Genomic DNA, 279,126 nt, shown 5'->3' on the forward strand with positions numbered 1-279,126 from the left:
TGATTGTTACTTTTGTGTAAAGCGCTGTGTTAGGATACTTTCCTTGATTACTTATAGAGTGCTATATAAATGCTTTGCATTATTATTTTTTACATGCATCTACATGTATAGTAGTGTTGGTGATTCAAGTAACACCTTGGAATGGAGAACACGTTTTTTCCATATTTTCCGAACTCATAATTTGCATCCCAATTAGTATAAAATGTGAACACTTTGACAACATACCTGAACATTAAGAAATTCAGCAGGAATTTCTCTGATGCTGATTTCAGATGCACTAGACACCGTCTGAGGGGACCTCTGTGTAACTGTAAATAAAATTATCTCAAGTCATAATAAACTCAATCAAAAACAATACTGACATACATTAAAGTAGATACTCTAATGAAAACAATTTGAAGACTGACTGAACATGTTAATAAAAGAAGGGTTATTGTATATAGAGACTAAGACTATTGTGTTTTCACATGGTCCTTCACATTTGATTCGTGGCTGCAAACGAGAAACCAATCTCATAACAAAATCTGTGTAGGAAACATATGGCAAAGGCTGTTAGGAAAAGTAATAACAACTAGACGTTATATAAAACAAACTGATGGTCGAGAAAAAAAACCGATAATAACATCGCATATATCCAAAATGCTTGGATTGATCAAAAACTTTAACAAAACATTTTGAACTTGCTTACAAAACCTTGGACCATAAGGGCAGATCCAACTTGGGTCAATCTTGACTTTGGTTTAAATGTGTAGTACATGTAAGCTACAAGATGGTATACCAAGATTATTACCAGACTTATTATTTCCCGAAATCACGTGGTTGAACATTTTTGCCTGCCTCCCTAAAACAAAGGGTTTTTTCAGAATTTAATTACTTTTCATCATTTTTTTTATTGACATTTGTTTAATGTTTTTTTTTTTAATACTTATGGTAACAAGAGATTTAAATTCAAAGTTGAAAACCAACGGTTCTTTTCAGAACCACCCCAACTCATTAGAGATAGTCATCACATGGTGTTACCGCAAACCTTTCTTTATCGTTTTTCCACCATGCAAAAGTTTCAAATCCTACTTAAATTCAAATTATTTTGATGTTATAAAAGTTTTGTATTGGTTTCGACTACCTTGACTAGATTATATGAGTCCAATCTTACTAAACATGAATTTAATTTGAACAGCATCTGGAAAATGACATTCTACTTCAAGGAGTTTTTTATCCGACATAATTGATCTCATGATGTTGTCATCTTACGTATACGTTTTGCAGCATCAGAGCAAGAAGATAAAATGTATCAAGGAGGCGATATCCTTCTCTCAGGCTGTCGACTTGGTAATCATAAATTATTTCTGTAAGACGACATCCTACTTTTGAAGAACTATGTTAAAGCAAGTTTATGTTTCCTTTTTATAGCACATAATTTAAAAAACTCACAGGGCCAACCCCCCCCCCTATAAATTTATCCCGACCAAAAAAATTCACACCCTTCAATAAGATGAGTGACAGCTCAATTGTTCAACGTTCCTTTGAGATGCCGCTGGTAAAACATTTAAGAAGCTTTGCTTAAAAAGTGTGGTTTTTTGGGGATCCGACTTTCCCATTGATGGGAATTTAATTCACTGGGGACAGTGGCAAAAGAGGACACCTACACTTCCTATGTGATGCTGCTAGCTTTTTATACTTGTTTCTGAAACCAGCTCGTCCAATAAAACCGGCTGTCTACTTCCAAATAAAGACGTAGTCGGTTGCCTATTGGATTAGTTTTAGACCAGCACCGGAAGGAGGGGCGGAGGGGGCGGTATGTTTATACAAAAGTGACTGTATAGAACTTTCCTGTATTGGTTCATTTGGAATGGGCTGTCTATAAGCAACAATTCCTTTGTGATGCCGCTAGAGTTTCATACTTCTTTTCAGTAAATAGTTCTTCAAATCAAACCGGCTTTTTCCTTCCAAATAAAGTTGTAATAGGCTGTAAACTGTGGTTGCTTTCAGCTGGGAACAACAATGAATCACATCTCAAGCATTCACCAACCATGCAAGGAGAATGGTCCAGCATTTTTCGCTTGGAGATTGTTGCGTGGAGATTGTCGTGAAAGAGTACCGCCTACGCGCGACTAATTGCTGACGGGAGTTTGTTGTCTGGCGCGATAAAACCCACGCGCTAGACGGCGCAACAGTCTATCGCGACAAGGCATTTCTATCGCGCTAAATTTATCACACGACATCTACTTATTTTCAATCGGTACTGTAGTAGGCTGGTGTGATGTGGCAGAAAAACAACAGTGAGTACTGAGCAGAAAATGTCATTTTTTGACGATGTTTTTTAATTTCACTCAACAAAAAGGAAATGCAAGCATTATGAATGTATATTGAGTGTGTGTGTAAAGTTTTGGTAGTGTAGTACAAAAGAAACTTTAGTTATTGCTGGCTAACAATCGTAAAACTTTCACCTATCAACGCTGATTTGAAAAACGTATAGCGTTAAGGAGGCCCTAAATATTAGACCCCTATAAGGCTCACGGGGGAGCCTTATAGGTTCTAGAAGTATGCATAAGGTACGTCTTCTAACCCAAAACGAGGTGGGCGCAGCCACTGCAAGTAGTGGCGGACGTGCGCAATAGCTTCATTTTTGATTAGAATGATGACGCCATGCATAAATATTAAGAGAGGCATATAACACCCTCACTCACATTACATTTTGAAATATTTGTGTAAAGAATTTTCATCATCTTATCGTGGTGAGTGTATTTACTTGCCAGGTTAGAGTTTGTTCTTAGAGAACTGTCTTTCTTTATTCTACTACCACGGAGTAGATTTAACGGATGTTTGGGATACTTCTAAGTTCTGAAGTTTTGTTTCCTGCTTTTAAACTACTACCCGGGCGGAAGGTATAGAAAAATGGCAGGGACTACTACTTCAGCCTATATGATCGTAATTAACTGTACTATACAGCGGAGTCAGTTTTGGAATTGGTCTCAACGTTTCGGCTAGATTGCTCTAGTCATCATCAGGAGTCTGAAGAGATTAATAAGAGCGAAGTGGGCTTATTTATAGGGGTTCAGAGGATACAGTGTGAGTCAATCAACGCTCTGATTGGTTCTTGTGGTTGCCAGGCTTAGGGCTACTGTTAGGGTTGCCCATTGTATAGTAGAATAAACAAAGACAGTTCTCTAAAAAAAAACTCTACCTGGCAAGCAGTGTCTTAGCCAGGAATTTGGAAAGTGGGAGTGCAAACTGAAAATGTGGGAGTGCAACCTACATGTACACACTACAAAAAAATAGAAACATTGTGTGCGAAGCACACAACATGAGCGCGCAGCGCAAATTCTGTCTCTGCCGGGGTCCAGGGCCCTCTTAAGGGCCCTGGAAGCCCTGGCTACTATAGTTGCTCTCTGGTGGTTACTGAAGCATTTCTGGCACCTATATCTCTGGTACAAGTGAACTATTTTGATTTGATTTTTGGGGCTTTTTTTTAACTTGAAAATGAGAGGCTTTAAAGCACAGATAATGTAAAGATGAAAGAAGTCCACTATTTTTGCTAGGTGCTTGCAATATCGATCAAACCTTGTAACAAAGAAGATGTAAAAAATAAACACACAAGTGAGTCAAGTCAAATTCCTTTAGCACTCTGTTCAATTTAGCGTATCGTCATTCTTTTTCGTGACACACATGCCTCAAGAAGCGTCTGCAAATTTGAATGCTGCTTTGATGAATTGTTAAATTGAATGAGTATTTTGTTAAATCGAATGATGCAACATTACATTTGACTAATCAAAACGAAATTGAATGACCCTTTTCAGTAGCATTCCATTTCCCGTGAAATAGAATAGCTTGGTGGTTAAATTGGCTGCTCATTTGCCGAAATTGACCGAGAAAACCTTTTGTTAAGGTTCCAGAACGTTTAAATATTATAGGTTGTTTTTAATTTTTTAAAAAGGTCAAAGGCAACTTGTAAACGGTCTTTGGAGAATAAAGAACAAACAGTTACATACGAGCGACAGTGCCATTTTAATACTTAAAAAAGTATTTCCACCATGTCCACTGGGCAAAAAACGTACGTGCATGGAAAACACCCAAAGAGATGCAAACATTGAAATCGGAAAAATTCCCCCCCCCCCCACAGTAGTGTGAATGGGGTCTACGAACAAAAACTTACCAGTGCTAAGACTTTACACACAAAAGCGCCCACCACCGTCCTACCCACAATGCCCCATGACATGCTTGCCATGAAGTCGACTTCTTTTCAATGAGCCCTACCAAATGTAAGCACCCAAGAACCGAGTATGTGGGGAAGGAGCGAGGGATAGTCCACCGGGAAGTATTCGTTCGTAGACCTCATCCACACTACTGTGGGGGGGGGGGAGAGTTGTCTTCACTCTACTTACCGATAGAGTCAAATTACTAATTTGCATAGACTCACACCGAGAAAAGGCGGTGGGTACACGCGGTGCTACTGCATGTCTTCAGGAGGCGTAGGACCCAGGCCCGCTCCAATTGTTAGTTCAGAGAAACCTTGCAGACTCAAACAACTGTAAACAATCCTTCATTACATCGCAAGCGCCCCACAGCCCATGGCATGGGCGGGTGCTAATTGGGTAAGGCGGCCCTGCAAAAGCCCGTCGTGGGGGAACCCACGTGGCCAGTGTGCCGGGTAAGCCGAGCCGTGTGGGATGCCCTCCGGCTGCAGCGACCCCGAGGCCGGGTGGAGAGAGGGCAGGGTGCGCTCCAGATTGGAGCCACCCCTAGCCCTACTTCTCCTAGTTATCGCCCAAGCACAAGCTTTCTTTGCCTTGCTGGGGCGTTTAACCTTCGATTGGGTAGACCCACGCACACTGACCAAAGAAGAGGAACGGAAGTCTCCCTTCCTTGGGGGGTCCGCCAGCCGTCGCAGCCGACTGAGGCTACGAGGGCCGCTTGAAGGGTTTACGAGCCCGGAGACGGAGTGTCACCGTCGCAGCCCTCCCAGGGCTCGGAATGTCCTGGGGGAACGACTCAATACCGCGGCGACGCTTGCCCCTCTTAGAGCCAGACATAGACACGCAGAGCTTGACGGTGAATGTCGGGCGCGACAGTCTTTCTTGGTCTTCTGTCTCTCGTGCCAGGATCGGTCCCGGGCATAGAGCTATATAAAAGAACTAGAGGGCGCACTGACCATTGGCATTAACGCTATACCGATGTGCGCACACGGAGCACCGTCGGGCATGGTGAGAACCGTCGGGCATGGTGAGAACGGGCAAACAGCGCGGAAAGTACCCGGATGTTATAACGCTAGACACACACAAAACGTAAACAAAACAAATTGACGGGCAAAGTTCCCGATCTGTGCGATTGATTCTGAACGGAAAATTAATAGTCAGGCTTTTACTGAAAGGAAATTTTACAATACATTTGTGAAGAGGAATAGATAATCCACAGAACACATTGAAGAGGTTGATCAGGGAAAGTCCAGTTACTGGCCTAAAAACATGATGGTTTATGTTAGTTGATGTCTCTACCGCTCGGTATAAACAGTATTCCATGGTGATGCAGGACAGTTCTTATGAACAGCGGCAAGCCATTGATTTTCTTGACACGTTGTGTGCCGTGATCGTCTTCCTCTGTCAGGTCTTGGAAATGCTCATCTAGAACGTCGAAAACCGAGCCGCAAACTCTTGTATAGGTCATGCAGGACGGACTTTATGAGGGTTGGGGACGTTCTTCTCGGATAAGTAGTAGTAGTCAGTGTGCAAATTAAAAAAAAATACATTGTTTCGGCGTTTAGCCTTTGTAGTGTCGTATCCAAAATTGTAATTTTTAGGATCCCTCTTGCAAGTTACAAATAGAAAACGTGTGGCAACAGGGTCACAAGAGAGGGCTTAAGGTTACGAAATCTAGGACTGAATGCATCCATCTACCACAATCCAAATGAGCTTTGGCGACGAAAAAAATTTGGTTGTAGGGATAAAAGGAAAAACTACATGTACGGGAATGTGATAACCACAACTACATCATGTATACTTTTTGTTCAGGCCTACATGTAAAAGTCAAATTTTGTGAACTTTCTTGAAGAGACTTTAAATCTTACCCACCCGGTGGTAAACATGTACATCCTTTGGGCTTATCAATTAGCACCCTGAGTGACATCGGTATTCCAAGAAAACGAAAGCATAACACAACAAACGCTATGGAATTTATATTTCCAATTATTTTATTAGGTTAAATAAAAAACCTTATTCAAACATAACAAACAAAATGTTATATGAAAGTTAATTAAAATAAAACTTGGTAAATAATTGAATGTGTTCGCAGATAATATATTGTACAGATGTATATCAACCATTGAAAGTCTGACCCAAAGAAAAAAAGAAAAAAAAAGAGTATTCCTGCCCCTCCCCCCCAACAAAATAAATAAATAATAATTATGATAATAATGACAAACTACACACAATGTCATTTGTGCACAAATAGAGAATTTACAAGAACTTGCCATGTATCTAACATTCCACCAAGTTTATACAGATTTCAAAAAATGCACCTTTAATGCCACGTCTCGTGACCTCTGGTAACGACATCACGTGACCTCTGGTGACGTCATCGATCTGAAACTTCACACATAATGACGGCTGCCAGACGATCAACGTGTTTACATTTTGAGGTGATTACACAAAACTTCGCCACCGAGTTTTCAACCTGTCGCTAGAGTTGCACTTTGTGACGTCATTGATATTTCTTTTTAACTGCTCACCCTTGCCAGGCACTAACATCGTTGAAAGTAACTTCATAACTTTTGCCATTTTTAGATGAGAGGTCACGCACACGAAATAAAATGAAGACCTAATTTATCCCTACCCAATCCTGCAAACAAAAACCTACGGTCTCTTGTGGCTGATTTGTTACTGATTTTAAGATGTCACGTGACAGGTGATTATGTCATAATGACATCCTTGTGGGATATGTAAATACTGTCTAACAAAATCATACCCAGGGCACTATAGACATGTAGTGTGACGCGATTTGCTTGGTTTCCTCGGTTTCCTCAGAGAACATGTGACCATGTTTGTCTTTCTTCATTGCCTTCAGCTTATTTTCAATCAGCGTGAAAGTATTCGGTCCGAAGTTCAGCTTCAACAGCTCCAACTGTCCCTGGTTTATCATGTTTTGATCTTTGCATACATGTGCTCTTCTGCAACATTAACAGTTTTTAATGGAGGAGGTTGTGAGCCAGGATCCGCTGTCATAATTTTTCTTTCAGGTGGATGCCTCTTACTCGCTTGCTTCTGTTGTTTATGTGGTGGGTAAGCTGGAAAGATGGAGGGTACAGCAGACTCCTGATTCTATGTTGAATATTTTCTCGGTCATCTCTGGGATGATTACCTGTAAATGTAAACTTGGTTGTTTATAACATATTTTATAGGTTTTGAAATAATATTGCAAATTCTTGCTTTCAATTGATTTATTTTTGTAAATCACAGTAGGAATGGCCAACAACACTTCTGTAGGGTCATTCCGTGTCAATTCAACCTTTGTAACATGACCATCAAATCACGCTTTGTAACCTGATCAACATTCTGATGTGGTTCTTGGACTCCCTAAAGAAACTCCAAGAACTTTTGACTAACCAGCATGACCTGCCGCATTCGAACATCCATATCTCCGAAAGCGAATCAGAAATACACTTAAAGACACTGGACACTATAAAGACTAGTCTTCACACTTGGTGTATCTCAACGTATGCATAAAATAACAAACCTGTGAAAAATTGAGCTCAATAGGTCGTCGAAGTTGCGAGATATTAATGAAAAGAAAAAAACACCCTTGTCGCACCCTGGTCACACGAAGTTGTGTGCTTTCCTATGCTTGATTTCGAGACCTCAAAATCTAAATCTGAGGTCTCAAAATCAAATTTATGGGAAATTACTTTTTTCTCGAAAACTACGTCACTTCAGGGGGAGCTGTTTCTCACAATGTTTTATACTATCAACCTCTCCCCATTACTCGTAATCATGAAAGGTTTTATGCTAATATATATTTTGAGTAATATTACCTATAGTGTACACTGCCTTTAAACATCATTTTAAAGCTCTTGAAATAGCCTTCATTTGTTTAAAGACAGTGGACACTATTGGTAATTGTCAAAGACTAGTCTTCACACTGGGTGTATCTCAACATATGCACAAAATAACAAAACTGTGAAAATTTGAGCTCAATCGGTCGTCGAAGTTGCGAGATAATAATGAAATTAAAAAAACCACCCTTGTCACACGAAGTTGTGTGCGTCAGATGCTTGATTTCGAGACCTCAAGTTCTAAACTTGAGGTCTCGAAATCAAATTCGTAGAAAATACTTCTTTCTCGAAAACTATGTCACTTCAGAGGGAGCCATTTTTCACAGTGTTATATATCAACCTCTCTCCATTACTTGTCACCAATTAAGGTTTTATGATGATAATTATTTTGATTAATTACCAATAGTGTCCACTGCCTTTAAACAAAACCACAATTGTAACATGTGTTGTAATATTTTAATCTGCAATAGTCAGATTCCAAAGCATGTTAAGTTGACACAGAATGACCCTGTAAATTAAATAAGTATAAGTAAATACAAACCTCTCATGTAGTCCTCCTTCTTGAAGTGCTCGCTGCACAACCTGATTGCCGTCACCCACTTTAGTGAGTATAGCCTGCTTTCCAAGAGGAAATCTAAATTAAAAAGAAAATCCCACAACAAAATTAACCATGTTTTCATGAACATGATGAAGGCATCTTATAATCCTGGGATAGATTGCATCTTACTGCAGGCATGAATTCCATAAACCCCTTTTGTGATTGGACATACAAACTTTGTGCTAAAAAACTAGTTGTCATAAAATTGATGAAACATGGAATAATTTTACCCATTGTTGACGTCACGTGTAATGTTAACGTCACGTGTATATCCACCTGGCAAGGCCCAATATTACTAGACTTGGAAGTTGGAGACAACATTCACGAAAAGTAGCACCCAGTCAGATCCCGAGACTGCAGATAGGTTTTTGAACTAGAAAATGCTATTCAATTAAATTTGACAAAATCCTTTTTCAACAGTTACAGTACACTCAGCTCTGGAGAGCTTTCTTGTTTTATTTTATTTGTATGATGAGTGTATGAACTCGGATAAATAAAAACAACCAACCAAGGCAGGATTTGTCAACATAATTTGTCGATAGTCCTCCCCATATGCATGCATGGCCATGATTTCCGTGCTAAGGATCTACCGGTATATCTGTTTCTGTACAACATTGTTCAGCACTTCATAACTGAATAGAACTTGCCACTGCTTGCCATCAACAATTAAACTTGGCCAAAAAGTAAAAAATGTACCACATAGTTTATAAATCTAGTGAAAATATGTCATCTTTAACCCATCATCCGCGAACTTACTCAACAACAAAGTTACATAGTCATGATATTGATAGTACATTTTCATTACGGCTATTAAACATTATAATTCTGTCTAGTTTTCGGACACGGGGAAAAAAACGTTCGTATTTTATTCTTATTAATTAGTGTGAAAAGTACCTTGAAATACTCACTTATTAAATGAGACAACACCTCCCTTGACTCGACGGTTGGTGCAGCCATAAGCTGCACAACTTTCAGGCATTTTACTAACGATTTGTTAGACTGTGCGGGGAAAATTAGTGGGTTTCCTACGTTCAATCAATGGTTTACGTGCACAACAGATACGAGCAAAACACATGCGATTGAGTTTTATGCCCGGTTTCCAAATGTCGACGCGACGTCCTTGTCGGCACAGAATACAGCCGAGTGCGCCCTCTAGGTCTTATTATATAGCTCTATGGTCCGGGGTTGAATTTCAAGGCCCTCTCGGAGGAAACCTGGGTGACCGGGATGCCCGAGCGACAGGTAACACCTGAAGAGGAGGGCGGGCCAGGGGACTCCCGGCTCCACATCACCAATCCTTCTACCCATTGCAAGCGCACCACATGGCATGGGCGGGTGTCGATTGGGTAGGGTGGCCTCACAAAAGACCGTCAACAACCGTTGTGGGGGAACCCACATGGTCGGCGAGGGCCGGGTACGCTGAGCCGTGTGGAGGGCGGGAATCCCTCTGGATGCAGTGACCCTGATAGAGAGGGCGCGGTGTGCTCCTGAATGGAGTTACCTTTAGCTCTACCTCTTTAGGTCGCCCCCCCCCCCCAACCGGTCAACGATCTTTATCTTAAACTCTTCAACTAAACAACAACTCTACTATCTTCAATCTCAGTCTTTATTTCAGATCAGGGCAATTTCAAGGCGTTTTCACGACACAAAAAGGCTATTTTTATTCATAACGGTCAACCATTGTGCATTAGCTATAATCTTTTTGTTCAAGCACAAAAGCACGGCGTGGTTCAGGTTTAGGTTAGACCCATTGCCCCTATTTTTATGGTTATCTGTAAAAACCAAGAGTACCTTGAGGTTTTTCAGCTGGTATGAATGTTTGTTTTTAACATGGACAGACATATTGGGACGAATATCTGTCCATGTTACAAACCTAATATCTTCAAGATAATTCTCTGTAGTTTCTTGAGTACCCACGCAGATGTCTTGGTTTTGCCTGGAAACATTCTTTGCAGGGACAGCATTGTAGGGGACAACATTTTTGGCAATCTGTTTATATTATTATGCCTTTCTCACCATTTATGTACGAAATGTCTGTCCAACATTCCCCTGTTACAAACATAATCATCTTGAAGATGATCCCCAGTTATTGCTAAAATACAGATAAATGTGTCTTGCTCTTTGCAAACAAAAACCTTGAAGTGATTTGGAATGTGCATGGGAAACAAGCTTGACAAAACTCTTCTTGTTTATTTTTGTCACCCATTTATTAAAAAAAGTCACATCAAATGGTCCCATTAGTGTGGACAGACCCAAGTACGTTCACACGGGTAGCTAACTCCACTGCGCTAGCACTAAGTAACTAGCGGCGAAAAATATGTGAGCGTGTGAATGTAAGAAATAGTAAACTTCACTGCTAACGTCGCTGCTAAATCCAAAAGTTAGCAGCAAAAAATGTCCGCTGCACATGCTGCTAACTGAACTTAGCAGCGAAACTTGATACTTGGACCGCAGATAAGGAATTTAGTAGTGTGTTTTTCCCCATGTGAATGCAACTGACCTTAGCTATGATTTCAAATTTTCAGCCCGATGTTTTGCCGTCTTTTATTTTATCTCCGGGTTTTGCACATGTAGGCCTTGATATTATTTTCCCTCGCTTGCCGCCCAAAATATTGAAGTTTTTTTCATTTTTGACATCTTCTTAGTTCATTATGAAAGTTAAATCATACTCAAAAGACGACAAAAACATTTCCTTTCTTAGCCATCCATATATGGCCATGCCAGCCATGTGAGTTGATCATCCTCATTCCCATGCAAAGGCAACGCATGTGTAGCGTTCAGGGTACATGACATCGCGCACCAAACCAATGCATGGGGACGAAATTGTAACACGGCGTAGTGATGTGAAAAGCACAGACCAAAACAAAATAGTGTCAGTTCTCATATAAAATAGAATCGCAGTGAGTTTAGTTAAAAAACTACGGAACTCTTAAATAGAATTGCTGCAAACTTTTAAAAAGTACGGAACGTTTATTATAAGCTTTTCTTCGAGCCAACACGTAGATTTCTTCAACAAAGCTACGACAGTTTTGCAGAGAAAACTACCGGAGGCCGTGCTGGCTAACTGCAACGTACTTTTTGGCTAAGTCGTTTTGCCAAGAGAACCCCCGCTGTGAACATTTAGCAGCGAATGAAGTTAGCAGTGAAGTTAGCTTACTCGTGTGAACATGGCTTTAACAACTACATGGTAAATAATTACAGCCATCAAAACGGGGTAATTGCGAATAAATAAAACACATGGCAGCTGGAAACGGATCCACACAATATTGTTAAGACCGGTACCTCCGCTTTTACTTGGGTTTTTTCATGACTAAAACTCTTTGGCAGCAACTCTTGGACCCCTAAAAAGAGTTTCGTCTCTGGTCAGGGCGCCAAAAAAACAAACATCTGGAGGAAATTATAAGAATGACAAAACGGTCTTTTAGTTTTAAACCGCTGCACTGGCCCTCTCGAACGTCAGCAAGGCGCATTTTAGTAAAGCCCTCAAAGTTATCGAATTGGTGGGCCTATGCCCCATTGCTGCAATGTCCTCTAAATGACAGCCCTTACTTCTATACTTTCCAACTGCCATCGAATTACACTTTAGTAAAAACCCTTGCTCTATGGTAAAACTGTAAGATGCATACCAACATGTGTTACGGTTCGGTTAAGCGTCGAAAGAAAGTTTAGTGGGACCATGAGTTTGACTCTTTTCTTTGATAGGGAAGTTCAAGAACAAAACGCAAATTTAAAAATGAGTAGGAATCTCCAACCCATAGAGCAAGGACTGCTCCGACCTCCATTGCTCCGAAAAGGTAAATTTTCATGTTTCTTTTTACACCGAAACAAAAATATCAGCACAGGTGGTTCTTAAAAGAATAGATTCAATGACGCTCGAAAAGTCCAAGGGTCAGTGATTGTAAACCCCTTATTTTGGGCTCATTACGTATGCAAATCCGCAGTTCTCTTGACAACTCTGACTTCTGTGTTATGTAAGGTTCTTGAACGCATTATAACTGTTGTATTCAATAATCACTTAAACACCTTTGCTCTCTTAAATCCCTATCAGCACAGCTTTGTAAAACACAGGAGTTGTGTTACCCAACTGGTGAACATTATTAAATCTTGGTCATCCACCCTTAATAGACGCCGCCCCCCTAGAGTAGATGCCGTTTTCTTGGACATGTCAAAAGCCTTCGACACAATGCCACACCACATCCTACTTGAAAAACTTGCTACTTCTTTCAATGTTCGGGGCAAGTTGTGGTGTTGGGTTCGGTCTTTCCTGACAGACCGCAAGCAACGGGTTCTCTTTAGGGGCGGAGTCTCCTCATGGGTTAACATTACTTCTGGTGTACCTCAAGGCAGTGTATTAGGGCCATTACTATTCAATCTTTTTGTTAATGACATATCTCATTCAACGTCATCCAGTTGTGTGTTATTTGCCGATGACGTTCTTCTGTACCGCACAATAGAAAACACCAATGACGAACTTGTGCTCCAATCTGACTTAGATAAGCTTGCTAACTGGTCCAATGTCAATGAAATGACATTCAACATTAGTAAAACCAAGGTCATGCATGTCACAAGATGCAGGAACCTTGACCCAATATTGTACAACCTAGGTACTCTTCCAATAGAATCTACCAAGTCGTTTCAGTACCTAGGGCTTACACTTGATTCCAAACTTTCATGGGCTACTCATACCTCCTCAGTAATTGCCAGAGCTAACCGCATATTAGGTTTCATCAGTTGCTAGAGGGTCCTCCACTAACGCAATTTTCTCGCTGTACAAATCTCTTGTTCTCCCAATTTTAGAGTATGGTCTCCCAGCATGGCATCCGTTTACATTATCACAACAAAATCAGCTTGAGAGGGTTCAAAGAACTGCTACCCGGCTTGCTCTTAAACAAAGGCGCGGAGTAATGTCTTATGAGGACAGATTGCAGCATCTTCACTGACATTCTCTAACTAATAGGCGTAATTACTTGCTCAGTGCCATTCTTACCGGGGTTTTCATTAATCCTTGTCATCTTGACTCACTCACATTCCGCCATCTTTCAGCTCGTACCGACTCATTGTTCCATTCACCCTCCCATCGATTTCCCAGATTGTGGGACACGATACCACCCGTCATTCGCGAAGCTGCTGTAATTTGTCCTCTTATGACATTTCTCCACCTCTTAAGGATCATTGTCTAAACCACAAAGTGTAATAGATGTTCAATTTGTTTGCATGCAGGTCGTGAACGATCCCCCGTTTGGTTTCCGTTCCCTATTGTTGTTTCTGAGTCCATTGTGTTTGTTGGTCATGCGTGGGGCAGCATGCTTCCGAGCAATAGTAATTTGGTTTACTTTTGTTACCCCCAACCCGCATGATTTGTCCTTGTGTTTTATCCCTTCTGGTTGTCGTTCCCATTTGGTTCTCTTTTCCTCCTACATACTCCGCCCTCAGTCGCCCTCTTATTGGATTTATTTTTTGCTTTTGTTTTCTTTTTGCTAATAATTTATTTCAGTTAATTTAATTTAACCTTATTTATTCTTTTATTTAATTCTGTATTTGTTTTCCTTATATCTTGCTTTTTTATAATTGTTTTTTTTTTTTCCGTTAATGTTCTGTCTTGTGCTATTGTAACTTTTTTGTTGTAACTTGTATTGGCCGAATAAATAATAATAATAACAAAGAAAAGTCTCTTTATGGAAAGGTTTGCGGTATCATGTAATGCCTTGTCTCTTTGACTTTAAGGTGCATGGGACATGTCAATGGCTGGGTTGTTGAACATGCGTGGGACTCAGTTGTTAACATTTTGTGGACTTGCGTCTGATATAGACAGCTATACAGCTAGTGCTAAAAAAATCATGCGGTGAATAATGCCAACCTCTTGTTTACAAGTGTTTTGTATATATATTTTTTTGAATTATCTTTGCCCACTACCTCCATGGTTTGCCGTTGTGTGAATTTTGACATTTTAAAAATTAAATCGTAACAATGTCCGTACTTCGTATTATTTTTATTTAATATTGCCGGCAATGAGTGCTAGTGTTGGTGACGGTTTTGTTACAAGTGAAGAACGTCCGACCTCCCCTCTCTTTGTAATAAATTATGTTTGTGGGTCATTGTGCATCTTCTTTTACAAGCAGACCCAGCTAAAATGCATCACAGACAATGCACACCAGAAGGTGTTTAGTGAGGCGTTGGTCCGCCATTGTTTGACAACTTTGAAAATGGAGCCATGGTTAAACCACAAGGTGCGAATGCGGCCTTATTGTGAAGATGTTTTGTTGGGTATGAGGTTCAATTATGGAAGAAAACGAGCACCAACTGTAATAACATGCAGTATGGTGGTGCTTCCGAAACAGCGAATTTTGTAAATAAATATACGAGAAGTACAAACAAAAATCAATGATCTGAGGAACTTTATTATAGGCAACTCAAGTTTTTGGGTCACAGCGTTCCAATACACTTTTGTTAATCCTGGCCAGCTTGAAATGGGTTGTTTTTGTTTCTAATTCCCTGCTGTTCCCTCTACCACCCCATTCTGTCCTTACCCTATCTATCCTCATCTCTCATCTACATCTATTCTTCACATGTTCCTTGTTGTATTCAAACCTAGTGTCAGCTAGTCCTCTTCATTCAGGACCAACATGTTTATTTTTAATTTATTGTATTCCTTTAACTATTTTGTTTGCTAATGTTGTTATTTTGCTTTGTGAAATGGCCAAATAAATAATAATAATATAGCCATATTTTAAATAAGCCACATTTGAAAATGACCAGTTTTATTTAATCGTTTGTACATAAAACACGCAGCCATGGCCACTCCATCCTGTTATAATTTTCTGTACTTCCCCCAGTCACGCCCCATCACATGGCAACACTAGGGTTCTCCTTATGTAATGAGACAACTTTGTCCGGGCGCTAAACCAATCCTTCTCGATTATCAAATTGCGCAAATTATTCCTGCACTATTGGCGTAATAACACTATTCCTGCACAAGTGCGCAAACTATTCCTGCACGATAAATAAGTCGATTGCACAAGCCATTCCTGCATGACCATAGTGCTGGTACCTAAAATAATCTGAACGAAAATGTGTGTGAATTCGCCGCTTTCATACCACGCATGCATGGAGTTCATGCTGCCTGCTGATGCCGGTCTATGGAGGCGACTGAACGTAAAAACGAAATATGTGTGTCTTGCACTTGCGTTGTGTATTAGTGTATATGGTTTGTGCATGGTGTTTTGTCTGGTCGCAATGTGGTCAGCGTTATCGCGGCATCTCGTCATTTTATTTTACGGTTGCATCGTCGATGTGCGGGACATTTTGATTCAAAAAGAAGAAGGAAATCTGTTAAAACCGTATCCAAGGTTTACTCACTGCTGTTTTTAAACTTTTAATAAAGTTCAGTAATTTTCACTGAAATTATTAGACAGCATGGCTTCAACCAAAGCCGTGTATCAAAATTTTGCCCGTGATTTCAGCCCAACTGGTCGTGCTAACACGGCTTGCACAGCTCGCTAGCTAACATGGTGCTGGCAAGTAGATACACACATGGTGTTACCGCAAACCAAATATATATTGATACCTCACCATGCATTGCCTCAAATCATATTTATTATTATCATGTTAAAAAAAAACAAAAAAAAAACAACCTAACATGGGCTAAAAATGGAAGCTTTAAAAACATGAGAATGAGAAAAGGATATCCCAATACTACATCAGTAAAGTTTTAAAAGTAAATGGTAAATGTACATGCATTCATATGAGCTTTTGAGGTAACACCTACTCACTTTTATCCAGTCTGAGGTGTGGGCTGCTGTCAGTAGATGTATAGGATGATGAATATCGCTGGCTTGCATCTTGTAGGAAGTCCTAGATAAATTGTTATTCATAATATCAACTTTGAGTTAATGCAATTCATCTTCATTTAAAGCATTCATAAATACCTCAGACAGTTTCGCTATTCCTATTGGTGGAGAGCGCGTCACGTGGGGGTGTTTAAACCTTTGATAATGACCAGTGTTTATAACCGGTTGTGAGCGGATACTCCGCGCTAGTCTTGGTGCAAGACATTTCTTGTTACGGGCGATGCAGGCACTGTTGGTGAGTTGCCCTCGCTGTGTGTGAAAGGAAAACCAATATGTGCTGCACCAAGACTGTACGCGCATGCGCACGAACGGAACCAGAAACTGTCGGATATAGGCATGCAACACTGTACATGTACCATGGAGGTAGAAACATACAAAGCTCAAGCACGTCGAAAACGGATTTTACAGAGTTTCTTACTTAATTATTCCTTTTAACCAAAAAGCTACTAGTTCTAAAACCTTGGGTCGACCTGCCGTGTAATAAAGGCCCGAGCCGAAGGTGAGGGCCTTTATCACATGGCAATTCGACCCTGCCTGTTTTAAACGGCCGTGAAAGAACTAGTTGCTACCCTTTTATTCCCTTAGTTAAATTATATAGGCTAACCTCCAAGTAGTACAGTGAATTACAGTACATGAAGAATCAATATTTACATTGGCAGAGGTTTTCCTATATAACTAAAAAATCTATCACATTTTCATGAGGAGAATTTTGCCTGTACTTGACTTTTTATAGTTGATTATGAGGTACACTGAAATTCCACATGTCCCAACTGAATTGTTTTGAACAAAGCTTGGGGAGCACCCACTTAACAATGCTTTTAACTGATTTTTATATTTTTTATTCACCAAATTGTATGTAAAATGTAAATAATATTTTAAAAACAAAAAAATTAAATTTGAAGCATAAAACTAGAAATCAAGTGTTTCAAAAAATGTGGTCGTACAAAAAGATATTCACAATGTCTAAATCATATCAATTTACATTAGTATAAATTTGGTACAAGAACGTAAAACTTTCAAAAGATGTCACTGTTTCATGTGATTATAGGTACAAGCAGGATGCCGCGCTTCACGCATCACCCCAGCTAGAAATGATTGTGTACAAAATGCTGCAAATGTAAAAATATTTTTAAAACATAAAAAGAAAATTGTGAAAAAAATTGGACGATCTTACCCTCTTATTATGCTTTTTTTTAAACAACTATTTTCATGGCTTCCTAATTTAAGGATCGGTTGTGTAAAAAACTCCTTTTGATAAAACATGTTCGTGGTTTAACCATGGAGGTAGAACCATGGTTTAACGATCGGTCAGCAACACACATTGGGAAATAGGGATCAATTACTTACCGCCAACTCGATGCCGTCGACTCGCCGTCAACTCCTCCAAAATACATTTTAAAATCCACAAAAGATGCATAAAACTATAAAGTATTGGCACAAAGAGAGTTTTTCACAAGTTTTAAATTTCATCTCAGTTTTAAAAATGTAGGGTTTTTTTCTCCTGAAAAGATCATCTCCAAGCTACAAAGCCGTCGCCTGCCATCTTGCATTTTCAGAGATCTTGCACGACATCCACAACAGAGGACGCTTTCCTGCATTTGGAATAATCTTGGCTCAAGGCGTCAATGATCGGCACTGCATGTGTGGTATGTACTACACTTTATGTTAATTTAAGCTGACGTCTTGGGTCAAGACTAGTCTAGTCCAAGACTGGTCCATCTGTGTAGTGGTTGAGTTTGAGGCGAGTTGACGGCACAAGGGAGTAGACAGCGAGTTGACGGCAAATAGCAGAGTGCATGCGTTATTATATACGCGGGCGATCGCGCCACATTAAATATAGCGCAAAAAGACATGTCAAACCATTTTACAAACTTTAAAACATGGATTTTATCACCATGCCCCTCATTGCGACAAGGAACCATTGTTTGACTCTAAGATACAACTAGACTTGTTTTCAGTTGTTCACCAGTAATTTTTTTTACTTTTTTAAAATAAAATCGGGAAAGTTGAGAAATCAGGACAGTCCCAATTTTTAGTGGTCTTCAAAACTCAGAATTGACTAGAGCCGGATTTGAACCAACGACCTCCGGTTTAACGTGCCGTCGCTCTACCAACTGAGCGATCTAGCCCTATGTTGGTGGTTTCCCAATTTTGTGAATATCATCAATTTCCTCAATATATACATATATATGTATATTTATTTATAGCAAACTTGTAAAGGAATGCCTGTGTTGTATTTAGCTTTTAAACTGTACACTATGATGTATTTTAAATTATGAGGTTTGGATGTAACAGGAAATGCTTTCCTGTTACATCAACAACTTCTTTATTAAGTGCTGCTGTTGTCAGTCAGTCAGTCCAGTATTAGTCTGCTGGTGCCCCGGTGAGATGATCATAAATTGTTCATGAATATCCATGAACAGTTCATGTTTGTTCATTGACATCAGTTCATGAACTGGCCATCAAACTTTTCATGATGTTCTTGAACAGTTCATGAATGTTCTTGAACAACAAATGGAACAATTGGTTGATGAACTTTTCATGAACAGTTTTCATGAATTTGTCAAGAACATTTTTCATGAACATTTTTCATGAACTTTTCATGAACATTTTATTCATGAAATGTTCATTAAAAATTAAAATGTCAATTCTTGATTCTGCCCAGTGGCAGGCAGTTAATATATTATATGTAACTCACTTATTGGTAAGGTCTATTACAGTATAATCAACATTAATACTCTCTACATTACATTTCAATATTGTATACAGATCCTATTTGAGTATACACCTTAACAATTGTCACACTATGCACACACACTTATATGGCTTTGCTATAACAACAACAGAAACACCCGGTTCCCTGTTTAAGTGCCATATATTTTACTTCTTACAGTTAAATAATATATAGTAGGGGGGGGGGCCAATGTACTCCGGTGGAAATTTCATGTTAATTTATGGCAACCATTATAAATGCATTCTCATGAGTCCCTAGAACAATTTAAATGATGTTGCCATTTTTTCTATTGACCTTTAGTGACCTTGACCTGAGGTTCAAAAGTCATGCATCATTTTCACCTAAAAGTCTCCTTTTTGGACAGGTTTTCAAAGAGTTTCAAGGCAATTGAGCATATTTATAGTTAATTGTGAGCATATTCATGATAATAAATATAAAATATAACTGTATTTACAGGTTTTGCAGAAGAAAAAATGGCAAAGTGCCGTTTTGGGGTGTTTTTAAGGACCTTTATTAATAAGTAATTGAAGTACATATAAACATTTTGAACTCTCCTTTAAGAATATGTACATGTATTTCAACTATTTTTTCACATACCGTGTTTTGCTGGAACATCACAGTGTTGTTTTTCACATAAAAGTTCAGTATATTGAGGTTGGTTACTTAAAACAACAAAAGCTAATGTTTCTGATAGTTTCAAAGACCTATCAAAACAGCATAAAAACCAAATTGCTCCAGGTAGAACTAAATCAAAGGATCCACCTCGTCCTCGATAAGCCACAAAACATATCCATGACTCATTTTGTTGCAAACCTCCCTGTCTGCCCCGCACTTGCTCAGTTCTGGGTTGTTGAGGTCAGTGACCTGCATGGGCAGTGGGACTGACATTTGTTCCTTTAATATCCACATTTGATCATATGTGTCACACTGTATTGGAGTAGAGGGTTTGCGATTAGCACCTCTCATCTCCCTCCACCTTCCATATGGACTCATTTGCTGGTGGTAGATGTGGCTCACGGACATCGTCCTGGTACCACACCATGGACTGGTAATGGGCTCATGCGATTACTTCCTTCAAAGCTCCTCATGTGGGTGGTAACTTTTGTGGTACAAACTGATTCTTTGAGAAAAGCCCAATCTAAGATCTGCAACATTTGTTATGGAAGTATACCGGGCTCCTTAAGTTGCCAAACAAATACCTCAATGCCTCCTTCTTTAGGCTCCCAGTGCAGCAAATGCAGATACCACCTCAGCAGTACATTTATTGAGTGACTGCAAACACTTTGACCTTCCTCGCAAAACTGCCCATCTGATCAGCTCCACTGAAAGCATGGAAGCCTGGTAAGGCTGCAGCTTTGGCGGCACCAGGTGCATTGGCTATTATTTAGGTTTCAATGGAATTTCCTGTTTCTTAGTCACACTGCCAGTGACAAACAAGGTTTTCTTGCAGAGTTGTTGCTATCGTCGAAGGACAAGCACATCAGTGTCTGGTGAGTGGATGTAGCCTACAGTTCTGTAGCTCCTCTTTGAACAGCATCTATGCTGTGCAGGATCTTTTTAGTATCGTCCTCTTCTTGTGAACTACGAAGGTGCTGCACATCTAAATGGTTCAAAAAGACATCCTTTCTTGAGTTAAAAATGAAGGTCTCAGACCTCTTCTCAAAATGGTGAAGGGCTTTCTGAGCAAGGTAAACATTCAGCTCGTCCTTGGTGCTGGTACTAGGCAGAACTTTTTTGACAGGTACCATGCAGTTGATCTGATGTGTCTGCTTTAAAACTGTCAACAGTGTTTGCCACTCATGGGCAGGTGCTGCTACCAAAGGAGAAGTTAAAGGTTTTTCTGAGGCTAGGAGTGAGTTGTAGGCAGTCCAAGTAGAAATGCTGTGCCTTGTGATCTTGAATGGCCGACTTGCTGATTGTGCATTGTGGGTTTCAGACACCAGTTGGTGTTCTAACTCTTTCGGGGGTGTCCATAGATTGTATGTCATCTTCTGTTTGACTGGAGCCCTGGACAGCTGAAACATCACTGTCAGTGTGCTGGGCGGTCCATCAAAGTGCTGTTGGGCACATGACTCTGTGTGGCTGCTTTCACGCACCATAGTGCGCCCAAATCATCTTGATGACATACAGTCCTTGGACATCGAACCCCTTCAGCTGAAACATCACTGTCAGTGTGCTGGGCAGTTCATCAGAGTGCAGTTGGCCACATGACTCTGTGTGGCTGCTTTCACGCACCATAGTGCGCCCAAATCATCTTGATGACATCCAGTCCGAAGTCCCTTCTAGGGGTTCAATGTCCATGGACTGACAGCCCTTCTAGGAGTTTGATGTCCATGTACTGGATGTCATCAAGATGATTTGGGCGCACTAAGGTGCGTGAAAGCAGCCACACAGAGTCATGTGCATGAGGCAGCCTCAGCACATCCTTCGCCGATCCGGTCTTGAACCCAGCAAGGGTGGAACCTTTGGCAAACTTGGTGTTTGATGCTGAACAGGCAACAAGACATGTGAAGTAGTTAGGCCTTTCAGCCTGTTGTCGTTGTTGATAAACTGCAGTGGCAGTGGCATGGAGTGTCTGTTTCCAATCTGGTGTATCTTCATTCTAGTCACTATTGTCCACCGCAAAGAAGATGAATTTACCAATATGCATGGTTGAAGGTAAGTTTGCTCTCTGTATTCTGTTGGCCTCTATAACCCAGCTTGCCAACTGTGTTTCTAGCCTCAGGATCCATCAGTATATTCCATGCGGGAGTTCTAGAAGCTTCTTTCTCTGTCAGCAAATCAAGAATGATCACTAGACGGCATCTATATAAGAATGCCACGGATGGCCCTTGATGTGCACTGGGAAGACCATATGCCAAACTCCCAGCTCTACGCTGCCCTACCAAGAGTATCTGTTAAGATCAGGGAACAATCGAAGGACGAGGCTTGCTAGCCACTGTGTCCGCCATCCAGAGCTAGCTGTGAGCCCTTAGTGCTTTTGGAACCCATTGATGGAAACAGGAGCCAAGCAGAAGGAGGACGCAACACAACAAGAAACGCTGAATGCTGGACCGGGATGCGTGGAAGACGACCATCAGAGTTTCCCGAGAAGGCTTCGGCTAAAAACATCCCCCCGCTGAATGACTGACTGTCAACTGACTTCTGGTTGCCTAGCTGTAGTAACTAAAATAATGATACATTCCTTATAAACATGCAGTAAAAAGCAGACTAATGGCACTCACCAACTCTACACCCATGAAGCTTGATTTACATGGAAGCTGCCATTTTTAAGTTAATTGCGCCCCAAGAGTTACGAAGAGTTCTTAGCTAGATATCCTTATGAAATTCAAATAAATTCAGAGGTATAACCAAACCTTGACACAATTAATGATTCTAAAACATTAAACATCGTCATGTTACATACCAGTCACTAAATGGTTGGTCATATCTGCATTTATTTCAATAAAGGTCCTCAAAATCAACGTAATGTAACATTTTGCCACTTTTCATTGGGCAAAGCCCATTAGGACATTAATATTATTTGTTAATTATCATTATTTGTTAATTATCATCTCCGTTTTAGTGTAATAGTTTTTACGCCATTTTAATTTTGATTGTAATGTTTCACTCATATGTTTAATTAATTAATTTTAAGTAACTGTTCTCCTCCCTATAGGAGTGTACAGTAATTCTCCCTCTCAGTTTTTCTGTGTAAGATTTAGGCAATTTTAAATAGTAATGTAATGTTTTACTCCAAATGTTTAACTATGTAACTGTTCATGTAATTCTGCTGCTGGCAGCGAATTGAATAGAATTTTAATAAACCATTGAATAATAATAATAATGAAGAGGCTCACAATTAACTATAAATATGCTCAATTGCCTTACTCTTTGAAATCCTGTCCAATAAGGAGATTTTTTAGGTGAAAATGATGCATGACCTTTGACCTCAGGTCAAGGTCACTAAAGGTCAATAGAAAAAATTGCAACATCATTTTTATTGTTTTATGGACTCATAAGAATGTATTTATAATGGTTGCCATAAATTAACATGAAATTTCCACGGGACCCGAAATCTGTACATTGGCCCCCCTACTAGAACAATGAAAACCTTATATTTTTGGGCCATCAAATTTTAACCCAAGATTTGGTTATCATATGAATTACCCATTTTTTATACATAAAAACCTTGGAATTAGTTGATTTCTTTTACATTATGAATATATAGTGAGGTCATGAAGGTCATGAATGTTCATCTTTATTTAAAAAAAAAAAAAAGTTATGATGAATCTGTTCACGATCAACCATGAATATTCATCACACATTATGTGAATTACCTCGGAATTGTTCATCTGAAAGTGAGTTTATTGTTATTCATTAAAGTTCCTTAACTGCAAACAAACCCTTACAGAAATTACAAAGATTGAGCGCAAGCTCGCTGCAAGCTTGCAGGGAGCTTGCATGATTCCAAATATTTAAATTAGGGCAGGGAAAAAGAACATCTCCTTCAACCTTCTTTGAGCAATTTTAGTGTGTTTGGGCTTGACTTGAGCTGAAATTGAAGCTGTTTCAGACTCTATATTTGCTCCATTGAAGAAACCATTAATAAAATTGTTGCATCTGAAAAATATTATTTTTTGGATCACTCAGAAAATTGAGCAATTAACTATGCTCCAGGGTAGCTACAAAGTCCAAATTAAAAGAGACTAAATATGAACATAAAGGAGTTCAGGCACACAGCCACTGAGACAGGTGTGTAAAACCATAAACCATAGAGGCACCTCCCTCATTCCTTCATGATTTAACATACAACATGAAGCAACAAATCCCTGGCTTATCATAAAAGAAAAAAACATGTTCATGTTCCACCCTTACGGAAAAATTAGCTTGCAGCAAGCTTGCAGCAAGCTAGTAACTAGCTTGTTGCAAGCTTAATAAGCTTGCTGTAAGCTTAAGTAAGCTTGCACAATTGCACGCAACCTTGTTACTATCTTATTGCAAGCTTGCAAGCTTGTGGCAAGCTTGCAGCAAGCTTGCGGCAAGCTTGCAGCAGGCTTGCGGCAAGCTTGGCAAGGTATCGGCAAGCTTGCCAAGGTATCGGCAAGCTTGCCAAGGTTTTCGCAAGCTTGCCAATGTCTTGGCAAGCTAGCCGCAAGCTTGCCAAGGTTTTCGCAAGCTTGCCAATGTCTTGGCAAGCTAGCCGCAAGCTTGCCAAGGTTTTCACAAGCTTGCCAAAGTTATTGGCAAGCTTGCCAAGGTTTTTGTAAGCTTGCCTTTGAAGATTGGCAATCTTGCGGCAACCTTGCCAAGGTTTTTGCAAGCTTGCAATGGTCTTATGGCACAAAAGGTTTTGGCAAGCAAGCTTGCCAAGGTTTTTGCAAGCTTGCCAAGATATTGGCAAGCTTGCAAGTAGCAGCTTGCCACAAGATATATTGTTTTGGATTAATTATTGTCTCTAAATTGTACAATGTGCACATGATAAAAACCACAATGAACCCTACCATAGGATGTGCTATAACAAGATGTACGCATGCTCAGCCATGGTTGTGTGTCCACCATAACATGCCCATTAATGCGTCTAATTACATACATGTACTCATGTTCGACTCGTTGCGACAAAACAATTTTACCCTGGTGAAAATCAAGTTTTTTTCTCTAAATCATTTAATGATTGTTTTTTATTTACATGAAGAACACAGTCCACAACATTAAGTGACTACTGTAGCAATGGCACTCATGTGGGTAATGCGTACACAGTATGCAAATCCACATGGTGGCGTCTTGTAACAGAACTTTACCATGTCGTACTTTTGGGCGATCATTTGCAGTTGTAATTGGTCAATTCATTCAGGGGTAGAGCTTAATGCTCGAGTCTGTTGTTTGGGCTGCCAGTCAAACATGCCCATAAAAATGCATGGTGATCATAGTGAAAATTCCACAAATACCTCTATGTACACTTGTCAACAAAATAATGCACTTGTACATCTTAAAGGGTCACATTGCCTTCAAATTTCAAAAAACTTTTGCTTTTTGTATTTGCTCCTTATCCTTTTGAAGAGTTGTTCATGCAACACCTATAATGTGTTGTAGTTAGTGAGTAGTGAGTAAAAAACCAAACACTTGCCTCTGGAAATACAGCCAGCGGAACATACAGTCTGCCATTTTGTAGAGTAAAAAAATTGGTTGCACAAAATGGCGGACCATGTTCTGTCACAAAATTAAACAAACAACACACAATTTCAGGGGATATTTGTGTGAATCATCATACTGTACCCTACTTTTCAAACATCTTTCCAACCATATTAATTTCGTAACAAACGCTTTTTATAGCCCAAAGGGCCAAATCGGAAGGCAATGTGTCCATTTTATAAGTACTGAAACAACAAATATAAATAATTAAAAAAATAAATTAATCACCTTCGACAGTATTAGGACATTTGGCTACATATAATGTATCATTATCTTCAAAGTCCATAAAAACACATAAGCTGCAAATGGCGTCTACTGGTATTGCTACAAGTATTGTGTCATTCCTTTTACATGGGATGATGTGTTCTACAGCAGCAGAAGTAATATCATCTGTAGATATTTTGTAAGATATTACTTTGATCATTTCAATAAAAGCAATATACATAGTACATGAGCAGTTATTGTCACATGTGCAATCTGAAGGAAATTTTACATATTTTGTCACTTGGCCATAATGCTCTTCATTATTGTGCATAAAACATACTGTAAAGGAATTCCTACGGAGTGGTAGAGTGAACTGTTTTGAACATATGACTGTGTTATGTTTTAAAATACGAGAAAATGCAAAACCTTTATGCAGAATTCCAAAATTGAAACAACCCAACAATAGTCTTAAAGCATCCTTCTCTTTCCGGTTCAAACAATAGCTTTTAAATATTCCGAGTGTATGAAAACCGTCACATATTCTTTCACCAGTAATCCCATGTGAAGACTTATTTTTCATGGATTTATAAAACTTTTCAATAGTTGTCCCAACCTTGAGCTTTCTTGACAGAAAGGGCAATTTCAATAATGTACAGATGTTATTTGCTATTTGTATATCAACTTTTTGAGTACCATGAAAAAGTGACAGCAAATCACCATTCAGCGATTCAAAGGTAAAACATGAGTAAACCCACAAAGGTCCTAGGTCCCGAACAACATCACATAAATGTAATAATTGATGTATATTTGATGTCATCTGTTTAGGCGAGTAAAGAGTGCCATGCATCATACAAAAATGTCTAAGCACTTGCTCACAGTGATTTACAGTGTCAAATGAGATTGAATCTCCATTCAACAAGTAAATAGCTTCAACTAACAGCAAATAATGTTGGTAGTAGACATCTGCCAATAGACCATGTAACACTGGCAATGAATAATACAATAACCACGATCTACATTCTGACGCTTTCCAATATTTACAGTGCTGTTTTATACTTCTTGGCACTCTTGAAATAAAATTTGGTGGTTTAATTTTTCTTAGTCGGGAATCAACGATATCAACCAGATTGGAAATAGAATATGGTTCAGTTGAATGGCTTCCATCAAACCACAGAAATAAAAACCTTCTAACTATTCCTAATAAAACTTGATGCATCCAATCTATTGCAGTCCCATGTATTATGTCAGGCATTTGATTCAAAAACCATGAGGGCCCTTTAATGCCTACAACTTTTGTTTTACTTTGAAAAGCTTCTTTTGCTGCTTCCACTGTTTGTTTGTGTGTTCTTTTGGGGCCATCAAAATCATTGACATTAACAGGAAATACTCTAGCATGCCCACGACCCACACTTATAACTTCTCCTGGTTGGGTACATCTAGGACAACCATGTAAACCGTTAAACTGGGTCATATTAAGCACTATACACTTTGCAGGCATATCGCATGTACCACATAAGAGAATTCCATGAACGTTAATTTGTTCATTGTCGTAATTATCTACAACAATTCCATTGTAAAGTTTTTTTAGAGATGAGTGAAATGGTTTTAGGAATGTGCCCATGCATGGTTTTGACTCACCATACCATATACCAGCTATTAACATATTTTCTTTCAGCATTCGTTTTTGGGGTGGTAATTCATTAATTGCAAAATACAGAGGCCAAATACCGAAACGAGAAGATTTAAAAAGTGGAATACCATCAGTATACCACATGAAAGAAATATTATGTTTATCATCCAGAAAATTACCTGGAGATGACAGTCCTTTATAAACATAACCATCATAAATATCCTCTATATTTTCATGAACTTTCTTTTTTCTGTTAAATCTGTGCTTGATCCTTTCACAAAAATCTTGTTGTTTAAAAAGAGCTTCAAGCTGTGTTAACAGTGGAATTTCAATGAAATGAGATATTGCATTTGTACCAGTTGAAAATACAGTGCTGCAGTTAGGACATTTATCCGAGACGTTTTCAATTATATAATAACAATTACCACAAAACTTGTGAAATTTAAGTGGCATGGACAAGTTTGAAAAATACTTGCGGAAAAGATGGAGTGATGTTGTACATAAATTTGGCTGTTGACAGTGGAGAGATATAAGTGTTAATATATCAACTAAGCAACTTCCAGTCAAACTGTGTCTCAAAACAAGGGAAAGTATTAGCAGCATGCTTTCTGCCACTGTGATCGGTGCACCTGGATACAAACAATCATCATCTGAAACTGTACTTTCTTCAGTACCAGTAGAGGTGTCATGTTCTGATAAATTGTCAGTGTCATTGTTCAATTCATCATGTGCTGTAGCATCATACAACTCATCATGTGCTGCATACCATTCATCATGTCCTGTAGCATCATACCATTCATCATGTTCATCTTGTTCATCAGCCATGTCATCAGATTCATACCGTGTGTCCGCTTCTCCACCTTGTTTTGGTGCATACCGCCAGTCTATCCAGTCTGTCAGTGATTCTTCAACTTCCATGGAGTTAACTTTGTTTGTAGCAGTTGGTTGTGAAACTTGCATAATCTGCACTTGTGCTGCATCATTGATTCAGCACGAAAAAAAGAGGCGAAATTTGTTTTTACTTCGAGCCTTTAAAATCATAATGGTTTCGGAGAATCTCTTATAAAAAATACAATTACAAATATGTCTGGCACGGCGGAGACGTTATGTCATGATGTAGCCTATGACAAACGTGTGATTGATGTTCGTCAGTTTGCTAGGTCTATCAAACGTTGCTAACATGAACAGTTAGGATAATTTAGGCAACATTCATGACATGCAGTTAACCTGGAAACATTAAACTTTTCACATCCACGTTTGCCCTCATGTTACGTGGTGCAGCTGGATACGGAATTAATGTATTGTTAGGGCGAGTTAGGCCCTTACAAATGTAACTTAGGCCTAGTCCGTAGTCGTATTTCGTAATGTTAAACTCCTGTCAAATATTAATTTCTTACCCGTGTCACTGTCACTGTCATGACTATCACTGTCAGTCGCACTCCGACTCTGAGACTCGACATGCTCAGTCAACATGGTCAAGTCATTCGAGCTCGATGCACACTCATCATGCTCATTTCCCGATTGAGATTGGTGATCATCTTGGCCATGTTGTTGGCCGGAAGTTAACGTTAGCCCTACTGCTCCAACATTTTGACAAGCATGACAAGTTTGAGGCTGGAACATTACAGGTCCAACACCAGCAGTCAAGTCATCTGTGGGCACCTCATCTATGTTATATGACCATCCTGACTGAAGGCCTAGGCCTAAGTCATCACTACTAGTAGTAGTACTACTGTTCCTTTGCTCCCCGCCGTATCTTGAGTTCATACGCCATTTTGTTACTCGTGGCGTCGACCTTCTGCAATCTCCAGACATGTTCCCTTTTGAAAGAGAAAACGCATAAGGTCCTCTCCTTTTCTTTGACGTGTTTTCTTGAGAATTGTCGCTCATTTCGATAGCTGTGCTCAATTATAATTGACAAAATTAAAATCGACGACAAACAGTATAAAAAGACTAATTAACTAATCAACGAAGGCCCAAATTTTTCGCAGTTTAACCGCTCGGTCCGGCGGTACGATCGACGGCAGCAAAAACAAACACAGCTTGCAAGACGTCTCGACCGCCGTGGGTAATCCAAGTCGACCGTCATGATGGTGAAAGGACGGCTATGCACACAAAGACCAACTCGTACACAGACAAGCCGTGGTACATGTACACACATGTACATGTACATGTACACGTACACCATAGAAAGAGAACACGGGCCCAGCTCGTACGCGCGCACGTTTTCGTAGATGGCTAAGACGAGTCGACAACGAGCCGAGTTGGCATGTGTGCAAGAGTGACTGGCATGGCCACCACAAAGTCTGTCAATTTCGCGGGCCGGATGTCACGTGTACACAATTAACAATGAGCCAAGCATGGGTGGAAATTATCTTGGGATCGACCACTTTTTAGGGGGTGTCTATCGCAGGAGTTTCTTTAAATATTTAATCGTTTGACGCTTTTCTCCACCATTTAACAGTTTATAGATTACATAACCAAGATATTAAAAATCTAAAAAGTAAATTTCGATATTCAAAACACGATATTAACGCATTTTTGTTTTATTTGCCCATAGTGATAACCCCTATCCATGTTGTATACGTCATCCCTGCCGCGTGACCGCATCATATCCCAGCATGCATCACGTCGATGCCACGCTTTTTTCCGCCCAGCACATTTTCCGAAAGGCGTTCGTGCAACAGTTCATTGATAATAATATTGTTCATTCATATCTTTGTATTTTTAACCTTTCGTGACCTTTGAATCTTTCTTTTGTGGTCATGGCGAACAGTCCCCCTATGCCTAGCTTTGTAAAGGAGTTGTTTGCTTTGAAGAAACCACAGCTGTCTAACGTCGATGGTGGGGAATCTAAAAGTAAAGCCAAAACGTGGTGTTTGGTTTATTGGATTGACGACAAAAAAATCAGTATAGAAAACGTAGCAAGCGTAAGTGAAGATTCGAGAAAGGAGGGAACCATTTCTGCCATTCGATTCAAGGATGGCAGGAAATATCCTGGGAAAGTCCTCCGGATCAGTGGTAAGTTAGGCCTATAACTCAGTCGTTTAAAAACCTTTATGTAAATTGTTAACGTTTTTCTAACAACAGTAACACGCACGTTAGGCCCCCTTACTCATTTTTTTTTTACTTAGTCTTTACTACTAGTCTTTATTAAATAAATAATATTTAGATAGATAGAGCATGGCCCTATACTTCCATTCATATAAAAAATCTGTTGGCAGATAAGGCTTTTTCTCCGCCCATGCCTTGTCCATGCTTGTTCTAAAAACTTTCTGATGTGATGCTTCTTCTGTACTTGAAGATGAGCGGACAGTTGGTTTGGTCTGAAAAAATTCGAAAATTTTGTCAAAATCCAATATTTCTGGGACTGGGAGTAGTTTTTGCAAAAATAATTCCAATTCATCCACTGAAAATACTAAGCCTAGAATCCCGCTTTTTATTTTTAACCAGTAGGAATGTGGGAAAAAGAATCTTTGCAAAAAGAATAAAGGGACCTCCTCCCTCCTTTTCCAAAAACAATCAGTAAAACGTGAATCGATTTAGTTGATGTCCTCCCCTGAATTCTACATTTTGTTTATACTTCACAGACGATAAGAAAGAGCTGCAGAATGAGCAGGAAAAATTTCTGCGCTCAATGGAAGAGTGCTCCCAAGAGGCTGCTGGTGGATGTGCAACGATGGAGGACACATCAACCAAGGCCAAACGCATCAAGAAGAAACCAGTTTTGATGGCAGAGTTCACCACCATTCAAGATGATGAAGAAGCCATGGACCTCGATGAGGAAGATGATGAGGAAGATGGTGAAGATACTGGGCAGCCTCAACCGACAAAGGCCAAGAACATAACAAAGACTACTCTCAAAGGGAAGTCTACATTGGGGGTGAAGACAAAGAAGACAGACACAACAAAGAGTACAACAAAAGCAGCAAAGCTTCAGACGACGCTGGACAAGTTGGCTGTTCAGAAAGCTTTGTGCAAGGAAATGCTCACCGTTAAGGTTAGCCTAAATGTTAAATGTTAAAGTACAAAAAGAAATTTTCTCAAAAAAGCTTTTAAAAACTTCTCATCATGACTTTTTTGGGGAAAAACAACGGAGCAGGCACCCTTTTTATTTTATTATTTTTTTTAAGATTGTGGCTTTTTCCCAAGATGGCGAAAATTTGTATAACCACCTGATTTATGTATTAAATGACTAGCTTTTCACCTACCATTGGCGCTCTTATGTCATGTATGTTGTTGGAAACATGAAAAAATAACTGGTTTCACTTGATTTAAATGCAAAAGCTGACATCGGGAATGGATGGCAAACAAAATTAATTGAACTGTATTCTAATCTTCCAACAGCCGATGAACTTACACTGTATTTTTGAATCAGGAACTAACAGTAATTGTCCTTTAATTGAAGTACAACATATCATAATAAAGAAATCCTTTATTTATTTATTTTTGATGTTTTCTCTCTTTATACAGCCACCAGTTGCTGAGATGAACCCTGGTTCGAGCATGGGGGAAGAAGGGGTAATTTTAAATCTGAAACGGCAGCTGGCAGAAAGGGATAGTAAAATCAGCCAGTTAAAGGACCAGCTTAAGCAACAAGATGAGGAAATTCTCCTGTTGCGCCAAAGATCTGTGTCAGACCTTCCCTTCAGTGTTGGTAAGAATTTTGTTTCCTTGTAATGAAACCAAATGCCCATTGCACAGGTCTAAGATTTCTTATTAACATTTTGGGATTTTAAAGAAATTGGAAGTTGGTGTCGTATTTCTGATGATGGACAGCATCTGTAAACCCACTGAATTAAAACATCTAGGAGATTAATTTTTTAGCGCATTGATGAAGGCGCATTACGCCGCGCCAAAGTTGAATACAACACGCCCATGTTTCAAAACCGCCAAGCGGCCGGATGTATGCTTTTGTGCAATATCTCATTTGAAAGTTCAGAACTTTAGTAATCTTACCAAAATAGCAATTTAACATTTTGATTCATTTTGAAGGTAAAATCAGCTTGAGCACGGACAATGCATCTTTGAATTAATATATTAAATACCTGATATGTTTTGTTTTAGCTATCACCCCCAAAAAAATCAAGCTAATGCAAGAGGTAACCTCAGTTCTCCAATCGTGTCAATCCACAAGGCCAGCGCCATCCAAAAGCCTGCCAGCAGCCCAACCCACAAGCCAGCCACCAAAGGCCACTTTGACATCCACCTTGCCGTCCCCCTTGCCATCCACCAGCAGTCAGCCACCAAAACAAGTGTTTCAAACGAAACTCCAGCTTCCAACAGCAACGACCACCGGCCAAGACATTCATACAGCTCCACCAACTGAAGACACCTCTATGACCCCAACATCTGATGAGGTAAGTGACTCTTACTATGAACAGCCCCATGCCTTTTACCCTCTATTATTTTGTTTTTGATTATAATTTAAGATGTCTACTATTAAAGGGAGGCTTTATCATTGGTTTTCTTTTTGGAAGATTAAATTCATTACACACACATCACAAAACTATACTTTTGTAGTAACTTGGAAGTAATTATTGTTTTCATTTCTTCAATTGATGTAACCTCCCTTTAGTTCATTTTATGATGTGAAGCCACTGCATTTACACTTTTACAAACCATACCTTATGTAATCTGTATCACAAAAAGCCTAACAAGATCACAATTCTACACAATCTGTCATTATTCAAAAAGAACCTTGGCAAAAAGATTTCCTGTGGGTTTCTTGGCCAAGCAGGCACCATTTGCACATGAAATGACTGGTTGCCGTCTGTCCAAAATTGTGCTTTACCCATCCACTGTGAACATTAGACAAATCGCTGTCAATCATATCTTTACTTATTGAGCGTGTCTATTGCAACTTCTTCTTTTTTCCACAGACATTAACCCCATTGTATCCAGGAGGGATACCCCTTTTGACTGAGCAGGACAGGAGAGCGGCTCTCGCCAAGGGTAAATGTAAGGAGACACTGCTGTACGCTCTGCTTTTAGCAGTCTTTGGTGAGAGCCGGCTCGCACAAGGAAATGCCTGTGGGTCGAGACAGGCTGTCAATAGGAAGACTGCCACACCGAATGTCCCACTAGATGCAAGGAAGTTGCATGAAATTAAAGGTATTTTTTTCTTTCACTTTGTTGAGTTCAAAGAGAATGATACTATTTAAATATATTCCACTTAATCTTGTAATTGGTACGTACAGATATGGCAGTTTTTGTAATTGGTTAATGCATCAAAAATAATGGTGAAGCCAAATTGTTGAAACTTTCAGCTTCTTCAGAATGTCTGTCATTTCCCCCCAAAAAAGGCATTCAACTTTTTATAAACATGGTAATGATAAACATTTACATCAGTGTGATGATATGGTAGTAAACATGCAGAATGTCATGGGTTTGAGATCCACCCAAGTCGCCTGTGGAATGTTTTTCCTCGGGGCCGGAAAGCGACTAGTATACATGCAGTGCTTATAAAGTCAGTGTATAGGAAGCTTGCACAGGAGATCAAAAGGTCAAATTTGACTATGCGCTAAGCAATAGTTGTCGTTTGAGTTGATAAAATTGTGAATTATTGTACAGGTTTAAACAGTGGTAATCTTTCAATCCTCACAATTCCAAAAGTTCTTGTGCAAGTTTCTGCAGATGCCATTGTGCCATTTTGTTTAACTTTTGATATGGTGTGACAGGGCATATTTTAAAACTTTAAATCCTATGTAGTTGAATGGATGTTTTGCCCGCAGGAAGTGCTGTGGAATATCCATCTTGTTTGTAAACACCTGACATGGTCTATAAAGTCAGGTTTCTGTACCATCTGAGTTTTACAAAATGGGTAAACTTCTAGTTTTGGCTCATGGTGATCTTTAATTTTTACATATTAACTATTGCACAAACTTCTCTTGCCATTTGTTTTCTAGAGTGCGTACTTCGACGATATAGGCTTCCAAGTGGCCAACCTTGTATGAGTGCCAAGGAATTCAACGATAAAATAAATCAAAAATGTGCAACATCTAGACGAGCACTACAGAGGAAAGCATCGTCTGCACAGTAAAGGGACCATGAAAGGTACCAGGGTACCGCATACCCAACCAAGTATTTCATCAGGGAAACCCAACTAAAAATTTTAAACATTAATCTTATTGTCCAAAGGGAATTGATTGTTAGTCTCTGGTCTCATGAAAATTGAAAAAGTAACCCAATATGCAATTTTATATTTTTTAGTTTTTACATTTTTGAGGCCCAAGCCTGCCTGAGGCAAAGCCGGGAATTCGTACCCATAAAAAGTAGCGATCACTTTTTAATAAGTTTTGGCGAAGCACGCTGAAATGAAACAAGGTCCTCGGAATGTTTTTTACATGATGTTTATGTTTGTTTGTTTGAAATCTGGTAAATTTTTTTTTTTTTTTTTTTTTAGGGAGGGGGCATATCGGCCGTAATTTGCTTTGCACACAAATTTGGGACTCTAACAAGTTGCACTCAAACTCAAATTTGTTTCCTGTTTTTTGATCATCACCCATTCTCATGCCTGCATTTATCTGTAACCTCAACAAATGATAATGTTCTGTTTTTTGCACATTTGACCAAAACTGTGCAGGTAATTTAAGATTTGAATATTTTACAATAATCTCATCATAAGCCTGTTGGGATATGGATTTTTTATTTTTACCATTTCAAGTTGTCTTCTTGTTCTAGCTCACTGACCCTTAGCGGTAAAAATATTTAGGTTTTTCTATGGGGTGAATTTCCCTTTGAAACAATTTTTGTGTCAAGTGTGTGTGTAATATTTCCTAAGTAACAGACATTTCTATTATACTCTAGAGATTCCAATTCCTGATTATTATGTTAACTTGCTAAAAAGAATAGCAAAATAGTTCAGTGCAAGAATTAGTTTCTAAATATCTGTTAAGTAATAAATTATTGTTAGCCATTCGTTATTCAGATGCTTGCTAATATACCACACACTTCATTTTGATGTCCGAGAAAGGGAGATACTGTAAATACAAAACCAAAGCTAGTGCAGTTCTTCATAGAGAAATGTTTTTCAGAGTCGGCATGAGTTCAAAAACTGGCTCATAGTTTGCTAAATTTGAAGGTTTGCCACTGACATGCCCAATTTATGCCACGTCTCATTAAGTTATGTGTTACCACCTGTATTTAGACAGTTTATCTCAAGTTTTTGTTTGCAGTTGTGTTTGTGTTAGGTGAATAGCTTTTCCTTTATTTGTTTGGTTTTCATTCAGTGTATTTTTATAAATGAATTTTTTTTTTTTAAGGAAAATATCTCAGGATTGACGTATGTCAAGAGTTTACATTGTGTTATTCAGATACTTGCCAATATACCACACACTTCATTTTGATGTCCGAGAAAGGGAGATAGAGTGAGATACTGTAAGTACACAACCAAAGCTAGCGCAGTTTTTCATAGAGAAATGTTTTTCGGAGTCGGTATCAATTCAAAAACTGGTTCGTGGTTTGCCAAATTTGAAGGTTTGCCAACGACATGCCCATATTATGCCACGTCGCAGTAATTTATGTGTTAGCAGCAAACAGTTTATCTCAAGTTTTTGCTGTTTTGTTTGTGTTAAGTTTTACTTCAGTGTATTTTTATAAATAAATAAATATTTTTTTAAAAGGCAAATACCTCAGGATTGACATATGTCAAGAATTTAAATTCAATCTATGCAAAGTCGTTTATTTACCTTAAACGCTGTAGGGAAAGAACCCAACTATAGGAATAATAAAACAACACGATTGTTCCTGTTAATATTTTAGTGCAGTGTGCATTAATTGACTGATGATTTGTCTGCAAGATTGCTGCAACCTGCGCAAGCTTAATGTGTCACATATCTAAAGTAAGGCAAGCTTAATTGTGGCAAGCTTGTTACATCAAGCTCACTGGCAAGCTTGCCCTAATTTAAATATTTGGAACAAAACAGGCTAGTTACCAGCTTGACAAGCTTGTCCGCAAGCTTGCTGCAAGCTAGTAACCAAAAATCTGATTTAGGGCAAGCTCCCCGGCAAGCTCCCTGGCAAGCTTGCTGGCAAGCTCACAACAAGCTTGCCGGTGAGCTTGCAGCAAGCTTGCCGGTGAGCTTGCAGCAAGCTCACCGGCAAGCTCCCCGGCAAGCTTGCAGCAAGCTCACCGGCAAGCTTGCTGCAAGCTCACAACAAGCTTGCCGCAAGCTTGCCCTCATTTACATATTTGGAACGATACAAGCTAGTTACAAGCTAGTTACTAGCTTGCCGGCAAGCTTGTGTAAATTTGTGTACAAGCTAGTTACTAGCTTGCCGGCAAGCTTGTGTAAATTTGTGTAAGGGCATACCGCAGTGTTTAATCATAGTGAAAGGACAGAGCCTTTTTCTATGACTGACACATCTGTTGTCTTTACCATGACAAAATACAAAATAGAAAAAGCTTACCATTAAATATCCATCGTTCTAAACAATCATCAATATTCTGGTCATGTTTTTCTCTCCTTATTTGATTTCCAATGAGTATAAAGTATAACTTGCATTTCTTGCTAGTGGTTTTAAACATTTTATTTCTATGGTAAAACGAAACAAAACAAAACAAAACAAGCAGAGCTCTTGCAGTTCATCTGAAGGCATTGCTGCGGGTTGTTCTAAAACCCCCTCGACCCACGACCCACGACCCCCTCAACCATCGACTTTTGCGCGATCTTTTTTTTTGTACCCTGAAATTGCCACAGTTCACAACCTCAGCCAATCACACACAAAATTGTGTATGCTGACATCGACTACCATGCCTCGCACATTACAACAACACAGCGTACGAGACACGTAGTATGCACGAAGCAAACTTCGCACGATTGGCTGCCGAGATCGGGCCTGTGCAATTGTGATGTACAAATAACAAACCGCGGTATTTCCACGTGTATCTCTTGGCCGATCCAAGATTATTATCCCAACTGGGAACCTGCGTGTACCGCCCGAGTACGATTACGGCCAATTCATTACGTGATGATCAGGCGGACCCATTTCCGGCCGATCGCTCTCGTCCTGTGTACTATGGTACTGCTAGTTGCTCTATGCGGAGCTCAAGGTTGTAGATCCGACCATCCGCCCGACCGACCGAATGGCCACACGGACGTGTTTGGGGTCCCCAATCGGTGTGCACTTGTCGTGCGGAAGCGGAGAGTAAATACTCCCAATTCTGTGTGGCTGATGCAGATAAATATAACCGCAGTCTCAGACTTGAAGTCCAGCCTAGTCGTGGAAGGAAGTTGCGTCGCGGGATCACACACTGTGAATTCTAAATCGGGGACTTAATTCTTACTCGGCCGTAAAGCAACATTTTATGAATTCAGAATTGGGACATTCTTCGAACACGGGGCGGACGTCGGAGAGTCGTGGGTCGTGGGTCGTGGGGGTCGAGGGGGTTTTAGAACAACCCCATTGCTGCTCTAGATCAGTCAAGTGGCAGTTTGGAATTCAAACTTGGTACTGCACAGGAAGTGTTATGCAATGGGCAGTGTCAAGTTGAGCCTGAGGCTACAAACTGGTCCACGCACCAATGGTCTCCACATGAGCAGTGAATAGCAGTAGTTTACTGTATGTCCTTGCCCTATGCTTACACCAGGCTCTTATGCAACAGACAATCCATGTTAAACAATGATTCATCTTACAGTAGAGCCTTGATAAACTTTTTAAGAATTGTATTTCTAGAAAATTTGTTTTCAAACCTACAGTAAAGCCTAAAGGACTATTGAGGTATAGGTTTATCTATACAGTATATGTGTTAGTTATGTATTAAATTCAGAAAAGTGGGATTTATCTAGGTTCCATGCAAGTCTGTCAACATGAATGTATTAGTCACTGGCACGTATATTGTACTTAAGTATGACAATACACACAAAGCCATAGATTCAACCAACCCAAATGCAAGCTTGCAAGTCATTAAAAAACATGCGAGCTTGCAGCAAGCTTGCTATGAAACAATGCAAGCTTGTAAGCGTGCACAAGATTGCAATCTTGCCAAAAATCATGCAAGCTTGCAGCAAGCTTGCTAAAAAGATAGTGATGAGCTTGCCAAGAAAGCATGCAAGCTTGCAGCAAGCTTGCATGCTTGCATGAAGACAAAAGTGTGTCACATAAGCTTGCTGCAAGCTTGCACAGGCTTGCAAGCTTGCAAAGAGCTTGCAGCTGGATTGCAGAAATCATCGCAAGCTCACTTGAGCTTGCAGCAAGCTCAATAAGGTTGCCACAAGCTTAATACTAGCTTGCCGCGAGCTTGATTTACCGTAAGGGAAGTTTTAATGGACTTTCATGAAATACATGAAGTTCATGAAAGTCCACTAAATGTTCATTAAACGAATGGATGGACAGTTCATAAACTTGGTTCATGAACTGCTGTGATGAACAGTTATGAACTGTTGATGAATGTTCATGAACTGATCATGAACGTTCTTGATAGTTCATAAAGTGATGAACTTCATCTCAAAGGGGCAACTTCAATGTCAATATGGATCGAGTGTGATGTGAAAATTAATAAATTGTGTTTACAAATACGGAAATGGAATGTTTATGACACTGTGTTTTTAAGCAAGACACTCAACCAATGCCTCGTCCTTCGGATGGGAAGTAAAGTAGTTGGTCCCATGTGTTGTGTAACGCATGTAAAAGAACATAACACAGTGCAATTCATCTTTCTGAAAGTTTGTATATACTCAGCGCCTTGAGTACCTTGTTTGATAGATCGTGCGCTATATAAGACTTCAATATTATTATTATTATTATTATTATTATTATTATTATTATTATTATTATTATTATTATTATTATTATTATTATTGTTATTGTTATTGTTATTGTTATTGTTATTGTTATTGTTATTGTTATTGTTATTGTTATTGTTATTGTTATTGTTATTGTTATTGTTATTGTTATTGTTATTGTTATTGTTATTGTTATTGTTATTGTTATTGTTATTGTTATTGTTATTGTTATTGTTATTGTTATTGTTATTGTTATTGTTATTGTTATTGTTATTGTTATTGTTATTGTTATTGTTATTGTTATTGTTATTGTTATTGTTATTGTTATTGTTATTGTTATTGTTATTGTTATTGTTATTGTTATTGTTATTGTTATTGTTATTGTTATTATTATTATTATTATTATTATTATTATTATTATTATTATTATTATTATTATTATTATTATTATTATTATTATTATTATTATTATTATTATTATTATTATACAAACTTTATTTTTAATTTTGTTGGAGCAAGACTTAAAAAGACCACATGTGAAAGCAACAGCGATATGAATGAATTTGGAAGTTGGGGTCTCAATATTTTATTCACGCAAAAAATAGTTAATGGCTTGACAATTCTACCCTACCAGAGTCTTTCTCGAAGGCTAATGACAACACAACAAACATGAACAGGTAACTAAGTGAAACATAAGCAGTGAAGTGGAAATACATGAATGGGGTTAGAAAGCATACAGAAACAAGAATGGTGAGTTGACAAAACAAATGCCCCGCTGAGATAGGAGTTGCTACACCAAGTCCTTTTTGAGTTATTGTTTAAGCCAAAATGAGCTTAATATTTATCTGAGGGGGTCCAAAAACCATAAATGTCTAGAGGATCCCAATACCAATCCACAAACCAAGTTTGGAGTTGATACGCCAAGTCCTTCTTGAGATATCGCTCGGACAACATTTCTTTTGTTTTAGCCATAATGAGCTTAATATTTATCTGAGGGGGTCCAAAAACAATAGGCTTCTGGGGGATCCCATGACCAACCCACAAACCAAGTTCGGAGTTGATACGCCAAGTTTTTCTAGAGATATCGCTCGGACAACGTTTCTTTTGTTTTAGCTATAATGAGCTTAATATTTATCTGAGGGGGTCCAAAAACAATAGGCTTTTGGGGATCCCATGACCAATCCACAAACCAAGTTTGGAGTTAATATGCCAAGTCCTTCTTGAGATATCACTTGGACAACATTTTGTTTTGTTTTAGCCATCACAAGCCTAATATTTATCTGATGAGATCCAAAAACAATAGGCTTCTGGGGGATCCCATGACCAATCCACATACCAAGTTTGGAGTTGATACGCCAAGTCCTTCTTGAGATATCGCTCGGACAACATTTCTTTTGTTTTAGCCATAACGAGCTTAATATTTGTCTGAGGGGGTCCAAAAACACTAGGCTTTTGGGGGATCCCATGACCAATCCACAAAACAAGTTTGGAGTTGATACGCCAAGTCCTTCTTGAGATATTGCTCGGACAACATTTCTTTTGTTTTAGCCATAATGAGCTTAATATTTATCTGAGGGGTCAAAAAACAATGGGCGTCTAGGGAATCCAATGACCAATCTTGGAGTTGATACGCTAAGTCCTTCTTGAGATATTGCTCGGACAAGGATGATGTGCACACACACTCACACACACACACACAGCCATGTTTATGGTGCAGACCGAGGACTTCTCTTTGTTCTCCCATTGTTGGACATAGCTTATTTTTCAGATGTCCCCTTTGGTTTTGTACACAAAATCTACCGAGGACTGTCCCCGGGGTGACTTTTTCCCGGATCCCTTTTTTTAAAGTCCTCGGTTATCAATAGTAGACATGCCAACACACACACGGAAAGACAAGGCAAACACTAATTCCCCCCGGCTGGCTTCGCCTGCGGGGTATAAAAAGCAAGGGGTAAACAATGAATAGGGGGACAAAAGGGGGGTGGGTTGAAGGTAAGGGACTGGCTTGACCACAAGAAGATGGAAACACAACGGACAATAAGTATTGTTTGAAGCTTTGCATGGTGTTGAGACATAGTAGTAAATAAATAGTAAACTTGCGGAGGTGTAAACCTCTTAGGGTGAGTGCTGGCTCTGAAAAGAGCCGGTTGGGTCTCGACGTTTCAAACAGTATACTCTGCTCGTCTTCTGAAGACGAGCAGTGTATACTGTTCGAAACGTCGAGACTCAACCGTTTCTTTTCAGAGCCAACACTCACCATAAGAGGTTTACACATGGTTGTACTTGCAAGTTAACTATTTATTTATAGTTTCTTCTTACAAAGGACAATATCAAGAGTGGGAAGAGGTGGGGGAAAAAAAGTAATTTATTAGTTCTTGTATGTTCAGACCATGGGGTTGTGAAGGCGTCTAATCCAGAGTTTCTCGCTACTCAAACGAATAGTCCCTACTCAAACGAACTGTGGTAGAGGGGGATTAACGTTATCATCAATGGGAGGGACTTCTGTTCAGACAATGCGATCCCTCAGACTTGGTGGGCTTCTGTAGGCAACTATTTATGTGTTATTCCTGTACAACACGTTGAAGTCGATCTGATGTGTGAAGAATATGACGGTTAGAACTGGTTATTTTACGAATGGGAGGAAGTGAGGGGTGGAAAGTGACAACAAAAGGAACTTTCCCCTTTGAACGCTGTTGTTGCTTGGGTCCTTTGGAAATATTTTATATTTTTGCAATATTTTATTTAATTAACTGCATTCTCTCCCCACATGTTTAAAATAAGCCTAGCAGGGTCGTAGCCAACTAATGTGTGGAGAAAAGTCGTAGTGGGGATGCCCAAGCAGTGTGGTAGCATCGTGGTGAGATCGCAGCACTGTCTGCAACCATTTCAAAGTAGAAAATAACTAGATAGGCATCATCCCTACCCAATCCCGCGAACAGAAACCTACGGTCTCTTGTGGCTGATTTGACATGCATTTTCAAATATTATAAAATTATTCTTTAAGATGACGACTTGTGACAGGTGATGACGTCAACATGCTAACCCTCTTTTAGGACATATAGCACCAATCCCTTTCATCACTTAAAAGTTTAATTTTAATAGCTTGTTTGGAACTGCTAAACGGTGCTTAGAAAACACCGTCCAGAGTCTGAAAGAGAAAAAAATAACGAAAACCAGAGCTGTCCCAATCTGCGAAGTGAAACCACTAGAAATCCTAAAAAGTACTTTGGACTACTCTGATTGTCATGTATAACGAATATATTATCATTTGTAGCAATTAAGAAGTGGTTTTGTCATCTTCGTTTGACATTTTTCCCAAAGTGTTATTATTGAAATTGTTATCCATCGTTTTATTAGAGTATAGGATGAAACAAAAACCAATTAAACAGTAGAAGTTTTACATGTTTACACTTATTTACTTACAATGTTAGCCAATGGTAAAAGATCTCTGTTTTCAGTGAGAAACCTTAAGGCTCCGAATTCAGGATCTCGAACATCAATCAGCGGGTCTGACAGAGTACAAAATTCATTTGTCCTGTAATAAAAAACATAATGAATAAACAAACGTTAAAAAAAATGGTTTGTAAAAGATAACATAAGAAAGGTTTTTATAAGCTTTGGCGATATGTAGAATGTTCGTGCGCGTGATGATTAAAGAAACATGTTTAAGAAATATAGTTTCATTTGGAGGGATGACTTGAAGGCGCGTCTAATCCAATCGTCAGGGTCACGTGGTTTATTGAGTGCGGGAAAGTTAAAAATCAATGAAGCGTATACGCGTATATAAGGGGACAATAGGTTCGGTCAATCAGTTCAGGCCGTAACACCGCACACGGGAGTGTTAACTTGGGGTTAACAAAATTCTTTTGCCAATGGTTATCTTTCACAATCATGGCGTCCAGTGATACTGCCCAACCTACAGCTTTTAATCCAGAGGCACTCTTCGATAAATTCAAGACCTATTTCAACCATAAATTCGAATCTTTGAATAACTGTAATCAAAGCACAGACGACACCAGTATAAAGGAGCTTCGGAACAAGCTAGAGGCGAAAGATCTCAAACCGGGAAATGCAGCACAATTTGAATTTTGTGGTAATTTAGAGACCGCCCTTGACAAAATCAAGATATCTCTTCTAAAGAAGGGCAACATCCAGGAAGCCATCGAAGGAATCCAAGAAGCAGAGGAGCTGGTGTCCGAGCGAAAGAAGAAGATTAAAATTGCCGACAACAGCAAGGCAGGGTGGATAACAGTACAACACCTGGACAAGACAGGGGACAAACAGACAGCTGAAGAGAGAAAGCGTGTCCAGATCGCAGAAGAATCTGCGTTGAAAGAGTTAGAAGGAAGAAAGCGACCCCGAAAATCTCCCAGCTCGAGCGATGTGGGCGCCAAGAGATATGGCGATCCTAGTGATCGTTATCTTTTTCGAGGTATATGTATATATTTCATCCCCTTCAAGAAATACTTTGTTATAGTTCATCACCGTTGGCTACGGCCCAATCCCATGCTATAATAAAATTATCTGAAACAAATTGTTTGTATTTTGTAGTGTGTTTTGTTTCTTGTCGTCCATAGAAAATGAAACTGCTTTTCATGCGTATGAGCGTAGCGAAGTAGTATGAAAATATAGTTTCATTTGGAGGGATGACTTGAAAGCGCGTCTAATCCAATCGTCAGGGTCACGTGGTTTATTGAGTGTGGGAAAGTTAAAAATCAATGAAGCGTATACGCGTATATAAGGGGACAATAGGTTCGGTCAATCAGTTCAGGCCGTAACACCGCACACGGGAGTGTTAACTTGGGGTTAACAAAATTCTTTTGCCAATGGTTATCTTTCACAATCATGGCGTTTCTATATCGTTTGATAACGTTTAAACTCTTATAACTCTTCTGATTGATATATTTCTCTTATAGGCTTGCCACATGCTGACATGTGCTTCAGTTGTAGAAGGCCAGGGCATTGGGCAAGAGAGTGCCCATTCTACCCCGTCGCCATCACTTCCAAGGCCAAACCAAGAGATAGAGCAATGTCGACGGCTGGATACAACCAGTTCAGTAGAACCTCACCCTGGCAGGTCCCAGTTTATCAGCGACCAAGCCCGGCTCTTATTGCCAGCACCTTCACAAATTCCAACATCCCAGTCCCCTATACGGCAACCATCAACAACGGAGCCAGCAGCACAGGATCAAGCGGGACAGCTTAAAGTCACCCACCTAGAGCAGAAATTCGGGGATGTGTTAGAGGTACAATGTGATTTCGATAAATACATTAACAAAGAGCTAAAAACTGATAAAACGAATGTAAAGGGAAGACTAAAGCAGTGTGCCCAATTTTGGCAAAGTATAGGTGCATCTAAAATGATCATGTCGGTAGTTACTGAAGGTTACAAAATTCCTTTTATAGAATTCCCACCACCAATGTTTTATCGGAACAACAATTCAGCATTAAACGAGATTTCCTTTGTCACTGATTCCATCCTTGAATTGTTAACTTCAAACAGAATATCAGAGAAGCCAGACCCATCTTACACAGTTAGTCCGTTATCTGTAGCTTTTCAACCTTCAGGGAAGAAACGATTAATACTTGACTTGAGCAGAATAAATAAGTTTGTACAAAAGAATCATTTCAAAATCGATGACTGGAAAGTTGCCTTGCAGTTTTTCTCTGAAAACGCACAGCTTATATCTTTTGACCTTAAATCAGGTTATCATCACATAGACATAGCTAACGCTTATCAGAAGTATCTCGGGTTTTCACGGACAATTAATGGAGTTCAAAGATATTTCGAATTCACTGTTCTTCCTTTTGGCTTATCGTCTGCTCCACTAATTTTCACAAAAGTGCTTAAACCTTTGGTCACACATTGGAGAGCTTCTGGTATTCTAATTGCTCTATACTTGGATGATGGTTTTATTGTCATTCCAAAGTTAACGAATAATACTGAAATTGATGCAACTGAAGCTAAGAAAATATCTAAACATGTGAGAGTTGATTTGCTAAGAGCGGGATTCATTTATAACATTGCCAAGAGCGTATGGGAGCCTTCAGAGTCAATCGAATGGTTAGGTATGCGTTGGGACACTAGAGAAGGAACACTTAGAGTACTTGACAGGCGCATAGATAAAATACAAAAAAACATTCGTGAAATTCAAGAAACGCACAACTTAACTGTTCGAAAACTACATTCCTTTGTTGGACAAATTATTTCACTTGGTCCAGTATGTGGCAATATTTCTAGGCTTATGACTAGGCATTGCCATGTTCAGATCGCTCAAGCCAACGACGAAGCTGATTCCATAACTTTAACTCACCAAACCAATTCTGAAGTTCAGTTCTGGTCCCGAAATGTTTCTATATTAAATGTTCGGCACGTATTTGCAAGTAGGAAAGTGAATAAGATTGTATGTTGTGATGCAAGTGCAACAGGGTCGGGTGCAATCGTTTGTAATGATGTACATACAGCCCACAAGCAATGGTCAAAAGTACAAGCAACCAAAAGTTCCACATGGAGAGAACTTAACACCATTCTCTTCGCTATTTCTTCCTTCTTACCTATTGTTTCGGGGTCCCAGTTAAAAGTTTATACAGATAGTCAACCTGCGGCAAGGATTGTTGAAGTGGGCAGTATGAATACAGAATTACAAGGAATCGCAAATGACATATTTCAGATTTGCATGCATCACAACATTAGAATTGAAGTTGAATGGATCCCTAGAAATAAAAACGAACAAGCAGATTTCGTAAGTAGATTGGTTGACACTGATGATTGGATGATATCAACACCATTTTTTCATATTCTAACAAAGCTGTGGGGTCCATTTTCCGTAGATTGTTTCGCCTGTCATTATAATACCAAACTTCCACGTTTCTTTTCGAGATTTTGGAACCCGGGCACTTCTGGAGTAGATGCCTTTGCCCAAAATTGGTCAGGAGAGAATTGTCTATTAGTACCCCCAGTAGTTTTGATTCCGAGTGTTTTACAGACACTCCTCAACTGTAAAGCTAAAGGTACTTTAGTTTTCCCAGTGGCCTTCTTCAGTGTTTTGGCCAATTATGTGGTTACACTACAAAATATGGATAAAGGGATTTGTTTCAGTCGAAGGGGAAAATGCTTTGGAACTTGGAAGGAACAAAAATTCATTACTCGGTTCCCAAAGATTTAAAGGTGTTATTTGTGCTGTTTTCATCGATTGCACTGCAACCTAACTGATTCCAAATCTTTAATCAATTATTAGGCCTACTTGTTCAATATATTTTATTTGTTTTTGCTTGCATAGTATACTCACAACCGTTTTGGACAGAATTTACAATCCAGCTGGACAGTATGAGAAGACAAATCTTCAATGAAGCTGTGTTGTCTAAGGCAGATGGCACAACTATTGCATATTTATACAAATGCAGGAAATGTTTTGCTTGGATTAAGGAAATGTGTACAGACAAAAAACTTCCAATTCAAGAGGAAGTAATAGCCGCATACTTTGTTCAATTAAAAAAAAAGCAAACTCGGATAGCGTTCTCACATCAGCTGCAGCAGCCATCAAATGGGTACATACTTTAGTTAATGCAAAAATCAACCCGGTAGACTCACCAATAGTTCCACAAATTTTAGTAATGCCAGACGTCAACTTCACAAACCATCAATTCAAAAAGAACCAATAACTCTAGAGCAAGTTAAACGTATAGTTGACCAATTAGGAGGAGCTGATAACACATTAATGGAACTAAGAACAGCCTGCTACGTTTCCTTAAAATTTGCCCTACTTTTCAGGCACGATGAAATGGTTCAGATAAAGGCTTCTCATATTGAAGAACTTCCGAATAATAAAGGATTTAGTATTTTCATACCCAGATCCAAGACGGACATTTTTAGAGAAGGGAATAAAGCTTATCTATCCGATACTCACACCTCATACTCCCCCGTTGCGATATTAAGGAATTTTATGTCCAGATCTAGTGTTACAATCGGCCAAGATGTACATCTATTCACAGCACTATCATACCATCCCAGTATTAAAATGTATAAACCTCATGTGAATAAGCCCCTAAGTTATACTAGATGTCGTGAATTATTTATCGATGCTCTTAAATTAATAGGAATTCAAAACCCGAAGATATACGGTTTGCATAGTCTGAGATCGGGGGGAGCCTCCCATTTAGCAAATAAAGGAGTAGGCGAAGAATTAATCATGCAACATGGTAGATGGAAGACAACAGTAGCAAAAAACAGATATGTGAAGAGACACTTTGATCAGAGACTGCTTGTGTCCTCAATACTTTCCAAAGAGTAATAGCAAAATTATATAATAATGGAGAATTTTGTTTATACGTGAGAAGTATTCTCCGAAAATTATCAAGTTGTAAATCAATTAATAATCACCATGTAAAGTTGTATCAATTTGTACACGTATAATGTTTTAAATTCTGGGAATATACACTTCCTTCGAATTGGATTTAAGTTAACACAATGTGTTTAGTATATAAAGCTTGAGTCGAGGCTCGATGGCTTGACACTGATACCTAAATATGATGAATGGTGTTTTAAATCTAAGTGTATGCATTAACGAAAATTTTTGTAGTTGACTGTAATCCATTGTAATAAGAAAATGTGGGAGGATACTGGGCGATGCTCGAAAAGGCTTTAGATGACTGAGAATCGGTGAGTCTTGATAGTGAGGAATGGCGATCATCCAAAATTGTATTTAAAACATAAATATAAATAATAGTAAATGTTACAGTTGACTGCACTCGCTATGTAGTAAGAAGATAAAAGAGGATACCGGGCGATGCCCGAAGGGCCGTAAGGGCAGAGACTCGATGAGTCTGGATTGAGTTATGATGGATATTTATAATTATTTTAACTAACATTAAAACCTTGTAACTAACTAATATTAATAATATGCTACTCCTTATTGATCAATTTAACACTCACCGTTGCGCTACGGCCCAATCCCATGCTATAATAAAATTATCTGAAACAAATTGTTTGTATTTTGTAGTGTGTTTTGTTTCTTGTCGTCCATAGAAAATGAAACTGCTTTTCATGCGTATGAGCGTAGCGAAGTAGTATGAAAATACTTTTTCTGAGCAACCAACCGAGCGAGGGCAAATTAAACAAGACTTCCCTGGTAGGTGAAGTTTGATTCAGATTTATGAAGTCATTGGGGGCACGAAAGGGATAACATGAGAATGCACCATGGACCATGTAGCTCCAGTCTGTAGGATCTCAATCAAACTACAACATTTAATTTGAGGATTCTATACAGTCACTCTTCAGTGATCGCATGAACTTTCCAGCAAAGGGTTAATTGAGAGAGTCAAACTTATTTTCAACTTTCTTCTTTTTCATTCATTGTCTTCTGAGGCTCAGCGCAGACCTCCCATTTAACTTGAGCTTCTTCTAGTTGTTTTCAATTCCAAGACAAGTTCTATGAGCAGGCAGCTGGGACCTCTATGAGATCTTCTATATCCCCAGTCCTAGCTGACATATAATCATGGAAGAGTTTGAGATGTCATCCCTACTCACTACCTAGCCTGTGACTTCTTTAAGTGGATGTCACCTTCATTGTGTGGCCTAACAGACCGGATTCTCTCCTCCACTATCTGCATTACCTCAACCAGCAACACCGCATAGCTCACCATGGAGCAGAGCAGTACAGCAAGATTGCTTTTTCTTGATGTCCTCATCACCAGGACACCAGCGGGCAAACTCCACCATAGCACCTACAGAAAACCTACCCACACCGACCAATACCTCAACCAACAATCCTTCCACCACTCGTTCAACATTACAACAAAGATGATCCTAAGACCACAATCAAGTGCAACAGGTACAACTCCAGACAAGTCAAGACCAGCAAGCCAGTCCCCAAAAGATCTTTATCAAGGTGCCACCATTCAAGTTTTAAAGCTAAGAAAATCCCTGCGAGTTTCGGGAGATTCTGTTACAGAAAATACATCACCTCCTATTCCTACAAAAGCAGAGTAGCACCATTAAACCGCCAGATAGGGAGGAACAGGACATGCAGTGTAGTGCCCAGAGAGAACATGTCTTTACTAATTGTCACTGAAACAAATAAAAAACAGGAGATGTTAAGATATACCAGTATGCTGTGCTTGAGGTGCTCTTAAGAGTTCAAGTCGGCAACACGTCTCCAGGTTTTTGAGTGCTGCTGAATGTAGGACTTGACTGCCCATGCAGCCGTGAGACTGTAGCACATATCGCTGGTAGCAGAATGTGATTTTTGAGGGATTTCCAGAATGCTGCCTGCATAATTTCTGGAATAGTCACTCCCTGAAAAAGAGCTAAAAACGTAGTCAGGCTCCTTGTTTGGTGAGCTCGGATTGGACCCTAGTTAGCCTTTGGCTTGAGGCTTGCAGAGAGGGTCTACCCATAGCCAGTGTAGAGGTAATGCTATCCTCATCTGTGGTGGTCAAGAGCAATTACAGTTTAGTGTCTTGCTCAAGGACACAAGTGTTACAACCGGGATTTGAACCCACACTCTGCTGAACAGAAACACCAGAGCTTGAGTTCGGTGCTCTTATCCGCTCGGCCACGACACCCGATATGTATGGGGTGTTATGAAACAATGGCTGCTATGGTTGAAACCATGGATGAGCGTTCTACAGCCTTGGTAAAATAGAAGGCTCAGGGGATCACCTTGGGTTTCATAGGGTTTGTTCAGACAGCGTACTATGTTTTACCTTAACCGGTTTAACTTTTAGGAGCAGCGGGGGGTGGTCGTAAAAATAAAAAAAACTGCGTTCAGACAGCACAAAGTTAAACCCGATCCGGTTTATCTTCGGTTTTAAGAGGTCAAAGCAGGCGTACTTCAATGCCCAGTTTTATTCATCAGAATTCGCACGCCAGTAACTGCTGCTGAGTGCCCTGGACGTTCATATCAGAATTCGCGCTCCGAGAACTGCTGCAGAGTGCCCAGAACGGGATCATCGGAAACACGTGATATATTTGGGGAAAATGGCTCAATTGAACGCGGAAAACAGTTTTACTGCAGGGAAGATATGAGCACTTAAAACAAACGAGAACACCACAGTAAAATATGAATTAGGCTGGTAACGACTGGCTGGCTGGTAGCGTATATCAATCACAGAAGTGTGGATGGGGTCTACGAACGAATACTTACCGGTAGAGTCAAATTACTAATTTGCATATTCCCTATGCCGCTGGGCAATAGTGCTAAGACTTTCACACACAATAGCGCCCTCCACTGTCCTACCCACAATGCCCCGCGACATGCCTGCCACGGAGTCGTCCTCTTTTCGATGAGCCCTACTAAATGTAAGCACCCAAGGACTGAGTATGTGGGGAAGGAGGGAGGGATACTCTACCGGTAAGTATTCGTTCGTAGACCCCATCGACACTTCTGTGATTGATATATGCTACCACTGTAGCATTGTCGGACCGCACCAGGACGGCCTGCCCCACTAACTGTGCCCGGAAGTGCTGGAGGGCATTTCGGACCGCCAGCATTTCCAGGACATTGAGGTGGGTCGAGTGGTGTTCCGGGCCCCACACACCCGCTATCTGGCGGGGGTCGAGGGTCGCCCCCCAACCGTACAGAGACGCGTCGGTGACGACGGTAGCTGACGGTCGGGGCGGGCGGAACACTCGACCACGTGTGAGGTTGGCGTCCTCCACCCACCGTTGAAGGTGGGGGGTCAGCCAAGGCGTGGTAGGCACCGGGAGGTTGACTGAATGACAGCTGGGCCGGAAATAGGAGAGGAGATGGAGCTGGATAGGCCTCATCCTCAGCCTGCAGAAATCTACTAGGTCTACCATGCTGGCCATGAGACCTAGTAGTTTGAGCCAGGCTACCGCCGGCGCCACAGTAGCCAAACGGAAAAGGGCTACGCACCTACTTAGGTTCTGTACCCGTTCCGCCGAAGGTCGAGAGCCGCACCCAGAAAGGTGGGCACCTGAGAGGGGATTGGGTGCGATGTTTACCAGGAACCCCAGGTGGGACGTCAGGCGCCAAGTAACCGTCAGTGCCGCGTCCGTTGCCTCCCGCAATCAGCCCATGGTTAGCCAATCGTCGAGGTATTGGAAAATTGGTTGGGGGGGGGGGGTTGGGGGGGGTCCTCGTGAACTCGAGTGCGTAGCCGCACTCGGTCGTCTCGAGGACCCACCTGTCAGACGTGATCTGAGCCCAAGACCCCAAAAGTACTGAAGGCGGGCTCCCACGGGTCCGTCGGCGGGAGGTCGCCTGGAGACAGGGAAGTCACTTCCGCCACGCCCCAGGATACCGGGGGATGGACGCACGAAAACCATGGCCCGATTGGGCCCGCTGCTGGCCTTGGGCCGGCGTGCGTGCGTTCGTGGGTCCTTGGTTCCCACGAAAACCACCACGGGTGGGTCTCTGTGGGCGCCTACGTGGAATCACAAAGGTACGGATGTACGGAGGTCTGTGGCTTCTTTAAGTTGATTTTATCTGTGGCCTTGAGGCGCCTGGCCTCGGCCTCCATAGACTCCTGGAATTGCACTGCAAACAGGTCTCGTCCCGTTAGGGGGAGCGCATCAAGTCGCTTGCGAGCCCTGACGGACGGGAGGAACAAAGCGTCTAGGACGTTTGCCCTACGGGCAGATGTCGCTAGGGTGGATACTCTCGTAAATTGATCTAGGACAGTGCGCAGCCCATTATCCAGGCAATGGAGGGCCGCCACCACCATGTCCGCTGGGATCGCGTGAGGTACTCGGACAAGAGAAGCTAAAAGGACGATGTGCGCATGCCGAAACGAGACGCTGAGTCCATCTTCCTGACTACTTCCTCCATCTTCCCCCACGCTTTGTCGGCGAAGGGAAGTTAGGAGGAGGTTGACCCCCTGTCTGCGGTCAGCTTGTCTGCCGCGGAGTTCGGCAGGACCGGGGTCGAAAAATATTTATCGAAATCCCGGGGGGGAAATCGGCAGTATATAATTCCGCCTGCTTGGGGTAGGTCGTCCAAGAGGGTGCCGACATAATGCCCTCGAAGCGGTCAGCGCATACATGGTCGAGTGGCATAGCCGGGAAAATATTCCCACTCCTCGGAGCGGGGCCAGTCCTCCTCTTAAAAGACCGCCGTTCAGAGGGGGCGTCCCCCGCCTCCTCGGCGGGAAGATCCAACACTCGGGCCATGTCCCTTTGGACAAGGCGCAATTCAGTTTCGACAATTGAGAGCCGTTGAACCGCCGTGGCCAACTTGTCCTCTTCCGGGGACGAGTCACCGGACACGGGGGGGGGTCAGACACACTTAGTGATTGTTCACCCAAAGGTAGGGCTGTGCCTAACAAATCATGGTGCTCTGCATCCCGATCGGATACAAAGGACCCCGAAGGGTGTATGCTAATCCCCGTCTGGGATTGTGAACGGCACCCGTGCTTGACCGCACATCACCCTGATCCACCGCACCCCATGCAACCTCCTGTGCGGTGACCGTGGGACGGTGGCTGGGAGGGTAGGCCGGTGCCCGGCTGACCCTGCACGGTACGCCGCCCCGATCCTGGCGCACCCAGCCATGACCGGACTGGTCGGCCTGGATGTACGGCCCTGAAAACTGGGAAAACTCCTGGACCTCGCGCCGACCGGATATTGAGGCCGCTAAGGTCTGGAAAGCCGTAAGGAATTCGTCTTGGGATAGCGGTTCGCTACCCGAAGGCGTTTCCTATGGGCGTCAGGCAAGGAGTCGTCAGACGACCGCAGACGACGGTCCTTTTTGGTCTTCTGCCTCTTGTTCGGTACCCGCTCACGGGACAAATTCGAGGCCCTCTCCGAGGAAACCTGAGTGACAGGGATGCCCGAACAACGGGTGAAACCCGAAGACGAGGGCGGGCCCTGTGAGTGGGGTATCCCGGGGGAGTCCCAGGTACCCGACTCAGCACCCATAATCCTTCTCCCCATGGCCAGCGCCCCACAGCCTATGGCGCGGGCTGGTGCCTTGTGGGTTGGAAAACCTTGCAAAAGGCCGTCACCAACCGTCGTGGGGGAATCCATGTGGTCGGTGCGGGCCAGGTATTCTGAGCCATGCGGAGGGGGGATGCCCTCCGGCTTCAGAGACCCCGAGGCGATGCTGGGAGAGGGTGGGTGCGCTCCGGAACGGAGCCACCTTTTGCCCAGCCTCTCTTGGTCGCTGCCCCGGCACTGGTTTTCTTGGCCTTGCCGGGGCGTTTGACCTTCGACTGGGTCAACCCACGCACACTGACCGAGGAGGGGGAGCGGGAAGCAACCCCTCTTTGATCGTTGGGTACCCCGGCCGACGCAGCCGTGTGAGTGAGTCCCCGTAGGCTCGGCGCAAACCCGTGGCCGTGCTGAATATCGGGTACCGGTTCGGTGGCCAAGTCAGACGGGCCTTGTCCAGCACCCTCGCGTCAGCCCGTAAATGAGGCCGAGAGGGTGTGAAACACCTCTAAAAGTTCCTCCCTTGAAATCGGGTCCCCACCCTTGTGGCGTTTGCCATGGTGGGACCGACTGGAGGTTGAGCAGCTCAAGCTTGGGCTGCGAGGGCGGGTCTTCTTGCCCTTCTTTGGAGGGGGCCCTGAGTGGGCTCCGATGTAAGATCGGGGCGGGAATGCCTGAACAGCGGGTGAACCCGGAAGTCGAGGCCAATCCCTCGGAACGTAACGTTCCGACAGGGCCCCAAAGGGGCTGTTCCCCATTGCCAATCTCCCCGGCGGCCGACAGCGCCCCGAGCCCAATAGCATAGGCGGGGGCTGGCTGGTCGGTCCGGCCTTACAAAAGGCCATCCCTGGGCACCGCGGTACTTGCGTGTGCACTATGGGGGGCCGGATGCACTGAGCTGTGCATACCCTGTACTCAGCCCTGGGCGCACCGAGCCGTGTGCCCCGCTGGCTTGCCTGGGATTGATGGGGCGGGCTCCGCAGTGGAGTCCCGTTTTCCCAATCGTGCCTTCTTGGGTGTTGCACCGGTACTTGGCGATTTTTTTGCCTTACCGGGGCTTCCCCTTCTGTCGGGTGGATCCAGGCAGGGACAGTAATAGCCTTTAGTCAAGGCGCATGCGGCACACCGGATGGCCACAAAGTCCCAAAAATGTAAAGCATGAAAAAAGATTATCACTGCGAGCGGCAAAGCCGCGAAGCACCTTTACCAACTCGTTTTGGGGCCTTAAGTTTTTCTTTACATTTGCCAACGATTTTGGTGGGAGAAAATGTAATGCATAATGCATTAGCGTGGTGAGTTGCTGGCCAATAAGAAGCCACAATTACTTGCATGACGTCACAAGAACGTTCGATGCAAATTCGTTACATTTTCTCCCACCAAAATCGTTGACAAATGTAAAGAAAAACAAAAGGCCCCCAAAACGAGTTGGTAAAGGCGCTTCGCGGCTTCGCCGCTCGTGGTGATAGTCTTTTTTCGTGCATTACATTTTTGGGGCTAAGCGTGCTATCCGGTGTGCCGCGTGCGCCTTGACTAAAGGCTAGGACGGTGAGACCGTAAGGTTCGTAAGGACCGTAAGCACCAAGGCACTACTAAATCTTACCGATTTATACGAACAAAAAATTTTCAAGTCCGTTGCTCTGCCTGCTAAGAGGAAAAGAGGACGCCGAGGTGGTGCGCATGCCACAGGTGGTCGGGGATAGGACACTTGAGGGCGCTATTGTATGTAAAACTCTTAGCTATTTGCCTGCCGGCATAGGGAACAATGCAATTGTAGTAGTCACTCTACAGGTAAGTAGAGTGAAGTAAACCAATGTAGATCACTGACCACACACATTTGCAACAAAATAGAAGCCGGATCATCTTGAAAAAGGTGCTTGTCTTTTTAGGCGAGTTAGGGGTCAAAGACGCGGAAACTGCATAATATGTAGTCGCTAAAATGCATTACATCGGCAAGGTATTTTGTCAGAATTTCAGTATTTTACTTTCTGCTTAATTGTAAAAATTTATCAAGAATGTAGTATGTTGTTATATCAAGCAGCCACATCAAGGAAATTTCATAGATTGTCGAGGAAGACATTCAATTCCCATCAAAAGTGAAAAGGAAAACGATTTTCTCATACCTTTGCGCACAAAACAAGGCACAAAGACAATCCAGCAGTGGCGCGCAGCGCTCGGCGGCGCCAAGCACTTGCGCGCCTGGATCGGTCTATACCTTCCGCCAAGGTGGTAGTTCAAAACCAGGACAGTTCTTTTGAGACCTGAGAAGTCTCCCAAACAATCAGATAAATCTACTCCGCGATAGTAGAATAGCAAGACAGTTCTCTAAAGAACAAACTCTACCTGGCAAGCAGATACACACATGGTGTTACTGAAAAACAAATTTTCCCCAAATCTGTAGGGATTTCCTAGAAAATACTTACCTCCAATACCTACATATGCATTTATAATGTGCATGTGCAAGCAATCCGCTGACACAAAACAAAGGCTATGACGCCACCCACACACACTGCACCCCTCAGTAGCCCATACAATTCCTCCTTCTAGATTCACTTTCTGGTTTATTTTTAGGATACTGATCTGATACTTGATAGAATAGGAATCCCTAGTAGTGTGGTTGGTTCTACGAGCGAATACTTACCTGTAGAGCAGTGTTGTAGCTAGGACATTTTTAGTGGTGGGCGCAGCTGAAATTAAACTTGGTCGGAGATTGCGAGCAGTTCGCACGTACTTTGTTATAAGGATTGTTTTCAGGGCTAAATATTAACATTCCAATCGTGCCAAATGCACATTATGTAAGATTCAAGAATCACAATTTTAAAGTATAATGACAATTATTATTACAAAAATGTGTTAATACAAAATAATTGTGATGCATTTGTTGTGAATAGACTGTTTGTGAAATAGTTTCTGCTGTTAGCTTGTTGTAGTAGTATCCCACCGCGATGAAGCATGAACTTGAACTTTGAAGGTGGAGTAACTGTCTCGATAGTCTCAGGTACAGTTTCATTCTCAGCACTAACTGAAGCTGTGTGAGATACTGTTATATCGTCTTCCAATCTTTTCTGTTTTCCAAAAAAGTCGTCCAGCTTACGTTGCGAGGCCATCTTAAAATTTACACAGATCTCATTCAAGTTAAAAACCCAGCGCGCTGTCACACGTGTGGACGAAGCGAACGTGTTTACATGCCTATATGTGCATCCGGGATACGCGAACTCGTACACTAGACTTTACACACCCCTTGTACTGTTGTGTGGCGATACTGTTTGTGTGTACATGGAATGCATGAAATCCCCTAGAAAACCTCACGACTAGACTTGTAGTGCACTCTAGGGTCTACCACATCCGCTGGTGTACACCACATGTACATACATACATCGTGTACATGTGCACGGTACCAGCACTACTCAGACTGTATAGACGGTACGCCTTCTGCACTGTACTATAGTTCGTTCAATAAAAACATCAGGGCACATTTCAAAACTTGGCAAGAGACAAGTTACGTGGGAAACACGCTTGAGGTTTTTATTGCTCGAAATTCTGGCTAAAAAAATTACAAACTGCATTTAAAATGACAAAAACACGAAAAAACATGACATTTTAGTCTTGCAATGTGATCAATATCAGCAGAACTTTAAATTTTTTATTAATTTTGGGGGAAATTTTGTGGTGGGCGGCAGTCTATTTTTCAGCTGAAGTGCCAGGCGGAAATTGTCAGTGCTGGGCGGGCTCGCCCACCGCCGCCCACCGTGGCTACAAGGCTGCTGTAGAGCAAATACTACAATTGCACTGTTCCCTATATGCCGTTTTACACACAATATGAGTTTTACACACAATAGCTTCCTCAAGAGTCCTATCCCAGATAACCTTAGACATGCGCACCACGTCGGGGTCCTATTTTTCGTCAAGCGTTACACGCCTAAGTACTCAAGAATCCACTTGTATGGTGGGGAAGTAGAAGGGTGCTATACAGGTAAGTATTCGCTCATAGACCTACCCACACTACTGTGGGATGGGGGTCTACTTACCTGTAGAGCGAATACTAAAATTGCACAGACTCGCACCGAGTAGGCGGTGGGTATACGGGATTGTATGTCAAGATGGGCGTAGGACACGGGGCGCGCCTAAGAAACCCCAAAAGGCCCATGGTCCACCCGCAATCAAGCGAGAACCAGAGGGCCTGGAGGCAGACTACACAACAGAAGACCGCACTATAATTAACAGGTCAGCCCAGACGCTTGGTGCAGCACGTGGCCCTGGGGCCCAAGAAGAGGGCGCAAACACAGGGGGGTATCGCCAATATGGGATAAAAACAAACACCTCATTAAGTTTCAAATGCACATAAAAATATATATCAGAGGAAAGTGGACTCACCAGTTAGCATTTCTGCGAAACTTGGCTGGCCGTCTTCAGCACTTTTCTTCCAGCTCTGCCATCTGCCTGGCGGATGTCCTTCAGGTAGAATGCATTCGGAGAATGTATTAGGGCACTTCCAGCAGGCCACCTTGGTAATGTTCGCTAAAGGTACACCTTTAAAAAATGCCAAAGAGGTGGCTACCTCCCTGACGTCATGTGCCCGAATGGGGCCCTCAGTTGCCGACCTGCCAAGGATTAGTTTACAGGACCAGTTTGGGTACTGGGGGATGGGTAACGAACATCCCACGGGGAACCACGGTTGGCGGGGCCAAAACAAGGCTATGAGGAGGACCCGGCAGTCCTCCTGCTCAATCTTGGTCAGCGACCGAGAGACGAGTGAGATGGGTGGGAACGCATAGGCATCCCACTGCACCGATAAAGCGCTGATCTTCCACGCGTTGGGGTCTGGGCCCCTTGCGCAGTAGGTTGGCAGTTGGTTGTTTGCATGGGAGGCTAACAAGTCCACGTGTGGTCGGTTGATCAGGTGAGTTGATCTTGTGGGAGCAGTGACCACTCTGTCGGGGCAATCTAGCCTCTTGACAGAGCGTCAGCTGTGATGTTCTCTATGCCCGGGATGTGGACTGCTGACAATGCTGTCCCCCGCTGTATGCACTGGATGAGATCCCAAGCCAGTGCACACAGGCGTCCTGACCGAGTGTCCCCCTGGTGGTTGATGTAAGCCGCCACTGTGGCTTTGTCGCACCTCACCAGGACTGCACGGCTCCTGGCATCCGACTGGAAATGTTGCAGTACTTTGGAGACTGCTAACATTTCCAGGACGTTGATGTGGGACTATAGGTGTTCGGAAAAAAGGACACAGGGTAGCCCAAAAGACGGAGGAGAGCAGCTCTAGTTGTCTCTCTGTGGTAGGAAGAGGAGGAGGCTTCTACAGGAGCAGGGAAAACTGTAAAATTTTACCCAGTAGTCACTGGATGTCGGTGAAAAACAACGTAGACAGCCAGTATTCTCAGGCGGTATCCTGTCCAAGTACTGAATGGGCCCGATGTTGTTTAACTTTGTTGAACGGACGAGAACCAGTGTGTTAAATGTAGTATGGTAGTGTGTTAAATGTAGTAAGGCCGGTGTGTAACTGTTCTGCGGGAGTTAGGTGGAGAGCCGGACTGGCTGTGTGATCAATATTTTCCCTCAGGAGGCCGACGTAGCATCATGTAACGAACAAGGCGAGCGCTTGAATGAATAAAGAAAAAGGGGGCCACCAAGGCCCCGATCGCCATGAATTTACATCTCCAAAGTGAAGAAACAGTTAAGGATGAAGGAAGGCGGACGAGAAGTAACGGTGGCCCGTAGGCGCCTGGCGATGTACGTGATCTTCCAGCCAAGCTAGCCCAGAGAGAAGGTTGTTCCGTTTCTCTCCGAGGGGAAAAGGGGGGGGGGGGGCCTGAAGTGTAGTTGGAGGAAAAACCATGATTTTTTCTAAATGCCAAATGTGTTTACATGATGAGCCTGTGCAACGTATAATGAATAATTTCACAAGGAGGAGGGTTGTACTTTCCCGCTCAAGTGTAGGAGTTGACATGGTTTGATCCATGAAGAAACATTTTTTCCTTTGAACCAACGTCCAGTAAAAACAGATTCCACAAGGGTTATCCAAGTCCAAGGGTGACGGTGAACTGTCACAAAAATGGCAAGAGTATCTGTGGTTCATTGTCGTAAAAAGGATTTGGGTTTAGCCATATCGTGTCGGAAATATGATCTTAACGCTTGCAATGTGTATTGCTAGGGAGCTAACCTAAAAATACCTCTATACCTAGCGCGCGCTAAATTAGAAGGAGTAATTGTATGGGCCACTGGCCACTGAGGGGTGTAGTGTGTGTGGGTGACGTCATAGCCTTTGTTTTGAGTGCAAATTTAGAAGCATGCATGTAGGTATCGGAGGTGATGTATTTTCTGTAATAGAAATATATATATTGATATCTCAACATGCAATGCTTCAAATCAATAATTCATTACCTACCTGTATGATTTAGGGAGTTGCGTTTGTATCACATCTGCTCCTTCAAAGTTTCCCACTGTCAACTTGGCTGTGCTAAATCGGGTGTACAATTCTCTTACATCAGCTGCGAAAAAAAAAAACAACCATCAAATAAGATACATATTCTTTGTTTCATTTGGCAGATTGCTGGGGGTCATCTTCACATGCCCTCCTTCGGTGCCTTTATATATCGCTAGTTCTGCCTATCTTACAGTATGGATTACCAGCCTGGTACCCATACACTGCCACATTATCAGCAAAGTTAGAAGGGGTACAATGTAGGGCAAGCAGAATGTGTTTGAAGCAACGCCGAGGTGACATAAAGTTTAAAGTCACTCAACTGGATGAGCATTCCTTACAGCAGACAGCAGCCCATCCCCCCCCCCCCCACAGAAGTGTGGATGGGGTCTACGAACGAATACTTCCGGTAGAGTTGAACTACTAATTTGCATATTCCCTATGCCGCGAGGCAAAAATGCTAAGACTTTCACACACAATAGCGCCCTCCACTGTCCTCCCCACAACGCCCCGCGACATGCCTGCCACGGAGTCGTCCTCTTTTCGATGAGCCCTACTAAATGTAAGCACCCAAGGACTGAGTATGTGGGGAAGGAGGGAGGGATACTCTACCGGTAAGTATTCGTCCGTAGACCCCATCCACACTTCTGTGGGGGTGGGGGGGGGGAGTCTACTTCACTCTACTTACCGGTAGAGTCGAATTACTAATTTGCATAGACTCGCACCGAGGACAGGCGGTGGGTATACGCGGTGCTACTGCATGTCTTAAGTGGGGGCGTAGGACCCCGGCGCGCTCAGAAAATTCATAGAACGCTTCGCGGCCGCTAGGCCCGATAGTGGTCCATTCCAAAACCGACAGGGGGTGTCGTCCCACGGATGAACAAAACATTATAAGTATTGTTAGCACTGTAAACTCACCTAAACAGGTGGAGCTTGTTCTGGCTTCGCAGCTTGGCTGTCCGCCTGTAACACCGCTCTACCCGCTCTCCCATCCACCTGTAGAACGTCCTTCAGGTAGCAGTCAGAGAATGTGGACGGGCTCTTCCAGGAGGCCGCCCTTGTTATGTCACTCATGGAGACCCCTTTAAAGAAAGCCCATGAGGCCGACACTCCCCGTACCTCGTGGGCATGAACCGGACCATCGATCGCTGGCCATCCGCCTGGCACCGATGGCTGTAACTATCCAACGCGCGATTGTATCGCGGGATGCTGGTCGGAATGGTGGAACTGTGGACACGAACAATTCGGATTGACTTTGTGCGATCGATGTACCACTTTAACGCCTGTACCGGGCACCAAAGTTTGTCGGCCGCAACCGCCGAAAGGCTTTAAGGTCGGGACAAAAATGTCTGGGGGTTCGAAAGAACCGGATTGGTTCTTGGCCAGAAACCCCGCCGTAGGAATCAGGCGGACTCCTCCGGGTTCCCACCGGATGTGCCCTGCCGCCACTGTAAGGGAGTGGAGTTCACTACGTCGGCGAGACGTAGCAACCGCCACCAAAAAGGCCACTTTGACCGTTAAAGTGCAGCAATGTGGCTCCACTCAGCGGTTCAAAAGGGTGTTTGGTTAGTGCCGACAGTACACTAAAGAGGTCCCACAATGGCACCAGTTTGCGCACAGGGGGACGGGTGACAAAAATCCCCTTAGTCAGCTGCCTGATCGCCCGGTTATCCGAAACCGTCGACAAATCCCCCGTGGACCGCTGCAGTGGCAGATCGGTAATTTTTTACCGTGGCCGTCGCCAGTCCGCTTTCAAAAAGATATAGGAGGAAATCCCCGACTTCCTCTGCAGAAGTATCGGCGGGATGAATAGCTCGCCGCCTACACCATTTAAAGAAATTGCGTAGTCGGCAGTCATAAACTCTTCGGGTTGAGGCCCTCCGGGACTGGGCGGCAACTTCCGCAGCCCGTCTCGAAAGGCCTGCTGCTCTGAGGGATCTCGTGATAGCACCCAGCACGTCAGGTGCAGGTCCGCCATGCCCCGGGATCGGGACCCCTGGCGCAGTAGATCAGCAGTTGATTGTTCGTCAGAGAGGCGAACAGATCCACATGAGGTCGGTCGATTAGCAGGAAGAGCGACTGGGCCACACAGGGGCGGAGGGACCACTCTGTCGGGACGATCCAGCCCCGGGAAAGAGCGTCGGCCGTGACATTCTCCTTCCCCGGGATGTACACCGCCGACAGGGCGATCCCCTGCTGTATGCACCAGTGGATTAGGTCCCAGGTTAGTGCACACAGCCGAGCCGACTGATATACACTACCACAGTAGCGTTGTCGGAGCGCACCAGGACGGCCTGCCCACGAACTGTGCCCGGATGTGCTGGAGGGCATTTCGGACCGCCAGCATTTCCAGGACGTTGATGTGGGTCGAGTGGTGTTCCGGGCCCCACACCCCTATCTGGCGGGGGTCGAGGGTCGCCCCCCAACCGTACAGAGACGCGTCGTTGACGACGGTCGCTGTCGGTCGGGGCGGGCGGAACACTTGACCACGTGTGAGGTTGGCGTCCTCCACCCACCATTGAAGGTGGGGGGTCAGCCAAGGCGTGGTAGGCACCGGGAGGTTGACCGAATGACGGCTGGGCCGGAAGTAGGAGAGGAGATGGAGCTGGATAGGCCTCATCCTCAGCCTGCAGAAATCAACTAGGTCTACCATGCTGGCCATGAGACCTAGTAATTTGAGCCAGGCTACCGCCGGCGCCTCCGTTGCCTCCCGTGATCGGCCCACAATTAGCCAATCATCGAGGTATTGGAAAATCAGCAGTCCTCGACTCCGAAGTGCTGCCCCAATCGCCCGTACCACGCGGGTGAAAACCGAGGAGAGGTTGACAGCCCAAAGGGGAGCACCACAAATTCGTATAGCGTTCCGTTGTAGAGGAAGCTCAGAAATTTGCGGTGTTCGGCCCTGATGGGAACGTGGAGGTAAGCGTCCGGAAGGTCTAAGTTCGCCCCCCACGCAGGTGTTTCGATTGATTCGAGGATTGCCCGCAGCGTTTCCATACGGAAGCGCTTTTGGCGAATAAATCGGTTTAGGGGCTTTAAATTCAAGATCGGCCGCCAAGTGTCCGCCTCCTTCTTGGGAACTAAGAAGAAAGTGGACATGAACCCCGTCCATGTCCCCTGGTCGGGGACAACGCGTATTGCCCGTTTGAGGAGAAGGGAACTGATCTCCCCTTCGAGGGCACGGCGCTTGAGAGGGTCGGACGGGGTGGGAGACAGGGAAGTCAGTTCCGCCACGCCCCGGGATACCGAGGGGCGGACGCACGAAAACCACGGCCCGACTGGGCCCGCTGTTGGCCTTGGGCCGGCGTGCGTGCGTTCGTCGGTCCTTGATTCCCACGAAAACCACCACGGGCGGGTCTCTGTGGGCGCCTACGTGGAATCAAAAAGGAGGCTTGCTTGCCTTTTCTTGGCGCCGATACGGAGGTCTGTGGCTTCTTTAAGTTGATTTTATCTGTGGCCTTGAGGCGCCTGGCCTCGGCCTCCATAAACTCCTGGAATTGCCCTGCAAACAGGTCTCGTCCTGTTAGGGGGAGCGCATCAAGTCATTTGCGAGCCCCGACGGACGGGAGGAACAGAGCGTCTAGGATGTTTGCCCTACGGGCAGATGTTGCTAGGGTGGATACTCTCGTAAATTGATCTACGACAGTGCGCAGCCCATTATCCAGGCAATGGAGGGCCGCCACCATCATGTCCGCTGGGATCGCCGAGTCCTCATCGCCGGCAAGCGTGTGGTACTCGGACAAGAGAAGCAAAAAGGACGATGTGCGCATGCCAAAGCGAGACGCTGAGTCCATCTTCCTGACTACTTCCTCCATCTTCCCCCGCGCTTTGTCGGCGAAGGGAAGTTTGGAGGAGGTTGACCCCCTATCTGCGGTCAGCTTGTCTGCCGCGGAGTCCCGCAGGACCGGGGTCGAAAAATATTTATCAAAATCCCTGGGGGGGAAATCGGTAATATAAATCCGCCCGCTTGGGGTAGGCCGTCCAAGAGGATGCCGACATAATGCCCTCGATGCAGTCAGCGCATACACAGTCGAGTGGCATAACCGGGAAAATATTCCCACTCCTCGGAGCGGGGCCAGTCCTCCTCTTAATGTGCGGGCCGGGTATTCTGAGCCGTGCGGAGGGGGGATGCCCTCCGGCTTCAGAGACCCGAGGCGGTGCTGGGAGAGTGGGCGGTGCCCTCCGGAACGGAGCCACCTTTTGCCCTGCCTCTCTTGGTCGCTGCCCCGTCACCGGTTTTCTTGGCCTTGCCGGGGCGATTGACCTTCGACTGGGTCGACCCACGCACACTGACCGAGGAGGGGGAGCGGGAAGCAACCCCTCTTTGATCGGTGGGTACCCCGGCCGACGCAGCCGACAGAGGCTGCGTAGGCCGGCTGGAGGACTGCAAGCCGGGCGACGGAGTGTCGCCGGCGCAATCTTTTCTAGTCTTATAAGCACTCTCAGCGAGGATAAGGCGTTTTAACATAGACAACGCGTAATGGTGAACTGTGGAACAGATTTATACACAACCTCACCCACTCGCGGCTAAGAGAAAAGAGGACGACTCCGTGGCAGGCATGTCGCGGGGCGTTATGGGTAGGAGGGTGGAGGGCGCTATTGTGTGTGAAAGTCTTAGCATTTTTGCCTTGCGGCATAGGGAATATGCAAATTAGTAATTCGACTCTACCGGTAAGTAGAGTGAAGTAGACTCATTGTTTTCACCATTAAGTCTTTGTTTGGACTAATTGACTGCAATGCCATAAAGTGTAACACTAAAATCAACTACCGCCATTTAGACTTGACCACACCTCACCATCACTATGCCAGAACTCAAGCTCTTAAACACATGCCAATTCATTCATTCCCTCAGTTAGGCATAATTAAAAAAAACTTTTTATTGCCCTTTTGGCAAAAAAAAAAAAAAAAAGGGCCTACAACAGAGGAGAAAACAAAATCCAAACATTTTTGGATGATCCTATCCCCAAATGTTTGCCCTAAATAATACTTTTTCCAATAAAACCATTTTCATGAATTAGTGATTAGCAGTTCCGGCGTTAAAGATCTTCGTTTGCAATAAAATCATCGAGATTCAACGATCGGTAACAACCATCAGAACAATAATTGTCAATGAACTTTGCCCCGCATCACGCACGCCCTCAATCGGCGAAAGTTATACATGTTTGAATATGCTTCAAGGCCGAACATTGCACCATTCTACAGGTGTGCGGCACACTGCGTGGCAATTCTTTCTCAGTTCGTGAATGTGCGTTTTGTGTTGGAGTATATCAACGGCCAATCACAGCGTGCGGGCTGTTTATGCACTTTGCATGCAGTGGGTATTTCCATGGTGTGGGCGACAGATCGAACCATGTGGACGAGTGCATATCGTCGCGTTTTAACATGATGGGCCAGAGTGTGACAAGGATCGGGCTCCCCACCATGAATGGCATGTGCGTGGATTGTGTGGAATTTTGGTGTCAGATGATCTGAGCTGCCTGGGTGGTGCATGAAGATGTAGCAAGTTCTGGATGTATGTTGGTGCCGTTATGTGGTGTGGTCTCTCTTGAATATAATTTGGAAGTGAGTGAAAATGTGGAAGTGAAGCTTATTAGGGCACAAGTGTAAACAGGTTAATTAGCATAAATAAATGATTCTAAGACGAACTGAATTGGCCGAAGGATAAAAAGTAAGGTAAGTACATGTAGTACGGTATGTTTACAAATGACAGAAAATAGTACATTTAAATCTGGTTTTGGGTTGAGAGAAAAGTGATATTTGGTATTAACAGGCTTTAAAAAATTAAAATAATTTACTTTAAAATGTACCAAGTGGTATCCTGTGGTTTATTATATTTTAAAACTCTGTACTACATACCCAAATATTTGGAAGATAAATGCTTTTGGACTGTACAACTGTTAAGAACAATGAACTAAAAGAAAATTATTTTAACTAACTGAACTTTTATGAGAAATTGCTTTATGATCAGATTCACAACCCTCCCAACCTGCAAACAGGGCATGACAAAGAACTGCTCCAAAATCTATCAAAGACCTCTAAAAAACGAACCTGGGGTACACATAAGATTTTGCTGCTTAAAATGGTGTTACGTTGTGCCAGAAACATTTCTTTAAAAGAGAATTAAAAGCGGCTTAAACTTTGCAGGTTTTTTTTGTGACTTTTCCTTTTGGAGCACATTCAATATTCCCCCCCCCCCCCACAATAGTGTGGGACGAGTCTATGATTGATACTCAACCTAAATAGCCACTACTTATGCATATTTCATAGCCGACAGGCTAATTCGCTAGGAAAATTGACAACCAGAGGGCGCCCTCTCGCGCCCACCCAGCATGCTACGCAGTAGCTCTGCCACATACGTCCTTCTTTTTCTCATCTTACAGGTAACCCTGAACACGAGCCGTTAGTGGGGAAGGAGGGCGGGAAGGCTATTTGGGTATTAATCATTGACTCGTCCCACACTATTGTGGGGGGGGGGGGGAGTCTATTTCATTCACTTACCCAAATAGCCACTACTTATGCATAGAATAGCACCGTAACATGGAGGTTGGGTAGGCGAGGCGCCTTTATGAAAAATCAGACATTAGTCGGCAAGTACCCAAGACTTAAAACTACAAACTGATAGGAAGTGCTTATAAGAATCGGAGGACATTTTTGGGGCTCACCTCAAGCTCTGTCCAGGCGGTGCCTGGACAGGTCACTTGCTTGGGGCTCTCTTCTGGGTTGAGATGCTGACAGCACTGCTCTCCCAAAAGCACCTTCGCTCTGGAGCACATCACGCAGATAGCAGTGGTGAATGAAGGTTGATGGACCCTTCCAGTAAGCTGCTTGTAAGATCTTTGCAAAGGAAATCCCCCTGAAAAACGCCCAGGATGTGGACACGGCACGGACGTCGTGTGCACGTATGGGTCCCTGACTGCCTGTATCCTTATCCGACAGCCAGTCGGGGTTTGCTGACTTTATTGCTGATACAATCCACCGTTTGATTGTATCTTTGGAGGCTGGACCATGCTGGGGAGTAGTCGAGATAAAAAGTTGGTCGCAGGTCCCTCTAAGTGGCTTGGTACGTTCCAGATACCATTTGAGGGAGCGTATGGGGCACCAGAGCCTGTCTGATCAGACAGATGATATAGAGGCAATTTCAGGAATGAAGATATCAGGCCGGGTAAAAACTGCCGTCTGGTTCTTAGTAAGGAATGAAGCCTTGGGTACAAGGCGAACCCCTCCCGGTTCTCACCGGATGTGGCCCGGTTGGATCGTAAGTGCCTGGATTTCACATCCCCTCCAAGCTGAAGCTGCAGCTATGAGGAAGGCCAGCTCGACCGAAAGTTGCAACAGTGATGACCGGTGTGCCGGCTCATAGGGGACCGCTGCTAAGTTCTCTAGCACCCGCCCCAAGTCCCAGGATGGGACCAGCCTCTGTCTCGGGGGCCTTTCGTTAAACATGGCCCTAAGTATCTGTGTTAGCACGGGGCTCGATGAGATTGTGGAGCCATCGGAGAACCCTACATGGACTGCCACAATGGCCGATCTGTAATTCTTAATTGTTGTCACCTTCAGTTGGGAATTAAAGAGGTGAACCAGAAAATCCGACACCATCGCTAAAGATGCAGTGGTCGGATCCACAGCGTGGTCGTCACACCACCGACTAAAATGTTGAAGTCGTTTGTCGTAAACCTTTTGTGTGGAGAGGCGACGCCCCTTCGCTGCAAGGGTCGCAGCCTCTTCAGAAAGACCAGCTGTAATGAGGGATCGTTTGACAGTGGCCAACACGCTAGGTGGAGGTCTCCCGGCGCCGGATGTAGTAGTCGGGAGTGTGGTTGGTATAGGAGATCGTGTCGATCCGGGAGAAACAGGCCACAACGACTGCTCCTAGGAAGGTCGGAGACTGGGTTGGTATGAAACGGGATTTCTCTTCATTTATAATAAGCCTACAGCCCTCGTCACCTCGCAGGTGGTCTGCAGATATTGGGCTGTTTCCTCTTCCGATCTGCCGACATCAGCCAGTCGCCAAGTACATATAGATGTCGGAAGGACGACGTGCGCATGCCAAAGCGTGGCGCTGAGTCCCTCTTCCCGACTGCCTCTTTCATTTTCCCTTGGGCTTTGTCTGCAAGGGAAATTTGGAAGGAGCTGTACCCCTATCGGCGGCAAGTCTATCTGACGCCGAGTCTGGTTGAACTGGGTTCGGAAAATATATATCGAAGTCCACCGTGGGGAATTGATAATAAGTCTCCGCCCACTTGGAGTAAGTATTTCCAAATGGTCGCCAACATAATGCCCTCGATAGGGTCACTGCAGACACGATCGAGTGGCATAGCTGGAAAATTATTTCCGCTCCGCAGAGTCGGGCCTGTCCTCCACTTGAATGATTGTCGTTCAGCAGGAGGATCCTCAGATTTCTCGATGGGAAGGCCCGGCATCCGAGTCCTGTCCCGCTTGACAAGGCGCAATTTAGTTTCGGTAATTGACGGTAATTAACGCGTCCTTTTCCAGGGACGAGTAGCTAGCCGGACTCAAAAAAGGGTCGGAGGCACCCAGCAAAGGCGTGCCACCAAATGGCAGAGCTATGCCCAAACCATGATGGTCCGACACGAAGGACCCCGAAGGGTGCAGGCTGATCCCCGGCGGGGATGGTGCTCTTGTACCCAAGTGCGTGACTGTCCATCCTGCCCCGCGCCACCCCACGTAAGATCGTGTGTGGTAGGTGCAGAGCAGTGGCTGTGAGGGGAGGCCGGTGCACAGCTAACCAAGCCCTTGGGGCCTCCCTGACCTGAGTGCACACAGTCGTGACCGGAATGGTCGGGCTGGATGTACAGGCCCGGGGGGCAAAATTCTTAACCTCATGTCGGCCGGAAATGTGGCCATGAGGGTCTGAAAAGCTGTCATGAAATCGTCTCGGGATACTGACTCGTTATCCCGGAGATGCCTGACCCTGTGGGAGCCAAGCAAAAAAAATTGTCGGAGCTTGACGGAAAATGTCGAGCGTCTTTTTTTTTATTTAATTTTTTTATTTAATTTTATTTGTTTATAATTATTTCACCTGGGTGAACAGGGCGCCCGAACAACGGGTAAACCCGAAGACGAGGGCGGGCCCAGTGAGCGGGGTTTGCCGGGGGACTCCCAGCTACCCTGCTCCATGTAAACAATCCTTCAACCCATTACATTGCAAGTGCCCCACAGCCCATGGCGTGGGCGGGTGTTAATCCGGTAAGGCGGCCCAGCAAAAGCCCGTCAACAACCGTTGTGGGGGAACCCACATGGTCAGAAAGGGCCGGGTAAGCCGAGCCGTGTGGAGAGGGGGATGCCCTCCGGCTGCAGCAATCCCCGAGGCCGGGTCGAGAGAGGGCACGGTGCGCTCCGGATTGGAGCCACCCCTAGCCCTACTTCTTCTAGTTACCGCCCCAGCACCAGCTTTCTTTGTCTTGCTTGGGCGTTTAACCTTCGATTGGGTAGACCATGGAGGAATAATTAGGAATTAATCTTTCTCCATGGGTAGACCCACGCACACTGCTGACCAGAGAAGTGGAACGGAAGTCTCCCCTCCTTGGGAGGTCCGCCAGCCGGCGCCGCCAACTGAGGCTACGGGGGCCGGTTGAATGGCTTGCCTTTCTGGGAGCCAGACATAGACGCGTCAGATCGCTTGACGGTGAATGTCGGGCGTGACGGTCTTTCTTGGTATTCTGTCTCTTGTGCAAATATCTGTCCCGGGTCGAATCTGAGGCCCTCTCGGAGGAAATCTGGGCGACCGGGACGCCCGAGTAACGGGTAAAACCCGAAAAGGAGGGCGGGCCCTATGAGCGGGGTGTGCCAGGGGACTCCCAGCTACCCGACTCCACGTCACCAATCCTTCTACGTATCGCAAGCGCACCACCGCCTATGGCGTGTGTCGATCGGGTAGGGTGGCCTCGCAAAGGCCCATCAACGACCGTCGTGGGGGAACCCACGTGGTCGGCGAGGGCCGGGTTCACTGAGCCGTGTGGAGGGGGGGAATCCCTCCGGCTGCAGTGACCCCGAGGCTCGAGAGAGGGCGCGGTGCGCTCCGGAACGGAGTTACCTTTAGCCCTACCTCTCTTGGTCACCGCACCGGTACTAGTTTTCTTGGACTTGCCGGGGCGCTTGACCTTAGATTGGGTGGACCCACGTACGCTGATCGAAGAGGGGGAGCGGGAAGGCTCCCTCCTTGGTCAGTGGATCCCCCAGCCGACGCAGCCGACTGAGGCTGCGGGGGCCGGTTGAAGGGCGAGCCCAGCATTGGAGTGTCACCGGCGCAGCCCTCCGAGGGCTCCGACTGTCCCGGGGGAATGGACGTACCCCCAGTTCCAACAGTCGGAGCCCTCCCCAATTTCCATTGAACTACTCATTTATAACGATCTTTATCTAAAACACTTCAACTAAACAACAACTCTACTATCTTCAATCTCAGTCTTTATTTTAAATCTCAGCCATAAAGGTAAGGTGTTTTTATTTCATTCTAAAAACGGTAAACTGTTGGACACAGAATTATTTACGTCCTCACCCAACTGTGGCTAAGAGAAAAGAGGACGACTTCGTGGCAAGCATGTCATGGGACATTGTGGGTAGGACGGTGGAGGGCGCTATTGTGTGTAAAGTCTTAGCAATATTGCCTGGCGGCATAGGGAATATGCAAATTAGTAATTCGACTCTACCGGTAAGTAGAGTGAAGTAGACCATAACGTTTTTATAACGTTGTATTTACTTCATTGTGTAACAAGACCAAACTGCAACCTTTTGGCAACGTTGTAAATTAGTTGACAATACGTGTTTGCTGGGATCGCGTTACAAAGGTGATATTTTAAAAACTTTTTAATACTTTTTCTTCACTAAAATATTTATTATTATTAATGGAACCTGTTATATTTTATTTAGAAATATTTACTTTAGAAATGTTTTCTTTTTTATCCAAAAAATATAAGTTTACTTTTGAGTTATGGACATTTTTGTGAGTTCATCATGGCGCCTTTTGTTTTGCATCATGTTTTGCACGCACACAGCACTGAGTCATGAGCTAAATATAGTTAAATATCAGCTGACCGCGCTGTCGTTCAACTGAAAGCAGGCCTCGACCTCTACAGCGGCCACCAGCGGCCATTGCCGCGATGCCCCAGCCAATTGCCGTGAAGCCCTTTTAAAAATCACGTACCTTACGGCCACTTGGCCGTCGTGCCCTTTTCCATTGATTCCATAACATTATTTATTCGAAAAAGTTATTTAATGTTAACATTGTGACCCATTTAATTTATATGGAGGTAAAATTCGGAGCGTACGATCCCGCACACTAGTTTTTCACAATGCTGCTTCTGTGCAATAAAAAATGTGTCGAGAATGTGGCATGGTAACCATATCAAACGTAGTTGAGCTGTTTACTACTAAAAACGCAGCACCAGACTACTCCAATGTATAAACTCGCTACATGTCCCTACATTAAATTACGCATTTTCGCACTGATTTTGTCCATTGAGATCTGTATTTGTAGCGGATGGGGCGGGGGAGGCACGCGGCCGGGGGCTGGATACTATGTTTTTCCCCTGGCTATTTCGCTGGTGTCCAAGGCTTGTACTGGATTAATGTTTGTGACCCACCACTACCAGTGATCTGCCTGCCTTGCGACTTTGTTTTTCATTGCCAAACACATGTTTGTGTACACACAAAAAGCGTGGAATTGTAAAACGTCAAACGGCAGAGCCCTAATTTGGCAATCATCATACTCCATCAAGTTCATTATTGATTAATCAGCATGCCATCCCCACAAAAGATGCAAAAAATAAGCAGGAAGGCGAAAGGGCTAGAGTGGTAGCAAAGTGCCAACTTAGAAGCATTTTTTAGGGACAGCGTCAAAAATATTTTTATTGGCGAGCCGCGGCCCGCCTTGAAGCGCCGAGGGTCGGCGGGCCGCGGCCCGTCAAACCTCGGCTCAGTGCGGCGCATAGAGTATCATGCATAACAATGGACCATGATCATTGTCCTATTTTCTAAAGATTGCGGCAAGCCGCAGCGCGCCGCTTGCTAGCTGTGCAGATTAAAAAGCTTCTTTTCACCAATTCCCCCACAGAGACGAGGGTCGTAGCAACCACAAACCAGTCCGTGTATGTATCTATGTGGATTGCGGCCGGCTGCGGCCCACCGCAAACAGTCGGCGCTTGCAATGTACAGTACTTCTATTCTCATTGAGAGATTGTTATTACATGGTGTTACCGCAAACTTTTCTATATCTTACTTCCACCATGCAAAGTTTCAAATCCTACTTATTCTATATCTGCTACCCACATGCCTTTTTTCTAACCCCGAAGAACTGCCGTGGGCCAATTGGACAATTAGACCTAGGAACTCCACAGCCAATGGAAACATTCGGTTTTACTCTTTGAAAGTTAGACGTTAAAGTCTGTGTCTGTTCGTTCTTCATTCTAGATAAATTTTTTTCATGTCAACATCAATCAATACAAAGTCAACGAACAGACAGATCTGTGTACCTTTACTGTGTGGTACGGCAGGTACTACAACACGTCGTCGGGAAAACCCGCCGATCACTCATGATTCCCCGACACAACATACGGATTGTTCTCTCCCTCCGACCACCATAAATTGTACGATGATGTGAAATAATTACCTGTTTTGCCGAAGCATTATTTATTTAACTGTATTTGAATTTATGAATTGTTTGAAATCTACCTGTAAATTATGTATCAAGCTCGAAGTTCCGTTATATTTTTGTGTTGATTCCTCCGACATCCACATTTTGTGCATGATGTTTTTTTCCTTTGTGTTTCGCTGGTATTACACGTTGTCATTATTTTCAGTATCTTATTCACGCAAGTTGTTTCATCTGTGGGCAGGTGGGAACTCATAACTTCCACCCAGCCGCCCGCCCAGCACAGATTTCTCCCCATAATAGATCAAAATAATGTCCACTGTGTCTTACCATGGAATTTATTCCTCCATGGTCTTACATGTCCCAAATAATAAATGCATTGACCTCGGACACAAAGTCTGAAGATATGGAGTCTGAGAGGCCAATGTGTGAGCAGCGGCGTACAAAGCCGAAATGTAATACAAGTTCTCGGTTTCAAGTTACAACTTGTATCTTTTTTATCTCGACGGCAGCTAGGGGCGGCACATAAAGGGAATTTTGTCACTGACTGTCTAGGGCTTGATTAGGCATTCTGTTTTTTTCCCCTTTTAGTAGATGGTCTCGTTTAATGGAGCAATCCTTTTGTGGGCCTTTGATTACTTTTATTACATAAATGTTTTTTCCCTATAAACTGGGTGTTTTGCACCAGTACATACTGTTTTCTACTGCCTGTACCGCCCCTGTAGCCCCCACCCCCAACGAATATATATATATATATAAATAAATAAAAATATCTGACTTGGTAGGAAAAACGCATTGACTACATTGCAATACTTTCGAAAATTAAGTGTAGTTTATTTCATCGAAATGCACCAACAAATAAAATCAATTGCGAATCTTATAAATGAGTAACCACAAGTCATAGGCAATGAATACTATTGCAAATTACTCAAAATAATAGAGGTTGGTAGTATACAAAATTGTGAGAAACTGCTCCCACGGAAATAACGTAGTTTTCGCAGGTTAGTTATTTTATGCATATGTTGAGATGCACCAAGTGAGAAGACTGGTCATTGACAAATACCAATAGTGTCAAGTGTATTTAAAAAAAAACTAACAGCAAACCAATCATAAGTATGATTTTCGTTAAAAACTTCAACCTGTTCATAAATCCAATATCAACAAATTATAAATATGAGAAAACATGCGCTCTCATAATGAAAATAATTGAAAATGATGACACTACGAATTATAATATCAGATTTAAAAAGTACCGACAGCGCCTTTATATATCATGAATGAAATCTGACAAAGAAATGTTGTACAGTTGTAATAAATTAAAAGACACAACCAGCACTTCAACCTCTCCCTCCCTACCAACATTTTTTCGAATGCAAAATCAAGTTAAAAAACATATAGGAATCGATTGCAAAAATTGCTATGAAAACTGCTGTAAACAAACAGAACTTTGGTAGTATAAAGCAGATTTGCTTTATTTTGCGTTTAAATAAAATCCACAACAATCCGATGGAGCATTTAAAATGAACCACAAACAACAAATAGTTCAACCCTACTCGTTCATTTATGACAGGGATATGTTAAGATAAATATCTGGTATACCAAAAATGGAATAGATTATCTACGAGGATGAACCTTCTTCCGGTGGTCATCCTTGTCTTTCTTACTTGTAAATACATATTTACAACCAGCTTCACACCTTCCCAGGTTCTTGTCCTGGAACAAAGGCATGTGTTCACAGGGCAAGTCCCTGGGTTGGTGCAAAGCTTCAAGAAATGTCAAGAAATGACCAGGATGACTGGAAGAAGGTTTCGGGGTTGGGAAATTCCGTACAAACTGCAGCATTTCATCATTTACAGGTGGATTGGACACGCAGTGTTGACATGCTGGATCGGTGCATTTAGCAAACAAGACCATGCCAATGCGCCAATCCATATGTCGCATGACGAATTTAAATTCGTCATACACTGCGCGGTTCTCTCGCAACCTTGTAGCTGATGACGACACTGCAGCATGTACCTGTCCAAAATCTGAGAATGGTCCTTCATCTGACCCGCTTGGTATGGCAGACAAAGTAATACGCTTATCCGCATATTTGGTATTCTCCCAGTAGTGGTTGATAAGGGCCATAGCGTTGTTGAAAACAGTTTTCTCCTTGGCAACGCGATCATCAGTACTCAGTTGTCTTTGCTGGCAAGGTGGGAGTTCGCAAGGCAGATTGGCGGGGATTGACACTGACGTCAAAGCCCGTGTGCAAGGAGCCCACAAACGCTCGACCGGGTTGAGGGCTGAGTGTCCAGGACAATAGCTGGTTACAAGTAGGGCATCCAGCTTGCACTGCTTGAAGAGGCGGCCATAGTACATCTCGTTAACCACATGATTAACGTTGAAGTCTGGGCCACCATCAGCAAGCAGCACAAGCAATGAATGCCCATCTTGCACCTGTTGTTCAACATCCAACGCGTTGATGATGTTGTTCATGTGTGATGAAATGTGGCAGGGATTATGTGGGCTCCTGTTGACAATGGTGGCCTGACCTCTCACAGGGAGTCTGCAGAAAAGGGAAACAAAGTTTGTATAGGGTTTAATATTACAAGCAAAGACTAGACTCTCAAAATCCGGCAATACTTTGGTTTTACAATTATCAGTGCATTTTTTAAATGTACACTGTAAAAAAAGGCCGTAAGTTACACGGACTGTCGAGTCCAAATATAGTGGTGCATGTTTACAGAGATGCCAAGTCCAGAGGCCAGCTATGCGTGAGATTTTTCAAAGCTCACCCCCCCCCCCCCCCCCCCCCCCGGAAAAAACAAATTGCCAGTTTTAGAAGACCTTTAGAAATCGCCGCCCAACTTTTTTGTTTTTTTTGGTTAATAACATTGCATAAATTTAATTGTGGACCAAAAAGTGATGTTGATGGTTAATGTGGAGGTACCATTGTGTCAGATTATTTCCTTCCAAAATAAAAATAAATGTCCAAAATCCTCCGCTCACTTCTTCTGCCTGTTTTGTGTCTTCACTAGTGGAGCGCATTTAACAAATTTGCTTAACGAATCGGGAAAAACTTGTGCGCAATAAGAGTTTTGCGCTTTGCCGAATTTTAACTTAACCTGCTGGGAGAGCAAAAGCGTGCGCAATCTGCAAATTTGCGCTCTGTTTGTACAGCAGCTCAAGTTGATGACTCTGATAAACTGCGTGCAATCTGAAGATTGTGCAAACATTGTAGATTGCGTTTTTATACACACGAGCGCAATTTGGCAATGCATTGTCGTTAATTTTTAACGACCTCTTCTTTTTATCCTGAAATTTGTTTTGTTGCCTACAACAATTCTTTATTTTTCACCACATTGAACATGAAGAAAAAACTTACGTTGAACCAAAGTTGGCTCTGCAAGCAATAAATAAACTTACTCAAACTGTTGTCGCCCAAGATGATCCACTGTCAGCGAGGATGGGGATATGGGGTCTAGCTTCAGATACCCACAAGGCACTATGTAGTATCCAGGGGTGGGGAAATCGTGGTCAGAGAGGTTGGGCTTGTCCATTGCGGTTGATTTGAATTCTTCTGTCTACTGCTGCTACTTGACTCCCTAACTTTATTTTGTTCTTATTGTCTACAGAGTAGATCATGGCCGTTGCAGGAAACTTCGCCGCCAACTCGAGCGCATACCGCACTCGTGCAGAAAAGAAATGGCTATTGGCGTCATCTTTCCTCACCGAGTTTTCCTTGTTCGGGATCCTGGCGTCAATTAGGCCTTGGTACATGGATGCAGAGCGGAAGGTCTTGTTGGGCGGCTATGAATATTGGAGTCTAACATTTTAAGAAGGAATGGACGTTTGACTTTCGTTCATAAACAATGTTTTTAATTATGGTTATTTTTTATTTTTTTTTTACAGGACAAAAGCGAAGTCTTAATGAGAGCAGCGATGAAAGCGACGAGGACATTCCACTTAACGAGCTGAGGAAAAAGCGAGTATCACTTGGTTCTCCTCATCCAACTGTGGTGGACTTTGTTCCCCCATCATCTCCGCCTGCTGCCCCAAGCCATCCAACTACGCCTGCCTCAAGCCGCCCGACTCTGCCTGCCTTCAGCCATCCTATTCAGCCTGCCCCAAGCCATCCCACGCCTGCATCCAGACTCGACTCTGCCTGCCCCCACCAGCCATCCTATTCAGCCTACTCCAAGACGTCCAACCCCGCCTGCCAGAGGGCGTTCAGCTCCGCCTGCCCCCACCCGTACAGCTCCGCCATCATCTCCGCCTGCTGCCCTAGCTGCCCCAAGCCGTCCTATTCCGCCTGCTTCCAATTCCAGCCAATCAACTCCGCCTGCCTCCAGCCGCCCGACTCTGCCTGCCCCCACCAGCCATCCTACATCCGCCACCCGCCAAGCTCCGCCTGCCTCCATCAACCAGTCATGTCAAACAGAACAAGTTGGCGAATGCTGTGGCAGTATAGCCCGTCAGAACAGAGATATGCTATCAGTTTTGCTCGTGGAGGTTCAGATGCTACGGGAGCAGTTGGGATTAAAGACGGCTGGGAAAGGAGTCCCAAACTACGTCGAGGTCGATGGTGGAGCAGATGGGGACATCTTAATCGGACATCCGGACATAGCCGTCTATGTGATGTCTAAAACTGTATATTTAGACATTTTTGAGAAGGTCGACAATCCAAAGGACTTCGTCTTGAAGTTGGTGTCCCGCCTGTTGACGGAAGACGAACTCGCCATCCACAACTACCATGGTGGTGATGTTCTGAGCAAGGGACGGGGAGTTCAAAAAATGGCGCTAAAAAGAAATCCTACTTTTCAGGCCATAGCGGCCCAGGCTGACTTACAGTGGCCGGTTGCAACGGCACGGGACAGTTACACCAAAACACTGAAGGATGGATTGAACGGCAAGTGTCGAAAATTAGCTACGAAACTAGGCCTTTAAGTATTAACTTTAACTACTTAAATGGCCTTCATCAAGTTATATTTATTTATTTAAACTGTTGCCTCTGAAGAAGGTCCGGATTGGATCGAAAGCTAAGGCCATCTACCCTATTCATTATTTATTTAAACTGTCTGATATTTCGGTATAAGTTTTTGATAACTTTATTTGCATCTACCTTAGTTTTGGAATGTTTGACCTACGTGACGTTTGGTAGCAAATGAACTCTCAAATTAAGTTATAAATCTACTCTATTGCTCATGTTAACACTCATTTTATGTTAAAAGGTCAATCGTAATAATTATCAAGTTCGAAACACAAGTTTTTTTTTATTTTGTCGTATTTTTTCCCAATGCATTTGTTATTTTGTATTCACATCTACTTGCCTATTTATCACCCGTTTCATTTTAAAAGGTCACTCGTGTCAAGTTATAAATACTAGTTTTATATTTAGGTAGGTTCTGTCACATAAATAACTGTTAATGAAAAAAACTTGTTTGGCCTTCTTATTTATCAAATAATTTAATATTAATAACTTATTGTAATTCTCTTATATTTATTTGTTTTTGTTTGATATTTTGATACGAATTTTCGATAGTTTTCTATTATTTGCATGTACTTAATTTGGGAATGTTTAAACTTACGTGACGTTTGGCAGCAAATAAACTCTCAAAATAATACCTGTTGAATCACCGGTGTCAGAATCCTTCTATAATGCTTTAATTAATGTTGGTAAAAGAATCTAGTAGCGATTCACTTGATTTCAAGGGAGAAACAAAAAATAACAATGAAACAACTTGTAGATTTATATACACACAAATGGTACAAAGCGCTAGGGAAATGCAACCAAAAACCCAAAAGAGAATGAGTGAATAGTAAGCAAACATACAACAAGTGTAGAAAATATCAGAAGAAAATTGTAGAAAATATCAGTTTAGTTTAAAAGATATACCCAAAATTGCCGTCCTCATCAAACAATGCACACATGTGACTAGACTGTGAGTGTTTTCAAACCATCATGGGTGCGTTCGATCAGCTTCCCTGGGTCGGCACCGATTTGGCGTGTTTTATTTTTTCCAGGACGAACGTGGGGTAATTATGTGCCCACCTTCGTCTTGAAAAAAAAAATACGCCACATCGGGGTCGACCAATGGAAGCTAAATCGAACGCACCCATGTCTGGTTTTTCTGTAGTACGTCGTCCGGAATAATTCAGTACTACACATGCGTTAGAAGAATGCCAAAACATTAAAGAGGGTCCTAAATTGGTCCTAGAATGTATTCCAAAATAATTTGAGAGAACAAGAATGGTGTGTTTCATGCTTTCATCCACTGTTCTGTTGTCAGTTTACAATCACGGCCGGCCGCAGTGCGCCGCACTTCACTTCTTCTCCGGGGGGATTAAACATACGTTCAACAACAAAATGTCTTTTTATTAAGAACAAATATTTGTTTATTGATTGTTCTTGTTTTTACAAAGTTATAAAACAAACAATTTCACATTCATAACACCGGAGTATTGTCGCGTACTTAAACAAAATTTTAAGGAAAAATAATGGTAAGTTTTATCCTTGCTCTATGGTTTGTCATAGTGAAGGGTTTCATCCATCCGTCTTCCATAGTTACAGGATTCAGTCTACTGTGACCAGTTTTACAACCTCGGCCGGCCGCAGCACGCCGCGTTCTTCTCCGTCCATTGTTAAGACACACAATAGGCCAAATTTAATGAGTTGCAAACCCCTCGGCGGCGCCGCAGTCAAAATCTCCTCAGAGGGATGGGTCGGCGCCGCCGCACAGAGCCGCAGCGGGCCGCGGCCCGCCGATAAAAATGTTTTTGACGCTGTCCCTTAATTAGGTGCGTTTGTTTACTTTTTTTATAGTAATTATTTAGCGCAGTCTAGCATGGCATAAACGCCGGCATGCAAAATACAACTTACAAGTTTAGCTAAATGCTAGGTCAATTATTTTGTGCTAAGGGGTTGAGGGTTCGTTTTTAATTTTCTTAATCATATTTATATAAAAAAAGAAGGGAAAAAAAGAAATAAATATTTTTCCAAATCATCGGATTTAGCTGAGCCTCCGGGTTGTTGGTGTATGATGGGGGTTGTTGGCGTGGGGTGGGTTGGGCTCGTTTGTCTCGCAGAGTTGGGGTAGTGGTGAGCCAGAGACTAATTGATCTTTTTTCTTCAGATTAACACGCAGGGAATTATTTTTCTTAATATTTTTTCTGTATGATTTTTTCAACAATTCTTTGTTCTGGAGCAACGATTTGTTTTCAGATGACCAGAAGGGAGTTTAATTAAGTCGATGAACAAGGGTTTTGGGGTAAGTTAATTACTGGGGTAATCGTTTGCAATTCGAGCGCTGCAAAAAAACTGTAAATAATTCAGAAACAAATATTTTTAAACTTTTATTCAATTTCAGCGACAATGAAATAAATATGGGTTGGAAAGTTGACCACCATCTTGAAATCAGTGGAAAGTATTTTAACATAATCATCAACAAATAAAGGTTTGAAAATGGCCTTGGTGCCCTTTCAGTTGGCCCCTTTCTTTTTGAGAGCTTTTGAGGCCAAGTGGCCTTGCCCCTCTGAAGCTAAAGGTTGAGGCCTGTGAAAGGACATAATATTTCATTCCATTTAACAGGGATATTCTTTTTCCCCTGATGAGGATATGACTGGAAAAGAATATTCATATCAACTATGACCCCTGACCCATCTCCAGCCCAGCCCCCCCCCCCCCCCCATAAAAAAAAAGATATACAAATAGGCCTACCGTCGTTATAATTTACATCATTTTCTCTCAACACAATTTCCTGAATAATGAGATTTTCTTGGAAAGAAAATACACTTGTTGACGGATAACAAGCCATACAACTCGATGAGCATGGTTTCAATAGAACCAATTAATTTGTAATGTATATCCTTTTAAGGTTACATGGTACAACAGGCATTATATTTTTGTGAAATTAATCAAACACAACAATTTATAAATATAATTACCGATGCAGACCTGCCAACCTTGTAAAAAAAAATTGAGTACCACATTATCGCAGCGGCATAAATCAGATCGCCCAGTGCACGTCGGCATATGGCACAATGCTTAGGGTCAGTCAGCAAAAACCATGGACCACTTCATCTAGATGAACCATTCATTTAATGTAATTATATATCATATTCACACAAAATACAGGCTACTTCATAAAATAAAATAAAGGTGTATCATGATATCAGTGTTTATCTTAGGGGTGGTTTGTGTGGCCTTTTCTGACTTTTTGTGCTCGTGACCTTAACAGTCTGGAAAAAAAATGAAAAAGAAATAACCAGTTGACTGCTGAAACTATGTTCCAAATGCCTAGATCAAGGATTTAAAACTGAAGGGGCAATTTTTTTTTTTTTTTTTTTTTTTTTTTTTAATATCACAAAAAAATTGGCCAGGGGTTTCCCTATGGGCGGTGAGCCCATTTTCACACATTTCTGATCCATAACATATATTAATTTCATTGACAAGCTCTGTTGAACAATGTTCCTAAATTATTAGTAACTTAAACTCGGCATGCAAATATTATAACTTGATATCCAGCTTTGGTTGCCCAGTAAACGGACAAACGAAAGCCCACCGTAGAGTTTTCCAGTTCCACTTCAATTCAGGCATGCTTCAATTCATCATTTGTTTCCCTTATCAGGCTTAAATACAAAGATTACAGGCCATTAAATTCCCATTATTCTCCCCAAATTGGGAAAATTCAAGACGTAAATAATAACATGACTACCTCCTGACCTAAACTGCTGCCGCTCATTGAGTGAGATGTCTAAATCAAATGAAGTGTGTGGACTGCCGACTGCACGCGTGCATTCTCTTTTTTCCAGGTGGAGGAGTACTTTTTCCCCCATCACTGACACTTGGCCTTCGATCGGCGTCCATGTTGCATAGTATAAACACACGGCGACGCCGAACGAAATCGAGCCGAACACGTGCGTTGTGTGCACGTACATGTACATGTACATCCATGCATAAGGCTGTACATGTACTATACCAGGTTGACCGAACTGGTATGCGCCATTCCCACCCCCTCTGTTACGCATTGGTTTATTAGTTTTCCAGCGGGAGTAAGAATTTAAACAATAATTCTAAGCACAACCTCTTTTTTATCGAAGCGCATAATGATCACTCAGATGTGGGGTGTTTTTGATCTGTTGTTTTTGCACTTGGGGTTGAACGAATAACAGTTGATTGAATTGAGAACAAAATTGTCTGTTCGTGCTGCAGTTTTAAAACACCGCGATATAGATTTAGCTTTTTGCGTACGTGCTGCAGCATATCTCGTACCACTGTACTCAGGGGTGAAAATGCGTGCATGGTATGCAAAATGCGTACAGGTTGGCAGGTCTGCCGATGTCATTACCGGGAATACCCAGGTGTCAAAGGAGAAGCATAGACTTGGTCATATTAAAATTTAAATTATTTGTGTATCAAAGAGTTACAGATTTCAAGTGGGGCTTGATATTAGAGACAAAATCAATCAATGGGTTGGCCTCGTTGGATGGAATTTGAGTCGGTGGTCTGACTTGTCCTTTTGGCTGGTGTAAACATATTTACAACAGAAGACTTGGCATCTACCGATGCCTTTCTCATGGAACCTAGGTAGACGCTCGCACGGAAGTTCACGTGCAATGCCAGTGCCTCAATTAGTGACATGAAGTGCCCTGGGAAGTGTGTCGATGGCTTGGGTGATGGGAAGTTCTTCACAGCGTCAAGCATCTCTGCAGCTTTCGCGGGATTCGCAGTGCAGTGGAGGCAGTCGGTAGGGCTAACGCACTTTGAGAAAATGGACATTCCAATGCGGCGATCCAGATGTTTACAAGCAAACTTGTATTCATCGTAGGTTGGCTTGTTTGCTTTGAGATGTGTTGCTGAGCTGCTGATGGTCTTGTGGATAGCTCGGTACTCTGTCGACGGATATGGCTGCTCTGGTTCCCCACTCTTCTTTACTACTGTGCATATGGGCCTCCCAGAAAATGTTGTGTAGGCCCAGTATCTCTGTTGGATGGAGTCCATTGCAGCATTGAAAACGTTATGTTCTTTAGCTATCTTCTCGTCTAACGACAAACCCGCTTGCGCGCAAGGCGGACGGGTCTCGTCTTCCAGTACGGCCGGTAGATAGACAGACTTTAGAGCTTGGGTGCATGGTGACCATAGTCGTTCAACAGGATTCAGCGTAGAATCTCCCGGACAATAGGATGTCACAACCAATGCATCCAGGTTGCAACAGTCTGCCATAATAAAACTCGTTGACTGCGTGGTTGACGCTGAAGTCTGCTCCACCATCGACAAGTAAGACTAGTTAAAGCTAGCCCCTTTGCCACCTGCTCCTTCAGACCAAGCTCACCAATCATGTCATTCATGTGTGTAGCTATGCTGCACGGTGAGTGCGGACTTCGCAAGATGATTGTCGCCTGATGCTTTTGAGGAAGCCTGTATAAAAGAGAATACGAAAAATATGAAGCAACGTACCATGTTCAAGCAATGAGCGGTCTATTCTAGCAAAATTTAGCGATGCATGTGGGACTGACGAATATCATTGTTTTGAAATTAGCCTGCCCCCCCTCCACCCCGATATTTTAGCTTATTATTCACTACAGTTGCCAAACAAACTATGGCGCCACCGGGGGTTTTTTTTTTTTGGCTTTGACTTGTCAAACTCTTCTACTTAAAAGTGGAGGCTCTTTGATGGAAATTATTTGTCGAGTGTACTCATTTCTAATGGAGTTCTTATAACGTGTTTAAAAACAATCATCTAGCCTCCCGGTAAATTGATGTAAAATAGAGTTTTATTTCAAAATCTTTTAGATCAATATTAGAAAGAAGACGCATATTTTTCTAACGAAAAATAATAGATGTTAAATTTGCATCGGGATGAAGAATATTTATTTTGGTTTTTACCCATAGACGTACACCGATTTGTGTTAGCGCTGTCTTGATGAAACTATCAAAGAAACAGCGCAGGCGCTTGTCTTTTGAGTGAAGCCAATTATAACAAACTGAAACGAAATGAATAACAAACTGTGGACTGCAACCAGAGGCTTAGCACCAGCGGCTTGGTCTTTGAGTGAAGCAAAAGTGTAACAAACTGAACAAATGTGTAAACAAACTGAAGAGGGTTAAGATTAGAGTAATTTAATCTCAACAGGAGCGTCAATCATTCTCTCAACCCAGCTGGAAAGTGTCTGGGGCTTACATTAAATCTACGATTAAATAAAAGGAATGACTAGATTTTTTCTTACTGTCAGCAAAACCTGCCCGCTTCTTTTTTTCCATTTACTCTTGACTTGGATCACAATACTTACACGAATCGGTCTCTTCCAAGATCCTCCTTCGTCATATCGGGGGATGGCTGCCACTTGAGATAACCGGATGGCACAATGTTATAGCTTGGAGTTACCAAGTCATGTCATGGTCATGCTAGTTGGGGGCATCTGTAGTTGGGACAAACTTTCTCACTGTGATGCGACGATCAACTGCAAAAGTCTGTTGACCCACTTTCACTTTGTTCTTGTTGTCGCTGGAGTATACCACCGCAACCTTGTTGAATTTGGAGGCTAGTTCAAGGGCATAACGAACCCTGGCAGAGTAGAAATGGCTGTTGTCGTTGACCTTTCTAGTTGAGTTTTCCTTGGCCGGAACTCGAGCGTCAATCAGCCCCTTGTATTCGGACGCTTTCTTGAGAACTTATTTGGAGGTTTCATCCACCGTGCAATGGTTCCGAGGCCTGCAGGGAAACAACATGTGTATTTATTATTATTATTGATTTTGGGGTTGAACAAAGAATTGACTAGAGTGGGATTCGAACCAACGACCTCCGGATTAACGTGCCGGTTGTTAATATTAACAGAGACATACTGTATTTATACCACCTCAAAAGGTTGCGAACTTTTTATAAATTTTATTTTCCTAAAAAACAAAAGACATTTCATGGCCAGAGTATTTAAGCATATACTTAAATTTCACCAGTTTACAACGCAACACAGTCTAGCTATTTCCCCCTATAATAAGGCCTGCATTTTAATTTTGCAAAACCCCACACAAAAATTAGTGAGACAACTCGACCATTCGGACAACTCGTCTGACGTTTTTTTTTTTAACCGTCGGACAACTCGACTAAGAAGCAAGACAAGTCGACGGATGACCGTGACGGCGGGGCCTGGAATTTGGGGGGGGGGGGGGGGGGGGGGCGTGACGTACCGTACTGTACAGACTTATTGTTTTCATTGTTTTTGCTAATAAATTGTGTATCATATAAAATATCAACTGTACATGTGACTCTGATGATTGCAATCGTTAGGCCTTAGTGTGTTCAATTAAATAAAATAATGTAAATATTCTTTTAATAGTCGAGTTATCCGAATGGTCGAGTTGTCCGACAACCCATATGTGTAGTTTTTTTTTTCTCAATCTATGTATGAGTTTGGGTGGTTCTAAAGAGAACCGTTGGTTTCAGTTCAAAGTATCGATCAGTATGATCTGATCATCTTTTGGAGAAAGAACTCCACATTTTTAGGTGTAGAAAAGAATATCTGCCAAAAATTCTACTATGCAACACACGACACAATCATCATAATTATAAAATTTACTTATCTGTACCTATGTTTGGACGGTTCTCCTGCAGACCTGGGAGAGTATGTAACAGGTGGTGACCTGTTTCAGTAAACGACTTGGCCGATTCCACGATGTTTGGGTATAAACTGCGCAAAGCAGGTCGTCCCCGTGGTCGCTTGATGCTTGTAGCATTTGTAGGTTCTTGCTCTTTTGCCTTTGGCTTTGGACTCTAAGATTAACCTTGGGCCGATTTTGCAAAGCTTCCATCACATCCTTACTCAACACGGTCGCCATGATTGTGTGGATAAATTGAGTTTGGGGTTGTTAATGTTAGTAATCCTTATCACCATGGAGTCCATGCTATCCCTAAACTATAGCACTATAGAGAAAAAGCACAGCATACACTGTAGGTTACAACACCTTTTACGTGACTTTTCTTTGTTAAAGTTCCAGTGTTTTAACATTAACAATAATGTGGTAAAGCTTCCATCTGGGCACTACAGATGTACCTTCAGCCAAACAAAAGAGTACCGGCCCCTTACCACGGTGAAGATCAAACATGCACCGTCACCCATTCAACTAGATGTTTTCTAATAATAGACTGTATTCAAAGAAAATGATGCAGATCGCTTCACACGTAGGACCCTTGAAAGTTTTACCTCATCCTTCTGCAAGGTTTCAAGAGTACAAGACGTCTTTTTACAAATCTTTGCATGATCATGGCCGTCAGTAAAGTAACAATTAGATGGCTGAATAGATGGCAAGATGTTGAAGAAGTTGTTTCTAGGAGCAGGGTGAAAACCCGTGATCCACTTGAGATTGGCATGGAAGTTCAGGTGAAATACAAGTCCAATCAATTCAAGGCAGCAATTGTCAAAATACATGAAAAAAGTAATACAATATCGGTTATGCTGATTTATTATTTATTGATTATAGCCGAATTACAGCGTCAACGTTTCTTAACAAATGCAATAAAAATTCATCTGAAAGCAGGACGTAGAGTGTGTCAACATCGATAGTATATTATACTTTAGACACCCCGTTACATAGCTTGTTGCCCCATAATCACACTTGGTTGTTATAGAAAGAAGCCGTAATACTAGTTCAAGTACAACATCCTGCAATGGTATAATTGAATTCCATGTAAACAAATATAGAACTAATATTTAATCATTAAAACTTAAGTAAATGATATAGACCTGGTTTTTGTAACAGCTAAACTTAAAAAAACAAAAACATTTTTGTTTAAACATATTTTGAGAATATGTTTACTTTTGAAAGTTTTTTCTTCTTCAAAATATTAACAGCACACACCTAAATTCCTAGGGTGAGTCTTGACTTAAAATGTTAAGAACTATAAAACCGTCTCACTCTGTCCTTTTGTGGAGTCGGACTATACATACTTAAAGCTGATAGTTAAGTTTTAATCGGTAATTCCCTTTGAAATTCCTGATGTTCATTACTGTTGATTTCTTTTTCTGTTTCAGAGAGGCCACTTAGCGAGGATAGTGATTCTGAAGACGACATGCCACTTGCTCTTATTAAAAGGCCTGCAGTTATGTCTGTCCTTGATGAAGCAGCCCTTCCTGCAACCCCTCATCAGCAGCCGACCGAAGTTGTTGCAGATCCCGCAACCGCTCATCACCGGCCACCGACCGAAGAAGCCGAACCCGCAACCGATCATCACCAGCCACCGACTGAACCCGAAGTCGTTGCTGAACCCGCAACCCCTCATCACCAGCCACCGACCGAACCCGAAGTCATTGCAGACCCCACAACCCATAATAACCAGCCACCGACAGAACCCAAAGTCGTTGCTGAACCCGCAACCCCTCATCACCAGCCACCGACCAAACGTACGTATTTCTCACAACCTGCTTTTAATAATTATTTTTGTTTGTTAGTTTTACAGTTTGTGTAAAAATGGCAGTTAAAAATTTGAAAAAGACTTGACTGTTTTACATACTTTGTTGTGTCTCTCAGGAATAACAAATAAAATGTTCTTATTCCCATCTAACTTTGCTGTTATAATTATAGTACAACTTCCACGGTTTGAAGATATAATGATGAGTAAAACAAGTCATGAAAACGTCTCAGTGAGACGATAATTGTTTTAGCGTGTAAAAATAATTATCGTGCCCCGTTTCTGAAAACTACATCACCTCGTCAATTAATATTACATGAGAAGCCTCCTATCATTGTCTTCATACTGTGTTAGTTGAAAATAATCAGCCGACTTTGTGTTACAAAAGTATCCCAATCTTTTTAAACAAGAACTCGACCTTCCGAGTTAAACCCGTAACCTGAAGAAAAAAGCCGCCTTAATTTTTTTTTAAGTTGGGGTTTTTGAGTACCTAACATGCGATGGTCTATTTGGGTAATTATTTTATTCACCATCAAATAATTAGTACACCCAATTGCTAGTTTTGCCACATCGTTTAACACTGGACAATTGATAGAATATTTCAGAAACGTCCGAGTAAGTCGGCCGACTTTGTGTTATAAAATGTAGGCTACCCCAGTCCTTTTAAACAAGTTGAACCCGTAACCTGAAGGGGAAAAAAACGCCTTTAAAGTTGGGGTTTTTGAGTACCTCACATGCGATGGTCGTGTGTGGTCATTATTTTATTCACCATCAGAGAATTATACACCTTAATGCTAGTTTTGCCACATCGTAAAACACTGAAGAATTTACAAAACATTCCAGAAAGATCCGAGAAGTGAGTAGGAAAATCGTGACACTTTTAATAAAAAACGAACTGGGCCCCAGGCTTATGGACTCTGGAGATCGCTGGAGATCGGAAATCTAACAACTATATTTTTTACAAGCCGCGGTCGCTTGCGAGCACTCGCATTTATAGTTCGATGATTCCATTGATTACGTTCACAATAGCGGTACACAATAGGTGTAGTTAATGAGCTGGCCCATAAACTTAACTCTGGCAGACGACCGCGAGCTGAAGGTCGGCTTTCTGCCCTATTGTTGTCAGCACTAATCCCGTCCAGGAGCAGTGGGGAATGCGGGCGCTTGCAGGAAAACGCTATTTATTGGTGCCTCGCCTAAGTAGATGCAGTCGCTTTCAAAGCATTGATACACCTTCTCCATGGTTAATGCAATACAATGTTCATCTTCATGGGTTGGGGACTTCTTGAGGGGAGTCTATAACATTGTCATGAAGCTGGCGGGAAGTTCCTGGCTGGGTCGACGCTCTGCTAGCAGCCGCTAGAACCGTCCTCCCCGCTCTGCCCTCTGTCCGGAGTACATCCTCAAATAACAGTCTGTGAATGTATTTGGGGTCTTCCAGCAGGCTGCCTGTGTAATATCACTCAAAGAAACATCTTTAAAAAATGCCCATGATGTGGAGGCTGCCCGAATTTTGTGGACGTTAACCCTCTCCGACGTTGGCAGGTTCGCGTCTGAGCGTATCGCTGCGACGAGCCATCGAGTAATCGTGTCCCGGGACGCCGGGCCATGCGGCGGCGTCAACGTAATGAACAACTGTGGGTGGTTACGCAGCGGTTCCGTTCGGCTGACATACCACTTAAGTGCCCTGACTGGGAACCATAGCTTGTCTTTCCGGACCGACGAGTGGGACTTAATGTCTGGCGGCAAAAACGTATCAGACTGGTACTTGGTCAGAAAACCCGTCGCGGGTATCAGACGAACCCAACTTGGTTCCCACCGGATGTGGCCTGGCTCGGTCGACAGGGAGTGAAGCTCACTGCGACGCCTCGACGTAGCCACGGCTAACAAGAAAGTCAATTTAATGGATAGTTGCAACAGCGTTGCGCTAGCCATTGGTTCATAAGGCGGTCCCATGCAGGTCCCATGCAGGTACCAGCCTCCGTACCGGAGGCCGGGACACAAACATCCCCTTAAGCAGCTGGCCAAGAGCCCGACTGTTGGAGACGGAGGACCCATCCGGAAACCCATTGTGAACGGCCGAAATTGCTGACCGGTAGTTCTTAATCTTGAGATTGGCCTCAAAAAGGTAGACCAAGAAATCTGCTACCTCCCCTACATTAGTATTGGGGGGGATGTAGAGACCTCTGCCTGCACCGTCGGTAAAAATGTCGTAGCCTGCTGTCATACACCTTTCTGGTGGATGCCCGCCGGCTACATGCTGCAATTTCCGCAGCTCGTCGTGAAAGGCCTGCTGCGCAGAGTGACTGCGTGACAGCACCCAGCACGTCAGGTGGAGATGTTGGGGGGCTGGGTGCAGTAGGCCCGAGCTGGGTTGGAACAAGATGTCTGCCCTCTGGGGAAGAACCACCAGGCGGTGCACCAGTAGCCTGGTAAGGCGGGTGAACCACGGTTGGCGGGGCCAAAAAGGGGCTATAAGGAGGATTTTGCACTCCTGCTGCTCCAGTTTGGTGAGAGGAGTTTTAGAGAAGCGAGATCGGGGGGAAAGCATACGCTAGAAGCCCGTCCAACTGGACAGCCAGAGCGTCCCTCCGAGCAGTACGTCGGGAGTTGGTGGTTGTTGCTTGAAGCGAACAGATCGACGTGTGGGCGGTCGATCAGTTGGAACATTAGTTGAGCAACCTGAGGACGCAGCGTCCACTCTGTGGGGTGGATCCACCCCCTGGACAGAGCATCCGCTGTGACGTTCTCCTCGCCCGGGAGATGAATCGCCGTAAGGGAGACCTCGTTGTGCATGCACCAGTGGAGCAACTCCCAGGTGTGTGCGCACAACTGGGGGGACCGAGTCCCCCCCTGGCGGTTGATGTATGACACGACGGTGGTGTTGTCGGATTGAACCAACACCACCTGGCCAACCACCACCCTCCGGAAACATTCGAGATCGTAGGTCACTGCTAGCAGCTCGAGTACATTGTGTGGGCCGAGCTGTGCTCGAGGCCCCAACACCCGGCCACCTGGCGTTGGCCCAGGGTAGCCCCCCAGCCCGACAGAGCTGCGTCCGTTGTGACAGTCAATGACGGTCGGGGCTTGCAGAAAGCTCGACCCCCCCAAGAGGTTTGCGTCATCGAGCCACCACCGGAGGTGTGGGTCCAGCCACGCCGAAGTCGGCACCAAATGACTGATGGTGTTGCGACTGGGTCGGTAAAAGGAAAGCAGGTGGAATTGTATCGGTCTCATACGAAGCCTGCAAAACTTTATGACGTCCACCATGCTGGCCATGAGCCCCAACAGTCGGAGCCAGGCCCGAGCCGGGGCCCCCGACGTTGCCAAAAAGAGGGAAGCGCATTGTTTGAGGTTCCTCGAAGGGAGGGCCATGCAGCCCGGCCCATAGGTCGAGTGACGCCCCAAGAAAAGTTGGGCACTGGGACGGGGTCAGCTGGGATTTCTCGGTGTTTATGAGAAACCCCAGATCGGCTACCAGCCGCCACGTTAGCGCGAGAGCTGCTTGTGTGGAGGCCCAGGATTGACCCACGATCAACCAGTTGTCGAGGTAGGTGAACACCGACACCCCCAGCCTCCGCAAGGCGGCCCCTACCACCTTCACTTATCAGGTGAAGACCCGAGGGGAGGTGGAGAGGCCGAACGGGAGCACTGAGAATTCGTATCGGACATTTATGGTATTGAAACCAAAGGAATTTCCAGTGCTCTCGGCAGACGGGAACGTGAAGGTAAGCGTCCTTCAAATCCAGGCTTGCCGCCCACGCCGACGTCCGGATGGACTCTAATGTAATTTTGAGAGTGTCCATCCGAAAACGCCTGGGGCGAATAAACCTGTTCACAGGCTTGAGGTTTAGGATGGGACGCCAAGTGCCGGCCTCCTTCTTGGGGACCAAGAAGAAGGTCGACATAAACCCCGACCTTATTTCGCCCGATGGAAGAACATGAACCGCCCTTTTCTTGATGAGGGATGTAATCTCCTCTTCGAGAGAAAGGCGTTGTTTTGGGTCGGTCGGGATCAGCGTCGGCCGAACCAACATTTCCGACGGAGGGGTGCCAGTGAACTCGATCGCATAGCCGCGATCGACTGTACTGAGCACCCATCGGTCGGAGGTTACCTGAGCCCAGGACCCCGCAAAGTCGCGGAGGCGGCCCTCCAATGGTCCGACGATGGGAGGTCGCCGCGAGTCTGACACGTCACTTCCGCCAGCCCCCGGGGTAGCGGGGGGCCGGTGCTCGGAAGCCATGACGGGCAGCTGGGCGTTGTTGACCAGCAAACGGCTGGGGTTGCGTGGTACGCGTCCCCGCCGAGCTGGCTGCCCGGTTCCGAAAAACACCGCGTGCGGGCTTGAACGGTTTACGCTGAGGGATAACAAATGAAGGCTTACCTCGACCCTGAGGTGGCTTGGCGGAGGGGCCCGCCGGCTTCTTGAGGTTAATTTTCTCAGTAGCTTTAAGCCGCTTGGCCTCCGCCTGCATTAGATCCTCGAATTTCCCTGCAAATAAATCTCCGCCCGCCAAGGGGAGGGCCTCAAACCTCTTGCGAGCGCCCGGAGACGGGAGAAAAAGGGCGTCGAGTGCGTTGCACCGACGAGCCCGCGTCGCCAATGTCGTCACTTGTGCGAACTGGTCTAGCGCTGTCTTCAGCCCATGGTCAAGGCACTGAAAAGCCGCCCGCAACATGTCCGCGGGAACATCACTGTCCTCTTCGCACACCATAGCCAAGTATTCGGTTAAGAGCAGCAAAAATGATGTTGACCGCATACCAAATCTAGAAGCGACATCAACTTTCTTCAGGGTCTCCTCAAACCTATCTCTCACTTTGTCTGGGAAAGCCCTTTTGGATGCTGTAGCCCCGGCATCGGGGCCTAATTTATCTTTCACAGAGTCATGTAGCACTGGCATGGCAAAGAACTCCTCGAAGTCCACCTGAGGAAACTGGTAGTATTCACTCTCATGAGATGAATACAACTCTGTCTCCGTTATGGATAACCGTTGCAGCTGTGCCACCTCATCCTCCCCAGCCGAATCGCCGGAGCGAGATGCATGGGTGGACACCGGGGATCGGGAGCCGTGTGAACTCGTTGGAGTGGCGTCCCGGCCCTGCACATGAGGCCCCCCCTTGGTCGAAAAAGACGACGATGGGTGGATGCTCAACGCCGGCTAACCGTGTGTGGCAAATCCTGCTGTACTGCCCCCAACCAACCATGGCCAATGACCTTTGGTTGGGGGGGGGGGGGGTTAAGTAATTTCAATCGGTGGCCCAAACCCGACGGGCATCTGCCGGGAGGCAGGGAGGCCAGTCAGGGATGCCGTAAAGGACTGAAATGCTTGGAAGAGATCAGCCCTTGTCATCAAATCTTCCCCCTTACGGCGTATGCCGTGGGCAGATTGATCCGAACTCGAGCTTCTCGAGGAAGAGCAGCGCGCACGCCGCGACTTCTTATTCTTTCCACCCCTGTGTGACGTATTGCCTTGAGTAACCGAAGACACGTCAGATGGCTGAGGAACGGGCACCCCAGAACACCGGAAACCCGATGCCGTGGAGCGCCCGTCCAAGCGTGACACGCTCAGGGGCAACAGTCCGTCTAGCCCTCCCCCGGCCCGCTGTGCCCCAACACCCATCGGGTTAGCGGGCGCTGCGTGGTCCGGAAACCCGGTTAACTACCCGCCCCGGTCACCCGTGCTGTATTGCACTGTGCCAGGGGGGCCCCGAGAGGCCAGAACCCATTGAGCCACGACGGGTAGCCACAATGGGCTGTCCGGTGCTCTTGGTTTGGTCGGTGGCAAGCATCAGATCCGGTACAACGTCTTGCTTACCAACTCGACCCTTCTTAGGCTTAAGTTCCGTCTTTGGGGCTCGGGTAACCCGCCCCTTGGACACAGCCTTGCGTTTGCCAGCCCCACTATCTTTGGCCGATGCTGGGGACCGAGTACTCCACGGTGTTACAATGGGGAAATCTAATTTGGCGCCCTCTCGTGGTTATATATTGCCAGTCGGACGAAAACGCACGATAGCGCATGCGTGGTAGTTAGGAACGCTACAACAATCATGGCGTCTCGTTCATGCTTTGTTTGTATGACGAAAAAGAGCTCAAGATTTCACAAAATAGCGACGAATTTAGAGGATATTTTAAATGAAATATGATCGCGAAGATACTGAAGATAGACGGTTGTGTGCAACGTGCGTGGGCAACGTGGTCACATACAGAAAATGTGGGAAAACCTTCCACCACCGTGTAGCGTCGAAGGGTAAAGTTGGCTTTGTAGGGCACCGGAAAATCGGGGGGAAACGGCAGAGTAGCGCTAGCGTTAGCGGCGGGGAAGCTGATGATCGTGGGGACCCGATGGACGCTGGGGACGTGGGGGGTGGTGGTGACGGCGATCACGATGTCAGACCAGCACCACCAGCAGAAGAAGAACCAGCAGCAGAAGTAAGCCGACCTCCGTCCATATCGGAAGTAAAACTTCAGCGTCTTTTGACCGTTTCTGACGATATGCCTCTCAACAAAGACCAGGAGCACCTCTTTACCAAAATTCTCAACAAGAAGCAGCAAGCATCCCAAAGTGGCCTCGTTACTGCCGTCAATCCCCGAGGTCGTCCGAAGAGATTGCTGCCAATCCCAAGTGCAGAGACGGGGAGTACAACATGTACGCTAAGAACGAAGAGACAAAGAAGTCAGCTTCTTGAATTTGTTGAGAAGCTGACTAGCTCTCCAAGTGATTCGTTACCATCTACCCCATCTTCGTCGAGAACTCCTTCCCCACTCACCACGACAAGCGATGTCAGCAGTCAGCGTTTGTTTCATCTGAAACGCAACAAAGCCCAGTACATGGACATGATGAAATCTGCCGGCTTCAAGGTATTTGGGAAGTTTTCGAGAGGTGCTGTACAACACATAAAATCTGTTGTACCATTCAACATGTTTCGCCTGTTGAAGAGGGTGTTTCGTTCTGAGGGTTTCGATGTTCTGGGCTCCGAGGCACAACTTCGTCACGAGCTTCGGGACATCGAATTTGAGTATGAATGTGGGTCGTTCTTCAATAAACATTATAAAGCCACCTGCAACTTCATCAGGGTGACGGATGTTGCAGATGTTGTCCCACGAATGGGGACCGAAACCAGAGAGGCAGGGGAACTTCACCAACCGTCAAATATCGCCCAAGGTAGGCTAACGTTATAAGTATTATTACTAGGCCTAGTACTTTAGTAGTCATTATTTACAAAAAATTCATTGATTGAGCAAGTGCATGGATTAAATTTGAAATTTTGGGTCGCACTAAATACCGACAACTCACGACAACAATTTTGAAATGCACTTTAACTTTGGCTTTTTATTAAAAAAATTATGTTTTACAAGGCAGCTAATTTTGTTTTGCAACTGTTACAACTTACATGAATCGTGTTTTTAAAAAATTCATAATTCAAATGTATTCAGTGGTTCGTAACAACTAGGCCTGTAGTGGATTTATTTGCAGAGATGAAGATGGCTAGTCAGCTATTAAATAAGGAAAAACTCAAATAAAACCTATGCCACATATGGCGTTAATTGAATTTTCTTTAAATTGTTCATTACCGGACCTCAACCCATGAAATATTATTTACTTTTCCCAGGTACATTGGCCTTGCATGTAACCGGTGATAAGGGAGGGTCTTCCACCAAGTTGTTGTTGCAGATCCTAAACAGCACCAAGCAGCACTCGGTAACATCTTCAAAGCTCCTTGCCTTTTTTGAGGGATGCCCAGATGACAGGTATGTTCGTTTAAAGGAGCACACCAGTTTACCGTTTACCTAAATAGTAATTTAGATGGCCTTTGTGCCTTGTGTATGTGATGGGCGTCTGCCATAAAAAAAAGACAATTAGCTCCATTCTATAAACTAATTGTTGTCAAAATGTTCTTGAAAATTCATAGAAAAGTTTATTGTTGCACAATTCGCTGTATTCCAACAATGCGCTAAGTTTATTGAAAGCATGAGGGAGCGTACGGTTCGACCCAAATTTTTTTTTAAAATCTTGTCATGACTGTTCAAGTGTATGTAACATACTCTAATTTTGTTTTTCCCCTGTAGGTTCAGTATAGAGACTTCATTCCAGCCAGTGTTTGACGCTCTGAAAGAAGTTGCAGACCACATCGAGGACTTCTCGCTGATAGCGCCAGACCCATTGTCTCCACCGAAGTGTCATGATGATAATCCGCCGAAGAAGCCAGGTATGCTTCATTCTATACTTTGCTGTCAAAGATTTATCAGCATTATTTTGTTAAAGGCAGTGGACACTATTGGTAATTACTCAAAATAATAATTAGCATAAAACCTTACTTTGTGATGAGTAATTAGGAGAGGTTGATGGTACATTGTGAGAAACGGCTCCGTCTGAAGTGACATAGCTTTGGAGAAAGAAGTAATTTTCCATGAATTTGATTTTGAGGCCTCAGATTTAGAATTTGAGGTCTCAAAATCAACCATCTCACTAAACGCACACAACTTCGTGTGACAAGGGTGTTTTTTCTTTCATCATTTAATATCTCGCAACCTCAACGACCAATTGGGTGAGCTCAAATTTTCACAGGTTTGTTATTCTATGCCTAAGCTAGATACACCAAGTGAGAAGTCTGGTCTTTTGACAATTACATGTACCAATAGTGTCCAGTGTCTTTAAAACAAGTTCAAGTTTTCAACCCTTTCAGTTTCTTATTCAGTTTTCAATTAAATAAATCATCTTTTGTGATTTTTCACATTTGTCTGTGCAGAAATTTCATGGAACCCTCTGCAACCCTTCGATGACAGCAACACTACCGTCAGCAAAGAGTGCAGCGACTGCTTGGCTCACCACCATGGCTCATCACTGATGCAGACTAGTGGTGATGGGTCACCACATGCACTAGATGCAAAACCAGATGGGGACATGTCTGCTTGCAATGAAGGTAAAAGTGTTTTTCGTTTGTGCCAGTTGACCTATGGTGGGGATTGGGAGTGGCTGGCAAAGCTGTTAGGATTAACAGGCCCAAATGGAAAACATTATTGCCTCCATTGCAAAACGACTCTCCAGGACCTTGAAAAGGGAACTCCTCACGCCCTTCATATACTTCCTAAGTACAGACAGCCTGAAGGGAATGACGGTATTCAAGCCCCCTTCAGAACACTAAACGAGTGTTGCCAACAAAGCAAGGCTTTCATTGACGCTGGAAGAATAACCAAGGACGCATCACAATATTTAAATTGTATATTAACCCAATAATTTGCGGGGAGGGTAATATTTTGGATTGTGTGAGCACAACACCACTACACATTAGCTTAGGTTTGGGAAAACAAATAATAGATATATTGGAAAAACAGGTAGGTGAACTGGATGCAGAGGTCAGGGATTCTGGGGTTGTCTTTTGTGACGAAGTGAGAGATCTTTATTCAAGGAAAGAGGCTCTGTTAGAGGACAAAACTAGGTTGGAAGAGTAAAAACGAGTTCTAGGGGAAGAGAAGCAGGAGAGAGTGCAGACAATAGAAGCAGTCATACAGGGCAACCTAGATCACTTTGAGCGAGTTAATGGTAGGTTAGTTTGCAACACTGCTGTGGCAAGGGACTCACGAAAACAAGTTGCTGAACTTAAGAGGGATGTAAAGGAAGTAGAAGTAAGAATCAAAAGTACCGAGAAGGAAGTTGCCGCTGTTGATAAACTGCAACTTGAAATACAAGAAGCAACATGTAAGGTCAAGGGACCATTTAAAGAGCGGTTTGATGCAGTCATCGATGAATTGAGGTTAAAAAGAGCTGCATACCACAGCGGGGCATTTGTGGGATCAGACATCAACAAGGTCTTTAAGCTTAAGAACATCCCAAAATTTGGTCACATTTTCAAACCACTAACTATTCTTGGGGTATCTTTCAGCTCATGTACGTTGAGGGTTAAAATTACATGTCTGCTTAATAAATTTAGATTATGTTATAACTTGTATACAGCAAATCGCCCCCTATGTAAAGCACGAGGTAGAGTTACTGGTACTTCGCTGTTGTAGCTTCGGAAGTTGGTTTCCCGTGAACTTTCCAAACGAAAGTCTCAAACGAAAGTTCCATCTTCTAACTGTTGAAGTACCACGTCAAGCTAGACGACTGTGTTCAGTAGGCTTGTACACAGAGCAAGCATCAGAGAGCATTCACCCACATGTGAATAGGCTCGAGAGAATGTACTCATCGGTTCAGAATATTCCTCAGAGGCAGGCATTAATTGCCAAGCAGCATAACCTTTATTCTGTGGCACGTTCATATGAAAGTGGCCAGCCTCACCAGTAAATCGAAATTCCTTTAATCTAATGTAATACGTGAAGTATTTCTTTCAAATTTTCAGTAACCAGCCATGATAATTCAAAATGTGGAGAGACGGTAATGTTCTAATAATGTTTGACGTCAATGAATAAAATGCTGTTTAATCGATTGAATAAAATGTTTAATCGATAAGGAGCTTGTTTTCGTAATTTAAATGAAATCCTGAATTAATGTCATTACCTGTAACTTGTAAACAAAACTGGAATACATATACATGTATTCGTCTAGCTTGACGTGGTAACTCTTCTCGATTTCGTACAAATCATCATGTGATTTATTTTTGTTTGGAACTGAATGTATGTACATAGTTTTTATTTCATTTTCCAATATATTTGTTGATGTTGAATGTTTTTACCACAACCGTTTGCCTAATTATTTGCTATTACAGTGGATAATGATGAAGCTAAAAACATGTTATGTTGAAGGAAAATAATTGTGTGGCAAAATCATTGCAGGTTGGCCTAATAAAACATTGGTCATACATTTCAGAATTTGTCATGTTTGTTATAATTTATAAAAACTGCTAACATTCTCAGTAGTTATTTAAATTTGTAATATTGTTGTGAGAAACCGAACAAAATTAAATAATAATCGGTATGAATGTAAATAAAGCAGCTATTCAACATAATGCCATCAAAGACTCCTTTTCCATGTCATGTTTTCTTAGTCAAAGCAAATTGCAGTTGGGAAATTGGTGAGCCTAGCAGAGCTAGCATGCATGCAGCGCGCGAGCGACGTCCCATGCGAAATGTTGTCATGAGGATGCAACCAAAATGGCGACTTTGTTCACATGAAAACGTCTTCCATTGACGCTCAAAAACGTACCATAAGCATGTTTTCCCTTTTACTATTAAATAAAAGCACTTCGAATATAGGAACTACGGATACTCATCTCTATTATTCTAAAACAACTTTAATGTTAGTTGACCGAGTTATTGATCAAATTCGGGAATTTGGGTGGGTAATGTTGAGCAAATTCTCCGGCAGCGTAATCTACTTACATTTTCTGAAAAAATACGTCGAGAGACGAAGTACAAAATACCACATTTTGACCAATCGCCGATGAAAGGGAATGCCTGTCTCTTTCAAGTTAACCTTAATAGTATAATAATGCCACCCATGAGTTCAGTTTTCAAATATACGTTTGTTAAAACGTGATTTATGGTGCTTTTTTTACATGAGAAAATCCACCAGGCGAACTATTTCTCTAGGTTTGACCAACTCGACCTGCATACGATTAGATAGGAAAACTACGTAGCAACCGATTACTTAAGCCATGTAGACCGATCTATTATTTTTAAAGGGGTGTTTGGGGAGCAATAACTGAAGAGAAAGTACTGTTAGTTGATTTGGTTTTCTAGACAAAGCAACAATTGTACGACATTTGATTGATGACGTCACTGCAATATAGTAAAATATAATCAGAGGTATTCTGGCTCTTTTTTGTTTTGTTTTAAAGCATTACGGTGAGATGGTACAGCTAGTACCCCCTTTAATATAATAGAACAGTCCAACAGGCCTGGCTCTATAGGGTGTACGTGGTGAGGGTGGTTTTGTTAGCGAACAATGATCTCATGAATATTCATATGACGCTCAAAGCCAAAACGACCTTCGATCTCAAAGCGCCCTCTATTGTTTTTAAATAGACAAAAGATTTCCGGTATTAAGCGACCTGAACAGCCGTGACTCGGGCCCCCCCGACATCACCAGTGGACTGGGACTGGGACGGCAACGTAGTGTCGCCGACACAGCCTACCGAGGACTCTGACTGTCCCGAGGGGATGTAACTTCCCTCAGTTACGACAGACTTTGTCCTCCCAAAACGCTTCATTTTCTTCTCACACAATTATATCAATCAAAAAAACACAAACTACGACAGTTCCACGAACCATACAGTGAAAAATCACACGTAAATGTCATTGCTATTTAAAAATACTTTACTTCCGGGTATTGACTGCCAAAGTAAATGCTTGTACAGACATCATTCTGAATACAAACGCACGCACCTACATCGAGACACTTATTTTAAGTTGTAGGTGTACTTACCACTGAAATAATCAATCTGTTTCTCATAGACTTTAGCTACACCAAACATAAGCTGTGAAGATAAGTAGAGAGAAAGACGTGGGTGTGCTCCATGATGTTTCACTGGCTCAGCCTTCAGGCATACATACTTCATGATATCATCACTAAAAGAAAAAGAGGGTACGTTAATATTCACAAATTGCTAGGCAGTATGGCACTTATAATTGGCTAGAAGTACAGGGCAGTGATACTGTTTATGTGCTCGAAGGCTAGCGTCTGGCACTCGGATAGAAGCAGTCAGAAGGCTGATGTGCACACGCCAAAGCGTGATGCTGAGTCCACCTTCCACTACCTTTTCCACCTTCCCTCAGGCTTTGTCTGCAAAGGGAAGTTTGGAAGAAACTAGGCCCCTATCGTCGGTAAGTTAATCTGACGCCGATTCAGGCAGAACTGGGGTTGAAAAAAAAAAAAAAGACATTTCTGACCATCCCCCCCCCCCCCCCTTGCCAAAAAGGCAGGCATAGTCTGATTTTAGTCTTGAATTTTCCGTTTGTATAGTGTCACAAATTTCAAAACGTAAAAAAAAAAAATAAAAAAATAACATAATTCATTTTTGGACGATCTTACCCTCTTATTTCTGCCTTTATAGTATTTTTTGTTCTACCATGTTGATGGGTTCGCATTAATGTGAGGATCGGTTGAATAAAAAACTTCTTTTGCATTTAAATTTTTCGATCGGTGTCAGCATGGCAGTGTCAGCAACGCACATTATTGGGAGGGTCCAATTCAACTCACCGTCAACTAGCTTGGTGCCGCCAACTCGCCCGTTAACTCCTCCAAAATAAATTTAAAATCCACAAAAGATGCATAAAACTATACAGTATTGGCTAAAAGAGAATATTAAAAGTTTTAGGCTTCATTTCGATTGTAAGAATTTTGTTTTTAAATCGTGAAAAAAAAATCTCTACGCTACAAAGCCGTTGGTCGCCATCTATCGCCATCTTTCTTTTCACATGTTTTTACAAAATGGACAACAGAGGGCGCTTTCCTGCATTTGGAATAGTCTTGCCACAAGCCGTGAATGATTGGTACTGCATGTGTAGTATGTACTGCAATTTATGCTAGTTGATCGCTGAGGCGTTAGGTCAAGACTAGTTCATACCTGCCATCTTGGAAGTGGTTGAGTTGGCTAGTTGACAGCGAGTTGACGGCAGCAACATCATATTTTCTCTGGCCAGATGAATAACGGAGCGCCAGAAATTTATTTTCAATAAAATATATTCTCTGGCCAAATGAAATACGGAAATCTTTTTCAAAACTTCGATTTTCTCCGGCCAGATGAAAAACGGAATGCTGGAAAACTGTTTTCAACAAAAAATATTTTCTCCGGCCAGATGAAATACGGAGCGCCGGAAATTTTTTATTTTTTCCTTTTTTTTTCCTCCGGGCAGATGAAACACAGAGCGCCGGAAAAAATCGGGGAAAATTTGAAAAAGCTGGAATGCCGGCAATAGCCGGAAAACTGGCATCCCGGAAAACTGGATGTACAAGCCCGGTGGGGCAAAATTCTGAACCACGACAGCCGAAATGCTGTCATGAAATCATCCAGGGGTAACGACTTGTTACCCCGACGTGGGCGCCCCTTGTGCGAAGATCAGTCCCAGGTTTAATCCGAGGCCTTCTTGTAGGATTCCTGGGTGACCGGGACGCCCGAGCAGCGGGTAAAAACCCGGGGTATGCGGGGTATGCCAGGGGACTCCCAGCTATCCGGCCCCACGTCACCAATCCTTCTACCCATCGCAAGCACCCCACAGCCTATGGCGTGGGCGGGTCCTGATCGGGTATGGCAGCCCTGCGAAAGCCCATCAACGGCCGTCATGGGGGAACCCCTGTGGCCGGCGAGGGCCGGGTAAGCCGAGCCGTGTGGAGGGGGGATGCCCTCCGGCTGCAGAGGCCCGGAGTCCGGGTCGAGAGAAGGCACGGTGCGCTCCGGAGCCACCCCTAGTCATACTTATCCTGGTTATTGCTCCAGCACCAGCTTTTCTTCGTCTTGACAAATACGCTTTCAATCCTGAGTGAAGTTATGCTTACGTTCCAAGATACGCAGCTACATTTACGTTCCAAGATATGCTTAAGTTCCAAAAGATATGGTTATGTTCTAAGCTACGCAGCTACGCTCATACATTCCAAGATACGTTTAGGTTCCAAGTTAGGCGCGCGGTCCATTCAGGGCCAGTTCCGCAACCATCACACGATTGCCGCAACGATTAATTTCCGGAGGGTCAATCGATTCAGTTTCGGCACGCAATTGGTTCTCGGAGATTTTAAGAAAGACTTAATACTCAGGTGAAAAACAAAAGAGCTGGCACTTGACTGGGGTTTACAACTGACACTTCCACCGCTAATCCCTCTCTAATCCCAACCAATCCTCCACAGCCAGGAGTACTGGTAACAATGGTTTAGTTTTGGCTAGGTGCGTAACACCCATGTAGTAGCTTTTGTTTAGCATCATGAACGGACAGATTTTGGGGGGCAAAACACGGCTTTCAACATCTTGTTGTGTAATTCAAGTTGACAAAGTTCGGGATTCTTGATTTTGCGAGGTATGCCTCGCAGGTATTTGATTGAAAATCATTATTTATTAAATAAACAAGGCTGTTCCAATTTATAAGTTGGGTGAAATTGAAATTCCCCATTTCGTTTGTTTTTGTCCGGCGACAAACCTTTGGTCATATTATTTAAAATATATAATCTTATTTAATTTGATGTTTGTTATTGAAAAGCAGGTTGTGAAAACCCCTAAAATGATCATACCCCGTACTAAGTAGCAAAATCTGATGTGAACCTCTGGTTCATTACACTATTTTTGAGCAGTTCTTTATTGTCACGCACGCCCTGATTGCTGGTCGGGAGGGTTATGAATCGGATCGTAAGGGACAGCGCCAAAAATATTTTTATCGGCAGGCCGCCGAGGGGTTAGCAACCCATTAAATTTGGCCTATTGAGTGTCTTATCAGCTGGTGACAATAGACGGAGAAGAAGCACGGCGCACTGCGGCCGGCCGAGATTGTAAACTGCAGTGGACTGAATCATGAAACTGTATAGAAGGGATGGATGAATAGAGCAAGGCTTGGTCCTTGCACTATGATTAAATTGACCATTCTTGTTCCCTAAGAGTGTGTTAATTACTGCAAGATTTCGAACTATAAAAACGGTGCTATGAATGTGAAACTGTTCCGTTTAGAATTTTGTAAAGGATCCATTTTCTTACCACGAGACAAAGCACAATTGTGACCATCCACCACAAATAGGCTGTAAAGTCGCACTTGCACATTGCAGAGCCTATTAAATTGTTTGGGTTTTCAAGAAAACTTTGAGAAATCTGAATAAAAAAATATGTGGCTTTGAGAAATCATAACTTTGTCAAGAAATATCTGATTTAAATGTGGATGGTATCATTTTGAAGCTGATTACACACTCTCTCAAAAAATGCATTAATCCCATAACAGTGAAAGTGTCAACTTTACAGCCCATTGGTGGTGGATGATCACAATTTATAATTTTGTCTAGTCCCTTAATATTTCCCAGTCTATGTTTATTTCCCAGTCCCAGGTTTGTTTCCTCTTCCTGTTTTGAATTCCCTTAATATTTCCCCGTCCAGGTTTATTTCCCGTCCCAGGTTTATTTCCTCTTTCAATTTTTTTCTCATTCCCTTAATATTTCCCCGTCCATGTTTATTTCCCAGTCCCAGGTTTGTTTCCTCTTCCTGTTTTGAATTCCCTTAATATTTCCCCGTCCAGGTTTATTTCCCGTCCAAGGTTTATTTCCTCTTTCCGTTTTTTTCTCATTCCCCTAATACTTTCCCCGTCCCAGGTTTATTTCTTCTTCTCATTTTTTCATTCCCTTAATAATTCCCCGTCCCTTAATATTTCCCTGTCCCAGGTTTATTTCTTCTTCCCACTTTTTCATTCCCTTAATATTTCCTCATCTATGTTTATTTCCCCGTCCCATGTTTATTTCTTCTTCTCGTTTTTTTTCATTCCCCTAATATTTCCCCGTCCATGTTTATTTCCCATCAGTTCTTCTTCTCATTTTTTCATTCCCTTAATAATTCCCCGTCCCTTAATATTTCCCTGTCCCAGGTTTATTTCTTCTTCCCGCTTTTCATTCCCTTAATATTTCCCCATCTATGTTTATTTCCCCGTCCCATGTTTATTTCTTCTTCTCGTTTTTGTCATTCCCTGAATACTTCCCCGTCAATGTTTATTTCCCCGTCCCAGGTTTATTTCTTTTTTCTTTTTTGTCTCAGTGGATTAATATTTTTCCGTCCCTTAATATTTCCCTGTCCATGTTCATTTCCCCGTCCCATTTCTTCTTCCCATTTTTGTCTCAGTCGATTAATATTTTCCTGTCCCTTAATATTTCCCCTTCCCAGTTTTTGTTTTCCCATTCAGGGTTGTTTCTATTTATCTACCCAAAATACACCAGAATGCCCTCATGCCAACAACTCCTGGCATCAAAGGTAAAAATCACAAAATTCCCTTAGATGTGCTGCAATTGTAACTATACTGGGGTTCTTACGCAAAATGTTACATTTGTTGTAACTTGATACAAAGTATAACACTTCCACATTTTTGCTTTGTATGCCCACTGCCCACCTTGACCACACTTAATATTGCCTAGACTCTGCTCATTGGGACAGGGAAATACACATGGGACGGGAAAATATAAAGGGATGGTGAAATATTAGGGGAGAAAAAAACAGGTAGTAGGAAATTACGGGACTGAGAAAAACTGGGAAGGGAAAATAAACCTGGGATTGGGAAATAAACCTGGGGCGGAGAATAAACCTGAGACGGGAAATAAACCTGGGAAGGAATAAACCTGGTACGGGAAATGCTAAGGGAGAAAAGAAACAGGAAGTGGAAATAAACCTAGGACGGGGAATAAACCTGGGACGGGAACAAACCTGGGACGGGGAAATATTAAGGGACAGAGAAAAAAAGGGGGAAACAACCCAGGACGGCGAAATAATTATTATGGGACAGAGGAAAAAAAAAACGGGAAGTGGAAATAAAGTGCGGACGGGGAATAAACCTGGAACGGGAAACAGAGAAAAAAAAACGGGAAACAACCCATGACAGCAAAATATTGATGCCATGATGGCAATCAATGCTGAAATCAAATCAGATTTGAAGTGGTGGATTGATAATCTGCACTTGCAAAAAAGACGCATTGGGCGTACTACAACCCCGACATGATTTTTTCTTCTGATGCTTCTTCTAGAGGTTGGGGAGGTTCCTTAGAAGGGAAAAGATGTGGGGGAAACAGACAGACAAGGAAGTAGGACACCATAAAACTATCTAGAAATCTTAGCTGCTTTTTTTTGCACTGAGGTTATTTGCTGCCCACATAAAATGTAAACATACCAAAGTGATTATACTGCTCACAAAAAGTAAGGAAACTTTTTTCAATCCAGTATATTTGTTTTTATTTAATACTCTCTTTGTATATGGTATATATCAATGCAAAGCTGAACTGTTCCTCTTTAAAATGATACCACAATTGCAATGATTACATGTTGCTGGACTTGAACATGTTAGAAAGAACCAACGAGAAAACCAAGTTTCTGATCACAAGCAGTGATGCAAATAATGTGATGCAATCAAGCTAGATGAGTCATATGTCAGCAACTTTATTACGGAGATCGAGTAAAAACTGGACAACAGGGATAACATTTTCAACATATTTTTTTTTTGTAGATTCAAGTCCTAAAATGTCTCTATTTTACATTGGTGACTTCCTTTCTGATTAATAACATCATCAAGGGGTTAAAATTAACATGGTAATAAAGTTTGCTGCTGTACATTGTGAGAGAAAGAAATCAACAAAAGTTTGATTAAATTCACTCATATCACTGTATTCCTCGTTTAAAAACACTGATAAGTTTATCACCAAAAAGCGGAGATCGCCATTACTGTGTGTACATTGCGCGTGCGAAGCATGGTACATTACCATTACGGTCTGTACTACACAGAGAAACACAGCAACTCGTGCTTCACACGAGTTGAGATGTCAGGCCTTCCGACCTTTGAACCCTTCAGGGGATTTTTGCTATGGGCACCAAGTGCTATTTTTAGACTGTTTTCATGTCGAGATTGTGTTCTATCAAAGGCTGTTTGCTGCATGTCAATCGCATGTTTAGAACTAAAATTAGGAATCGTCAAACTTTGAAAGCATTCGGAGCAGTATTAATAGTAATACGGGCGCCTGTGGGATGCATGTGCTCGCTAAAAAAAGGGTTTAAAGCCATTTCTCTTTGTTTTATTTTCTCAGATCTCTTGGTGTTTCCCCTTTCACAACTTTTGAACAAAAGGTTATATAAACAGGGAGTTTTCAAAGAAGTAGCTTTTGCTCTTTTCAGATGTACATGTATAACAAAATAAACAAGAATGGTGTGTTGACAACACAAATGCCCAGCTGAGATTGGAGCTGCTACACCAAGTCTTATTCAAGTTATTGTTTAAAGGAACACGTTGCCTTTTTATAGACCAACTCGTCCGATCCAAGGAAACGTGTTCCTTTAAGCCGTAGTGAGCTTAATATTTACCTGAGGGGGTCACAAAACATAAGGCTTTTGGGGGATCCCTAAAGTAATCAACAAACCAAATTTGGAAGAAATACGCCAAATCATTTTTGAGTTATTGCTTGGACAACATTTCTTTTGTTTTAACCATAATGAGCTTGATATTTATCTTAAGGGGGTCCAAAAACAATAGGCTTCTGGGGGATCTCATGACCAATCCACAAACCAAGTTTGAAGTTGATACGCCCAAACCAAGTTTGGAGTTGATACGCCAAGTCCTAATATGTAGACATTAGTTTGTTTTATTTTTAGTACTTGAAGTCTTGTTGTTATTCTATTTTTGACTTTTGGATTTTATAACTAATTACCAATATGCTAAACAATGGTTGATCTGGTTCAAAACTGCCCATATTTTAGATTGGAGAAGAATTTTTCTTTTGTTGGTTTTGTTTTATTTAAGTAAACTGTGCCTAAGTAACTATAATTAATGAAAGTTCACACTTCTTAGATCTTATACATTTTAGTTTGGTTTGTTGACTTTTCCAACTTGTAACAATTGTCCTATATTAGATAAGTATAGTTTTCTTAGTCGGTGTATTTCACTGTATAAGCTATCAAAGTACACAGGGACCATGTTCTATACCCAGGGTGGACATTCCATTAGCCTGATACTGAATCAAGGCCTGAAGATTTATTGTTTCTTTTAGTTCTGTGAGCTAGGCTGATGGGGTCCACTGCTAGAAAGTTAGGTTTTTCTAGTTTGTTTTAGTTAAGTGAATATAAAGTGTGCTTTACATGGAGGAAGGAAATGGATACAGTGTCCGGACTATTTAACTGGGTAATAGGCCTATTTGATTTAAAGCAATGGCTCAAGCAAATGCCCTGATAATTAAGCGTTTCTTTTGAATGTAAAGATTCATTTCTCTTTTTTATTGTTTGAGAATAAGTTGTTTGTGTTTCCACTTTTTACTGAGTTGTTTTTATTTTTGTTTTATTTGTTTTTATTCATTTAATCGGATCAATCGGGAACAAGTTGAATAACTAAATATTAATTTCTTATTATGAGGCTTAAGTTTAATTTGATGTTTTTCTTTATAGGATTATAATGTTAGTAAGTGTAAGCTCTTTTGATTTTAGTATAGTTTAATAAACTCAGTGCTACTATTCCCATCAATCAAATCGCTGTCTGCTCTCTTTCCTATGGGGCGCCGTTTATGACTTTATTACGAAACCAATATAAATAGAATGAACGAGATCAGTATATAGGACAAAATAAAAAATATATAGAACGAAAATAAATATATATAGAACGAAATAAAAATATAGAACAAAATAAAAATATAGAGAACGAAATAATATATATATAGTATGAAATAAAAAATATAGAGAATGACAAAATATATAGAATGAAATATATATAGATATAGGACGAAATAAAAAATATAAAGAACGAAATAATATAGAACGAAATAAAAATATAGAGAACGGAAAAAAATATCATAGTATGACAAAATAAATCAATATATATATATAACGAAATCAATTTTGTTTTGTCCTCGCCACTTTACTCCTATTGGTTCATAGCCACCAATTGTTTCTGAAATAGAAACTTTGATTGGCTGTTATTTTCCCGTTTCTTTCTGGATCCTTCCCTTAATCCCTTTCCCCTCTCTTTTTCTATAAACGGATTGTATTTGTTTGTACTTGTTTTATGCCTCTGAAGAAGGTTCGGTTTGGATCGAAAGCTAAGGCCATCTACCCTATATTTCCTGTCTGGAAAGTGTGTAAATAATTGATCATGATACCTCATAAGTTTTAAAGACGGCAGATCTTCCAAGATAGAAGTATCAAAATTACATTTAAATGATAAACAAAAACATTAGGCCTATACATAAACTTGTTTAAATAGCATTCCCGTTAACAACTTTTGTTCGGTCAAGTAGCTGCGAGTGTTTACAACTATTGAAAGTTAATACATATGTACTTGAAAATCCTGACAACAAACTTTTCTAATAACTATTACGACGTAAAACCCGACTGTGCCGGTGTCCACACTAACACCGTCTGCTCTGTTTTCAGGATTCAGTTCAAGTTTTAAGTTACAAATATTGTATGGTAAATGTTTCTTCTCCCGTTGTGCCATGCTGTTATGTCTGGAAAGTGTGTAAATAATTGATCATGATACCTCATAAGTTCTAAACACGGCAGATCTTCCAAGAAAAGTTTTTCTTCCAGCTGTAAAAAAGCTAATTCGCTGATTATGGATACAAATCGTAAATAATGGTAAAAAAATCGAACGTAAGATTATCATCCAGAGAGTCCGTGTAACGGAAGCTTGTTCTATGGCCCCACGGCATGGAGCAATCGGAACGTAAGCCTTGGGGGCATGGACGTACCGCCTTTGCCGTGTCTCGTGGGGGCTGGAGGTGTAATCCCGGGCGCTACTCCCAGCTTGCGGATCTCCCAGCGTGAGCTTGGGAGGGGTTGGGACATCAAAGTACATGTTTGTCATGGTGGGTTTTTCAGTCAGTACACCTCGCTTGTTGAATCCGTTATTTCTAATGATCGCAACGTTCCACGCTCTGTTTTGTTTCCTATTCCTCTCATATTATTTTTGTTAGGAGTTTTATATAATTAAAAAAAAGATTGACGTTGTCAAAACGAATATACCGCATTTATAGTTATATAAATGGTCACGTACTGTGTTAATGTGTGTAAAAAAACCTGTTATAAAGCCGAGCCCGTCCATTGTAAAAATAAGATCAAACAAAATTCTCTCAAAGTATTATTATTTTGTCAAACAAAATAATATTTTTGAATTCTGTAATGTTAATTTGAAATTTTTGAGGTAATGATTTTGGCAACTATAATATTATACTCATAATGACTGACAATGAGGTAACTATAGTGTACGTCTTATCCCTCAAGGGACTTGGAGTGACTAGATGAGGGATCTATTTCCAGAGGCCACTAGTTACGAATTATGCCAGTCATTATGTGTTTTATAACACCTCGGTCCTTTGTGAAATAAGAACAGAAATCTGGAAAAGAAAGGAAGTTTTGTAGTTGCTGTTCACGGTTCAAGTCAAGAGAGGGTGCTGTAACCAACCACTATTTTCAAAAAAACACCCAAAAAAAAGCGCGCGCGATCACTAGATCTAGTACGTGACCATGTTTCAGCCAGCAAGAATACAGAACAAGCACGGTGCATCGCAACATATTGTATGTCGAAGCGCAATAAAGTAAAACTCGTGCTGAAAGGAATGAAGGATTGTGTTTTGAAATTCGTGAATACTTGTGAGCGACAAAAGTGTTTAACCAAGCAGGAAATTGATCGCGACTACAGTACGTAGTCGTAGCGGCACGATTAATAACCGAGTGAGTTAAATAGCGGTAGTTGCGACTCGACTAAGCAATCAAATGTCGCAGTTTCCCATGAGTTGTTCCAAAAGATATGGTTACGTTTAAAGCTACGCTTACATTCCAAGATACGCTTACTTTCCTTCCAGTTACGCTATAATTCCATTAAAAGTAACGCTTCAATCGCGAGTCAAGTTATACTTACGTTCCAAGATACGCAGCAACGCTTACGATGCTTACGATTCGTCCAGTTACCCTTTCATCCCCACTCCATGCCACACTTACCTGTAGCATAATCGATTCTCCTTCCTTTTTTTTAATTACCATAATATCCTTTAACAATCATCTTTTGTACTATTGTTGCTATTATTTGTTTTTATGCTGATGTTTTGGTGTGGTAGTTGAAGAAAATACTTGTTTGTTTTATAGTCATAGAGTTCTTCTTGCACCACTTTTGTTATAAATACTATTAATGAACCTATTGCATAATTATTTGTCAACCCGGGCGTAATTTACTTCATAGTAGCAGCAATGCCTGCTTCTCAAGGTATTATGGCTTTTGATTTGTAATCTGTTTTAAAAAAACATTGGCACCGTGTTCTTGGTTTATTTGATAGTCATGGTTTAGTATTCATAGTTATTGATCTTGAATTTTGCTGGCTGAAGCGAGTTCCCCTAGTGTTTAATAGTTGTATTTAAATCATTATTGAAAAGGTTACATAATACTCTGAAAGTTGGATTCCCATACTACACGGTTGTGTTCTTATAACGTATGCTGCATGGCGTGGTGACCGAAAACAGAAGGAAAAGAAAGGCTTCCATAGTTGTACGTGAAACTCAGCAAGTCTTGAAGCTGCATGCATGCCCTTATTATTTCGTAATTAATTTCACCTCAAACCAGCCTGAATGTAGTCCCTTTAGTTGCAGTTTGTTCTCCAAAATTGGGAAAAATTCTCTGTGGTTGTGTGATGATCCAAATATCATTGAAAAATTGTAGTTAACGTGTATGTAGCCATGCGATCGGTAATTCAACGTTTATGCAGTATAAGTAAGTGTGCACGACGACTCTGTTATCTAACGACTTGATTTCAAGTCTAGCATACTGGTCCGTCGCGCGGGCGGCGCTTCCTGCTACTATGCTAATGTTCATGCTATTATGCTAATGTTCATGCTATTATGCTAATGTTGTACAGCTCCGTGGTTGTATAGTGCGGACTGGCCCTTATTTGTCGAAGGGGGCGCTTCGTTCTATATATTTCTGTTTCCTTCTATATATTTCTGATGCGATCTAAATGCTAATGTTTCGTTCCATATATTTCTGTTTTGTTCTATTTATTATATTATTTCGTTATATGTATATTTTTTTGGTCGCTATCCACTTCAACAGCCCCCATCATAGTGTCAATGATGTTGAACTTCTGGTGATTGAAGCCTGCAATGGTGATGACACACACCGCAAGCATAGAGAATCACACTGGATTCACCAACTCAAGACAGTCAAACCCTTTGGACTAAACATAAACATTGGTGTTAAATAACTACCCATTACCTCCCCCACTTCACTCCTGCCTGAGAACTTATATGTTGTAATATTCTGTAAATAAAGTATAAATTAAACAATTTTAAGTTGTTCTTATAAATTTGTTACTATAATCTCATGTAAGTAACCCCCCCCCCTTTTTCCCACAGGTCCCTCATACCTATTTTTAATACCATCCAACCTTTGATCTTGCTATTCTTATTAATTGACCATTGTTAGTTGCATCATGATGCAACTTGCTCTCTAATCCTACCCTTTCATGTCTCCCTGCATTGTTGTCGAACAATACTTTTACCACTTTTATGGTCCAGTAACCCTTCCTTTCATTCTAAACATCCTTTGTCCTCGCCACTCCACTCCTATTGGTTCATAGCCACCAATATTGTTTCTGAAATAGGAACTTTGATTGGCTGTTATTTTCCCGCTTCTTTCTGGATCCTTTCCTTAATCCCTTTCCCCCTCTCTTTTTCTATAAATGGATATGTATTTGTTTGTACTTGTTTTATGCCTCTGAAGAAGGTCCGGATTGGATCGAAAGCTAAGGCCATCTACCCTATTCATTATATTTATTTCGTTCTATATATATTGGTTTCATTCTATATATTGGTTTCGTAACAAAGTCATAAACGGCGCCCCATATATAGCATTGTTTTTTCTCAGAAGTGATTTTGTTAAGGCAGACATCAAAGGAACTATTGAAATTATCAGTTGAAGTACCAGGAGCTCTCTGTTAATATTACCAACAATAAGATTACAACCACTGTCACGTTTGATCTCGACAAAAACACATTCAAAGTCTACACACGAAATCATTAGATCATCTCTGGAGCTGAAATTTAGATGATCACTGATAAACATGGCAACTCCTCCTCCTGTTTTGTTACTACGTGAAGAATGGACAAGATGGTAATTGTCCATGTGAACATAAGTGTTTCAAGGTAAAATTGTTTTAAAGCAATTTTGGCACTATGGAGCTAACTAGACTATTCCTTGCACGGCCGTTTGATGATCGATGAGGATGGTAAAAAAAAAAAAAGCGGACCGTACCAGCAATTACTGGAACGACAGAGATAGAAAAAAGCGGAACCCCAAAGAAAACGGCCAAATCGCAGAAAAAAAAGGAAAAACATGGAATTCCACGGAAACGCGGAAGTCTCACATGCCTGAGTATGGTGAAATCGATGGCTAGATCTTGCTGACAACAAACAATTCTCTCAGTTTTACTAATTACCTAAAAAATCCCAATAAAAACTCATTATTTTTTACACCAAGGAAGAGGAGAAAAAAAAATTTAAAGTTTAAAGTCTCAATAATTGCCATGTGAACTACTTGCAAATAATGTAAATGTTTCTTTTATGATAGATAGGTTTTGTACCATCTCATTTAAAAGTTGCAAAGTTAGTTTTCTTGTAAACAATTATTTAAACAAATGAACGGTTAAAAAAATAAAGGTATACTTTGCCTGAGTCTTACCATGTCTTGGATATGCTGACAGTGAAGTAATCTCTTTTTGACAGGGAAACTGACCTACATTTTGTGGCAGCAATCCTATTAATAGAAAAAATGATAGCAAAAGTAAGATTTTCACAGAGGTAAAAGTTGGCAATTAGTCTCAAACATACACAAACTTTTGGGATCAAGTTGATCCTAACCAAATTGAGTTTAAAGTACGTTAACTTTGTTTCTTCATATACTCTAGTTTACTTTTAATTATAGGGCTTTATGGTGTGAAAGCAAACTTTAGCCATGAATATACGTCGTCGACTCGGTGTTGTCCAGAAATGTCAGCTCTAGCTGCAGGCTTTTTCACCGGCTACCGAGTCCTTTAAAACAAAATCGTCCAAAGTTCATAGGTTGCACAAATTAGGGCCTGATCGGCAAATGGTGTTTCTTTAAATTAAGTTCTTGCACTATATCCGAGGACGTAGGGCCTATTGATTGTAAGAATTCCTTTTGTAAGTCATTTAGGTTTTTTTTTTTTTTTATAAACTTTGCATTTTCAAAATTCAAGAATGGATGATGTCATCACGACGTTTACAACTTAAATGGTTTCCTCTCCTAAAGAATATCTAACTCATTATGAAGTTTGTAGTTATACCAAAATGTGTTCCGGACTGAGTGCCCGAACACTTAAAAAAATATAGCAATTCAGTAACAAAAACCAGTGTTCGGCTATCGGTGGGTCAGTGTTTGAATCGATGAAAAGAATAGCTCTCTAAAATGCACAAAAGAAAATCAACATTAAAATGTAATTTTGGTGTGATGGTTAAGCATCAAAAGGTGTATACTTTAACATAAAAGCCATTAAAAACACCTTTTCAAGCATTTCTAAAGGCATTTCCGGTTTAGACAGAAGGTCAAGCAAAGGTCACCGACATATTCATTTTTGTGAAGTACGTGAAGCCCTTTTATTTCATACTAGCGGGATGCCGCGCGAAGCGCGGCAACCCCGCTAAAAAGCTTGACGTAAAAATGCTGCAAGTGTAGCGTTGTGTACAGGGGAGGGCTAAAGTGGCTGGGCAGGGTCACAATACAAATCACTGTGGCAAACAGCCCATCCTAAGTGAAGACGAATCTTAGTGCTTTGTGAAATCGTACACTTGTCCATCTTTTTTCCGTTTCGGCATTGTCGATCCCATCCATATTTTCCAGTTTCCAGCGGATCCCGATAGTGGTTCTTTCCCAGCATTTATATCCCGTTTTGTTTATTTTGTTCCAGTTCAGTTGATTATTTTCTGTCCTGTGTAGCTTTCAAACCCCTTTGCTTTTTCCCCCCTCACCAGCCTCGTTAATTTTTTCCCCAGGCTCCCTGTCCCACCGTGTGCCCCTTCCCTATCCTGTCCCATATCTAAACCCACGCCCCCGTGCCTCTCCCGTCCATCCCCACGATCCCATGCATTGCAGTGTTCTTTGCTTGCCAATGTTTGCCCATAACTCATATTTTCCAGTTTCGCGCGGGTCCCGTTTGTGGGGTTTTCCCGTTTTATGGGCTTGATCCCCCCATTCAGTTTAATATTTTCCTGTCCCATGTCCCATACCACGATAGTCCCTTTTAATTTTGTTCAATACCTACCTATACCCCAGCCCTGTTCATTTTCCCCGTCATTTCTATTTTTGCCGTTCCCCCGTCCCCCGTTCCACAGACGCACAACTTTGTGCCCCCACCTCCTATCCACGTCCAAAATCTAACCCGTGCCACCTTCCCGCCATCCCATCCGTGAATTGTTCTTTGCACTTTTTGCCGTCCCATAATTTTTCCTGTTCCCCGCGGGTCCCACCAGTCAGGTGGTTCTCCGTTTCGTGTATTTTTCTCTGTCCAGTTAATTTTTTCCCTGTCCAATGTCACCATTAGTCCCTTTTTTTCTTCCCCTTTCCGTATTATTTGTCTAGCCCTTTTACTAATACTCCCTACATTTTTTGGCGTTCCCCCGCCCTCTTCCAACAGACGTAACACTGTATGCCCCTTCCATCTCCCTGTCCACACAACGTGCTCCCCACCAGTCTTCATCCTGTCGTCGTGCTCCCCCCCACCCCATGCATTGTTCTATACTGTATGTACGCGCGAAGTTACTGGACGCTCATGCCGTGACTGTGACATCACAAAGGACGCCTGCACTCACGCTCGCGCTTTGACTGTGACGTCACAAACAACACATGTCCCAACACGGGTACCCCGAAATTTACCCCAGGACGCATCATTTTAGCAGGGTGCGGGCACCACTTGCCAAACAACAATGGCGGCGCCCATGCGATTTAAGCGCTTTTATAATATAGATGATGTAGAGAATATCAATGTGGTTGAGAAAATATGAAATTTTGAAATATTGATGACTTAAGGGAAGACTAACTAACCGATTGAGAAATGTATCTTGTTAATGCCTTGAACACATACTGAACAAAAGTTATGATTTATTTAAATATTAACAAAAGCCTTTACGACACCCAGTATTCCCAGGCGGTCTCCCATCCAAGTACTGAGCGGGCCCGACTATGCTTAACTTCGTACCAATCAACGTAACATGGTCGTAGATAAGCCCAAAAATGTATTTTTGAAGAAAACATACAATCTGCAAACTTTGACCTTCCCGTACGAACAGAAGGAGGGGTCATATGATTTTGGCATTAACTTTTCAAATGTAGTCCCAGTCTTGATCTATCAGAAGCTCAAATCTGAATATAAAACCTGTAAAATTCAAAGACTTAATACATGTACAGCAAATAGCAAATGGTCATTTTTTAGCTGTTCCGACGTAGTGATCGGAGCAGCTATTAAAATCTTCAAGATTTTTATGAGCTGTTCCAATGTAGTTGTCAGAACAGCTATTGTTTTTGTTCAGATTTTTATTAGCTGTTCCGACGTAGTGGTGGGAACAGCAATTGAAATCACAAGATATTTATTAGCTGTTCCAACCTACCGTCGGAACAGGTATTGTTGTCGTCGAGATTTTTATTATTTTTAGCTGTTTCGACGTAGTGGTCGGAACATAAATTGTCAAGATTTTTATTTGTTATAACAATTATTTGTATCCGTCAAAAGCCCATAGGTTTAACCAGGGCATTTTGTAATGGCCAAAAGTCATACTTGGTCTAATATAAAGAGTCAGATCCTGTATCATATTAAAGCCTACATGTAGGTCTTAAAGTAACAGTTAAATGTAACTAGCATAAATTAATTAATTAATTAACTAAGTTATAACAACATGAATATAATTAGGTAATCTTTAGACCGCAATATCTCAAAAACTATACGTCCGATCGTTTTTTTCGCTTCAATTTTATACCTTGATTTCGGGTACTGTTTAACTATTCCATGGCCTTAAATTCTGGACGGCGTCACCATGACGTCATGTATTGCACGTTTATTGTCTGTACACAAACACAATGGCTCTTTTCATTTCATTTCATTTTATTTGCCAGCAAACATGAAAAAAAAAAAACATGTATTACAAAATTGCACATCAAAGATTTACAAAAAAAAGCAATACAATGGTTATAAAAAGAGAACAACAAAAATCTGTAAAAACAAATTACTGAGAAACCTGGCCTGGCCGCTGGCAGATATAAGGATTGTGTAGGAAACACCTCCAGTGAGGGTGGAACACAAAACACTACAGACGAAACAAAAGACAAGAACCCTGGCAGGGAAAGCCAATAGCGACAAAAAGTCACTTTCAAAGTGGCTGACCTTTTGGTTCGAGACAATAACGAGTATTAACAAGACACACCCTCCATAGGAGGAATACGTATAACCCACCAGCCAAGCCAGGCAACTCAGATATAAAATATAAGCAAGAAAAAACAATAATACATTAAAAAAAAATTAATTAAATGTGGACCTGATTTCTTTAAAATGTTTTATGATTCCGCCAACAAAACCAGGAAGGCTAGTTAAAAGTTGGTTCCTAACATGGGAGGGTAAACTGCCAAAGTAGACAGGAAATCTGTTAAAAACAGTAAATTTACACTATGAACAACTTTACCCTTAAATTGCCGTGAAAATCCGTTTTGCCACGAAATTGGAGATCAAGGTGAATTCAAGGCAATTTCACAGTGTCCCTTGTTGCTCAGTTTTTGGTGATGCCATTCAGGGCAATTTCAAGGCAATTTCAGGCAAGCTCAATCTTGTCAGACTGTAAACAACTAATTTCTGAACTAAGTGGATTTAATTACCCAACACCCCAGGCAATTGAGTGACCTTCAGACCATGACCTAACTTTAGGGACACTCACTCAGTGGCTGATACACCCATGTACCCACTCTATGACATACTATGGAGCTTCCCAATGCACACACAGTGCAACTTATGTCCCTGGTTTGAATGTACAATGTATGCATTATTGTCCATATAGCGTCTGGTGCTAGTGCAAGCTTTATCATTCCAAGTATGTAGGGAAGCCGTTCCAAGTTGTTTGAAGACACTGGACACTATCGGTAATTGTCAAAGACTAATCTTCACAGTTCGTGTATCTCAATACATGCACAAAACAACAAACCTGTGAAAATTTTAGCTCAATAGATCGTTGAAGTTGCGAAATAATAATGAAAGAAAAACCACCCTTGTCACCCAAGTTGTGAGCTTTCAGATGTTTGATTTCGAGACCTCAAAAATTAATTCTAAATCTTAGGTCTCAAAATCATATTCGTGGAAATAACTTCATTCTCAAAAACTACATTACTTCAGAGCGAGCCGTTTCTCACAATGTTTTATACCATCAACTTCTCCCCATTAATGCATTACTTTCAGTGGCCAGTTTCTGTGAATAAACTGTGTCATGAGCAAGCCAATTGGACGCGCTGAAAACGATCCAAAAGAAATGATGAAATCCATTGCCTCAAGGGGCCACAGATGCCATAAAGATGGAGTTTTTTAAAAAGGATTTGATGACTTACTTTATCAAAAGCCTTGCTCCAATCAAGGAAAACAACATCAACATCTGGTGGTGATCTAGCATCAAGAATCTGCGCCCAATGGTGGCAAACTGAAGTGAGAAGGGTGGTACATGAACGCCCATTGACAAAGCCATGTTGCTGATGAGAGATCAGACCAACCGTACGCATGTACTGGGTTATACGGCCAGTAACCACCCTTTCCAGCAGCTTCCCAACCACAGAGCACAGTGAAATGGGTCAATAGTTTTTAATCACTGGTAAGTCACCTGCTTTATGGATTGGCACAACATTTGCTCGCTTCAAGTCATCAGGTATTCTTCCTTCGCTAAGAGATGAATTGAAAAGCAAGGGAAGAGCATGGCAACCTGACCGGCAGTAATCTTTAACATTGTAGATGTTATACTGTCGGGCCAGGGGGCTTTACCTGACTTAAGATAATTAATGAGCTCAAATATCTTGTTAGCGTTGGTACCAATCGACTCTAGAGGGGAGCCAACGTGTCCATTACAGATGGTAAAAGAAGTGTCAACAAAGTCTTTATCTGTACAATTAGACGCAAAGAACTTGTTAAAAGACGTAGCAATAGTGGGAAGGTCAGTAACAACAGTATCCTCTTCTTTAAAAGAGATGGAACACTGTTTAGCCTTAGATGCACGCACAAAAGACCAGAATTTAGCACCACAGTTAGAATTATCATTGGAAACATCTTTAAGGTACTCATAGTAATCCTTCCGAAACTGAGTATCAAGTTTATTTCTGAGTTGTTTGTATTTGTTCCATTTAGAGGAATTGTCAGGATCCTTACGACTAGCCCTATACAGGCGACGCTTCCTCTTGGCAAGATTTATAGTTTCAACGGTAATCCAAGGCTTTTGTGGCTTCTTTTTAGCTTTCCGTGAAGGCACATAACTTGTGAATACAAGATAAAAATGTATCACGGAAGGGGCACCAGGTATCGTCTATTGATTTGCCACCAATGACTTTGTGCCAATCAATATTACCCAGATTATTTCTAAGCCCATCAACATCAGTCTTTGAGTACTGAAGAAACGTTCCATGAGGAGGGGTCGGTCTAGGAGGAGCAACATGAAGTGTAAAATGAATGCCTGCATGGTCAGAAGTGTAAACAAACCCAGCTTTCAAAAACAGGATTTATTTGATTTAAATTAAAATACATATTTGTACACTTCAAAAAATTGTTTTAGATCAAGATATATTTTATTGACGGTCATTTTAAAAGCATCAAAACTTATTGATACAGTGTAATTAAAAAAAAAAACGTGTATTCTATGGGACATTTTTTCATTGATCATGGGTACGGCGTAAAACTAGATTTGAATTGTCAAAATTGTAAAACTCTTAACTCGATCAAGTCTTATCCCATTTACGACCGGTGTTATTGCGTTTTTTGTTCAATAGGCCTATACATATGGTCACCAACTAGCACAAGTCTAAAGTCATTCCCAAAATTTGACAACCTCTGAGCGTGGTGCGTCGTGGACCGGGTTCGTTTCAGGCAACAAGCATGGACGACGAAAATAGACCGCCTGGGATTTGGAATGATTTACGGGTAAAGTCACCTTGTTTGCGCCGGGGACCATTTGCCTAAACTAATTCCAGTATTTCGCTTTATTTTCGGAAATTAGACCATGACAAACAAAAACTCTTTGACAGGAAAACAACAGCAGAGATTTTATTAAGCTGACGTTCTTCTGGTGGTTACGTGGCTCAATTTTATAGAGCTGATTATAATAAATAGGCAAAACAATTTGCTTTAAAAAATGCAGTAATTGAGCAGAATACCTGGATTCACAACTTGTACATGAGGCATTGTATTTGCTGTGTTATAAGCTGCTTTTTGTGTTTAAAAAGCTATGTAGTTTGGTCCTGGGCCAATGGCTATTAAAGGAAAGAATCGCAGCGCTTACGTAATCAGGGAATTGTGCTTACGCTACGCATAATTAACAGCTGAGCAGGGAATGTGTTTTTGAGCGTCACAATTCGCAACCAAACATTTTCTACGGTTGACTAATTGTGCTCTACTCCTGCGAAACTTTCACTGCGAAAACAGTGACTTCAAAATTTGATTTGCATACGCAGGTAACCGTGCTAATTACTTGTGCAAAAGTAGGCTGGGGCGACTAGTGTGCTTTAGGGTTAAAGTTGCGACTACAAATTATTATTCGATCGCGACTACTGTTTTTCTCTACTCCGTTATAATCGTGCCCACACGTTGACTACAAATATTGTACCAACTACCTGTTGCTTACTACTATTTGCAACATAATTAATATTTCGCTAGCGGCACATTGCGGCACAAATCTTGAGAATCCGTAATTTATCTCGACAAGTGTCATAGTTGGGTTTGAGGTGCGACTAGTGGAGTAGTAAATTTCACTAGTCACCCAGGCCTATCATGACGGGAAACTTGCTTAAAGCCATTGGACACTTTTGGTACAGAAAAAACATTAAAAGTTCACAGATTCACAAATAACTTAATTACAGGGTTTACAGAAGGTAATGGTGAAAGACTTCTCTTGAAATATTATTCCATGAAATGCTTTACTTTTTGAGAAATCACCAAAACAATATCAATTCTCGTTATCGAGAATAACGGATTTATTTTAAACACATGTCATGACAAGGCAAAACGTGCGGAAATAAGGGTGGTTATTTTCTCCCGACTCCGATGACCAATTGAGCCTAAATTTTCACAGATTTTATATTTAAAGGCAGTGGACACTATTGGTAATTACTCAAAATAATTATTGGCATAAAACCTTTCTTGGTGACGAGTAATGGGGAGAGGTTGATGGTATAAAACATTGTGAGAAACGGCTCCCTCTGAAGTGCCTTAGTTTTCGAGAAAGAAGTAGTTTTCCACGAATTTGATTTTGAGACCTCAGATTTAGAACTTGAGGTCTTGAAATCAACCATCTTAAAGCACACAACTTCGTGTGACAAGGGCTATTTTTCTTTTCATCATTATCTCGCAACTTCGATGACGATTGAGCTCAAATTTTCACAGGTTTGTTATTTTATGCATATGTTGAGATACACCAACTGTGCAGGCTAGTCTTTGACAATTACCAATAGTGTCCCCTGCCTTTAAGTTGTGATACACGAAGTGTGGGCTCTGGACAACACTGTTTACCGAAAGTGTCAAATGTCTTCAACACGTGAAACACATGGCCAAAAAACGGCCCTCCCCGCGAACTTCCCCCTGCTGGCGAAAAGTGTTGCTATGTACCAAACCAGATTGCTCAGTATTTGTATAAAACATCCCTTTTCGGTACGATATTTTTTCTTAATTTATGCAACTCTAGAACATCTATAGGGCCTTTTTGGATTGAAGAACTGCTAAAAACGCTCAAAAGTGTAAATACCTAAGGAGGTCAACTCAGTTTTCCAGGGGTTTGCTCACTAAATTTAACAGCTCCGCCGTCCATTCATCTTACACAACTGGAGCGCATGTCTAAATAAACTAGAGATAATTCTCTTTCCAGTGATATAAGAATAATTTTGATTGGTCATGAGGAATATACAGGGCCTTTTTCAATCCAATTGTTGAGCTCCTTTCATATCTGAAGATGTGACCCATAATGATGTATTAGTAAGCATAGTCTGACTCCATTGTTTTCCCGTATGCAGGCAATGAACACACTTGTTGTGCTGGGCAGTATATAGCCCAATAATGCTTCTGGGTTTTTTTTGTCGGCGAAATCGCGAAATATTCGGCTTGAATCTCAGATTTGTTTACAAGTAAAGGGATTTTATGTTCCGGTTCCTAATATGATCACTGCCATAAGTTAAATATGTCTAAATATCCAGCAATTAAGTGTAAGAATTGACGTCTTGGCGTTGGATCACCTCATTATTTTTAAGAGGGGTAGACTGTGTGTGATGGTGTATGTGTGCATTATCGACTGTATGAGCCCGATTCCAATGAACAGATCTTAGATCTGGAGATGGATGGTTTACATGGGATGATCGAGGGAAGAACAGTTGTTTTCTTTGTTTCTTTACACTATGAAAATCTTTGCCGTGAAAACGATGTGAAACTCGATCTGGCCGTGAAATTGCCGTGAAATAGTTTTTCATGGCGTTTTCACAGCGATAAAACGCCGTGAAAATGCCATGAAAAAAGTCGCCATGAAAATGCCATGAAAAAAGTCGCCATGAAAACGCTGTGAAAACACAGTGAACTCTGCGAGGCCAGCTCATTAACTTTTCCATTCAAGTTAATCCTTTGCTCCATTGTTGACCCTTTTGTATCCACTGTAATCCTACACTAGCGGGATGCGCGGCAATCCCGCTAGAAAACTCTACGTATAAAATGCTGCACGTGTAGCGTTGTGTACAGGGGAGGGTTAAAGTGGCTGGGCATGGTCACAATACAAATCACTCTGGCAAACCACCCATCCAAAGTTAAGCAAATCTTAGTGCTTTGTGAAATCGTACACTAACCCCCGCCGTCTTTTTTCCGATTCGGCATTATTTGTCAATCCCATCCAGTGTTTTCCAGTTTCCAGCGGGTCCCAATAGTGGTTCTTTCCCAGTCCGGTTTATATCCCATATAATTTATTTTGTTCCCGTTCAGTTTATTATTTTCCTGTCCTGTATCGTTTTCAAGTCCCCTTTCTTTTTTCCCCCTCACCAGCCCCGTTCATTTTTCCCCACTTCCCTGTCCAACCGTGTGCCCCTTCCCTATCCTGTCCCATATCTAACCCACGCATCCGTGCCTCCCGTACCCGCAATCCCGTGCATTGGCATTGTTCTTTGCTTGCCACTGTTTGCCCATAACTCATATTTTCCAGTTTCGCGCAGGTCCCGTTTGTGGTTCTTTCCCGTTTCATGGGCGCCCATATCATGATAGTCCCTTTTCATTTTTTCAATCCCTACCCCAGCCCTGTTAATTTTCCCCGTTATTTTATCTTTGCCGTTCCCCCACCCGTCCCCCATTACACAGACGTACCACTTTGTGCCCCTTCCTCTTATCCCCCATCCTAAATCTAACCCGTTCTTCCTTCCCCATCCCGCACATGAATTGTTCTGTGCAATTTTTTCTCTGGTTCTCCGTTTCGTGTATTTTTCTCTGTCCAGTTTATTTTTCCTTGTCTAATGTCATCATTAGTCCCTTTTTCTTTTTCCCCTTGCCGTATTATTTTTCCCAGCCCTTTTACTATGTTCCCTTAATTTTTTGCCGTTCCCCCGCCCCTTCCAACAGACATACCACACTGCGTGCCCCTTCCTTCTCCCTGTCCCACAACTTGCTCTAATAACCCACACCAGCCTTCGTCCTGTCGTCGAGCCTAGCTCGATCCCATGCATTGTTCTTTACTGTATGTACGCGCGAAGTTACTGGACGGCCGCGCTGTGACTGTGACATCACAAAGGACGCCTGCACTCAATCACAAAGTTAGGCCGTGTCCGAAACGACGACTTCGGCTACAGCTACGTCTAGATCAGCGCGTCTACCAGTGTTGAAGAATAGGCAGACGCGCGCGATCTAGCCGTAGCTGTAGCCGAAGTCGCCGTTTCGGACATGACCTTATACACGCTCGCGCTTTGACTGTGACGTCACAAACAGCGCATATCCCCAACCCCCGGGTACCCCAAAATTGACCCCAGGACGCATCATTATAGGGTACGGGCACCACTTAACGTGAAAACAACATGGCGGTGCCCATGCGATTTAAGCGCTTTTATAATATAGATGAATGTATTATATTATAACGGTCTACTCTTGCCAGTTTGGCAACCATTGGTGTGTAAAACTGTGATGATCATATCAACAAATGGCGCAGTGCTGTAACCCATCAAACATCGACGTCGATCATTTTTGAACTCGGTCGTGAAGTTCTTGAGATATGATGCTGCAAAGATTTCCTAATTAAATATGCAAATGACTTTTAATATTTTTACGATAATTAAGCTTACATCCTAAACTTCCATTTGATAATAATTATAATACGTGTTTAAAAACACATAATTTTGTAGGATACTCCTTTCCTATTCCTGCCGATAGGGGGCACTCTCACGAGACATTTCAGTTGCACGATTTCTGGACAGTAATGTCTGTATCTGACTCTGTATTTGCATGTGTACGTGGCAAAGGCTAAAACTGGCATAAAATGTCAAGCTATAACTTCCCCTCATATAGGCCTCGCTGTATAGAACTCTGCCCCTATACAACCACCATTCTCTGCTACTGACAGTAGTACTGTGCAAGCGCTGAAATAACTGTGCAAGTTCGAAGCAAAGATTACATACGATGAGTTTCCCTGCGCACAAGCAAAAATGCCCTGCTAAGCTGTGAAATATGCTTTTATGTAAGCGCACAATATCCGCGCGTGTCAATTCTTTGCTTATGCAGAGTCAAATTGGGCCAGTCTCACAAGATGTCCCCTCATGTACTATGTACTAACAATTTTACATGTTTGAAGTGTAGGCCTACTGTATGCCTTACCAAACCTACTTACAGGGCAAAATTCCATGGTACTGATTACCACCAAACTCTGCGCTTATGATCACCTTTTTCCGCACACAAACAAAATAAATCCCTGCTAAGCAGTATATTTCGCTTGACGTAAGCGCAGAATTCACTGCTTCTCCTAAGCTCTGAATCTTTGCTTCCAGAGCAGAGCATGACATTGGGCCCATTTGCACAAGATTATTCATTATTATGCAAGTTCCCACCATGATAGGCCTGGGTGACTAGTGAAATTTACTACTCGACTAGTCGCACCTCAAACCCAACTACAACACTTGTCGAGATAATTTTGTGATTCTCAAAATTTGTGCTGCAATGTGCCGCAAGCGCATGATACTAACTATGTTGCGAATAGTAGTAAGCGACACAACTGGTTCACAAAACAGGTAGTCGGGACTATTTTTGTCAACGTGTGAGCACGGTTATAACAAAGTAGAGAAAAACAGAAGAAGCGACTCGAATAATAATTTGTTATCGCGACTTTAACACGAAGCACACTAGTCGCCCCAGCGTACTTTTGCACAAGTAGGTCTAAGGCACGGTTATCCTGCAAATGCAAATCAAATTTTTAAGTCACTGTTTTCGCACTGAAAGTTTCACAAGAGTTGAGCACAATTAGTCAACTGAAGCAAATTATTTGTTGCGAATTGTGATGCTCAAGAACACATACCCTTCTAAGCTGTTAAATACGCTTAGCTTAAGCACAATTCCCTGATTATGTGAGCGCTGCGATTCTTTCCTTTAAAAGCCATTGGCCCAGGACCAAACTACATATAGCTTCACACAAAAAGCAGTAACACAGCAAATTATGCAAGGTAACCAGACACAACACCATGCCTCATGTACATGTACAAGTTGTTACTCCAGGTATTCTGCTCAATTTCTGCAATTTTTTAAAGCAAAATGTTTTGCCTACTTATTATAAGCAGCTCAACCACAAGAGAAACGTCAGCATACTAAAGTCTCTGCTTTTTAAAATTTGTACTCCTGTCAAAGAGTTTTTGTTTGACGTGGTCTAATTTCCAGAAGTAAAGCGAAATACTGGCATTAATTTAGGCAAGTGGTCCCCGGCGCAAAGAAGGTGACTTTACCCGTAAATCAATTCAAATCCCAGGCGGTCTGTTTTCGTCGTCCACGCTCGTCGCCTGAAACGAACCCGGTCATTTTTACTCCTCAAAAACTCCAGCACCACAGCAAGTAATATTTTAAGGTAAGCTTTCAACTATCATTATCTTCAAACTGTTTAAGTTTAGTGTACATCTTTGGACACGATGGTGTGTCGTCGTCGTCGAAAACCCCTATTTAATTACACACGTTCATCTGAACGAAAACCCTAAACCTTCGTACTCACAAAGTAATGGGCCCGGAAGCCGATTAGAAAGTAATGGGTCCTGAACGCTGGTAGGAAAACAGAATGAGTAGACTCCTCTCAAGAAGTCACAACTCATGATAGGTATATAATAATAATAATAATAATAATACAAGGTATTTATAAAGCGCTCTAACTAACAGGGGAAAGTACCACAGCGCTGAACACACAAAATAAACAAAGAGCAAAGAATAAATAAAGCAAGCAAATCAGTTGAACAGGTGGGTTTTGAGAGATTTCTTGAAGGCTGCTAGTGAGCTAGAGTGGCGGATGCTGTGAGGTAAATCATTCCAGAGTTTGGGGGCAGCAGCGTGGAAGCTTTTTTCCCCAGTAGTGGTGCGTGTTTTGGGGATGGCAAGTAGTCTGGTGTCAGTAGATGACCGGAGGTATCTGTTAGGTTTGTACAACTGAATGAGATCCGTTAGGTATGAAGGCGCAGAGGCAGTATTGAGACATTTGAAGACCAGGGTAAGTATTTTGAAGTTGATACGGTTGGAGACTGTATTGCATTTACCGTAGAGAATGTTTAACAATAAAATGGAAGTGACTGCATCCAGTTATATTCAAATAAGTAGACTCCTCTCAAGAAGTCACAACTCATGATATGTACATCAGTCATGATCGCAACTTTGGTTTAATTGCTAGTTTAACGTAATAATGGATAGTTCACGTTGGCATTCATGGTTTTCGCTTGGTAGGCAGTGTTGTCAGCATGTTGTGCCCTATGTTTTGGCACAGGCCACTAGGTATGTTGCATTGGCAGGCCTTATGTGCTGTGTGTGGTTTCTTGGTGTGCGCTGTCGTTTTTCTTGGGGCACGCTGTGCGCGTGTGGCGTTTTTGGTCGAAAAATGACAGGTTTAGTTGGTGATCTAAGGTTATGTCGTAAAATACAACAGGTTTTATTGCTTCATTATATCAGCAGTTTAACTTTTAGCAGGTACATGTAATATTAATCTTAAATGATTTTGGCAATTTCATGAACAATGGTAATTCCAAGTGCTACTTTTACCTGTACCATTGTTCGTGCCAAATTGAAAAAATGCAAATGTTTATTACCGTACAGTCATATTAAATTACACCATTTAATTTATGTAATGTTAGATTAGTGCCTCTCCGTATCGTTGGGGTTATATGTGTTTCCTCTTGTGCGTTCCAACTTAGGGCCCGGACGAATTATCTTAAAACAATAAGTACTTTAGTTACTTTTTATAGTGCCCTACGGTTTTTTGTTGGGGCTACAGTCGGTGTCCCCTCAGACCAGTGTCTTAGCCAGGAATTTGGAAAGTGGGAGTGCAAACTGAAAAAGTGGAAGTGCAACCTAAAATCACTACAAAAAATAGAAACGTGTGCGTAGCACACAACAAGAGCGCACAGCGCCAAGTCTGTCTCACCCCCCCCCCCCCCCCCTCTTAAGGGCCCTGAAGCTCTGGATACTGTAGGTGCTCTCTGGTGGTTTCTGATGCATTTCTGGTACCTATTTCTGTTACAAGTAAACTATTTTGATTTAATTTTTGTTTTGTTTTCAACTCGAAAATGAGAGGCTTTAAAGCACAGATATTGTAAAGGTGATCGACGTCCACTATACATTATTAAACTCTATAAAATGTTTCTGGGTCAATATTAGGCCAGTTCAAAGCAGTTACTTGGACCATGGAGCTGCGCTTGGACCCATTTAGCCTGAAATGTTTTAAAAGCGATCAAATAATGCAGTACAAGTTTGCTGTCAACAAAATATTTGTTGGCATGTGTTAATACTCTTGATACAAATTTTTGCTTAAAGACTAAAAAAAAATGGAGAGGTATTGAAGAAATTAAGAGTTATCATTTACTAATGTAAATTTTCTATCCATTCTTGTCCATTTGATTTCAGAACTATAGGCCTAAGGTCAAGAAGCTGATAATAGTTGTTGTATTTATTTTAAACACATCTGTAAAATAATGATTCACACAAATATTTGCAACCAACCAAAATGCCAAGAGTGTTTAACATGTACCATAATTGTTTGCTTAATTTAAACTGACTGATCATGGTAATTAATATTTTCCTTAGGGTTTCATAACGTTTAAGTCTTATAGGTTGTTTAATTGTTGAAACTGGGTCAAAGACAATTTGTAAACTGTCTGCAGAGAATAAAGAACCAACAGTTACGTAAGACAGTGCCATTTAAGTAGTTCCACTGGGCAAAAAAAACGTACCATGCATTGTCATGGTCCAGAGTAAATGGTCCAGAGTAAATATCCAGTTTTTTTAAATAAGCGTTGGGATTAAAGTAACAATGGAGTAATGTTTCTTTATTTAAGTATTTAATACTATACGTGTAGAATGTTATAGATTTCCTTAGTGGGGCGAGCACACATACTTTAAGTTTGGGGTGAGCAGTCACGCGTGTGTTAAACTCGTTAATCGATTGGAACTTTTCTTCGTATGCCACAAAAACACCTGTTTTGCAGACATGAACAGAATAATATTGGAATTCGCAGAGTTTGGAGAATGCTGAGAATTCAGGATTCACTACATAAGGAAGGATTGCGACCATCCTCGTCCCTCACATTTTTATTTCTTCAGTTTCGGGGCGGAGGTCTGCAGAGTAGCAGAGTTGAGTGGGCGGAGAATTCCCTCTGAGAATGCCCACGTTGGAGCGGCATTTTTAGTTCGACATGTGTTAGTTTCGCCGTTCCTGCACGGATCAATCCGTGAAGCCTCCAGTAAAGTTCGTCGCTGCCGAAACCATGCAGTAGGCTGCGGTGGCTCTTCAAGGACGGGGAGTTTGCACGTCGACGAGGCGGAGCTGTGACTTCCCGAGAGCGTCGAACTTTACGACACACAGACTCATGACTTGGGTACTGTGTGAGTTTTCTTTTCCTCCGAGCTGCGGTCGTCGGACTTTGTTGTACCGGTTGCGTGAAGCAACGACGGTACGAAAGCAGAGAGCACCGAGGGGCCGACCATTTTTCCACACCGGGTTTCATCACATCGCGTACCTTGGAAGGACAACAATCTACGGGGACATTTTCATCAGAATAGGCGAACACTGGTCTTCAGCTCTCTCCGAGAGAGTCGAGGTATATCAGAGGCTGTTGGGTCTTCAACCCTATTTTGCCTAGGCTGCTCGCCCCCCGTTTATATTCAATTCATGTCACAACTGGTTAACTGCCTTTTTTGTATTGCCTTATTTTTGTTTACGTAATGGTTTATATTAAATTTAATTGAACATACTTGCTGTTTCATGATGTGCTGGTCTGTTTGACTACTTTTGTTACCCTTATTTCTTTGGGGCGGGGGTATTTTTCGAAGTCTCTGGCCTTTAGGAATTTGGATCGTAACAGCATTGAAAAATAAATTTGGGAGGTCTATACAGCAAAACCGACTTAAGATTTGAAAAGAAACATGAACCAGTTTTTGATCCTTTCGAGCCGAAAATAAACATCGTTTTGTCAACTGCATTAACACCCAAGAGATGCAAACATTGAAATCCAAAAAAGTCTCGATGTTTCAAACAAACTCTACAACGAACAAACGATGTGCCCTTGAATTTCCAGAAGGAAAAAAGATCGTCATGTTTGCTGCGGTCGAGTTGGGAAAAACTGCGGAACCAATCCACAAAGCAACTGTAGAATGTATGCGGTAAAAGGTGTACTGCGCCGCGTATCACTCAGTTACCGATACTGACGTCATAGTAGAAAAAATCCGGAGCGCGATGGTTTGTAGGATCGTGGAGATGAGATTAGTACCTAAAATAATCTGAACGAAAACGCGTGTGAATTCGCCTCTATCATACCACACGTGCATGGAGTTCATGCTGCCTGCCGATGACGGTCGATGATGACGACTGACTGTTAAAACGAAGTCTGCGTGTCTCGCTTGCGTTGTGAATTTGCACGTGCGTTGTGGATGTAATGTGTGGTTTGTGCGTTGTGTTTTGTGTGGTCGCAATGTGGTCAACGTTTTCAAGGCAACTTCGAGTGATTGTTTTATGGTTGCGTCGTTGAAGTTTTGATTCAAAAAGAAGAAGGAAATCTGGTAAAACCAAATCTATATTTACTCACTGCTGTTTTTAAACTGTTCAACAACAACAAAATAATAAAAGAAGTTCAGTAATTTTCACTGAAATTATTAGACAGCACGGCTTGGCAGCACGGCTTCACCATGCTTCACTCAAGCCGTGCATCAAATTTTTGCCCGTGTTTTCAGCCCAACTGGCTTGCACGGCTCGCTAGCTAACACGTTGCCTCAGACTTTCCGCTTTGGGGAATAATTAAAAGTATTTAGTTAGGTTCATATTTAAGTTGATACTTTTTGTTTGTTCATGTACAACGGTTTATTATTTTGTAATATTAACAAGGCAATGTGCGTTTGTGTGTTCAACCGTGGAGTTCCGGTAGTGACCTGTAACTCTTCCCGGTGTGCTCGTTGGTCCCGGGGTGTCATGTTTTGTTGTAGTGGTACAGTGTTTTATGTGGGTATGGACAAATGAGTCCATATTATTTAAATGTTGGTTGGGCATATGGTGCCCTTTGGTTGGCCACTAGGATGGACTTGGTATAGTCCATTTGTGTTTGGTTGGACGTGGTCCATATTTGTTTTGGGGACGAAGGTAGTCCTCAAAATTTATGTTGTAATGTATTGGTTGATGTGTGTCTGTTTTATAGCCGGTTTGCCCTGTGTTTGGTATCCGGCTCATAACCTACTACTAATACACTTAACGAACATTTCACAATTTGGTGTGTGAATAAATTCGGCTTTTAAGCTGTGGCCTAAATCAAGCTACTTTTGTTATTGTTTAGTCTGTAATGTGTCTTAGTATAAGTACATACTGCATAGCATTTACCATAGAGTAACAATAACATAGAAGTGACTGATTCCAGTTATATTCAAATGAAAATTATGTGGTTAATTAATTAAGATTTTTAAACATTTTTACATTTTGAGTAAAGCATGTTCAAAGCTTCAATTTGGTATAATAAACTCACTCTTTCGTATTATGGTTTGGGAGATTGGGCTTTTTAAAACAAACTGCCCTGGTTAAACCTATGGGCTTTTGACGGATACAAATAATAATAATAATAATAATAATAACAACTAGAAATAGTGATTGTCAACAATCACAAAGCTGTTCCGGAATGTTTTGTAACTAAAAGTTTTCTATGCTACAATAAAACATTCGCATTATGTACTTGAGATATAGTCCCACTTCCGGATGACCCGAAAATAGAGGTCAACTTGAGGTCACGGTTTTTTCAAAACTAATCTAATCTCCAATCCCCAAGGAGTCTTTATAACTACAAACAGTCTGTTAAACGGCCGTGTACTTCTTGAGATATGGTGCTACAAAGATTTCCCAATTAAATATGCAAATATGGGTCACGTGGTTATTTAATTACATATTTTAACATTTTTTTGGTCGGTGGTTTGATGTTTGATCTAGTACAAGTTGATTTCACAGAACTCTTAACCACCAAACTCTCCGCTTATGATCACCGTTTTTCAGTTACTGTGTTTTTAAACATCATCGTGTCATGCATGCACACAGGTTATGTTGGGCTAACAATTGAGAAAAAGAAAAGGCATCACTATCGATATAAAGATAAGAATCAAACTTAAATATTACAAAAAGAAACATATTTTTAGTTTTGGGGGATACAAAATATTGATTTCGGACGGAGATTTGAACTCGCAATTCTCAGATGTGTAGTCGCGACTGATGACCACTAGGCTAGAAGGGCACGATATAAAAATGGTGGGTTTTTACATGTGTGCTTCAACAGAGGGGATTATGATCCGGCGAAATAATTCTCGTTTTATGATTTTGCGACCATTGTCACTAAATATGAACTGCTAACGCCTATAACTATTAAGTAGGGTTGAAATGTAGTATTAGATGCCTTTAGGGGTTTTTGATGACGACGTTCGATGTTGTCAAAAACCCCTATCTAATTACGCACGTTCGTTTTAACAAAAACCCATGCACAGAGTAATTGGTCCAGAATGCGGTTAGAAAAACAAGGACAAATTTAACGCACGTTCTAACGAAAATCCCAAACCTCCGTACTTTGTGCGTGTACAGAGTAATGTGTCCAGAACGCGGGTAGGAAACAAAATAGTATAGACTCCTCTCAAGAAGTCAACAACTCATAGGGGTACATACTGTGTTGTATAACCAAAGAGAATATTTCACAATAACATGAAAGTGACTGCATCAAGTTTACAAATTAAAAATTCAAATGAAGACCACGTCACAGTGGTTTAAAACCCTATGTGACCCCGACATCGACAAGTTTCTGTACAATAATCGGTCAAAATACCTTTATAATCGGTCAAAATACCTTTAAAATATCTCAAGCATATCAATATCTCAATATCATCTTTAGGTAGATAAAACGTGAAAATAATCCACAATTTATCGATCCGTGTCGTGATTCACAAATTATTTTAGAGAAATTGCGCCCTTTTGTGACAATTTTTATGATGTGGTTTTGAAGTCAACAGAGGACGCTAATATCTTCTGTGTGTAATGTTAATGTACACGATGTTTTTGGTTAAAAACAGCGTTCTAAAAACTTAGTTTTTGGGAGTGAAGGCGATCTTGCGGGATTTCAGCGCTATTTTATTTTCAAAGCTAAGTAGTCACTCTATCATTTTATGGAAACAAATACAAAAAATATGTTGGCCGTTGGTGGCCGATTGAGAAAATATCCAACGTTTTGTTTTTTGTTTATTTTCCTTAGTTTTGCGATGTAAACAATTGCTTTTTTGAAAATTCTCATTTTCAGGAGTAAAAATTCATTTTCGCTAATTTACCGTGAATTTCTAGCCACAACGAATGGTTACTTTATTAATCTATTACATATTTTTAGCATTTCGTCCAGGCCCTTAATGGCTTATTTTAAAGATGTGTGGCGGTATTTTTTTTTTATAAGTAGCATTTTTTGACATTTTAGTCGGAAGATTTCAAAGCATTTTTGCCGTATCATCAAAACTTCGGTTCGTATTTAATTTTCTACAGTGCGAAAGGTCACTTATACAGGTAATTTAAAAACAATATTTGTTTTCTCAAACAATTTTTATATGCCTACCCAGGTATTTTTTTAACATAAGGGTTTGTGATTTTTGCTGAATATAAACGTATGTCACTATATTTACGAACTACAATTCCTTAAAAAACAAGGGTTATAAATTTCAAAAAAATAAAAATTCTTCAACAAATTAGTTCTTGTGCAAGTCACCAAAGATATGTAGTTATCTCAGAAAAAAAAATCGGACCTGATGTCTGGGTCTTAAACCACTGTGACGTGGTTAATTAATTAAGAATTTTTTCACTTTTTTTGTTAGAGTAAAGCTTATGTTCTAAGCTTCAATTTGATATATGATTAACTCTTTTATCCTTATACTTTAGGAGACGGGGCCTGAACAAAAACGCTGTACAAACGCTATGGGGTTTTAGGCGGAAACAAAGAATGATAATAATATTAATAATAATAATAAAAATAATAAAAATCTCGACGAAAACAATACCTGTTCCGACGGACGGTCGAAACAGCTAATAACAAATAAAAATCTTGACAATTTCAATAGCTGTTCCGACCACTACGTTGGAACAGCTAATAATAAAAACAAATAAAAATCTTTAAAAAAAAAAAGCTGTTCCGACCACTACGTCGGAACAGCTGATAATTATAAAAACAAATAAAAATCTTAACAAAAACAATAGTTCCGACCACTACGTCCGAACAGCTAATATAAGAATAATAATAAATTTTTAAAAAATTACTACGATTACAATAGGCGTTTCGGCTGTTAGGCCGAAACCCGAACTAATAAATAGGCCTTATTTTATAAAACATATTGTTGGATCATATGTTTTTGACAGTCTCTCATATATTTTAAAACATTTATAAAATGTTAATGTTTTGGTAATATAGGCCTAGTAAGTATCCTCCTCTCAGTTTTCACGGTATTATGCCTTTTTCTTTGAATTGGGAAAAAAATAATGATGCCATATATCAACCAATGCCCTAATTATCTTCATTTGTTAATATGAAGTATGCAAACATATATTAAAGGGTGGCTGCAGTTTTTTTTTTTTTCATTTAAACGATTAAACATGGCTTTTTAAACCTGAAATATTTTTTTATAAATGCGCAAGTATTTTAAAAATGGTTTTCAAGAGATTAGGGAAACCCACCCCGCCCCTAAAAGGGAGCCTTCATTTGCATTTAAACATGACGTCGCGTTGGTAACCCGAGCCGTCGGGCCCCCTGGCTGTGTGCATATAGAGACGTGTGCACTGTGTGGCCTGGTACCTAGGCGCGTGTAGTTAGGGACCAGACTCTTTTTGCCGACGATATGTTTGAATTCCCGATGTGACGTTGATGGTGGGGGGGGGGCGGTAACAATCCACAAAAGGGGGGGCATGACTTATTCGCTAATTACGCAAGTCAGATATGTCGGGAATAAACAAAACACATTGTATTGATGTTCAATACATATATCAGAAATAAATGACAGCAAAATTAACTGTTTTATTTTAATTCACTGCAGCATCACTTTAAAACTTGATGGACATTGAAATGTTCACACAACACACCGATCTTCGATGACTTCAATGGGTTTTTCCTGTTTTCACAGCAAACGAGAAAGTATGGTTTCTCGGTGAAGCCATACATGGAAGAAACATCTGCAGTGACTACAAGTGTTCTTTGAGACTCTGTGTATGACTCTATAGCCAGCAGTTTTCTTCATTTTATTCAAAATATTTTTTTATTAAATTTTAAAAATTACCATGGTAACTTGCAAAAAATTAAAAAACAAACAAATAATAAAAAGTGTGAATAACTACTGGCTTTCAAATCTGATTTTTATTCTTAATATTTATAATAAAGCGTATAAATAAACAGTGATAATTGAATCAACAAGCTGATGTTTAACATTTAATATTAATAACAATATTGATATGAGGGTTACAAAATAAAAATTTCCAAAAATATTTAAAAATGATATAAGGCACATGGCTTCTTTAAGCCTCTGCATTTTTTTTCCCAGAATGTTCAGCAAAATATTCAGTCACATGATTTGATCATCATGAATTGTGAATTGAAATAGTGTTTGATGAAACTTTTTCGGTGGGCAAATATTTTTATATGGCCTCAACATTATGACATATTTTTGTACCTTGTAGAAATGCCTAAAATACCAAACTTTTTGCATTTACAAGTGCAAATAACCAGTGGAGCCTTACGTGTTTCTAAGTTTTGGTCAAGGGAGAGCAGACTCTTTGCTTGGCAAATGAAACCACACAATTTTTATCTAGGGACTGTTTACATCACGCACAGAGAGGTAAAAGATTGACATGATTTTAGGGACACCTTGAAAACAGGACCTCCCAAGATATATATCACTGGTCATTCTGGTACATTAATAATAATACGGTCGCGACAGTACCGAAAATCCAATGAGTCAAAGAAACAAACATCTAACCTCTGAAGTTCGAAACAAATTATCGTCTGCTAGATTAAGTTTCATCTCCTTCAGTCACTAGAAATAGGCAGTTACATCAAGTTGGTTTCACGAAAAAAAGAACTCACATTTTGTACAACTCACAACTATGAGACTTGACATCAGGCAGGAGCATTCTCTCCTCGTGCTTACATTTTTAAAAAAAATTGAAATCGAATGAATAGTTTCGGAGATATTATCATCAAAATTAAATGCGACTTTGTCAGTGCTAAATCCCATACTTTAAAGTTTAACTTGTGAAAATTTGGTGTAATTTGATTATGTATTCTTCTACCTCCAAGAGGTTTTGTTCAACCATTTCTTGCAAAGTTGTCCTAAATACGCACGAATGTACATGTACTTCGTACATCTTCGTGTTCCCGTGATGTGCCACCACAAGAGGGCGTGTGTTACAATAAGTTTGATAGGCCGGGGCTCTAATTATGTTTCGTCTTGGTTGGGGAAATACTGCCCGATCTTGTTTTTGGTAATTTCCACATTCTGAATTGATAATAACAGACTGCTCATCTTGAGTCAAAAGAAACTAGTATTTATTATCTTTTTTTTAAGGCCTATACTAATTGAAACGAAAGTAGAACAAAAAATTGTTTGTATTTTATTGTAGCCACTAGTTTTTAGAATTTGTCTTTGTAAAAATAACAACAATAATTGATGTGTACCAATGCCTTTATCCTCAAGTTTTTTAAAGATTGTTTTAAATTTTTACTGCATTAATGCTACAATTTTTAATCAAAGGAACAACTGATCTTAAATTAAAGAAAACATTCCAGTCATAAACTCGTCAGTTTTATTCCATTCTGGTTAATTTAATAATGCTATTTGTTGACATAATTAATAAAGAATATTCACACAAACACCTGCAAAACTGAACACTATATTTAATTTTTATAATTGACAATTTCCCCCAAGATGCCGCTCTTCAGTTTTGATTCACAAAATATCACTTTTTGCCGTTCATAAAAATCATACTAGTGCCACGCAGCGCAGTTTGTAAACATCCCCATCGGTAGAGGGTGCTCGTCATATAGTGCGCCCTCTATTGCCATAGGCTGTGCATTAAACTTGGCCGTAGCCGATATGAAAAAAAACATAACAATTGAACTTGAACACAGGTATGTTTTCTGCACGATCCACGCTCATAAAATGTATGAAGTTTTTTATTATTAATCTTTTTGTTCTTTACTAATACTTATATTAGTGTCTTTATTTTTTTTTATTTGTAAAAGATTACCATAAAATAAAATTATATTTATTGAAAACGTTTTGTAGAGGATTTCTGCACGACCGCTGCTATCCGCCACGTGGTACAACGTTGCTACAACGTTATGTGTACGTTGCCCACGTGCATACAGTGTACGTCGTGCGGCACATGCCAGTGACCTGTCAAAACACCGTTCGGCAACTTTGTGAAACAACTTTCCACAACGTCCCATTATCAGACGATGAAAACTACGTCGTTGCAAAGTTGCCAAATAACCTGACGAAGGTACAACATTCAAGCAACGTTGCCAAACAAAGCTAAAGTGACTTTATTAAGACGTTGTGAAAAAACGTAGCCATAACATTGTATTTACGTTGTTAAATAACATGACAAAACCACAACTCTCAGGTAACGTTTTGCAAAGAAAATTCACATAACGTTTGTATATGACGTAAAAAAAACGTTAGACAAAAGTTGTATCTAAGTTGTAGAGTAACGTGACTAAACCACAACCTTCTGACAACGTTGCATAAAAATATCCCCAGGACGGTTTTAGACGATGTTAAAACATGACGTTTTTATAACGTTGTATTTATGTCATAGTGTAAACAAAACCAAACTGCAAACTTTTGGCAACGTTGTAGGTTCGTTGTGTTTTAGTTGGGAAGCAACATTACCAAAATACAACTTCACAGTAACGTTACGATGACGTTACGTGTTTGCTGGGCAAACATCCGATTTCAAAATTTTACATTGATTTTTACTCCTTAGAATACACCTTAACAGACCACATCTTGTCAGAGAAAAAATCACCTGCATTAAATTTCACTGAAAAATTCTGATAAAATAAAATAATATCTACATTAAAGAGAAAGAGAAATAAACAAATAGGTTTCTTATCTCCTGAAACCAAACATGGCTGGTCTGAAATGGAGAAAAACATATTTGTTATGGAAGAGTGTTTCGTTTGAGCTGAGAATGCTTCAATTCAAGCAAGGCCAAGAAGGGATGGTCAATGATGGTGGGGCCTTGTGATCTCAGCTGACATTATGATAAATCAAGTAAAGAAGTACAGTAGCCATTTCTTTAGGACACAACATTTCCCGTTATCCTGTTAATAGAAACCCATGACACCAGGATATATTAAGAATGAAGTTTTATGGTTTATAGACACTAGTTTAGCATGTTTATAGTGGAATGTGGATATAGACAGTCATGACAGTACAGTACTCAGTAGGACAGGTCAGCCGAGTGAGAATGAGGTAGGGTAGGGCAGGGGCCTATTTGTAAACTTACCAAACGATTCCAAACTTTCCCCCACGTTTTTTTAGAATGTCTTGCGAGAAAAACATTGTTCTATACAAATCATGAAAATGTTTTCGATACCTAAGTCACTGTTGTCACTAAGATGGAAGTCCTTTTTTTTCGTAGAGGCACGACGTGCAGGCAGGCAGATGGGATGGGTAGACTAAGCGCAAGAAGAAGCATGGATACACACACACAGAGAAGCCTCAGAAAAACACATGCAACGAACTAGCTGGTTACACACCGCGCGTAGTTTACCTCCAGAGGTGCACTGGTTGCCGGTTGCCGTGTTTAATTATTGAGAAAACAGTACTATTTCATGATTGGACTCGTTCTTTTTATTTAAAGACAGGGGACCAGTCTAATAGGGCGCAATTTTGGTTTTATTATGACTAGCGGGAAACCCGCGCCAAGCGCGGGTACCGTTATAGAGTTTCGCGCCGTTTCGATTTCACAAAGCACTATAGATTGATCTTAACTTTGTATCAATCTTAATTGCTAAGCAAAGAGTGACGTCGCATTTACCCTGTCCTTGTTTGTACTCCGTTTTTTTTTTTTTTTTGTCCCGTTCAGTTTATTTTGTTCCTGTCCCAACTCATTATTAGTCCCTTTTCTGTATTCTTCCCCGTACTATTATTTCCACAGCCCCGTTAATTTTTCCGTCCTGATCATTATTTTCTCGTCCAGTTTTCCCGTTTTGTATTTGTCGGTCGAATTAATTTGGCTACCGTCCCGTTCACTAAATCCCCCGTTTGCGCACTTGTACGCGTTTTTGCAATGTTTTTTTGTTTTGTGCAAATTCATGTACTGCGGGACTGGGCAGTTAGCTGCAGGATACCTGGGGCCGTATTCATGAAGCCTTCTTAGGCCTTAGTAATGAGTTCGTTCTTAGTTGCGTCATAACTTCAATCGAGTGCGTAAGTCCTTACTAGTGCTACGTGGGGTGTTTTCGGCTTCGTAGCGTTTTCTTAAGCCCTTTTTCAACATTCCTGGCCAAAATTATTGGGCGAATTGAGCTTTATGTCAATAACAACAACTTTTAATATCTTCTACAATCCTTGCGACATTTTCTCAAACATTGCGAAATTTTGGAGAAGTTACCAACCTATTTTTTATCACTTTTTAATAAATTCTTCTTGATTTTGTTATTTTAGTTCATCATTATATATTTGTATATTTATTTATTTAATAGTAATAATAATAATAATGGGCATTTATAATTCGCCGGTATCCATCTAAAGATGGAGCAGTGACACAATAAACGGGGAAAAGTTATAAAGTCCTCATTAGATGAGTCTTGAGGGAAGTTTTGAACAAAGCTATTGGTGGAGAAAGTTTAACATGATCCGGCATGATCCGTTCCATAATGAAGGAGCAGCAGAAGTAAATGATCTTTCACCCCATGATGTTTTGGCCAGGGGTTTCCTTGAAAGATGTTTGTTATTAGATCGCATAGACTGGTGGCGGTTGGACATATGGGGTTGGAGTCCTTCTAAGTGCCTTTTGATGAGCGATAGATATACATGTACACAAGGATCTTGAAGATGATTCTGTCCTTAATAGGTAGCCAAATGTAGATCTTGTAGGATAGGTGTGATGTGTACTCTATAGTGTTGGACCGGGTTACAATTCTGGCGGCAATATTTTGAAGGCGTGACAAGCGGTAAATGAGAATTTAAGTGATACAAAATAGGTTGGTAACTTCTCCAAAATTTCGCAATGTTTGAGAAAATGTCGCAAGGATTGTAGAACATATTAAAAGTTGTTGTTATTGACATAAAGCTCAATTCGCCCAATAATTTTGGCCAGGAATGTTGAAAAAGGGCTTAAGAAAACGCTACGAAGCCGAAAACACCCCACTTAGTAGCACTAGTAAGGACTTACGCACTCGGTTGAAGTTACGAGTGCTTCGTAAATATGACGCAACTCGCTAAGAACGAACTAGTAACACGTGCTTACTAAGGCCTAAGAAGGCTTCATGAATAAGGCCCCTGATCATAGTGTAAGGAGTGATGCGTTACAAAATGACCACGACGTGACGACAGTAAAGTTGCGATGACATCATCAGATCACATAAAGAAATCAGTGTTAATAGTTTTTGTTTTATTGTCAACTGTCACTTTAAAAAGAATAACAATATTCAGGAAACACCCATCAAATTGCGTTTTAAAGATATTGTGAAGCACATGTGTGACACATGCAAGCTGCCATTTATTACACCAAACCAATCCAATGACTTAATAATTAAAGAATAATTGATAATTAAGTGTGAAACTTCGGCTGGTTGTTAAAGTAACGGTAACCAAAGATTTAAAAAACATTTGTCATGTGCAATGAATGTCCAAAATGCGTAAACTCTTAAATGCGCTCCACAAGCGAAGACATAACAGGCAGAAGAAGTGAGCGGAAGATTTTGGACATCATTTTTAGTAGATTTTTTTATTTTGGAAGGAAATAATATGACACAATCGTACCTCCAAAATAACCATCAACATATCTTGTGTACCTCATGTGATCTTCAATTATTCTGGAGAGGTTTTTGATGCATTTTGGAACACTTTTTCGTCCACAATTAAATTTCTGCAATTAAACAAAAAAGTTGGGCGGCGAATTTGAAAGGCCTTCTAAAACTGGCTTTTAACATTTTCGGGAAGAATATGAAATAATCTATCCATATACACTAATTGGGGACTGTTGCTGACATTCATAACGGGAAAATTTGCCTTGTTTGTGTGACTTGTTTTCTTTCTTTTTGAAGCCATTTTTTACACACAATTTTCTCTTTTTGAAATTTGAGTTTTTCATACATAACAACAGGTATGGTCTTCGTTTCAATTTACTGGTACATTATTTGGTTGAGACTTTTCAGAAAAGGCCGAAAATGACCGAATTCCAGAAGCCCTTTTGACTAATTATATCACCCACGAAAAACGATATGCATATTCGCAGACAAAAGAAAAAGAAATTTGGTGACCTGCGAGTAGACTGTGGAAATTTGATATTGTGTGCCCCACGCTCGAGCAGTTTTTTGTTTGGGGGTGGGGGGGGGGGGCATGGGGGCAGGTCCCTTTGCCCCCCCCCCCCTCCCCCATGATTGACAACCATTAGTGTATAAAGCTCTACAACTGTGTTTGAAGGGTCACGTTGCCTTGGATCGGGCGAGTTGGTCTATAAAAGACACTTGAAACTAGTTGTTATAAAATGCCTATGGTTAGAAAGATGTTTTTCTTTAAAAAGTAAAATGTAACAATCTGCACAAAATATGCCTCGAATTGCACGTCATTTTGTGAGGCCAAGTTTTTAATAATTATATTCTACTATTAAAACATCTTTCTAATCATATAGATTTTATAGCAAATGGTTTTAAACCCTTTTCATGGACCAACTCCACCGATCCACGCAACGTGTCCTTTTATAATTCATTTTTTTGGAATCAACAAAAGATGAATTCATTAAATTGAATTTAGTTAGAATGATGGCGGTCTACCAATACCATGCATATAAGGCATACTTACTTATACATTATTTCAACAGGAATTAAAAACATGTAGGCTTCATACTACCTTAACTAAGGGAATCAATGTGTGTTGAAGAGGTTTTCAACTAGTAGTTTAATCCCAACAAGGCCTGGTTCTTGATAATTTTACAGAGACGAAGTCGAGGTAAATTATAAAGAACCAGGCCTCGGCAGGTTTAAACCACTAGTTGAAAACCGATTCAACACACTTTGATTCCCATTCATAAATACCATTTCGGTCAAAAACATCATCACTTTTTGGTCAAAAAAGAAAAAATAAATGCAAAAATTATAATTGTTCAATGATTTCTTTCAACACAACACCCCTCCAGCTATGAAATGGTAAAGCCCTCCGCCGTCCTTGGGTAAACAACTCCTTATAAGGGAATGCTGTGCGCGTCGCACGTATCGCATGATGTGGCACAACTGTTTCAGGCGTTGCTCTCGACCAATAGGAATGAAGAAACTGTCTTACAGGTGCAAGGTCGCTGTTACGCCCATGAATTAACACTTTTTACCGGTCATAAACAAAGGTTTATACACACCCACGAGACGCACTCTCCACCAATAGGAATAACGAACAGGTATTTATGAATATTTTTTTGCATTATTTTAATTGTACATGGGAACCTTTTAACATGTATAAATTTACACAGAGCATAGGTTTTAGAGAGTACACTGTACTTGACAATTTCCTAAGGGTTGAAAGTACTTTACAGGTATAGGAAACGTTTGGTAATTGTCAAAGACCAGTATTCTCACCTCCTGTATCTAATATGCATAAAATAACAAACTTGTAAAAATTCAGGCTCAATTAGTTATCAAAGTTGCAAGAGAATGATGAAAGAAAAAACACCATTGTTGCACAATATTGTCTGCTTTCAGATGCATAATAAAGGCTTCAGCTGAAGTCTTTAATTGTATGAGTGGGAAAAAAACAACTAATGTAACTTGTCCAGTGCCTTTAAAATAACTTTGCATTGCTCTTTTTTATCAGTTTGGGATGTATTTCCAAAGCTTGACAACATTATCATCTCCAGCAGATGCTAATGTGTTACTTCCATCTGGATTCCATCTGACTGCATTGACATCACCAGCATGAGCACAGTTTGTACAACAAGTTGAAATGAACTCCTCGTTATTGCCTTCTTGAAAGATATGAATACTTTCATCTCCTGAACATGTAGCTAGCATCCCACTTTGCTTGCACCTGGGATGGTCAACAAAAATAGATCATTCTCAAAGAACATCAAGCTTCACATCAGGTAAAATCCAAACCAAGCTTGATGCTAAGTTGAGAAGCCAAGTATATTGGAGAACATAGAAATAATAAGTCATCAACGATACAAATTTTACCATAACTGTTCTGAAAATGAGTGAATAGAAAGTTAAGAAAACATATATATTACTTTTAAAATTAATGTGTTGGTGAGTTTTTAAGATTGAATTAAAGCCACTGGACACTATTGGTAATTGTCAAAGCCCAGTCTTCTCACTTGGTGTATCTCAACATATGCATAAACTAACAAACCTATGAAAGAAAAAACACCCCTGTGACACGAAGTTGTGTGCTTTCAGATGCTTGATTTGCGACCTCAAATTCTAAATCTGAGGTCTCGAAATCAAATTCGTGGAAAATTACTTATTTCTCGAAAACTACGTGACTTCAGAGAAGCAGTTTCTCACAATGTTTTATACTATCAACCTCTCCCTATTACTCGTAACCAAGTGAGGTTTTATGCTGATAATTATTTTGAGTATTTACGAATAGTGTCCACTGCCTTTAAAACATGCCATTTTTAGCAGCCATTGCCTGATTTGGCTAAACTGTAAAGCAAAGTTCTTTGTTCTCAAAATGTTAAAAATGTCCAACTGTCATTGGTTCACTCAGTATAAAATGTAAAAGCAGTATCAATTCCCCTCTATCATATTGCACAACAAAATACCCAAACAGCTAGTGTAACAAAAATGAGTTTTGGTGAGTTTTGCCCTCTTTACTGCGCATCCTATTTAACCTTTGTTGTGGGGGACTTGTATTTTGTTTTGGTGGTTTTTCATAGCTAGAATTAGCTGCCCATAGCTGACCAACCAGTTGACCTAAAGTCTGCTTTTTTCTAGGAAGGAATACTTACCAGTCAACATCATAAATAGTTCTTGTGTGATAACCAGACAAAGTACAAACACATTTCCATTGAAAATCGCTCACAAAAGAATCACCTGAATTAGAAAAAAAGGAAAAAGAAATGCCATTAAACAAAATTCATTTTGAGGGGAAGTGAAGTTTCAGCAGACCATATATGAAATGCATACATACATGTCATCAAGGGCGCTGTTCAGCTGCTGCCACACCTTGTTAATATTGGCTCTTGTCTTTTTAATCAAGATTTTACACTTTGTGTGTCGTCATGCCTTTGCTGTATATGTTTTTTATAAGTATGGTAACATCCCCACTCTCTCTGGACTGGAGAAATGGACTTTGGTAAGCTGAAAAAGTAGAAAAAAATCTGAAATAAATCCTTCTTTTTTTAACTTCTACTTGCCGATACATGTGAGCATGCACCGAGGCGTGTATTTTTGACACGTGTGATTTAGCCATTCTGTGTTGACAATGGAAGTTAATGGCAGAGTTTGTTATACATGTAACAAGGCAGAATTACTTCGTCAAACCTTCAAACTTATCTATGGACAAATCAATGTATACGTCGATCTCCAAATAGGGACTTTTAAAGCAACGTCATGGAGGGAGCCACATCAATCGCAAAATTCCCGTTATTTTCACTGGAACTGAAAGAGAAAACGATGTCCAATATAGATCCTCACGCCGTGATTTGAGTCACATTTTTGAAATAAAGCCCACGAACAGTGAACCTGATCGAAAGCCTCCTTTACTACCATGAGTTCTCCTCTCCAAAGCAGAGGAACTTGAATGAGGTGGACTTGGTTCACTGAAGCAAGTGAGTCTGCATTTAACATCTCAGATTTTAAGACTTTTAGCATATCTCGCCATGAAAAAAATGGCGGTGGTGTAGCAATCTTCGTCAAGAAGCATATTGTAACCAACCATGCCAACCAAAGGTGTTGCTATGAATGTTTGTGGCTAAAATTCAAGATTACGAGAAATACGCCAAAACGCTCTTCAATGAACTTGTACGTTGGAGCTATCTATTACCCTCCGAGCTCACCATACCAGAACAAGATCATCGAAAATAATTGTCACACTGTTGAAAACATTCGTGCCTCGGACTATCATTATGATCATGGGAGACTTTAACAACCTCAACTGCACCCCTTTGTTGATGATTTGGGCATGACAAAGCTGATCTCATTCCCAACTCGCAGTGCCTCAACATTAGACAAAACATTCACCAATTGTTCTGTTTTGCTCTCAGTGAAGTCGTTCAGCATGGTGAACAGTCTAACATGCAAAATCACCTTGATGAACTATCAGATTGGTGTAAGAACAATGACGTTAAGCCAAATTCCTCACAATGCCATACCATGTCAATTTGCTTCTTAGAGTGGGACATGGACATTCCATTGTCTTTAAATACCCTAGATGCAGTAGAGCTTGATTGTGTTACATCCATGAAATTACTTGGTGCTACTGTTCAGAACAACTTGAGAGGGACATTCACATTAAGGATATTGTCTCTAAGGCTTCCCGTAGACTGTATATGTGATGGTTATAAAGACACCCCACAGAGTTTTCTTACTTTTACTTTAAAATGTACTATTTTCTTTCATTTCTAAACGTATTACTTACCTTACTTTTTATCCTTCCGCCAATTAAGTTCGTCTTAGAAACGTTTATTTATGCAAATTAACCTGTTAACATTTGCGCCCTCATAAGCTTCACGTTCACTTTTCACTCACTTTCAAATCATGTTCACGAGAGACAGCACCACATTATAACGGACTCTCTCCTCTCCTATTTTCCAGGTAAATATAACACTTCTTATTCACACCGTTTTATATTATATTTGTTTCATTTAGTTATATTTTTATTAAGTTAACAGAAGTTGCAGTTATTATTAAAGGTTTGCTGTTATTACTGTGTATTTTTGGAAGGATTTATGGTTTAAGGTGTGGCAGCATTGTTGCTGCCATTGTCATTATTTTGGCGGGAAAGCAATTGTTCAAGCCGACATTCAATAGTGCGTTCCCGTAGTTCTTTTATTGTACAGTCAACTATTCATTTTCATTGTAGGATTTCCTTTAATTATTAATGTCAGAATTGTATGTTTTATAATTACGAGTCCGAGAATGTATAAATTAAGACTCACTTTCAAATCATGTTCACGAGAGACAACACCACATTATAACAAACTCTTTCCTCTCCTAATTTCCTATTTTAAAGACAAAGCTATTCTCCTCAGTATCCCTTCTTATCGACTCTAATAACATCCTGGTCACATTTGGTGGAGAATCCGGGTACTGAGGAAACCAAAGAATAGCCCCTGTATAAGACGAACTCGATGGTCAGCCCCGGCCCGGGCCCTGCCTTGCCTGCCGGACCAATTCAACCCGCCGAAGGACGCTCTGGACGTGCCCCCCGATGTTCAACGGAGACGTCACCACCCCGCTGATTGGCTCCGTAGAGACACCGTACTATCCCAAAGAGAAGTCGGGTTCCGTGATGAACCACTTAGACGGATTGAACATTGTGAGGCGCCATATCGTTCAACTTGAGTCGGGGATCGAACCTTGTTTACAGTTTCAAGACTCACGCTGTTTTCGTTCGGTTTTGTTGCTGCATTTCGTCGGTGTTTTCTACTTAACTTTCATCTTGTGTGCCCTGAAATCTCCAGAAAAGACTAGGAGTCGCCTTGGAAGAACTGAGCATACATCGTTTTCAACGCACTGCTGTGCACACACGCGGCACAGAACTACCATGTCGATCGACGGGAAGAACAATCCTTAAAACTTTTATGGCATTTTCAAAAGGTAACATTGTGTTTATAACAGTGCTATTACTTAATTGTACCATGTCAACTGTGCATAAAAGTCACAGATGTGTTTGAATTTTCTTTGCAAACCTGCTCAACAAGTGCTTAAGTTTTGGTTGAATTTTGAGAATTCTGCTACATGTGCTAAAGTCAATTTGATAGTGGAGTCAAACTCTTCATGTCACATCAATTAACGAGGGTGTTTTGATACAATTTCTGGTGGGCTAAACGATTTTTTGAGAGTTGCATTTTTGAGAATTGCAGTTTCTATAATGCATTTTTCATATTGCATTTTCGAGGAGGTTTGCATTTGTGATACTTGCAATTTTGAGAATTGCACTTTAGAAAACTGCATTTTCGATGATTGCATTTTTGAGAATTGCATTTTTGAAAACTGCATTTTCGATAATTGCATTTTCGATATTGCATTTATGATGATGCATTTTTGATAATTGTATTTCTGAGGATTGCAATTTGCTTTATATATGCATTCATCTTCTGCTCTTGAATTATCTTGCTCTCAACAGTAGGCAATTTTTGTGTTAGACTTTGTGGTACATTTTTATTACCTGTTCGGAAAATATTTTTGGGGGTTGATTGCATCATTTTTTGGGGATCACTTGCTCAGTGTAAGGCCTGACATCATTCAACAGTTGAGTATTTTATTAATGCTTGGTATTCTGTATTTTCTAGTAATTTTTTGCTATTATTAGACATTATGGCTAGACCAAGAAGACCAGACTACAATGATTTCATGTTTCCTACTCCTACAACTGCTCAACTACCAACATCACCACTCAATCCCACAGCCGCCTCGTCCACCACTCCTCATCCAACCCATCAATCCAGTATTTCTTCAAATGCTCCAACATCACGTCAAACTGAATATTTTGAAACCCAGCTGCATGATATGGAACGCAGAATATCACAGAATATGCAGGAACTTCAACGTTTACTCCTCAATCCAGACCTTCATCCAGCGACCACCGTAAACGTACAACTCCCAAGGACAGCCCCTCTACATCAGCCTCCCGAAGCTCGCGCACAGCCGGCATTCTCCTTCACAACTCCATCTTATGGCGACACACCACGTGAAGAACGTACCACTATACACCGGCCGAGAAGGAGCCACAGTGTGTATAGAAGACTGGATAAGGGACATTACCTACCTTATCGAGAGTACCTCCATGTCCGTCGATATGCAGTTCTCTACAGTTGTTCGCAAACTTGTTTTGAACTTACCTGTAGAAGACCAAACACCAGCTTGTGCCTTCGAAGAACTGCGAGCACAGTTCGGAGAGATGTCAATGTTTGGACTTTTGCGAGCGAACGTGACATAATAAAGAGACCCGAGCATCTACGCCATTGAACTCGAAGCTACTTTATGCACCATAGACGAGCGCATGAATGACAGCCATCCCCTTCCCAAGCGAGATAGCATGCTAACTCAGCAGTTTATGCGTGGTGTGGCCAAAGAGAAAGTTACAAGCCGTCTGGCCCCCATGAAACCTCGGGAGAGGACGCTTTGAGAACTCCAAATGGAACTTCGACAAATTGAACGAGAAAACCGAACCGTAGCAGCTCTCCATCAAACAAAAACAACAGCCACATCCCAAGCAACCACAGCTCAGTCACAACCGCAGTACACTTCTCCTTCACCTTGTTTCCAGAAGAAACCATCAGAAGTAAGTTCTCCTTCACCCACCAAACCCAAACAGCCACCGCGAGATGAGGCTCTCGAAAACCTGATATTACAAGTTCAATCGTTGGCGGCAGCCGTAGAACAGATGAGATGTGCACAGCATCATCACTACCAGAGATCTCCTTCGGATTCCAGCCGCAGAATATTTGCCTGCTACAACTGTGGTCAGGAGGGTCACGTCGTTAGGGGATGTCAGAATACCCCGTCGAACTACCTGGGCCCCCTGTACCAGGGCAAGTCATTGGAGGCCCCGAATCGCGATGCCCACCAGTAGACCATTCTCCTTCTCACGTGCTCAGCCAACAATCATAATAATAATAATAATAATAATAACAAATTCTTATATAGCGCATTTCACAATAAACCGTATCAATGGGCTTTACATTAGTCCTCTGGTCATTGGGCCAATAATCATCCCTTTAATCTTTCTCAGCTCCCATTAGGGAGTATACAGCCCCGAGCTGCCGTGGCGCTCCGAAAGCTTTTCATTCACAATATCAACCTCTACCCTCGCAGGTACCCATTTATACCCCTGGGTGAAGAGAAGCAATTATAGTAAAGTATCTTGATCAAGGACACAAGTGTCACGACCAGGATTCGAACCCACACTCTGGTGAATTAGCACCAAAACTTGAATTCGATGCTCTTAACCACCCGGCCGTGACACTCTACTAATCATGGTCATCACAGAAACAGGATTATCAACAGTTGATTGGCCCTAACAGCAAGGACATGGTTACCATTTAATGGACAAGACTACCAAGCACTGATTGACTCTGGACTTGAAGTTTCATCAATCACTGAAGATTTGTGGAGAGAGCATCCCGACCTGTGAACATTTGTTCCCTTTCCAAATTTGGACAAAGCAATAATAGTTGATGGTAGCACCAGATAGGTTGCACTCGTCAGCTGCTCCCGAAACTACTTGTTGCACTCGTCAGCTGCTCCCCAAACTACTTGTCGATTTCACCTTCTCACAAAAATACTAACTGCCTATTGCTTGAATGATAGAGATTAGTCAGGACAGTTTTTTCCTACATTCTACATTTGTGATCAAATAATTTGGTGATTTTCGTGGATTTTCAATTCTACTTCTGGTTATGTTCCCCATGGGACCACCGTCCTACCTGCTGACACTGTTGTTGCTTCAGTGCGTCCATTCTTTGTCATGGGGAGTTCCAGACCACGCAGAGTGTCTCTATTGTTACTGGCATTCTTCGTATTGTTTATGACTCCGCTGCTATCCTACACTGCTGCAGAACTACTCAGCCTTCGCCCAGTAAAAAGCAGAGTTCCACTTCTGTCTATCATAAACTCAGACAACTTGGAATATGTGTGGCTAAACCAACCCATAGGGGACATAGATCTCCAGCTAAGCAATGGCCAAGACTAATTCCAGTGCTTTTAACACCTTCAATCGAACAATAAAGAAGAATAGTCAAAGTGGTTCCAGTATCAATGTCTGTTTAAATGACACTGCCTCGTTTTCATCATTTGAGTACATCGATTTGTCATTGTCTACAAGTTTGAACACCCCCTTACGACTGTTGGTAGTGTACAGACCCCAACGGTCATTCGACAAGAAATCCACATATCCGCTCTTCATGCAAGAATTCTCCACATTGCTAGAAAATGTTACATGTGACCCTAATCATATTTTGTTTGGACTCTGCCAGACTGAAACAATTAGTATCTGGTTCAACACATTGTGCCGGGCACACTCTCGACCTTCTTATCACAAGACTAACTGCCAATTTTGTATCCACGGTTTGTACTACTCAATACTTGCCCTCTGATCATGCCGCTGTTACCTGCCAGTTAAATATTGGGCGACCTGGCACGGTTAAAGTGAATGTCCAGAAGCGTAATTTCTGTGACATTGACATTAAAGCTTTCCGTAATGACATGTTTGCTGAACTGTTTGCATCCCCCTCGTCCAGCCTGGAGGGTTTAGTTGGGCAATATGAGCAGACCCTGAAGGACATTCTCGATCGCCATGCACCGTTACTTCAGTGCACTGTAACAGCTCGCCCTCATGCACCCTGGTTCAACGACGATGTTCGTAGTTTTAAACGGGAGCTAGGGCGTCATGAGCGACGCTGGAAGTCTTCAAAACTGGAGATTCACAACAGCTGTTTCAAATGGTGAATAGGATGAACTCATCTTCATCGAAAATCTTGCCTTCCGGTTTGAACTCGGCAGAGTTAAATGTATGTTGTCAATTTGCTGACTCTTTTGCCTCAAAGATCCAGGCTCTAAGAGACGAACTTGACAGCTCACCTGTAAACATTGTTACTGATCCAGAGCCATACACAAGATGACCAGTTTCATCCCTTGTCTGAGTTCTCCGTCAAGAAACTCGTCATGGAGTCGCAACCCAAATCCTGTAAACCCGATCCAATACCAACTTGGCTGCTCAAAATCAGTATAAATGAACTCACTCCAACTATAACCAAGATCATCAACATGAGTTTCCAAATAGGTGTTTTCCCTGATGCAGTTAAATCTGCTCATATTACGCCGCTGATCTAAAAAGAAAGTCTGCTGACCCCGACGTCCTCAGCAATTACAGGCCTATCGCTAACTTGAAGTTCTTAGCGAAAACCATCGAACGGGCAGTGGCTGCACAGGTTCGGAGTCACATGGCCACACATTCTCTGACTACCAAACTTCGATCGGCCTATCGCAAAGGTAGGAGTGTAGAGACTGCACTTCTTCGATTCTACAGTGACTTGCTTCTCGCCGCCGATAACGGCGAGGAGTCAATTCTGATACTCCTCGACTATTCCGCAGCATTTGACACTATTGATCACAATGTCATGCTCAATCGTCTCGAACAGAATTATGGCATCACGGATCTTGCATTGAACTGGTTCTCATCATATTTCTCTATGCGTCATCAATCTGTCAACATCAATCATGCCTTCTCGCTCTTTTGTCTTGTCAATATCGGAGTGCCACAGGGTTCTGTCCTGGGTCCCATGTGTTTCACCTTGTACACATCACCTCTTGAGGACATCATCACATCCTACGGCATTAAATGTATGGTTTACGCGGATGACATTCAACTGTACACAACCACAACTGAAGCTCAGCGACCTGCTGCAATAGAGAGGATGGAGTCCTGTCTCTTGCATATCAAGTCACGGTCCACAGCAAACCGACTTAAACTAAATGACTCCAAGACCGAAGTAATCCATGTAACCTCCCAGTTTAGACAACATTCACCCCATTACAAGTATCCGTACTGGTGAATCTCTCATAAAACCTGTCATCAGTGGTGCTCGCAATCTTGGAATCACTATTACTCCGAATCTCAAAATGCACACTCACACCAACAACTTCAGCGAATTCAGAACTCTGCTGCCAGACTCATCACGCGTACACCATCCCGGCATCACATCACACCAATACTCAGATCACTTCATTGGTTACCAGTCAGCAAACGAATCCAATTCAAGCTTCTCCTTATTACATACAAGTGCATCAATGGATCTTCACCTGAGTATCTTCAAGAACTCATTCACACTCACAAACCATCTTGAGCTCTTCGATCTGCCTCTTCATCCCAACTTCAAACACCAGTCACACGTACAAAGCCATACGGTCATCGCTCTTTCACACACTCATCACCTGTGCTCTGGAACTCTCTGCCAAACCACATAAAAACTGCCCAAACTGCTAATGCATTCAAAATCACTGCTCAAAACCTATTTATTCAATTAGTTTTCTGTTGTTTTCTGCCGCTTTCTGTGTATATATGCTTATCTTTAATTATGTTAATTTGTAATATTGTTTTTTCTTGTAAAGCGCTTCGAGGCTTTTTGTGTGAAGCGCTATATAAAAACTGTGTATTATTATTTTTATTATTATTATTATTATTATTATTATTATTATTATTATTATTATTATTATTATTATTATTATTATTATTATTATTATTATTATTATTATTATTATTATTATTATTATTATTATTATTATTATTATTATTATTATTATTATTATTATTATTATCTCCTTCAGACATCTACATAGAGGGTGCCAGTGGTCAGAAAGTGCCTTACTTGGGTATTGTTCAAGTCACTCTAACAATCCTAGGTTTCACCTATGACAAATGACCCGTCTTTGTAGTGCCTGCTGACTCCTATCGAAAGCGAGTGCCTGTTTTCATCGGCACGAATGTCAACCGAACTTCCAAACGTGACCAACGAATTGCAAAAGGCAGCCACTTCATGCAGCAGATCGAATCGCAGAACATGGCATGGCACATGGCTTACATCCAAACAGTAATTTCTGAACCTGGTGATCAACAAGGACAAATGGGCTTCGCTAAGAACGTTGGCCAACACCCACGGAAAGTCCATCCCGGCTCTGAAGCATACATCATGTGCCAAGCGCCACCTAATCCAACAGGTCAACCATACACTGCGGTAGTCGAAGGGTTCAGAAACAGTGCCTCATGCCTGCGAATCTGTCATCTTGTTGCTGACGTTGGTAACAACCTGAATGTGCCAGTGCGGGTGTGCAATACGTCTACTAAACCAGTCGTCATCCCTCGAAACTGCCAACTCGCTCAAGTCTCGTCTGTGCTGAACAATCGATGAGTTACCTCCCCGAAACTGTCAAACTACCGAAGATGAAAGACACCAATCAACACAACCAACACATGATCTCCTTCAATCTACTTCAAATTGAGGACTCCGAAACATCGTAGTATCGGATGATCTGCTCATCAAGGCCCTTAACCTTGCAGACTTGCCAATTGAGACCGAGTCACACAGAAGACAACCACAAGATCTTCTTCATGAGTATGTGATGTTTTCTATGCGGATTCCCTCGACTTTGGTCGCACTACCACAGTGAAACACAACATAACGCTCATTGATGACCGACTACCGCATCAAAGAATTCCACCAGCCCAGTACCACAAGGTGAAAGAACAGTTAGAGAACATGGAGAAAGCTGAGGTCATCCGTCGAGCAGTAGTCCAAATGCATCTCCGATGGTCATTGTACATTAGAAGGATGGGTCACTACGGATCTGTATAGACTATCGTCAACTCAACAACCGCACTGTTCGAGACGCCTATCCGCTCCCACGTATAGAAGATGCATTACCACGTTAGGTGGCGCAAAGTTCTTTATCACCTTGGACCTTACGAGTGGTTACTGGCAGGTCGAAGTTGAAGAGAAAGATAAGAGCAAGACAGCCTTCACTACCCCATGGGACTTTTTGAGTGCAACCGCATGCCATTCGGGTTACAAAACCCACCAGCCACGTTCCAGCGGTTAATGAAAACCTGCTTGGGAGACAAAAACTACTCTACAGTCCTGCTCTACCTCGATGACATCATTGTCTTTTCTTTTTCTTCATCATTTGACGAACACATCCAGCGTCTAAGAAGAGTTTTTGAGTGCTTGCAGCAACACGGCTTGAAGCTTTAACCATCAAAGTGCCATCTCCTTCAGAAAAAGGTAAAATACCTTTGGCACATAGTCTCTGCATCAGGAATTGCGACCGACCCCGAGAAAGTATCGCAAGTAGCTGAGTGGCAAACACCTACCAATCACAAAGATCTCCTTCGATTCTTTGGGTTTACTGGGTACTCCAATATTGTCTCGCCGTTGTACAAGCTGACAACAGGAGATCCTAGACCAAAAAAAGAAACAAGGACAACATAGATCTTACCAACCCTTCATCTGGACTGATGCCTGTCAAACTGCATTCGAAGTACTGAAGCATCACTTCACATGACCTCTGCTCCAATACTCGCCTTCGCCAATTACGCTCTCCCCTTCATCGTCCAAACTGATGCCTCTGGCACTGGTCTTGGTGCTGTTCTGAGCCAAATACAAAATGGCTGTGAGAGGGTAATAGTGTATGGGAGTAGAGGTTTGACTCCTTCAGAAAGCCGATATCCAGCACAAAAACTAGAATTCTTGGCTTTGAAGTGGTCAGTCACTGACAAATTTCGAGACTACTTGTTTGGAGGTCAGTTCACCGTTCTGACAGATAATAACCCACTCGTCTACATCACGTCTGCCAAACTTGATGCAACTGGTCAAAGATGGGTAGCAGCTCTTTCATCGTTCAATTTCTCCATCAAATACAAGCCGGGTAAGAACAATGCAGCTGCTGATGCTCTCTCAAGAAAGATGCACCCTGCAATAACCAGAACAGCCCACGAGTTTCAGTGAGATGCCATTACTCTTTCTTCAGATGTGGTCCAAGCCATTTGTGATGGTTATCCCTCTGCTCTGAAACATGTCAATTTGTCAACCGAGTGTGGCCCAATGCCAGATAACCACGTGACCAAGCTAAACATGGTACGGAGACATCAGAACCACTGGTAACCAGTTACGAGCTACCCACGGTGTCCAGAACAGAGTCAGCCACTGCTAAGCGAGATGACAAGTCTTATTATTATTATTATTATTATTATTATTATGACCTAAATTTCGGTAAGGTCATACAATATGTTGAGAAAGGCCGAAAACCAAGCTATGCAGAGAGACTGCAAGATCCACCTGGATGTACGCAATTACTCTGTCAATGGAATAAGTTCTGCATCAAGGACGACATCCTCTACCGCTCTAGAAAAACATCAGTCTGCGACACGTCCTACCAAACCGTTCTACCGCCACAATATCATGAGATAGTGATGATGTCCCTTTATGGTCTCGCCATCTTGGTTATGACCAAACACCCAACATTGTGCGAACGAGGTTCTACTGGCCAAAGATGGCTGACACAGTGAAGATCTGGTGTGAGCAATGTAGAAGTTGCTGTCTCCGTAAAACCCCACAGACCAAGACTCGAGTACCACTAGTGAGCATCAAGACAAGTGAGCCATTGGAACTGGTGTGTATCGACTTCCTGAAGTTAGAGAAATCCAAAGGCGGCTATGAGAATATACTCGTGATCACCGACCACTTCGCAAAGTACGCCCAAGCTTACCCATTGAAAGACCAAAAAGCAGAGACTGTGGCAAAGATACTCTTGGAACACATCATTCAACACTATGGTTTCCTGGTCCGTGTCACTGAGACTCTGGAAGAAGTTCCTCAGTTCAGCCCCAGACCCAAGCGAGCTCATAAACCAGTTGATCGGCTATCATAAGATTTCCTTGGCCAACAGGCTCATCACACTTCATACGAAGAGAACCTTGAAGTTGGGAGGTGGCTGTGGGAAAGATTGAAGGTACGTGTGTAAACACAGAATACTGTCAAGTGTACAGAAGGTTGACGGAAACAGAGTTACTCACTTGGGACAGTATTAATAATGTTTTTTCTAAAAATCAAACAGAGTGTTGGACTTCAAGTCTTGGCCAGTCAGTAAGTGTATTTGGTAGAGTGTGTCAACAATTTTTGGCAACATAGGAAACCATTTTGAGCTTTGTACATGTATATATTAGTACTTAAGTTGAATGTTGAAGACGACATATACATTATGCATTCTCAAAAAATCTATTGTGCCTATTTCAGATATGATTATTATATACACATGTTACATTAGGCCTATCTTGGAGTATGCTTGCCAGGTCCGGCACAGTTCAATTAAAGGAGGCTGACGGTTTCTTGAAAGACAACGTCCAGACCGGCCGAGCAACCACGAGTGCCCAAGAGAAGATAGGAGGTGCAGGAGTTTGCAGATGCCTGAAGGGCAAAATAAGATAAGTTATTTTGCAAAACCTCATTGTACAACACGCAAAGGAAATAGTGTATTACCTAGCAGTAAGACTAGTAGCTATACAGAAGGCATTACGCCGGTAGGTAGGCTTAAAAAGGCAGCGGGAAAATGGGAAAGTATTGGTACAAATCAAGTATTGTTAAATATCATTAAAGAAGGATATATGCTGCCACTGTACAGTCTTCCAGCTTCAGCAGAATTAGAGAACAATAGGTCGGCAAGAGGGCACAAAGCCTTTGTTGAAAATGAGTTACTTAAGCTTGAAACCAAAGGATGCATTTCACAAGTAAAAATTAAACCAGGGTGGTTAATCCTTTAACAGTGTCGGATAAGAATTCCAAGCTCAGGTTAGTGTTAGATTGTAGACATGTTAATCCACACCTGTACAAGTACAAATTTAAGTACGAGGAGGCCCGTACGGCCAAGGTCACGTTCAAACAGGGTGATTATGTATTTGGCTTCGATTGAAAATCGGCCTACCATCATGTGGAGATACAGCAGGGCCACAGGAAATATTTAGGTTTTGCATGGGATTTTGAAGAGGGACGGAGGTATTTCATCTTCAATGTTTTACCATTCGGTATTTCAACAGCTGCCTACTTGTTTACAAAACTGACGAGGGCATTCGTGAAGCATTGGAGGTCCAAAGGGTACCGTATAATTATGTTTCTTTATGACGGTTTTGGTGGTGCCAGTGATTTACATACAGCAGAAATAATTAGTACAACAGTAAAGCAAGATTTAAAAGATTTGGGGTTCTTACTGGCGGACGCAAAGTGCGAATGGGAACCCCAAACTAGGCTTACATGGCTAGGACTAGATTGTGATATGGCAGAAGGCAAGGTGCATGTTACAGACAAATGAGTACAAAAGGTGTTGAACTCAGTTATGTCATTGTTGGACAAGCTAAAGAAAAGCAGGATAGTTGCAGTTAGAGAGTTAGCAGGATTAGCGGGACAAATAATATCCACGCAGGCTGCCATGGGTAAAGTTGTACAACTTAAAAGTAGAGAGATGTTCAATAGCATAAACAGTAAAGCCAGTTGGAATGCTCCAGTCCTTGTAAGTAATGGGGCAATGGAGGAATTAAGATTCTGGCGAAGCCAAATCAGGGCCCTTAATGGCAGACCTTTGCAGGAAACTTTCCAGTTTGCTCATAATATTTATTCAGACGCATCAAGCGTAGGTTGTGGAGGTTTCATAGAAGAGCAGGAAGGATCACAGGTTACAGGAACCTGGTCACAAGTATAGAAAGTGGAAAGAGTTCCACATGGAGGGAACTTGAGGCAGTGATTAGAACACTGGCATTCCCTTAAGAACAGCCTGGAAGGGCATTGTGTGCAATGGCACACAGACAACAAGAATGTTGTTGGTATTATTCAAAAGGGGAGCAAGAAACCCGAATTACAAACCAAAGCAATAGAAATACATACAGTTTGTGTAGGATGCAATATAAATGTAGTTCCAATTTGGATACCACGGGAAAGCAACCAAATAGCCGATGCGCTGAGCAGGTATTCAGACAGTGACGACTGGATGGTAGATAGGACAATATTTAGCCGATTACATAATGCATGGGGACCTTATACCATTGGTAGGTTTGCAGCTGATTACAACAATCAGTGTGAGAGGTTTAATTCTAAATGGTGGTGCCCAGGTTCATCTGGTATTGACGCTTTCATGCAACCATGGGGTACAGATTGCAACTGGTGGGTGCCCCCTCCTAGTCTAATCAGTCGAACAGTAGACAAACTAGTCAAAGAAAAAGCAAGAGGCACGCTAGTTATTCCTCAGTGGAAATCAGCAACATTTTGGCCCAAGATCCACAACGGTAATATTTTCAGGCCATTCGTGTCGGATTACAAATCACTTCACGCAAATGTGTTACATAAAGGTAGAGGCAACAATGGTATATTTGGCAGCAAATCTAGTAATTTTATGAGGATAGCTGTGAATATAACTATCTGAGTTGCTCTTGTTACAGATTTACTGGATTTACATGACTCAGACAAATGGTTGTCCGAGATGTTATCTCCACGGGAATTACATCAGGGAGCATGATTTCACTAGCCAAGAGTATGGCCATCCATCTACTTCAGTCAAGTAGTGAGGGCACCGTCTCCAAATACTTCGGGGCATTCAGAAGATGGGAACATTTCATCACGGCAGAAGGGGGACAAGCCATGCACGCAAAACCAGTACACGTCGCTTTGTACCTGACAAAACTTATGGACTCCGGATGCTCTACAGGGGTAATACAGGCTGCAGTTTACGGAATTAAATGGGCACACAAGATACAAGGTGCTACGGATCCAACAAACAATAATTATGTAATTAATTTAATAGAAGCATCTAAAAGGCAAAATAGTGCACCAGTAGTAAAAAAGGACATAGTTTCAACCGAACAAATAATCACGCTTTGTGAAAATTACTCGGCATCACAAGGTTTGCTAGTTCTGAGAGATTTGTGTATCATTGTATTATGTTTTGCGGGATTCTTGAGGTTTAATGAAGTAAGTTCACTAAAGTGTAAGGAAATAGCATTCCATCAAACTTATATTTCCATTCAAGTGTCAAAAAGCAAAACAGATCAGTACCGCCAAGGCAATGAATTGGTAATTAGTCAAGGCAGTACACCAGCATGCCCAATCGCAATACTTAGGAGATACATCGACGTTGGCAAAATTGATCTGTCCTCGGATCATTTCTTATTCAAGCCAGCTTCCAATGTCAAAGGCAAATGTGCATCAATAAACAAGAACAAAAAGCTAAGCTACACTAGGGCAAGGGAGACTGTTGTTGCTAGATTAAAGGAAATCTGTGGTAATATAAACATTGGTATGCACTCCTCGAGGGCAGGTGGGGCATCAATGGCAGCCCGAGCATCGGTAAATGAAAGATGCTGGAAAAGGCATGGTAGATTGAAAAGTGATACAAAATAAGGACGGTTATGTCAAGGACACAATCCAAAATAAATTAGAGGTAACTAGACAGTTAAACTTATAAATAATTTAATCATTTACTATGGGCCAGGGTCCCGTTCTTTGAAAGTCTACAGCAAGTTCGGCAGGCTCAACTCAATTTTGGTGTAAAATTGTGAACATTATTATAATAAGGATAATTTTTGTTTATGTTTGTCACGGCACGCTATGCGTGGAAAACAGACATGTATTTTCGTGCGTTACAGCATATAGCAGGAAAATATTGTCTGTTGGGCACTAGCAAGCGTACGCCCAAGTTGGGCTAAGAAAGTAGCCCAAGGTGTGGCGCATTCCTAAAGGCGCCACAACAAAGAGGATGGGTTTGGGATCATTCTAGCCCGCGAACACCATTCTGCTGGGACGGGTTAATTTTAAATTGAGGGAATACATGTTTATACTATAAGAAATTTAATAAGGTGATACAAACCAGACACAGATTGGAACGGTTTCAAACCGTTATTACAAACCGTAAATCTAAGTTGTTTTATAGCTTAATTTTAGGGGACGAAATTATTCATGGCCTTTAAAGTTGAAAGATGTAAACGCTTATATTCGGTGACAAGAGAAAAAAGACAAAGGAACTGAATGTCATTACCATAATGCAATAAGAGTTACTTTAAGGGGGATTAATTTAATTACTTCTAGAATTATTTGCATTAAAATTATTTGAGAAGTGTATTAAGTTTCCATTTAGCTAAATTTGAAACAAAATTAAGCCTAAGCTTTAAGCTTTCGCAAAATAACGTGAAGTTAAGATTTATTCATTTTGCTAAATTTGTGACAGATAGTAGGCCACAAGGTTTTCCAGAGTCTTTTAGCTCAAAGAGTTTATCTCTGGTTTTTAACCATGGGCACAGTAAGTGGGAAAAGTTCCACATGGAGCAGCCTGAAGGGCCATGTGTGCAATGGCACGCAGACAATAAGAATGCAGCTGCCGAAGTGTACTCCTGTTTCAATCCAAGTGCAGGGCAACCATCTAACGAACGCCTCCTACGTGCAGAGTCGTGGCTAGGGACTTCCAGTGATCACCTCACCTGTCCCTGTTATCACTAGTCCATCGCCGCAGGACGGATGAAGGTTTATCCCATGTGGAGAAAGCTTACGCATGAATTCTGTTTATGTGGGGAGGCCGTTGCGCACCGACAACCACACAATACTTGGCAGAGGCTGAGTGAGTACCTGGTGGCAAGGAAGACCCAGATGACCAGAGATGCAGCCTCCGTTGCAGCCTTCATCCGCCATCACAAACACTGGGAGTTTTCCTCTTCCACTTGTTCAACCGTTGAGGCAGGTCCAGTTGGTTTGAAATCAGAGTTTTCCTTCGCATTGGTGGGCTGCCACCTTCCATGGCTTATTAGCCCCACCTGCCCAGGTTTGAAATCAGAGTTAACCTTCTTCTAGATAGGCTGCCGCCCAAGGCTAACGAGCCGTATCTACTCGGAGCAATCTGGTTTTAAGGCGCCAGAAACACGCCTTCACACCTCTGCCCACAGATTGAAATTACGGATCGGCATATGAAGCCGGGCAGTAGGAGTTTGATTAGGAGAGGCTAATTGAGGTGCTGTGTGAGAAGTGGCTCAGTACTTAACACAAACCAGGTCATTCCTAATCCTTTGACCTTGTTCCTCTAGTACTTTGCAGGTAGAACAAGTTCCAGCAACAAACTTTTTGTAAAAGTATGCTAAAACTATAGTTTCACCGAAGTAAACATACAGTAAGACTGCAGTTATAATTTAAAGTAAACAAGAATGGTGTGCTGACAAAACAAATGCCACGCTGAGATAGGAGTTGCTACACCAAGTCCTTTTTGAGTTATTGTTTTAGCCAAAATGAGCTTAATATTTTTTTGAGGGGGTCCAAAAACAATAGGCGTCTAGGGGATCCCATGACCAATCCACAAACCAAGTTTGGAGTTGATACCCAAGTCCTTCTTGAGATATTGCTCGGACAACATTTCTTTTGTTTTAGCCATAACAAGCTTAAAGGAACACGCTGCCTTGGATCGGTCGAGTTGGTATCTGAAAAGCGTTTGTAACCGTTTTTATAAAATGCATATGGGTAGAAAGATGTTGTAAAAGTAGAATACAATGATCCACACAAACATGCCTATAAATTGCACGGTTTTCCTTTTACCTAGTCGACTAACATGGTCGGCCATTTTTTTATGGGAGTCAAATTTTTGACATAGACATTGAATGTGGATACCTACCCACACGCACACACAGCTGTGTTTATGGTGTAAACTGAGGACTTCTCTTTGTTCTCTCATTGTTTGGACATTTTATTTTATTTTTAGTTTATTTTTCAGACGTCCCCATTCGTTTTGTACACAAAATCGAATCGAGGACGTCCTCGGTGTGACTTTTTCCCGGATCCCTTTTGTTATATGTAACCTTCTCCAAGTCCTCAGTTTGAATGCATAGACATGACCACGCACACACACACAAGGAAGGACAAGGCAAACACTATATGCCAGCGTTCGACCTTAACGCTGGTCCGCTGGCCAAATGCCAGTAGAAATCGTGGCGGACCAGCTGGTCCGGCTGACCAGTCAAAAATATTGTCAGCGGTACTACAGAACTATGACTAATTTTGTTACTACTTTCAGGCTCGAATAAAACGTAAAACATTCACTCAAGGCAAACTTCCGACGATCACGCATACACAGCATCCCATCATGCAACGCAAAGGCTTATAGTCTTCGTATTGGTTCATGTGTGGCAATAAGTGTAAGAAACATTGAACGCTAGAGGGCATTTCAGAATATTCGATAGCGTGAGAATAAACACCCTCTACTGGTGAAAGTACGCGATAGCTTACAAAACTAGCTTCAATCGGCTTGACAAAAGACCACAAAGCAAAACACCTTCTGTCAGCAGCACGGTCGTCAACGGAACAGATTTCCATGTGGGAATAAGAGTCTAGCGTGTTAACGAAAAACGAGACGGCGAGGCTTCATTCAACAAAAATTAACAAGTTAGGATACTCTGGATGAGCAAATAGGAGTATTTATTTGTGTTTAGTAAGGTTCTTCCGTCCTGATTTGGTTAATTTTGTTGATATTTGGGGCTTGTTTATTTTGCGGGTCGATTGGTGGGCGATCTAGTTTATTGCTCCATGGTAATATTGGTTACATAATGTGCGGTTGTGTTGGGTTTTTTGCGGGTTGATTTCAAGAAAGACTTGGGTTCTGGAATGTAATCATGTGTTAAACAAAGGCGCTGTTGTTTTTGCTGCTTTTAAAAACGTTTTTTTGAATGAAAATTTTGTTCACAAAACAGACGCCGGCACCGACCATTCCATACACATAATTGAAAAAAATAAAGTAAAACTCATAGGCTTCTTCATGGATGTTGCAACTATTTTGATGTCTACTTTTTGTTGGGGGTTTTTCTGGACAAAGTGGGAAGATTTTGGGAACTTCGGTGTGATGTATTATGTTTATGAATACTTATTAAAACTACAATAATAGGCAATGTTTATACGTGATAAAATAACTTGAGCGAGCGCACGTATCCCTCCCCACCGTAGATTTGAAGGCAATACATAAAAAGTTAATGATATTTAACAGGCTGTTTTAAAGTGTTTTTTTGTTTAGTAAACCACTAATTTTTTTTCTCATAAAAAAGTTCTTCTTACTTAGGAATACTTCGATGTCGAGCGCTTACAGTAAACCGTGGACTAAAAAAACTACCTAAATAAAGATCATATTAAATTTTCAAATTTGCTCTGACAAATAATTTGACCTTTTTTTAAATTAATTTTAATAATATTATTGTTATTACATTTTTTAAGAAAAAATACTCTCAAATTAATGAGCCCCCTTACGAACACAATAACTTGGTACACATAAATAAAGTATGGCTTCCAGTGCAGTTAAGTTGATGTTGCAATTCATGTTGAATTCTGAAATAGCGACGATCGGAAATCGAGCAGTTGGTTGACTATCAGTATACTATCAGTTTAAAAAAAAATACAATAAAATTCTTCTAGATAGGCTGCCGCCCAAGGCTAACGAGCCGTATCTACTCGGAGCAATCTGGTTTTAAGGCGCCAGAAACACGCCTTCACACCTCTGCCCACAGATTGAAATTACGGATCGGCATATGAAGCCGGGCAGTAGGAGTTTGATTAGGAGAGGCTAATTGAGGTGCTGTGTGAGAAGTGGCTCAGTACTTAACACAAACCAGGTCATTCCTAATCCTTTGACCTTGTTCCTCTAGTACTTTGCAGGTAGAACAAGTTCCAGCAACAAACTTTTTGTAAAAGTATGCTAAAACTATAGTTTCACCGAAGTAAACATACAGTAAGACTGCAGTTATAATTTAAAGTAAACAAGAATGGTGTGCTGACAAAACAAATGCCACGCTGAGATAGGAGTTGCTACACCAAGTCCTTTTTGAGTTATTGTTTTAGCCAAAATGAGCTTAATATTTTTTTGAGGGGGTCCAAAAACAATAGGCGTCTAGGGGATCCCATGACCAATCCACAAACCAAGTTTGGAGTTGATACCCAAGTCCTTCTTGAGATATTGCTCGGACAACATTTCTTTTGTTTTAGCCATAACAAGCTTAAAGGAACACGCTGCCTTGGATCGGTCGAGTTGGTATCTGAAAAGCGTTTGTAACCGTTTTTATAAAATGCATATGGGTAGAAAGATGTTGTAAAAGTAGAATACAATGATCCACACAAACATGCCTATAAATTGCACGGTTTTCCTTTTACCTAGTCGACTAACATGGTCGGCCATTTTTTTATGGGAGTCAAATTTTTGACATAGACATTGAATGTGGATACCTACCCACACGCACACACAGCTGTGTTTATGGTGTAAACTGAGGACTTCTCTTTGTTCTCCCATTGTTTGGACATTTTATTTTATTTTTAGTTTATTTTTCAGACGTCCCCATTCGTTTTGTACACAAAATCGAATCGAGGACGTCCTCGGTGTGACTTTTTCCCGGATCCCTTTTGTTATATGTAACCTTCTCCAAGTCCTCAGTTTGAATGCATAGACATGACCACGCACACACACACAAGGAAGGACAAGGCAAACACTATATGCCAGCGTTCGACCTTAACGCTGGTCCGCTGGCCAAATGCCAGTAGAAATCGTGGCGGACCAGCTGGTCCGGCTGACCAGTCAAAAATATTGTCAGCGGTACTACAGAACTATGACTAATTTTGTTACTACTTTCAGGCTCGAATAAAACGTAAAACATTCACTCAAGGCAAACTTCCGACGATCACGCATACACAGCATCCCATCATGCAACGCAAAGGCTTATAGTCTTCGTATTGGTTCATGTGTGGCAATAAGTGTAAGAAACATTGAACGCTAGAGGGCATTTCAGAATATTCGATAGCGTGAGAATAAACACCCTCTACTGGTGAAAGTACGCGATAGCTTACAAAACTAGCTTCAATCGGCTTGACAAAAGACCACAAAGCAAAACACCTTCTGTCAGCAGCACGGTCGTCAACGGAACAGATTTCCATGTGGGAATAAGAGTCTAGCGTGTTAACGAAAAACGAGACGGCGAGGCTTCATTCAACAAAAATTAACAAGTTAGGATACTCTGGATGAGCAAATAGGAGTATTTATTTGTGTTTAGTAAGGTTCTTCCGTCCTGATTTGGTTAATTTTGTTGATATTTGGGGCTTGTTTATTTTGCGGGTCGATTGGTGGGCGATCTAGTTTATTGCTCCATGGTAATATTGGTTACATAATGTGCGGTTGTGTTGTGTTTTTTGCGGGTTGATTTCAAGAAAGACTTGGGTTCTAGAATGTAATCATGTCTTAAACAAAGGCGCCGTTGTTTTTGCTGCTTTTAAAAACGTTTTTTTGAATGAAAATTTTGTTCACAAAACAGACGCCGGCACCGACCATTCCATACGCATAATTGAAAAAAATACCGTAAAACTCATAGGCTTCTTCATGGATGTTGCAACTATTTTGATGTCTACTTTTTGTTGGGGGTTTTTCTGGACAAAGTGGGAAGATTTTGGGAACTTCAGTGTGATGTATTATGTTTATGAATACTTATTAAAACTACAATAATAGGCAATGTTTATACGTGATAAAATAACTTGAGCGAGCGCACGTATCCCTCCCCACCGTAGATTTGAAGGCAATACATAAAAAGTTAATGATATTTAACAGGCTGTTTTAAAGTGTGTTTTTTTGTTTAGTAAACCACTAATTTTTTTTCTCATAAAAAAGTTCTTCTTACTTAGGAATACTTCGATGTCGAGCGCTTACAGTAAACCGTGGACTAAAAAAACTACCTAAATAAAGATCATATTAAATTTTCAAATTTGCTCTGACAAATAATTTGACCTTTTTTTAAATTAATTTTAATAATATTATTGTTATTACATTTTTTAAGAAAAAATACTCTCAAATTAATGAGCCCCCTTACGAACACAATAACTTGGTACACATAAATAAAGTATGGCTTCCAGTGCAGTTAAGTTGATGTTGCAATTCATGTTGAATTCTGAAATAGCGACGATCGGAAATCGAGCAGTTGGTTGACTATCAGTATACTATCAGTTTAAAAAAAAATACAATAAAATTGACGGATCAGTCAAAAACCTGGCGGACCAGTGAAAAATCAAGTCAACTGGTCCTGCTGGCCAGTTGAAAAAAAAGTTAAGGGCAACCCCTGTATGCCCCTTCGGCTGGCTTCGCCGGCGGGGCATAAAAATGGCTAGAGTAATCCCGCAGTTAAACTGCAGTAAACTGAAGTAGTAACATAAAAGTACAGCTTTACTCTAGTTTAAGATAGTTTAATTGAGGTTGCACTGTAGTAATACTACAATAAAACTGCAGTTTTTTGTAAATTAAAACTATGGTGGACTTTTATAAGGGAACCTCCCCTTAAAAGATTTTAATCGCTGAATCGAAAGCATGATTTGAAACAACAGGTTTCAGATCACTGGGACCCTACATTCATTAGATGATAAATAGCTGGAAAAGAATTATAAGCAAGGCTGAAAGAACAGAACCTACTTTTATAGATTCAGTTATCTAAACTGTGCCAATAAAGTATCTAAACACTTACAAATGGTCAGATTTATCGGAACCTGAAATAGTATACAAACATTTAATTGTTCGTTTCTATTCACCGTTAATTTCTGCACGTTTTGACACATCTTGTGTTGCGCTACGATGTTGTTTGGTGGATTTATGGACACTTGAGTGGCTTAAGGTCGAATTTCAAAAGTTGCAAAAGCCCCTATTCACCCCAATTCCAAAAGGGAACTCACATAAGCATCACACTCAGACAAAATCAAGACAAAAGACACAAACTCGTTTCGTTTACATGACCATGAAATTAATTGCCGTATCTTTAACTCTAAAACTGCTGTTATCCTGTCCTCCATTCTTGGTGTGTCCTCCATCATTGTCCTGAACGGCAAGGAGTCGTCTTCTCATACTCTCAATGAGACCTCTGATCTGTCCCTGGTCAATCCCCTGCGATTTCCTGATCAGGATGCGTCGCAAACCCCTCGAGAGTGGTGTCAGGCTTTATGGACTTGTTCACTTTCTTCTGCTGCAGAAGTCACCCTCGGACGGCCACTCCTTGGCAGGTCGTCCACATTTCCCTGAGCTTGGTAGCGATTCCACCATTTACTGACCGTCGCTGGTGACGTTTTTACCTCGCATCGACGTACCGGCTTCTATCAAACCAACGATCCGTCCTCTTTCCTGTTTGGTCGTTTGAGCCATCTTTCCTGTTATCTTGAAACACCTTTCCCTGTCTTACCATTGTTGTATGCCTCCCATCTTTGACCCCTTTGCTTGGTTACTGACAATTATTGGTGAGTATGTTCATCGCAACCGATTTATCCAAAACGCGACCAAAAAAACATCATTTATAAAAGGCGAGCAAAAGAAACGCTGATCTTACTCGTCACAATACAACGATTTAGCTTGAATAGGGGCTTTTGCAACTTTTGAAATTCGACCTTATGCCACTCAAGTGCCCGTAAATCCACCAAACAACATCGTAGCGCAACACAAGATGTGTCAAAATGTGCAGAAATGAATAATTATTTTTTGCCATACTGTTTCAGGTTCCGATATATCTGACCATTTGTAAGTGTTTAGATACTTTATTGGCGCAGTTTATTAAAATAACAAATTCATTTTATACTACCTTGTTTATTGTTGAATTCCTGCCAGATCTTGACAGTGTTATCATCACTACATGACGCTAGTCTGGTTCCTGTTTTGTCAAAGGTTATTCCCCAGACTGTAGACTCATGTCCACTTAAGGTACACATACAGCTCCAATCATCATCATCCTCTTGGAATAACTTTATGGTGTTGTCATAACTGCAAGACGCCAAAATCTGGAAAATTAAATAGTCTCAAAAGTAATTTGCCACTTAGAAAAAACAGCTACACAAGTAACTGTGTCACAACATTGTCTAGTTCCATGGAGTGCAGTTTCTCACGGAGTAGCTTGTGTACATTTAAAAACCATTATTTGTAGCAGTTCAGAACAACACTTCAGCACCCCATTCTCAAGTATGAGTCCTGTCATCCACCTCAATGTCCTGTCCAAAGTTCTTAGCCAGGATTTGAGAAATTGGGAGTGCCCTAAATAAAAGTGTTTAAATGGTAAGATTGACCAAACTCCGTTTGTTTGATAAATTGCCACTTTGTAACTTCGAGTATAGGAAAAGAATGCCCGGACGTTCGAGTATTGAACAAGTTTTTTTTTTTAAATGGTAAGATTGTCCAAACTCTGTCTCTGTTTAATAAATTGATGTTTTGTAACAATCGAGTATTGGAAAACAAATTGTTTAAATGTAAGAATGTCCGACCGGTCTGTTTAATAAAGTGCCATTTTGAGACGTTTTATTTCTGGAAAAAACTTGTTTTAAACGGCAAGATTGCCAAAACTCCGTCTGTTTAGTAAATTGCCGGTTTGTAATGGTTAGAATGTCAGGAACTCCGTCTGTTATTGCCGTTTGGACATTAAACATTCAAGTATTTGAGATAAAAAAAATATTTTCCCGCAACGGCTGAAAACATTGAGCTGGGACTGACATTTTCTTCTCCACTACTCCGAAGACACAAAACAGAAATTTTATTGAGATGGACCTTTTTACCATTACACAATTTGTCCAATATGCAAATGTGCCACAATGGCAATTATTATTAAAAGGTGATGTTGACAGTTTTTTCATTGATTCAGTTTAGGACGTAAAACAAATTCAAATATGTTCGGTTGAACAACCATGTGTGAATTAGAACATATTGGTTTTCTTCACGGTGCATGGGCACGCTTAAGGCTGAGGGCGCACTATGGAATGCGAGGCATTGTGTTAAGGGTGTGGCGTTAAAAAGGTCAATTCACGTTTCTTCGGCAAAGTGTTCACAGCTACTATTTATAAAAAATTTAAAAAAATTAAAAATCTTACAATTGTACATCTTCAACTGTTTTTTCTAGGGAAGTAAGAGACCTGATAAAAGCTGCATTGGAGAAGGCAGAAGACTGCACCGAAGCGGCCCAACAAGAGTTAAAGGACAGCTTAAAGAAGGCATTGGAAACTATTGACAAGCGGCAGAAGCTGATATGCCTCGCCGACTCCAGTTCCTACGGTTGGGCAACCGTCAGCGAATATGAGGCACATCAGTTTGCGGATGACGAGAATGATGACAACAAGATTACCAGAGCAGAGAACCGGGCTAGAAGAAAAATCAAACAGAAGAAAGCGGCAGCAGCTACCCAACAACAGCCGAAGAAATTCAAGTGGGATAACCGTGGAGCCGGTGAGCCTAACAACCCCCACGTATCGAACAGTATTGCCCCTGCAACCTTGGACATTAAAAACCAAAAGTCCATGTATCCCGTGCAGATGAAAGTTTTCTGCGACATAGCATCCTAACGAAAAGCTAGCGTTTGTGTATCACCACGGAACGGAGTAGCAGTAGCACAGCCAGTCAGTCCGAGACAAAACTTCAAGAACCACACACCAAAGAAATCACCGTGTGGACTGCCCATAAAGTGCCTCAGAATCCTGAGTGAGAGCGACCAATTTTAATCCATCCTCCCACAGCCCGACAGCCCCCAACATTGCCGACAAGGACTAAGATTTCCCCCCTTGTGAGCAACAGTGATTCTTTGAGCTGACCCAAACTACGACGACTGCGAAAGCCTACCCCCTTCCCCCGACCATCCGACCGAAAGCTGCCCAGAGACAACCCAGGGACCACGTCCAGAGTTCGTCAATTTGCCATCCAACCTCGGAAAGTGGAACTGACAAAATAGTATACACAGTGCGGATATTAACTGTACAGATAAATTTGAAAATTATGCTATGCATTTTGTCATAAAAATAATTATCATTTCACGATTATTATTATTATTTTGTGTAGGAGCCGAACGGTTTATATTTAATCCTGTCCGCACTACTTTTCATCTAATGACTGTGTACTATTAATATACAATCCACGACTGTTTTTCTCCGAGTTGACCTTTGACCGTATCACTCCGCCATGGGAAAGAGCGCCGAAACTTAAAAGAACGTCACGTATGCGGATGAAAGTTGACGCTGGGGCTGGTGAAAACACACTTCCACTGCGGATCATCAAGCAAATCTACGGCAGCCGATGGAAATCTTTTGTTACGCCAGTCAAAGTAAAGCTGACAGCATACAACAACACAGAAATACCATGTCTTGGTTGTATTGATCTAATGTGCCGATACTAGACTCCAAGATGAAGCAAGAATAGGTTCTACGTCGTAAATGTATCTGGAGCCGTCTTAGCTGGACTTCCCAGATGGTGACCTCAAAGTGGTTACCATCCACTCAGATGAAACATCCCGTCAAGGATTGGACCAACCCAAAACAGTAAAACCAACAAATTGAACGAGCACAGATGACCACCATATCTCGTCACGAGTCAAATTACATCCGTCGATGACCTCAAGAAACTCTACCCTGACCAGTTTGACACCATCGGAAATTTCAAAGCCAAAGCCAAAATTCTTCTGAAAGAGGGTGCTGAACCAAGCATTGATGCGCCGAGAAAATGCAGTGTACATCTGAAGCCGAAGCTAAAGGCTGAGCTGGACCAGATGGAACAGCAAGGGGTAATCAGAAAGGTCACACATCATACTGATTGGTGCAGTTCACTGACGACTAGCGTGAAACAAAATGGATCACTCAGAGTGTGCCCAGACCCAAAGCGCCTCAACCAAAGCCTGAAGAGATGCCCCCACAAAATACCGACAGTGGAAGAATTAAACCCAGCATTCTCATGTGCACAATATTTTTCCAAGCTGATTGCTGCAACGCAATCGATCACATCTTAGACAGATGACGCTCCCGACACCTCAAATAGTTACACCAAAACATGTCAGATTTGACGATGATCTACCTTCTGTTACACCTACCAAAACACAGTTAAATGAACAAACAAAGACACAGAAGAAACATAATCAGAACGCTCAAACCAGTCAGAATGTGGAAAACAACAAACAAACAGATACACAGCAGAACATGACAAACAAAACACGATCAGGTCGCATAATAAGAAGACCAGACAGATATAACCACTGAATCATAATTATCTCCTCTCCTGTTTAGAATATAAAATTCTGATTTTATTGATTATTACCAACGTCAAGTTGTTAAAGTTGTTATGATTACGTAAATTGCTAATCAGTTGAGTATTTCAAGTTAAAGTGTAGAGAAAGTTTGCTTTAATAATTTTGTTATTAATGTTTTGAGAATTGTCTAGTGTTACAACTGTTTTGCTGAGTTACAAACGTTTTGCAAGTTGAAAAGTTAGCAAGTTGAAAAGTTTTGTCAGTTGAAGAATATACTCTCTACTACAATAAACAGTTTTCCCACAAAGTTCATATCTTTACAGTAAATTCCACATTGCCTACACGTTGCTCATCAGTCAAGTTTGTAATTTTACTTTTTAAAAGGGGAGGGATGTTGTAATATGGGTCTACTTTATGGGCGGAGGTACATGTATATGTTGTTTAACCTCCACTCTTGCTTGTGGCTGATGTGATAACAATAAAAGCAGCCTTCGTGTTGTCAGAAGAATCAAGAATATTCGTAGTCTGCACTTTCACTTGAAGTATGAGTATGTATGGACTCAAATAGAGATCTCTATTTGAGTCCATACATACTCACACTTCAAGTGAAAGTTGTGACATGTGTTGCTTAAGTCACTATATGTAGTCACTGGGGTCAACGGTGTTGGCATTGTCAATGGGCTCCACAAACTGACCTGGTAGTCGTACAGTAGTGCCATACATGTTTACCATATCAGCAGGGGAACAACCAATGTCTGGTTTCGTAGTGGCACGAATACCAAGACATGTTATTGGATGTCACAAAGTGAATTGGTTTATAGAAATTACTATTTGTACAAATTTAAGTTTGTGTTCAAGAGTAACAAGTTTTTTGTTTTTATGGCCAAAGGGCCTATAAAGTTCGTAGACTTCATCCTAAAGTCACCTGGAAGGAGAATTTTTTTCTTGAAACATTAGAGTATATGTTTATGAACAATAAAATAATTTATTGAGTAATTGTTTGTAACAATTTATATCTTTAAAAAAAAAAATAGATAAAGTTGTTTGGGGGTGACTCCGCCTACCCCTTGTGACTAATCGAGGCAGACTTTGCCTCGATCAAACATCAAACACACGTACGTGCAAGTACATAAGGGTCCTAGTAGTGAGTTTGTACGTTTCAAAAAAAGAAGGTTTTTGTTCTTGCATTTTTCCGGCAATGTCGACCAGGTGTATTGCTGCTGGATGCAACAACTTAAGATGGGGTCAGTTTGCAAAGTGGTCTGGTCCGACGTCTTTTCCAGCGCTGTGACGCAAACACTTTTGAGAATCCGGAATACACTATACTTTTTGACATAAAGAGAAAAGCTCTTTTCTTAAACATGACACCATCCCAACAACTTTTCCAGCTAGTGGGAAGTCGAAAAAGATACCTGAAAGAAAGGACGAACCTAAAGGAACATTTGCCTAACGTGAAAATAATCGTGTATTGTTTCAACTTTGAGGGCATGTTTTTAGCTTGCACCAAGCATCACTATCTTGTGTTGCACTGCATGTGGTGATTAACTGCGCTGTGTAATCTGAGTGGACCCTCCGCACAGCAGCCATACAGTGCATGTAGACTAATCCGTGACCACAGTTCTGTTCGTAGGCATCGTACCAATCAGGTATCGAGATGTAGTGTACAGGGCCATAGACTTGTGGCTTGTGGTCTGTTTAGATGCAAAACAGTCGTCCTTCAAGCATGTCCGTAATGTCGAATAGTGAGGTATATCGGCAACAGTTCTAGCCAAACTTACTGTGTTGTGTCTCGGCTGGCACAAGTTTCTTTGAGAAGAAGGCGATCGGTTGCCACTCTAGTGCAGTTCAATGTTGCAAAACACCCCTGACAGCATGGTCGGATGCATCCACCATGATACTGAGCGGGGCATTGACATCTGGATGGACTAACAGCGTGGCATTGGATAGGGCTGTCATGATGATGGAGAAGGCCTTTGTCACACTCTGGAGTCCAAACAATGGGCTGACGTGACGATTTTTCCCTCTGAAGCAAGGAGGTCATTGAGCTGGTAGAGAATTTCTGCACAGCCCAGGGGTGAAACTCCTGCAGAATTTAACAAGCCCAAGGAAACCTCTTAACTTCTTGAGTGATGTAGGCTGTGGGTAGTCCTGAATCACAGTGACGTTCTTTCAGAGTGGCCTGATACCAGTATGGTTGAAGTGGTGTCCCAAGAACGGTAACTCAGGTACACCGAACACACATTTTACTTGGGTTGTGTTCTTCATGTTGCTCCGGTGATTCACTGCCAATGAGAATGTCGTTGATGTAGGCATAGACAAATGGTAAACCAAGGATTATTTGGTCCACAAACCGCTCGAATATCTGTGCAGAATTTTGCAGTCCAAAAGGCATTCGGACAAATACATATAGCCCAAAAGGTGTTGTTATATGCCAGTCTTGTCAACATCCATAGGTTTCATTGGGATCTAATGATATGCGCATACGAGGTCCATCTTACTGAAAACCCGGTGAGGTTGGAAGCAAAATCATGAAGATGTGCTATTGGGTAGCGGTCAGGTACATTATGTACAGTGATGCCATTAAGAGCTCTATATGTATAATCCCCCAGGGGCGCCAATCCCCAGGTGTCTTTTTTGGCACTAGATGAAGTGGCAGGGCTCGAATTTGGGGAAAAAATCCACAAGACCGCAGGGCTTGTTGCTCAGAACTTTTACTGGACCGGAAGATTTTTTACAAGACCAAAATTTTATTAGGAAAAAAAAAAGTTAACATGATACAACAGCAGGCCTTTTTCATCCCTTAGGAGGCTTTTTTTTTGCTGTGAAACCCAATCAATAAAGTTCCATATACCTACTTCACGTCATTCTCACCGCCTCAAAAAACAAAATTCTGATTTGACAGACAAATCACCAACAAAACACTGCTACGTGCAGCATTCACAAAAAGATCGTCATAAAAAAAGATTGACCAAAAATTTGACAGCAGTAGTCAGAAGCTCATCACTGTTGGTAGCCATACTAAGCAAGACGTTTGGCAACAAGACCTTACTTTTAATCCATGCAACACAGGGATGTGTGGTATTGCAACCAGACCTTCTTAATGCAAATTCAACACTCCTTTGTAAGGTAACAGACTTTAGACATGGTCAGTGGTAAACAAACATCGCTGTACTAAGGTGTGCCGCCGTGCCGGGTACCAACACATCACTCCCTCGTCCCCGCTCGCTCACTCCCCGGGTGCATAAACATAAATGGGTTGAGACTAGATGTACAAGGTGTGGGCATGAGTAAACTGAATGGAAAACTTGTATGCAGCCTGATGCACGTGAAAAAAGGACGGATTGACGTTCCGCAAGCGTGCTCAGAACACTGATTTGACGACAAGTAAAACAAAAACTTTTATTCTAAATGATATTGAAATACATTTTTTAATGAAAGATAATATATTTCATATAATTATTTGTAATAGTAACTATATTAGTATGCATAAAAAAAACACAAGACCGCCGGACTTGTTCGGCATAAAGTTTGCTGGACTGAAGCTAAAATCACTGGCCTCGGGCCTGCGGTCCAGCGTGAAATTCGAGCCCTGAGTGGTGAGGACCAATTACTGTCCGAGGGTTGAATGATTCCCAAATCCATCATTTGGTTGAACTCTTCCTTTACGATGAACAGGCGGTCGGAGGCGACCGTGGGAGCGACTCTGCAAAAACAGGTTGCACCTTCGGGACAATGCAGTGAGTAACATCATGGGTGACTAGAGCTTTCTTATACAGTGGCTGCGTTATTTGAGAAAACTCACCAAGGAGTGTGTCATACTTGGTGGATTGTGTAGGGATGAGTAAGACTGGACTAACCGGTAAGCCTGGTGCCTCAACCCCTGAGATGGAGAGATGAGTTGTGGTATCGATGAACCGATGCCTAGCCACATCAACAAGGTATTTGTAGTGATGTAAAAAATCTGCACCGAGAATTAGAGTAGGCGTGTCAGCCATAAAGAAAATCCATCGACTGCATCTGCAGGAAGGGATCCCTGTGCCGTTGGCAGCCTGCAATGAAAAAGTGCTTACATGTTTCCTTTCCGCTAGCGAGGGGGAAACACACTAACGACAGCACCAGTGTCTACCAAAAATTTGGTCTTGTTGAGGGAGTCACAATTGAAGAACAGTCCGCCAGAGTTGTCCGCCACTAGGCTGAAGTGCCGCTCCTATTCACTGGTGGGGTCGTTTCCTAGACTGTGATGCGCATGAGCATGGCGGGGTGCATGTGTGCGCTTTGTCACCAAAGCAATTGTGATACCAGTAGATAGATGGCGAGTCTTTCCGATTCTGTTGTACCCGACTGTGGCTGCGAGACCTACCCACACTGTTAATGATGGATTGGAGAGCGTTCACCTGAAGTGTGAGGCTTGCTATTTGCTCACTTAGTGTTTGTTGCTGAAATAGAGACCTTGAGTATGTGATTAGTGAGAATAGCTAGTTGATCCAACAGTCATGTTATTTGAAGACACTGTAAAAACAACTGTTTGACGACAGAGGATGCCCTCTTCTGGTGCATACGACATAGTAGTTAGGATGGTTTTTTATCTCCTAACTCCTTCTCTGTAAGGAGCATCTGTACTTGTTTTTGCTCGGAGGCGGAAGTGCGCTGGATCAACTGCTCCTTCAGTATGGTGTGTGGAGTTTCCTTCAGTGGCGAAATGGCGAGCTCTTACTCTTCTTGAATGATCTAGTTGCAATGAGGCTATGATGTGGCCAAACTTGGTGTCCTTGTGCTTAATACCTGAGGAATTGCGCCTGGGCCTGGGCGAACCAGATAATGGGATCTGTGATTGTGATGTGATTTATCCTCCACCAGTACTGGCGTATCCTCGCTACGGCCATAGTTGTGAGTCAAGAAGTGAAGTAAAAGACAATGGAACACAATGAACTAACGATACAAAAATGATTGCCCCAATATCGTCAATAGTGTCTGACGTAGAAGAATGGTACTCTCACTGAGCATCGATGTTTTACATACACAAAAATCCCTGTTTCGATCAGGTCTGGGTCACCAATGTAGGCTGAATACACATGTATAATTGATTGTTACACTCACCGTTATCAGTACAGCTGAATGCTCATTCTGGATGGCCAATCTGGAAAGATGGTGTTCTTTGATCCAAAAGATCTTTATAGTAATAGTTCACTCACACTCCATAGATTGTGACAAAAAGATGGCGTAGCATAAAAAGTTGTAAACAAACAGCACCCTCATGTGTTGATAAAAGTTAAGGGTGAAATAAAAGACGCTACAGCTACAAATTTCTCATCCCTACTGTATGCACAAGACACTACACTCTGACTCCCATACTGTAGCGCCAAAGTCAGTACTCACCATGAGAATTAACCAAACTGCATGTAACAATCTTTTTTCTTTTTATCATGAAAGAGTTCGTCAGGCTGGTAAATTATAAACTTTGTAAATGAATTTTCTATAAAACACAGTCAAATTATATAGTTTTGTTTATGTTTTGACTAGTTTCACTAGTAAAAGTTTTTTTCTTTCTTCACCAACAAATAATATTTTGTTGTTAGTACAGATGTGCACCCAATGACCGTTGCTATGTGTGGCCTCAATAAATACTGTATTAACACCATCACACATGTTATGTGATAGACAACATTATGACACAATGCTTACCTCTTTATGTGGATGCCAACTTACATTCTTTACATCCTGAGTGTGAACACTCACAACACCAACGCACTGGTAATCATCATCTTCATGATCAACTGTTGAGGATAAAGTTATAACAAACACTTTATTACAAATGTAGGCTTGATCATACAATGTATCAGCAGAACGTCTTGGCTGGTCAAGCCAGTCAGATTTCTATGTCTAATTTCATTAGACCAGCTTAAAAAGAGAAAAAAATATTTTATTCTGACAGAAAAAATGTAACTCGTCTTATCATTTTTGGCGAGCTGCAGAGCAGTGTGAGCCGATGTAATATCAATTTCCGTCCGGCATCTGTCCGTCCGGGTTAATGTTTTTGGAAATGTTTAAGTTTTTGGTTTAAGTTTAAGTCTTTGAGTTGAGTTGTTTTTTGTATATACAAGCCAAAGGGAGATTGTTATACACATTTGCCAGTCATTTTCATTAATGTTCAGCTATGTTTTCAAACATTGTTGAAGTTTTTTTAATAAAAATAATGGTGAAGTTTTTTGGAATAAAAACAAATGTATTTTTTTTTTTTCAGGTTCAAACATTGACATCTGGATTTAAAAGAAACAAGCTCAAATTAAAATCTTCAAGTTTTAAAATAATTTGTTGAAATAGAAATCAAACTCTCTGTCACTGGTTCCAGTTGAATGAGTTGAAACAATGAGAAACATAAATGGTCATAACTCCTGATTGCAACAATGTTCTGACTTGAAACTTGAAGGCAGTGGACACTATTGGTAATTGTCAAAGACTAGCCTTCAAAGTTGGTGTATCTTAACATACGCATAAAATAACAAACCTGTGAAAGTTTAAGCTCAATCGGTCATCGAACTTGCGAGATATTAATGAAAGAAAAAAACACACTTGTCACACAAAGTTGTGTCTGTATAGATGGTTGACTTCGAGACCTCAAGTTCTAAATCTGAGGTCTCGCAATCAAATTCGTAGGAAAATTACTACTTACTCGAAAACTATGGCACTTCAGAGGGAGCCGTTTCTTACAATGTTTTATACCATCAACCTCTCCAAATTACTCGTTATCAAGAAAGGTTTTATGCTAATAATCAGGCCTGGAATTACAATTTTTTTAGGGCAAGGCCACTTTGGCCTTGGATATAGGCAAATTTTGAAGGGCACCAAGGCCAAAGTTAAATTTCTTGCATTTGGGGGCATAGTTCTCAAATTCATCTTTTACATCTTCCTCAAAATGCTCTTTTTGCGTCTTAATTTTGGCAAATTCCTTCGTAAACATTTCCAAGAGTCATTTCATTCACCAACAATTATTTCGTCCGTTCACAAACGGAGGATACCATATATGGGCATTTTAACAACAGCGCCCTCTGTTGATCAATGGATGGTGTTAGACTGGTTCCTTGTGAAATCGGGACGTCAGATAAACGAGCGAGTGGATTATATGCGATGCAGGTTAGCGCTAGCGTGTGCGATGACTCGGGAGTGGAATCTCAGTTGCGCTTGTAACGTTGAATACCATGACTGCTATAGAGTTCCCTGGATTAATATTGTCGGCCGTAAGTAGTCGGCTGAAAAAAAATGCTTGTGTCAATAATAAAATCTTGGGCTTGGGTAAAAAAAAAAGGGCACGACGGCCAACGGAAAAAAAGAGCACGGCAGTTTTGGTTCGAATCCCACTCTAGTCAATTCTTTGTTCAACCCCAAAAATCATTTACAAATTTACCCAGTCAGTTTCCCTCGAGGTTTATATTGATATCTGAAACAAAAAGTCCCATCCCCTTAAGGTGATCCCCTAGCTGCCGCTTCCCAGGTTGTATCGTAATTTGGGTGTGATCCCTGGCTACACGGCAGTTTACGGTTGTATGGCTTCTGACTGGCACCCCGAACAAAGATATTGACAACATAGGGACACTGCCAATATAGGGCTAGATAGCTCAGTTGGTAGAGCGCCGGCACGTTAATCCGGAGGTCATTGGTTCAAATCCTACTCTAGTCAATTCTTTGTTCAACCCCAAAAATCACTTCAAAAATGTCGCGTCCAAAACGTCCAGCAGGCTGGGTTCATCAGCCGTAGTTGTATTAACAATACTGCAGGTAGTGGTACTAGTAGGCCTACAACTAGTAGTACTAGCAGTAGTACTTGTAGTTGTTGCAGTAATGGTATTGGCAGTTATAATAATGGTGTTACTGTTACGGACATAACCCCCTCTCCTCAACCAATGTATAATAATGGTGTACAACAACCAGTTTTGGTTAGCCTCCCAGCAAATATAAGTCAAGTTGGTGTGCCACAAGCGGTTAATAGTAATGTGTTGGACACCACTCTGGGTTTTGCTGTCCCCATGGCATTAAAACAACAGATTTGGGATGGGGAGTTTGTGGATTTCGCCCAATTATTGTCTGATAATTCGATTCAGTTGTTGGCCAACTCTAGGCAGCAACAGTCCGAGATCCACAGTGCGGTGGATGAATCCGGGAATATGGTTATTCGCCCTGCAACCCAGCATAATCGGCGGATAGACAGCATTGATAAGTGGCAGTCTGCCTTTCATGTTTTTATGGCAATTTACCTGGCCAAACACAATGGTAGGGCAGCAGAACTGCTCAAGTATGCCGAAACCATCCGGTTGGCATCTGTGCAATTCTCAGGGTTTGGTTGGCGGGCTTATGACGAGCAGGTGGATGTTGAGCTGTGGGTCACGGTTGCCGCCACTGCCCTTATGGGTCCTGCCCCCGATTTCACGAAACTCATCGCAAGTAGCGAAGCATCGTAGGGTTTGCGATGCGTCGCAGACTTAGACACGTCGCGGCTGCGACGAGTTCCACAATCCATTTCACCAAACACGTCGTAAGCGCGACGAGTTGCAACTCAAACCATTTTCACTCTTAATAAAAACAACCCTTTGGACGAGGATGAACTATTAAAGTTGTACGGCTGTTTCGTGTTGTTGCAACTTGGGTCATGGAACAGTCGTATATAATTCATTCAAGATGGCAGACACTCAGTACCGTTCCACGCACACATGGACGCACTGGCGAGAAATCGTGGAAAATGATTGGAGTAGAGTGAAAAGCGAGTGAAATGTCGTCTGCTGAAGTTGTGAAAGGCGCTGAAAGTACTCACTCAAAGTAAGTATTGTTGTTGAGTAGAATTGTGTCGATCTTTTGGGTGTCATTCTTAGAGACTACATTCAAGTATTCCGAGTGCAAATTATTACATTACAGTTACACAGTCAGTCAGTCGCTACGATAAAAAGGTCAACTGTTCGTTGTTGTTACTGAACCAAGTATCAGCCCGCTGCAGCAAAAACATGAAAAAAGCGTACGTACATGTAACTTTGTTTAACGTTATGTATCGTTTAGCGTGTTGTTCTCGTTTTTGTTTTGTGGAGCGAGGAAACGATTTACAACATTCGACAGCAACTTCAATCAAGTGAAACAATTTGGTTCTTGCAGAATATAACAATCTGCTACACTGAGTGTCAGACTCACTGTCCTGACAGTTATTTTATTTATTTAAAATAATATGTCAATAATTACAATTTACATGACATGAAATGAATCTTTGTAGAGCACCGACTGACCAGAGCCTGAGGGTAGCACACAAAAAATGTGTTGGGCATCAATCAATTCATTCATGACAATCAAAAACTGTCACAAAACGAGTCACTATCATCATCAGAATATGCTATAATAAAAATACCATAAATTATTGCTCTAGAATTGCCAGCGTCAGGAGGGTTGTGGGTTCCAATCCCACCCGAGTAACATGCCTGTGATATTTTTTCACAGGACTCAGGGGAAAGTACTGAGTATACAGTGCTAACTAACACACATCGGTGTGTGGGTAAAAACCAAAATTAATATAAATTATTTATAAATATATAATTATAGCCTTATAAAATACCATATAAAATTTATTACTTAGTCATGTTAGTAGAGAAAACTCAGCAATGCTTGCGACTTACTTGGTTTTTATTTACATTTGATGACTGTCATGACTGTAGTAGGCTAATGTAACTTTGTGCACTTTTTTGCCGATATAAACAAAATGTGTGCAGAAACACTAAAACGTCTGACCGCTCACCAAACTGGGAGCATGAAGAAGTGGCGGTTTTGTGTGCCTTTGTGAAAGCAAATACAGCCGCGTTATTTGGAACGAACACGAAAGGAAAGAAGGCCGATGCAGGTGTGGAGAGTGTGAAGACTGAACACTGGAAACAGTTATCAGAAGTTCTTGTTGCGAGTGGGGGACGCAAGCGTGATCATGATAAGATCCGTCATAAGTGGTCAGATGTGGCCAGCAAGGCCAAGGCTTACCACCGAGAGTTTTCCAAGACAGAGTAAGTTTTCCTTTTTTCGGGGTACTTATTTATCCCTATTTACCATGCAATGTATTTCATTCCATTTTATCCATCTCAGCTCTGCTCTGTGGGGATTTGCGGGGGGGGGGGGAAGTAACACACACCAAGCTCATCATTCACAAAAACCATCTCTGCCCTCAGCCAATTACATAAACCACACTGGGTTTACAGAAGCACCTTAAAAGTATAACTCGGTCTTCGCCTCATTTAATATGAGACGCGCAAGCACAATATTTTTTTGAATTCCACTCGTGCTCGTGTAATAACCAACGTTATCCACCAATCAGATGCTCGTACTGGAGGGTGGTATAAAAACCTTTACTTACTTCCAGTGTTTTTATTAGACAGTGCGTATTGCAAGTGTCATGAAAGTGGGTGATGAACTGCTCTGAAATAATTTACTTGTTTTTGCTTTCAGGAGGGGGTCCGAAGCCCAAACCAAACAAGACGTATGATATTGTACTGGATGTGTTGGACCCCATTGCCAAGGATGGCATTGTTAACCATGAAGATGGTGAGACGGACCTTAATGAGGACGTGGCCATGATCAACAATGTGGCATATGGTAACTACATTTTCTTTTTAACTAACTATTCATGAGGATAATATTTTTTTCAACTATAAAATTTGCTGCCATGGTATTGAACTTGCACGTAATTTGTCTAATTCTTCACTTTACAACTTCCACAGTAATAGCTGCCGAAGATGCAAGACAGGCGGTTGTTGAAGATGGTGGAGAAGATGAGTGTGAGCCGGAGGGGGAGGAAGAGGAAGAGGGGGAGGAAGAGGATATGCCTGTGGTGGCAAAGAAACCAAAGCTGACCACCAAACTCAGTACATGTACAAGGATACCTAATAATGCCATATATAATGTTGAAAAGGAAAGGTTGGTAGTAGCAAAGGAACAGTTAGGCGTCTCTAAACAGATTGCAGAAGCTTTGGCTAATATCAGCCAAACCTTAAGTGTCTTGTTAAATGTGAAGCTGCAGGAAAATGGGATGACACTAGTGAATGAGGGTTAATTGTTTTATTTGAAGATGTTTGTGTTGGTCTACCTTGTTTTGGACAGAGCCTTGCCATATTTTAATGGATAATTGTTGACTTAGCTAGAAATAAACAAAATTGTTAAATAATATAAATAAATTATTTAATTGATAAATTATTAAAGTAATATATTATTAAATAATATAAATAAGTTGTTTCTTCATTTATATTTTTATTTTTTTCTTGGGGGGTGGGGGGGAGGTTTCGTTTAACATCCTCTTAATTTGCCCATAATTATTGCGGGAATTACTTTATAGTTTCAGTCAAAGCTTTTAAGGCAGTGGACACTATTGGTAATTACTCAAAATATTTATTAGCATAAAACCTTACTTGGTAACGTATAATGGGGAGAGGTTGGTTGTTACCAGACATTTTTGTTTTGGGTTTGGGGGGGGGGGGGGGGGCAGCGGGTGCAAAAGGCCATTTCTAGACATCCTAGTTCATGTATTTGATAAAAATAACTGAGTGTGCCAATTGGATGATGTCAATACAACATTTTATTCAAACTTCAACACTTTATATTCTCCTAACGTTGCATTTCAAATCTTAAAGTACACAACTTATTCTAATGCTCATGTTGAGATACACCAAGTGAGAAGACTGGTCTTTAACAATTACCAATAGTGTCCAGTGTCTTTAACAGAGGTTCTGAAGCTTTCCTTTTTGATTAGTAATTTCAGTTGTACATGTAATTTATAACAAAAAAATATCATGGTCTGTTTACTGTATACCTATTTACATAATTGTATAAAAAGAATTGTGTTTGTTCTTAAAAGAAAATCATTAAAAGACACATTCAGTCTCAAGGAAAAGAGAACACAATAATGAATCATGTATGTGCATTTTTTTGTGTTGTTATTAATTTTAGTGCCAAAGAATTCGAAAAAAAACCGAACAGTGTGTCAAATTCAGCTCCTTGACCCTTCTCCCCTAGGCCAAGTCTAGGGATTATACATGTTATCACACAAGCTCGAGTGGAACAGCGAAAAATATAGCGCGTCTGCGTCCCATATTCAAATTTACTTCTGCCCGGGTGCACATAGTGTACTGCAATTAAATTTGGTAGTTGCAAGCTTGCTTTTGACAAATTTCAAGGAGAAATATAGTAATTTTCTGCCAATATCAGAATAATGCTCAAGGGTTGAGAAAATGTGAACTGCAAATAAAAAATGTGGGGGTGTTTAAACCTTTAATAATGACCAGTGTTTTTTTTTGGTTGTGAGTGGATACTCTGGGCTAGTCTTGGTGCAAGACGTTTCTTGTTACGGGCGATGCGGGCGCTGTTGGTTAGTTGGCCGTGCTGTGTGTGAAAGGAAAATGAGACACCTTGCACCAAGACTATATGCGCACGAACAGATTCGCAAACTGTTGTCTCAGTCATAACAATGCAACACACGGAGCTCAAGCACGTCGGAAATGGATAAGCTTAACAGAGTTTCTTACTTTATGATTTATTATGCTTTTTTAAACAAAAAAGGTATTTATGAATGGGAATAAAAGACTAGTGACTTGTTCTTAAACGGCCGTTTAAAACCTTGCATGTTTTTTTGCCGTGCAAAAAAGGCCCTCGTCGAACACATGCCATGACCCTGCCGGTTTTAACTGCCGTTTAAGAACTCGTCGCTACCCTTTTAATCGCTTATTTACAACCCCCTGACAAATCTTGTTCTCTCTCTTAGAAATAGCGATTGATTAGTTCGTTCCTCTTGACTGTGCCATCATGCAAAGGGCCGTTGTACTGAATGCCTTCATCTTCATAGTTGTCGTCTGCATCTTCATCAAGATCACCATCAAATTCAGGCTCCCTGAGACTCTTGGAGATGTTAAAGAGTACACAACAAGCTTTTATGATGAAGCATGCCCTTTCTGGGGATACCCTCATTCCAAGGGAAAGGCAAGGAAATCTTCTCTTGAGCTGTCCAAAGGTTTGCTCAACGACAACCCGTGTTCGTCTATGACTCCTGAGGCAAAAAAATGCACGAAAATTTGAAACAAGTATGTTATGTATTGTTTATCTTTCTTTAATATTGCAATTTATTTATTTATGTCATAACATTGCGATAATAATTTAAACCTGCCACATGAACTCACTATCAATTATATTGTAACTGATAGTTTGTTAATAGTAATGGAGGCTTAAATCAATATTAAACTACTATACCTATTGTATCTTCTTTCAGCATTTGTTGCTGGATCTTGTACAGGGGTCATCAGCCATGGAAAGGGCATACCCTGTGTCGCCAATGAGAACTCCATGGAATCTGGTTGCAGGTAGATAAATATGTATTACTTTTTTGTGATTAGGTAAAGCTAAGGATTTATAAAGATGATTGAAACTTTGTTACTTTGTTTGGTTCAGTGTTGACAAAAAACAAAAAAACAAAGTTTGGCTTAATCTGTTGTCTGAGTCACGAGAAAATAGTTGAAAACCTTGCACATTTGTACTATATAGACACATTATTTAAATTTGAGTTGTGTCAACAAACTATATATCTTCATCTACTGTTTTTTTCGCCTTTGACAGGATTTCAGAAGGAAACATCCCATGAAGACTGGTACTGGCATGATCTTCAGAAACAGTGAGCTTACAAACTGATAAAATTGTGAATACTGTACCAATACAATCGGACATTTGATTTTTAAGTTTTATTTTATGTTTATTCCTATTAAAATTTTTGTAATGTTCAATATAAAAAGGCATGGTGATGTTAGCTAATTTCTGCAAACAATTTCCCTCACTTTGTGCAAATTTCAGATGTTTAATTTGGATGAAATTGTTTTTCTTTTTCTTTTGTACACCAGGTAGAAAGAAAATTTCTGACAAACCTCCCATTTTCAAATCTGTCACTGATACGGCTTCCATGAAAAATAGCACTGTCATGCATACTCCCCGGCCATCTGGCAACCACATTTATGATGTTAAACTTCGCAATACAGATCACTTGGGCGTTTATGCTGTGGAACCCTTTTCTGTTGACAAACAGATGTTCATTATCACCTAATGGTGCTCCATAGAGGCGAATGTGGCTGCAGTCAACTGCTCCAATCACATCAGGGAAGTTGGCCAGTGCAAAAAATTCTCTTTTTTTTTGCATTTCCTCTTGCAAGTTTGCAGGAAACCTGATGACTACGTTTGCCAGTCTGCAAAATGCCCGTGTTACTCCATGTACTATCCTGCACACTGATGGTACACTGACGGTATGAAGGTCTCCATGCACAGTGTAAAATGAACTTGTGGCATAAAACCTTAATGCTGTCAGTACCTGCATGTGAGCTGGAATTGCATTGCTACGCTGTGAAAAGAAAAACACTTTCAGCATTTCATTTCATAGTTTTGTAGGACAAAAAACACAATGTCCGCAGATTTACACTAAACTTACACAGTTTGAAGATAATGATAGTAGAAAGCTTCCCTGAAAATATTACGTGCCGAGGTGCTGTAGTTTAGGGAAATGAGTAAAACAGTGGCATGAAAATAATGGGAGACTTTCTGGGACGATAGAGGGCAGCAGACTTACCGGGTAAATCCATTGTTCTCAGAATTATGCGCATGTTCAGAACTACGTAAACAATGGAAATTTACCCGGTATGTCTGCTGCCACCTAGCGTTGGAAAGTCTCCTATTGTCGTCTCATGAGACGAAAATTATTTTAATCATTTACCAACGTATTTTCATGACATTGTTTTACTCATTTCTCAAAAACTGCAGCACCTCAGCAAGTAATATTTGTAGGGGAGCTTTCCACTATCATTATCTTCAAACCCTGTAAGTTTAATGTAAATCTATGGACATTTTGAAAAGGTACCCAAATCCTTTATGGCAAGTTTATATTACTCTCCATGTTGCAAGGGTTTACCAATATTTCATGTGATATTTCATGTGATAGAAATAATAGAGAACTTATCATGCCCTTTTACTATAAAATAAACAAATTTTTAAGCAGTAAAATATTTTGTGTGTTATAATAAAGTGTATTTTTTGTTTCATGTTTGAAAAAGCTGGTCAAATTTAATATAAACAGTCTGTGAAGAGTGGTCAAAACTAGTTGTTTGTATTAGAATAAGCTTATTTCTGGTGTAAATAAAGAAACTTATTTTCATATGTCTATCTGACTTAATTTCTTTGTGTCAGTAATATACATTGGTATAGGACATTATATGCTGGCCCAATGTTCCCTATTGGGGGTTTCCTCTAATCATAAACTGGTATTTCTTAGTTTTCTCTCGTGTATCTCTGTGCCCTATGCTTTTTAGGATCCTTTGTGTTTCATAACCAGATATAACTTTATATAATTCATTTTGATTGGCCAACTTTGTTTGGATTGGACATAGTGTGGAAGAGTTTTGTGGGTTGGTTTATTAGTAGTTTTACTTTACAAAAAAAAGAAGAAAAAAAAAGGAAATTGATAAATAAATAAAAACTTGAAGGGAATAATTATAAACAAATCAGGATATTTTTTTAAAGAGAGCTACAAGGTATTGGTATTTAACAATAATATTTCAGAAACTTGAGTTTGCTGCCCAAACCAACAGCGCCACCACTGTCTAGAACGAAAAAAAAGATGGGGGAGTTCCCCGCTGGTACCAGTCTTGTTCGTGCTGAGAAGTGTGGTTGCGCTCTGGGCGGCAGCTGGGCCTTGACTGAAGGCTAAAGATCATTGTGTGTGGGTTGGTTAATGATCAGTCGGCAGTCATCAGCCGCCGCCGCGTGAGGGTCAATCCACAAGAGGGCGGCATTGTAAAAATAGACGTAAAATCACGTTGTCTCTCATCAGACAACGATTAGTTTGTTGCACCCCCCCCCCTCATATCACCCAAACATTATTTTATTTAGGCCTATAGTTCTATATGGAAATTTAAAAAAAAAACTAAAAGGGGCCAGCCGTCATTGGACGTTTAAAAGCTTACCCTTGTGACACGTTCAATGTCTCCACGAACCATTTCGACGATGTGATAAATACCCCGTCTGGTAAATCTATACCGACGGAATATTTCATCGTCAGTTAGACTGTCGAGAGGGTTAGTTCTGTCGCGAAAAAGTCTTTCTCTCCGCAACGCTCTTCCGGCTTCTCGATTTGCAAGCAGCATTAACGCCATTTTGCATGTATTTGTGCGCTATCAATGAGATATCGCATCGTAAGACGACCCTTTGGGTAGTCGCAACTTACGACGTGTTCTTCCTCGTTGTCAAGGAACTTGCGACGTATCCGACGCATCGTAACTTTCATGAAATCGATTTATACGCATCGCAACTTACGACGTGTAACCGGTCGCAACTTGCACTTGCGACGCGCGCAGCGCTTCGTGAAATCGGGGGCTGGTTCTCGTCAGCCTATCTCGGGATATAATACGAATTACTATAGGGGTAGTCATGGTAGTTATAGGAGTTGGATTGGCCAGGTTAACGCGGTTAATTCTACGGGTAACCGCTCTCCTGTCGGGACTTGTTTTTCGTTCAATAAGCCACAAGGGTGCCACTTTCCGCACTGCAAATTTTTACATAAGTGCAACGTTTGCTCGCGCTTTGGGCATAGCGCCCCATCTTGCCGTGGTCATCGCAGTCACAGCAGGCTGGTTATGAGCATGCGCTGTGGTTGGCTGGTGACCGAGCGCAGGCAGCGAGTCAGAGCACCAATCGGTGGGTACCAGCAGCTCATGGCGGCGCAATAGCTGTAGCTCCTCAGCCACAACAACAGCAGTTGACGGCTGCTGGGCGACAGCAGGGCAATTTGTTAGTGACGTCAATCGAGGTGCGATGAATTCGCATGCAGTGCCAACACAAGATAGTGAAATAGAATTTGTAAATATTTTTTCACGTTATGCAAATGCTCCTTAAGGTTCGTTACGTCTTTCAGGTACCTTCTTCAACTTCCCCACTAGCTGGAAAAGTTGTTGGGATGGTGTCATGTTTAAGAAAAGAACTTTTCTCTTCATGTCAAAAAGTGTAGTGTTTTCCGGATTCTCAGAGTGTTTGTGGCATAGCGCTGGAAAAGACGTCGGACCGGACCACTTTGCAAACTGACCCCATCTTAAGTTGTTGCATCCAGCAGCAATACACCTGGTCAACATTGCCAGAAAAATGCAAGAAAAAAACCTTTTTCGAAACGTACAAACTCACAACTAGCATGTACTTGCACGTACGTGTGTTCGATGTTCGATCGATTGACGTCACAAAAGGGGAAGGCGGAGTCACCCCCACACAACTTTATTTATTTTTTTAAACATATAAATCGTTAAAAACAGTTACTCAAAACAATTATTTTATTGTTCAGAAACATATACTCTAATGTTTGAAAAAAGAAATTCTATTTCCAGGTGACTTTATTGTATTTTGGGGGATTTAGGAGACTTACGTCTCTTGGCGATAGTTATTTTTTTAAATTTTATGCTCTCCTGGGCACCCCACAGTTGTTTTACTTTGTCTTCTTAAATATTTTGAATGTGTACATGTGCTTGTTAATGCGTTTGTCCGAATACATATTATTATTATTATTATTAATTGTCTCAAGGTGAATTGTTGAGTCACAGCCTTCGCAACTGCTGCACCATGCTTGTGGAACTCGCTACCAACAAGTCTATGAGAAGCTGCTTCATTGGCTGTGTTTAAACGCCTCCTCGAGACACCTTTGTTCCTAGAACCACCGTAATTTGCTCCTCAGTTCTTTTCAGAAATGAGAAGTCTCCCAAACCCCGAACATCTACTCCGCGATAGTAGAATAAAGCAAGACAGTTCTTAAGAACAAACTCTACCTGGCAAGTAGATACACACATGGTGTTACCGCAAACCAAATATACATCGATATTATTATTATTAAACGAGAAATTAGTTTTAAGTTCTCATCAGATATGACATAATTATTTCAAGGGATGATTTTCTACTATCATCACCATTAGACCAGTTTTATGTAAATCTGTGATCTTAGATGATTTTTTTTCTTACCAATTCTGTAATGTTCCTGTAACTTTTTGGCTCAAAATCCCCCCCCCCCCACAGAAGTGTGGGCGGGGTCTACGAGGGAATACTTACCTGCAGAGCACAGTACTATTTTTGCATATTTCCCTATACCGGCAGGTAATATCGCTAAGAATTAAATAGCGCCCTCTATTGGCCGCCCCATAGCGCCCGGCGGCGCCTCACGTGATCTTCCTCTTTTCTCGTGCACCAATCAAGGAACCCCACCGATTGAGAACCGTGGGGACGGAGGGAGGGATGCTCTACAGGTAAGTATTCCCTCGTAGACCCCGCCCACACTTCTGTGGGGGGAGTCTACTTCACTCATACTTACCTGTAGAGCACAATACTATTTTTGCATAGACTCGCACTGAGTACTGGTTGTGGATATGCGAGATGTCAGGGTAATCGCGCCCCTGGACGCCCGACTGTGAAATTCGGCGGCACGTATGTACGTGCCAACGACGGGAGAGAAAACAGTTAAATACATAGTACGCCATGTTATATAATGATATTCACATTACAAAACACAGAATCAACTAGACATAGTGTTTTTTGTTAATTACAAAAACACAGTGTTCAGTTGGACGTTACGTGATGACGTCATTCAAAAACATTGAACCATAAAGATGTTTTTTATACAATGTGTCGTTATTTTATAGTTAAACTTGTATCACACTTTTGAGCGCCTTGTTTCTTCACAAATGCAATATGTTTGTGTGAGATTGGCATCAGGTTTTTTGTTTGCAACTTATGAAAGCCCTTTAAAAATCTAGCTCACCCCTGCACTTAATGCTGTACACAGATTTGATAATCAACAGTGCCCTCTTTGGTGGGCAAAAAGAGAGCGCTGTTGGGAATTCCCCAAAAAACTTTCGCGCCATATGATTTTTACAAATTTTAAACGTTGTTTTATTGTTATTTAATACCCGATAACGTCATTTTGAAGGTTCAACTATCTGTTGAGTTTCAAAGTTCAAATCGATCTCAATCTTGAGTTATGCCGTAGATAAGCTCAAAAGTTGTTTTTTTGATGGAAAAAACACGAAGGCAAACTTTGACCCAGGGTAACGACCCGGAAGTTAAGGTCGTACAATTTTAGTGTTAACTTTTCAAATGTTTCCCTAGTCTTTATCTATCCGATGCCCAAGTATGAACATCATAGCTTTTATACTCGTTGATATACAGCAACAAGCAAATGGTCATTTTTAAACATTAAAAACCTTGTCATGACCTCATCAATGACGTCATCATTCCAAAAAAGTGGCGGTTTCATCTACTCACTATTGCCTATGTACTAGTAAGTTTTAAGTTTGTACAAGCTTTACTTTTGTTTAAAAGCTCAAAAGTTGTTTTGTTGATGTAAAATACCAAAGGCGAACTATGACCCAGGGTAACGACCCGGAAGTTAAGGTCGTACGATTTTAGCATTAACTTTTCAAATGTTGTCAAAGTCTTTATCTATCCGATGCTGAAATATGAACATCATAGCTTTTCTATTCGTTGAGATACAATGTACAGCAACAAGCAAATGGTCATTTTTCAAAATTAAAAACCCTGTCACGACGTCATCAATGACGCCATCATTCCCAAAATATGGCGGTTTCTTTCACTCACTATTGCCTATGAACATAGTAAGTTTTAAGTTTGTACAAGCTTTACTTTTGTTTAAAAGCTCAAAAGTTGTTTTTTGATGTAAAATACACGAAGGCGAACTTTGACCCAGGGTAACGACCCGGAAGTTAAGGTCGTGCGATTTTGGCATTAACTTTTCAAATATTGTCCAAGTCTTTATCTATCCGATGCTGAAATATGAACATCATAGCTTTTCAATTGGTTGAGATACAGCAACAAGCAAATGGTCATTTTTCAAAATTAAAAACCCTGTCATGACGTTATCAATGACGTCATCATTCCCAAAAAGTGGCGGTTTATTCCACTCACCATTGCCTATGAACATAGTAAGTTTTAAGTTTGTACAAGCTTTACTTTTGTTTAAAAGCTCAAAAGTTGTTTTGTTGATGTAAAATACACGAATGCGAACTTTGACCCAGGGTAACGACCCGGAAGTTAAGGTCGTACGATTTGGGCGTTAACTTTTCAAATGTTGTCCAAGTCTCTATCTATCCGATGCTGAAATTTGAACATCATAGCTTCAATATTCGTTGAGATACAGCAACAAGCAAATTGTAATTTTTCAACATTAAAAACCTTGCCATGACGTCATCAATGACGTCATCAATGACGTCATCAATCCAAAAAAGTGGCAGTTTCATCTACGCACTAGTGCCTATGTACAAAGTAAGTTTTAAGTTTGTACAAGCTTTACTTTTGCTTTAAAGCTCAAAAGTTGTTTTTTGATGAAAAAATGCGAAGGCGAACTTTGACCCAGGGTAACGACCGGAAGTTAAGGTCATACGATTTTGGCGTTAACTTTTCAAATGTTGTCCAAGTCTTTATCTATCTGATGCCCAAGTATGAACATCATAGCATTCATATTCGTTGAGATACAGCGAAAAGCAAATGTCGTTTTTCAACTTTAAAAACCTTGCCATGACGTCATCAATGACGTCATCATTCCCAAAAAGTGGCGGTTTCATCTACTCACTATTGCCTATGTACATAGTAAGTTTTGAGTTTGTACAAGCTTTACTTTTGTTTAAAATTGCTGGAGAAGGTTCGCAGGGAAAGAAGAACACGAGGGAAAAAAAAACAGAACAATAACAATAGTTGTTCGGCTGTTGGCCGAACACCTAATAACAATAGTTGTTCGGCTGTTGGCCGAACACCTAATTAATAGAGAGCAATAAACAGAGTGGGAACTCACCTATAGGTGTGAAACTCCTGGCTGGGTAGAAGCCCTGCTAGCAGCCGTTAGAACCGCCCTCCCCGCTCTGCCCTCTGTCCAGAGTACATCTGAGTACATCCCTCAAATAAACGTGAATGTATTTGGGGTCTTCCAGCAGGCTACCTGTGTAATGTCACTCTAAGAAACACCTTTAAAAAATGCCCATGATGTGGAGGTCGCCCGAATTTCGTGGGCGTTTACCCTCTCCGACGTTGGCACTTTCGCATCCGAGCGTATCGCTGTGACGAGCCATCGAGTAATCGTGTCCCGGGACGCTGGGACATGCGGCGGCGTCGACGTAACGAACAACTGTAGGTGGTTACGAAACGGTTCCGTTCGGCTGACATACCACTTAAGTGCCCTGACTGGGCACCATAGCTTGTCCTTCCGGACCGACGAGTGGGACTTAATGTCCGGCACAAAGGTATCTGGAAGCAAAAACGTGTCAGACTGGTTCTTGGTCAGAAACCCGTCGCGGACGGTGCACCAGTGGAGCAGCTCCCAGGTGTGTGCGCACAACTGGGGGGACGGAGTCCCCCCCCTGGTGATTGATGTATGACACGACGGTGGTGTTGACGGATTGAACCAACACCGCCTGGCCAACTACCACCCTCGGAAACAGTCTAGCAGCTCGAGTACATTGATGTGGGCCGAGCCGTGCTCGGGGCCCGAACACCCGGCCACCTGGCGTTGGCCATGGGTAGCCCCCCAGCCAGACAGAGACGCATCCGTTGTGACAGTCAATGACAGTCGAGGCTTGCGGAAAGCTCGACATCCCAAGAGGTTTGCGTCATCGAGCCACTACAGGAGGTGTGGGTCCAGCCACGCCGAAGTCGGCACCAAATGACCCACGATCAACCAGTCGTCGAGGTAGGTAAACACCGACATCCCCCTACCACCTTCACTAATCGGGTGAAGACCCGAGGGGAGGTGGAGAGGCCGAACGGGAGCACTGAGAATTCGTATCGGACATTTTTGTATTGAAACCGAAGGAATTTCCAGTGCTCTCGGCAGACGGGAACGTGAAGGTTAGCGTTCTTTTAAGTCCAGACTTGCCGCCCATGCTGGCGTCCGGATGGACTCTAATGTAATTTTGAGAGTATCCATCCGAAACCGCCTGGGGCGAATAAATCTGTTCAGAGGCTTGAGGTTTAGGATTGGACGCCAAGTGCCGGCCTCCTTCTTTGGGACCAAGAAGAAAGTCGACATAAACCCCAACCCTATTTCGCCCAATGGAACAACATGAACCGCCCTTTTCTTGATAAGGGATGTTATCTCCCCTTCGAGAGAAAGGCGTTGTTTCGGGTTTGTCGAGATCGGCATCGGCCGAACCAACATTTCCGACGGAGGGGCGCTAGTGAAGTCGATCGCATAGCCGCGATCGACTGTACTGAGCACCCATCGGTCGAAGGTCACCTGAGCCCAGGACCCTGCAAAGTCGCGGAGGCGGCCCCCCACGGGTCCGACGATGGGAGGCCGCCACGAGCCTGACACGTCACTTCCGCCAGCCCCAGGGGTAGCGGGGGCCGGTGCTCGGAAGCCAAGACCGGCAGCTGGGCGTTGTTGACCAGCAAACGGCTGGGGTTGCATGTTCCCATCCCCGCCGAGCTGCCTGCTCGGTTCCGAAAAGCACCGCGTGAGGGCTTGAACGGTTTACGCTGAGGGATAACGAATGAAGGCTTACCCCTAGCCTGAGGTGGCTTGGCGGAGGGGCCCGCCGGCTTCTTTAAGGCAGTGGAGACTATTGGTAATTACTACAAATAATTATTAGCATAAAACCTTTCTTGGTGACGAGCAATGGGGAGAGGTTGATGGTATAAAACATTTTGAGAACCGGCACCCTCTGAAGTGCCATAGTTTTTGAGAAAAAAGTGATTTTCCACCAATTTGATTTCGAGAACTCAGATTTAGAGCTTGAGGTCTCGAAGTCAACCATCTAAATGCGTCAACTTCGTGTGACAAGGGTGTTTTTTTCTTTCATTGTTATCTCGCAAGTTCGATGACCGATTGAGCTCAAATTTTCACAGGTTTGTTATTTTATGCATATGTTGAGATACACCAACTGTGAAGGCTAGACAATTACCAATAGTGTCCACTGCCTTTTAGGTTAATTTTCTCAGTAGCCTTAAGCCGCTTGGCCTCCGCCTGCATTAGCTCCTCAAATTTCCCTGCAAACAAATCTCCGCCCCCCAAAGGAAGGGCCTAAAACCTCTTGCGAGCGCCCGGAGACGAGAGAAAAAAGGGCATCGAGTGCGTTGCACCGATGAGCACGCGTCGCCAATGTCGTCACTCGTGCGAACTGGTCTAGCGCTGTTCTCAGCCCATGGTCAAGGCAGTGAAAGGCCGCGCGCAACATGTTCGCGGGAACATCACTGTCCTCTTCGCACTCCATGGCCAAGTATTCGGTCAAGAGCAGCAAAAATGATGTTGACCGCATACCAAATCTACAAGTGACATCGACTTTCTCAAGGTTCCCTCTAACTTATCTCGTACCCTTTGAATGCTGTGGCCCCGGCATCGGCGACTAATTTATCTTTCACCGAGTCATGTAGCACTGGTTAAAGAACTCCTCGAAGTCCGCCTGAGGAAACTGGTAGTATTCACTCTCACGAGATGAATACGGACGCCATTTGGAATTGGCCCTGATTACCTGCATCCGATCAACACACACTTGATCCAGCGCATTGGGGAAAAACTTTATCCCTTCCTGCCGCCGGACCCGTTCGGCGTTTGAAAGACTACTTAGTCAGTAACAGCGACTCGCCAACAGTGGGGAGATCTAGTACCATATCCCGCTGTACCAAGCGCAACTCTGTCTCCGTTATAGATAACCGTTACAGCTGTGCCACCTCGTCCTCCCCAGCCAAATCCCCAGAGCGAGACGCGTGGGCCGACAGCGGGGATCGGGAGCCGTGTGAACTTGTTGGAGCGGCGTTCCGGCCCTGCACATGAGGCCCCCCCAGGTCGAAAAAGCCGACGATGGGTGGATGCTCAACGCCGGCTGGGAGACCGGAGCACGGCTAACCGTGTGCGGTACCGCCCCAAACCAACCATGGCCAATGACCGATGGTTGGGGGGGTTGAGTAATCTCATTCGGCTGCCCAAACCCGACTGGCATCTGCCGGGGGCAGGGAGGCCAGTCAGGGATGCCGTAAAGGACTGAAATGCTTGGAAAAGACCAGCCCTTGTCATCAAGTCTTCCCCCTTCAGCGTTTGCCGTGGGTAGACTGATCCGAACTCGAGCTACTCGAGGAAGAGCGGTGCGCACACTGCGACTTCTTATTATTTCCACCCCTGTGTGACGTATTGTCTTGAGAAACCAAAGACACGTCAGATGGCCGAGGAACGGGCACCCCCGAACACCGGAAACCCGATGCCGTGGAGCGCCCGTCAGAGCGTGACCCGCTATGGGGCAACAGTCCGTCTAGCCCTCCCCCGGCCCGCGGCGCCCCAACACCCATCGGGTTGGCGGGCGCTGCGCGGTCCGGGAACCCGGTTAACAACTCGCCCCGGTCACCCGTGCTGTATTGCACTGTGCCAGGGGGTCCGAGAGGCCAGAACCCATTGAGCCATGACAGCTAGCCACAATGGGCTGCCCGGTACTCTGGGTTTGGTCAGTGGCAAGCATTAGACCCGGTACAACGTCTTGCTTACCAACTCGACCCTTCTTAGGCTTAAGTTCCTGCCGCTAAGAGAAAAGAGGAAGATCACGTGAGGCGCCGCCGGGCGCTGTGGGGCGGCCAATAGAGGGCGCTATTTAATTCTTAGCGATACTACCTGCCGGTATAGGGAAATATGCAAAAATAGTATTGTGCTCTACAGGTAAGTATGAGTAAAGTAGACCTACAAAAACAACTTGCCCAAACTAATGAACTACTGTAGTTTCATTAAATTTCGTCAAACTTGGTCGCTGCACAAACAAAGATTAAGTTATTGCTCTTTCTGTGGTCAAACAGGAATGTCTAACTTTTTTATTTTTTCAAGGGCAGTTTCCAGATAAACCATTATTGTATTAAGTCTAATATACTTGAAACAAAAATGGTGTGTTGACAAACACAAATGCCCCGCTAAGATTGGAGTTGCTACACCTATATGTACAAGTCCTTTTCGAGTTATTGTTTAAGCCATCATGACCTTACTATTTACCCGAGGGGTCATGAAACAAAAGGCTTCTGGGGAATCCCTAAAATATTCCACAAACCAAGTTTGGAAGTAATACACCAAGTCCTTTTCGAGTTATTGCCTGGACAACATTTCTTTAGTTTTAGCCATATTGAGCTTAATATTTATCTGAGGGGCCCAAAACAAAAGGCTTCTGGGGGATCCCATGACTAATCCACAAACCAAGTTTGTAGTTGATATGCCAAGTCCTTTTTGAGTTTGTTTTAGCCATAATAGTCTGGTATATACGGGGACCCCCCATACATCCCCCCAGAACTTAACCACACCAATGTTTTTTGGGTGCCTTTTAGGGTCCTTAATCACAATTGGGATGTTAACAGTGTTTTCTGTATGTTTTTTACCATCCCACTTCCATTTCTGATATCAAATTTTTGCCATTATGCTTCAAATCCAAGATGGCCGCCAATGGCGGCCATTTTGGCTGCCAAAACTACATGTAGTAAAGATTGAGAAATGTAATATATCAGCCAAATAACAGAACAAAAACAATGTTTGTTATGTTTTTTACCATCCCACTTCCATTTCTGGCATCCCAATTTTGCTATTGTGAATCAAATCTAAAATGGCGGCTAATGGTGGCCAATTTGGCCGCCAAAAGTGGTAAAATTTACCAAAAAGTTGTATATCAGCCCAAAATTGTGGAACAGCCATTTAAGTGAAATGAATAGATACATTTTTGTTTAACCATCTAACACTTTATTTTGCTGCCTTGCACCAAAATCCAGACAGCCAACAAATGGCTGCAAAAATGGCCACCATAATGGCTTCTAAAATGGCTGCCAAAATTTTTCAAATTTTAAGAAAAAAGTCAAAACTTAAGATTTGTTTTATGTTCTGCCCGTATTGTGTATTGTGGTAAATAATGCTTCAAGTATAACCAGTAAGCAGTTTGTATGTCTTCCACTTTGATCCATCAAGACCGCAACAGCCCAATTCAATTCATCACTGCAGATTCTTGAGCTTGGTCACTTTTATGTCGTACCCAACTGATAGGGCCTAACGAGCTAGAATGGGTGATACTTTCCATTGGCCAGGACAGTTGCAGGGCTGTTACAAAATGTAAAATGGAAGCTTCACTCTTCGATATTTCTTCCAAAGAAGACAGCTCAATACACTCCTCTGCACTTTATGGCCGTGTTTAGTGCCTTCTTTGTTGGGATGTTGTCATTAAGGCCAGCAATGAACTACGAGGTCAATGGTGGCAAGCTTGGTTCTTTGTGCAACCTCTGCATTCGTATTGTGGTCGTACCAATGGATGGCCAGTATGGTCCTTTGGCAACGTTGGTGGAAGGGTTTTAGTCTTCTCTGGTTAATCTGGAGGAGTGTCCATGTGTCAGAACCATACAGAAGAGGAGGAATGATGCAGGTTTCTTGTCATTCTGAACTCATCATTGAGGCCAACGACACTACCTCCTGATGTCTGAAAGGAGTTCTCAATGAAAAAGCCTTCAGCAAGTCTCTCCAGTGCCCCAATATACAAGTAGTAAGTGAAGCATGAGAATGGCCACTTCTTGCAGCCATTGCTCATAGAGCCGAATCTACTCGCAGCACAACAAACTTCCCGCTGTTGTTGCTCTCGTAAGACTATAAGCAATGCAAGACATCTTGAAGAAGCACTACTGGCTGACGCCATTCTATGCAGTAGGGAAATTAAGAAGTCTTAAACCAACCAGTTAACTCTCTTTTCTGCTACATTGCCTGCCTAATACTGACAACATCTCAGCAAAGAAGGCACTAAACACGGCCGTAAAATGTAGAGGCAGAATCCCACCGGCACCTGGTTTGTCAAGACCTAGAGAGGCTGCCCGAGGACATCTTGGATTGAGCAACTGGTACCACCAAGATTCACATCCTGTATCCTACAATCCTGGCCATCTCGTTGGGCCCCACTGCCCCCTTTCAATGTTGGCACTCATAGCATGGTATTTTATGTTCCCATCAACATTGAGTGAGGGGAAGAGGGATGGGGAGAGAATGTTTATTGTCAGGGGAAGTGGACAGGGAATGTTTATTGTAACCGGGAACAGGTGGCCCAAGCATTTTGGCTGGGGTTGTAGCTACAAAGCATGGACAGGGGAGATCAGCACAACGGATCCCAGCTGTCTAGATGCAGAATCCAACCGGCACCTGGTCTCCCAAAACCTAGAAGCCGCCAAAAACATCTTTGATTGATGAACTGGTCCACCAAACAAGGTTGACATACTCTGGAACCTAGCTACGATGCGTGGACATAGGATATCACAATGGACCCCAGCTGTCTAGATGAAGTAGAGTAAGTTACAAGTGAGTAATATCACTCGTGCACTTTTGGCACAATTTGAAGTTGACCGGGTACTTGTTGATGGTATCATCCTGTAGTGCTTTACTGTTAAAATGTGGTAAGCTGACAACCGAGTGTGTTCAGTTTGACAGCCCATTCTTTGGTTCTGGGGATTCGAGCGAGAGTGATGTGTTCAGTAGGATTTCATCAGATTTGTTAGCTTCTTGTCAGCTTCATACCAGCTGCAGCACTGAAGGCAGGCCCAATGAAGTCCAGTGAGACGCTGGATGTTCAAAATTGTACAACTTAGAATGCAAAAACAAAATCCCTGGTGATTTAACAATTTGACAATGTTAGTTTAAGTAACTGCGCAATATAAATGTCCGTTTTATTATTATTTATTATTATAGAGTATGCCCAATGCCCCTTCGGCTTCGCTGCGGGGCATAACAAATGAACTTGCAGTTCATCAAGAACAATCATGTATACACACCTTCCCATATCCACACACTCTTGTCTCTGCTGCATGTTGCAAGTAATGATCCTGATGGAGCCCATGTAACACTTTTCACTTCATTTTCATGTCCTTCCAATGTAGTTACACATTCAAAGTCTCCATTCTTTCGGTTCCATATACTTGTAGTGCCATCAAAACTTGCTGATGCTAGCAAATTGCCACATGGAGACCAGCTGACTCGTCGAACTGTACGGGAATGACCGTCTTGAAGCACTGCCTTGCACACCCAATTAGTGCCTACATCTTCTGCAAATGAATAGGAAAATAAAACAGTTGGTGAAGTGTACTCATGTACAGTTACAGGCTAATAAGTAGAAATACATGACTGACCAATCCAAATCGAACCAACCAACAAACCCATTGATCTTTTATTATATTAACCCTCCTTTTATACATACACTGTACCTTACACATTGTTTTTTTTTTGGTAGCACACACAGTGGTTGTCAAAGACCTGAGCCCAATTTCAGAGCTGCTTAACGGTCGATTTCGTGCTTAATTGGCGCACCTAGCAAATTTGTCATTTCATAGCCTTGGTTAAGCAATGTTATTTGCTTATAGTGGCAAGCAAAAAGGGTCCTTAAAGCCCCATTTCTGTTTAAGCGCAGGGCCCAATTTCCACATAGAGCTGCGGTAACGGTCAATTTTGTGCTTATTGGGCGCACCTAGCACATTTTTCATTTCATGGCCTTGCTTAAGCAAGGTGTTTTGCTTAAAGCGGTAAGCAAACAAAAAGGGTCCTTAAAGCCTCTATTTTGCTAAGCAACCTATTCACACAGCGCATAGTGCAACATCATTGCATAATGTTGTTGGTGTACGTGTGTATTGACGTGTGTAGTAGGTGTAGCGAAGCAAACGAGTGTCTAAAATGCTTCAGGAATGTTCAAATAATGTATTATCTTCTTGTTTACTGTCAGATAGTGTGTAAACCTTTCGAGGGGCACTTTGAACCATTACACATAATACATATCAGACACAGAAGGATATGACTTTTTTTTTTCGCCACTCCGCATTTATTTCGCCCGCCATGTTGTCACCACCTTCTTCCTTTTTGCTGAAGCCAACGATCTAAAATGTTGCGCGCGCAGTTTGTTTACGTGCTTAAGCTAGCAACCGCTCGTGAAATAGGTTTACGCTTAAGCAATTTTTGTTGCTACGTTGAGCAAAAAAATGTGCTTACCGTTAAGCAGCCCTATGCAATTGGGTCCTTCACACAGTGCACAGTGCGACATAACTGCAATACGTTGTTAGTGTGGCGCGCAGCGGTGTGTATTTTACGTGTGTTTGTATGGTAGGTGTAGCGAAGTAAACGAGTCTCTAAAATGCCTCAGTAATGTTGTACAATATGTATTATCTTCTTATTTACTCTCTAGTTAGTGTGTAAATCTTTCAAGGGGTGCTTTGAATCATTACAAATAGCACATGTAAGACAGAGAAGGCGATGATTTTTTTTTATCGCCACTCTGCATTTATATCGCATGCCATTTTGTCAGTAGGGGGCATACCTTATTCTTTTTTTTTGCTTAAGCAAGCGATCTAAAATCTTGTACATGCAGTTTGTTTACGTGCTTAAGCTTGTGAAATAGGTGTACAATCCTCCATGGTTGAAGCAATTATTGTTACTACGTTAAGCAAAAAAATTTGCTTACCGTTAAGCCGCTCTATGAAATTGGGCCCTGGAGCCACTGCTTACCCATTGGCCTACATGTACATGTATGATTTGAACTGCCTCAAGCCATCAGGCTACATTTACAAACGAGTTCGAATCCCAACCAATTAGTGATTTACTTTGGATTTGTTCACAAAACTTAGACAAGTACCGAGTAGGCCTATATAATGCTAAACACACTGCAAGGGTAAACAATATTTTTTCTTTATCCTTGATGCAAAACTAAGATCTTATAAATCGTTGCAGGTCTACTGCAAACACATGGAACTCGAACTACGTACAAAGTAGACTGTACCTACATGTACAAGTAGCCATCGGGCTAATTCGGTGGTCTAGTGGTAAGACAGATCTGCTCTAGCAATACAACACCTCATACATGTAACTCAGTGCGCCTATATAAGATCCCATCAAATAAACAAGTTCGCATGAACTGGACAATCAGAGGTAACCATAGGCACCACTCCACTGCGTACCACCACCATCGGCCCTATACAAAGCCAAACCACAACTCCAGATACTGAAAATGTGAACTTAGCCCTTCTCAACTGCCGATCTGCAAGGAATAAAACTGAACTGATAAATGATTTCATTGTAGATAGCAAATTGGATATTTTGGCACTGACAGAAACCTGGTTTACTGGAACTGAAGATGATCAAAAATACATCGGTGAAATTTGTCCCAGTGGCTTCACTTTCACACACGTCCCTAGAACCGGCCGGCGTGGTGGGGGGTGTTGCTGTCATCTTGCATAAAAGCTTCAATGTGAAACTTTTGAAAACTCAGTGTTTTGCTTCATTTGAGTACATGATTATTAACATTTCCTCGGGCAACAACTCTGCGATAACTTTAATTGTACTTTACCGACCACCATTGCCTCTCACAACAACTTCATGACTGAGTTCTCGATGTTGCTTGAGTCCATGGTACTTGAGAACAACTTGGTTGTGGTTGGTGACTTTAATTTCAACTGGGCACAGAAAGACAGCAGCACCAAAAAGTTAGACAAACTTTTAGACAGCATGGGCTTACTTCAGTGCGTTGAATCACCTACACATACCAGTGGCCATGTTCTTGACTACGTCATAGGGAGAGCCAGTGATGATGTACTTATTTCATCTTCGGTCAAGGTATCTACCTTTATATCTGATCACTGTAGCGTGGTTTGTGAACTGAAACTAGGTAAACCAAAGTGCTCTTGGAAAGTAGCTACTTACCGTAAATTGAACAAAATAGATCTTGCTGAGTTCACCAGGGACATGACCCATCTACTACAAGTTGTACCAGATTCCCTCAAACAACTAATTGACAGACACGCCCCAATACAGAGGCGACTACTACCCGTACGTCCCCATAGCCCTTGGTATACGCATGACATCATGGAGGCCAAAAAGCAAAAGCGGATGTACGATAAGCAGCGGAGGAAATCGAGTCTAACTGTTCACCGCCAAATGTTTACAGAGCAAAGAAACCTGGTTCTTCGTTTAATTAGAGATGCCCGACGTGCACATTTCAAACAGAAGATATCAGACAATGCAACAAATCCAAGACAACTTTTCGCTGTTGTTGATGGTTCGCTACACAGTAAACCATCACTGTGTCTTCCTGACAGTTCATCTGCATTAGACCTCGCGGAAAGGTTTAATGTTCACTTCAAAACCAAAGTTACGCACATCAGGTCGGAGCTTGATGGTCAGATATCATCAGTTTGCAGTCTCTGTCCATGATACTCATTCTACATCGGTACTCCAACTTTTCGAGACGGAATCGGAAGAAACTGTTGGAAAGCTCATCCGCCGCTCACCCTCAAAATCATGTGACCTCGATCCAATACCCACCTCCTTGTTGAAAACATTTCTGTCATCTGTCCTACCTGCAATTACAAACATTGTCAACTCATCAATAGAAACAGGAATCGTGCCTCAGCAGCTCAAAAAGGCGCACGTCACCCCCATCTTAAAGAACTCAAAGCTAGATAAGAACAAGCTGAGTAACTACAGACCTGTGTCGAATCTGCCGTTCATCTCAAAAGTTGTGGAGAAAGTGGTAGCTGGTCAACTCAATGACTACCTAACATCTAACAACCTGCTTGAGCTGGCACAGTCAGCATATCGAAACCACCACAGCACCGAGACTACGCTCCTGTGTGTTCAAAATGACATCCTTTGAGCCATTGACAAGAAACTCTCTGTAATTTTAGTGTTACTTGACCTTTCTGCTGCTTTTAAGACTATCGACCACCAAATCCTCCTTCAACGTCTTCACTACAATTTTGGTATCACTGGAACTGCTTTGAAGTGGTTTACTCCATCAAATTGCACCCAAAATGTAAAAATTGACGGGTCCTTCTCATCCAACACTACACCACGTTTTGGCGTCCCTCAGGGGTCGGTGCTCGGTCCAGTGTTATTTTCCTTGTACTTTTCACCTGTTGCGAACATTGCTCGTAACCACGGACTGTCCGTTCAGCTTTACGCGGATGACGCACAACTATATCTGCCATTTGTCTCCACGGATGCAAACACTGCAGTTGCCCGTACAGAAGCGTGTGTTGCCGGAGTTCAGGAATGGATGGTCGCAAACAAACTTCAATGGGGTTCGTAGCATAGTGCCTGCCCCTACTACAGCCATGATCTTTGGTTCATAGCCACTAGGGCAAAATTTCATAGAGCTGCTAAGCACAAAACTTTTGCTTGGCAAAACTTTTCTTCCTTGATAAAAGAGGATTAGGCCTATCAACAAAATATCCATGTTGTGCTCAAGATAGGCAAGCAACAGCTGAATACCAGTAACAAGCAATATGTAACTGTGGTTGTTAATCTTGTTTTTATCAAGGAAGAAATTTAATGCTAAGCAAATTTGTGTGCCTAGCAGCTCTATGAAATTGGGCCCAGTGGTTTTTTAAATAGAAACTTTGATTGGCTATAATTTTCCCAATTTTTTATGGATCCTTCCCTTAATCCATTTCCCCCCTTAATCATGGTTACTTTTTAAAAACCTTGAGATTTCAATTGTCAAAGTGTCTATAATTGTATTTTTTTTTTTACATTTTAGCAAAAGGGCATTTATAAATGGGAATAAAAGTATAGAGACTCATTCTTAAACGTCCGTTTAAAACCTTCTTCGGCTCGGGCCTTTATCACACGGCAACAACCCTGCCGGTTTCAAACGGGCGTTAAAGAACTCGTCGCTACCCTTTTATTCCCTTACCCTTCGTAGTCCTACCTTGTACACTCTGTTTCATTGTGGGCCACTTTAATTTCATTTACAAACATTTTCTCATGAGGAATTTAATGTGAATATATGCGTGCGGACAGCGTGATATCCACGCGAAACACCTGGGCCTAATTTTAGCTCTGTTGCCACCGTGAAATCGTCGCTTGCGATCACCATTCCACTTCCATCGACCAGCCCAAATATGGAGGAGGATCCCCTACGTGCAAATTTAATTACACGCCTGATCTTTCCGGCGTAATTGTAAAACAAAATAACGTTGTAAAAACTGGGTTTTTTTGTCAATAATTCATATTGATGACCTTGTCAACCAATTTTACATGTAGGTCTGGAAATGCAAGTACGGATTTTGATACCCCAATTATAAATAATCAAAACATAGATCGCCACAAAACTGCAGGATCAGCAAATTGGGAAAAAACTAGCCCCCATAACCAGGTCCAACCACTCTGATTCTTAGCCAAGCACTTTTTTTTTGAAACCCTGATCTGCAATATGAATCTTACTGAGCTAAGGCCAAGTAAAATAAATAACATGTTGCTCGTCCCCGCCCGCCTCAATTTTTTTGTTATTTGTTATTAAAACAAAAAACTTAAATTAAAAAATATTTTAAACTAGAGCTAAATTGCATTTGTGCAGAAATGCAGAGCTGTTTCGTTAATAACATTTCCAAATTTCACAACTGAATTTGAAATTCTCTTGGCATCAAAGCAGTTATGACCAATCCAGCCTAGTCAAAAAAATAATTTGGATTATACCATGTTCAGATAGCAATTTATGACTTAAAGTTGCTACAGTTAAAAAAAATCATAAAAAATCATGTGATGAGGTCATCATGACGTCATTTCACAACTCACAAGAACTTGTCATTATCTAACAACCTACCAAGTTTCAACATGATCGCATAGTTACTTCGGGAGTTATATTTGTTCAAAAAGTGCACCTTTAAGGCCACGTCACATGACCCCCGCTGACGTCATTGATCTGAAACTCCACACACATGATGGCTGCCTGACAGTAAACGTGTGTGTAAAATTTGAAGTGATTACAAAAAACTTCACCACACACATCTTCAAAAATTCAATTTTATAGAGTTTTCAACCTGCCACTAGAGGGCGCTGTTGCATTTTGTGACGTCATTGATATTTTTTTGGAACTGCCCACCCTTGCCAGGCACTAACATCGTTGAAGCAACTTCATAACTTTTGCCACTATTGAATTAGAGGGCCACTTCCGGTTTCGACCGGAAGTAGTGGTCATGTGAGGTCACGCACACGAAATAAAATGAAGACCTTATTTATCCGTACCTAATCCAGCAAACAGAAACCTACGGTCTCATGTGGCTTATTTGTTATAGATTTTCAAATATTTAAAATAAAACACCTTTAAGATGACGGCACGTGACAGGTGATGACGTCATAATGACATCCTTGTTTTGTGATGATCATTGCACCAATACCTTTCATCACTGAAAGTTTCATTGCAATTGCTCTTTAGGAACATTGCAAAACAGCACTTATAAACTGTCATTTCTGAAACAGACAAATAAACAAATAAAAAATAAAAAACTTTAACAAAAACCAAAGCTGTTTTGCGAAACAGCTAATAAAAAACTAGACATGATTGCATCTGTGCACAAATGCAGAGCTGTTTCGTAAATAACATTTTCAAATTTGTCAACTGATTTTGAAATGTTATTGGCATCACAGCAGTTATGACCAATCCAGCCTATTTAAAAAAATAATTAGGATTATACTATGTTCAGATTTATGACTAAAAGGTGCTAAAATGAAAAAAAAAATCATAAACAATCATGTGATGACGTCATCATGACACCATTTCACAATTCACAAGAATTTGCCAATATCTAACAACCTACTATGTTTCAACATGATTGCATTATTACTTCGGGAGTTATTAGAGTTCAAAAAGTGCACCTTTAAGGCCCGTCACGTGACCTCTGGTGACGTCATCAGGTGTTTTCTTGGACCTGTCCAAGGCTTTCGACACTGTTAACCATGACATTCTTTTTAGTAAATTAGAGAATATTGGTGTTCGTGGGTTGGCCCTGGAATGGTTTAAGAGCTACTAAACACACAGAAAACAATTTGTTTCGTATAATTCTAGACAATCATCCGATAAATATATTTCTTGTGGAGTTCAAGGTTCCGTATTAGGTCCTCTATTGTTCATCATCTATATAAAAGATATTTGTAGTTCGTCTAGTTTGATCTCATTCTGTATGTTTGCAGATGACACAAGCCTTTTATATAATCACCATAATGTTGACGTAGCTATACAAAACCTTAACACAGAGCTTGTTAAAATAAGTAACTGGCTTCTAGCAAATAAACTGTCAATTAATGTTCTTAAAGGGTCATTCCATGTCAAATCAACCAGTGGTCCCCAGGTGACCCCCTCATATTTTGATGAAACTTCATCAGAATGATTGGATGTGGCTCAAATGAACACATACAAAAAAGCTAAGTCATACTCCATGTCGTTTTCGAGATATGATCCTTTGAAATTTGGTCGAGGCGGCCATTTTGTGCGCGCGCGAGTCGCAAAATGTGGTTTTTGATATAATTTCCGACTTTGAAAACTCATAATTTAGATTTTGTACCAGGTAGAGAGCTCAAACTTGGTATTCCATCTTACTTTTTGCCAAATTTCATGAATCTGCACTCAATTTAAATGTATCTCCTTTAATTTTCTAGTTATGGTCACCCAAAGTAGGCACTTTAATCAGCCAAAAATGTTTTTTGTGATAATTGGGGTCACCCTGTGCCCACATGAGGGGTCAAATGAAACCTATATTCCCTAGTTATTATCTATGGGTGCATGTCTTTACCCATAAGCAATTATAAGCTCACCAATGCATTCATTTAGAAATAGCATGGACCCAAAGTTGGTTCCAGCCAGAAAAAGGTCAAAAAGACCCCGCCCGTCTTGACCCCGGTTGACCCCGCGATCAATTGAAACACTTTTTGAAATTGATACCAGTTAAACATATATATTATATCTACTTATACACCAATTTTCAGCTTTAGCACTCAACTCCTTCATGGTGTGGTGGCAATTTGAATATTATATGTTTTTGGCACATTTTATGGTAATATCATACAGTATACATGTACATGTACATTCATGTACACATGTACAATACATGGTAATATATGTTTCATCATTCTGATGAAGTTTCATCAAAATCTGAGAGGGTCACCTGGGAACTTTTCTGAAAACTGGTTGATTTGACACGGAATGACCCTAAAATAAACTCTATAATTGTTTGTGCCAGGCAAAGAAAATATGTGTGCCATGTACCCCTCTGTTTAAATGGCAGTGCTCTCAACAAAACAAAGAGTTGTAAATTCTTAGGTATTAATATTGATGAGAACTTGTCCTGGAAAAAACACATAGATGTTTTAACCACCAAAATCTCAAAAAATGTTGGTATTATGAGTAGATTGAAATATTTTCTACCGCAAAAGATTTTGTTAACTTTATACAATGCATTCATTCTTTCATATTTAAATAACGCAATATTATCCTGGGGTCACGGAAAGGCACTATGTAACAAACTTGTACTATTGCAAAAGAAAGCCGATAGAAGTATTACAAAAGCTTATTATCTTTCTCATTCAGCTCCTATATTTGCCAAACTTAAAGTGCTCAAATTTAATGACCTGTATTGTCTGAACTTGGGTAAATTCATGTTCAAGAACAAATACCGCCTGTTACCTAATAGCTTTAATGAAATGTTTACTTTAGCTTCATCGATACATTCTCATGGTGCTCGTAAAGCATTGAAGGGGGATCTGTATGTCAATCACAATAGAACTTCAATTCATAAAAATAGCGTTGTGCAAAGAGGAGTAGAATATTGGAATAGTCTTCCCATACATTTTAAGCAACCTTCTACAATCAGTACATTTTCAAGAAAACTTAAACACTACTTGCTAGATACTTATCTGTAATGCCATCAAAATCTAATGTTGTTCTATTTAATCGCTTGATTTGTTTGGTCTCGGCTGTCAGCTTGTGTATACCTGTGTGTCTGTTTTGTCTCTCAAATAGGGATACTTTGGTACACTTTTGGTAGTAATTGGCGTCTTACTTCACGAAAGCATGATGTATTTTTTTTTGGGTCATACTGTTGCATTATTTTGTTCTCTGATTTTTATCATCATTGAAATTAGGCATATTTATGTACAATTTAATCGGCAATCACTCTACCTGTATTTTCAAGAAAAAAAACTACAATAACTACTACTCAAATGCATATTCCTTATAACCTTATATTTCATGACTTTAATAGTACAAGTTGATTTAATGGTGACTTGCCTTTGTGTTGTTTGTAGGCCTACACCTATCGTCTGACCATGTTGTCCCTTGTCTTTGTTTGTGTTCCTTGGTATCATGTTTGTCTGTCAATAGGTTAGGGCACAAAAGCATTTTGCTTAAACCTTACACCTAAATGTTGTCTTTAAATTACTGCTTATTTATTTTTTGAAGTATTGTGTACCTAATCATACCTCATACTATATTGCTTGTTTTAAATTTTGACATAAATGTACGCTATTGTATTATTGTTTTGTATGACAGCATTGAAATAAATGTACTGAATATATGAAACTTCACACATATGACGGCTGCCTGACGATCAACATGTGTGTAAATTTTGAGGTGATTACAAAAAACTTCACCACACACATCTTCAAAATGTCCATTTGAAAGCGTTTTTAACCTGCCGCTATCGTTGCGGTACCCGCTGCCAAACCATAGGATTCGAACTGCCTCTAGCTACCGCGCAACCTCGGTAGTCTAGTTGGTAAGACACTGCTCTAGAATTGCAAGGGTCGTGGGTTCAAACCCCACCCGAGTAACATGCCTGTGATATTTTTTCACAGGACTCGGGAAAGTACTGAGTATACAGTGCTAACACACATCGGTGTATGGGTAAAAACCAAAATTAACATTCTTTATCCCTGATGCAAATTTAACATCTCTTATATCGTTGCGGTACCCGCTGCCAAAACATAGGATTCGAACTGCCTCTAGCTTCCAGACAACCTTAGTAGTCTAGTTGGTAAGACACTGCTCTAGAATTGCAAGGGTTGTGGGTTCGAATCCCATCCGAGTAACCTGCCTGTGATATTTTTTCACAGGACTCGGGAAAGTACTGAGTATACAGTGCTAACACACATCGCTGTATGGGTAAAAACCAAAATTAATATTCTTTATCCCCGATGCAAATTTAACGTCTCTTATATCGCTGCAAAAACATAGGATTCGAACTGCTTCTAGCTGATGGTATGTCGTTACAAATCAAATCTGTTTGGCTTGTTCACTGGCCTGCCTATCGGGTCACTGTCGGCGTTCCTGAGGGGCGGTTAGAAAGCAGTCTGCTCTCGGGTTGTGAAGGAGCATTGTGAACAGGGGTTGGTTTGGTAGAACTCAGAGGAGCTGGTCACAGATGAATCCTGTAACCTCTGAGCTGACTTCCACTTTCCGTTTCCACATTGTAGGATCGAGGAGTAGTTGATTTGCTCATAACTCTACCTTGGCTCCAGGTTTTGTTAATCGGATTTTGGATGTAGATGGGTTGGTCATTGAGAAGTTCTTGGATAGGGGTACTGGTAGAGCGTCTGTTGTAGTATTGCGTTTGCGAAGACTGGTCTGCCTGCAGTATATCTCGCACATCTTCTCGATCTGGTGGAGGGTGCTGAACTGAAGGTAGTGTCATCTTGTATTTCCTTCTGTTCAGTAGCTCCGCAGGGGATGCAAGGTTTGCCTTGAGTGGAGTTGCATGGAGAGTTAGGAGGGCTAAGTTGGGATCGTCCCCCGACTCTCGACATTTGGTGAGGACTCTCTTCACTGTTTGGATATGTCTTTCAATGAATCCATGACCTCTGGGGTAGAACAGTGAGGAAGTTTGGATCTGAAATCCGTACTGCTGTGCTAGGGCTCGGAATTGGGAAGAGGTGAACTGCGTGCCATTGTCACATAAGATAACCTCTGGGATGCCTTGTTCGGCAAAAAGCACACGTGAAACTCTTGTGATGGTGCTTGCGGTGAGGTTTTCAAGTTTGCGGAAAAACGGAAATTTCGAGAAATGGTGTATACGGACTTTCATCTCTGGTATCTCATGCTTTTCCACAGGGGAGTGTTGAGAGTGCATCCGCAATGACCATTTCTTTACCAGGCTTGTAGCGTAGTTCTATATCGTAAGCCTGTAGACGCAGAAGCATGCGCTGTAGTCGTGGTGGGGCCTGCATTAAGTTTTTCTTGTGGATATGCTGGGGTGGGCGGTGGTCACTTTCCACAATGAATCGTCTGCCGTACAGGTAAGTATGAAACTTCTCACATCCGTACAGGACTGCTAGTAATTCTTGCTCTATGTTTGCATATCGTGTCTCTGTTGGTGTAAGAGCTTTTGATGCAAATGCTATCGGACGACCTTTTTGTACCAGGGTTGCTCCTAGTCCTCTGGTTGATGCATCAACTTGCAGTATTACAGGCTGCTTCTGGTCGTAGTAAGCGAGAGTGGTGTCTGATGCTATCAGAGCTTTGATGGAGTTGAACACTTTTGTGTGTGATGGAGACCAGATGTACTCAACATCCTCACGAAGGAGTGTCCGCAGTGATGCAGAGAAGGTTCGCAGTTGTTTTCTGTCACCTGGGGGCTGCATAATTTCAACCGCCTTTACTTTATCTGGGTGGGGTTAACTCCATCGGGTGAGTATATCAGTCCGAAAAAACTACATTCAGTCGTTTTGATGATGCATTTTTCGGCATTCAACTTGATCACCGCACGTCTGGTGCTTTCCATAGCTTCATGAAGGTGAAAGTCATGGTCTCTTGCACTTTTGCCGAATAGTTGGATATCGTCAGCGATGCCCACAGTGCTTTCGCGTACACAATAAGTTTCATCTATCTTTTGTTGAAATACATCCTGACTCATCCTGAGACCAAAAGGCATTCTCAAGAATTGGTATCGGCCAAAAGGGGTGTTGAATGTGGTAAAATACGTAGATTGTTCATCTAACCCGACGTTCCAATAGCCGTTTCTGGTTTCTAGGATCAAGCTTGCTAAACATTTTGGCATCGGATAGCTTTAGTATGATTTCTTCGAGAGTAGGCACAGGGTAGTGATCTCTTTTGATGGCCCGGTTGAGGTCCTTGGGATCTAGACATAGGCGCAGTCGGCCGTTGGCTTTATATCACCCAGGCCCGTGAGAGCACATTTTTTCAAGGGGTGCTGGATTTTCCAAATCCATCGATTCGCGGTATGCGAATCCAAAACGGCGTGGGGTCCGGGGCCCGCTTAAGGGCCCTGGAAGTTTTTTGGTCCTAGATGCTCTGTCGTGCATTCTCATCCATTATTTGCCACTTAAATTTATCTCTTGGAGGTGGGATATTATCGGTAATTGAAAATAATAATTACCCCACAATGCATTTTATTTAACACAAACACAAAGGAAATACAGCACTATAATTCTACAACGGTTCTTATTTTTAAAAAAGCGACAGCTATGTTCCGACAAACCAGGGGGCGTCAATCCGTCTTTCGGGGAGACATAACATTTACGACGTGGGGTCCGGGCCCGCTTTAGGGCCCCTGAAAAATTTTCAGGCCGTAATGCTCTCTGATGCAATCTAGGGAGTCTAAGGGGTGATGTGCCCCTCTCTCAGATGTTGGAATTTAATGCCTATTTCAAGGTATGATGCATCTATTTTTGCTATCATGGTTATTGTACGTAAAAACAATTATAGATTCGCAATATCCATATTGTTTCTGCACTGTAATGCTCAGACAGCGTTTCATCCCTATCATCGTCAAAGGCAAGAAAGTTTAGGGGAGGGGGTGGGGGGTTGGTGAGTGTGGTTACATCTATTAAAGATGGAGCCTACTATAAAGCGAAACGCAAAGCCTTTTACGGGAAAATTGTGCATTCTATAGATGCTCTGTAGTGCAGTCTTAGGCCAATAAGTAAAGTAAACAAAAGTAAATCTTCTAATAATACTATAGAGCTGTATCATAATGTTTTAAAAAATTTTACATTGTTTTTTTTAACCTGTTTTCTTGAATAAGTTGAAGAGAACTGCAGCTGGCTAAGAGTCATACACAAAGTCTCACAGGACAATAGTCATAACAGATGTTTCTTCCACGTATGGCTTAACTGGGACACCACACTTTCTTGTGATATAATAGATAAATAACATGAAAATTATAGAATAGCAGGATTTAGGCTATACAGAAAAAATTGTGTACACATGACATTAACGGAGGTCGGCCGCTCAACCGTTGACTTGTCTTAGCCATCCGTCGAGTTGTCTCAAAGTCAAGTTGTTTGCACCATCGAGTTGTTCAAACGGACGACTTGTCCGATGGACGAGTTGTCTACCATTCGTACGAGTTGTCTACCATTCGTACTAAGAACCGGCGGCAGTGCACAGACTTCACAACATCGCGATCGACATACACACAGCTAGACGTCTCCCTCCCTCTTCACGCATGGCATTAGACGTATAATGTGTTTTTAAAAGCAGTTCTATCCTATCCTTGCTGCATGATTTTAGCGTAGCTGCGCCGGCTAGTGGGAGCTAAAAATTGATTTGTTATAAACTGTTACCCTTTTTTTCACTCAGGGGTTTTAGGGGCGAGTTAAAAATAGTTATTATGTTACAACCATTAACGTTCGAAAAGTAGGGGTGCTTTAGCATACTCCAGCACCCCCTTCATTTTTGGTAGGGGTACTGCAGCACCCACAGCACCCCCGCTCTCGCGGGCCTGGTATCACCAGTGAGTTAACCCAGTGTGTTGGCTTGGAAACTTTCATGATAATCGCCTTGGATTCCATCTCATCTAACTCTCCCATGAGTTTATCTCTGATCTCCAAGGGGACCCTACGTGGTGGGTGTATAACCTGTCTAGCTTCCGGATCGAGAGTGATGTGGTATTTAAAGTTCTCAAAGCAGCCAACAGTGCCATCGAAGTAATCGGGATACATTTCGAGGAGGTCAGATTTACTCCCAATATTCGGCCTCTCGAGCAGTGGTGTATTTCTGTGGATGTATTTCGGAGAACGATGTAGTGTTGGTGATTCCGATGTCGTCACCAATGGGTCAGCGAAGTGGACGCGTTGATTGCTACATGTGTCTGTCGTGAGCTTTTCCTGTTGATGTTGGACAGGATTATTTTTCTGCCCATTCTCCACCACAGTTGTTGTTTCCACTGCACAGTGAAGTGTGATCAAGTGAAGGGCTTGGCATGTCTTTAAGCCAAGGATTGCTGGCCCCGCTGCATCAGTGACGTAGAAAACGCAGTTGTGCTTTGTGTCGTTGTACATGCATGGAATTTTCACTGTGCCCAGTTGCTTGATCTTGGATCCGCCGTATGCAGCGAGTGCCATCTTGCTACATAGTTTCCAGAGTGCTGGGCTCTGGGTTCCCGTTACTGTCCAATTTCTCTGGAAAAATAATGCGGAACAGATGGACGGGTAAAAGATTGCTCTGTGCATCAGTGTCTACTTTGCACCGGAGCATGATTGGTTTTCTGCCTTTCTGGTTTATGCGTAACTTTGCATTTACTTCATCTCTCGTGTCATCGGACGAGCCAATACTGCTGACTTCTATGGTGCCAATGGTGAGGTATTCATCAACAATTTCATCCTCGTTAAGGTAATGCACTCGTCTGCGTGGAGATTTGTGGCGAGGTTTGCCTTTTGGGGGTTTCCTACATCTGCATACTGATTGCCAGTGGTTGTCTTTCCCACAGTTTCGGCATGTGCTGCCATAGGCGGGGCAGTTGCTCTTTGGTACTAGCTTCTGCACTCGGCCGCAATTGTAGCATGTAGGCAGTTTGTTCCTGGCTGTTTTGATCTGGTTGTGCGTGATGCATTTATGGACTTTTCAGTCGTGCCGGCTTGTTTCTGGTAGGGACTTGAGTTGATTGGTAGTTGCTTCATGGCTTTGAGCAACATCGATGGCATCATTTAGTGTTAGTTTCTCGTCCCCTCCTATCAGCACTTTCTGTACGTCTTTGTGTGACATTGCCAGATCAATTGGTCAACAAGACGATCTTCCATTTTTTTGTCCTCTCTGTATTTGCATTTGACAGCTATGGCTTTCATCTTTGTCACAAAATCAGCAACTGCCTCATCGACATTTTGTCGCATGTCTTGCAATTTGTATCGGTAGATTCGCTCTTTTGACCTTGGTTCCAAGTGTTGCTGGAAGCGGGACAGTAGCTTATCTGGCTTTTTTCTGTCTTCCTCTTCTTCAAAGGTCCAGCTATTGTATTTATCTAAACCTTGTTCTCCTACCCATAGAAAGAGATAGCTTGCTCTCTCTTCATCATTTGCAGATTTTAGTACGCTGGAAAACATGAGTTCACATTTTTGTTTGAACCTGGAGAACGTTACTACAACATCTGGCGCTTCCCAGTCCATCTGGGGAGCTGAGACTGCAGAGCTGAATGCCATTGTAATGTGTTGTATTACACAGTATAGTATAATTTATAGTTCTCAGTTCTGTTTTTAACGTTTTGATTTAACGTGAGCGAAAATGGCAAGAAAATCACACATTTATATGATGACTTTGTTTTGCTACTCACATAAGTCTTCAGTTTACCGCTGCCACCATGTAATGCCTCCTGCTGGCATTTAGACAGAGGGACTGAGCTTGTATCATGAACTTTGGTAGTTTTAATCACGTTAACACTTGGCATACATGTTCAGGGAAAGGTACATGAGTGAGGGGTTAGACTCTAGAGGACGCTAGTCCTGTATGTATGCATGTGTGAATGTGACATGCACCACTATTGATAAGTGGTCAAGGGGACCCGACAAATAAAAGCGAAATAACGTTAATATCAAAGGTGCTGGGGCCAATGATACGGAGTGAATTGGACCAATTTATGGGGCTTTATTCAAACACACACGATTGTTCACTCATTCATTTGACTGTAAACTAACATTACGCCTATTTGTCACCAAAGCGAAATCAAAATGGCCGGCGATCTGTACACGATCACGTGATCTAATGCAACAACGGCTGTTAGTTTACATTTTTATAACATATTGGTAATTGTATTGATCAGTGCACTGAAAATAATGTAGCCTGTTGCAAAATAAATATCAACTAAAACAAATCGATCCGCCGCGGATGGGAACGCTAATTTTGGTTTCTGTGAATTTCTCCTTGATTGTATTTTTTTCAAAAAATTCCTTTTGGTAAACCTGACTTTAAATAAGGGAATCAATGTGTGGCGAAGAGGTTTCCAACTAGTGGTTTAATCCCAACGAGGCCTGGTTCTTGATCATTTTACCAAGACGAAGTCGAGGTAAATTATATTCAGAAGTCAGTAGGTCATCTCAATGAAAAAATATGTTCATAATCTCTCTCTCTGCATCTGTTTACAATCCTTTATTAGGTGTTCGGGCCAACAGCCCGGAACACCTCTTATTAGGTGTTCGGGGCAACGGCCCGGAACACCCCTTATTATTATTTTTTTTCTTCTTATTTTTCTTCACACTTCTTCTTCTTCTTCTTCTTCTCAGCATCCCTTGTCCGCTAACAGAAACAATTTTCCCAAACTCGTATAAACTTGAAACTTCGCACATAGTTAGATATTTATTAAGAGAAGAAAAATGTGTAGTTACGTCATCCATTCTTGAGTTAAGAAAATTCAAAGTTTATTATTTCAAAAAATCATAACTTTTGATCTACATGATGGATTCCTACAATCGACACATCATCGGAAAGGTCGTTCAAAACTCCGTAAACGCCTCGCAGACATGACCCCATTTTGATCTTGTCTTCCGGTTCAAAATCAAGGTTGAACAATCTAAAATTCATATATAAAGGACTACAACATTCCCCCATTGATTGCGCGTAAAGATTTTACAATTACATGTTGTACTTTGTCACCATGTGTAAGTATGCGGTGCATTGCGGTCACCACGTGTATTGAGGAGCATAGTCACGCTCTGCACCACGTGTTTATCGTTTTAGTCTGCATTCGAGGCGTTTTCAACATAATGTCAGGTACATTTGCCTTTCGGTTAGTTAGTCTATTCTACAGTCGTAAATTTTTCGTTAGTTCATATTTCCTCAACCACATCAGCCATTTTGACAATCTATACATGTACATCATATGAAAGGGCTTTACGTACTTAACAAAAATGGACATGTTGGTAAATTTTTCTTGACCTTTTGACCTTTTCAAACCGGAAATGACTGTAAAAATGATTTGAAAGGGCGTTATTTACGGGCTTTTAGGTTGAAATATACATCCTTTCTTGCTTTACCATCACAGCATACAAGTCTGGCAAAGGTCTGGTTTAAAAAAAAACACTACTGATGACGTCACCAAAAATAAGTGCACCCTCTAGCGGCAGATTATAAACATCTAAAAATAACCCTTTACTAGATGTTTGTGTCAGAGTTTATGACATTTGTTTCAAAATTGGTATACATAATCTCCTTCATAATGGCAACGTATCCGTGCAGTCTTAGCTTGATGAGGTCATCATGTGTCAGGTGGTATTGCTTTAAAGGTGCACTTTTCAAAGCTGTATGTATGCCAAACCAATGTTCGACTGAGGTGAAACTTGAGTACAAATCTTGAGAACAAAGCAAGGTGGAGTATTTTTTTACACCAGGTTTTTACTCCCGGAAACCGAACACCTACAGTTTGTTTTAAAACAAACTCTAAATTTCTATTTTTTGTTCGTGGTGTAGTTTCAATATAGTCTGTGTTCGAGGCGTTATCATACATTTCCCATTTGATTAGGTAGTCTTCATTTCAGTCGTCAATACTTCATAAGTTCATATTTCCTCAACCACATAAGCTATTTTGACAATCTTTACATCATATGAAAGGGCTTTACGAACTTCACAAAAATGAATATGTTGGTGACCGTTTCTTGACCTTTTAAACTGTCTTCACCCGAAAGTGACTGAACAATGCTTTGAAAAGGCGTTATTTCTTGACCCTTTAGGTTGAATATTAACCTTTTGATCAAATAATATAAGTCTGGCAAAGGTCTGGTTTAAAAAAAATAATACGATCAGAGTCACCAAAAATAAGTGCGCTCTCTAGCAGTAGATTAAAAACATCTAAAAATATACTTTTACTAGATGTTTGTGTCAGTGTTTAAATGTCAATTGTTTCACAATGGTATACATAATCTCCTTTATAACACCAACATATCTGTGGAGTCTTAGCTTGATGACGCCATCATGTGTCACGTGGTATTGCTTTGAACGTCCACTTTTCAAAGCTGCGTGTCTGCCAAACCAAAAGTTTGACTGAGGTGAAACTTGGTGTATTGTTAGTTAAGAACATTAACTTCTTGAACTCAAAATGACGTCATGATGACGTCATCATGTTGTTTTGACAATTTTTGCAATTTTGATAATCTATTACAAATCTTGAGAACAAAGCAAGGTGCAATATTTGTTTTTGACAGCAGGCTTTTACTCCCGGAAACCGAACACCTAGAGTTTGTTCACAAACTCTGAATTTCTAGTTATTATTATTTTTTAAATCATGGCTAATGGTTTATTGGGTACTTACATGCGCATACAGCAACAAAAATCCCTGCTCACTCGTGGAATAATGCTTAACGTAGCGCTGAATTCACTGCTTCCGCAAGCGCCAGGTTCTTTGCTTACGTATGGTAAGCAGAGCCATGATCTGGCCCTGCGCATGCCTGGCGGCAATTTTTTTTTCCCTTTTTTTTAAACCGATTTAGAAGAAACAACTTTCCCATTGATAGCACTACGACACTGGCAATTTCATAGTAAGCCTATTACAGAAAAAATTGCTGCCTGGGGATGGCGGGGTCATTCATTCTGGGAAAAAAAATCACGCCCCTCCCCTTACTTCTAGAAACTATGCTCCCCCATGAGGGAGCCTTATAGTTTCTAGAAGTAATTCTCAATAAATTCTTAATATAGTTTTATGTTGAAAATTACAGTGTAGACAACTTGACCAAGCGAGGTCAAGTAATTTGACTGTCCCAACTATAGTTGAGACCATCTCTACCAAATAAAATATTATAAAATAAATTTGGTCTATCCCCACTACAGTTGGGACAGTCATTACTACAGATGGGACTGGGGGTCCCAACTAGAGTAACGACTGTCCCAACTGTACCGATGACTGTCCCAACTATAGTTGAGACAGTCTCTACCAGATAAAATATTATAAAATAAATTTGGTCTATCCCCACTACAGTTGGGACAGTCATTACTACAGTTTGGACTGGGGGTCCCAACTAGAGTAACGACTGTCCTAACTGTACCAATGACTGTCCGGACTATAGTTGAGACAATCTCTACCAGATAAATAAATTTGGTCTATCCCCACTACAGTTGGGACAGTCATTACTACAGTTGGGACTGGGGGTCCCAAGTAGAGTAACAACTGTCCTAACTGTACCAATGACTGTCCCAACTATAGTTGAGACCATCCCTACCAAATAAAATATTATGAAATAAATTTGGTCTATCCCCACTACAGTTGGGACAGTCATTACTACAGTTGGGACTGGGGGTCCCAACTAGAGTAACGACTGTCCCATCTTCTATGAGGAGACCATCCCTACCACCACTTAACCCGGGGCTATCCCACAGACTGCACTGAGTTGGGACAGTCAACCCATTGGACAGTTTGGGACGGCAGTCAATTCTGTGTGGCTGATGCAGAGAAATAACCGCAGTCTCAGACTTGAAATCAAGTCAACACAGTCTGGTCCCGACAGTACAGTAATCCATGCACGGTACTGTTGAGCTCTACGTGAAATCCCAACTACAGTTGGGACGCCCCAACTTTACCACTCAAGTTGGGACCAGTACCAACTATAGTTGGGACGATTATCAAGAAATCCTGCAATGGTGCTGGGACGGAACAGTGCTACCTTACCTACCTAGCAAGATTTGTCCATGAAGGAACCTCACTGTTCTGTCCTCTGGCTGGTCTACTTCTGAAACTTAACTATAGTTTCTAGAAGCACCTCTGCTCTGGTCCTATATCCTTAAAATAACTAAAGTTACAGATACAGGCTTGAATTTGAAGACATCGGGACCCTTTTTTACTTTAGTGTTAGTATATCGTAGGAGGTCCTGTTTTCGAGGTGTCCCTAAAAACATGGCAAATCTTTTACCTCTCTGTGCGCGATGTAAACAGTCCCTAGATAAAAATTGTGTGGCTTTATTTGCCAAGCAAAGAGTCTCCTCTCCCTTGACCAAAACTTAGAAACACGTAAGGCTCCACTGGATATTTGCACTTGTAAATGCAAAAAGTTTGGTATTTTAGGCATTTCTACAAGGTACAAAAATATGTCATAATGTTGAGGCCATATAAAAATATTTGCCCACCGAAAAAGTTTCATCAAACACCATTTCAATTCACAAATCATGATGATCAAACCATGTGACTGAATATTTTGCTGAGCATTCTGGAAAAAAAATACAGAGGCTTAAAGAAGCCATGTGCCTTATCAGGCCTTCATTTTGATAAATACGAGGAGAGCTGCAAATCGCTCTCCTTAAATCTCCAAAGTGAATTAAGGAGAGTGATTTGCTCTCATTAACAAAAATCAAGTTTGAGCTGCAAGGAAAACGATTTACTTTTCGCTAACAAAACCCAAGTTTAATAAACACATACTCATACAAACCAACCTGCTACAGGTTTTAGATTTGTTTTCTTTGTAAACAAGTGGCAAAGTAGATAAAAGAATGAGTTTGTTTAAAACTAATTTGTTTTGATATTTGTTGTTGCTTTGACATTGATAAAGGTTTTGCTGTCTACTTTATTGTGTCTTATTTATGTTTGGAGAAATCAAAAAGATGAGTCATCTGAAGTGTTATCAGGGTTAGAAGTAGTTGCTTCAGCACCATCACTGGTCTCACGTTCATCTGATTCAGACCCAGATTTGCCATTCACATCTTCATCGTCAGGCTCAGCAGACCCTCCGCTGTCACTATCTGTATCAGAGCTGCTACATGAATCGATGTCTGAGATTTGCAGGTTGTCTTCTGAGAGCTTTATCTTCTTTGGACCAACCTCTACACCATCATCAGGAACTAGTTTACGCCTCTTCAACATAAATAATTTGAGAGCATCTTCCAGGATGTCGTCACGCTCGTGCTCCTCCCAGACAAGATGATTGGCCTTAATTAGAAGAAGATCCTCCATTGTGTTGTGGTTGAGGGAGAGCCTTCGATCAGACAGCATTGATGTCAGGATGCTAAAACCACACTCAACAGTGCTGTTGCTCACTCCGATGGCCATGGCTACCTCAACAAGTAGGCACATGTTCGGCATGTCATTTCTCCTGTACTTGATAATCTGCCCCCACATATCCTTGGTCTTCGTACCTCTGTAGAATGTCTTGTGCAAAACTTTCAACATCTGCCACTCTCGCTTAATCTTATTGGACTGGAAGCCAACAGCAGCCAGTGAAGTTGAGAAGTGAGCAGCAACAGCTTCCATTGCTTCCACCTCAGCGGTCACATCATCCTCTCTCCAATTAGCTGGATTCAGCCAAGACATGCTTGTAAACACGCTCTCGTTGTTGAATGAGCTGAATCGGTCATCAAGTCGCTTCATCAACAAAGGAATGCACTTCTGACAGAGACTTTCGCTGACATCATTTACACCATGGCGAAGATTACGTTGGGCCATTTTCTCCAAAGAGACTGTTGAGTATTGCCGATTTTCTGCACTTCTTCTCATGTGTCCTTCTTTTGGAAGATCCCGGCTAATTTGACTGCTGTTTGGGTCATAAGTATATCCAGCTTTCTGGATCAGGGAGGCAGAACTTTCATCTTCAAGTAGGCCCTGCAAGCTGATCTTTGTCACCTCAACTGCAGGGAGAACTTCAAAAGCGTGGATATCCCCTCTCTCAAACTTCAGGGACAGAGCTGAGATGATGTCGAGAATCTCGAAGAAGAGACAGCTGGTGGCAAGGAAATCAGGTCGTCTCAGCTTCTTCAGAATACCTCTTAGTTTGGCATTCAGGTTAGAGTGAGTGCTGTGCATGATGGAGTTCTCAATAGCCAGAGCAAGTGGGATCCAGTTGTTGAGAAGGATGCGCAGACCATTTCTCTGGTGGCCCACAAAACGCGTTCCGTGAACCTTTGGAAACTTGTACACTTGACATTCCAGTGCTTTTCCGGTAGCTTCAAAGTGCCTCTTGAATTTTCCGGATCTTTTCATCAGGTAGTAGATGGTAACCATCAGCTCTTTCACCTCAACAAGGGCAGCCTCATTCATAAGGGCGTCTTTTACTGCCAGCTCCAGTCGGTGTGAGATGCAGTGAATCATAACAAGCCAGGGGCGGCCGTCTCTCTGTAGTCTAACCAAAAGACCATTGTAAACTCCGGTATTGACAGATGCTCCATCTGCAGTAGCCGACACCAAAGCTTTTGTGTATTTGTCAGCAGGGAGCTTTACCTTCTCTGTCAGTGCATGTTTGATAGATTTGTGAAGATTTCCTGCAGTCGCATCTCCATAACTGTCTACGTTCTCTAGAGCAGCTACAAAGAATTTCGGATGCCCATCTTTCACGACCCGAACCATCACAAGCTCTTTCTCGTTTCCAGTTTTTCTAGTCTGAGATCCATCACTCAGCACAGAAAATGCAGGAGCTGAACACAATATGGATGTTAACTTAGATCGGATGACATCTGCGATTACATGAACAAATTCTTTCGCTCTGTTGCTGCTCTCTGTTCCTTGGATGAGTTTCACTCCATTTGCTTTCTGTACTCTCACCAAGGTCTTAAAAGTGGAAAGTGGTAATCCATCAACAGCCATGATGTAAGCACTTCTCAGCAACTTTCTATATGCCTCGTCTGATACACTGTGGATGGCCTGGGCTATGTTGGGCTGGGTACGTTTGATTGGGCCAGGCGTAGCAACGACACCTGAGGATGATGCCTCTCCTTCTTCACCAAGAAGTCTCTGATATTCCAGACCAATGGAATGCGCCTAAGGAGGAAGAACAAAATAAAATTTAACAAATGTTATTGCTCAAATGTCACTGTTTAATTGAAGGTAAAGTATGCATTCAATAAAAAGAAATGCATCATTCAAGATGAAAACAATACATTTTGTTTGCTGGTTTCAAAAAACAAGGGATGGTTTCAAAATTCAACCATGAATGATATGTCCAGATAAATCTTTTTATTTTACCGATAATCTTTAAAACAAAGTCAAATTGTGTAAACAAACTCAAAAGTGGATTTCAATTTCTCATTTTGAATTAGATTTGTTTTAAAGATTGGAACTAAATTATTACTTTGTTTGAGCTGCACGTATAAAAGTTCACTTCATGCTCAGCGACATACAACCAAGAAAGAATAAGATTTTTAAAATCCACAAATGAATTATTTGATACATTAATGATGCCCCTCACAATAATTTATGCATATCATCCCCACAATTTTGTTTTTAATTGTCTGCTTACTCCGCTGTTAATGCTCCCATACATTGGAAAAAATAAAAACATGTAAGTGAAAACATGGCAGAGAATACGATTGTCTTAACTGTCACAGTAATTATCTTTTAGAAGATTTTATATTGCTCTGCAAGTTGCAATAATTTAATTGAAACCTATGCTAAAATAAGTAGCAGTGGATGATGCCCCTTTCTTTTTAGTTTTGAACAATTATTATTCAAGCCTCCAAACTTAGATATATTTTTGTGACACACGTTCCCTATGTGATAATAGTGTGTTTACTTAATTTAATCTTAGCTTCGATATTATTTTTTCAATTCCAGTAAAAGAAGCTATTCAATTGATCCCTATTCAAAATCATAGGAAAACGCGTTTAAGATAACAGAAAAACGAAACATTTGTGATCGCAGTCCTCCAGTTATTGTATCGCGTTTCTTTGGGGTCACGACCGCTACTGACTGCCCTGACCAGGCTCACATACAGCGCCGACCACCTCACATCACTACTGTGGTCCTTTCTCTATGAGCGTAATGACAGCACGAGCAGCGCAGCGAAGGGCGGCACGGTATGTACATGTACATGTGTACATGTACGAACATGCACAGTGCAAACATTATCCATATGCATGAGCTACAATACAATGTGCGGTTGTGATTGGTCTGGAATTGTTTCCTAAATATTTGCATACAAAGGCCATCCAGCGAGCTACACCATTCTGCACGTGGGAAAATACTACACGGGGTATCAACCATATGCATCATTACACGATATATGGCTTGTGATGGACCCCTCCCATAAAATATGTTAATCACACTCACGCATGCGTACAGACCCTGTTGGTTGGCAAACGCCATCACGCACCCATTAGCCGTGTACAAAACAGCGCGATGTTCCCTTATTTTGCCAACCAAAACGTTACATGTAGTGCGCACGCGCTATGTGCAATTTACATATTTCATGGGAAAGGTCTATTGGTCTGGCGTAGTTGAGCGACAGTGGGCGCCAAGAGTGAAGGACGCTGGCAGCAGTTCAGAACATTTTCGAGGGCGGGACTTGAATTCGAGCCAAAAGTGTTGTAATTTTGGGACGCACGTGTGTTTTAAGTCTACGGCAAATGTTTCTGTTTACCCTTCTTTCCTCCATGATGTATCTAAACGTTACCCAGTTTCTTTGCTCTATGGTTTACCATGTAGTTTAGTGGCGAGTCGAAACATGGGCAAATTGAATTTGGCACTTCTTAACAATTATTTAAAGAAAATAATAATTTGTCATATTATACTTGATCAAAATTATTTAATTATAAAACAATACTTCTAGGTCTATCCAAAACTCACCTTTGATGACAGATGTCGTGTGGCGGTGTACTTGGTGACAAATGCAGACCCGATTACGTACGCCTCGATGTCTTTTTGGGCTTGCCCCCGAATTCTTGTATCCTCCTTGATTTTATTGATGAAGGTCCGACAAACCTTACACCAAATTTTGGTGACCATGATGCGGTCATTTATTGGTTTCGTCTCGTAACCATAGCTATTTAAATTCCACCTCAAAAACGTTGATAGCTGAACACTTGACATTTTAATGGCATTTATAATCTAGCAAAACAAAACGTGCATGCTCTACACTACCAATAATTAGAACAAGCAGCCCGGCCGCGAGCTATGAACTTACTTACAAAATTCCTAACCAATCACAGGCGTGTATTTGTGGTGCCCGTGAATATTTATTACCAATCGTCCACCAGCTAGAATACTATAGGCCCCGCCCAGATACGTTTGTGTGCAACCAGCTGGCCGGCCGGGGACCGGCATCATCAAACACGCCGCATGAACGCACAACTCACACACTTTGATACAAAACGTTTGCCTCTGCCAAGTTCAACAATCGCGGGTTTAAAACACAAAACAAAAAACTTCCGCTCATTAAATTTTGCCATTGCCAACTCTGAAGCGGCTTGTTTCGATCACCAGTTTCAGGTTTTGGGTTTTGATTAAAAAATGCTCTTGTTAAATTTGTAAGGAGCGCTTTTTTTTGCTCTCCTTGGAAAACATTAAGGAGCGCGGAGGAGCGCGAGTGCGATCGCGCTCCTTAAAAATTAAGGTCTGCCTTATATCATTTTCTAATATTTTTTGAGATTTTTTTTTTAACCCTCCGATCAATATTATTATTAATATTAAAATTTAAAACGATCAGCTTGTTGATTCAATATCACTGTTTATTTATACACTTTATTCTAAATTTTAAGAGAAAAAAAAGGGGGAAAAAATAAATAAAAATCAGATTTGAAAGCCAATTATTATTCACACTTTTTTTTTAATTATTTATTTTTGTTATTTTTTGCAAATTACCATGGTAATTTTAAAATTTCATTAAAAAATATTTTGAACAAAACGAAGACAACTGCTGGCTATAGAGTAATATACACAGTCTCAAAGAACACTTGTAGTCACTGTAGATGTTTCTTCCATGTATGGCTTCACCGGGAAACTATGCTTTCTTGTTTGCCGTGAAAACAGGAAAAACTCAAAACAAATGGGGCCAGTTGAAGTCATCGAAGATCGGTGTGTAGTGTGAACATTTCAATGTCCATCAAGTTTTAACAATATGTTTGCATACTTCATATTAACAAAAGAAGGTAATTAGGGCATCGGTTGATATAAGGCATCATTATTTTTTTCCCAATTCTAAGAAAAAGGCATATTACTTTTATTAGCGTGAAAACTGGTAAGGGGAGGATATAATTAATTCTGCTTACCACCAGTGCCAGTACCACTAACTCCAGTGACACTGTGATGTTCTTGGTCATGTTGCTTTTTACCCCAAATTCGGACAGTTTTATCACCCCCACAGCTAGCAAGAAGTGAACCACTTGGATTCCAAGCAACATGCCAGACACGATCTAAATGGCCATCTAATGTAGCAACGTTCTCCATGTACCCACTCATAATAATTATGTTGCTCTTTTATCGACAAAAAAGTGTGATGTGTTTCTTTTCCGATTACGAAAGATACGCCACTTTTTCAACAAGTGCTGCAGTAGTAGTGAAGAAATATCGCTACTGACTGTATGTTTTGTGATGGCACACGTGTGCGCAGGGCGCACACAACCATTAATATATAATTGACTAGTCTTGGTTCAAGATAGTCTGGTTCCCAGACCCAAAAATCAACTTTCCGCTGTGTTCAGTTTTCCGAATGACCAAATACGGTAGCATTACGTCATGCGATGCCTGCGCACAGCAAGCGAAAGTAGTCCATTTTTAGTGCCGTATTGAGTTATCCATTACCCTCCGGTCCCAACAAACATTGGGTAATGGGCCCCGTACGGGTAATGTTAGGGCGCGTACCGGCAGTACCGCTACGGTACTGCCCTTATTCAACCCGTAAAAAGCCAGTATAGGGCCGGCCGTGTCCGAAACGGCGACTACGGTACTGCCCTTATTCAACCCGTAAAAAGCCAGTATAGGGCCGTGTCCGAAACGGCGACTTCGGCTACAGCTACGGCTAGATCGCGCGCGTCTGCCTATTCTTTAACACTGGTAGACGCGCTGATCTAGACGTAGCTGTAGCCGAAGTCGCCGTTTCGGACACGGCCTAGGTTTGATTGTGGCGGACGTTGCAGGACCTGTTAGGGCACACCGTAAAGGTTCGTTACAGGCCCTGTAACCGTAACGCGGCACGGCAGATCGACCCTCAGCTGAATCAAGCTACGGACGATACCATTATCAGACTGAGTTAGGGGCGGGTGATGGCAACTTCAAATGCTATGACATTTTAATGCCGTTTATAATGTATTTGTTTACCATGCACATTAAAAGAAGAAACAAATCTTTATAAAAATTATTGTGAAGTTTTGAAATATTGTGCATTTTTGGTGTCTAAAAACAATAATTGTTGTTTGACTTATTTTCTATACCCCTTTCAATAATGCTTTGATTCACAAATTAGGCCCCGCCCCTTGACCGGTTTTGTTGTAAACATACGGGCATGCGGTACCGTTCCCGTAATGGACCTGTTCGAGTATTTCGGTACTTGCCAAAAACGCATGCGCAGCACCGTATTGCGCGTTGAGTGGCGCGCGTATACGGGCGCAGGCCATAGATGTAGAATATTATACACATAATGAATGTTTATGAGTGCAATGGTGCGAATATGTTCATGAGTTGAAAGATGGAATGTTCTATTCAACGAGGCGGAGCCGAGTTGAATGGAACATTCCAGCTTTCAACGAATGAACATATTCGCACCATTGCACGAATGAAAAACATTCATTATTTGTTTTATATAACATCCAAGTAGAACTTTGTCATTTTGATTGAAAGAAACAACTTTCAAAACAAACAATTTCAACTGTAGAAGCCGAATGCTAGTAATTTTACTATGCCTTCTTGCAGTAACACCTGCTGCGTTACCAAAGACACGCGCACGCAGTGATGTTTTTACTCAGCTTTTTCGTTCCATCCGAAAAGTACCATTGCACGCTGGCAGCGTGCCAGCGTGCAATGGTACTTTTCGGATGGAACGAAAAAGCACGGCGAGTGACTCAGCGTGCAATGGTACTTTTATTTGCTATCACGTGACGGACAATCCTCCAATCAAATGGCAAGGATCTGCTTGGGTGTTATATAAAGTGTTCTATATCTATGGCGCACGCACGGACGCAGGCGTGCAAACTCACATTCGTGCGCTGCTGGGCGGTAGTTTTTTTCTCACTTTTCTGCCGAACTTTAGATTTGCGCACGTACGTTCACCCGAAATCTGACAGAACTGTCCTCTTGTCCTCTGTATGACCCTGTTCTCTCCAACTGCTTCGTGACACCTGCTTTGGGAACATCAACACGGCAATATTTGGTGAGTTGGTCACGTTGTCGTGACGTTAACTGACAGAAGTTTTTGGTATACACAGTCATTGACGGTTGTTGATGATGCATGCATTCATAGTTGGTTGTTCTGTGACACACTGACGTTCTATCACTCTAAGTATTTACTCGGGCTCAGCTAGTTATTTTTTAACTATTTTATTGTGTTTAATCGTTTTACTAAGCTGTTGTGTTTCGAAAGTCTTCTTATTATTTACGGTTGTGTTAAAAATTTCATTAAAGTTGTAAAACGAACCTAACTAAAGTATTAAATAAATATATAGGAAGATAATATTTCTTAGCCACTGCTCTTTGTTGGTATATATAGCCCTATAGGCATACGTACGTTCAGCTAAGCACCATCAACCATGGCATATGTACGCCATCTTGATGGTTCTACAATGTCTTATTGGACCAAGCGACGTAATGTAGCAAAACAAATTAACCAACACTTGCAAGACATAGTAGATCATGATGAACAAATTGTAAATGAAACACTTGTTTTGGCAGTTGCGCGTGCAGAAACAATAGATCGAGAACTTATTGAACGCTCAGTAGAAAGTGGGACTCCTGGGAGAAGTGATGAAGAGCCATGTTCTGAATCTTATCCTGATTTCTTGATTGCAGATGATATTGATAGTGCTGGGTTTAATTATTCTGATAGCGAGTCCGATAGTGATAGTGATGCATCTCGACTTCCCGAATGTGATCCAAACTCGGAACTTCCCAAAGAGCTAAAACATTGGGCCATCAAACACAACATAACTCACCTTGCCCTTGGGGAACTGTTACCGGTACTGCAGAAATATCACTCCTCATTGCCTAAAGATCCCCGTACTCTGTTGTCAACAGGTAGATTAGACGGTATCAAAAATATAGATGGAGGACAGTATTACCATTTTGGGATAAGGGCTGGCATTGTTGCGACTTTCATGTGCAATCATTCAATCTTCCACAGTTCTCAGAAATTCCACCTTCAAGTGAATATTGATGGTCTACCAATTTTCAAAAGCAGCAACACACAGCTTTGGCCTATCTTAGGCTTATTGGTTAATCTACCTCAGTCACACTTAAAAGCTGAGCCATTTGTAATAGGCTTGTTTTCAGGAAAGGAAAAGCCTAAAAACCCAGAAGAATTCTTGTGTGATTTTGTAGATGACATGTCAGATATTGAATCTAATGGACTAGAGTACCAGGGACAATTACACAAAGTGTTTGTGTCTGCAATAATATGTGATGCGCCAGCTAGAGCCTATGTCAAGCAAGTGAAGTCTCATTCTGGTTATTATGGTTGTGAGAAGTGTACTTTTCGTGGTGTCTACGCCGGAAAAATGACATTTCCGAAACTTAATGCCCCATTACGCACTGACCTCTCTTTCACTAATAGGTTAGACAATAATCATCACATAGGACCCAACCCATTGAGCCGTCTTTCCAATCTAGGGATGGTTTCAAGATTTCCCCTAGATTATATGCATCTGGTTGCTTGTGTTCTGGATGAAAGGTCCACTGAAATATCGCCTGGGACGACGTATGTATGGTGTTCCATAGAGGACAGCCTCCGTCGGAGTTGTGAGTTGTCCGTCGGAGTTGTGAGTTGGGGCGTCGGAGTTGTGAGTTGGGGAGTCGGAGTTGTGGGTTGGCCGTCGTAGTTGTGAGTTGCCCGTCGGAGTTGTGAGTTGGGCCGTCGTAGTTGTGAGTTGTCCGTCGGAGTTGTGAGTTGGCCGTCGTAGTTGTGAGTTGGGCCGTCGGAGTTGTGAGTTGGCCGTCGTAGTTGTGAGTTGGGCCGTCGGAGTTGTGAGTTGGCCGTCGTAGTTGTGAGTTGGCCGTCGTAGTTGTGAGTTGGCCGTCGTAGTTGTGAGTTGTCCGTCGGAGTTGTGAGTTGGGGCGTCGGAGTTGTGAGTTGGGGCGTCGGAGTTGTGGGTTGGCCGTCGTAGTTGTGAGTTGTCCGTCGGAGTTGTGAGTTGGGCCGTCGTAGTTGTGAGTTGTCCGTCGGAGTTGTGAGTTGGCCGTCGTAGTTGTGAGTTGTCCGTCGGAGTTGTGAGTTGGGCCGTCGGAGTTGTGAGTTGGCCGTCGTAGTTGTGAGTTGGCCGTCGTAGTTGTGAGTTGTCCGTCGGAGTTGTGAGTTGGCCGTCGTAGTTGTGAGTTATTTGACATTCTATCATTTTTTGTTAATAGTGAAAACGCCCATTCCTATTTTCATTTATTTTATAACATCGTAGAGAAAACGTTTTTTAAAGATACCTTACAGTTTAGGCCGGTTCGCAGGAATTAAAGATGATGGTTAGCCCGTATTCCTCAACAAAATGAAAGAACAAAATATTTACATATTTTTAACGCCAGGAACTGTAGGTAGAACGATTTTTATCCAGACCATTTCATTCTGATTGGTTGAGCTCCGGTCAATCAGGAGAATGTGCAACTTACTGAATATTCATGACTGTTCGTTTCGCGCACACTGCGAAATTGTCAGCTATAATGTGTCACTTTGTGTACAGAAGTACATAATATTCAAGCACCAGACTGCTGCCCAATGTAAATTATTGAAATTGACGTCATAATACAGGAAAATGAAAAGGCTGATCCAGCCATTCACTGTATTTTGTAATCTTTGAAGTATATATAAAGTAAGTGGCAACAACTCTATATCCTGGGATAATTGCAATTTAACATATTTTGGCTTTCAGATCGTCTAAAAATCTGGCAATGCATCTGTAAATTGCTACTAGTTTCCCGGGGGATCCATAAGAAGTATAGTTTTTGTTTTTGTTTGAACAGCAAATAAACCCACCAAGGATACAAGTCAATAAAACAAACTCAAGGCATCGTCAGATTTATGTCTATAATTTGTTATTTGGAAGCACAGCTTGCATACACACAGGTCACAGCTCGGGTATCAGGAAAATTTGCATAGTTCCGTTGGCTTATGCGTTCATGCGTTCGTATTTCCGTTTACAACAAACAACATATAAATTATTTCAAGTTAACCAACTAAAACACTATTCATCCATACCTAGTCAATCCAACTTACATAACACTTTCAAATACTAAAGTTTTAGTATGTGTTTGTGTTTGTTTGTTTGTTTGTTGGGGTGTTTGTTTAACCTGTTCGTTGAGTGAAATTGTTTGTCCTTTTGTCTCTTGGTTGGACTGACACACCTCTTGGTGACAGTGCAGGCACTATTGTCAGTCCTGGCAAACCTGTAGTGTTGATGTCTTTCTGTTGTCCTCAGTCGTGTAGTACTTTTTTCTTTCTTTTTTTCTTTTACTGCCTGCCATCCTTTTTATATATCTTGATGTATCCCCCTTGTTACTGTTTTCCAATACAGATGTATGTTTTTATATAATTAATGTTTTAAAGAGTTGTTTCCTTTTCGTATAAATTTTTGTAATTTTTTGTATTTTATGTGAATTGCCAAATAATAATAATAATAATAAATGATAATAAAGGATGATTTGACCATCTTTGGACTAATTTAATGATAGGCATACACTTTAAATTTTATTTAATTTTTATTTAATGTTAAATTGCTATCGGGGTGTAAAAACATATAACGCTTTCATGGTGCCTTGAACGAAAAAGAATTTAGTGAAAGATTAATGCTAGTTCGTTATAAGGCCCGCATCCTACCTGCAGTTATTAAAGAATATGTTACAATTCATAAACAACATTTCGAAGGGGCGTAGATAAATATAAAATATCAGATCTGCAACTGACAACATAGTGCTGTGCGAACTAAACATAGGCCTAATTTCCCAATAAAAGCATCGAACACATGGGTCCATCCATTTCCTGTAGGCATAGGCAAGCAAAAGTGACGAATCGATGGATTCAGCAAGGTATAATTCATCACAATCGGAACTCAATCACATGTGTAGAAGAACCCGGAAGTAGGCATACGCCACCTATTGACCATTGCAGTTTAGTAAACAAAATAAAAAGTCCGACGGCCAACTCACAACTCCGACGGCCCAACTCACAACTCCGACGGCTCTACTCACAACTACGACGGACAACCCACAACTCCGACGGACAACTCACAACTACGACGGACAACCCACAACTACGACACACAACTCACAACTCCGACGGCCCAACTCACAACTCCGACGGACAGCCCACAACTCCGACGGCCCAACTCACAACTCCGACGGACAGCCCACAACTACGACGCCCAACTCACAACTCCGACGCCCCAACTCACAACTCCGACGGACCAACTCACAACTACGACGCACAACTCACAACTCCGACGGACAGCCCACAACTACGACGCACAACTCACAACTCCGACGGACCAACTCACAACTACGACGCACAACTCACAACTCCGACGGCCCATGGAGGTAGAATTAGAATTCTACCTCCATGGACGGCCCAACTCACAACTCCGACGGCCCAACTCACAACTCCGACGCCCCAACTCACAACTCCGACGGACCAACTCACAACTACGACGCACAACTCACAACTCCGACGGCCCAACTCACAACTCCGACGCCCCAACTCACAACTCCGACGGACAACTCACAACTACGACGGCCAACTCACAACTCCGACGGCCCAACTCACAACTCCGACGCCCCAACTCACAACTCCGACGCCCCAACTCACAACTCCGACGGACAACTCACAACTACGACGGAGGCTGTCCTCTATGGAACACCATACGTATGAGATTGCAGGTCTCTGAAACGCTTGTATCTCTTCGCTCTAACATTCCTCATGAATTTGCTAGGAAACCACGTTCCCTCACTGAATTGGACCGATGGAAAGCCACTGAATTCAGATTGTTTGCGTAGCGTTAATGTAGTGTATGGATAGTACGCCAGGCCTAATACGGTTTTGTTTTGCAAACTAAAACAAGGAGAACGTCTTGTAGCCCCATAGCCTTGAAGTGTGACGTCAGATGTTCAGGCTGAACGTCTTGATCGCTCGGCCCCTCAGCGGGGGCCGAGCAACAACGTCTTGCACCAAGACTAGAACGCTGGAGGAGATTGGTTCAAAAGAGGGCGCTGTTATTAATTTGTCTGTGCAAAAGAAGCAGGTCAATTAGAGGTCAACAGTTCTCCGTGCCATCCATCTGTCCAAAATACAACTTAACAATTTAGTTTGGCAAGAAGTAAAAATGAATTCTTCTCCCATGCAGATTGATTGTCTTATTCCTACAGTTCTAGTAATCATTGCTGTGTTGGTTGGAGCAATTTTATTTTACGTGAGTAAGCTTAAGAAGTCTGCTGGTGGTGGTAAGTAATTAATATTTATTAAAAATAATTGAGAGAGACTCCCCAACCATAATATAATATTAATATCCTCCTCTTACCAGTTTTCACGGTATTATGCCTTTTTCTTTGAATTGGGAAACAAATAATGATGCGATATATCAACCGATGCCCTAATTATCTTCATTTGTTTATATTAAGTATGCAAACATAAATTAAAACTTGATGGACATTGAAATGTTCTCACCACACACCGATCTCCAATGACTTCAACTGGTCCCATTTGTTTTTCCTGTTTTCACGGCAAACGAGAAAGTATGGTTTCCCGGTGAAGCCATACATGGAAGAAACATCTGCAGTGACTACAAGTGTTCTTTGAGACTCTCTGTATGACTATATAGCCAGCAGTTGTCTTAATTTTATTCCCAATATTTTTTTATTAAATTTTAAAAATTACCATGGTAACTTGCAAAAAAATTAAAACAATAATAAAAAGTGTGAATAATTACTGGCTTTCAAAGCTGATTTATTATTTTTATTATTATTTTTTTATTTCTTAATATTTATAATAAAGCGTATAAATAAACAGTGATAATTGAATCAACAAGCTGATGTTTAAATGTTAATATTAATAATAATATTGATATGAGGGTTAAAAAATAAAAATCTCCAAAAATATTAGAAAATGATATAAGGCACATGGCTTCTATAAGCCTCTGTATTTTTTTTCCAGAATGCTCAGCAAAATATTCAGTCACATGGTTTGATCATCATGAATTGTGAATTGAAATAGTGTTTGATGAAACTTTTTCGGTGGGCAAATATTTTTATTATGGCCTCAACATTTTGACATATTTTTTGTACCTGGTAGAAATGCCTAAAATACCAAACTTTTTGCATTTACAAGTGCAAATAACCAATGGAGCCTTACGTGTTGGTCAAGGGAGAGGAGACTCTTTGCTTGGCAAATAAAACCACAACATTTTTATCTAGGGACTGTTTACATCGTGCACAGATTTGCCACGATTTTAATTTAGGGACACCTCGAAAACAGGACCTCCTACGATATCATAAAAGACATGATCATGCCCTGCAAAGTATCCTGGTGTCATGTGTTTTCAGTAGGATAACAGGAAAATTGTTCACAATCAAAAACTGAATGTTTTTTATTTTAAATCATCTATCCAATTTTTTAACAATAACACTTACACTTCATGGTGTGTTGAAATTTTTAAAGTTTTGGTTTTACGTTGCGAGAGACAGTCCGCCATTAACAGTGCTTATGCATGCACGACATTGGAGTAACGTCATATTTTTCACACCTTTCATTGGTTGGTATTTTAGTGAATATTCAGAAGCTAGTATGGCGTGCAAAATAAATCAAAAATATTATTCAATTACTACTTAACAAATTTAATTACATTTTTGTCCTTTCAGGCATTATGGCTACTATATTAGAATCCAGAGATATCATAAGGCATGAAAGTAAAACACCCCACCCCCCCTTGAAGCACACACACTTCATAACAATCCCTTTTCCCCCATTTCAGACCAGTAATGTTTGGTTTCAGGAGATAAGAAACCAATCTATGATATTTTCTCTTTAATATAGACTTAATATATATTACGCTAAATCAGAATTTATTACAGTATGCAGTTAATCAAAAAAAAAAAAAATCCACATATTTTTCACTTAAATAATTTTAATTTTTTCCCCATATTGGCACACCATAGAATCCCAAAAAGTAACCACCTCACGTGATCCATCTACTGACTAAAGCAGAATGAAACTCAATCTTGCAGATAGTAATTTTCGTTTGAACTTTCGATGTTTCTTTGACTCATTTGAATGTTGGCATAATAATGCACTAGTGATTTGTACAAAAAATCAATCATGTTATAAATGTTTGAGCATAACCAACAACAGGAAACTTTATTCTCAGCATGATTAAGCCTGATGAAAATACAAACCGTGAGTAAACTGCATAGCTTCTGTCACCAGTGCAGCTTGCTCAATCTCGCGGTAAACAAGAATCAAAGTTGGGGTTCGAAAACATATGAGGGTCGAAAACATATGACGCTACGATACAACAATGCATACTCTCTCTCAGGTATTTAATTGATTGATGGTCTACCATGACTGTCTTGGTCTAGGACTCTCTTAGACCCAGTAACTGTACTCCTTTTTCGAAATTTTTACATTCTCTGTCGTACTAGCTCGAAAAAAAGGAGTACAGCGCCCCAGTTACTGGGTCTAGTAGAATAAAGGATGCTAGATCCCAATAAAACTGTCTGGTTCTGGTTGATAACCAATGCGCACAATGGTTGAGATCCAATTCAAAAATGCAAATGTCAAAATTGTTTGAAATTAGTACAGAGCCCCAGTTCCGAATCCTGGGTCTAGGTGGAAGCTACTGGCTGCAGTGGTGGGTACTCCTACCTAGTCCTACTCCTAGAACTACATGATGATGAGGTTCATTCCGCTATATTGTAGCAGAATGAACCTCTAGCTAGTTCTAGGACTCTCAAGTACATGTAGTACTTTTACTCGTGATAACTTTCCTCACATGTCACAGCGCTGCCATTTTTTAACTAATTTTTACAAAAAGGGATATCTCATTCATTGAGGTAAATTAGATACCATATTATTTTATATCAAATGAAAAAGATGTGGCGCCATACAGAAACTTTTCCCTACTACGTACATGTAGTACATGTAGGACTAGTACTACTTTACCAGACTAGTATTATTAAACATGGGATAGTTTTACATAACTTTCTAGATCTGCAACAACACCAAATTGTATTTTTTTTTTTAGTCCCAACTTGGTTTAAGAGAATTAAATAACTAACAGCAAACTTTGAGGGGTGTTATTTCCACACAGTTTGCAAGTTTATTGAAAACAAAACTCTCCTTCAATACTTTCACTTTAAAATTTTAAAGGAAGAATGGTCTTATATGAAATAAAATCACAATGGATTTAGTCAGCAAACTTCTACTTCTTGATTTGACAATGTTCAGTTTTGAGTTAACAGTAACTACAACTTACGGTTTTCAATGCGTCGTACTCTTGGATTATGCTGGTTGGAACTGCTTGCCGGGCTGCTTGCCCTCATACATGTGTTGGCTGGCTGGCGGCAATGCCGCGATCAAGTTTTAAATGATTTGCCTCAGTGGCTGAGTCCACTGAGCTTCGACTTTGGCATAAAAATTGTATGCCAACTGCTGCACAAATCTGCCTCAGGAACATGCACTGGTTGGTGGCTAGAGCAGAACCTCACACACCTTCTTACTCTCAGGTTTTGATGTCAACTGACTTCTCACAGTATTTGCACAAAGTTCTTTCTCACTCACTTTCGTTGTTTTCAGCCACACCCTAACTAATTGTAGCTGTTTCGTAGCGCAGCGCAGCGCAGCGAACGAAACACCTCTTGTTTTCGTTTAAGTTTTTTTATTTTTTTTTATTTGTCTTTTTCAGAACCAAAATGTTCTTCGCGCTGTTTTGTACTTTTCCCATTAAGCGATTGCATTGGAACTTTCAGAGAGGAAAGGTATTCATGCAATGGTCAACATGTTGTAATTGATGACATCATCACCTGTCACATCATGTCACCTTAAATTTTTCTATATAAAATATTTGAAAATCTATAACAAATCACCCACAAGTGACCGTAGGTTTCTGTTTATGGGATTGGGTTGGAATAAAAAAGATTTTTCTTTGGTTTTTGTAACCCATATATACGATGATGTGTGTAGCACTGTATACTCAGTACTTTCCCGTGTCATGTGAAAAAAATCACAGGCATATTACTCAGATGGGAATCGAACCCCTGACCTTTGCAATTCTAGAGCAGTGTCATACCAACTAGACCACCGAAATTGCCCGGTAGCTAGAGGCAGTTCTCATCCTACGTTTTAGCAGCGGGTACTGCAAACGATTTAATGGTAAACTTGCATCGGGGATAAAGAATATTAATTTTGGTTTTACCCCAATACACCGATGTGTGTAGCACTGTATACTTAGTACTTTCCCGCGTCCTGTGAAAAATTAATATTCTTCATCCCCGATGCAAATTTACTATCTATTAAATCGTTTGCAGTACCCGCTGCTAAAACATAGGATTAGAACTGCCTCTAGCTACCGGGCAATCTCAGTGGTTTACATGTAGTTGGTATGACACTGCTCTAGAATTGCAAAAGTCGTGGGTTCGAAACCCACCCGAGTAATATGCTTGTGATTTTTTTTTTAATATTCTTTATCCCCGATGCAAATTTACCATTTAATAAAACAAATCTTCATTTTATTTTGTGTGCATGACCCACATGACCTCTACTTCTGGTCGAAACCGGAAGTGCCTTTTAAATAATTCAAAAGTGGCAAAAGTTATTAAGTTGCTTTCAACAATAATAGTGTCTAGCAAGGGCAGCGTGGGCAGTTAAAAAAAATATCGATGACGTCACATAACGCAACAGGGCAGTTCCACAGTCTGACGATGTCGGACGTACATTTCGGGCACTTTAACAGAGTGTAATATTAAAGTGATATAAATAACAGGAATTTCTATTCTGATTGAGATTTAAGGTAGTAGTTATTTTTTCAAAAAATTATTCATCCACATCTTTGGATATGTAGAAGCCATTCGCTCAAGACACCATGGTGTGGGACGTACTCAGAGAAACGCCTTTTTATGGAAACCAATATTTGTAGTTCAAACTCTGTGATGAACTTTGATGCATTTTTTTCTTATTTATGGATTCATCAGACCTCTGTTAATACACTTCACAATAAGACATTTGTTTTTTAAATTTGAATTTTAAGAAACGGCGATTAAAATATTGGTGTCGGACGTACATTTCATAGTGTTGAATGTACCTGTCTGAAATTGCATAAAAAAATAGCCTATACAATCAGTTCAACTTTTCACTTGTAATGCAAGTTGTACATGATATGAATATCCTTTTGCATTGCTGTGGCAACCGAAAATGGGCAAAAAACCCCAGTTTCAAAATGTTGAGAAAGAGATCCATGCAAAACAACATTTGGTCAAATATACATGTACATTGTAGATTGGACTTGTAATTGTTAAAGTTTAAAGTTGGTGGGTAACTGTTGCCAAGGTCAAAGGTCACAAAAAATGTTGAGTGAAATCTGTTTTGATATTTTCTGTCAAGAACCAACTTTGAAACCTTGCCAACATTTTACTAAATGAATAAGAGCTCTATCCTTACTTATGTAACCACATGTACAGTATTTACCAAAATAGTGCAAAATCAAGCTTTTCTGATATTAATTATACGTACCAGTGGGTTTTGGAAATGGAAATTAAATTTTTCTGCAGACTAAAATTATTGTGTAGAAAAAAAGGAATGGGATACAGGTGTTTTGATGCTTTGTATGTTTTTTTAAAGGCCTTCAAAAAGGCGTTTCTCATATTTATTTCGGGGGTGTCGGATACGTACATGTACTGGTGTTGAACGTACAAACAAAATGTACGTCCGACACCAGGATTTTGTACAATTAAGAAGATTTAAAAAAATATATATCTGTATGTATAGATAGAGGGTATCAGTTGTGCTTTATAATGGAAATTTAAACAATTTCTGCCAACGGTTGAAATAGGGAGATTAAAATTCACTATTTTGGTGTCGGACTCACATCGTAAAAGTAAGTTTCCTATTTTTATTGAACATCATAAAGAAAATTTTAGGTTTTTTCCCCATCATTGTGTTGTTACTAAAGCAAACTTCAAACAGGTACAAAATCAAAACAAACACTATTCAATCAGGATAAAAACATGGATTAATTCGGCAAAATATTTTTGTTGAGCCAATTTCACTATTTTTCAGTGTTTCAGTATTTTTTCAATGAAACCCTAGTTAAAGGTTTAAAGAAACATTCCACCATATGAACAAAGTTACTAATGGTATCCAGCAAAAAATACTGTGTGTGTGCAACAAAAGCTTATTTCAACAAAAGGAACATACATGTACCACATGGTTAACACTGGTGCATCTAACAAAACCACAGCCTGAGTATGTGTACCTGGTGATCTTAACTAGTTTGAGTAATGCTAATAAGACTGTTCCATTAATTGTTTTTAAAGGTCAGTTAAAATAAGGACTGATTCATTTTATCTACACGTAAGTAACAAAATAAAGGAACAATTTAAACTACATTGTGACAGAGTACAGAGCCCCGGTTACTGGGTCTAGCTCCACTTAGTAAGTTCGTCCAAACTTAGAGTATGCCACAGCAGCCTGGGCCAAACATAGTTAAAAGAACTGTCAAGCCACATCAGTCTTAGACCAACATAGTCAAAAGAACTGTCAAGCCACAGCAGTCTTAGACCAACATAGTCAAAAGAACTGTCAAGCCACAGCAGTCTTAGACCAACATAGTCAAAAGAACTGTCAAGCCACAGCGGTCTTAGACCAACATAGTCAAAAGAACTGTCAAGCCACAGCAGTCTTAGACCAACATAGTCAAAAGAACTGTCCAGCCACATCAGTCTTAGACCAACATACATGTAGTCAAAAGAACTGTCCAGCCACAGCAGTCTTAGACAACATAGTCAAAAGAACTGTCAAGCCACAGCAGTCTTAGACCAACATAGTCAAAAGAACTGTCAAGCCACAGCAGTCTTAGACCAATATAGTCTAAAGAACTGTCAAGCCACATCAGCCTTAGACCAACATAGTCAAAAGAACTGTCAAGCCACAGCAGTCTTAGACCAACATAGTCAAAAGAACTGTCAAGCCACAGCAGTCTTAGACCAACATAGTCAAAAGAACTGTCAAGCCACAGCAGTCTTAGACCAACATAGTCAAAAGAACTGTCCAGCCACATCAGTCTTAGACCAACATACATGTAGTCAAAAGAACTGTCAAGCCACAGCAGTCTTAGACCAACATAGTCAAAAGAACTGTCAAGCCACAGCAGTCTTAGACCAATATAGTCTAAAGAACTGTCAAGCCACATCAGCCTTAGACCAACACAGTCAAAAGAACTGTCAAGCCACAGCAGTCTTAGACCAACACAGTCAAAAGAACTGTCAAGCCACAGCAGTCTTAGACCAACATAGTCAAAAGAACTGTCAAGCCACATCAGTCTTAGACCAACATAGTCAAAAGAACTGTCAAGCCACATCAGCCTTAGACCAACATAGTCAAAACAGCTGTCAAGCGACGGCAGTCTTAGACCAACATAGTCAAACGAACTGTCAAGCCACAGCAGTCTTAGACCAACATAGTCAAAACAGCTGTTAAGCCACCGTAGTCTTAGACCAACATAGTCAAACGAACTGTCAAGCCACAGCAGTCTTAGACCAACATAGTCAAAAGAACTGTCAAGCCACAGCAGCCTTAGACCAACAAAGTCAAAATAACTGTCAAGCCACGGCAGTCTTAGACCAACATAGTCAAACGAACTGTCAAGCCACAGCAGTCTTAGACCAACATAGTCAAATGAACTATTATTATTATTATTATTTATTTGACCTCAACAAATACAAGTACATCAAAAAGCACAGCAAAAGTTAACGAAAAGCAACGAACCAATCAAAATAATAACGAATACAATAAATATACAAGCAAAAAGCACACAATAAATATAAAAAATAAAAATAAAAACCCAGAACAGAACATGACAGGAGGGCAACTAGATGAGCAAAAAAAAGGAATGAATTTAAGAGGAGCATGCAGGCATGGGGAGTAAATCAACTGAGGGAAACAACTGGACAGACCAACAAGGAACAACTTATGTGGGTCAGGAACAACAAAAGTAAACTTGATTACTGTTGCTCGGAAGCATGTTGTCCCATGCATAAGTAGCACTAATCCAGAGGATCAAACGAAACACAATGGACATAGAACTGACTTTACAACAATAGTGATTAGGTTCACCATGCCTGCAAGCACCAGCAAGTTAAAACTAGTTAAGAGGTGGGGTTTAAACAGACATCTCTAAGTTGGCGGAGAAATGTCGGCAGAGGAGAGATTACAGCAGCGTCCCGAATATGTGAGGGGAAAGTATCCCATAACCTTGGAAATCGATGGGAAGGTGAATTGAACAAAGAATCTGTGCGAGCGGAGAGATGGCAGAATTTAGAGTGTGAGGATGACGTGGATTGATGACGGTATTTTCACTGAGAGATTCGCAGTATGAAATGCCGTGCAAGACCTTAAAGACAAAGGAGCTCAGTAAATAATTACGCCTGTGTATCAAGGGGTGCCAATGGAGCCGCTGCAATCTGTCTTCGTACGACATTTCTCCTCGCCTTTGGCCAAGAGCAAGACGGGTGGCTGTTCTTTGAACTCTTTCACGTAAATGTTGTTGAGATGAGGTGTAAGGGTGCAATGCTGGTAAACCATACTCTAGGATTGGGACAACTAAAGATCTATACAAAGAAAAAATGGCTTTAGGTGAGGAACCCCTGGCAACTGATCGGATGAAACCTAAGAGGCGATTTGCTCTAGCTACTATGGATGAGGTGTGTGTTGCCCAGGATAGGTTGGAGTCTATTGTGAGACCCAAGTATTGAAATGATTTGACTGCTTAAGTGGATTGTTGCCTAATTTGTAGATTGGAGGGTGGATGTGTCTGCTTCTAGTGATATGCAAGACTTTGGTTTTACCAGCATTAAAGTTCATGTCATTGTTATCACACCAGTTTTTAAGTCTGTCTATGTCGAGTTGAAGTGTTTTCATCATCAGGGTTTTGTATGGAACGGTATAAGAGAACGTCGTCTGCAAACAATACACAGTTGGAGGAGATTGAATAAGAAATGTCATTAACAAAAAGATTGAACAATAGCGGTCCGAGTACACTTCCCTGTGGTACGCCAGAAGTAACACCAACCCATGGAGAAACCCCGCCCCGGAAGAGGACACGTTGTCTGCGACCAGTCAAAAACGACCTAACCCAATGCCACAACTCACCCCGCACATTAAACGATGTTGCCAGTTTTTCAAGCAAGGTGTGATGCGGCATCGTATCAAAGGCCTTTGACATGTCTAGGAAAACGGCATCTACTCTTGGGGGGGCGGCGTTTATCCAGGGTAGATGACCAGGAATGCATGATGTTGACCAGTTGGGTGACACAACTTCTGTGCTTCACAAAGCCATGCTGATTAGAGTTGAGGAGGCCAAATGCGCTCAACTGATCATTAATAGCAGCAGATACAATGCGCTCGAGAACTTTACAAAGCACAGAAGTAAGAGCAACCGTTCTATAGTTAGTAACTAATGACTTGTCGCCCTTCTTGTACACTGGCCTTATGTTAGCGCATCGCCAATCATCAGGTAATTGTCCTGTGCTCAACGATGCACTGAGCAACGAACAAAGAGGGTGGGCTATTTCTGGAGCAATTTTGTTAAGGATATTTGGCAAAATACCATCAGGTCCAGGAGATTTATTCGAAGGGAGCTTTTTGAGTGTAGCGGCAATTTGGCTAGCAGAAACGGAAATATGAGATAACTCAGGAATGTGAAGTGAACATCGCGGGGGATTGTGGGGTACAGGACCTGATGGTTTACAAACAGAAGCAAAATAATCACTGAAAGCAGAGGAGATTTTGTCAGGGCAAGTCAGCTTACGATTGTTGTGATTAAAGGATGGAGGGGGAGGAGATTGTTTACGGCTTCTAACAAAGGACCAAAACTGACCCCTGTTATCGTCACCTTCGAACAATCTATTTACATATTGCCAGTAAGCCTTACAGGTGGATTTCTGAACATTGTTACGAACAGATTTGTACAAGTTCCAATCAAGGGAACGACCAAATTTGCGAGCTAAATTGAAAAGTTTATGTTTTTTGTTGATCAAGTTCTTAAGTTCACGAGTGATCCAGGGCGTGTGACGGGACTTGCGTTTGGTAACCTGTGGAATAGAGTCTCTGATAGCTGTTATGTATATGTTATACCGCCCTCTTGTGTTGGTAACTATAGGCAGTTGCCACGCGGGCAGCCATCTTGTATTACATGTGACTCCTGAGAGTTAGAGAACATGACCCAATGATACTACAACAGAAATGTGTCTTTTGTCTCTATTTATAAACTATAAATAACATGGTGTCAGAAGTAGAGGTACTTCGCCTGATCTACAAGGATTCCAAGTGCAATTTCGCGAAGGAAATTCTGGAATTTGAACTCTGAAAACGGAACTTTAGAACGAGTTTCCACATCAACACTTCACGACGAACGTGTGCGAGAGTGAATCGCCACGCGACGCTGTACGCTGTGTGTGAACTCCATATTGCTACATGGAAATAGGTTGTGTACGTGTGACTATAATCATCGGACTGAACTATAACTTACGATTGCAAAGAGTATCATATGAATGAACTTGGAGGTGAACTGTTAGTAGTAGTATACATTTTAGACATAAGATTACGAAACACTTTCTCATGTGTTTTTCATGTGGTGTTGTTACATGAATCTGTATTCCCACAGAACTTTGTTGGATTGTTTGATTGAGATATTGTGAATTTATTGCAAGAGTATTGAACTGTGCTATTTTCTAGCTAATTTATAATGGAAACTGATGCCCATACAAGTTCTAGAACGAGGGTTCCACTGCCAAGACCCTTAGATCTCCAGTCTGTCAATTTAAAAAGCAGCTGGGAAAAGTTTAAACAGGTCTGGGACAGCTATGAAATCATAACGGGACTTGATAAAGATAGTGATAGGGTGAGGATAGCACATTTCATCACTGCAATAGGTCACGATGCCCTAGATGTACACAATGGTTTACCATATAAGACTGAAGATGAGAAGAAGGATTTCACTGTAATTTTAAACTTATGGGAGAAATATTGTGTAGGGAAGACCAACATAACATATGAACGATATAAGTTTAATTGTTGTGTTCAGCAAAATGAGACGTTCGACAGTTACTATGTGCGCTTGCGGAAATTGGCTTTAACATGCGAATTTGGGCAACTAACGGATGAATTAATCCGTGACCGGATTGTCTGTGGAATCACAGATAATGCCACCAAAAAGAAATTGCTCCAAGAACCAGAACTTAATTTGAACAAATGTCTGGATTTATGCAGAGCCACTGAAACATAAAAAAGTCAGTTGAAGATAATGTCGAGCGATCATGTTGCAGAGACAACTGTGCATGCTGTGAATAAAAGGAAAACGCACAAAATGCAAAAGACACAGGCAAAGAATGAAACTATAAATTGCCGTTATTGTGGTCAACGTCATGAATTGATCAAAACCGAATGTCCAGCATTTGGGAAAATCTGTAAAAAGTGTGGAAAATCTAACCACTTTGCTGAAAAATGCATGACCAGCCAGTTTAATCAATATCAGTCTGGCTCTAAACTCCAATCCAAAATGAGGGGCAAGGTTAACGTTGTACAAAGTGACAATTCATCTGAATCAGAATTTGAGGATGAGGTTGAACAGTGTTTGTGGCTTACTACTGTTGTCATGAACGAGGAAGTTAAATGTGTTGATGAACACATAAATGCCCAAAACACCAAGAAGATATATGCTCTGATGAAAATCAAAGGAAACCATAGAGCAACTAAGTTTCAAGTGGATTCAGGAGCCACATGCAATGTCATACCAGAGGCAAACCTTCCTTTTGGTACTGAAATAAAAGAATCAGATCAGAAGTTGTCGATGTACAATCAGAACACTATGCCGGTACAAGGAACTTGTAAACTACAGATCAGAAATTTAAAGAACAGAAAGAAGTATCTGGTACCATTTGTTGTAATTAAAGGGTGTAAGCAAATGCCATTGTTAGGATCAAGTACTGCTCAACAAATGAAGTTGATTGAAGTTAAACATGAGAATATAGCTGTAACTTTAAGTGAGAACTGTACAGTTAAGGGTGATACTCAAGTCGCATACACACTTCATGATCACGCGCGGAACAACGAACAAACTTTATCGACTCACACATGCAAAACGAAGGAGGAGATCTTCAGAGATCACGCTTGTGTTTTCACTGGATTAGGTCACTTGCCAGGAAAAGTGCGTCTACAAATAGAACCGGACTCACAACCTGTGGTAATGCCTCCACGACGTGTTCCCATCGCAATTAAACCTAAGTTAAAGGAAGAACTTGAAAGACTGGAACATCTGGAAGTCATAAAGAAAGTTGAAGGACCAACAGACTGGGTTTCCAGCTTGGTAAATGTTATAAAACCGAGTGGTAAACTGCGTGTCTGTATCGACCCACAACATCTGAATCAAGCACTCAAACGAGAACAATATCCACTGCCAGTCATTGATGATGTCCTGCCCAAGCTAGCAAAGGTTAAGATTTTCAGTAAGGCAGACTGCAAAGAAGGATTTCTCCAGTGTGAACTTGATGAGGAGTCATCTCATCTTACTACATGCCAAACACCATGGGGCAGATATAGATGGTGTCGACTACCTTTCGGACTCTCACCTTCTCCAGAACTTTTCCAAATGAAATTGGATCAGTGCCTCGAAGGGTTGCCAGGTATTCACACTATCGCAGATGATATTTTGATCACAGGCCAAGGTGAAACTTACAAGGAAGCAGAAAGTGATCATGATGAGAATATGACACAATTCCTCAATCGCTGTGAAAAAATGAACATCAAACTGAACAAGGCCAATTTTGAATACAAGTGTGACGAAATCACATATATTGGCCACCGCCTCACAAACAAAGGACTCAAACCGGATCCAAACAAAGTGGAAGCAATTCTGAACATGGGAACACCAGCAAATGTTGAAGAAATACAGAGATTTGTTGGCATGGTTAAATATCTAGCCAAATTCCTACCAGATCTGTCTGACATCAGCGAACCACTCAGACGACTAACACATAAAGATACTGAATGGTGTTGGACAGAGGAACAATCACAAGCATTCCACACAATCAAGCAACGTCTGTCAACAGCTCCGATTCTTACATACTTTGATCCCAAAGTAGCGACAGAGGGTCAGGGTGATGCGAGTGAAAAAGGACTGGGATTTGTCTTACTGCAAAATGGACACCCAATCACATATGCTAGTAGAGCTCTAACGCCAGCTGAAACGCGATACTCACAGATTGAGAAAGAATTACTCGCACAGATTTTCGGTCTTGAGCGCAACCATGAATATACTTATGGCCGACAAATGGTTTTATGGACTGATCACAAACCACTAGTCTCCATATCAAGGAAGCCGCTTGCAAATGCACCAAAACGCTTACAACGACTCCTACTCAGGATGCAAAGATATGATGTAAATATTCAGTACAAACCAGGTCCTGAAATGTATCTGGCAGATACGTTATCGCGTGCATATCTGAAAACCAGTAATCGCTCAGCTGTTGAGGAAGAAGTAGAGAGTGTGCACATGATTGATACAGTACCAATCACACACAAAACCCATGCACTGATCAAAGCAGCAACTACTGAGGATGAAAGTCTACAAACTGTCAAACGCTATCCTCAGCGGTTGGCCCGAAGACAAACGACAACTTCCTACAATCGCTCATGCATATTACAGCGTACGGGATGAACTATCATATCAAGATGGAATCATTTTTCGCGGAGAACACTGTGTTAATCCTAAATCAGCTCGTCCACGAATTCGACAGAGACTGCATAAGGCACACATGGGTATTCAAAGTACACTTCGCAGAGCCAGAGACACAGTATATTGGCCAGGCATGACACATGAGCTCACTGACTACATATCGAATTGTGAGACATGCAACACGTACCAAGCAGTGCACACAAAGGAACCTCTGATCAATCATCCCATACCAAGCCACCCTTGGGAAAAGATTGGAGTAGATTTCTTCACGCTGGACAGCAAAGACTATTTATGCACTGTGGACTATTATTCTGATTACTTTGAGATTGATAGCCTACCACATAAGAAGGATGCCAAAACTACAGTCAAACGCCTAAAGCGTCACTTTTCAACGCACGGTATTCCGGCTTTCATCTACTCGGACAATGGCCCCCCTTTCAACTCACACGAATTCGCTAACTTTGCAAATGACTATGAATTTCAACGGGTCACCAGCTCACCAGAATGTCCACAGAGTAACGGTAAAGTAGAAAGTGCTGTTAAGATCGCAAAGACACTACTCCGAAAAAACGCAGATAGCAACGGAGATGTTTATCAAGCTTTGTTGGCATGGCGAAATACACCAACTGAAGGAATGGGAAGCTCTCCAGCTCAAAGCTTTTTCGGAAGCGAACGAGAACCGGTTTGCCAATCTCACCAAAGCTACTCAAACCAAAAGTGCAGAGTGACGTCAAAGCAAAGAAACAAGACAAATAAGCTCGTCAAAAACGTCACTATGACAAGAACGCAAAAGAACTGCCAAAGTTAAAGACAGGAGACACAATACGTATCAAACCAAGCGCGAATCGCACAAACAGGCGTTGGGAAAAAGGACAAGTACAAGATCAAGTGAACATCAGGTCTTACAAAGTAAGAACAGAAGATGGACGCGAATACAGACGCAACAGAAGACATCTCAAACTCAGTTCAGAATCTTTCATACCGCAACACGAGATTCAATTTCCCACAAATGCCCAAGACGAGTCAACAAAGGATACGACCAAACAAACACAGAACGCGAATGGAGGTACTCCACGAAACACGGAAAACACAGAAAAGACTACACCACCAGAGACAGAATTGACAAACATCAGACAGAGCACTCGAGAACGTAGAGCGCCAGCATACCTAAAGGACTATATAACTTGAACTCAAACCAAATCAAAGACATCACAATAGTTGATCATTAAAGTTGTTTATTGAGTTTGTGTGTTATACATGTACAAAGAAGGAAAAAGTTTAAGGATCCAGTCTTGGTTGAAAGTTAAACCTGTTAAACTTTCGGTGAAAACCAACTGTGAAAGTTTTGTTCACTTAGTAAGGTTTTGCTTTTTGCAAACTTGTTGTGTTTATTACTTGGTTTGTTAAAGTTTGGAGTTCATGACAATCTTCTTGTTTACTGTTAAAAAAAGAAGGATGTTACGTTATATGTTATACCGCCCTCTTGTGTTGGTAACTATAGGCAGTTGCCACGCGGGCAGCCATCTTGTATTACATGTGATTCCTGAGAGTTAGAGAACATGACCCAATGATACTACAACAGAAATGTGTCTTTTGTCTCTATTTATAAACTATAAATAACAATAGCGGCATCAAGTAAGTCTTGAAAGTTCTCAGCAGACTGGTTGATATCATCGCTGATGAAAGCTGACCAAGGGACGAGGTGGACTAATTGTCGCAGGTGGTCAAAATCACCGCGATGAGTTTGTAAGAACGATCGAAGAATTGCAGGGCGAGGAGCTGGTTGGATGGAGCGAAAGATTATCTGTACAGCAAAATGATCGGAGCCACAGCAGCCTTAGACCAACATAGTCTAAAGAACTGTTCAGCCCTGGAAGGATTCAAAGACAAGCAGCTTGCTTCACCACAAATAACTACAACAGAAACTTGGGTACAGCCACCAGTATACTCAACTGAACTCGGCTGGAAACCACTTCATATTAATAGAAGGACAGCTAGAAGACTAGCCATGTTCTACAAACTTGTCAATTATTTACTTGAAATCCCTCTTAAAGATTTTGCACAACATTCCACTCAACCCTAAAGAAAACACAATCTTCAATTCCAAGAAATTTGTCACACAACCAAAATTTATGGCAACAGATTTTTTTCCCGCCACCATCAAGGACTGGATAGAATGCCTTACACTGTAGTGTGATTTCTAGCAACTCATAGACATCATCAAAGGCACTCGTTCTAAACACTTCACAAATGAAGCCATCCCATCCACACAATGCGCATAAATAAGCATGTGTGATGTGTCTTTAGACATTTTTTACTGCTCAGCAACACATCAGTATGATCAGTCCATAAACATTCATCGACAGTTCATAACATGTTCATCACGGCTGTTCATGAACGGTTCATCCTTTTAATTAAAGGCAGTGAACACTCTTGGTAATTACTCAAAATAATTATTATTATAAAACCTTACTTGTTAATGAGTAATAGGGAGCTGTTGATAGTATAAAACATTAATGTGAGAAACGGCTCCCTCTGAAGTACATGTAATGTAGTTTTCGAGACAGAAGTAAATTTCCACGAATTTGATTTCGAGACCTCAGAATTAGATTTTGAGGTCTCGAAATCAAGCATCTGAAAGCACACAACTGGGTGTTTTTTCTTTTATTATTATTATATCTCGCAACTCCGACGACCAATTGAGCTCAAATTTTCACAGGTTTGTCATTTTGTGCATACAGTATATTCAGATACACCGAGTGAAAAGTCTGGTCTTTGACAATTACCAATAGTGTCTAGTGCCTTTAATGAACATTTATTTGACTTTTTTGAACTATTGTCCATACTCCTTGAACTTATGCTCAATTTAATTTTGGGAGTCATGAATTTTCATGAAAGTCCATCTAAACATTCTTTGCAGCTTATGAACTTTAAAAGAAATAATAATGACTCCCCAAATTAAATTGAGCAGAAGTTCAAGGAGTATGGACAACTTTCTGTAAAAAACTGTGAGACTTCATTACAATAAAAATGGATTCTAGATGCTCATTGAAGAAGATTCTTGCAATTTTCGGGAATGGATTCTTTATACTTTCAAGTATATTTGCAATGAATGTAATGTTGGAAAATAAAGCATCCAATGAACTTTGCCCTGCATCTTTCAATTGGTCAAAAGTTGTTGATGCTTGACTAGCCTCAATCCAAGGCTACATGTATGTGTAGCACACATATTTTTATGTAAACCGCAGCCGTGTGCCACATTTGTGCATCAATTCTTTACCCAGCTTGTAAGTGTACCGATTTGGAGTCTAGCCTGAAGCTTTTAAATAAATTTGTAATTATCAACATGCCAATCATGGCAGGTGGAATATTGGTTAGGTTGGACACATGTGTTTGGTGTCCATTGGTGGGTGGGGCCCTTAGATACTCACTACACAGAGCACCCTTTGGTCATGTACATGTACATGTTTTTACATCTGAAATTAACTCTCTCGATCGAGGCCACATCAACAAATATCAAAACTTTTATTGAGTTTTTGGTATTATTATTGAAATTGAGTCTTCAGGAAAAGTAGAAAAGATACATGTATGGTGACCCAAATAATAAATGTAAATTTTGATTTTTCCTCTGCTGAATGCTGGCAATGCCAGGCAAATATACATAACCAATACATGTAGCTAACTTTAGACAGAGCTTGCATAAAATTATCAGGCCTACAGTAATATGTACAAATAACAGCTGTGAAAATTTGTGCGTTACAGGTTTTTTTTAATCATTTGCTCAAGTGACAATTGACATAAAGAAAGGGCAATTGTTACTTCAGTACATGCCAAAAGTACACCATGTACAATGTACCATGTCTACACTATAGGCCTATAATTGTTGCACGCTGTGACGGGATCCATGGCGTTTTGTACATCCAAGGGGGAAAATGGTACCTGAGGCAAAGCCGAGGGTGCCATTTGCCCCCGAGGTTGTACAAAACCTAGGGACCACCGTCACAGCGTGCAACAATTGTTTTCTTATACCTTGGTAACATGATTATTCCTCTTCTCAAAGTTCTGGGGTCATCTTCAAACATTTTTTACGACAAAGCAGATAAAGTGTTCAAAACAGAAACAGCTATTCACTGTTCCCTCAAACCGGCGGCCTATTCGTACTTAGCGCTCGAAATCAACCAACGGTGGAAACGATCAAGGTAATGCACACCGGTTGACAAAACTCATGTTTCCCACTGCGCCGTTTTTGTTCCACGTAAAGTAATTGGTTCTCGACCAATCAAACTTCACAATTTGTTACAGAGGTATAACAATGAAACATCTCTTATGTGTACAGGTAGAGGAGGCAGTGATGGAGATGTACGTCATGTTGAGAGAGATATTGATGAAGCTCAAGTCAGGGTACCTCTACCTGCTCGTCGTAGAGGAAGAGCTGCCAGGGATAGAATGATCAGACAACCTGAAGAGCAAGGTTGGTTCCAGGCAGAAACGTAATTAATTAGCCTTGTCTACAATATTTTCCCAAACCTGCATTATTCTAAACATAGACAATGGGAGGCAGTTACCTTTTTCGCAGCTTTATTACTTGTATAGTACACATATGCACTATGCAGTCAGTAATAAATGCTTGTAATTTAAAATGACACAACAATACACTGTAAAATAGGGACTGTGGTTTCCCGTCTACATTTTATGTACTAGGCCTGGGCGAATAATTTGAATATCCGGTTAATGGCAAATAGTTTTTCCCAACCCTAATCGTGAATACCGTTTTAGACGTAACCGGATATCCACAAGGGGCGCGGATATCTTGTAATAAACCGGATAGTCCTCTAAATACAACCAAGAAACCGGATTCCTATTATCCCTGATCGTCGGGTCGTCGACTGATAGGAATGTTTTGTCGGAATCCTTATGACACTTCTATCAAAACAGCACAAAACAGCATAAAATAAGTATTTAACTATCCCCCCTTCCATAAAGAGTTAAAACAATGACATTTCCAACGTTTTTGTTTGAAAGATAAGCGAAAGTTTTCCTTCTACACATAGAGTCAATGAAGATATCAAAAGAAAAAGCGAATCGCTATCTTGAAATTAAATCTGGTTATTTTTATGAATGAATCGAGTGACACTGTCTAAAACTAATATGTAAATCTGCCCATACAATTAACGACCAAAAAGGAACAGCGCCTCTTGCGGCAACCCCCCCCCCCCAAAAAAAACCCCCAAAAAACACATTGCCTTCTAGCGATCGTGGCGCTCACTATTAAGCAAGTAAGTACTGGGGACAAAATGTTTGAATATCGGGTTAATTTTGGATAGTGGCCAGCGGTTAACCGAATACCAAATTTCACTATTCGCCCAGCACTTACATCATTGGACTATTACCAGGAATCTTCTTGAATGCCACTTATTGCATCAGATGAAGTACATTGTACCTGTGAACTTTATTATCCAGTCATGTGCTGTTCAATGTACACTGTGTCTCAAGTGCAAAATAATTTAAATTCATAAATACCTCCGACAGTTTCGCTATTCCTATTGGTGGAGAGCGCGTCACGTGGGTGTGTATAAACCTTTGTTTATGACCGGTATAAAATGTTGAAACATGTGCGTTACACGCGAGCTTGCACCTGTGCTTATAGACAGTTTCTTCATACCTTTTGGTCGAGAGCAACGGCCGGGACAGTTGTGCCACATCACGTTATACGCGTGACGCCCACAGCATTCCCTTATAAGGAGTTGTTTACCCAAGGGCGGCGGAGGGCCTTACCGTTTCATTGCTGGAGGGGTGTTGTGTTGAAAGAAATCATTGAACAATTAAAATTTTTGCATTTATTTTACTTTTTGACCAAAAGTGTTGATGTTTTTTTACCGAAAAGGTATTTATGAATGGGAATCAAAGTGTGTTGAATCGGTTTTCAACTAGTGGTTTAACACAAAACCCGTCGAGGCCTGGTTCTTGATAATTTACCTCGACTTCGTCTCGGTAAAATTATCAAGAACCAGGTCTCGTTGGGATTAAACCACTAGTTGAAACTCTCTTCACCACACATTGATTCCCTTATTTAAAAAGTGAATCAATTTTTGGCATAGCACTAATTGTACACTGGACTTCCATTGTCTTCATAAGGATACTTTGGAGACCTTCTTACTTGAACAATTGAGGTTGGAAGCCAGGGAATCGGTCTTACTGGCCCAGATCATGTTCCGATAAAGTTCCGATAAAGTTCCCAGAGCTGGAGCCTAAGAGCAAAAGAATAATTTGCATAATAGACCCCTTGAACTGACGCCACACACTGCTGCTGTCTGTTTCATGCTTATCATGCTTGTGGGCAATTCCAAGCAAACACGAACATGACATAAATAAAATCAACTTTCTTTCCAATTAGAAGTTTTAGCTAACATGTGAAATCAATTTACTTTTAGTTGTTGACAAGGAATAAACCTAATTTTGACAAATAAGAACTCAGCTTGGGCTCCATACATGTACATGTACATAACTGTAATGCAACTGACCGTAATGTGACTGACCATGGTTTTGACATATTGTACATGTATATATGTACCTTAAAGTTCATGTTGCTGACCATTTATAGGTATCCTGTTGGATAATCATGTACAGTGTGTAAGAGTTGTGTGTTACATGTAGTCAAATGTAGTAAAACTTTTGCAAGGTTTTTTTAGTAAGAGGAAACTTTTGAATTGTGACTTCTGTATTTTTTTACGTCCTTTTTATGTAATAATGCGACTGACCGCTTTTTACAATATTTTCACATTCAGAGCACACAGCCCACAACATTTCTAATATCATCAACTCATAGTCCTGCTAGACTTGAGTGCTGCTTTTGAGAATGTTGATCATAACATCCTTCTCTCTCGGCTCCAGAATCACCTTGGCATAGAGGACACAGCCCTATCATGGTGCAAATCGTATCTCCACAATAGAACTCAGCATGTATGTATTGGCACTGCGATATCCGACCCTGTTGTTTTGAACTACTCTGTGCCACAGGGGTCGGTACTCGGCCCGCAGTGGTTTACGCTGTACACTTTAACGATTCGTGACATTATCCTCAAATTTAATCTGAATTACCATGTGTACGCAGACGACACTCAGCTATACATCACGTTTAAATCTTCTCAAGAAAACGCCAATGCATCTATTGCAAGACTTGAGAAATGCATCCAAGAGATTCGACGTTGGACACCACACAACTTCCTGAAGTTAAATGATGATAAGACAGAGTTCCTGTTATTTGGGTCACGTCAACAGTTAACTAAGGTTTCAGTGCCATACATCTCCATCGGTGATGCTCGGATAGCTCCCTCGCTGAAAGCTCGGAACTTGGGGGTTATTTTTGATTCATCGATGACACTTCAGCCACACATCAACAACATTGTTCGTTTATCATCATATCACATCAGGAATATAGGTAAGATTCGCAAGTACTTGGACAAAAGTGCCACTGAAAAGGTCATTCATGCATTTGTTACTTCTCGTCTTGACAACGGCAATGCTCTTCTCTACAGTCTTCCTAACAACCAGATTTCCCGACTTCAACGGCTCCAAAATACTGCTGCCCGCATTGTGACACTGTCTAGAAAATCCTGTTCTATCACCCCCATTCTAAAACAACTACACTGGCTCCCTATCTCTCAACGAATCATCTTCAAGCTGATGCTCATTGTCCACAAAGCTCTAAATGGCAAGGCTATATTTCTGAACTGCTTCAAGTTTACACTCCATCAAGGAATCTTCGATCAAGTTCCATGCTTCTCCTTATTGAACCCAAGTCTCGACACTCATGGGGTGACAGGTCTTTTTCTTCAGCTGCGCCACGCATCTGGAACTCTTTACCACTTAATCTTAGATCTTGTCTTTGTACCACAACATTCAAATCTCTTCTCAAAACTTATCTTATGTCACAGGTTTTCAAGGACTAATTTTGTTGTGTCTGTTTTGTTTTGTTTTTGTTTTTGTTTTTGTTTTTGTTTGTTTGTTTTTTTGTTGGTTTTTACTGTGCCTTGAACACCCAGCAGGGTGGATACATGCGCATTACAAGTCTTATTATTATTATTATTATTATTATTATTATTATTTATTATTATTATTATTAATATACGTTTTGTACTTGTGGCCTAACATGCTTTGATCATCACAAATGCCAAAACTGATCGCTAATTTCAAAATCCATTGCAAGGTAGCGTTGGATTTTGGATAACGATCCAGGTGTCTTGGCAGAGCAAGGACATCCAATCAATGGAAGAACATTTTTATTGTATTAACTCCAACTTGTAACTAACCTTGTGCTTTTTATACAGATGTCATTGAGCAGCAAGAGGAGGAATATAATTATGATACTGGTAACACAAGAAGGATAGGAGCTAAGAAAGCAAGGAAGCTTGAAATGAAAGAAGAAAAACGGGCACAAAGAGAGGTAAACCAAAAATTTGAAGCTTTGTTTGATGGCAATTTGATATTGGGCATGTTGTATTTCACATGGCTCATGTACTGTAATTTCCTGCAAGACATGTCTTATCAGACTATCAGAGGTCTTTCTGATTTCAATTGAGTTCATTGTGATGATCACTGTGCGATATTTTACATACTACTAGGAATACCTTTATTTCGTCCAGGGTACAATGTAACTCTACTCGGAATAATTAAGACCTGCATCGTTCACATTGTGAAGTTTTAGAAAACAAGCTTCGATAAAACAGTGACTGGCCATGCTGCTGCCCACAATAGTAATATGCCAGCGTGAACAAAAATAATACAAAATCTTTTAGTTTAACAAGTAACATCCAATGCTGCACAAAGCACACTGCTACAGTGTCAAGTCATTTTTTGTATGTAATCATGGAATAATGCATGGTAAATTTGCCAACAGAGGGTGTACGTATGTACACAGTTCTTTTGCCATAAGAGAGTAACCTTCTTTTGCCAACAGAGGGTAAACCTTCTGTTGCCAACAGAGGGTAAACATTCTTTTGCCAACAGAGGGTAAACCTTCTTTTGCCATCAGAGGGTAAACCTTCTTTTGCCAACAGAGGGTAAACATTCTTTTGCCAACAGAGGGTAAACCTTCTTTTGCCATCAGAGGGTAAACCTTCTTTTGCCATCAGAGGGTAAACCTTCTTTTGCCAACAGAGGGTAAACCTTCTTTTGCCATCAGAGGGTAAACATTCTTATTGTATAAAGCAGTATTTTAAGCGGTTCTACCGTCGCTGTATTGTGCATGCAAAAAAGGGAGATAATAAAATAGGAGTAGTCCATTCATGGGGAAAATGTTTAGAAACATTAGTGTGTCGCGCTCCTTGTGTAACAAGATCAACCATAAAGCTATGTTTCTAGAAGAAAATTTTTACACAAATTTTAAAGCCATTATACACTTTCGGTAAACAGTATTGTCCAAGTCCCACACTTTGTGTATCAAAACTTATAATAACATAACAAACCTGTGAAAATTTAGGCTCAATCGGTCATCGGAGTCGGGAGAAAATAATGGGAAAACCCACTCTTGTTTCCGCGCGTTTCGCCGTGTCATGACATGTGTTTAAAATAAATCTGTGATTCTCGCTAACGAGAAATTATATTGTTTTAATGTTTTCTCTTGGAACAATATTTCAAGAGAAGTCTTTCACCATTACCTTCTGTATTAAAACCCTGTAAATGATTTGTAAATCTGTGAACTTTTTTTTATTTTTCTGTACCCAAAGTGTATAATGGCTTTAAAACGAAAAACCCAAACAACAGGAGCAATGGTACAAAAAAGCTTTGATCTCTTACTGTTACAATGGTAAGTATTCTTACACTATTACAATGACCCTCATAATGACAAATTTGTGATAATCAACAATTATACTGACGCCTGGTTTGCGATCGTGGTACAGGGCCCACACAATCTACTAGTTCTCTCTTAAACAGTTCATCAAATGCAGTGATCGGTAACATTGGTGCAGGCTTAATTGCATTCCCACTATGAATAATATCAAAAATAATAGTAATAAAAATAAACAATATGAAAACGCAAGAAAATTAATCGTACAGCGTGTACAGTGTTCATAACCAGTGAAATGCAGTTTTAATAATCCATTCATAAATACCTACGTAAGACAGTTTCGCTATTCCTATTGGTGGAGAGCGCATCGCGTGGGGGTGTTTAAACCTTTGATAATGACCAGTAAAAAGTGTTGAAACATGGGCATGACACGCGAGCTTGCACCTGTGCTTATAAGACAGTTTCTTCATTCCTATTGGTCGAGAGCAACGACGGGGACAGTTGTGCCACATCACGCGATACGCGCGACACGCACAGCAATCTCCTTATAAGGAGTTGTTTACCCAAGGGCCTTACCATTTCATAGCTGGAGGGGTGTTGTGTTGAAAGAAATCATTGAACAATTAAAAATTTTGCATTTATTTTACTTTTTGAACAAAAAGTATTGATGTTTTTTGACCAAAAAGGTATTTATGAATTGGATTGTGTGTTGAATCGGTTCTTGATAATTTACCTCAACTTCGTCTCAGTAAAATTATCAAGAACCAGGCTTCGGCGGGTTAAAACCACTAGTTGAAAACCTCTTCACCACACATTGATTCCCTTATTTGATAACCTTGTTGTCACTAAAAAGGCATGTGAAATACCCCAAAACATAGCGTTTCTGTGTACCATATCCAACAAGGTTGAAGGCTGAATTGGATGTGGAAGACGGTTGTGCTATACAGGGTGCACGTACATGTATGTTAGTAAAAATTGACTCACTTTCTGAGATATGGGCACTGTACTTCTATTTGTTGCACTAGTCTGCAGAGTGCTGGTGAGCTTGTTAAAACTAACATGTGTTAAAGAATTTTTGTAATAAGCAGTTACTCTTGAATGTACATTTGTACAACTCTGGTACAAGTATCTGGAGAAAAAACAAACTAACTTGAAAACTGTTTAAACAGTACCAATGTACTTGTATCTTTCTAATTAACAGCAAGATCTAGCGGACAGGGAAGAGAGCAAGAGACGTCAAGAGATTATTGAGGAACAGAGAATAAAGGATGCAGAAAAAGAACAACTAGCACAACATCAAATCGTAATGTTTCACTTTTTCACTTCTTTTTTAAAACTATTTTATTTGGTATTATTTGTTCCAACACACTGGATTCAAACTGCCTCACTGGGCTAGTGGTAAGACGTCTGCTCTAGCAGAGGTAGTGCTTTCTGCTCTACCGGCCAGGCTTCAAATTTGACTCCCATAAATGGCCGACCGTGTTAGTTTGCAGGGTAAAAGGAAAACCACGCAATTTCGAGGCAAATTTGTGTGGATCATTGTATTCTACTTTTTAAACATCTTCCAACCATATACATTTTTATAAAAAACGGTTAGGAATGCTTTTTATTGACCAACTCGTCCGATCCAAGGCAACGTGTTCCTTTTAAGTTTCACTTTCCAAGGAGTCATTAGTGCAAACTATACTTGTGTACAAGATGATATGTACCGCCCCTGCAACCGCCTTCAAAGTTTGACAAGTTTTATTTTGAGTTCTAAACATGCGATAAAAACAGCACAAATGGTTGCAACCTTCAAAGGTCGGAAGTCCTTTCCACAAAGCATGTAGGAGTAGGTACTTTTTCTCTGTGTGGTTGGGACCATACATACATACATGTACAATGTATCGTGCGCGCATGTACATGTACACAGAAATGGCGAACTTTCGCTGCACTTAGAGGCTTTTTGCATTGAGTGTCTTGAGGGCTTTACAAATATCTTTATATTATTATTTGTGTTCTTACATGGAATACCAAGGGATTTAGGTACAGAAGTTATCTGTTGTTAACAGTGGTATTTTAAAAGGTTGTGATTGTTTTGATAAGTCATGTGACCTTCGTTTTTATTATAATGTTCAAAAGCAGCCAAATTTGATAATTTGTATAGGAACTGTTCTTCATTCCTGTAAAACATTTGTAGTCATGTTTTGGTCTATTTCGTAGCCAAACACAGCCTATTTGTCCCTTTAATAAGTGTCACATCCTGCAATAACAAAAAAAAGCATAATGATGATGACGCTTTTTGGTGGTTCCTAAATGTGTGGTCCATGTAGGAAGAAGAAGAAAAGAAGAAGAAGGAGGAACAGGAACAAAAAGAACTTGAAGAATATTGTGCACTCAAGGAAAGCTTTGAGGTCCATGAGGAAGGATTTGAGAAAGTACTCGATGAATCTGAGGTAAGTTCAACTCACTGCTCTTTGTCTAATATCTTTGTGCATGTTTGTTTGGGACTAGTTTCAAATAATATATTAGCTGAAGATCTCAAGAGCTCCTTTGGATGGTCCAGGGCTCTGTCTAGAAATTCACACTGGTGTATCAGGGGTTTTATCAGCTAAAACACCTTGCCAAAAGGTCTGGATGACCAGTCAAAAATATCCGCAGCGGTACTACAGAAATATGAATATTTTTTTGTTATTTTAAGGTTCGAATAAAACAGAAAAAAAAACATTCACTCGAGGTTTGGATAAATTGTAAAGAATTCACTCAAATGTGCGACCACGGAACGCTGGCAAACTTCCGATCACGTACACAGCTCAAGATCCCATCATGCAACACACAGGCTTGTAGACTTTATAACTTCAGGTGTGACAATAACTGTTAGAAACAATGAATGCTAGAGGGCGTTTCAGAACATTGCGATAGCGTGAGAATAAATGCCCTCTATTGGTGAAATTACGCTTGCATACAAAACTAGTTTCAACCGCCTTGGCAAGCAAAACACGCACAATCTGTCAACAGCCTGGTCAACGGAGCAGAGTTCCATAGGAATAAAGTTTATCGTACAGATACAGAGTATTTTGTGTACCAGGTGTCTCAAAAAAAACTATACACTTTTGAAATGGCTGTCGAATAAAAAATGTATGATTCTATCCTAAGTTTAAAAAAAGTCTAACTCTTTATTTAAATTGGAGCCATTTGATACATAACTGTTTCTTTTATTTTTGTCTCCTTTTAGTCTCATAATTTACTACAGGAATTTATAAGCTACATAAAGATGAAGAAAGTTGTACTTCTAGAGGACCTTGGTGCAGAGTTTAACATGAAAACACAGGTAAGGTACTTTCAACCTTTTTTATTGAGGGTTTTCCATTACTGTCCACTCAAGGTGTGAGATAAAAAGGGACTACATGTACCTGCCTGACACTTCACGGAGGCAACGGAGGTATGCCTCTGTTGCCCCTTGCCATTGCCTTGGTGCCCTTGAAATGCTCCAGTAGAAATTTACAATTTCCTCATAGGGTGCCCTTTGCCAAAGAGAAAATGCCTTGGTGCCCTTGCCCTTTCAAAAACGAAGCATACAGGCCCGGGAGTAATACATGTAGTAATTACAGAAACTTATTTAAAAAGTGCAATATTGCCACAAAACAACCTCAAACTGCTTTGTACACACAGGGGGACCACAGCTGACTTATTGACAATTGTGCGCCATCCAATACGTTCCTCCGCTAATCTCTGCGAGGTGCTGAATGTCAAGCCCGTCCACTCCTGGATGTTGCCTTCCCATCATTTCCTTTGCCTTCCTTGTTTTCTTTTCCCAGGGACTGTGCTTTATAGTGTGGTCTTTGAGAGTCCTGTTGACTGGGCGATGTGACCATCACCTTGGTTTCCTTATCTCTGTTGTTGCAATGAGCTCCACGTATGGTCCTATGGCTTGATGAATCCTATTTCGTACTTTGTCATTGGTGATGTGGTCTGTATATGAGATTTGTAGGGCCTTTTGGAAACATCTCATTTACATAGCCTGGATTCTTTGTGGAGGTCTGTCGTAAGGGTCCACGTCTCACAGGCATTTAGAAATATTGATGTTACCAGGGAGCGCATTAGTCTGATTTTGGAGCTCAGACCAGTGTGTCTGTCTTTCCATATGACTTTCAGTCTTTTAAGTGCTTTTGTTGCCTGTGCGGTTCTAAAAATGATTTCTGATTTGGACCCTTTGTCTGTTCGCACCAAGGTAATTGAAGCCGTTGACAGATTTGAGATCTGGTCCATCTTGAAGTTTTTGATGAAATGCCACTCCCATGGTTTTTCATGACCTTAGTTTTTTTCTGCGCTGATTTCCATGCCGCACGCTCACGATGTTGTGTCCAGACATTTTGCAAGGTTGGTGAGTTTGTACTCCGTGCCGGCCAAACCATTGATGTCGTCAGCAAAACAAAGACTTGTGAACAATCTGCCTCCTATTGTGACAGTTCCAGCATAATGTCCAGCGCATCAGTCATAATTCTCGTGGAAGATGTTGAAGAGAGTTGGTGAGAGTAGGCAGCCTTGTCTAACATACATATTTATAATGCGCCTTTTTCAAAGGATACAAAGTGCCAATTATTTTTACTCCAAGGTGAGTGGGATGAAGATTTTAAAATTATGAGACCTAATCCTTAGCACACAATGGTTTACATGGTGCTACGGCGCATACAGCAGCCACAGCCAGGAACACCGGGGCGAACCCTTTCTGTTTTCGATAAGTGCATGCGCTGGGTTCTTTTACATGTGTTACACAACACATGGGACCAACGGCTCTTCGTCCTATCCGAGGGATGAAGCAATGGTTAAGTGTCTTGCTTAACATGCTTAAGGACACAAGCATCGCGGCTGGGGATTCGAACCCACACTCTGCTGATCAGAAACACCAGAGTTTGAATTCGGTGCTCTTAACGCTCGGCCACAACACCTCTAACTCCTACAGAAGTGCGGAACCAATCACCTAAGTTGCCGTTGCAGAGCACTGCACTCATCAACTTCTCGTAGAGCTGTTTGATGACTTGGGTTAGGTTGCTTGTGACATTTGTTCATAGGGGACCACAAAACAGCATGCCAGACCCTGTCAAATGCCTTCTTAAAGTCGACAAAAAAAGGTGGTATAGGTTTTGTTGGTGCTGTAGATGTTTTTCGCAGATGATTTTTAGGTTGAAGATCTGTTCCGTTGTACTTCTTCCTGCTCGAAAACCTGCCTGTTCTTCTTGATGATGCTCTCTGCCTGTGGTTTTAGTCTGGTGAGAATTATCTTAAGCATTACTTGGCTTGGGTGGCTGATTATGCTGATAGTCCTATAGTTCTGGCATGGTTGAAGATTACCTTTCTTGGGTAGGGTTATTACAAGTGACTTGGTTCATGTCGCAGGCCATTCACCAGCCTGTCTGCCATATCTTGTTGCAAATAACAGTGAGGGTATTCACCATGGCTTCGCCACCTGCTTGTATAAGTTCTGCACAATACTCAGTCCAACATTTCGTTTTGTCTTGTTCTTCAGTAAGGCATTTTCCTGTTTTGTCTTGTATAGTCGAGCCTCGTGTTTGTTTAGAGGAAGTGAGCTTTTTCACCATCTGGTAAGCCTTTCTCGTGTTGTTCCTCAGATTGCCCTCAATGTCTGTGCAGAAAGCATTTTAAAGCTTTTTAGAAAGCATGTCAAAGCTTTTTAGAAAGCATGTCACTGCTTTATCCAGGTTATTTCATATCTTTCCAAGACTGCCCCACTTGGCAGGTGTTCCCAATGTGAGCTTTTAATCGCAGTTCACTATAAAAGACCACACTAAGGCCTCATTGCAGTAAGCCTCATAAGTGTTGCCAATGCTAACTTGTGGAAGGTTTCTACTAAAGCAAAAGCTGAATCAAGAGCTGAAGTGGACGATCACTGTTTTGTTATGGTTGAATTGGCGTTTGTTCTTACAGTGTAACTGACTCTATGTCTATCATACAATTCTCGAGACACTTGATAGCAGTTGTGATGTCCAAGGGCTTGAAGATAAGATATAATTGGATGTCATTGGTGTAAATGATGTCATTGATGGAGTGCCTTTTCAATGATATTGCTGATACATGTATGTAGGAGCTGGGTGTAGAGATGAACAAAGATGCTCCACACACATAGCCTTGAGGTTCACCCTAGTAGGTCATATGAGGATGCGATATCACTGATGATCACAGATTGAGAATGACCACAGAGGTAAATGTATACTGTATGACCAAAACCATGTTAGTGCAGTCACAGATATACCATAACGATGTTCAAGACAGTTGAGCAAGAAAGTGCTGTCTATTGTTATCAAAGGCGGGGCTCAAGTTCAATAGAATTGCCTCCTGGTGGTACCTATCAATAGCATAAAGAGCATCACTGTGTATACGCAATAGAGCTGTTTCAGTTGAATGTCGGGTTGGTATGCTGATTGAGCTCTCCAATACAGATTTCCTTGATTTGCTGCATACAATGTCTTTTAAGAAGTTTTGACATGAAAATGATAATTGACACAGGTCTTTAGTTCCCCAGAAGGTTTGGATCAAGCTTTAGCATCTTAAATCAAAGGAAGGACACTGTTAGTTTTTAAAATGAGTTGTGAGAGATGAGTTTACAACATCTGTCAAGACCGATAGTTGCTGCAGCTTTTGAGAAGTTGGTTGGTCTTGGATTGAGCGGTCCAATGCTTCTTGAAGATTTGAAGAGGCCCTGTATTGTATATATCCTCAAGGTAGTCTTAAAACTCATCATCAAGACTCTGTGGTGAATCATGAGAAGGTACATGTAGTCTGGTAGCTGCCTTGCTGCATTTGGATTAGCTAAGGAATTAACAATCTGAAATAACTCCTTGCTGTCACAGTTGGTAATCTGTGAGCTGTGGTAATTGCGGTTAGACGACATTTGTTGTAGATCCTGCAGTACTACCGGTAAGTATAAATCTGTTTTGCAACCTCAAGGCCAGAGCTTTTGTAATTATCCTCAGTGGTCTCTAATGTTATTTCAGAGAGCGAGCTCATCCAAGTACCATGGGCAGTTTGGCCCGATAGGGATGGTTTTGGTCACCATTGGAGCATGGTTATCAAGGTGTTCATGCAGTGTTGAGTCAATGGTAATTTGTTCAGGTCAGAGGTACGTACATTACCCGGTATACGTTTGGAGGACCTTAGAGACGAGTGATATCAGCCATGAAGCTTCCAAGGTCAATATCACTCAGCTTCCTTCAATACCGTAGGGTCTTCCTCACAGCAAAAGGACGTTGAAGCTTGAGATGGCACTTTAGGTCGGGTGGTGAGAAGGGAGACAGCAGATTCTTTTGCAATAAAAAAATCACAGTGGATTCCTTGCATGTGAATTAGATCAAGTGTGTGATCGGATCGATGTGTGATCATGCTGCTCTGTAAGATGGAAGAGGTCAGAAGCTTTGCGATCATTGGGTATGTTCACATGCAGATGGAAGTCCCCAAACAATACAATTTTGCCAGGAACAATAACAGCTGATTCCAGTAGTGTTGAACGTTCATCTAAGAACAATGCTGACGGTAGATGCAGGTGGTCTATACATGTAGATATTAAATAACCTAAGGCTGGACAAACTTCTGGAACCTGTTACATTCATGTATTTTATTGATTTGAAAGACTTGGATTTTTTGTTGGATGCGGGTTGGTGGCCTGTTTGGTATTTTGTTTATTAACCAGACATACACGGATCAAGATCGTTTACAACGTTGGATAGAGTTATTTTACCATTTTTTTCAAAACAGAAAGAAAAACAAAATTCCTTTTTTAAATAATTAAAACTGTTTTGAAAAGTTATACATGGTGGTCCTATTGACATTGTGAATTACATGTAATGTCAACCAACCTTGCTTTTAAGGAGTATGGACAGTTTGTGAACGAAACAACACAGCAACACACAGGACATTGTGAGTCCCCCCCCCCCCCCCCTGCAAGATTTGTTTTCAACCAAATCACGCCCTCGAGCAGGCAGGAACTACATGTTAATTAGCCTTCATCCGATTTGTTAGTTGTATTCACAAACTTAAGTACATTCAGACATCTTTACCTTTTTAGGACTAATTGTATTATTCCCCAAATAGTTGAAACCATCATGTGTTTCTACATGTAGCTGATGAATCAGCTCCAAGTAACAAGGCAACAATTTCAAGATGTAGGCCTAGGGTAAGATTTGTGCATTCAAAAGTGAAATGGATACTTGCCAAGTCTAACAGCTGAAGTATGTTTAGAAGCATCGCATGAGTTCAACAACAATTAAAAAACAGGAAGATGTTTTAAAAAGAAATAAAACATCTGAAGATATGTACACAGAGGCCAGATTCATAAGCAGCAGAAATCCATTATAATTCAACCAATGAGACTTCTGTTAAAGGAAGTGATCGGACTGTCTTTAGACCTTGTAATGAAGTTCTACATGACACTTGAATGGGTGATGTGTCTGTTTGCATTTCTGAAATTATTGTTTGAATTGGTTTGCAATTTAGCAGATCCAGTGGTTTATTAAATCTGAATGAATAAGAAAACATGTATGTGTATTTATTATTGCACAGTGATGTATTAAAGTCCTCTTGCTGGTCCCTATATATCCTACGTCAGAATTTCCAATGTTTACTTGAGCATTACACATGTTTGTGAATAAAGGTAGAACATACTGTGGGTGATCATTACATAAATACATATGACATGTTACGTAATCAATACAATGTTTTCACTACAGGATGCAATTCAAAGGGTGCAGGAGCTTCAAGATCAAGACTTGATTACTGGAGTTATTGATGATCGTGGAAAGTACATTTTCATTTCCCAGGATGAGCTGGAGGGAGTGGCTAGATTTATGCGCCAGAGGGGCAGAGTGTCCATCAGTGAACTTGCAGAAGCTAGTAATACATTAATTTTATTTAATACGGGAACAAAATCCACTTTAAAAGAAACACTTGTAGCATGAGTTCAAATTGCAGAATTGAATTATTCTCAACCAACTTTTACTGAGTAGAATAACACACTGTATGTTTAAAACAAACTAATGTTTCATGGTGTTTGTATTAAATTTAGTGATCAAGTTAAAGACGCTGGACACCATTGGTAATTGTCAAAGACTAGTCTTCACAGTTGTGTATCTCAACATATACATAGAATAACAAACCTGTGAAGCTCAATCGATCGTCAAAGCAGCGAGATATTAATGCAAGAAAAGACATCCCAGTGGCACCATGGTCACTTGAAGTTGTGTGCTTTCAGATGCTTAATTTCAAGACCTCAAAAGCTGTGTTCGCAGTCGCACTTGATTAATATTTTTGGTAACTTATAACCATGACGCTGGGTAACATTCCGACGGGTTAACTTTCCCAATGTCCGCACTTGGATTTATTTCACTCGGGTAAACTTACCGAGACGACCGTGGGTAAACTAACCGAGCTGGCCCCCTGCATAACCTTTGACCGCACTTTTTGGTTTTCGGCTCGATCTTTCGCAATTATTGTTAATCTAAACAATTCGTTATCAAATTCACCGTCCGCTTTTTTTTAAAAACAAATTCCACTTGCTAGCATTGAGGCCATGAGTCATGCTCTGACACAAGGGTCCCATTATGCGGCTAGGAAAACCTGCTACACTATTTTCTGCACAGTCTGGCTCTGTTGTGTTTTTATTGCTTGTTGTATAGGGGGTGCGGTGCATAAGGACATAAAGGGACCAATACTCGGCTAGCTTTAGTACAAACAATCTAGCGGTTGTTGACTGCATTTCCCTAGTACTGCTGTACAAATCGCCGTCATATTGAAACTTTTGATCGCAACTTCTGAACGGGTCAATTCTCAAACTTATAAACCCGTGTACGGGAAAATTATTCCGCGTTTTTCTGCTTTAGAGTTGCATTCCTGATTTTTGCTACATTGAATAGTTCAATAATCAGGAACTACTAATGACAAAACATGTCGGCTTTTTAGGGTCATTGACAAATAGGAGATTTAACCGAGGCGTTGCATCCGCATTGGACTCTGGCTTGGTTAAACTGACCTAGTCAATCTTCCTGGGCACCTTTGGCTAGGTTAAACTACCCATTCGGGTCGGGTAAGCTACCTGGGAGGAAAACTTCCTGGGATGTTCGCATTGGACTTAAAATGGGTAAGTTACCCATTGGCTCGGTTAGTTTACCCAAATTAAATCAAATGCGAACAGGGCTTAATTCTAAATCTGAGGTCTCGAAATCAAGTTCATGGAAAACTACTTCTTTCTCGAAAACGACGTCACTTCAGAGGGAGCTGTTTCTCACAATGTTTAATACTATCAACCTCTCCCCATTACTCGTAATCAAGAAAGGTTTTATGATAAAAATTATTTTGAGTAATTACCAATAGTGTCCACTGCCTTTAAGGCCACTTTAACACACTAATGGTAATTATTCAAAATAATTGTTAGCATAAAAACTTTATTTTTTGAGCATTTAAGTGGAGAGTTGTTGATAGTATAAAACATTTTGAGAAACGACTCCCTCTGAAGTAATGTAGGTTTTGAGAAAGAAGTAATTTCTCACTAAAATATTTGAAATTGAGTTTGAGACCTCAGCTGAGGTCTTGAATCCAAGCATCTGAAAGCACACAACTTGTGCGACAAAGGCGCCCTTTTCCCCGTTACTCCCTCTCAACTTCAACAACCAAGTGAGCACAAATTTTCACAGGTTTGTTATTTTATGCATAAATTGAGATACACCAAGTGACACCAAGACTGGCCTTTGACAATCACCAAAGGTGTCCAGCCATCGATTTCCCAAAGAGTTAGGACTCGTCTTATCTCAAGTTAGAACTCGTCCTAACTTAGGATTTACTCTTAAGGTCTGCATGCTACAGTGCAGGGTTGGAACTAATCCTAAGTCATAAGATTGATCCTTAGTTAGGAAGAGTTTTTTTAAATCGATGGCAGTGCCTATAAAGTCTGTAGTCCTAACTATGTAGCATTATCAGTTGTATATTATTTATAGCCAGACACCTAAGCAAATTGATATGCATTTGCAATGCTTACATTTAAGTGCAATCTGACTAGAGCAAGAACCAAGCAAGAAAAGCAACTTTATCATTGATTATAATTGGCAGGCATGACACATAGCTCTGCGAACCAGGAAGTTTACAAAAGTCATCCTACTTTTGTATGTGCCTTCCTATTTTGATTTGATGCAACATGATTAGGTTGAGGGTCACTCACTGCGTAGTTCCCATTTATAACAAACCCTGTTTTTATGAATCTAAAGGTATTATGCTGGTCAGTGACCTGCTTCTTGAAGATAGAAGAATTTATCTATTTGGTACATGGGTATATAGAGAGGTGTCAACAAAAAGTTTTGAAATGGGGAGTATTTATCCCAGCTTGCAAATAATGCTTTTACTGGGAAATGTACACTGCACATGGTCTTTCTGGGCTTGCTTCATGGAACAAACCCAACTGTTAAAAGGGCAAGTTCTTTTTGGCTTTGAACTACTCTGTACTTTCCCGAGTTCTGTGGGGACAAAATCATTGCAGTACCCGCTGCTTTAAATAACCACACTTGGTCCAAGCTTTATGTTAAATATTTGGAAGACCTTTCTAAACGCCCGGGAAGGGCAAATGCTCCCTGAATGTTCTTTCCAACGGTGTTGGCGATTAAAACATTTTAGATAGAATTGTTTGCATGATATCGGTGGCCGCTGTTTAAATAGGATTCAAACTGCCTCTAGCTACCAGGCAATCTTAGTGGTCTAGTTGGCAAAGATCAATTCGAATCCCACCTTATAAGTACTGAATATACAGTGATTTCACACATCTGTGTATGCTAAGGGTATATATAACCAAAAAAATATTATTTATCCCCGATGCAAATTTACCCTTAACTAAACTTGTTTTTGAATATTATAATGTGGCGAGATGAGAATTCTTCTCAAATACTCCACTTTTTTCTTTTCTTTTTTAATGGCCCAAATACATATTAACAGTGAGTAACACAGAGCCTATTTTGTTTTCTCATGAACTTAGGTCTATAATAAGGAATACATTTTCCACTAGTTGGTTTTCTGGTGTTTATATTGGGATCTATATTTGACATGCAAGATTAACATTGTATTCGTATAACATGTATCCTTTAAGCAGTTAGGAATACCACGACTGTCACAAACATGAAGGCTGTTTTCAAGGATGAGAAAGGTTTAAAGTCCATTAAGACAAAGTACAAGCTTGAGAAAAGCATGTTTTAATCTCAAACTTCATAATTCAAGATTTGTTTAAATCGTACAAATCTTCCGGGAAAATATCTGGCAAATTTAAAATAGTTATATAGAATTAGCCGAACCCCCAAATCACCATTATCTGGTGCAGTCCCTTCAAATAAGAGAATATAGAAATTTCAAAAATTCTGACAGAATATGACGTGCGTTTTTTTTCAATTTCCCCCCCCCCCCACCATATTTTTTTTGTCATAAATGAGATTATCAAAGTTACGAAATGTTCAGAAATATGTAAATGAATATGTGAAAGGGTGTAAATACCTAAAAACCAATACATCTTTAAACACGATCAAAACACAGCAAGGGATTTTTTCATCACATCCAACAACCATACACATTCCATTTCAAAAGTAGTCTTAAGTAGGTCTTTTAAATGAAGTTGATGATCCAAACCAAATAAATGAACCCGATTTAATGTAATTCTGTTTTGCCGCAGGTATATGCACTTGCTGGTATATGGGATCGTAATCGAAAATAAATTGGTTTTATGCCGAACTGCATACATGTCCTCTATGATACGCCTCTGCTTAATTGGATAATGCATGAATCAATCTGGACAGGCGTGCCCAAGATTTTACTGTACTAAAGTGCACAAATCTCGACTAGCCCTTGGGGAAAATACTTGCACAAATAGTCGCCTTTATTGTGTCAGTTATTCCCTTTCCCACCCTAATTGAAAAATATGTCCCCCGGCGTAAAACTCAAGCGAAGAAACGATAAAAAAAAATCAAGATTGATGTTGAGACAGACTGCTTTTCCCCAACAAGGATACATACATAAGCAAGGCGAACAAGCAAAGCGTTTTTAAAGCTGAAATGCACATAGCCCCAGGCCCTGTCATTTCTCTTTGATTCAGCGAACCAATTTGGTAGCTCTATTGAGATTCCTTTACTTTAAACCATCTTCCTTTAATTGGCCAATCTAGGCCGGGGAACTTAAACTAATTGCCCGATCGTTCACCTGCGGACAAAAATAAATTTGGAATTAAATGAAACAAAAAGGCACACTGGTTTACTTTTTCAATCTACCAAAATCTCAACGACTTGTGTGTATTTGGAGAAAGGCATACTGAATTAAAACACACACAAAAACAATACCCTAATCCAGTTATGATTTTATTTTGTATTAATTTTTTCCTTTCTTCGAAACATTGAAAGGCTGCCATCTTTTCACTCTCGGAAAATAAATGCACACAGACTTTGTGTGTAACAGTCTCGCACGTCAAACAAGAATACCCGTCAAACGAAGAAGTTTGTTCTGAACTAAATCTTTGTTTAAAAAACCGCCGATTATTTGCTACGGTAGACAGTCACGTGAAATTGAGCCCAGTTCCCTTTTAATCTTGTTCGATTTTGTGACTTGAGTACATTAGTGCAGTTTAGGCTGACCTTGCAAAAACATGTCGTATTTTAAGTGAATAGACCCTTGCAATTACTGCCATATTCAGTTACAGCAATGGGTACACATTTTATTACCCCCAAACTGGTGTTGTATAGTTCACGAACTAAAAGGAAAATCACACAATTAATATATTCGTGCGACTAATTATATGATACTTTCAAAATATCTTTTCGATCCTCTTAAAGACCAGTGTGTGCCAGCTTAATGATCGTGCCCCCCCATACGGCAAACTGTATACAAGCTTCTTCTGATAGCGCCCCTTTTTATTTTTAATCAATCTCCCTCAGCCCACGTTAATTTCCCATATGGAGGACTAGGGACAGATTTCTTTAGCACTGACAACGTGTCCCGTCCATTCTTTAACACGTTCTGCGACTACCACAGTAGGACTTATTTACAATATGTAATATACTTGGATAAAAATATCCAATACATTTTAAAATTTCAAAGTAAAACTTCCAGGGTTACGATCGAGCAAGGTAATCCAGGAAAGAAAAGAGTGCCTTGGCGAGAGTCGTAGACCACTGGGAACGAGTTTACGCCTGTAGGCATCGGTGTCTATTCGCTGAAGACACTTCCGTTTGACGATTCCCAAGGCGCGACCAACCATCAAATCGGATTTTCACAGCTGTATAAAGCGCCCTAGCTCGTCGTAGTGGATGCCGTAATACAATCTTAATAAAGACAAATATCCACATGGGTGTTATACAAAACCAATATTAACTGTTTGGCATTCATGCAATGGAGAACATTTTTTCATTCGTTGAAATATTGGATGTTCTATACAAAAACTGTGCTTCGTCTCGTTGAATAGAACACCCACTCTTCAACTTATGAAAATACTCTCTCCATTGCACCCATAAACATTCATCATTCGTATACTATAGGTCTTCCGGGCCAATTTCAGAAATTTCAAACTGGGTTATCTGTTTTGCTATTTTAATGCATGATCCAATTTCGTTTTCGTGAACACATTGTTTCTTTCTTCTCATTCAGATTCGTTTCAGTCATTCGATTTTGTTAGTAGGCATTAACGACTACACTTTGACCAATCTAAACTTGAACTTCTACTACCTTTTTACAATTCATGAAATCAAATTAAATCGTCGAATCGCACATGAATTTGTGGTTTTTGTTTTCTTTGTCGTTTAATAATGGACAATGAAATTCAACTTTTGTGCGTTCAAAATAAACGTGAGCCATACCCCCGAAGCTTTTTATTGGCACTTGAGTTATTCTTCGTAAGATGCGTTTCAGTGTTTTTTTTTACATTTCATTTACATCCTGTATGTAAGCCTATTGTTTTTAATTTCGCAATACTTTTTCGCTCCTTTTGATTTGTTACCATATAGTTTTGAAAGCCTGTAGCCGATACACACTCGATAGAAGACTGTCAAGTTTAATTTATTTTAACAAGTTAATAACGGTCATAATTTTGAACAGAAAAGAAAAGAAAACTTTTCGCAGGTTGTTCACTATTCTAAACTGACCACCAGGCAGCTATCTTTTCATTCAAAATCGCGTAGGAGATAATACATGAGACAGGAATCTCATCCTAATCGGCACATCTGTCTAGACACACGATACATGGGCGTCAATCTGTCTTGAAAGATGGGGGAGGGGGCATCGTTCGTCATTGAGCATTTATGAATTTGGTCCGAGGCCCGCTTTAGAGCCCGGAATTTCGTTAGGTCGTAGATGCTCTCTGGTGCAATTTAGCATGTTCAGAGGAATCTTTTGACCCTTTAAATTCATCTGAAATGATTTTAAAGTAAACAAATAATGCAGTACAAATTCGTCCACAAATTATTGTTGGGCCCTTTTGGATGCCGAGTCTGAGTGGGTGGTTTGGCTCCTTCACAGTTGGTGTATCTCAACATAATGCAAATAACAAATCCGTGAAAGTTTTAGCTCATTCGGATAGCTTGCTAGATAATAATGAAAGAAAAAAAACACCCTTGTCACACGAAGTTGTGTGCATTTGGATGGTTGGTTTCGAGACCTCAAGTTCTAAGTTTAGAACTTGAGGTCTAGAAATCAAATTACTTCTTTCTCGAAAACTACGTCACTTCAGAGGGAGCCGTTTCTCACAATGTTTACCATCAACATCTCCCCATTACTCGTCACTAAGAAAGGTTTTATGCTAATAATTATTTTGAGTAATTACCAATAGTGTCCACTGCCTAGATGGAGCATTGTGTGGAAAATCGAAGCCTTATACGGCCTGGGGTCTGGGGCCCGCTTAAGGGCCGGGGAACATTTTGCATTCTGTAATGCTCTGTGGGCCCGGGGAGGGGCAAGTCTGTCAACGACGCGTCGCGACGGAGCACGCAAGCGTCCTTCACGGCGTGGATCCGGGCCCGCGTAAGGGGGACACTTTTGCATTGTAGATGCTCTGTGGTGCAGTCTTAGGCAAGTGAGATCCATGATATCGATGAATGACAGAGGCGTCAATCCGTCTTGAAAGGTGGGGGGAACATAACATTTACGGCGTGGGGTCCGGGGCCCGCTTTAGGGCCCGGGAATTTTGTTTAGCCCGTAGATGCCCTCTTGTGCAGTCTAGTAAATCTGAGGGGTGATGTTCCCTCCTCTCAGAAATGGAAATTTAATGCCTTTTTCAAGCTATGATGCACCTATTCTTGCTATCATGGTTATTGTACCTAAAAAGCAACTCAATTATAGCTTCGTTATATCCATATTGTTTCTGCATTCTAATGCTCAGGCGGCCCTATCATCACCCGACCTAAGACACAAGTTTTATGGGGCAAATCTGTCAGAATGGAACAGAACATCTGTAATGTGAGCAGCAGTAGAACCTTTTGGGTTGACAGCATCTTCAAGTGCGGATCTATGAACCAAGTTTTTGGGGGGAAATCTGTCGAAGAGTGAAATCACGAATGCGAAACCTTTACGGCATGGGTCCGGGGCCGCTTATGGGCCCGGGAAAATTTTGCATTGAAGATGCTCTGTGGTGCAATCTTAGGCCAATAAGAGGCATACAGAACGGAACAGAACATCTGTAAAATGTGAGCAGCAGTATAACCTTTTGGGTTAACAGCATTTTCAAGTGCGGATCCAGGAACCAAGTTTTAGGGGGAAATACTGTCCAAAAGTGAGCACGTGAGTGTGAAACCTTTACGGCATGGGTCCGTGCTCTGTGGTGCAATCTTTAGGCCATTTAGCGGCCAAAATGGCAAACGAAACAGAACAATAAGCTGTGTGAATATTGTGTTCCAGAGTGCTCCGCAGTTCCACAGTGCAAAACACGATTTTCATGATAAAGGTGGAACGACACGGGGAACATTTAATTGATACTGTGTCCCCCACCCTTCGAAAATGGGATGGGGTTTGGGTACACGTCCCTTCCGCTCTTTCAAGGGGGAGTTGCAAATCTGTCAACGATGGAAAATGACTGCTTTCTCGAAGACTACGTCACTTCAAAGGGAGCCGTTTCTCGCAATGTTTTATACTACCAACCTCTCCACATTACGCGTTATGAAATAAGGTCTTATACTAATAGTTAATTTTGAGTGTCCACTGCCTTCAATGTATACGCAAGGTTTCTGGTAACAGAAAATCTCAGAAACGTCTCAAATGAACCAGTCGATAAACTGGAAAATAGTTAATAACAGCCTTGGGTACGAAGTTAGCTGGGTAAGAAATGACGAACATCGCTCAAACTAGCCATAGAGGCCGCAGAACGGCAGTGACAGCAGCGCGTCACCTTGAAATAAACATAGGAACACGTTGCCTTGGATCGGACGAGTTGGTCTAAAAGAAAAAGCGTCTGTTACCTTTTTTCATATAAAATGCATATGGTTGGAAAGACGTTTAAAAGTAGAATACAAAGATCCACACAAATTTGCCTCGAAACTGCGTGGTTTTCCTTTTACTGTGCAAACAAACACGGTCGGCCATTTATGGAAGTAAACAATTTGACTCCCATAAATGGCCGACCGTGTTAGTCGACGAGGTAAAAGGAAAACCGCGCTATTTCGAAGCATATTTGTGTGGATCATTGTATTCTACTTTTACAACATCTTTCTACCCATATGCATTTTATAACAAACGGTTACAAACGCTTTCCAAAGACCAACTCGACCGATCCAAGGCAACGTGTTCCTTTAACTAGAGTTTACAATTAAATAGTATGGAGATGACACTTGCACTTTCAAGATCAACACGGGTTGATTGGGTGCCCCCGACCCTTTACCCCCCCCCCCCCCCCCCGATTGACTGGATACTACTGGTAATAAGTAACTGGATACTACTGGTAATACAATAAAATAATTTTTAGTACGCAAACTTACTTGGTAACAAGCAATGGAAAGATCAGTATAAAACATTGTGAGAAGCAGCTCTCTCTGAAGTAGGGTAGTTTTTGAGAAAGGGGTATTCAGTCACCTGGAAGCGGTATTTTGTAAAAATAAAGCTTTTGTCACTAAAATATGTGTTTTGATGAGTGGAATATGAATAAACAGTTAACTAATGTTCTAAAAAAATAGTTTCCATATTTACAAATTTAAAAGTAGGCCCGACCCGAGAGGGCGCTGTTCGTGACGTCAATCGAGGCGAGATATTTGAAGGGAAAATGTGTAGTCTGGCCCCGTACACTACGTCTGGGTGCCTGATCGGTATGATGCCTACGTACAGAACTACGGTCGCGAAGCAGACTCCACGCACTGTATGGGTGATGTGCGGATGGTCCACTCGGATTACCCAGCACGGTGAATCGCATGCAGTGCCAACACAAGATAGTGACGCTTGGTGCAAGCTAAAAACATGCCCTCAAAGTTGAAACAATACCCGATTTTTTTCACGTTAGGCAATGCTCCTTTAGGTTCGTGACATCATCCTCAAATGTAATCTGAATTACCATGTGTACGCAGACGACACTCAGCTATACATCACGTTTAAATCTTCTCAAGAAAACGCCAATGCATCTTTTGCAAGACTTGAGAAATGCATCCAAGAGATTCGACGTTGGACACAACAAAACTTCCTGAAGTTAAATGATGATAAGACAGAGTTCCTTTTATTTGGGTCACGTCAACAGTTAACTAAAGTTTCAGTGCCATACATCTCCATCGGTGATGCTCGGATAGCTCCCTCACTGAAAGCTCGGAACTTGGGGGTTATTTTTGATTCATCGATGACACTTCAGCCACACATCAACAATATTGTTCGTTTATCATCATATCACATCAGGAATATAGGTAAGATTCGCAAGTACTTGGACAAAAGTGCCACTGAAAAGGTCATTCACGCATTTGTTACTTCTCGTCTTGACAACGGCAATGCTCTTCTCTAGTCTTCGTAACAACCAGATTTCCCGACTTCAACGGCTCCAAAATACTGCTGCCCGCATTGTGACACTGTCTAGAAAATCCTGTTCTATCACCCCCATTCTGAAACAACTACACTGGCTCCCTATCTCTCAACGAATCATCTTCAAGCTGATGCTCATTGTCCACAAAGCTCTAAATGGCAAGGCTCCCCACTATATTTCTGAACTGCTTCAAGTTTACACTCCATCAAGGAATCTTCGATCAAGTTCCATGCTTCTCCTCATTGAACCCAAGTCTCGACACTCATGGGGTGACAGGTCCTTTTCTTCAGCCGCGCCACGCATCTGGAACTCTCTACCACTTAATCTTCGATCTTGTGTTTGTATCGCAAAATTCAAGTCTCTTCTCAAAACTTATCTTATGTCACAGGTTTTCAATGACTAATTTTGTTGTGTCTGTTTTTCTTTGTGTTGTGTTTTGTTTTGGTTTTACTGCGCCTTGAACACCCAGCAGGGTGGATATGTGCGCATTACAAGTCTTATTATTATTATTCGTCACGTCTTTCAGGTACCTTCTTTGCAGGGCCTCTTGGTAGGCCGAGCCAGTTTCCCCGAATGCCTCCTTGGACGGCAAGATAATTGGAGAGACGCTTGTTGATTCCCTCTGGTATCTGTTTGATGACGGTGTTTGGATGGTTTGATTGTACTTGTACATATAGAGATATATACTGTACCTGGTTTCATGTAAGGCTTGAGGTGCCTATATACTATAAGACAAGTAGAGGGTAGCATTGTTCGATCCAAACCGGACCTTCTTCAGTGGCATAAATAAGAAGGCAAGCGAACAAAAAGTCAATTTATTGCATAAAGAGGTGTACATTATTAAGGGAAGGTATCCAGATATAGGTTGTGTATCGCTAAGCGATAACGTCTATGAAGTGCAAAACAAGATAAAACAACTGATGCAGGTACAACCCGATGAACAACTTGTGTAGTTCATGAGACAGTGTGAGTTCTTGCTAAGGCTCGTTCAACCATATCTGGCAGCAGTCTGACGTCCACAGAAATGACATCAGAATTGCCGTATCCCTGTCGTGGTGTTAGAGATGGCACTTCGTCCATGTCGGCATTCCCGAGCAGCTTCTCCAGCATCATCTTTGTGCCACTGGTCACTGCTGCATGCTGCAGCATGCTGCCATTTGGCAAGATCTCCCATATTTTCAGTGGGTGTCGATGTTTGTGCGTTTAGTAGCGCAGCTAAGGCCGCCAGACATCTCGGTGTCCACAAGCTATCTGCCATACCCCCCCCCCCCCCCCGTACGGACTTGGGTAGTTACTTATCCCCTATTCGTGTAAAATGACCAGTCCATCTTGTCTGTACTTTATGCTGTTATATACATGTACATATATATTTATAGAGAACTCTATAGCTTGTACGTGTATTCTGTCCCGTATAAATTATGATAAAAGTTAATTTGTATTTTGTTGTACTTTTTGTAAACTTTGATCAAAAGGCCGAAATGAATTTCCCATCAGGGATAATTAAGTGAATTGAATTGAATAAAGCTGTCTGTTTAGCAGGATGCTCTTAATGCTGAGGCTGTTGTTGGTTCGTGCCAGCACTTCATTGTTGGTTGTGTGGTTGGTTGATTTTGATGCCAATGAGCATGGGCGTCAAACAGGGGGACATGTACCACCTTTATCATGAAGCCCAAGTTTTGCACTGTGTAAGACCAAACTCTGTGTCCCGCCATGGGCATTAATCCTGGGGGCAAAGGATGAAACCACTTGTTGATGGGTGGGGGGGGGGGGGGGCAATATATCAAAATCATGTCTCCCTACAAAATTGGCCCAAGATTGCACCACAGAGCATCTAAAATGCTAAAAAAATTAAGGACGGGGGACACAATATCATTAATGTTCCCTGTGACTTTGACCACCTTTATCATGAAACTCAAATATTGCACTGTGTAAGACCAAACCCTGTGTCCCAACCCCTGTGTCCCATCATTGACATAAATCGGGGGGTGGAGGTGGGGGACAATGTCCCCAGTTTTTTTAACTCGTGTGTCTTATTACGTACGTGCGTGCCGCCTCTATACTTTTTGGTTCTCTTGTAGTTACCGTAAATGTTTACTTTACGGTGACGCGCTGTCTCTGTCTGTCATTGTCGTTCTGTGGCCTCTATGGCGAACGATATTGGTAATGTTTATCTTTGGTTTCACCACCAAGGTAACTCCGCACCCAAGGCTGTTATGAGTTCTGTTCCATTTTACACGATATTCAATTGAGACGTTTCTGAGATTGTTTTCTTTTTCTGCAAACCTTGCGTACAAACATTGCAAAACTGTCCTGTGCCCTTAAGCGGACCCGGACCCATGCCGTAAAGGTTTCACACTCGCGTGCTCACTCTTTGTCAGATTTGTCCGCCAATACTTGTGTCATAGATCTGCACGTGGAGATGCTGTTAACTCAAAAGGTTCTACTGCTGGTCACATTTTAAAGGCTTGTTGTTGCTACTAATTACTACTACCAGTAAAATATTATTGAAACACAAATCATGGCAAGTAAAATAATTGTATTAACAGAAACTACCCTAAACGACTTTAAAACCCCGCATAACCAAACAAGAACAGAAACACCAACCAAACGAACTAAATTAAAACCAACACAGTAATAAACAATACACAACTAAATTAAAATAAAAAAGTACAAAATAATAGAAGTAACAAATAACCATCACAACAAATAGTCATAATAAATACAAAATAAAATAAACGAATAAAAAAAGTAAAGAAATAAATAAAAACTAAATATAAAATGATGAAATAAAATAATATAAATCAAGAAAAAATTATTTAAAAATAGATAAAAAATAGGTTGCACCTTCTCAAAAATGTCGCAATGTTTGAGAAAATTTCGCAAGGATTGTAGAACATATTAAAAGTTGTTGTCCTTCACAGAAAGCTCAATTCGCCCGAACATGTCAGCCAGGAATGTTGAAAAAGGGCTTAAGAAAACGCTACGAAGCCGAAAACACCCCACGTAGCACTAGTAAGGACTTACGCACTCGATTGAAGTTACGAGTGCTTCGTAAATATGACGCAACTCGCTAAGAACGAACTAGTAACACGTAAATGCTTACGAAGGCCTAAGAAGGCTTCATGAATAAGGTCCCAGACACCTTGCCTGTTCCAAAGGCAGCCCATGCAGATGGGTACGAGTGGCAAGCTTGGCATCTAGGGTGATGTCACGAGACATGGTGGACCCAATTTAGGTGAAGTGTTAGACCAAATGATCAAAAGGATTTCCATTGATCGTTGTGGTTGGCGGGGAATAGGTACACACCCGGGTGCTGGCTGGTACATGACCTTTGCTTTCTTGATATTGACGTGAAGACCAATTGATCTAACATCAGCTGTATGTTTTTGTATCTGATATCTGAATATGCAACTAATCACGTTTCATCAGCTTACATAAGATCTCTCACCAAGATCTTAGGTATCTTTTTCTTCTCCTTAAGCCTCACATCTAAACGCGACACAATAACCTGAGAGGAACATATGGCCCAAAGACCTTATACACAAACAATTTATAGAGGAAATGAACTCATGTCCTGTAAAAAACAAGGAGTGGAACATTCAAAAGAATATGTAATAACTACCAGCAGCAATCAACCCGATAGGCACCTGAAGAAGACTTGTCTAGAGATGAGACGCAGTGCCGAATTTGATTCTATACCAAGAGGTCTCACGTACTTTCAGGAAAATGAGAACGGAGAGGATTAAATAATAGCACTAGCCCAAGTTTATGGGCGAGGAAGAACAATCACATCTACCTTATTCAACAAAATCGTTTCAGAAGATTGAAGAAATTCCTTCCCAGTGATTTGAGTCCAAAGTCATGCTCCTAATCAGGAAAAGGGACACACAAAAAAATAGCAAACTTTAGTTCTATTACCGTAACCGATGTGCAATCTTTTAACCTGAGTAATGTGTGTTCGCTAAAGCAACTTGACGGCAACCCAGCAAGAGAGCAGGTAGGTTTTGGATCAAGTTACAACATCTGACCTCTTACAAGCACTATCAAACTCAAACGAGAAGTCAAACGAATATCATACCAACCTTTGCCTGAAGACACTGGACACTACTGGTAATTGTCAAGGACCAGTCTTTTCACTTGGTGTATCTCAACATTTGCATAAAATAACCAATCTGTGAAAGTTGAGCTCAACTGGTCATCGAAGTTGCGAGATAACAATGAAGAAGAAAAAAAACCTGTCCCACGAAGTTGTGTGCTTTCCGATGCTTGATTTCGAGAGCTCGAATTCTAATTCTGAGGTCTCGAAATCAAATTCGTGGAAAAGTACATCTTTCTCGAAAACTACGTTACTTCAGAGGGAGCCGTTTCTCACAATGTTTTATACTCACGGACCAACTCACAACTACGACAGACCAACTCACAACTACGACAGACCAACTCACAACTACGACGGACCAACTCACAACTACGACGGACCAACTCACAACTACGACGGACCAACTCCAACTACGACAATACGTGGATCGTCTAGCAAAGAAGGTCAATCTTGCACGGGATAAGATTGTCGATACCAACGTTCCATGTAAGATGAGCTCGTCTAGATGTGGCCAATGCTGGTTTGATACATCTACCAAACGCATGTACCGTAAAAAGGCACGGGCCCACAAGAAGGCGAGGCGCTACAACCGAGAAAAAGACTGGAGTCGTTATCACACTATCAAGAAAAAGACACAGGAGACTGTGCCGATAGTCCTACAACCAGTACGTATCTGACATCATTGGCAGCGATCCCGGCAGAAACAAAAGATTGGGGGCCTTGATTAAATCCAACGCTGTGAACACTGGCGTTGTGCCCCACTGAAGGAAGGAAACATCCTACACTGCGACCCAAAGCAAAAAGCCAACATCCCGAATAGACAGTCCTCATCAGTGTTTACGGGTGACAGTGATTCTCTGCTACCAGATTTAGGACCAAGCGAACATCCAACCATGGTCGACATCACCGTTCCAAGCTCCTCAAAAAACTGAAACCCCACAAAGCAGCTGGGCCGGACGGTATACCTGTTAAACTCCTGAAAGAAACAACTGCTCAAATCTCACCTGCAGTAACCATGCTATTCCGGGCTTCCCTGAACCAGGGTTGTGTTCCATCATTCTGGAAAAAGCACACATCGTGCCAATATTCAAGCGCGGATCCAGATCATCTGCCGCAAACTACCACCCTATATCACTGACAGCTGTGCTTTGCAAACTATACGAGCACATTGTAAACTGTTCCATCGTCCATTACCTCTCGACCAGAAGATACTAAATGATGCTCAACACGGCTTCCGAAAACGCAGATCATGTGAGACTCGTTACTTCTCACGATCAATGACCTGGCCAAAGGTCTAGAGGAGAAGCAACAGATAGACCTGATCTTGTTGGATTTTGCAAAAGCCTTCGACAAGGTATCTCATCATAGGCTACTACTAAAGGCTGAGTTCTAAGGGCTACGAGGCTATACCCTTAAATGGCTTGAGAATTTCCTCCATAACCGTACACAGCAAGTTATAGTTGATGGTCAACATAGCTCTGAAGCGAAAACAACATCTGGAGTCCCCACAAGGCAGCGTCCTCGGGCCCTAGCTCTTCCTCATAAACATAAACGACTTACCTGACAGCATATCTGGCTTGACAACAACACGTCTGTTTGCAGGTGACTGTGTCCTCTACCGGCGTATCACATCTGCCGATGACTGTACAAATCTTCAAAGTGACCTGGACAGCCTTCAAGAGTTGGAGAGGAAGTGGCTTATGGAGTTCAATCCTGCGAAATGCCAGGTTATACATGTGACCAACATGAGGAAACCCATTTTAAGACCTTACTGCATTCACAATCACATCCTGGATGAAGCCAACTCTGCCAAATACCAGGGTGTTCACATCGAATCCAAGGTTAACTTCAATGCCCATGTCAATGCCACAGCCAAGAAGGCAAACTCCACCCAAGCCTTCCTAAACCGGAATTTCAGACATTGCAACCCAAATATCAAGCAGGCAACAAACACAACATATGTTCGGCCGATTGTGGAATATGCAGCTGCTAAGTGTGAGCCACACGCCGAGCGCAACATCGACAAGCTTGAGATGGTCCACTATGTCACCGGTAACTACCACCATACCAGCAGCGTAACCACCATGCTCAAAAACCTACAGTGGCTCACTCTGGAAAGACGACGTCTCCAAAGCCGTCTTGCTATGATGTACCGTATTCGAAATGATCTTGTGGACATCAACTGGCAAGCACATCTCAAAGAAGCACAATACCAGACTACAGGACATGGATCTCGCTTCTACATCCCGCACTGCAGCAATCAGGTCTCTTTCCTCGTACAATTAGGGGCTGGAACTGCTTGAAGATGGACCCTGCCCTCTCACCCTCTCTGGATGCATTCAAGGATGCACTGAGGGTTTAACCAAGTTTACTCTTGCTGGCCAGTTTTTACTTGCACCATGTATAATATTGCACCTGATTTCGCTTTCGGTCCCATGGTTTCACGCGTGTGCCCAGCCGCAGTGCGGTAATCTTCAATTATTGAAGCAGCACTTGAAAGGCAGAAGAAGAAGAAGAAGAAGAAGAAGTTTAGAATGAGTTGTGGTGCTCACGTTTGACCGACAATGTGCTCTCTGGCCAATATGTAGTTAGTTTTGACACGAAGGGGGTCCGCTGCAGGTTTTATCCTTTAAAAACGAGAATTTTGGTGATCGATCTTCCACAGTT

At 41.4% G+C, this 279,126-nt stretch overlaps 9 protein-coding genes, 1 long non-coding RNA gene and 1 pseudogene across 13 annotated transcripts; 3 read left to right on the plus strand and 8 right to left on the minus strand.

The window, feature by feature from the left end:
* Positions 1-225: 225 nt before the first annotated feature.
* Positions 226-59,338, minus strand: LOC117294504. Its single transcript, XR_004519542.1, has 4 exons — positions 59,231-59,338; positions 42,375-42,486; positions 16,409-16,490; positions 226-308 (listed from the first exon to the last, which is right to left on the minus strand). It is a non-coding gene; the product is annotated as an uncharacterized LOC117294504 (long non-coding RNA).
* On the minus strand, positions 25,465-29,229 carry LOC117294502. The gene is made up of 2 exons (XM_033776941.1): positions 28,623-29,229; positions 25,465-28,199 (listed from the first exon to the last, which is right to left on the minus strand). Exons 1-2 carry the CDS (start codon positions 29,113-29,115, stop codon positions 25,612-25,614), a joined length of 3,081 nt encoding a protein of 1,026 aa, XP_033632832.1. The 5' UTR covers positions 29,116-29,229; the 3' UTR covers positions 25,465-25,611.
* LOC117294503 (protein MLP1 homolog) lies at positions 29,781-35,008 on the plus strand. Its single transcript, XM_033776942.1, has 6 exons — positions 29,781-30,246; positions 30,816-31,225; positions 31,699-31,882; positions 32,293-32,585; positions 33,108-33,339; positions 34,134-35,008. Exons 1-6 carry the CDS (start codon positions 29,991-29,993, stop codon positions 34,265-34,267), a joined length of 1,509 nt encoding a protein of 502 aa, XP_033632833.1. The 5' UTR covers positions 29,781-29,990; the 3' UTR covers positions 34,268-35,008.
* A 13,727-nt stretch (positions 59,339-73,065) lies between the features above and the next one.
* On the minus strand, positions 73,066-76,276 carry LOC117294755 (annotated as a pseudogene).
* Positions 76,277-88,729: 12,453 nt separating this feature from the next.
* On the minus strand, positions 88,730-89,632 carry LOC117294756. Its single transcript, XM_033777271.1, has one exon. It carries the CDS (start codon positions 89,630-89,632, stop codon positions 88,730-88,732), a length of 903 nt encoding a protein of 300 aa, XP_033633162.1.
* Positions 89,633-94,216: 4,584 nt separating this feature from the next.
* On the minus strand, positions 94,217-136,584 carry LOC117295170 (meiotic recombination protein REC8 homolog). Its single transcript, XM_033777745.1, has 4 exons — positions 136,350-136,584; positions 111,559-111,633; positions 98,621-98,763; positions 94,217-94,488 (listed from the first exon to the last, which is right to left on the minus strand). The coding sequence occupies exons 1-4, from the start codon at positions 136,403-136,405 to the stop codon at positions 94,343-94,345; spliced, it is 420 nt and encodes a 139-aa protein (XP_033633636.1). The 5' UTR covers positions 136,406-136,584; the 3' UTR covers positions 94,217-94,342.
* A 4,189-nt stretch (positions 136,585-140,773) lies between these two features.
* LOC117294495 (probable cytosolic iron-sulfur protein assembly protein CIAO1) lies at positions 140,774-190,140 on the minus strand. Of its 4 annotated transcripts, XM_033776924.1 has the most exons (5): positions 189,636-190,140; positions 174,452-174,543; positions 165,362-165,557; positions 142,008-142,092; positions 140,774-141,085 (listed from the first exon to the last, which is right to left on the minus strand). In XM_033776924.1, the coding sequence occupies exons 3-5, from the start codon at positions 165,486-165,488 to the stop codon at positions 140,869-140,871; spliced, it is 429 nt and encodes a 142-aa protein (XP_033632815.1). In that variant the 5' UTR covers positions 165,489-165,557; positions 174,452-174,543; positions 189,636-190,140; the 3' UTR covers positions 140,774-140,868. The 4 variants fall into 4 exon arrangements, with proteins under 4 accessions (XP_033632815.1, XP_033632818.1, XP_033632816.1 ...); XM_033776927.1 differs by lacking the exons at positions 165,362-165,557; positions 174,452-174,543; positions 189,636-190,140 and adding an exon at positions 152,219-152,539; XM_033776925.1 differs by lacking the exons at positions 165,362-165,557; positions 174,452-174,543; positions 189,636-190,140 and adding an exon at positions 147,651-147,921.
* A 9,035-nt stretch (positions 190,141-199,175) lies between these two features.
* On the plus strand, positions 199,176-200,451 carry LOC117294758. Its single transcript, XM_033777273.1, has 2 exons — positions 199,176-199,974; positions 200,189-200,451. The coding sequence occupies exons 1-2, from the start codon at positions 199,176-199,178 to the stop codon at positions 200,449-200,451; spliced, it is 1,062 nt and encodes a 353-aa protein (XP_033633164.1).
* Positions 200,452-206,986: 6,535 nt separating this feature from the next.
* LOC117294759 (uncharacterized protein K02A2.6-like) lies at positions 206,987-207,652 on the minus strand. The gene has a single exon (XM_033777275.1). It carries the CDS (start codon positions 207,650-207,652, stop codon positions 206,987-206,989), a length of 666 nt encoding a protein of 221 aa, XP_033633166.1.
* A 9,717-nt stretch (positions 207,653-217,369) lies between these two features.
* LOC117294270 (zinc finger protein 862-like) lies at positions 217,370-221,485 on the minus strand. The gene is made up of 2 exons (XM_033776632.1): positions 221,327-221,485; positions 217,370-219,523 (listed from the first exon to the last, which is right to left on the minus strand). The coding sequence occupies exons 1-2, from the start codon at positions 221,483-221,485 to the stop codon at positions 217,370-217,372; spliced, it is 2,313 nt and encodes a 770-aa protein (XP_033632523.1).
* An 8,031-nt stretch (positions 221,486-229,516) lies between these two features.
* On the plus strand, positions 229,517-263,477 carry LOC117294869 (DDRGK domain-containing protein 1-like). The gene is made up of 7 exons (XM_033777410.1): positions 229,517-230,098; positions 247,931-248,065; positions 251,922-252,037; positions 254,583-254,684; positions 255,694-255,816; positions 256,596-256,691; positions 262,102-263,477. Exons 1-7 carry the CDS (start codon positions 229,981-229,983, stop codon positions 262,327-262,329), a joined length of 918 nt encoding a protein of 305 aa, XP_033633301.1. The 5' UTR covers positions 229,517-229,980; the 3' UTR covers positions 262,330-263,477.
* The last annotated feature ends 15,649 nt before the right edge of the window (positions 263,478-279,126 follow it).

Source organism: Asterias rubens, chromosome 9, assembly GCF_902459465.1.
Source record: "Asterias rubens chromosome 9, eAstRub1.3, whole genome shotgun sequence".
NCBI lineage: Eukaryota > Metazoa > Echinodermata > Asteroidea > Forcipulatida > Asteriidae > Asterias > Asterias rubens.

Coding starts and splice junctions, on each gene's coding strand:
- LOC117294758 (XM_033777273.1), top strand. CDS start 199,176: ATGACTGAGTTCTCGATGTTGCTTGAGTCCATGGTACTTGAGAACAAC. Junction 199,975..200,188: donor CATCAGGTCGGAGCTTGATG/GTCAGATATCAT, acceptor ACTCATCAATAG/AAACAGGAATCGTGCCTCAG.
- LOC117294756 (XM_033777271.1), bottom strand. CDS start 89,632: ATGGCCCTCCCTTCGAGGAACCTCAAACAATGCGCTTCCCTCTTTTTG.
- LOC117294495 (XM_033776924.1), bottom strand. CDS start 165,488: ATGTGTACCTTAAGTGGACATGAGTCTACAGTCTGGGGAATAACCTTT. Junction 142,093..165,361: donor GGAATTCAACAATAAACAAG/GTAGTATAAAAT, acceptor TTTCTAATTCAG/GTGATTCTTTTGTGAGCGAT. Junction 141,086..142,007: donor ACTATTTATGATGTTGACTG/GTAAGTATTCCT, acceptor TGACCATCCCAG/GTGCAAGCAAAGTGGGATGC.
- LOC117295170 (XM_033777745.1), bottom strand. CDS start 136,405: ATGTTTTTCTCGCAAGACATTCTAAAAAAACGTGGGGGAAAGTTTGGA. Junction 98,764..111,558: donor GTCAGCATATCCAAGACATG/GTAAGACTCAGG, acceptor TTTTTCTTTTAG/TGATGATATCATGAAGTATG. Junction 94,489..98,620: donor ACAGATTGATTATTTCAGTG/GTAAGTACACCT, acceptor AATCTTTGACAG/CAAAGTATAGAATGAAGCAT.
- LOC117294869 (XM_033777410.1), top strand. CDS start 229,981: ATGAATTCTTCTCCCATGCAGATTGATTGTCTTATTCCTACAGTTCTA. Junction 248,066..251,921: donor CAGACAACCTGAAGAGCAAG/GTTGGTTCCAGG, acceptor CTTTTTATACAG/ATGTCATTGAGCAGCAAGAG. Junction 254,685..255,693: donor AACTAGCACAACATCAAATC/GTAATGTTTCAC, acceptor TGGTCCATGTAG/GAAGAAGAAGAAAAGAAGAA.
- LOC117294502 (XM_033776941.1), bottom strand. CDS start 29,115: ATGAGCGACAATTCTCAAGAAAACACGTCAAAGAAAAGGAGAGGACCT. Junction 28,200..28,622: donor TGACAGTGACAGTGACACGG/GTAAGAAATTAA, acceptor TCAATGATGCAG/CACAAGTGCAGATTATGCAA.
- LOC117294759 (XM_033777275.1), bottom strand. CDS start 207,652: ATGAAAGTCCGTATACACCATTTCTCGAAATTTCCGTTTTTCCGCAAA.
- LOC117294270 (XM_033776632.1), bottom strand. CDS start 221,485: ATGGTCACCAAAATTTGGTGTAAGGTTTGTCGGACCTTCATCAATAAA. Junction 219,524..221,326: donor CACGACATCTGTCATCAAAG/GTGAGTTTTGGA, acceptor CTTCCTCCTTAG/GCGCATTCCATTGGTCTGGA.
- LOC117294503 (XM_033776942.1), top strand. CDS start 29,991: ATGGCGAACAGTCCCCCTATGCCTAGCTTTGTAAAGGAGTTGTTTGCT. Junction 30,247..30,815: donor GAAAGTCCTCCGGATCAGTG/GTAAGTTAGGCC, acceptor TATACTTCACAG/ACGATAAGAAAGAGCTGCAG. Junction 31,226..31,698: donor AGGAAATGCTCACCGTTAAG/GTTAGCCTAAAT, acceptor CTCTTTATACAG/CCACCAGTTGCTGAGATGAA.